The sequence below is a fragment of the Salmo salar genome, chromosome 05 (genome assembly GCF_965601325.2).
Source record: "Salmo salar chromosome 05, fSalSal1, whole genome shotgun sequence".
Lineage (NCBI taxonomy): Eukaryota > Metazoa > Chordata > Actinopteri > Salmoniformes > Salmonidae > Salmo > Salmo salar.
In genome coordinates this window covers 28,084,072-28,372,429 of record NC_138295.1, presented here as the reverse complement: position 1 = coordinate 28,372,429, position 288,358 = coordinate 28,084,072, and the positions used below count along the sequence as shown (strand labels likewise).

Here is a 288,358-nt window from a genome sequence, read left to right as displayed (position 1 = left end):
ATGTTTCAGCTACTTTGCATGTTCAGGTCAACAAAGTGAGTATATGCATTGTTCACAGTAGCCTAATTATAAATAATCATTATTCTAATAATATTTTTTGTTGTTGTGACAATAGACTAATACAGTAGAGAGATGTGGGTACTCACTGTGTGCTTGACCAAAATCATAGAACTCTGCAGATAACCTGGCCACCTCCTCTGATGATGTAAAAGTAGGAGAGGCAGTTGAGGCTTATCTTGATAAGTGAGTATATGTATAAGCAGAACAGAGCCAGTATGGTGAGGTAAACATTGGAATAATGGAGCAACGCAAAAGGATTCGCTGTCATATTGCCCCCTCTTTTGAACATGGCTCTGCTATACTGAGGGGATCACTCTCAAGTGGTCCTCACTGAACTTCTGTGCCTGTGTTAAAATAGTTTAAGAGGACAGACGTTCCGCTAGCCTAGCCAACATTCAATGGAATAGCAGGGCGCGAAATACAAAACATCAAAAATCGAATAATTTCAATTTCTCAAACATATGACTATTTTACACCATTTTAAAGATACACTTCTCCTTAATGTAACCACATTGTCCGATTTCAAAAAGGCTTTACAGTGAACGCAAAACATTAGATTATGTTAGGACAGTACATAGACAAACAATAACCACAGCCATTTTCCAAGCAAGGAGATGTGTCACAGAAGCCCAAAATACAGCTAAATTGAAGAAATAACCTTTGACAATCTTCATCAGATGACACTCCTAGGACATCATGTTACACAATACATGTATGTTTTGTTCGATCAAGTTCATATTTATATCCAAAAACAGCATTTTACATTGGCGCATGATGTTCAGAAAATGTATTCCCACCAAAACCTCCGGTGAATTGTATTTATTTTTTATTTTTTATTTCACCTTTATTTAACCAGGTAGGCAAGTTGAGAACAAGTTCTCATTTACAATTGCGACCTGGCCAAGATAAAGCAAAGCAGTTCGACAACATACAAAAACACAGAGTTACACATGGAGTAAAACAACATACAATCAATGATGCAGTAGAAAAAAAATAAGACTATATACAATGTGAGCAAAGGATGTGAGATAAGGGAGGTAAAGGCAAAAAAATAAAAATTAAAATAAAACTGAAAAAAATAAAAATACTAAAAATAAAATAAAATGCCATGGTGGCAAAGTAAATAAAGTATAGCAAGAAAAACACTGGAATGGTAGATTTGTCGTTTGAAGAAAGTTCAGAGATAAAATATAAATAATATGGTGCAAAGGAGCAAAATAAATAAAATAAATAAATACAGTAGGGGAAGAGGTAGTAGTTTGGGCTAAATTATAGATGGGCTATGTACAGGTGCAGTGATCTGTGAGCTGCTCTGACAGCTGGTGCTTAAAGCTAGTGAGGGAGATAAGTGTTTCCAGTTTCAGAGATTTTTGTAGTTCGTTCCAGTCATTGGCAGCAGAGAACTGGAAGGAGAGACGACCAAAGGAGGAGTTGGCTTTAGGGGTGACCAGAGAGATATACCTGCTGGAGCGCGTGCTACAGGTGAGTGCTGCTATGGTGACCAGTGAGCGGAGATAAGGGGGGACTTTACCTAGCAGGGTCTTGTAGATGACCTGGAGCCAATGTGTTTGGCGACGAGTATGAAGCGAAGGCCAGCTAACGAGAGCGTACAGGTCGCAGTGGTGGGTAGTATATGGGGCTTTGGTGACAAAACGGATGGCACTGTGATAGACTGCATCCAGCTTGTTGAGTAGGGTATTGGAAGCTATTTTGTAAATGACATCGCCGAAGTCGAGGATTGGTAGGATGGTCAGTTTTACGAGGGTATGTTTGGCAGCATGAGTGAAGGATGCTTTGTTGCGAAATAGGAAGCCAATTCGAGATTTCACTTTGGATTGGAGATGATTGATGTGAGTCTGGAAGGAGAGTTTACAGTCTAACCAGACACCTAGGTATTTGTAGTTGTCCACAAATTCTAAGTTAGAACCGTCCAGAGAAGTGATGCTGGACAGGCGGGCAGGTGCAGGCAGCGATCGGTTGAAGAGCATGCATTTAGTTTTACTTGTGTTTAGGAGCAGTTGGAGACCACGGAAGGAGAGTTGAATGGCATTGAAGCTCGTCTGGAGGGTTGTTAACACAGTGTCCAAAGAAGGGCCAGAAGTGTACAGAATGGTGTCGTCTGCGTAGAGGTGGATCAGAGATTCACCAGCAGCAAGAGCGACATCATTTATGTATACAGAGAAAAGAGTTGGCCCAAGAATTGAACCCTGTGGTACCCCCATAGAGACTGCCAGAGGTCCAGACAGTAGGCCCTCCGATTTGACACACTGAACTCTGTCAGAGAAGTAGTTGGTGAACCAGGCGACGCAATCGTTTGAGAAACCAAGGCTACTGAGTCTGCCGATGAGGATGTGGTGATTAACAGAGTCAAAAGCTTTGGCCAGGTCAATGAATACGGCAGCACAGTATTGTTTCTTATCGATGGCGGTTACGATGTCGTTTAGGACCTTGAGCGTGGCTGAGGTGCACCCATGACCAACTCTGAAACCAGATTGCATAGCGGAGAGGGTGCGGTGGGATTCGAAATGGTCGGTAATCTGTTTGTTGACTTGGCTTTCGAAGACCTTAGAAAGGCAGGGTAGGATGGATATAGGTCTGTAGCAATTTGGGTCAAGAGTGTCACCTCCTTTGAAGAGGGGGATGACAGCAGCTGCTTTCCAATCTATGGGAATCTCAGACGACACGAAAGAGAGGTTGAACAGGCTAGTAATAGGGGTTGCAATAATTTCGGCAGATAATTTTAGAAAGAAAGGGTCCAGATTGTCAAACCCAGCTGATTTGTAGGGGTCCAGATTTTGCAGCTCTTTCAGAACATCAGCTGAATGGATTTGGGAGAAGGAGAAATGGGGGAGGCTTGGGCGAGTAGCTGTGGGGGGTGCAGTGCTGTTGAATGCAGTAGGGGTAGTTAGGTGGAAAGCATGGCCAGCCGTAGAAAAATGCTTATTGAAATTCTCAATTATAGTGGGCTTATCGGTGGTGACAGAGTTTCCTATCCTCAGTGCAGTGGGCAGTTGGGAGGAGGTGTTCTTATTCTCCATGGACTTTACAATGTCCCAGAACTTTTTAGAGTTGGAGTTGCACGAAGCGAATTTCTGTTTGAAAAAGCTAGCCTTGGCGTTTCTAACTGCCTGTGTGTATTGGTTTCTAACTTCCCTAAAAAGTTGCATATCGCGGGGGCAGTTCGATGCTAATGCAGAACGCCACAGGATATTTTTGTGTTGGTGAAGGGCAGTCAGGTCTGGGGAGAACCAAGGGCTATATCTGTTCCTGGTTCTAAATTTCTTGAAAGGGGCATGCTTATTTAAGATGGAGAGGAAGGCATTTAAAAAAAATAACCAGGCATCCTCTACTGACGGGATGAGGTCAATATCCTTCCAGGATACCAGGGCCAGGTCGATTAGAAAGGCTTGCTCGTTGAAATGTTTCAGGGAGCGTTTGACAGTGATGAGTGGAGGTCGTTTGACCGCTGACCCATTATGGGTGCAGGCAATGAGGCAGTGATCGCTGAGATCTTGGTTGAAAACAGCAGAGGTGTATTTAGAGGGCACGTTGGTTAGGATGATATCTATGAGGGTGCCAGTGTTTGCGGCTTTGGGGTTGTACCTGGTGGGTTCATTAATAATTTGTGTGAGATTGAGGGCATCAAGCTTGGATTGTAGGATGGCTGGGGTGTTACGCATGTCCCAGTTTAGGTCACCTAGTAGCACGAGCTCTGAAGATAGATGGGGGGCAATCAGTTCACATATGGTGTCCAGAGCACAACTAGGGGCCGAGGGGGGTCTATAGCAGGTGGCAACGGTGAGAGACTTGTTTTTGGAGAGGTGGATTTTTAAAAGTAGAAGTTCAAATTGTTTGGGTACAGACCTGGATAGCAGGACAGGACTCTGCAGGCTATCTCTGCAGTAGATTGCAACACCGCCCCCTTTGGTCGTTCTATCTTGTCTGAAAACGTTGTAGTTAGGGATGAAGATTTCAGAGTTTTTGGTGGACTTCCTAAGCCAAGATTCAGACACAGCTAGGACATCCGGGTTGGCAGAGTGTGCTAAAGCAGTGAATAAAACAAACTTAGGGAGGAGGCTTCTAATGTTAACATGCATGAAACCAAGGTTATTACGGTTACAGAAGTCATCAAAAGAGAGCGCCTGGGGAGTAGGAGTGGAGCCAGGCACTGCAGGGCCTGGATTCACCTCTACATCCCCAGAGGAGCAGAGAAGAATAAGTATGAGGGTACGGCTAAAAGCTATAAGAATTGGTCGTCTGTGACGTCCAGAATAGAGAGAAAAAGGAGCAGGTTTCTGGGGGCGATAAAATAGCTTCAAGGTATAATGTACAGACAAAGGTATGGTGGGATGTGAGTACAGAGGAGGTAAACCTAGGCATTTAGTGATTATGAGAGAGATATTGTCCCTAGAAACATCATTGAAACCAGAAGATGTCATAGCATGTGTGGGTGGAGGAACTGAGAGGTTGGATAAGGTATAATGAGCAGGGCTAGAGGCTCTACAGTGAAATAAGCCAATAAACACTAACCAGAACAGCAATGGAGAAGGCATATTGACATTAAGGAGAGGCATGCTTAGCCGAGTGATCAAAGGGTCCAGTGAGATTCAGACAGCTAGCCGGGCCATAGGTAGCAAGCTGGTGGAAGATGGGAGGGAGGTCTGTTTTTAGCCACCTCGTGCGTTTCCGTCTGTGGGTTAGTGGGGTTCCGTGTGGAAGGGGGGACCAGTCCAAGTTTGCAAAATAGTTAGTTATAATGGCCCAAGAAAAGTGTCCGATAGACCTATTCAGATCGCAGCCGAAAAGACAGCTAACGATTAGCGGGCCGCAGATGGGCGATCAGGTTACGTCGCGACGGAGGGGCCAGTTGGATAACTCCCTCGGGCAGATAACGTCGGTGGTCCAGTCGTGAAGACCCGATGGGGCTCCGCATCGGCAGTAAAACGGGTCAGGATAGGTGAGTTGTAGCCCAGGAGACACTTCAGCTGGCTAGCTCAGGAATAGCCCAGGAGTGGCTGACGGAACTCTTCAGCTGGCTAGCTGGCTAGCTCCGTAATAATGTGTGTTAATTCCGTGACCGACGTTGCCAATAGTCACTCAGGTAGCAGCCAGTTAGCTGCAAGATCCAGGTGTAAATGTCCAGAGCCTGCGGTAGAAATCGGGGAAAGGAGAGAGAATAGGTCCGGTATGCTCTGGTCTGAGTCGCGCTGTACAAAAACTGGCGATAGCTTTTCGAGCTAATGGATAGCTGAGGACAGCTAACCGTGGCTAGCTGAACTTCAACGTTAGCCAGTGAAAATGGCTAACCTCTTGCTAGCTTCTGTTGTGGAATTCAGATGAGGTAAATAATACTTTCTTTTTTAAATTGGTGAGGCGGGTTGCAGGAGAGTGCTTTGAGGTTGAGTTTTTAGAATTAAAAAAAATATATATAAAAATGTAAGTGAAGAAAAAAAATATGTAAATATATATATACACGGGACACGACAAGAGGAGGGTAGAGGACGTCTGAACTGCTACGCCATCTTGGGGATATAGATGAGGGGAAAGAGTGGAATGAGGGGAATGAGCACATCAATTTACAAAAATACTCATCATAAACGTTGACAAAATATATAACAACTATTTAAAGAATTATAGATACACTACTCCTTGATGCAACCGCTGTGTCAGATTTTAAAATAGCTTTACGGAGAAAGCACATTGTTCAATATTCTGAGTACATAGCTCAACCATCAATGCAAGCTATACAGCTACCCGCAAAGTTCTGGCATCAACAAAACTCTGAATTAGTGTTATAAATCATTCCTTACCTTTGCTGATCTTCAGCGGAATGCACTCCAAGGACTCCTACTTCCACAAGAAATGTTATTTTTGTTCAAAATACTCCATATTTATGTCCAAATACCTCAATTTTGTTCGTGCGTTCAGATCACTATCCAAAGGCATAATGTGCGAGCGTAATTCGAGACACGAAAAGTCAAAATGTTCCATTACCGTTCGTAGAAACATGTCAAACGTTGTTTACAATCAATCTTTAGGGCATTTTTAACGTAAAAATGCGATAATATTCCAACCGGACAATAGCGTATTCATTCCAGGAGAAAAAGAAGGAACGGCGGGCTCGCGCATAACCAAGCCCTTTGTCCTCAGGTAGTCCACTCATTGACTGAGCTACTATTCTCTGCCCAGTAACAGGAGAAGGATGAAAAAACTTTCTAAAGGCTGTTGACAGCCAATGGAAGCCTTAGGAAGTGCAACGTGACCCCACAGACACTGTAGTTTCGATAGGGATTCAAAAGAAGAACTACAATTCTCAGATTTACCACTTCCTGGTTGGATTTTCTCCGTTTTTTGCCTGCCATATGAGTTCTGTTATACTCACAGACATCATTCAAACAGTTTTAGAAACTTCAGAGTGTTTCTATCCAAATCTACTAATAATATGCATATTCTAGTTTCTGGGCCCGAGTAGTAGGCAGTTTAATAAGGGTATGTTTTTCATCCGGCCGTGAAAATACTGCCCCCTATACTCAACAGGTTAATTCTCATTGTGGTGTAGTGGAGTGTCATTTCAATGATGTAAGTTTCAGCACAGTCAATATCATCCTGTAATCAGTCCACTACTGGTTCCAAGGCATGTTAGGTGCTAAATTCAACTAGTAAATCAGAGCATTGTCCAGAATCAAGTTACAAGGAAGGAAGGAAGGAAAGGAGATACTTAGTCAGTTGCACCATTGAATGCATTCAACCGCAACAAGTCTTCCGCATATAACCCAACCCCTGTGTGCACATTTAATCCAGGAACAAGGAAAATGCCCACAACAAGGTGAAGTTTCCAACTGTATATGAATAAGACTAAGTGCCCATTTCAGCATCTCTTACCTATTAAAGCATTATTGATACAAAGGAGTGGGAGTTGGTTGAAGGCATGGCTGGGTAGTATCATAAATGTTGTAGGTTATGTAATACCCTTGTTTGAACTAGGTATTGAGTTTATTCTTGTTTAAACCAAGTATTGAGTTTATTTGTTATAATTAATTGGTATTATATTTAAAAGATGATTGAATTGCTCCTAAACTGTAATGTTGTTAATGCATTATGCTTTTTGAAGAAATATTTATTTAATGTATAAGTGAATAGTTTGATTTACTTTGAAGTTTAAGTTTTACCAATAAGGTCACTTGTTAAGTTGTGGCCAATGGGAGTTGACCTGGTTAACGGGAGGCCTGGGAATAAAGAGAGGGAAAAAGACATTGATAAAAGGATGGACGTTTTACATTAGGACCGTTGGTGAAGAAAAATTATAAAAGAAGACGACAGAACTAGAATAAAACCCATACCTACTAAGACATGAAGGGAAATACCTATTTTATTTTATAAAAGAGTTGTTATAATTTTGTTAAAACTTAGTAAAGACTGAAGCTACCGTCTCGTCATGGAGGTATTTGCCAGCCTTGAGGTTAGCCTAGCAAGGTGTGACACCGGGAGATAATTGCTTGGGAAGCTTAACAAGTTCATGTTCCCATGGGATATCGGTTACGGCTAAGGAGTACTGTCTGCATGGGTAGCTGTGCTTGCCTTGGACTTTGTGAGGAGTTCAAAAAAATGACGACACCCAAAAATATCCAGAAGCACCACACAATTGTGGTTACTCACTACTGAGTGGATATTCAATCATCTTTTAAATATTATACCAATAATACCATAATTAGTAAAAATCCAAATAACTTCACAGATCTTCAGTGTAAAGGGTTTACACACTGTTTCCTATGCTTGTTCAATGAACCATAAACAATTAATGAACATGCATCTGTGGAACAGTTATAAAAACTTAGGACACTAAAGAGGCCTTTCTACTGACTCTGAAAAACACCAAAAGAAAGATGCGCAGGGTCCCTGCTCATCTGCGTGAATGTGCCTTAGGCATGCTGCAAGGAGGCATGAGGACTGCAGATTGTGCGCAGGGTAATAAATTGCAATGTCCGTACTGTGAGACGCCTAAGACAGCCCTACAGGGAGACAGGACGGACAGCTGATCGTCCTCGCTGATGCAGACCATGTGTACCAACACCTGCACAGGATCGGTACATCCGAACATCACACCTGCGGGACAGGTACAGGATGGCAACAACAACTGCCCAAGTTACACCAGGAACGCACAATCCCTCTTATCAGTGCTCAGACTGTCCGCAATAGGCTCAGAGAGGCTGAACTGAGGGCTTGTAGGCCTGTTGTAAGACAGGTCCTCACTAGACATCGCCGGCAACACCGTTGCCTATGGGTACAAACCCCACCGTCGCTGGACCAGACAGGACTGGCAAAAAGTCCTCTTCACTGACGAGTCGCAGTTTTGTCTCACCAGGGGTGATGGTCGGATTTGCGTTTATCGTCGGAGGAATGAGCGTTACACCGAGGCCTGTACTCTGGAGCGGGATCCATTTGGAGGTGGAGGGTCCGTCATGGTCTGGGGTGGTGTGTCACAGCATCATCGGACTAAGCTTGTTGTCATTGCAGGCAATCTTAACGCTGTGCGTTACAGGGAAGACATCCTCCTCACCTCAAGTGGTACCCTTCCTGCAGGCTCATCCTGACATGACCCTCCATCATGACAATGCCACCAGCCATACTGCGTGATTTCCTGCAAGACAGGAATGTCAGTGTTCTGCCATAGCCAGCGAAGAGCCCGGATCTCAATCCCATTGAGCACGTCTGAGACCTGTTGGATCGGAGGGTGAGGACTAGGGCCATTCCCCCCAGAAATGTCCAGGAACTTGCAGGTGCCTTGGTGGAAGAGTGGGGTAACATCTCACAGCAAGAACTGGCAAATCTGGTGCAGTCCATGAGGAGGAGATGCACTGCAGTACGTAATACAGCTGGTGGCCACATCAGATACTGACTGTTACTTTTGATTTTGACCCCCCCCCTTTCTTCAGGGACACATTATTCAATTTCTGTTAGTCACATGTCTGTGGAACTTGTACCATTTATGTCTCAGTTGTTGAATCTTGTTATGTTCATACAAATATTTACACATGTTAAGTTTGCTGAAAATAAACGCAGTTCACAGTGAGAGGACGTTTCTTTTTTTGCTGCATTTATATTTATAGTACCAGTCAAAAGTTTGGACACGCCTACTCATTCAATGGGTTTTCTTTATTTTTACTATTTTCAAAACTATGGAATCATGTAGTAACCAAAAAAGTGTTAAACAAATCAAAATATATTTTATATTCTTCAAAGTAGCCACCCTTTGCCTTGATGACAGCTTTGCACACTCTTGGCATTCTCTCAACCAGCTTCACCTGGAATGCTTTTCCAACAGTCTTAAAGGACTTCCCACATATGCTTAGCACTTGTTGGCTGCTTTTCCTTCACTCTGAGGTCCAACTCATCCAAAACCATCTCAACTGGGTTGAGGTTGAGTTATTGTGGAGGCCAGGTCATCTGATGTAGCACTCCCTCACTCTCCTTATTGGTCAAATAGCCCTTACACATCCTGGAAATGTGTTGGGTCATTGTCAACAAATGATAGTCCCATTAAGTGCAAACCAGATGGGATGGCGTATCACTGCAGAATGCTGTGGTAGCCATGCTGGTTAAGTGTGCCTTGAATTCTAAATAAATCACTGACAGTGTCACCAGCAAAGCACCCCCACACCATAACACCTCCTACTCCATGCTTCACAGTGGGAACCACACACGCAGAGATCATCCGTTCACCTACTCTGCATCTCGCAATGACACGGTGGTTGGAACCAAAAATCTCAAATTTGGATTCATCAGACCAAAGGACAGATTTCCACCTGTTTAACCTGTTAGGGCTAGGGGGCAGTATTTACACGGCCGGATAAAAAACGTACTCGATTTAATCTGGTTATTACTACTGCCCAGAAACTAGAATATGCATATAATTATTGGCTTTGGATAGAAAACACCCTAAAGTTTCTAAAACTGTTTGAATGGTGTCTGTGAGTATAACAGAACTCATATGGCAGGCAAAAACCTGAGGAAAAACCTACAGGAAGTGCCCTCTCTGACCATTCCTTGTTCTTCTTGGCTCTGTTTATTGAAAACTGAGGATCTTTGCTGTAACGTGACACTTCCTCCAGCTCCCATAGGGTCTCAGAACCCGGGAAAAAGCTGAATGATGTAATTCCAGCCCCTGACTGAAAAACATTAGCGCCTTTGGTAAGTGAGGACCATCAAACTGAGGCTCGTGCACGAGGGGATCCCATGTTTTTATTTTCTCTCTCTTTGAACGTAAACACGCTTTCCCGGTCGGAATATTATCGCTTTTTTACGAGAAAAATGGCATAAAAATTTATTTTAAACAGCGGTTGACATGCTTCGAAGTACGGTAATGGAATATTTAGAATTTTTTTGTGCACATCACCCTTCTTTACACTTCGGATAGTGTCTTGAACGCATAAACATAATAGAGGATATTTGAACATAACTATGGATTATTTTGAACCAAACCAACATTTGTTATTGAAGTAGAAGTCCTGGGAATGCATTCTGACGAAGAACAGCAAAGGTAATAACATTTTTCTTATAGTAAATCTGACTTTGGTGAGGGCTAAACTTGGTGGGTGTCTAAATAGCTAGCCCTGTGATGCCGGGCTATCTACTCAGAATATTGCAAAATGTGCTTTCACCGAAAAGCTATTTTAAAATCGGACATAGCGAGTGCATAGAGGAGTTCTGTATCTATAATTCTTAAAATAATTGTTATGTTTTTTGTGAACGTTTATCGTGAGTAATTTAGTAAATTCACCGGAAGTTTGCGGGGGGTATGCTAGTTCTGAACGTCACATGCTAATGTAAAAAGCTGGTTTTTGATATAAATATGACCTTGATTGAACAAAACATGCATGTATTGTATAACATAATGTCCTAAGATTGTCATCTGATGAAGATCATCAAAGGTTAGTGCTGCATTTAGCTGTGGTTTGGGTTTATGTGACATTATATGCTAGCTTGAAAAATGGGTGTCTGATTATTTCTGGCTGGGTACTCTGCTGACATAATCTAATGTTTTGCTTTCGTTGTAAAGCCTTTTTGAAATGGGACAGTGTGGTTAGATTAACGAGAGTCTTGTCTTTAAAATGGTGTAAAATAGTAATATGTTTGAGAAATTGAAGTAATAGCATTTCTAAGGTAGTTGAATAATGCGCCACGGGATTCCACTGGCTGTTACGTAGGTGGGACGAAATCGTCCCACTGGCCCTAGAGAAGTTAATGTCCATTGCACGTGTTTCTTGGCCCAAGCAAGTCTCTTCTTATTATTGGTGTCCTTTAGTAGTGGTTTATTTGCAGCAATTCCACCATGAAGGCCTGATTCACGCAGTCTCCTCTGAACAGTTGATGTTGAGATGTGTCTGTTACTTGAACACTGTGACGCATTTATCTGGGCTGCAATTTATGAGGCTGGTAACTCTAATGAACTTATCCTCTGCAGCATAGGTAACTCTGGCTCTTCCTTTCTTGTGGCGGTCTTCATGAGAGCCAGTTTCATCATAGCACTTGATGGTTTTTGCAACTGCACTTGAAGAAACTTTCAAAGTTCTTGAAATGTTCCGTATTGACTGACCTTCATGTCTTAAAGTAATGATTGACTGTCGTTTCTCTTTGCTTATTTGCCATAATACGAACTCGGTCTTTTACCAAATAGGGCTATATTCTGTATACCACCCATACCTTGTCCCAACACAACTGATTGACTCAAATGCATTACAGATCGGTGTCCCACCCTCGCGACGGTTGAGCTAATGTGCGCTAATGTGATTAGCATGACGTTGTAAATAACAAGAACATTTCCCAGGACATAAACATGTCTGATATTGGCAGAAAGCTTACATTCTTTTTAATCTAACTGCACTGTCCAATTTACGGTAGCTATTACAGTGAAATAATACCATGCTATTGTTTGAGGAGAGTGCACAGTTATGAACTTGAAAAGTTATTAATAAACCAATTAGGCACATTTGGGCAGTCTTGATACAGAATTTTGAACAGAAATGCAATGTTACATTGGATCAGTCTACAACACTGCTGCCATCTAGTGGCCAAAATCAAAATTTCGCCTGGGCTGGAGTAATACATTATGTCTTTTCTCTTGCATTTCGAAGATGATGGTACAAAAATACATTTAAAAAGTTTGGTTTTTCTTTGTATTATCTTTTACCATATCGAATGCGTTATATTCTCCTACATTCATTTCACATTTCCACAAACTTCAAAGTGTTTCCTTTTAAATGGTATCAAGAATATGCATACCCTTGCGTCAGGTCCTGAGCTACAGGCAGTTAGATTTGGGTACGTCATTTTAGGCGAAAATTGAAAAAAGGGGCGGATCCTTATTAACTTTTAACAAGGCACACCTGTTAATTGAAACGCATTCCAGGTGACTACCTCATGAAACTGGTTGAGAGATATATTCATGCATTTTCTAGTTGCTCGTTCTGTTTATTGAATCAAGTGTTTTTTTGTATGTAAAATGTTCCTATTTGATTGTGAACATTTCTGAATAAAAAATATATAATTTCAAGCGAAGAATTAAATATTTTGGTTGAAGTTATTGAAAGACATACCTGTTTTTCCTTTTAGAGCATACTTGTATTCAAAGTAAAGTTTTTGCTGGCAAAGACAACTCTCTACTACAAGCTACAGTACATCAAGCTACATCAATGACTGGATGGATCCCATGCATCTCATAGGACGTCCAGGAATGTACAACGTATGTGCACATTTAAACAAAGATATTTATAACTAACCCAAGATTGACCAGAGCATGTCATTTCCAGTGGTTTACAAAATACAGTCCACTCTGTTACCGAATCTATTTTTGGAAACACAAAACTGTATGGAGATCAAATTTGCTGATAGTTGGCCTAAATCATCTAACTCTGTCTTCTCCCTCTTCCGGTTACTGGTTTCCTCTCATCACCATATTTGGTAGTGAGTGGAAACACCAACCGGATGCTTCATACTTATACATCCGGTGACATATCTGGCTCATTGTGCTATCTGTGATTTAAATCTTCTTCTTCTTCTTCTTCTTCTTCTTCTTCTTCTTCTTCTTCTTCTTCTTCTTCTTCTTCTTCTTCTTCTATGGCATTATGGCGGTCCGCAAACAAACGTTAAATGATAACGTAAAAGGTGCATGCCGCCACCTAATGGATGGGGTGAAAATTGAGTAACTTTAATGCACGTTTTAATCATGTGACCATGTTAAAATTCTATGTCAAAAAGTTGGACATTGTAGCATTTATTTCAATGGCATAAACTGCACTGCACAAATTGAAATCATTATGAGTGCAGCAGAACGCTTTTTGGGAGTCAGTGAGTTTAAAGTTAGGCATTGAAAGAAATCCTGTCAAAGAATGTTCCTCCCTCACAGGCCCCTGAGCCTGTGTAAGAATGTGACTGAAGGAGTGGGGTGGGTTTTAATATGTCTATTTTTGTATTTTGTATGTCGGTTTATCTACAAATTATATTTTTTCTGGCGTTTACCACCCGTACAGTAGGTGGCAGCATGCACCTCTAACCCTTGTTCTCGACCGCCATCATACCATAGAAGAAGAAAATGAAATCATATGGCGGGAATCCGGATGTTTTGATTTTGTGAAAATTCAGTACGCACAGCTTCTCGTTGTATGTTTTTTATCAAATAGTTTGCAACAATAACTTTAGATACCAAGGTAAAATGGTTGAGGGTCCAGGATGCACATTGAATGGAGAAAAGATCCGCTCGAAGGTCCAAAGAGGACAGAAGGTGAAAGAATTCAGGGGAAGCTTGACGACAAACACACAAGTAAGTTACTATTGATAGCTAGCTAACAGTAGCTAGTTACAGTACCAGTTATATATCTGCTGTTGTAGCTAGCTAACTTTAGGTGATTGTAACGAACGTTATTTTTTGCAGAGGAATGCCACCAATACGATCTCCTTCCAGATATTCATGGGCTGTCCATACACAGGAGTTGAGACCCTTGGAAAGGAACTCTTCATGTACTTTGGCCAAAGAGCTCTGAGGTAGCTAGCTGCTATTATGGGGGTGATGTCATTTTATTGATAGGAATCAACTGATTCAATTCGGGTATTAAATGTCCAACATACCACCCATGTAAAATGCATTTCTGAACTGTTTACATTTGTCATTATCTCTCTTCTAATTGCAGAGTCCACTTTGGTATGGATGGCTCTATGCGAATCAACCCCACTGACATCAAAAGCAGAAAGGGATCACCCCCTGTGCTGGAGATCCACCTGACCAATGACACAGTCTCCTTCTTTGACTCTACTGTGGAAATCAGGTATGGGGGATAATTCACACTGGGCTGGAACAAAAGCCTGCACTTGCAGCAGGCATCAAGGTACTACCCTTTCACTCCTGGCATCAACCCATAGTTCCAATTCAGTCTTTGATTGTAATCATTCTAACATGAAATGGTGTTCTCTACACACACACACACACGATTGCAGACCAGAGGGGGGGGGGGGGGGGGGGTGTGTGTAAGTCACTATTATTTGAGTTACAAGCAGGTCTCAAGTCAGTCTCAAGTTGAGTCCCAAGTAGATCGGGTCAAATCCAAGTCGTGTATTCTAACAGCAAGTCAATTTGAGTCACAAGTTTTAGTCAATAAAAAAAAAAATCTATGCATCTGTCTATTTATTGAGGCTACCAGAAAGAGTGTAGATTTATTTACAGGTCTAGGTGATCTAATGGTGAGAGCACCATATCATGCAAAATATACAAGTAGATTGACCAAATATACGTGGGCAATAGCCCAAAAGAAATAGCCTCTATCAGGCTTAACCTCTCCTATCTGAATGTACACAGGTAGAGGGCAAGGCTGTACTCCCTCCTTTTGAGAAACCAAATAGAATCTGTCTAACAGGAGCTGAAACAGGCCTACATAATATAATCACTTGGCCCCCAGGACCAAACAATTTTTCAATTGATAATTACAACCAATAAACTTGTTTTACAATACAAAATGTGATTACCACATACATTGGTACTTTTGTCTTAATCAGACTTAATGATATTTCAACACCATGGATACATGGAACAATAATTTTCTCTTATTCAACGTTCTGGCTCAGGCCACATAGCCTATATCTATGCACACTGAGACACGTGCGCTCCGATTATGCACAACACAAATGACAGAGACATAGGAGACGGAACTCTGACATAACCCTGGGAAATATGAACAAAGGAAACCATACATTGAATCAAATAAACAGAACTTCTACCTCATGAGTCTTGCAAACTGTCATGTGCACTATAAAGAGATGTTTAAAATGCATAGGGCCTATGTATTTTAAATGTGTGAAAGCAAATATTTCAGAGGTGAAAAAAGCACTTCACTGGCAGGAGTGTGGAGAGCCTTGCCTATTGTGTGTCTTCTCAATAGTAATAGTTCATTTTAACAAATTCCAAATGCAAGCTTCATAAGTAGATTATCAATTTCAAGCGATTGTTACATACCAAAAGACCATTAGGCCTGTGCTAGTAATTGTTGCCAATTGCTGGTGAGCTTGCAAAGTAAACAATTAATATGTATTTTTTTACACCCCTTTTTCTCCCCAATTTCGTGGTATCCAATTGGTAGTTACAGTCCTCTCCCATCGCTGCAACTCCCGTACGGACTCGGGAGAGGCGAAGGTCGAGAGCCATGTGTCCTCTGAAACACAGCCAAGCCGCACTGCTTCTTGACACACTGCTCGCTTAACCCGGAAGCCAGCCGCACCAATGTGTCGGAGGAAACACCATACACCTGGCGACTGTGTCAGTGTGCATTGAGCCCGGCCCGCCACAGGAGTCGCTACTGCGCGATGGGACAAGAACATCCCTGCCGGCCAAACCCTCCCCTAACCCGGACGACGCTGGGCCAATTGTGCGCCAACCCATGGGTCTCCCAGTCGTGGCCCAGTCGAACCAGGATCTCTAGTGGCACAACTAGCACTGCGATGCAGTGCCTTAGACCACTGTGCCACTCGGGAGGCCAACAGTTAATATTCTTGATCAACACATTTTTGGGGGGCTGCATATTTATTTATTATGGCAATCCTGTCCCGACAATTTGACGTTTGCGCTGTACCCGATCCTATAACTGTACAGCAAATCAGCAATCTGTTCACTAGCTCGCCGATCTGTGTTGATTGACAGTTTGCTCGTCCAATCAGAGTGCAGTGTGTGCGGTTTACTAGCCAATTTGTTGCAGTTTTTTTTGTTGAAGGGCAACGGTGTCGCAACTCTCTGGCTGCATGTAGACTCTGTGCCACAAAACATTACAAAACCTTGCCAGATTAATTTCAAGTCATCAACCTCAAGTCAAAGTCGAGTCCCGAGTCTTGAGTGTCCAAGTCGAGTTTCAAGTTATTTTATATTGAGTCAGACTCGAGTCCACAACTCTGTTGCAGACTGACGGAGGACTGTGAACAGAGAGTGAGAGCTATGGAAAGTCTGGATGTCTGCTCCTGTAAGTTCAGCTTCTCCCACGCGGAGGAGACTGTGAGGAGGCAGAGCTGCAGGATGCTGTGTGACGTACTCCTAGACCAGGCCGTCCTACCAGGAGTGGGAAACATCATTAAGAATGAAGCCCTGTTTGACTCCGGTCTTCACCCTTCTGTTAAAGTGGGTAAAATTGATACACCATCATTTTAGATACCTATACATAATGAGCAAGGTCCAGTCATGTTTTGGATTGCCTCTAGGCATGCATTACAAACTACATGGAATCCATTCAGTAAGTGACTTTGGATGAGTTTATTCAGCACTTTTGTGACTGAGTATTGCATTGCTATAATTTGCTAAATTGTTAAGATTTCAAAATGCTAATTAGAATGGAACCAAGTCAATGGCATGGACACAATTTTCCAAATCTTTCAGGTCAATCAACTCACGGATACCCAGCTCCACCATCTTGTGAAAATGACACGAGATTTCACCCTCCTATTTTACAAGGTAGACTACACTTAGCAATGTAATGAAAGCAATATCTTATGTGCTAAATGATCTCTTAATTGAATAAAGACGCTTTACAGTAGTGTAAAGACCGTGTATTCATCAGCCATGTCCCTTTTGTTTCACTTCTGTTTACCTCAGTGCCGTAAGACAGGCTCCGCTCTCAACAAGCACTACAAAGTCTACAAACGGCCTCAGTGTGGTCAGTGCAACGGGGCCGTCACCGTCTGTCGCCTCGGAGACAACGGAAGGATGACGTACTTCTGCGACCGGTGCCAGACTGGGGACGCAAGTGAGGTTAACGTGAGGTAAAGTCACAGGATCTGAGTTAAAATAGAAATGAGTTGGGATGAAAGCCTTGGATCCCGACACCTCTGAATTTTCCCCACATGGGCTGGCATACAATTTAACATTGGTTCTGATCATTGGCCGCCCGCGGTGCGCACAAACGTTGCTTGAATCACGCTGCATGATAGCAGGTCAGCTGGAGAGAAATCCAAGATTCACCGGGGTAAACGGGTAAAAATGACAACTTGTTATTTTTTTTATGAAACATGTTTTAATTTTTTTTTTATTGAAGCCATTATGCATCTTGTAGGTGAATTTTGCATATATAGTACAATCTGAATGTAAAAAGTACTGGTGGACAAGAATTCAATGTATTTGTGACTCAAATTGAACTTGTCTTCCTTTATACTTCCTTTTCTTTAGCAAGCTCCCAACCAGGAACACGTTAGTTGGCTGGGCTTACCAAGGCAGCATGGGGAGCAACGATCATGTGGCCAAGAGGGAGGAAGAGGAGTGGGCCTGTCAACTCTGCACTCTGATCAACCAGCCTATGAGCAAGGCCTGTGATGCCTGCCTGACCCCTAGGCCTGAGCGTGAGTAGTCAACTACTCTTATATGGACGAATGTGGTTGTGTCAAACCAATTCTAATCACATTTAGGTCTGGTTTTATGTGTGTGTGCAGGTTTCCTTGACCCAGAATGAGCCTCCTCCTGGACTAATAAAGTATTCTCAATGTTGAATCTCAGTTTAGTTACCCTACCCTTCAGGCCAAAAATCCAGCTCTAAACTAACAGAATAGAATGTGAATCTAATTGATGTTGTTGAATAAAATAAACCGTTTTCCCACTGTCCTCGTCCCCTCCACAGTCCCCAAAGACAATGTCAGCCCCGAGAGTTCACCCTTCACCAGAGATCTGATCAAGTACCCCTGCAATGCCTTCTCCAAACCACAAGAGGGCCTGAAAGTCAACCGCAGGGCCGCATTCGGGAACACCACCCTGATGTTCACCGACCTCAGCCCAAAGGCGAGCTGCGTCAACTCTCCCCTTCCCCTATCCTCTACCAACAGTCAGTTAAATTCCACAGCAAGAGGTTTAAATAAACACGATGTCTCCCAGGGAAAAATAAGTAGTCCCAATTATGCCTCTGGTGGCTGGCAGGACAAAAGCGGGGCGCTCTCCAAAGGGGAAGCAACAATGGTCTCCTACAGTCAGCCGCACAAGAAAATGAGAATTGATCACAGTCCCTTTTCTGTCAGTAACAAACCTCAAAATGGAACCCACCATAATTTGAGGTGAGTGAATGGTGGTGCTTTCGTATTTATAAGTAAAATATTATAACAAGGTAGTTTGACTTTTGTGTGGGTAACTGGGATGGAAAAGCCTCCTGCTCTCTGTACTTTACAGAATAGTTGATTAGTGACCATACTGTACGTGTTGCTCCGCTCAGTGAGCTCAGAATGTAGGTCAGTGTGCTAAATAAAATGTTCACTGAAACTGTTGTATGCCAACAAATGCATGTGGAATGGTTTAAATTCAAAGATGGTATCAAGTGTAGCGATAATTAAACATACTCTATTTAAATTAACAGCTGATCCTTTGACAGTGAATGTTATACCATTTATCTAACAAGAATACTTTTCTCCACCTGTCAGCCCCCCTCAAAATAATGCACCAACTGGGGTTACGCAGACCCAGTCCCCTCCCAGCAACCCTTGCTGTGTGTCCCATGGGCGGCCCAGTGTGCTCCGATTGGTCACCAAGCAGGGGGACAACAAAGGAAGACAGTTCTACACCTGCTCGCTCCCCAGGGAGACACAGTGCAAATTCTTTGAGGTAAGAATTATGGGGGAATTGGTCTACATGTCCATTAGCAAGTAGATATGTGTTTGTTCAAACATAAACAAGTACATTTTGAAGACGTATTTTCCTCCTGATTTACAGACTGACCAGGAAAAACTGGTGCCTCAGAATGACTGTATTCTCTCTTATGTCCTTAGTGGGCTGATACACACTTTCCATTCTGTAACCATGCAAAACGCTGCCTGATGAGGACTGTACTCAAACTAGGACCAAACAACGGCCGCAACTTTTACGTATGTAGTTTTCCAAAGGGCAAGCAGTGTGATTTCTTCCAGTGGGCAGAAAATGGTCCAGGAATCTCCATCCTTCCTGGTTGCTGATGAGAGGAAAGGGGCAAGATACAAAGACAATAACTGTTTTGAACATCACTGCTTTTTGTACTGATATTGATCCATTTTAGTGTAAAAGGTTTACATTAATCAATGTATCACTTAAGTTTTCTTAAACTTCACCCTTGTTATCATGAGTTATAATATTAAAATCCATCACTGTCATTAAATAAATAATTGATTGCTTTCAATATAAACCATGGCTGTCATTTGAAATGTTATGAACTGCACAGCTTTTTGTATTATGAGTTTATTCATAAAATGTGAACTATTTCTGTATTTATGGAAACATTCAAACAGTTTAGATTAAAATCCATGGCTCATAAAACAACAATTATTGATTAACATAATTGATAGTGGCACTAGGGTACACATTACCTCAAATTAACATTGAATGGTTTTAAAAACAATCAACTGATTGTAAAAGTGGAGAATTGGGCTGAGAGTTGTACACCACAAAAGTAAATTTGGAGAAGCCAGGAACTTTGTTGCATGCAGCACCTTAGAAAGGAGACAGAACAACGGGTAAGCATCACATTTATCATAGTATTTATCAGTCATAATTTGACTCACTTATGGCCATTGTAACCATAACTGGGTTAATCTAGAGAACTCACCATAGTGGCCTGTTGTGTTGGCACAGATGACAGCTCCAAAGAACCCTGGGTAATGTATCTTGATCCTGGAGATGGATGTCTTACAAGCAGTGGATGGATCTGTTCCTGTCTTCATTAGCTCCACAGCCAGGTAACTGCATTCGTAAACAAATTAAACACATTTCATTAGTATCTGGTTTTGGCATCGAGCAAGTTTAGCGATGATGAGCCGTTTGATAATCCTTAAAATATTTAATTGTCAGCTGTGACTAAAAAGTAGACCCAAATGTAGACAAAGCAGAAATGTAAGTCTTATCTGGGGTGTTATTCAGTGACGTAAAATGTTCTGAGTGTTGCGGATAGAAATATAATGAATAGAGCTGACATGACACGAGGTGACACTTCTATGACAATCATATTTTGTCTACACCATATGTTTCTATCACAATGTTCTTTAACGTTACATCCTTACAAACATCTCTGCTAGAAGCCTGGATGGATACCTAGGTAGGAAGCGCATCATGACATCTCCGTCTCCCGTTGCTGCCGCACCCCCTGCGGTGCTGTCGGCGTAGGACCCTGCTCCAGCGATGGGAGAGTCCCCTACACGCCTACAGGACAGATCAAGGAGATGTACAGGTATACTCATCGTCAATATTCATTATATACAGTACCAGTTAAGTTTGGACACACCTAGTCATTCAAGGGTTTTCTACATTGTGGACTACCAAGACTGCAAAGCTGTCATCAAGACAAAGGGTGGCTACTTTGAAGAATCTCAAGTATAAAATATATTTAGATTTGACACTTTTTTGGTTACTACATGATTCCATAGTTTTGATGTCTTCTATTATTCTACAATGTAGAAAATAGTAAAAATAAAGAAAAATCCTTGAATGAGTAGTTGTGTCCGTGCTTCTACACCTGCATTGCTTGCTGTTTGGGGTTTTAGGCTGGGTTTCTGTACAGCACTTTGAGATATCAGCTGATGTAAGAAGGGCTATATAAATACATTTGATTTGATTTGGTACTGTACCAGTGCCTTCTGAAAGTATTCAGACCCCTTGACTTTTTCCACATTTGTTATGTTACAGCCTTATTCTAAAATTGATTAAAAATATATAATCCTCAGCAATCTACACACAAAACCCCATAATGACAAAGTGAAAACAGGTTATACATTTTTGCAAATGTATTAAAAATAAATATCAAATACCTTATTTACATAAGTATTCAGACCCTTTGCTATGAGTCTCGAAGTTGAGCTCCGGTGCATCCTGTTTCCTTTTATCATCCTTGAGATGTTTTTACAACTTGGAGTCCCCCTGTGGTAAATTCAAACGATTGGACATGATTTGGAAAAGCACACCTGTCTATATAAGCTCCAACAGTTGACGGTGCATGTCAGAGCAAAAACCAAGCCATGAGTTCGAAGGAATTGTCCATAGAGCACCGAGACAGGATTGTGTCGAGGCACAGGTCTGGGGAAGGGTACGAAAACATTTCTGCTGCATTGAAGGTCCCCAAGAACGGTGGCCTCCATCATTCTTAAATGGAAGAAGTTTGGAACAACCAAGACTCTTCCGAGAGCTGGCCACCCGGCCAAACTGAGCAATCGGGGGAGAAGGGCCTTGGTCAGGGAGGTGACCAAGAACCTGATGGTAACTCTGACAGAGCTCTAGAGTTCCTCTGTGGAGATGGGAGAACCTTCCAGAAGGACAACCATCTCTGCAGCACTCCACCAATCAGGCCTTTATGGTAGAGTGGCCAGACGGAAGCCACTCTTCAGTAAAAGGCACATACAGCCCACTTGGAGTTTGCCTAAAGGCACCTAAATACTCTGACCATGAGAAACAAGATTGAACTCTTTGGCCTGAATTCCAATCGTCACATCTGGAGGAAACCTGGCACCATTCCTACGGTGAAGCATGGTGGTGGCAGCATCATGCTGTGGCGATGTTTTTCAGCGGCAGGGTCTGGGAGACTAGTCACGATCGAGACAAAGATGAACGGAGCAAAGTACAGAGAGATCCTTGATGAAATCCTGCTCCAGAGCGCTCAGGACCTCAGACTGGGTTCAAGGTTCACCTTCCAACAGGACAACAACCCTAAGCACACAGCCAAGACAACGCAGGAGTGGCTTCGGGACAATTCTCTGAATGTCCTTGAGTGGCCCAGCCAGAGCCCGGACATGAACCCAATTGAACATCTCTGGAGAGACCTGAAAATAGCTGTGCATCAACACTCTCCATCCAACTTGACAGAGCTTGAGAGTATCTGCAGCGATGAATGGGAGAAACTCCCCAAATACAGGTGTGCCAAGCTTGTAGCATCATACCCAAGAAGACTTGAGGCTGTAATCGCTGCCAAAGGTGCTTCAACAAAGTATGACGTAAAGGGTCTGAATACTTATGTAAATGTGATATTTAAGTTGTTTATTTTTAATAAATTAGCAAACATTTCTTAAAAACCTGTTTTTGCTTTGTAACTATGGGGTATTGTGGGTAGATGAGGGGGAAAAAAACTATTTAATCCATTTTATAATAAGGCTGTAAACGTAACAAAAGTCAAGGGGTCTGAATACTTTCGGAAGGCACTTTAATTTTAAACAACACATGCATACCCCGGGACCTTGTGGTTCGCTCCATTGGTTGATGTTCCTGCTGCAACTTGGCCATCTTTACCAATCACGATCATCCCTAATGTCAGGAAAAGGTACACAATATTAAATGTACAATTGTGATCTGAAGATCAAAGTTGACTATCGACCTCTACAAAACAATGAATTAATTTAATAAACTATACCAATAGTGTCATGTGCATGTATATCAATCTGTCGTTTTCTCCTCTGCCTCAATGTGGCTCCAGGTTTGTATGGTCCACAGTACTGTGAAGGATCTGGGGAAACATTCTGTTGATATTAAAGGGGAAAGATTAGTCAACAGCAATTTGGGTTAAGACTGTTCTATTACAGCAGCAATAGACAAATAACACATTAGGTTGTTTGTGATTATATCCACAGTTCTGTAAAGGATTTTTTTTATTACATTTTTTTGTCATTTAGCAGATGCTCTTATCCAGAGCGACTTGCAGTAAAGCAAAGAGAAGGCTTCCAATTTAATGAAGATATTTTCTACTTCAACCAGCACACTACCTAAGCACTTTAATCTTTTGGCTATGGTTACCCAGCTCAATAGTAATTTTAGCAGCCGGTAGCCCAATATGCATAAGCATTGTATTGTCTACAGGGCTTTGGTTGTGCCAATGGTAACAGCATGTTGGGATAAACAATAGTCTCTTTCATACGTCCCCTAATGCATTATTCATAACATGGAAGTCCATTTTATTCATTACTTTTTCAAACATGGTGATATCCTTAAAATATATCATTTGGTCTGTCATTATCTTCCATACAAGATAATGACAGACCAAAGCTAGAGTAGAAAACACGACCTTGCGATAATTGGGTTGGCAGTTGTCCTTCAACCACTGTGTGAAAATGCTGATAGATTTGTTGGTTGTAAGGTCTTCTGCAGTGAAGCCCATGTTCTCAGCAAAGACTGATGCTGTGTTGAACATGGTAGTGGGGTTAAAAATAACAATATAGGGTCAAAAGCAGCAAACAGCAATACAATGTACTCCTAACTGTATATGATGGAATGGTTAGCTGTAGGAGGCTACTGTATGTTAAAAGATAGGTGATGAGTTACATGCAAAAGGAGTAAAATGTTTTTGCTGTGTCTGTCCCTGTAGCAAATAAAAGCCTATTTTGAATCCTGCAATACCTGACTCGCCCACCAGTAGTGTGTGGTCGGTGCGTTCCATCACAGCTCTGGCCACCCCAATGGCATTCTTGATTCTCCGCAGGTCTCCTACAGCGCCCACCTCCATTGTATTACTGCGTCCACACAAAACCAGGAAACCTTTTTAATGAAGAATATTAATAATATTTCCAAGCAATGCCATGTCCCACTATAACTTAATTAAACTTTATATTGACTGAAATGGGATCAACTGATTTTAGACACCCCCAAGCCCTACTCTAATGACTAGTTAGTGGGTATGACTTGCCCATTCATGATCATGGCATCCAGGGTGGTCTCTCCTCTCTCATCTGGGCTCCCTCCAAACCCCACACTGCCATCACACTGGTCAGCCTCGCAGCGGGCACAGCCCTTCTCCACGGCATCCAGCACAGAGCCCCCAGCCTGCAGAGCACTCCACGCTTTGAGAGAGTCACAGACAGACACACGAGTGTTTGACTTAGTAAGAATATTGCAGTCTTGCTACATTCTAGGAATAAGTCTACACGTGAAATTATACTTTATAAAAAAATAAATGGATGTTCCTCCTGATTTGCCAATTCAACATTAATGGGTCCCAAGAGCATCATTTGTACATAAAATAATATGTTGGTTCCCACACAACACACAAAATATGTAGCAGAGGTAGAACCTAGAAGCACACAATATTGAACTTTTTCACAGTATTTAGACATGATTTTGGTCACGCATTATCAGAGTGCCAGACCGTACAGTCCCAATCCTGCCAGATAACATGACCATCTCAAGGGATTGCCCATGAAAAGGAATAGGCCTAGGCTGCCAAAGAACCATTTGGTCAATGATCCCCCCCCAGTTGCCAAGGATTAGTATGCCAACTGGTGATATTTCGACAGCTTGGATTGTCCACATCAACTCAGAAAATAAAATCGAAATATTTTAGAGGGCCACATTCATCTCTTGGGCTGGCAGGACAGATCTAGCTAGCTAACTTCATGAATGTCTTTCTTACATTGTATCATTTGATGAAGTTGTATCAAAATGGATAACTTATTTGCAACAATAACAACAAAATGATACAATGTAGTTAGTTACCTGCCACTGTAGCATGCTCGAATGGCCATGTGTTTATAACAAGAGGCAATGTTGCTTGACCAAATGGCAACAAAAACATCAATATAAAACACAGAAGCATTTTGACAAAAGTTTTGCAAAAGAAATAACGTTAGCTTTCAGTTTCAACTGCAATTTTTGTGCAGAACATGTTAATTGCACGTGTTTTTTTTTTTTTAAGGTCCACAGTATTTCGAAAATATACGAGGCGTTTTGAAATTAGTTGGTTAAAAACAAACCTAGCTTTCATTTAGAATTTCATTAAGAATAAACGTTCATTTTTCGACTTCCTTGTTTTGGCACATGACTAGTGGGCAGGCTTTTCATTAAAGGGCCAGCGTATCTTTTCAGTGCAACGCATATGTTGAAATACAGCTTCATGCTCTGCATTGCTTTTCTGCAATTACATGGGACTTGATAAAGTGAACAATAAAAAAGACCATGTTTGCTGCGCTCATCATGCCAACACTTATCTAAATTCAGGTCACACATGTTAACTCCTTCACAGCTGTAGCCTAACAATAAATCTGTGAAATAAAAATGGACTGACTCCATCCATTTAAAATAGGTTCACGATTAATGTTAGTTGCGGGAGATATTGGATTCGACGTTTTGCTGGAACTGAAAACAGTGGATTTAATTTGATCTTCTCATCTCAAACAAAAGAAGACAAAAGCACAGGCTACACAGAGAAAGTAACAAAACAATCAAGTCTAACCTTGAGAAGTGAACCTTAGTAGTGTGTCATCTTTTACATTATTCATTTGGAAAATGCAATTTTCACTGATATTTTATTCATTGGTTAGTCCTTAAACATGGCATGGCACACCATGACTGTTACAAGGGGTCTGGTGGGGAACAATGAAGAGAGAAATATAGAGTATAACTTTTTCTGTGTTATTGATCAAAATGAAAGAGCAGAGGCTAAAACGATTGCCCTTATAGGATATAACTTCATCAATCACACATGCCCTTTTGTGAGGCAATTTTCATGATGTCCTCCACAGCTTTTCAATAAACAATGTCACTATAGTTCTGTAGAATAAGCATCACAGCTCAATCCTATGAATAAATGTTGCATGTCCACATAAGACAGTGAGAAAAAGACACCACGTGCACATACTGTATGTATGAGTATAGTCTCATAAGAAGAAATTTAATATTATGAATGCTTATAGCATGTGATATAATTTGGCCTGTCGGTCAATTCAAATGGGTGATTGATTTATTTTCCCTATTAGTTGATTACTTATACCAATGAATCCGATACAAAGAGTTAGTAATCCTGACCTTTGTTGTGTGTTGTGGCCAGAGTAAGCAATAATTAGCCCTCTTGTCAGACAACTGTTGACTTCTTATGTGACATACATTTTACTTTTGGGGTTTGAAAGGAGCTAATGATCGAATCGTTATTGAATGGTCATGTTAAAGGCATTAGTTAAACATTTATGATTGGCCTGGTTCATCTTTTTTTTAATAAGTTGTTGACTGAACCATTAGTTGATTGGCCTGATAAATCCGTTTAATAGTGTATAGCTGTATGCACACTATAGCGGTTTATGGTTGAGACACTGAACTTGTCAAACTTGTAAAGTTGAATTGCAAGGCCTAATAATGATGTTTTATTGCTTTGCCTTTATAGTGTTGGCTAATACAAAAAAAGTAGCGCAAATCACTAACTCATGAATTTGATATGGACCCGAAAAGCCATAAGTTATCGAGGTGGTGGTGGTAGTGGTGTACCACTGTTTTTCATGTAACTCTTTTTTTACAACTTCACATGTAAATAACTTTGCAGCATGCACTTTGTAAAGGACCATGGGATCACAATTAAGGTGAGATAACGACGATAATAGCGCAAAAGAAAAATCATGATAGGGTTCAGCTCATGTTATGGAAAACTTGAGAGCGAGATCATTAACTACACTTTTTTCTTGAAATGAACTTTGCAAATAGTTTCTATTTAAAACATGTTAAATCCTCCCAATTTGTCTAATGACCATAGGGACTAAGAAGAGTTCCATGATTAGCCATTCTTCAGATGATTAAATATAGCTCGGAAGAAACTTAAAAAAAATAATATTCTAAGCAACACCAAAGTCAGTTGGTTCCATTTGGAGCAAAACCATTGAATGTGAAACAGATGGTAGAGAGATTTGTCAAGAGACCTGGCTTTGTAACACATGCGCAGTGAAGAGATTCATGGGTAGCGATTTAAAGGTCCGATAAAAGACCAGCAGTGTTTCAAAGCAAGCAAATGGAGTAAGACGCCAGCTAGGTAAACAGCGATAGCAGCTGCCCGACCAGAAGAAGAAAAAAACGTTCTTTTAAACGGCTGGCATTGGAATAAGCGTGGAGCACAACAGATCTGCCTTCAAAGGAATTAAAATGCAAATGAACAAAGCATTGATTATTGAAGTATTCCCACAAGAAATGATATTGCTATTTGGTGAAGTGACGATAATAAGGATGGTAGGCACTTTTCCACATTTTTATCTGTCAAACAATGCCAATAAAATCCTAATTGCGGGGGTAATTACAAAAATGACTTATTTAGAGTTCAGTGGCCAACTCGGTTGTGTCTTTGTTGTATTTCTTTGCCGATTTGGATGATGTACAGATAATAATTTATTGTATTTCTGCAACTTACGAATGAAAAGTATTTTCTTTACACGTTTCAATGAAAACTAAAAAAAACTAACATTTTATCTTTATTTCAGATATAGTAGTGAAGAAAAAAGTTAGATGATTTTAAATCAATCCAAACTTAGATCTGTATAAACATTAAGCATATCTGTTTGTATCTTTGTCAACAATGTGTATTTGACACATTACCTAGCTTGAAAGTTAATATTTACAATAAGTCAAATGTCCATGGCTGTATTACCAAAAGTTGGCCAATTTCTAGCTATCGTTAAAAAAGTGAAGCACTTGTGAAGAGCAAACCAGTAGCTTATTTATTCATTTTTATATCAATCTAGTTCGGTAATGCAATAGCCTCAGTGAAAAAAATGTACAAAAAACATGATAGGTAAACTTAAATATGTATATTAAAAAAATATATTCTAAAATGGCTAAACTGGAGCACCAAGATAATGCTAGCTACACTCATACTTCGTCCGACACTTAAAAAAAATAAATAAATGAAATCAATGAGAAACATTTTCTATGAGTTGAATATCAAATAGTATTTTATTTAATATCAGAGTCATTATAAACTTTCATTTGGCACTGTTTTTGAAACAAACATTCACACAAATATAAGCAAACAAGATGTACCCAAAGACAAAACATTTCTCTTGAAATGTTCCTTTAGGAAACTACAATAACATCAGTGGATTAGGTGCATTTCTGCTCAGTCAAGCACCCTTTTCACGAAGCTTAGGAACCTTATGTTTGGATATTTCCTTGTGCTTTTCATTGCGATTTGAATGCGTTAAATCCTTCCAATAGCCTTGCTTTTGAGGCTACTCAAGCAGATCACAATGTTTGCTTCTGTTTGAAGCATTTAAGAACTGAGACGAACTCAAAGGTTTGTTTCTGGACAAAGGCTAGGACAGGCAACGCTTTGTCCCATTTCAAACAAAATGTTTAACAGGGGAGGCTTGGGTCCATCAATATTTATTATGCAAGGCAAATCAACATTTCTCTTAGTCTTATGGTGTTTTTTAATCAGCCAAAATGTAAAAAAATATATATAAACGATATATCCCTTTAAAAGTAATTTCACATCATGCAATAAGGAATGGAACGTAAAGAAGCAGATTACTCAAAAGGGGCATGAGCAAAACTGTTCAAAACACTTAATTATCATTCTATTGTGGGCTTATGTATGTACCCCAAACTTTTAACGCTCACAATATCCATAGAGATTCAACATTTGCAATGACCTCCTTTTCAGCTCTGTCAGCAGTTGTGTACAATCTAGTAATCAATTCAGAGACTGGCTAAGAGGCAAGATGTATATAATTTAAGGCTGTTAATGCTGTGTGTAATGTATTTTGTTTTGTACTCTCCAGTTACATTGACTGACTCTTGGAATGGCCTACTGTGTTGTTTCTCAGAGGTTGCTGCTGTCACAAGTGGTGAATGTGAACTGCTTAACATTGCAATTGATACAAGGCAGATGCCAAGGTGGACTAGAATGCCTACTTGGAATCTGCCAGTTGAAGGACCGACATTTTGTGAAGTGAAAGGTAAATTCAGACTGTGCTGTCTTTTTCTTCTTCTGACTAGAACGTTAAGGTACTCAGAGCCAATATCAACCATGCATCAGTAGCTGATTGACCAAGAATTATTAAAGATTCAGAATGTATGCTATGAGAACAAGATGTGAAGTATGTTATTTTGGCTCAGACTAGAGTATACAGTACATCCAACACAATGTAATGACCTATAGATCCAGTGGATGGGGCTGAAGTGGAACCTCTCAATCCTATTACCCTACATGAAGAACAATGATTGTAAAATCCTTAGGATCAACAGAATTGATTGATCCACAGGAATTGCTGTTCTTGTTACTCACGTGCAATCAAAAAGATTAAGTAATTTATATTTTGATTATTTTTGGAAATACTGCTTGTGAATGAACATGAATGGAAAACATCATTCAAAACCTTTGATGATATTTTGTACTTTACGCCAGGTTACTTCTTCTAAAGCTTTTCTCCCAAAATCTTCAGTGTACCAGATCAACATTTGGAAATAGGTGCATCCCAAGACAAATTCAAAGCAGTTTGAATGCTATTTCAAGAAGCGGAAGAAGAGGAATGCCATTGGTAAGTATCACAAAACCTCATGTATTCCTCTTGAGATTTAAGTTCCTCTTCACACACAAGAGAGCAGGAAGAGCCTCTATCCTAGCTTTGGCAACCGTATGAAGTATCTTCCTTTGCCTGTTCTTTTCTCTACTGCCTGTGCAGCTGTGATAAGACACTAGTTATATCAGTGGAGAGGCAGCGGCGACTACCCGGGGTGTGGTGTTATGCTTTCTATGGAGTCACTGATGAACTGTTTACTCTAAATGGTAATGATGTGCTAGGGGGAGCACCAATCTTTACAGAAAGCTGTTAGGTGACTAGTGTCAACACAAAAGCCTCTGCCATGCCTGTGTCATGATCCCACTTTAATGAAACAATGAGATAGTAACCCCATGAGAGCAAATAGGTTTGTTTGTGATACTATTGGCATCAAGTGTTTTGAGTGTTACATTTCCTGTAGCTAGCACTAAGGTAGCAAGCAAACATTGTGGATCTAAACACGTTTCAGGTAACTGTTCCTATCCTATCTTCAACAGTCCACTGATCTGAAAGAGGTGAACGTGGTGGGAGGCCGCTATTTTACATGTTGGAATTGCAGCCATACATTTTAACCATTCACTCTGTGTCATTGCAAATGCACATAGCTGAGTGAAGTATGTGGGCTATGATCAGCTCGATCTAACAGTGATAGGCATTTCATATTCAGAAGATATTTCCTAGGAAAAATAAAGCAGTATCAATTGAAATCTCCTTTTCTCTCCACTGCATTCTTATTTCTTTACTTGCTTTGAATTCCGTTGCAGCTCTTTAGACTTTGACAACACCAGACAAAATCCAATCTATCTTGTTTTCATTTGTACACAAAGGTGAAGTGTTCAAAAACATAAAAGGTGCAGTACCAAAATACGCAAAGGTACAACCAGGTGATATTACCGATGTAAATATTGACTCACACTATACAATTTAAACACCTATCCTAGATGTTATATACACAGACTCGGTCTATAAATTATAAACACCTTTCCTAGAGGTTATTTCCACATGATATAAAATGTCTTAGCAATGCCAGTCTGTATTAAACGTGTTTGTGTTGTAAGGTACACTCCAGGGAATCAATTCAGTCAATCAAATACCAAATGAATTAGATCTTGTTTTCTGATTACTGACCATATGACATTTTTCTTTGAGGTAAACATGCAGAATGATATTTGCTGTTAATTAAAATAAATTGTACGAACTAGATTAATTGTGATTGAATTAGATGGTCAATCTGTACACCAAATTTCTCATTTCAATTGTTTAGTGGGCAATGGCTCCCAATCAGTATTGGACACCTCCTTTCACTCCTGGGTGGAGATGGAAACTAAACAACCGTCAGCATACATTCATTTGTGTTCTAAAGATTTAAGAGCACCAAAACCCATTCAATTAAAGGGACAGTTATTCCAGGGCAATAGAAAAGGTCCCAGAACCGCTGAGAGTATTGTAGAAAAAAGTCTTATTGACTTGGATTGAAATGAAGCTGTTGTGAGGAAATGGATTTGTTTGTCGAACAGCGCTACGTGTCACTCCAAACAATGAGAGTAAAATAACCACTTTAATTCCTGTGTTCTGTCGTCATCAAAGTGATCAGTGACAGCGTTTTGACTGGCACCTGTTGAGGAATCGATGTAATTGAATAACTTTTTGTTCCCCACCATCTGGTTCTCTGTTAAAAACACTGCGAGGACTGATTTAGAAAGCAGCAGCTATGCTAATGTTTTCCTGGTGTTTCCCTGGCGTAAGTGTAGATGTATTACACTATTGAACGAAACACAATTGTTGTGTACATCATTTCCTGTACATCTGAATACTGTGATTGTGATATCCTGCGACTGCTGATATTGATCTCAATAAGGTATTTAAACACAGATGCTCTTTCTTTCACAGTAAAGCATGGATATTTTCTTGTACCTAAAACTATGTATCAACTAAGTACAATAATTTCCAGCATTATCCCCCAAAATTATCCAAAAACTAGATCTCCAAGATTACAGGTTTGTTTCACATTTATAGTGTATAACAGTAGGCCTTATGTATTAACAAAATGGAGTAAACATTAGATTTACTAGAGTTACAACAGGATGTTGTCGCACACATCCCAGGGATGTCATGACATTTGGTTCAAATAGTGGAGTTAATTTCCCCCTGAGAGACTTCTTCTAACATCTTTAATTAGGCTAAGAGAGCACTGCACAGTGTAATCAATCCTATCACCTCTGGGGGGCTATAGTCTTCAATATGAGGATATGCGTTGGAAAGATGTGTGGCCTTGAGAAGACCTTTTGTAAATTGCCCATTTAATTGCAAAATACTTAGAACTTACAGAAGCAGTAATGACTCAAAGCAACCTGGGTACCTATTTTATTATTAAGATCTAATTTACTCCTCATTCGGACTAATCTTACAATAGTCTTTAAAACATAAAAATACAATTTATAAAACAATCACATTTTCACAACTAAAATTGTGTTCCAAACAGCAGACTTATTGATATGTAAAGTAAAAATGAAAGTAAATAGGAAATAATTGAATTGACAATTACTCTGGCAGTCTGAAAAGAGTACTGAGTACATAATCTACAAATTAAACACAATTTGGTTCCATTTGTCTATAACACTGCTTAAAGTCAATTAAAGACTTTATAAAACCACCTCTGTGACTGACTACTTTTGGTAGTCAAAATCCTAATGTAAAAACAAAATGTTACAAAATGATATATTTTTTTGTTTTGGTTTGATGGATGCACACAACAGTCCTCATTAGTGGAGCTCTTTGAGAAAGGGTGAGGAAGCCTCTGTTTACTGCCATGAGACCATTGGGATAGGTTTAATTTATCTAGCACAGAGATTCTTCGCTCTGACAAGAGCAGCAGGGGGTCTTTGAAAGCAGGGCAGCATTTCAGCACTGCAAAGCTTTGGAAGTATCTCCCTAAAGTGGGTCTGGAATCAAAAGCTAGGGCTAATAGGCTACGCCTCGCGCGTTACAGCCTTAGACAGGCAATGTGAGCCGGACTGGTTCGAGAACATTCATTTATTCATTGGCTGCTTCTTGTTAGGTACATGTCCGGACATGATAGCAACACATGAAAGTGTGGACAGAGAAATATGTTTGCTTGTGAAACCATCATTACATTTACATTTGAGTAATTTAGCTGAAACTTTTATCCAGAGCGACTTACAGGAGCAGTTATGGTTAAGTTCCTTGCTCAAGGGTACACTGACAGATCTTTCACCTAGTTGGCTCTAACCAGCGACCTTTAGGTTACTGGGCCAAAATGGCACAAATGTCGACATTTCCACTAATGGCAAATATATCTTAGAAGCACGTCTCCAGAGATGCAAAACTAATTTACAAGTTGTGCATATAAACAAATGTTTAACTGAAAGAACAGTGACTGTGTCTTGGTAATTGTTAGAGGGATAAGTGAAGTTGTAATGAACATTGTCAGTACCTTATGTTAGATATGACAAGTGAACTCTTATTTCCTGTAACAAGACAAGCAGCTGTGGTAAGTCAAGGCATCATTACCACTCTCCGGGCATTGTGCTCTTACTTCAGCTGAAATGTGCAGTCCATATAATAGAAACGTTTTTGTTGAGCATGTGATAATGGCAATTGCATGGATATAATGTCAAACAAATGCTACACCTGCTCAAATTTCAACTTGAACAGTTTTATATCCGCAGATTGTGCAGCATTGTTATGTTCGCAAATATTAAAATAGCCACGGTATCGGTCATTGCTGCAGACAGACACTGGTGGGCTTATGGGAAATTGATACAGGGATGGCCTTAAATTCTGGCAAATGCCAGACAGACTGGTCCATTTTCAGTTGAAAAGCTGGAGCTATAGAAGTGGCCCGTAAGGACCTATTTTAAGTTTCTGTAGTGCCGGTCCATCCTTAGGTCCACTGGGCTATCTAAATCGTTTTTTTGTTGTTGTTGCAAAATTATAATTATTTGGCTTCGAGGAGGAAAAACGGGACTGTGTGGGGGCCTCCCCCCAAAAATGGGCCAGTGTGTTAGAAATGCCCACGCTGATTCTGGTCCCAGGCCGTCCCTGAATTGATGCATCCACACACGGACCATGACGACAGATGCTGATTGGAGCCAAAAAGTGCTGAAATGTAGGCCTTGTTGTGTCCTTGTCAACAACTTGGGTAACAAGTGAATGGAAATTGGTTTTAACGGAATCAGGTAATCATTACTAAATGAATTTGCTCTGGGACCAAGGATATAAGTGGGATAAATATATATCTCTGAGATGAAAACAAATGTCACTTATGTAATGAAAGGCCGTATGCTTATTGATTTTTGAGGTTACGCTCTTTCGATGCCTTTCATCGGTGGCCTGTTAAAATGATGAGTTTTCAATTTGGCATCTGTTTATGGTGAGCTGTCAACAATTACTGTACATGCAACTATCAATTATGTTTTTGTCCTAGACATATGTAAATTACTTTATTGAGTGATTGAATAATTATGAGAGTGATTAACATTTACCATCCCTAGTAGGCTACTTTCTACTCAAATCACCACTACTACTACTACTACTACTACCATCATCATCATCATCATCATCAAAACCATTGCTAACATTATCCTCATATCATCATTAAAACTACTAGCATCATCATCACCAAAACCATCGCTATCACCTTCGCCATCACCAGCATCGTCAGACATTAACACAATCATGATTAATTTCCCCATGCTTAAAGACAATGTTCATTATTCCAATAACAGATGGACCCTGTTAACTGCACATGTCTGATGAGTGTTGAAGTGTCAGCTTCAGCTTGGGAAACAGCTGGGAGGACACGGCCTTGTGTTTTGGAGCTGGTCTGCGCCCTTAAATTATTCAGCCCTCACAGCTGTCTCATAGCAGGCTGCCTCAAGCTCTCTGGCCCCTTATAGCCTTCATTTCATACTAGTTTGAGTTTTACTGGCTAGGAGGCATTGTAAATGGACTCCTCACAGCACTGTAAATGGACTCCTCACAGCACTGTAATTAATTAATTAATATCAATGCCTCAAGCGCTTGACCCCAGAAGCCGAAACATTAATATAGCCTAACGTTCTTCTTCCTCGAAAAAAGATAATCTCATGCCGTCTCCCTCCCAATGAAGTAATTTACTACCCACTGGGCACACTACGTCCTTTCAACGTGGATAATTGGGTAATATTTGGTTGAGACTCAAAAAGACAGCCAAAAGTTAGTTGAATTTCCAATGTGTTATCACTATGCTTTCAACCATCTAAAAGCACAACCAAATTCCAATGGAAAAACAATGTCTGATTTTTGGTTAAGTTGTCGCCCAAATGTCTATCACTGCGCTTTCAACCATTTAAAAGCACAGCAAAGTTCAAATGGGAATACATTGTCAGATATTCTTTTTAATTTATACAACAGATTGTGATATCACTGTTCATCTAATAGCACAACCACATGACCTGGATTGCAGTTGAGATTACATTACAAGTACATGGTGCAAGTGATCAATGCTGTTTGAGATTCTGCGCAGATTATTACAGCAATTGTGAAGATCTCCACAGACCTATGATGACCTATGCATGCAATCTTGAACATGCAGCATTTATATGATTTCATAAGAAGACATTTATAGTTATAGTGGATATGTTACTCATTTTAAGGTTGAATGTTACATTAAGATAGCCGTAATGAGGTCTAAGAACCCGGGACTGGGGTTAACACATAGAAATGTTATAAAATGGTCATTCCAAGGATAAGTTAGCTATTTGATTTAGAGTATAAAATAATAATAATAATATTGGATGAAACATTGAATTTGGTCTTACTGCTATTAGCCCATACAAACGCTTTGAATAACATTTTAATATATGGCAAACATAGTCAAATAAAAAAAGTTTCTGTCCTACAGTGTCTTTGAAATGTATTGATTGACTCTTGACTTTGTCCACGTTTTGTTACATTACAGCCTTATTCTACAATGGATTAAATAAAAATATAAAATCCTCAGCAATCTACACACTATACCCCATAATGACAAAGCGAAAACAGGTTTGTTGAAATTTTAGCAAATGTATTAAAAACAGAAATGCCTTATTTACATAAGTATTCAGACCCTTTGCTATGAGACTCGTTATTGAGCTCCGGTGCATCCTGTTTCATCCTTGAAATATTCCTACAACTTGATTGGAGTCCACCTTTGGTAAATTCTAATGATTGGACATGATTTGGAAAGGCACACAGCTGTCTATATAAGGTCCCACAGTTGACAGTGCATGTCACAGCAAAAACCAAGCCATGAGGTCAAAGGAATTGTCCTTAGAGCTCCGAGACAGGATTGTGTCGTGGCACAGATCTGGGGAAGGGTACAAAAAAAAATTCTGCAGCATTGAAGGTCACAAAGAATACAGTGCCCTCCATCATTCTTAAATGGAAAAAGTTTGGAACCACCAAGACTCTTCATAGAGCTGGCCACCCGGCCAAACTTAGCAATCATGGTTAGCAGATGTTATTGCGAGTGTAGCGAAATGCTTGTGCTTCTAGTTCCAACAGTGCAGCAATATCTAACGAGTAATATCTAATAATTCCACAAGAAGTACCTAATACACACACATCTAAGTAAAGGAATAGAATAAGAATATATAAATATATGGATGAGCAATTTCAGAGCACATATGCTAAGATACAATAGATAGCATAGAATACAGTATATACATATGAGTAATGCAAGATATGTAAACATGATTAAAGTGGCATTATTAAAGTGACTAGTTTTCCATTTATTAAAGTGGCCAATGATTTCAAGTCTGTATGTAGACTGTGAAAACCTGCTCCAGAGCGCTCAGGACCTCAGACTGGGGTGAACGTTCACCTTCCAACAGGACAACAACCCTAAGCACACAGCCAAGACAACGCAGGAGTGGCTTCGGGACAAGTCTTTGAATGTCCTTGAGTGGCTCAGCCAAAGCCCGGACTTGAACCCGATCGACCATCTCTGGAGAGACCTGGAAATAGCTGTGCAGCAATGCTCTCCATCAAACCTGACAAGGTTTGACTGGATCTGCAGAGAAGAATGGGAGAAACTCCCCAAATAGAGGTGTGTGTGTGTGTGTGTGTGTGTGTGTGTGTGTGTGTGTGTGTGTGTGTGTGTGTGTGTGTGCGTGCGTACGTGAGAGTGAGTGAGTGAGAGAGAGAGTACCATTCAGAGGGTGAATGGGCAAGCCAAAATATTTAAGTGCCTTTGAACAGGGTATGGTAATAGGTTCCAGGCGCACCAGTTTGAGTGTGTCAAGAACTGCAACGCTGCTGTGGTTTTCACACTCAACAGTTTCCTGTGTGTATCAAGAATGTTCCATCACCCAAAAGACATCAAGCCAACTTGACACAAGTGTGCAAAGCATTGGAGTCAACAAGGGCCAACATCCCTGTGGAATGCTTTTGACACCTTGTAAAGACCATGCCCCAATGAATTGAGGCTATTCTGAAGGCAAAAGGCGGTGCAACTCAACATTAGGAAGGTGTTTCTAATGTTTGTACACACAGTATTTCTCTGTTTATGAATGGAAATACTTGGGAATAGATAGACGCAGCCCATAGGCGGATGCGGTGGATTGAGACACAGCCCATACAAAAAAACCATATCTCTAGCTTAAACAGACAGATTTGATGGATTTTTGTATTATTATGTTAATTCGATTGACATGCGGGTGCAGATGGCGACTCTAGGGGGTTTTAGGCTATTTACTGTATTACTAAAGTAATATTGAATTGTGTTGGTTGACAATGGAACCAAATACACTATATATACAAAAGTATGTGGACACCTCTTCAAATTGGTGGATTCGGCTATTTCAGCCACACCCGTTGCTGACAGGTGTATAAAATTGAGCGCACAGCCATGCAATCTCCATAGTGTAACATTGCCAGTAGAATGGCCTTACTGAATAGCTCAGTGACTTTCAACGTAGCACTGTCATTGGATGCGTGGCACCGTCATTTTGTCAATTTTCTGCCCTGCTAGATCTGCCCCAGTCAACTGTATGTCCTGTTATTGTCAAGTGGAAACATCTAGGCGCAACAATGGGTCAGCCGCGATGTGGTAGGTCACACAAGCTCACAGAACCACCGAGTGCTGAAGCACGTAGCGTGTAAAAATCCTCTGTCCTCGATTGCAACACTCTCGTGACATCCGCCATTGGACTCTGGATCAGTGGAAGTGCGTTCTTTGGAGTGATGAATCACGCTTCAGCATCTGGCAGTCCGACAGACGAATATGGGTTTGGCGGATGCCAGGAGTATGTTACCTGCCCGAATGCATTGTGCCATCTTTAAAGTTTGGTGGAGGACTAATAATGGTCTGGGGCTGTTTTTAATGGTTCGGTCTAGGCCCCTTAGTTCCAGTGAGGAGAAATCTTAACTCTACAGCATACAATGACATTCTAGACGATTCTGTGCTTCCAACTTTGTGGAAACAGTTTGAGGAAGGCTCTTTCCTGCTTCAGCATGACAATGCCCTTGTGCACAAAGCGAGGTCCATACATAAATGGTTTGTTGAGATCGGTGTGGAAGAACTTGACTGGCCGTGCTCAGAGCCCTGACCTCAACCCTATCAATCACCTTTGGGATGAATTGGAACGTTGACTGCGAGTCAGGGCTATTCGCCCAACATCAGTGCCCGACCTCACTAATGCTCTTTTTGCTAAATGGAAGCAATTTCCCGCAGCAATGTTCCAACATCTAGTGGAAAGCCTTCCCAGAAGAGTGGAGGCTGTTATAGCAGCAAAGGGTTGACCAACTCCAAGTTAATGCCCATGAATTTGGAATGAGATGTTCGACAAGCAGGTGTCCACATACTTTTGTTCATGTAGTGTATCAACAGGAGACGTATCTACTGCTTGGATAGTTCCATCTGAGCCACTGGCTTCATCCCATTCTTTAACTTGTATTTTTGGTTGAGATGGAATCATCAATCCAACATATCATTTGTTATCGCATCACAAGTTAATTGGCTATTTATTGTATTTCAAAAGTAATATTGAATTGTGTTTGGTTGTCAATGCAACCAAACATCAACATTTGAAGGAGATTTATATTCTGCTTGGATAGTTCCATCTGTGCTACTGACTTAGTCTGGCTTTAATTCCAGTTTGTCTACAAATAAAACATTTATATGTTGGATTCACGTCTCCATCTCAACCAAAAATCTAAGTTATAGAATAGGACTGAATCAAATTTTATTTAAAGTGCATTTTGACATTTGGTTGCGTTGACAACCAAACACAATTCAATATCACTTTTGAAATACAATAAATAGACTATTAACTTGTCGAGATGTTAACAAATGAAATGTTGGATCAAAATAAAACAGCTTGAAACCCTCGGCATATTTTGTTGAATTCTGGATTTAATGTATTTTTTTAGTTGAATTCTGGGTTGAATTGAAACAATCTCTGTTGATGACTTCCCAAATGCTGTATAGGCCTGGTTAAAACTCTGGATGGGAGACAAAATGGTAGCTGTAGATAGATCAATTCTCCAGTAGGAGGTGCCGCCCAGCCTGTTGTTTTTTTTTTCTCTTCTGATAGTGTATAAAATATTGAAAATCTGACGTTGTTTAAAGGTACAAATTTAATATATTTTTTACAAGGTTTGTCTATGTTGAAATGTGGTCACCATGATGACATAATCCTGTGGTTTAAATTTTACCCTCAAAACAACAGTTTACGTTGATGACTTTTTTCAAATCCCATGTATTTTACACGTAAAAATACATTGAACAATTCAATTACATTAAGAACAACGTTGATTAAACCAGTCCGTGCCCAGTGGGTTGCAGTGCACGAATTGAAGATATTAGTCTATTTTTATCAGACCGTCTCTTTTTTCAAGATATCTTTAATTATTGACTCGTCCCCTGAAGGAAAGTGGTTAAAGACCCGCTCTTTCTCCTCTCAGAGTCTGCCTTGAAGAAAGAAATGGATCTTTGGGTGAGTGAGGCGTCCTGGTGAGATGAGTCTAATTATCTCTAAGAAAGCAAGTTGGAAAAGGTTTTTTAATTAGGTCTGATGCTGAATCGGTGCGCTGAGAATTTGTGCATTGTGATGGATGGTGTGTGCATCTCCTTAGTGTCTGCAGATAGAATAATAATATGAGGGGGGGTGGAGGGACTCTGGGGGCGGTGCCGGAGGAAGTGGGCGAATGAAGCCCAATCCCATGATTATCATGGGGCAGGTGAGGGAGGGGGGGAGAGAAAGAGAACCCCCCAGCGACTGAGCAGTCCTATTCCAGCACAGTGGATTGGTTAGCCCGTCTTCACACTTCCCTCTCATCTCAGCAGGGGGGTCCCACAGTCGCCAAGCCCTTAATGCCTCTCCTCTTCCCCAAACTCTGCAGCTGCTTCACGGATAGCATGCAAAATACATAATCAGTAGATAATCACAGTCAACTGCAGTGTTTTGAGTAGGCGGAAGTGGTGCTTCGGGGTGGGTGGAAAGTGTTGCGTTCAAACACAAAATTGAATCATGCAAAATTAGATATGTGTATATGTTATATAGGGCCCTGTGTTTTGGACAATCATGTCACATGACCTGGATTTAAACCTTTATTTAAAGCTTGTTCAACAAAATGTCCCCTTTTCTTTTTATGGAAAATGGTCCAGCACCATCCTTAGACAATTGCTTTAATTTTTGGTGTAATTCTCATTTATGGTAAAGGCTTAAAATAAAGGTTAAAATCTCGATCATGTGACATGATAGTCCAAAACACAGGGCCCTAGTTTATGTAGCCTACGTGTGATGTATGTCAAAACAACTATGTATCCAAATGAATCCCAGAACAGAGCATGTGATAATACGATTATATCTACGCTAACTCCATTACAAGCTTGAAAGGCTACTGGAGGTGTGCTTTGGCATTTGAATGCCATCGTAACACTAACCTTTTTTGGGACAAATTCACACTGTATGAAAAGCCTGGATAGTATTTTCTACAGAAATAAACACATGTTGAGTCACACAGTTCCTGAGTAATACGCGTACCCAAAATATTGTGCAAGTGAATGGTCTGAATACAACGAGCTGCTGTATTTATTTCCTTCATATAATTATTGCAGGAGTCCCATCCAAACGGACTATTCATGGCTTTATTCAACAAAAAGTTATTATATTCAATTTTGTATTCAATTTGAAGTTTTCCACCTGATCACAGCATTCCACTGTCTAATTTCCTCAAAGGGTACACACTGGCCTGCACACTGCTCTGAATCCTCACTGAACTCTTGGAAGATGAATGGCAGGGATTGAGTGAGTCCTAGTCCCTTTGATGTGGACTAATGGAGAGACCCTGTTCCACCGCTCTTCTCTGTATTCCCATTGACTACCGAGCCGACTGTGGCAGTGCATTTAGACACCCCATCTGAGAAGCTGGTGTTACAGTTAAGGTTAGTCCAACAAGTTGTGTTTGTTTCTTTTTTTTCTCATTTCTCAATATCCACACTTAAACATACATAAATGCATGTGCACACACACACAGAGATACTTCAAACGAGACCAAGGCTCATCATCAATCAACTGGTAGTCAAAGGGGAATTCAACTGAGGAATAAATCAATGAAAAAGAGGAGACCATGGTTCCTTCTACTCTAAAGGGACATGATGATTTGGTAAGCATATCATATGCTGCGCTATGTATAAGGCCATCCAAAAACAGTCAGCCATTTCATGGTCTATTTCTCCCTTACAGAGTGGATGAAATGGATGACATTCTGCTTTGTCACACTGCCACGGCTCATAGCTTCAGAAGGCCTCTTGACAAATTAACCCACTGCAGGAGAGTCACTCAGCCCTCTCACTCCTATGAATTTATCATGAGTAACGTCATTCACTCCACGGACAGACTGCTTTACCGTTCCCCTCAACACTCCTCACATCCTCAGAGCTGAGGAAGGAAAAGACTGGGTCAAACTTCAAGTCAACATTACTACATTGGAATGAGAAAAAAAAGGTAACACTTACTTTAAGCACATTTATAATGCCTTGAAGACAGACATAGCCTTACTGAAATTGTTTTTAGGGTCCAGTCCACTCAATTAAATATACATAATTTAGCTTAATGCTGCAGGAAGAAACATCATAATAATAGTCATGATTTTGTGGAAGTACCCCTCTGTAGGATCAAAGGGATCAAAAATTGAAATAGTGGTAAAACAAATTCTAATATGGATAGCCTATTATCATTATCATTAGTAGTACCCCAGATTGATTACCATTAGATTTGGTTATGCCTCATTTAAAATGTTTTAGGCCCTAGTAAATAAAAAATATGCCATTGGCTTCCGCAGCAAAAATGTAGAGGATCCTAATGTGGTCACCTCTTTTAGGCTTAGCTGATGGAGTAGAAGAAGGGATTGTGGGTTCTCAATTTGGATGTCTCCCAGAACTGGTTCTCAAAATGATCTTCTATCTTGGGAGCAATGCATGGACCCCGGATGTGTTCTCACAGCTTGTCCTCAACATATTGATGAAAAAGGAGTGCGTGAGATATTGATTATAATTTAGCATCCGATCATGTCATCCAGTGGATGTACTTGGTCCATTGTGATAGCTTTAGGCATGCTATGTTATATTAATATTACTGTGTATGATCTTAATCCTTCTAGCAGGGCATTTAAACATCTAATGTTACATTTGTGTCACTTAATGGTGAATGTAATCAATATTTTAACCACAGAATCAAGTAATTGTACTTTATGAATAGTTTTAAGTTCCCCATAAATCTGTTGTAGAATATAGCCTCAAATCACGGGGCGAGGGACTCAATAAAAAACATACAGACATATTACTGTAGCCTGTATCACACAGCAAATGTCAAAGCAAAAAAAGATCTATGCATTAGAAAACATATCTCGTTATCTTCCTAAACCCTGCATTATGCCCTAATATGCTGATTTAATGGTAATAAACCTACTAGATAGGTCTTTTTCAAAAAGGAAAACATGACTCACTCCTCCAATCAGTTATCGCTAGGAACAAAGTTTCATTGCCATAGGAGACCAATTTCAAGTCAATTATATAAACTCCCTGCTGCTCCTGCCCTCTGTAGAGCACTACCAAGTAGCCATGTGAGGCTCCTCTCATCTTGAAAATCTATGGAGGTCATTATTTTCTTAAATGCAAACTTAACTTACTAAGGGCTCTATTTTATCAAATTGAACGCTATGTTAAATCTAAGCGCAGGCGGTGGCGTTATAGGTTCAGGGGTGTGTCAGATATTTTTGCTTTTTTTGCTATTACAATTATCGCCGCATTTGCTAGTATTGGCAGGAAAGGGCTGGGTTTTGATGAATAAATAAGTTGTGGGGTGTGTTGGCCCCTCACTGGCCAATCAGAATGTGCTCCATGGCAAAATATGTGGTTGATTCAAGTTGTGTACTGCCTTGGAATCAACTCCAATTCCAATGTTAGTCCTTTATAGTTTGTTAAATGGCTTACAGAAACTAAATCAAATGTAAACCTATCTTTGCTAAATACGTTAACTGAAACCCATTTACAGTCCACATTTTCCTAAGTAATTGAATGGCTTCAATAGTAATCACACTTATTTAGGGGCCATGCCTACTGTAAATTACATTATGGCTGAGCATGGAGATGCCAAACATTGTCAATAAGCAAGATGAAATTCATTACTGATAAGGCCTAAAAAGAGAATGAATAATTCTAATCAAATTCTAATCAAAATGAAACAACAACTTGTTTTAAATAGGCTATGTCACACTTACAGGCATCATGATTTCTCCCAGTGGGCATATAATATTAAAACAACGCAGACTATGGAGGGTTTTACGCACATCCAAAATGTGAACTGCATGGCTAAAATAATGTAGGCCTGCCTACAATGCATGGACAATAAGGGAATGTCAGGTCACTGTTTTACTCCTTTCAAACTTTATATTTTAATAAAGCTTTGGTGGTTAAGATTTATTTCCAAGTGGTCTCAGGAGCCAAACCCTTTACCGACAGTCTTCACTACTTCGCGTTTGCATTGGGCAGCACAAAAAAAAAGAAGCATACATTGAGAGGAGGGGAAGCTATGCTTGGTTTTTAACCAAATCAAATGAAATGGGAAAAAACATTAGTTTTTAATGTTTTTAAATACAAAGTATACAGGCACCAAAAGCACATAAGTCTACTCTTGTTCCATGTGCATATGGGCAGTGTGCATCACGGCAGGATAGGCTGTGTTTCCGCTGTCAGAATTCATTCCATAACTGATTACCAGCTTTTGGTTGGTCTTAAATATTCCTGAAATTAGCACTTTGTTTTTAAGGACACGCCTAAAATATTTCCAACCCCTCCGAACCTGGCGTTAGGGCTGGAAAATGCCAGTGCACCAGTTTTTAGATGACGAAATTGCAAACGAACGTACGTTTGACACTAGCACCGCCTTAACGCCAGCCCGAAATAGAGCCCTAGGTTTCACTTTATGCTTCCACTGGCTGGCCATATTGACAGTTGTCAAAACAAGTGTTGATTATCCTAGTTATTACTGTATAAGATGGTTACCCATTCTATGATGCCAGTCTGTCATTCTACATGGCTCAACAGATGGACATGCTGTAGATTACAGCTGTTACAGTGATTGACAACTTGACTTTTGATCTGGAGGCTGGTCAATACCACATATCAATCAACAGCTGGTATGAACACACCATTCATTACATTGCTAGTGGAGTTTTTTTAAATGTATTTTTAAATTGAATTTTTATTTAACTAGGCAAGTCAGTTAAGAACAACTTCTTATTTTCAATGATGGCCTTGGAACAGTGGGTTAACTGCTTTGTTCAGAGGCAGAATTACATATTTTAATCTTTTCAGCTCGAGGATTCAACCTTGCAACCTTTCAGTTACTAGTCTAACGCTCTAACTACTAGGCTACCCAGCCGCCCCAGGTTAGGTTTTTGTGCAAGGAAGCATTGCTAATAAAAGTTTCATATTACTTACAAAACATCTGAGATGTTTACTTGTGTGCATTTATTTAATTGTGTCTGGGTGAATTCTTACTGGATGACAAAGCCGCAGAGACTCACATAGTTATCTGTTGACATAGGGATATTCAATGCTATAGCACTGAAGTCCCTTGATGGTTTCAATTGTCATTGTTTTTCTTCTATTTGTAGATCTAGTGGTCACCCTGTTTCATTTAGATGACAGCATATATTGGACGTGATGGCTTGATGACATAGTGGACATGATGGCTTGATAACATAGTGGACAGGATGACATAGTGGACATGATGGCTTGATGACATAAGGACATGATGGCTTGTTGACATAGTGGACATGATGGCTTGATGACATAGTGGACAGGATGACAGTGGACATGATGGCTTGATGACATAGTGGACATGATGACATAGTGGACATGATGGCTTGATGACATGATGACATAGTGGACATGATGACATAAGGACATGATGTCTTGATGACATAGTGGACATGATGACATGATGACATAGTGGACATGATGGCTTGATGACATAGTGGACATGATGACATAGTGGACATGATGATATAGTGGACATGATGGCTTGATGAGGATGGGGAAGGAGGTCATGGGACTGTCATACGTTCTGCACCTTGAAAAGGTCAAAGACCTCAAGCTTTGAAAATGTGTATGTGTGGGTGTGTGCGTGCGTCCTAGCATGTGAATGTGATGCATCATCCACTGCAGTTTTATTGAGTTACAGCATTGATTCTATGTGGTTTCATCTGACACTATAATGACCATTACTTGATTGAATCTAAATGATCATGCAGTCATGTTGTAGCAAGACATGGCCTCAACATCCCAGAGGATGTTCTGTCTGGGGGAGCCTAGGAATGAAAAAGACAAAGAATGAGAGAGAAAAGATCGCTGAGATCTGATGGGTGCTAAACTGATATAAATCTTATATACAGTAAATTGTGTTTGTAAATGGCAGAAACCCCACGTCCATAGTTAGAGTTTGTAAATAGTGAGGCAAAATGGCTGTTCACTGTTGAAATTTGAGTACAGTATGTTAAGAATATCTGTATAAGCCTGGCCAAACATTATTTCAATAGCTTATCTTCCATAATGCAGTATTGATATAATAATTAAATAGAATGAACATGTTTTTCTCAAACTTTGACATATTACACTTTGGGGGTTAAAACCAAGCTTTTAATTGTGAGTTCCCTTTTTGGTAAAAACAAGTCTGGTAAATGACCCCTGTGGGAATAGTTGTACTCAAAATGTGCAATTGTCATTGTGGATGTTTTTGTGTTCTGCCTGTAGCGTGTTTTACCAAAGGTTATGAATGTATAGGACTGTTATGGAAGTTCCTAATAACCATCCACAATTGTCCCCAAAACCTTCATATGGGTGCTAATATTCAAGCAGTAACCCCAATAAAGTATAAAATGTGTCCGTATATGGTGTCATGAAGCAAAGGGGCTGCTTTCCCACAAGTAAGAAGTAGACACAACACACTGAATATGGTATGATGGTTTTGATACTCTTACAAACTTGTTTCAATTCTTAGTCATGCATGAAGTGTGAAATTGAAAACAACAAGATAATTCGGCTTGAAATATTGCGACTTTAGATACTTCTGTTTAGTTATAATATTCAATTCTGTGTTTATAACAACATTTGATAAGAATCCATTCTCTTCCATTTTAATGATTTGAATCAGGATGATAAAACCTTCATGTTAGCTTTACATAGAGCAGACTAAAGCAAAATTAGCAAAATAGCTAAGTTTTCTTTCGGCAGAAATATTTGATTCTCCTCCTCTCTTCCAGCTTCAGCATGGTAACTGTGCCCTACTGTAATGGCCTCCTGTTTGCCTGTCTGTCAGTAGAGAGAGAGGAAGTTGTATGAGTGGATTTAGATTGCATTTTCCCTTCCTTATTGTTATTTTTGGGGAGAATAACAGATTGCTCCTCCACTCAAAGGCAGAAGCAGAAATCACTCTGTGTGTAATGAATCCTTTAGTGTGCCCTCTGCTCAGCTCAAAATGGAATAAATGTGTCATTAGGGACGCGGGTATCATTACCTTGATGAATTACAGAAGGTATAACGATTATGGAAATAGTCATCGACTGATCATCCGTCTCAATTTATTTGTGCTCAGTGCCACTGTGGCCCCGGACTAAAATGGTATCATGTCATGAGTGTACAGCATGTTGACGATGCTGGCCGTGCCCTTACAGCAGTGGGGCTCTTTAGCTCTGGTGTACGTCATCCATCCACTGCTCAACAATGGAGTGGACTGGGTAAATGCTAATTGGTCAATTGACTGGTCTGCATGGCAATTGGCCAAGGGAAGTGCCTCGATCATGCCCTTGGGACACGTACCATGAGTACAATTGCTTCAATATGATTTTATAAGACAATTTTCAAGCTATTTCCATATGTGACCCTTTTATGTGTATGCAAATCTGCACAAAACATATTTAGCCTTTACAATGTTTGTCTGCCTATAAGGGAGCTTGTTCACCCTGTGTGTGCATATATTTGTGTTTTATCTTAATACACAGACAACAAAATGATCAAGACATTTAGGCCGTCATTGTATCGAATTCCCATGTTGCAAATACATTGTAATATGATTCATTTGCACCACGCTATGGCATCTATAATTTGCACCACACTATGGTCAATTTGGTAAGCCTGTGAGACAATAAATCACAGTTATGTCAAGCGTGCTCATTAGACTTCAATTTATGAAAATTGCATGGGATATGAAGATTTGCAAAGGTCCAGACTCAGTGAATGCTGTGTGATAGATTCTCTCTGGAGAGTTTCTAATCGCTGCTGCAGGAATATGGGATAATGGAGAACATATCTCTTCATTAAATGGGGGTAGGAGGAGTACAGTTCAGAAAATTGCAGTACGGTTCATTCAGGCAATGATATACGGGTCTCTGTTTTGTTGCCCCTGCACTTTCAGCACACAGTACCGTATCTCATGCATGTGTAAAAAACTAGTTCCATTTCTTGGTAGAACAAAGGTTTATTACTGAATCACTGTAATTGGCGGAATAATGTTTTTTTTGTAAATGCTGCATTCCAACTACTTTGCATTATCTTGAGAAAAAAGTACAGCTACATTAGGTTGTGATGTGGACTCTTATCTTTTTCAATTTACTGTTATGCACACTCCATGCATTTGTCATAAATCAATGGTTTTTCTTTAAAAAAAACATGTAAACATTCAAAATGATTTTCAATAATCTTTCCAGCTGAGTTAATGTCAAAACTCGCTAGTCACCCATGTTTCAAACACAGCGATTGTATTGTAAGCTACATGAAGCTGTGCCATTTCTTTCAATTGACACTTCTTTCAAAGTCTTATTTTGTGCAACAATGAGCCATTTAAAGTCACATTTACTGTACTTAAATGATACTACCATGATTGATGATGATGTCGCAGTCTAAAACATTTCTCCTCCTAAGTAACTTTGATTGTACATCCTTTATGGGAGAATGGTCAGTGACTGGTCCATGCAAATGTGACAGTCAAAGGCAAGCTTACAAGCCATCGATCATTTGGGGCGGCAGGTATCCTAGTGGTTAGAGTGTTGGGTCAGTAACCGAAAGGTTGCTGGATCGAATCCCCAAGCTGTTGTTCTGCCCCTGAACAAGGCAGTTAACCCACTGTTCCTAGGCCGTCATTGTAAGTAAGAAGTTGTTCTTAACTGACTTTCCTAGTTAAATAAAGGTAAAATAAAAGAAAATTTCAAGCAGCTAAAAGTAACTTCTTTCTGAAGTCAGGTAGTCTTTGTGGTGATTTTACCTAGACTTTTCAATTTAGAATATACCTATTGCATTTGTTTCATATTTTATTTCCTTTCCACCTCCCCAATTAACTATGTAATTGCTTATTTATCTGCAAAGTGAAATCATGAACTATTCCTTTGGCAAGTCTGGGAATAGTTCATTTTTTGGCAAGTCTGACTCAAATGGTTAAATCCCCAACATCTTTCAAACTATTGTAGGTTCTAACAGTGGCGCAATACATTTAATATCAGTGACGTAACATTGTGGGGCTTTTACCTCAGGCAACATTCGAATCCCTTCCGTATAACCAAAGGTGAAAGCTTTGTTGTCCCTTTTGAAGGGATTAATTTCCACATGAAAGGAGAGGTTCTGTCCAATCCTTTTATACAGCTCCATTTAGTTGTTGAGAACAATACTGTATCAACAAAAGGCTACATCCTCTACACTATGTGGCTAACACACTGTACATACAGTAGAGCTTAACAGCCATTGAAACTCTTTAATGTTATGTACCTATTCATGTACTGACAAAACAGGCCATTATTCTGAACATACTGATAGCCTCAAGGTGTCTGATTCCACAGTGGCAGATTCCCACATAGAGGCTGGAAACGGAATGAGTCAAGTAGCATCACTGTCCTTATGGCTTGACCCATATGTTTCCTCTGGTGAGTCAGTGCATCTGTAACCCACATGGAGCCTTGGAGAGTTGATGCCCTTTATTCCTTAATGTATGTATGCTATGCTCCTAGGCTTCAGCGCTGAAGTTTCTAGTTCTTATTGTACATGCATATGAATGCTGGGGCAGCTGCAGAAGTAACCACAGCAGAGGAAAGTAAGATGGTATTATTTCCAAATGTTGTACACAGAGGGCAGAGTTGGCATTTTTGGGACTATTTCATTGGTTCAATGCTGGGCAAGCTACAATAATAAATCATGCATTATGATTAAAATATTCTCATTTTATCTGATGATATGTCATGTTTGTCTGTCAGTATCACGACACTGTGTAGTCTATATGTACTGTATGTTGATAAGAATGTTATTATCTCCAATAGAGGGCATAGTAGACTGTATAGACATGTTAGTGCTTTTGTGTGTGGTAGAGAAATCCAATCCTTCCAGTAGTTCTTAGTTTACAAGGCTCTGAAAATGCATTAGAACATATAACACTGAAATGAGAGAAGGTGAGAAGTTTTATTTACTGTAGCTGTGATCTGAATGGAGCATGGAGGTGAAACTGAAACTTGCCTTTTGCGGAAAATAACTGTAAAAACAAATTATATGTTCGAGTGCTATATGCAATGCGGATACCAGGTAAAGCTGTGTCTGAGTGAAAAATAGTGGGTACTATCATATCACTGAAGTGGTTTGGATTGCCACACCAGGGTCAGACAATAGCAAAAGTGTTAGTGATAAAAAGGGAGTTTTTGTCTCTTCAAGGACTGACTTTCAGAGTTGACAGTTTGCTCTTTTAGCTCTTCACCTCAATGACAAAACTTTGAGTTCCTTCATCTTTTTGTTCAACTGTTGTACTATCCAACACGTTCTTTTTAAAAGTAAACTTGGAACATACTGCAGAAGAGACATATTTGTGCGTTGGAGCCTGTGAGGTAGGGGACATTTGTTTTTTACAAAAATGTATCTCCTATTTCTTTTTTACTCTGGCATGCCCTTGAGCAAATATTCAAAGGCAGTTTTAGATAGATTTCTGGGCACTTGCCATTCATGCAGATAATGCCATTTGATCAAGGCGACGTTTCGATGTGTCGGGATGATAATGGCGAACCCGAGGTTGGCCTCGTTGGGTAGAGAGAAGCTGTTTTCTGTGATAACTTCATTGCTGCATGTGGTCGAACGTGGGGGAAATTCAGGAAGGGGGATTAAAAAAACTGCCCAGTCAGAGTAGCATTGTTAGTCCCCCTACTGTGCACTGGACCTGCCACAGCTAAAGTTTACGTTTCTGATGTGCCAAGGTATCGCCGGACCCCTCTTCTCTTAGAACCTGGCAGAGCCCTTGCCTCAAGAGATTTTAGGTGGGATTAGTCAATGCTTTTGTAATTAATGAAACTCCTTTCCCCCCCGTTGATCCTTTAAATGCTAACATTTGAATACCATCAGATTGAGTTAAAAAGTTGTTTATTAATCTTTCTGATTCAAGTAAATTCAAAGCGATAAGCCAAATGTTACATGAGTAAAGAGGAAGGCGATGGGTTGTAATCTCAAAGATCTAGAAAGTTTATACACTTTTCACACACACACACACACACACACACACACACACACACACACACACACACACACACACACACACACACACACACACACACACACACACATACAGTTATTCTAAGTAGGCTGGCCTATATATTTAGAGCTGTGACTAGTGTGATGAGTAATAACTCCATCCATAAATGAATAATTTGTACTGGACATGTATAGGCTACCTATCATTTCATTTTGAAGTGATGGTAGCCTACCGTTTTCACTTGTTACAAAAATAAATTGAGATGTAAATTAATACCTATCTTAGGCTTCTCCCATTACTCAAATGCTTTATGCAATTTGTCATGAGCGGTGGCATGTGACACACAAGGGACGGTTTGCAAGGATATCAGAAGCACCCATATAGAAGAGTGGAGCGCACTCAGCCCAGTGGAGGCTGATGGACTCGCTGCGCATTTCCCCTGCTAACAAGTGTATACAGGACAAAACACCAGCATTATGTAATTGGAGAGCGTCGTCTGCACTACTAAAAAGCCTCAATATTAATAAGACGTCCGCATTTACATGACGACCAAAAAGAGGCAGTCTGAATTGCTGCAGGCAAGGGAATTGATAGCTTACCCCTGAGCGGACTAAGATAATTGTAAAAAATCTTGGCAGTACGTGTTCTTGACACGTACTGAAATCTTAACATTCAGCACCGCACACCTTCAAACTGCATGACATCGTTGTCTCATGGTCTGTTATTAAGGAATTTGCAACAACGAAGACTGCTTGGCACACATTTTATTTTCAAGGATATTGAGGGTGTGAGTGCGTGAAATTTCACTCACCATCATCACCGACGGACAACGCGGTGCGCAAGTTTGGATGTCTCTTGTGGAAGTTGTTCTGCGGTTCCGGACAACGGGACTGTTCAGTTAGTTCCACCAGGTAAGGAAGGGCAAAAACTATTACCTTTGGTGCTGACACATACATGTTTAATTTTCACTGATATTCTACTATTTTCATTATTCAAATTGATGATTTTATCCACAAACATTGAGAAATAATAGCCTAAATAACGTCAGATGTGGTGTTCTATGGCAGTAAATTAGGCCTACTCTTTCTTCAGAACAGATGGGTTTTTTATATATACTTGATCGCATAAGGCATAGATAAAAAAAAAGGAAAAGTCCATTCAAGTACTTGCTTTAGCAGTGTGGCATACAATTGGCGTCCAGTAAAGCATTACTCTAGTTCAGACAAGCAGCTCCACAATTCAGTAAATCGGTATTGGGTTATTATTAGCCTATCCATCATGATTCCTATAGGTCGAAGTAAAACGACTGTTCTATGTCCCCTGGATAGTTTGTTCATTCTTGAGTTTATATGTTCATGGGTCCTACTGTCTGTCTAGATCAGGGATGGACAACTTTGACGGGGTGGGGGCCACAAAAAATCTGAACTCATCATTAGTGGCCGCTGTGGCTCGCGGGTCTGCATACCCACATCCATAACCACACATGCAACTGATTTGTGCAATCAATCTATTTGTGCAGTTAAACTACTTACTTCTTAACTAAATACAAAATACCAGTAGCCAGGGCCGGTCCTAGCCTTTTGGGGGCCCTAAGTGAGATTTGAATGCCCCCCCCCCCCACCTCTTGATCATGCAAAGAGAAACATTTTACACATTTTGCCATGGGGGCATAGAGACAATTGTGACATTTTATGACCATTTTCATGAAATTATATTCATTTTGCCATGGGGCAGAGATTTTGTTTGCAGTTTTACAGGTAATTTCCTGCAATTCAACATATTTTGCCATGACTTATGCCATGTTAACATGATATTTGAGTGCGATAGCTACCTAGCTATTAAATTAGCAAGTTAAATGCACAACTGCAGCATTTAGCACCTTTTAAAAAGTTAACTTAATAGTTAGAAGATATCTAGCCGGCAAACATTTAGTTGAGAATTCTATACTGTAACTGGATCACCTGGCGCGTGCTGCACAACAGTCAGTAACACACAAGGCTCCCATCGTTGTGTGCTTGTAAACAAACACCACCTGACTGGTGACTACCACTAAGCTTCATAATGAAAAATGATGTGACAGGTGACATGAAGAATGCAATCTTATTTATCTCCTAACATATTGCACTAATTATAGTTTCAACGGTATTGACAGTATTGAAAAACCATCCCATGGCTTTTTCCAAACACCTCGGTATACGGTATATACGGTATACCGCCCCAGCCTAATTTCTAAATTGCACCTTGTGTATTCTACTACTCTACCTCTCCACAGTAAGTTCAACATAAACGCAACATGCAACAATTTCAAAGATTTTTATGAGTTACATTTCATATAAGGAAATCAGTCAATTGAAATAAATTCATTAGGCCTTAATCTGTGGATTTCACATGACTGGGAACACAAATAAATTTACAAAAAAAGTAGGGGCGTGGATCAGAAAACCAGTCAATATCTGGTGTGACCACCATTTGCCTCATGCAGTGCGACACATCTTCTTTGTATAGAGTTGATCAGGATGTTGATTGTGGCCTGTGGAATGTTGTCCCACTCCTTCAATAGCTGTACAAAGTTGCTGGATATTTGAGGGAACTGGAGCACCCTGTTGTACACGTTGATCCAGAGCATACCAAACATGCTCAATGGGTGACATGTCTGGTGAGTATGCAGGCCATGGAAGAACTGGGACATTTTCAGCTTCTAGGAATTGTGTACAGATCCTTGCGACGTGGGGCCATACATTATCATGTTGAAACATGAGGTGATGGCGGCGGATGAATGGCACGACAATGGGCCTCAGGATCTCGTCACGGTATTTCTGTGCATTCAAATTGCCATTGATAAAATGCTATTGTGTTTGTTGTCCGTAGCTTATGCCTGCCCATACCATAATCCCACCGCCACCATGTGACACTCTGTTCATAATGTTGACATCAGCAAACCGCTCACCCACATGACGCATACAAGCTGTCTGCCATCTGCCCGGTAAAGTTGAAACTGGGATTCAGCAATGAAGAAAACAGTTCTCCAGCATGGCAGTGGCCATCGAAGGCGAGCATTTGCACACTGAAGTCGGTTACGCCGCCAAGCTGCAGTCAGGTAAAGTCCCTGGTGAGCAAGCAGATGCGCTTCTCTGAGACGGTTTCTGACAGTTTGTTCAGAAATTCTTTGGTTGTGCAAACCAACAGTTTCATCAGCTATCTGAGTGGCTGGTCTCAGATGATCCCGCAGGTGAAGAAGCCAGATGTGGAGGTCCTGGACTGGCGTGGTTACACGTGATATGCGGTTGTGAAGCTGGTTGGATGTACCGTCAAACTGTCCCTTGTGTGTCACATGAGCGGTGGCATGTGACACACAAGGGACGGTTTGCAAGGATATCAGAAGCACCCATATAGAAGAGTGGAGCGCACTCAGCCCAGTGGAGGCTGATGGACTCGCTGCGCATTTCCCCTGCTAACAAGTGTATACACGGACAAAACACCAGCATTATATAATTGGAGCACGTTGTTGTACACGTTGATCCAGAGCATCCCAAACGTGGCTTATGGTAGAGAAACGAACATTCAATTCCCTGGCAACAGCTCTGGTAAACATTACTGCAGTCAGCATGCCAATTTCATGCTCACTCAACTTGAAACATCTGTGGCATTGTATTGTGTGACAAAACTGCACATTTTAGATTGGCCTTTTATTTTCCCTAGCACAAGGTGCATCTGTGTAATGATCATGCTGTTTAATCAGCTTCTTGATATGCCACACCTGTCAGGTGGATGGATCCTCTTGGCAAAGGGGAAGTTCTCGCTAACAGGTATGTAAACACATTTGTGCACCAAATTTGAGCGAAATAAGATTTTTGTTCATATGCAACATTTCTGGGATTTTTTATTTGAGCTCATTAAACATGGGACCAATACTTTACATGTTGTGTTTATATTTCTGTCCAGTGTGTGTGTATATATATATATATATATATATATATATATATATATATATATATATATATATATATATATACATCCCTCGGCCTAGATACGTAAATACATGATAGTGAATGACGGCTGGGCATATTATCCTTTGCCTCTCACAGTCGGCAGTAAGTCAATTCTGCATAGGGAAATATTTGTATTGGGATAATGTGATGTTTGGTACATTGTTATTTGTAACCTGGCAATACCCCTGACTGCATGTATATATAATATTGCATAATGTATAGGCTAATTCATAAGGCATTATAAATGCCTCATATTGCATTATGAAGAGGTTATGCACAGGAATTGTTACCAACATCCCATATGCCTGTTATGGACATATTAACTAATAACAGCCATCAAAAATAATGCCACAGGAGATGTTGCTTGGGGCTGGGACTGCAGTTCATTAAGTCCCCAGTTCATTACACCTTATTACAGCCATTACTTAGCCTACCTATAATTCACCTGATTCCCCCAGTCATGACGGAGAATAATTGATTTCATTTGAGTGTTTTTCTCACTTTGGAGCTGATAGCGTAGGCGGTCGCTGAGACTTGGTCCACCTAAATGAAATCAGACAACTTCTAATATATTGCTTTACCACATTCACAATCATACTTTCAGATAAGCTTTATTGTTATAAAGGAATATATAGGAGTCTCTGGCTTTATACTGAGCAATTTAACACAAATGGTACATCAACTGAACAATGTTTTGCCTATTTTTGACACTTGTCCACACAAAAGCACATTAAATATATTGTGGGTTGCAAAATATGATGGGCTGGAAGTAGTTTCATTTAATTTAATTTATTCCATAGGCCTACAATGTAAATAAGATTTGTATTTCAATCACACATGTCAGTTGCCTCATTTAGGATGGTGTTAACATTTTTTGGAATAAACATTTTTTGGAAGACTGTCCAGAGGGGTGGTGCTGGGTGGGACATCTCCTTCCCTCCTGTTATCTTGCTCATTACATTTATATTGTCTCTTCCTGTGGACGCTCAATAGTTGATCATATGAAATGTTACATTAGATATGGCAGATAGGATGGCTGAGGCATATGTTTCAACACATCAGAGTAAACATGTGAAGGTTAATGCAGCTTGTCAAACTGTGGACAGATCCCTGGTCCCAGCAGATCATTTTTATGGCATAATTTGTTTTGCATAATTGCTGGCCTCAATCTTCTACTGTTAACACACAGCCTGCTACTGTTAGCACACAGCCTGCTACTGTTAACGCACAGCCTGCTACTGTTAACACACAGCCTGCTACTGTTAGCACACAGCCTGCTACTGTTAACGCACAGCCTGCTACTGTTAGCGCACAGCCTGCTACTGTTAACGCACAGCCTGCTACTGTTAACACACAGCCTGCTACTGTTAGCACACAGCCTGCTACTGTTAACGCACAGCCTGCTACTGTTAACGCACAGCCTGCTACTGTTAGCACACAGCCTGCTACTGTTAACGCACAGCCTGCTACTGTTAGCACACAGCCTGCTACTGTTAACACACAGCCTGCTACTGTTAACACACAGCCTGCTACTGTTAACGCACAGCCTGCTACTGTTAGCACACAGTCAGCTACTGTTAGCGCACAGTCTGCTACTGTTAACGCACAGCCTGCTACTGTTAACGCACAGCCTGCTACTGTTAACGCACAGCCTGCTACTGTTAACACACAGCCTGCTACTGTTAACGCACAGCCTGCTACTGTTAACACACAGCCTGCTACTGTTAACACACAGCCTGCTACTGTTAACACACAGCCTGCTACTGTTAACACACAGCCTGCTACTGTTAACACACAGCCTGCTATACTGCTGTTTGGCTGATCTGTTATCTCACCAGTTTTTTCAGAATTCTCACTGAATCCTCTTGCTGCTGTTTGAGTTTTTGGCTGTGAGACAGATTGATATTCTAGCTCTTACATGGTCCAATCGATATTGTTTATAAATCAATATGGATGGAGTATATTTTATTGATTTTATATGACTGTAGACAAAAGAAAGGAATTGTGTCCTTCTTACATTTATTCAAACTGTGTGGGTTACCTTTTGAAATAAATGAATGAGAGACACTAGTTATGTTTTGTTGCAGCAGTGCCATGGGCGAAAGTTATACGGTACTGCATTATTACATTTTAAGGTAGGTGAGCAAGCTTTTGGATCTCAATCAGAATGACAATGACAGTTTCTCTTTGAAATGTTCTTTAATAAACAGACTGATATATGTGGCACATGATATGGTCTTCATAGATACATCTGAAAAAGTCCTAATGGATACATTTATCTCCCTGGAATTAATTTGGATAAGCACAATACAAATTATACATAAAATGTATGCACGTATGACTGTAAGTCACTTTGGATAAAAGCATCCGCTTAATGACATATATTATTTTATTATTATATTACATAGTTTGACAGTGTGGCAGCGGAAACTTGACGGTTGTACTCTGAAAGTCAACCAAATACTTTTTGGAGGATTGCATGCTCTTGAAATGTACTTATGGTAGGGATATTTGATGACAGCCTGTGATGTATTGCCACCACGGTTCTTCACTACACAGTATGCTGTTGAAGAGACACATGTTAAGGGCAGTTGGCTACCAAAACTGTCCTGCAATTTGTTTTAACGCCTACTACTGTAAGACTTTAGCTATTTTAAACCATAGCCACTATTGAAACACATAGCATCTGGACTTAGTATCCAAGTCACTTATTTGGCAAACTGAAATATGGACACTTCAGATGCTTTGGCTGTATGTATTCCTTTGGAGTTGTGTAACATCGATGTGAGCCATACACACCTTTGTACATTGGTTTCCAGCAACTCCTGCTCAGTATAGTTATGGGGGGTACTTGTTTTTCACTAGCCAAACCCAGCAGGCAAAATGTGGCATGGGGCATCATAATTATGTTTTTCTGGTTGTTATCTGTTTCTTTTCAAGTGACGTCAGATAGCTTGTGTGATGACTAACATTTTCGGAGACCTGAAGACTTGCCTAGGCTTTAGCTCAGCTGGAAAACACAGTATTAAGGCACACAGACGACACAGGATCAAACTCAGACTGTATATGTTTTAGACAATGTACCAGCTATTGTTTAATCATGAAAGAAAATAAATTGTTCTCCAATACGCGGTTCCTTAGGTGCTTGAAAAACTAAGCTGCGTGCATTGCAACTTTGGTTTGTTTCTGCCTTTTATTTCTGGGCCGAAAGCCACCTGCGATTAGCCACATGGTGGCATCCTGCTGACCAGGCGCCAGGGGCCATTCCCGACTCACTGGAGCCTGTCTCTGGAACCAACAGATTTACATTCATATCCCTCACTTGCAAGCATATGTCAGCTTTTAGCAAGAGGACCGTAGTAATAAGATTGATCAGGAGCGGGGCTGGCATCGTAACAAAGAACCTCAGGTATCTTTCGATCAACGCTTAGTAGGGAGACTGGTCTGTGGTAACATTGATCTACCCAAATTCTCATCTTGTTGCCTGTGTAACTCGAACCCTTCTTTGTCACAGATCCATAAATGACGGCCTTCGATCACACTGTATCATGCAGTACGCACCAAAAATACAGTTTAAACACAGTGAGAACTTGGAAAGATGCTTTAGTTCTCGTGATATCCATGTGCCGTTTAGTGCTACAGAATTTCAATAAAAAATGTGTGAACAAAACAACCCACTCTAGATGTGGAACTAGAGTACAAAGCTTGAAAATCTCTGAACGATCTCTTTGATCACCCTAAATGTTGCTTTTGAACCCTCTCTTTCTAAGGTCTGGACAGTGTTTGCCATACAATGCAATATTGGCCCTCGCAAGCTTCCTCTGAAAAGGAGCTGCCAAGTGCCTCAGGTCAGGCTCTTTTGTGTCCCTCAGACAGCCCAGTGGGATGTTGGATGTCAGCTCTGCTCGTCGATGGAGCCACTTGACGACCTCAATAATTCAGTTGAGGTGACCTGGGTAATGCCAAAAGCCCCTGGTCTGGCAGGCTGATGAAGAGCCATGATAGACCAGGGCCAGCTGTTACTTTCTGAGGGACCCTACTCAGCAACACTTCTCCCCTATTCTCAATGGTGGCGAAGCCGGAAAATATAAAAAATCAAGATATTGAGTAGTTCGGGGGAAAAAAATTGTGTCGGTGTAATGATATACAGGTCAATGGTCATTGGCATCCAGCACGCCATCACTTGTATTCAAGAATTTGGGCTTTTTCACCCCCAGAAATGAAGAAACAGCCAGCACAACGTCAGTGGAATTTCAGATGGATGTTTCTTTAATAAGGGCTGCGGTCTTTCTGTATTCTGATAGTGTGTTATCATGACCTATATATTCTTCCCCATAATGCTGACACCTGTAGAATAAAATCCCCCAAGTTAATTTTTCTGTTGTTTGATTAATGCACATCTTTAAGTGGCAATATACTCATTATAGTATTCTCTGTTAAGTGCATAAACTGCATACGATCATGTTGTCCCTAATTTTGTCATGCATGTAACAATTCACAGATGGCTCCAGTTTGACTATGCGGTAGTAGGCTTCATTGTCTGCACAAACAGAATCCTATCACAATTATCTTTCCCTGATTGTTTAGACTGTCTTACTGAGGTTGTTAACATGGAGTCAGACTCTTTCAGAAATCACAATGCCTTCTTTTAACCAATTCATGAGTTTAATGTATTGCCAGCTCACATTGTATGATTCAAATATATCTCAAGAGAAATGGAAGCGTTTATCCTTGCTTGCAAAAAGAAAATATGATTTTTTATCTACATTCAGACTCAGCACTTTTAAGTAACATCCAGCATTTTAATGTTTAACCAATAACATGGTTTGAATGCAGACAGCATTCGATTTCAATTTTGCTTTAATCCATACATATTATGTCTATGTTGATGCTTCAACATTTATGCCACCTCATATGCCATTGCCAACAAACAAGTACTTTAGGAACAATCCAAGTAGAATTTACTACCGAGACATAAATAAGGATATATGTAATTTAACATTTAGGAATGTTTGAGAAATGTTTTGCCAATCAGTAATTGAAGTGTGACACTCTATTTTCATTTCCTCACCAGTTTCATTTGAGGCTTCAGTCCCATTTTCTTTCAGTTATTAGAAAATGTGTTTGACAAATGTTATGTTCATCATGCCATATTTTGAAATAGCACTGAACCAGTCATTCAGTTTTCATTCAACCAGTCATTGTCAGTTAACGTCAGTGCCTGCGATTGCCCTGCAACCTCATTACAACTCCACCACTGCCCAAATGTAATTTATTTCTCTAAGGGCATACTGATCATTGTGCTATTTGACTGTAAATTGTTACAATTCTGTTGATTTTATATTTTCAGACGATGCAGTCAGCTCACGCAGGTAATCAGGCCTAATTAATTTAAATGTGGTGAATATTCACAACCTTGCCCAAGCAGCCATTCCTACACAGTTCCATGAAGTAAATTTAGATTAATAATATTCAGCACCTCCTGTATACAATAAAACAACTTATATTTCTGTACTGATGTGTATTATTTAGAAAAGGAATGGAACATTGAATTAAGGCAGTGGCTAATGGAACATTGAATTAGGGCAGTGGCTAATGGAACATTGAATTAAGGCAGTGGCTAATGGAACATTGAATTAAGGCAGTAGCTAATGGAACATTGAATTAAGGCAGTGGCTAATGGAACATTGAATTAGGGCAGTGGCTAATGGAACATTGCATTAGGGCAGTGGCTAATGGAACATTGAATTAAGGCAGTGGCTAATGGAACATTGAATTAGGGCAGTGGCTAATGGAACATTGAATTAAGGCAGTAGCTAATGGAACATTGAATTAAGGCAGTGGCTAATGGAACATTGAATTAAGGCAGTGGTTAATGGAACATTGAATTAAGGCAGTGGCTAATGGAACATTGAATTAGGGCAGTGGCTAATGGAACATTGAATTAAGGCAGTGGCTAATGGAATATTGAATTAAGGCAGTGGCTAATGGAACATTGAATTAGGGCAGTGGCTAATGGAACATTGAATTAAGGTAGTAGCTAATGGAACATTGAATTAAGGCAGTGGCTAATGGAACATTGAATTAGGGCAGTGGCTAATGGAACATTGAATTAGGGCAGTGGCTAATGGAACATTGAATTAAGGCAGTGGCTAATGGAACATTGAATTAAGGCAGTGGCTAATGGAACATTGAATTAAGGCAGTGGCTAATGGAACATTGAATTAGGGCAGTGGCTAATGGAACATTGAATTAGGGCAGTGGCTAATGGAACATTGAATTAAGGCAGTGGCTAATGGAACATTGAATTAAGGCAGTGGCTAATGGAACATTGAATTAAGGCAGTGGCTAATGGAACATTGAATTAAGGCAGTGCCTAATGGAAAATTGAATTAAGGCAGTGGCTAATGGAATATTGAATTAAGGCAGTGTCTAATGGAACATTGAATTAAGGCAGTAGCTAATGGAACATTGAATTAAGGCAGTCGCTAATGGAACATTGAATTAAGGCAGTGGCCAATGGAACATTGAATTAAGGCAGTAGCTAATGGAACATTGAATTAAGGCAGTGGTTAATGGAACATTGAATTAAGGCAGTGGCTAATGGAACATTGAATTAAGGCAGTAGCTAATGGAACAATGAATTAAGGCAGTGGCTAATGGAACATTGAATTAAGGCAGTGGTTAATGGAACATTGAATTAAGGCAGTGCCTAATGGAACATTGAATTAAGGCAGTGGCTAATGGAACATTGAATTAAGGCAGTGGCTAATGGAACATTGAATTAAGGCAGTGGATATGATTGTGTGCATACATACACTACCATTCAAAAGTTTGGGGTCACTTAGAAAGCACTTTTTTTTGTCCATTAAATAACACCAAATTGATCAGAAATACAGTGTAGACATTGTTCATGTTGTAAATGACTATTGTAGCTGGAAACAGCAGATTTTTTTATGGAATATCTTCATAGGCGTACAGAGGCCCATTATCAGCAAGCATCACTCCTGTGTTCCAATGGCACGTTGTGTTAGCTAATCCAAGTTTATCATTTTAAAAGTCTAATTTATCATTAGCAAACCCTTTTGCAATTATGTTAGCACAGCTGAAAACTGTAGTGCTGATTAAAGAAGCAATAAAACTGGCCTTCTTTAAACTGGCCTTCTAGGCAGAGTTGCAAAGAAAAAGCCATATCTCAGACTGGACAATAAAAATAAAAGATTAAGATGGGCAAAAGAACACAGACACTGGACAGAGGAACTCTGCCTAGAAGGCCAGCATCCTGGAGTTGCCTCTTCACTGTTGACGTTGAGACTGGTGTTTTGCAGGTACTATTTAATTTAATGAAGTTGCCAGTTGAGGACTTGTGAGGAGCCTGTTTCTCAAACTAGACACTCTAATGTACTTGTCCTCTTGCTCAGTTGTGCACCGGGGACTCCAACTCCTCTTTCTATTCTGGCAGCCAATTTGCGCTGTTCTGTGAAGGAAGTAGTACACAGCGTTGTACGAGATCTTCAGTTTCTTGGCAATTTCTCGCATGGAATAGCCTTCATTTCTCAGAACAAGAATAGACTGACAAGTTTCAGAAGAAAGTTATTTGTTTCTGGCCATTTTGAGCCTGTAATCGAACCCACAAATGCTGATGCTCCAGATACTCAACTAGTCTAAAGAAGGCAAGTTTTTTTGCTTCTTTAATCAGCACTACAATTTTCAGCTGTGCTAACATAATTGCAAAAGGATTTTCTAATTATTAATTAGCCTTTTAAAATGATAAACTTGGATTAGCTAACACAACGTGCCATTGGAACACAGGAGTGATGGTTGCTGATAATGGGCCTCTGTACACCTATGTAAATATTCCATAAAAATTTGCCGTTTCCAGCTACAATAGTCATTTACAACATTAACAATGTCTACACTGTATTTCTGATCAATTTGATGTTACTTGAATGGACAAAGAAGTGCTTTTCTTTCAAAAACAAGGACATTTCTAAGTGACCCCAAACTTTTGAACGGTAGTGTATAAGGGGAGGTGTGAGTCTGATAACAGTATAGGGTAGGTATATAGCTTGCCTGGAAATAGATGAACAGACGTTCAATAGGGCATGGACAAACATGCTATTACCACTTCAGATAGCCTACAACATGTCAATATCTCTCTTTCTATGTGATCTTAGGCAACATTTTTATATTTGTTTTTTATATTCTAAGAGCGAAAGTGATTGCCTCATAGTCTGCGATTTTGCTTGCGTCAGCAGATTTTTGCTTTGTATTAAGACTCAATGAACATTATTCATTTGAGTGTCGTTGTGGTTAAAGCTGATTGGTTGGATTTGTAGATATCTCGTTGCTGTTTATTATTTTGTGTCCTGTCTCACATGAAGAGATGCATTTCACCTCCGTGTCAAGCCCACCTAAAGTGAATCGCTGTATATTTCAGAGAAATAAATCTCTGTTAGTTCTGGTTAAATTTGGAGTCTTAACACTGTTATACTCCCTCTGACATCATTGCACAACAGTACACGTGATAGAACAGCAGAGTATGTACACAAAAATTTACGCTCCTTTTCAAAGACAAAACTATAACAAATGTATTGGTACGCCCAGTGGCTCTGTTTCACCTTGCGCATATCTCAGCTTTAAGGTGAGGTCTATTCTAATGTAAGAAGTTGACATACTTCAGCATTGGTGTCTACTGATGCCTGAGTTTCTGGATTTCTCATCCTATCCATGATTGTAAATAACATCAAGATTTCTGCAAAGACACCTGAAGGTATTTAATGATAAAACTCACAGCCTCTGTGAAAGGACACACACACACACACACACACACACACACACACACACACACACACACACACACACACACACACACACACACACACACACACACACACACACACACACACACACACACACACACACACACACACACACACAGACACACACACCTATCAGCTAACTCAATAAAATACACCACAGGTCTCAAAGTTGTACATCTTGCATTAGCATGGTCCCTGTTGTAAAGCTTTAGACAGATTGAACAGAAATCTGGTTCTGATGGGATCCAGACTAGAACACAGGCAGAGCCAGGAAATCTGATGGCATCCAGACTAGAACACAGGCAGAGCCAGGGAATCAGATGGCATCCAGACTAGAACACAGGCAGAGCCAGGGAATCTGATGGCATCCAGACTAGAACACAGGCAGAGCCAGGGAATCTGATGGCATCCAGACTAGAACACAGGCAGAGCCAGGGAATCTGATGGCATCCAGACTAGAACACAGGCAGAGCCAGGGAATCTGATGGCATCCAGACTAGAACACAGGCAGAGCCAGGGAATCTGATGGCATCCAGACTAGAACACAGGCAGAGCCAGGGAATCTGATGGCATCCAGACTAGAACACAGGCAGAGCTAGGGAATCTGATGGCATCCAGACTAGAACACAGGCAGAGCCAGGGAATCTGATGGCATCCAGACTAGAACACAGGCAGAGCCAGGGAATCTGATGGAATCCAGACTAGAACACAGGCAGAGCCAGGGAATCTGATGGCATCCAGACTAGAACACAGGCAGAGCCAGGGAATCTGATGGCATCAAGACTAGAACACAGGCAGAGCCAGGGAATCTGATGGCATCCAGACTAGAACACAGGCAGAGCCAGGGAATCTGATGGCATCCAGACTAGAACACAGGCAGAGCCAGGGAATCTGATGGCATCCAGACTAGAACACAGGCAGAGCCAGGGAATCTGATGGCATCCAGACTAGAACACAGGCAGAGCCAGGGAATCTGATGGCATCCAGACTAGAACACAGGCAGAGCCAGGGAATCTGATGGAATCCAGACTAGAACACAGGCAGAGCCAGGGAATCTGATGGCATCCAGACTAGAACACAGGCAGAGCCAGGGAATCTGATGGCATCCAGACTAGAACACAGGCAGAGCCAGGGAATCAGATGGCATCCAGACTAGAACACAGGCAGAGCCAGGGAATCTGATGGCATCCAGACTAGAACACAGGCAGAGCCAGGGAATCTGATGGCATCCAGACTAGAACACAGGCAGAGCCAGGGAATCTGATGACATCCAGACTAGAACACAGGCAGAGCCAGGGAATCTGATGGCATCCAGACTAGAACACAGGCAGAGCCAGGGAATCTGATGGCATCCAGACTAGAACACAGGCAGAGCCAGGGAATCTGATGGCATCCAGACTAGAACACAGGCAGAGCCAGGGAATCTGATGGCATCCAGACTAGAACACAGGCAGAGCCAGGGAATCTGATGGCATCCAGACTAGAACACAGGCAGAGCCAGGGAATCTGATGGCATCCAGACTAGAACACAGGCAGAGCTAGGGAATCTGCTTTCAACAGACAAACACCTCTGTGTCTCCAGAATCCCTGGTGTCAGGAGAGAACAGGCAGCAGCTGATGGAAGAGTGCCCTTGTTACTCCTCACCCCATTCCAGAGAGTTAGAGAGAGGGAAGAGAAAGGAGAGAGGAGAGGATAGAGACTCGACAAGATGAATTATGCAAAGCTGTCAGAGCCGGCTATTGTTGGAGGTGCTGGCTGTGTTAAAGTGAGCCGGCCTGATCCCCACCACCCTCCATCACCACTTTCACGACTCCCTTGGAGAAGGACCGTACGGTCCCTGCAAAAACAAATAGGAAAGGGCGAGGCCACAGAGGGGAAAGGATGGGAAGGGCAGCGAGCTTGGAATCGTGGTGGCAAGTGGAACAGAGGGGGACACGATGGAAACGATAACCATGTGTTTTTATTGGCTTTATTTACAGACTACAGAGTCAGGGTTTACATCAGGCAGTCATTGCTGGATTTTGGACCCTATCTTTTTTAAAAAGCCAATAAATGTAATAGTTGATCGGGAGAAAAAACTATCTTATTACAAAATAATGCTTTTTATTTACATTTTAGTCATTTAGCAGACGCTCTTATCCAGAGCGACTTACAGTAGTGAATGCATACATTTCATTTCATAATTTTTTTTTTGTACTGGCCCCCCGTGGGAATCGAACCCACAACCCTGGCGTTGCACACACCATGCTGGCGTTGCACACACCATGCTCTACCAACTGAGCCATAGTTGATCAGAAGAAAAAAAACGATCTTATTACAAAATAATGCTTTTTATTTATTGATGGAAATATCAGTCAATGGAAATACATTTGACCATCAATCACGCTTATAGGTCTATAAGTTAATTTGCTTTAGTGGAATTAAATTGGGGCGTGTGTATTTTCATTAGTCATCATTTATCTTATTTATCAAACACAACTATCACATGCGCACAGCATTCAGAGCCTATTTTCAGCTGGATTTCTCCTGCAGCTCCTCAGCTCGCTGCTGCTGGAGTGAAACGTGTGATTTGATAAGACCAGTCATTGCACAACAATTCTAAATGCAACGATTAAAAATAGCTACTATTTTTATTTCTCAACTGGCAATTGAAGGGTGCCTCCCATTCACCATTCAAGTGCATAGTCAACAGTAGGCAGTCTATCACCATGCCACCCAATGTGAGCTGGAGGCAGTATGCATTTTGAAGACATATACTTAGTCTTTTGAAACCTGAATGTTTTACTTCAAATTGTGAGGCATGTCTTTCCGTGTTTCAAAGTAGCCTAGGAACCATAGAAACGTGGAGGCAATTATTTTATAAAGACTTCCTCACATGCATTTGAAACCAGCATTTTTCCTCTCTTCTATTGGTTTTCAAATCAACTTTCTTTCATTGTCTAGAAGCCAAAGGCGCAATCCTAGTCATATTAGAAACCCATCCTAGTTGTTGCATCTTTAGATTTCCCCTCTTTCTAAGTTTCTAACAGACATTTTTATCTCTGTCACATGTGGAACCGCTCGCATCAGGTGTGCTGTTTAGAATGGTGTTTTCCCGCAAATTGCATTTTGGCAAATGTTTGTAAATGACATTTTATTGGCTGCTTCATTACAGGAATTGCATGTTCTGTTAAGATGAATTACCATAATTTAAATGTGAATTCTGTCATTCTGAGCACCGTGGGTGGACTCGCTAATGGGTTACGCACCCAATGCATATGGGTCCCATAATTTCTCAAATGGCCGTTAAATTAAACTCTTCCCGGTCACATTGTCCGGCGCCTCATTTTTCTTACGGAAACCCTGGGTCAGGGGGTCTGAGTTAATATTTAGAACAGGCTTTCGGAAATGTAATTACTTGAACAAAGAGGGCTTCGGGAAGATTTGCCGTTTCAGCAGGGAAGTCTCCAGTGGCTACTCTACTTTCTCTTTGCAAAATGCTGTTTGTGCTGACGTCAGGAATGTGGGTCACTTCAGTTGAAACCAATTTATTTGGCTCTATTGGCTCTGAGCCACCTCTGTGGTGGCTTCTCCTTTGGCCCCCTCATGTGAATCGCGAGTGTGAAGCAAAAAATTCCAACACACAATCCCTGATTTTGTGTCCAAACAAGAGAATAGAGCCTAGATCATAAAAGCTTATATTCTCGAAACTATGTTACCAAATTGACTTCAAGACATTGCGTGACACTATATTATATATATGGTGTATGGTTAATGTTTAGAAGAAAATCGAGACTGTATATAACAGAAGAAGCAGGTTTAGGAGGAATGTAGTACTGTGCTACGCTACATAGATCATGGAGTGTCACTTCCCCTTGCCTCACTGCCTTGTCACTGTGCCCCTATAATACTGCAGTGTCGGCTTTTCCTTCTTGAGGTCATGGGTGACTGGCTGTCTCAATCAACCATATTATCAAAGGTGACACATACAGACCAGAGGGGTAGCATCCTAACAGTATGTAGGACAGTTCTCAATCTGAATGGGGAGACGTGGGGATAATTGTTGGTGTATTGCGGTAAGGCACTACGTGGACATTATGTAGGCCTATTTGTGGTTTTGGTATCCAAGCAACGAAGTGGCCTAATCCTTAGATAGAACTTCCTTGAGTTCACAGCACAGCACACTATACCAGACAGCTTCTATGAGTATCTCCCTAGTGTCCTCAAAGCGTCCCCATGTACAGGAACTACCTTCAGTACATAGAGGACATTTTGATGAACTCCGAAAAATGTTGGCGTTAGTAACTTTGGATCCTCCTGAGGAAGGCAGTATGTGTTCACATTAAAGAAGTTCCCGGTCGTTCACCTTTCTTTGTGAGAATCCGGCCCGCCACGACATTTCCCCATAACACACCCATGGGGACTTATAGCTGATTAGGACACTAATCTTATTCCCCCTGTTGGGTTGTCGGCAGCTCGACAGACAAGGCTCTTAGCAATAACGGCTATCAGCCCCTGTGTATCTTTACAGGTCTATAAATCAGAACGGATCACAATCAGGGAGGTTTGTGGGTGGGTCCGTTCTTGGCCACTGCACAGTTATCTTTGTAAATGTGGGTTAACATCTCCACTCTTGTCTCTGCGTTTGAAAGTGTCTTTTAAGATTTCATCTCTGCATAGAAAGAAAGAACAACCTGTCACCTAGTGAAAGGACTTCTCAGCAAAATTCTCAATAAAAACTTTGAGGTCTAGAAAATACTTTTTCATTTCTCTTGGATCCAAAGTTTCAGTTTCAGTACAGGAAAATGTGGCGGTGTCTGATGCACCTGTCTTTGGGCTTCCAGCTGAGTCAAGACAGAAATGAAATCTTCACCAGTGAAAATCCCCCCTTTTCACACTCTACACTTAATAGTAATGGATAATTAAAGTGTCTAAATGACCTGTCGACCTCATACACAAACACACGTCCAAGTTGTGGACAAAAGGAATTTAGTCAAGACAATGGAGGTCTGAACTGAGGCTGAAAGAATAAAAGAAGGGGGGAGTGAGAGGAGAGGAGATCTGCTTTATAGAGGAGTTCATGCAAGGATGGTGGGGTTTGAGAGGTGATGGGTGTGAGTGGGTTTACGGGTGGGGTTTGAGAGGTGGTGGGTGTGTGTGGGTTTACGGGTGGGGTTTGAGAGGTGGTGGGTGTGAGTGGGTTTACGGGTGGGGTTTGAGAGGTGGTGGGTGTGAGTGGGTTTACGGGTGGGGTTTGAGAGGTGGTGGGTGTGAGTGGGTTTACGGGTGGGGTTTGAGAGGTGGTGGGTGTGAGTGGGCTTACGGGTGCGGTTTGAGAGGTGGTGGGTGTGAGTGGGCTTACGGCTGCGGTTTGAGAGGTGGTGTGTGTGAGTGGGCTACGAGTGGGGTTTGAGAGGTGGTGTGAGTGAGTGGGCTATGGGTGGGGTTTGAGAGGTGGTGGGTGTGAGTGGGCTTACGGGTGGGGTTTGAGAGGTGGTGGGTGGAGTGGGTTTACTGGTGGGGTTTGAGAGATGGTGGGTGTGAGTGGGTTTACGGGTGGGGTTTGAGATATGGTGGTGTGAGTGGGCTTACGGGTTGGGTTTGAGAGGTGTTGGGTGTGAGTGGGCTTACTGCTGGTGTTTGAGAGTTGGTGGGTGTGAGTGGGCTTACGGGTGGGGTTTGAGAGGTGGTGGGTGGAGTGGGTTTACGGGTGGGGTAGGAGAGATGGTGGTGGTGTGAGTGGGCTTACGGGTGGGGTTTGAGAGCTGGTGGGTGTGAGTGGGCTTACGGGTGTGGTTTGAGTGGTGGTGGGTGTGAGTGGGCTTATGGGTGGGGTTTGAGAGATGGTAGTGGTGTGATTGGGCTCACGGGTGGGGTTTGAGAGGTGGTGGGTGTGAGTGGGCTTACGGGTGGGGTTTGAGAGGTGGTGGGTGTGAGTGGGCTTACGGGTGGGGTTTGAGAGGTGGTGGGTGTGAGTGGGCTTACGGGTGGGGTTTGAGAGGTGGTGGGTGTGAGTGGGCTTACGGGTGGGGTTTGAGAGGTGGTGGGTGTGAGTGGGGTTACGGGTGGGGTTTGAGAGCTGGTGGGTGTGAGTGGGCTTACGGGTGGGGTTTGAGAGGTGGTGGGTGTGAGTGGGCTTACGGGTGGGGTTTGAGAGGTGGTGGGTGTGAGTGGGAGCTTTTGAAGATTAAGTGGGGGGATTAGTGTTATCTGAGCTTCTCGTCTCTCCCCTCTGTTTTCCAGGTAGAGAGCCGAATGGGGCTAAGTGGACAGACAGACAGATATACAGACGGATAGACAGAGGGACAGACTTACCAACGGCGTAAACCGGAGTGGAATATCCCAAAGGGAGCGTCTCAGGAGAGAAGGACACAGTATGCAGGCAGCATGGAACAGGTGAAGGAGCAGCAGCCTTTCTGCTCACTCTCCAAGAACCAGAGAGACCGAGAGAGAGACCGTGAAAGGGAGAGGGATCGGGAACGGCGTTACACCGCATCATCGACAGACCAAGAAGGGGCCTGCCGTGTGCCAACCCAGAAGTCCTACAGCTCTAGCGAGACGCTGCAGGCCTACGACCATGACCCCGCCCGGCTGCTGTTCTCAGGCCGAGTCAAGGAGATGGCCCACCAGGAGACCAATGACTACAGCAGGCCAGGTCAGTACAGCCACAACTCTATTCCAATAATATGAAAGGATGATTCATAATATGTCTGCTATTTGGATATCATTTGTTTCATATGTGTACTTTTTAAACATACTTAACTTGGGCACACATGGAGTTTGGTATAAAAAAAAATTGCAAGGTGTATTACAGAATTGAAATAATTGTCCGCTGTTGAGCTCATTGACATAGGAAAGATAGATAGAGAGATACTATATTAGTAAGTCTATCATTCTTTCATAGGGCCTCCCATGGGTTTCCTTGAAAACTTTATCTTGTTAATGCATGATTCATTAACCAGCATTCATAGTTTGTCATTTGAGGTTTGTATTACTCTATGATGAACAGTAGAGCTCTTTTCGATCTGTGCAGTATGTACAGATCCAAAGAAAATGATTGCGCTCCACTTGACATACCGTTGATAATTACCCATTGAACTGCTGAGCAAATAACCCACCGTTTTAATTGGTTGTTGGCAATTGGTAGGAAACGTTCATAATAAGAAAAAAGTTGGGTGGTTTATTTTAGTGTCATAGACGATTCTTGATTATCTAAAATTGCATATTTTATGACATATTTCTCATTGATGTCTGCTAATTGGCGCCAACTGGAAATGAATTGCATTCTAATTAGGCTGTGGGAAGAAAGTTCATTTCCCCTTTATTTCTAGATCAAATTACAACCTTTAATGAAAAGGTAATGAACGATTAGACTTATTATCACTTCAATTATCAATAATTGTTATTTACACATTTCAAAGTTGTATCTGTTTTTAAAAGTAAATTCACACCTTAAGTCAAATGTATAGTTTAAGGTTATTAATTGTCTTTTGAAGTTTATAACACATGACATACAATATTGTCAAAGTCCGGAATTGCTCCGCTGCAGTTTTTACTTTAGAATGTTCTTTGTCAATTTCACTTGTTTAAATTTGTTCTGCCATGAAATAACCAGTAAACTAAATCAAATGCAAGAACAGTTTTAAATGAATTTATTCATTGCTAATTTACTTATATTAATCTTGCTACCTGTCTTGTCTGCACTAATGATATTTCTATATTAATGTGGGTAAAATACATGTGTGTAATCTTATGCAGCATGACAGTACATTCTTTATTATTCAGCTAGCTGAATCATTGTTTTTAACCGAATGACTTTGAATGTATATATGAAAAAATATATATCGATAAATATATACACCTAACAAGAATTTCCATCCAAAGATTGTTTTAGTTCTGTCCACGCATTTAGAAATATAAATTCAGTGAAAAGTACATTAATTGTAGATTTTTGCTGTTTACTTCAGATTACATTCTTTTTTTTCTCAATCCAGCATTGACATCCTGTAAATTCCCTTGCATCTCTGTTTTTCACCATTTTGTTTCTCTATTAAATCAACACTTTAGATCCAGATTTACAAACAAATAAGACACAGAATTGTGGAACTCTTTCAATTTACAAAAAAATATAATTTGGGTAGTTGTACAGTGAGTCTCTTTTCTCTGAGTACGCGCCCACAGTTTTTAAGGAACTCAGTCTGGCTTTCAACTGACTCTTGAAAGTTGTAATAGTAGAATGCACGAGGTGCAATTTCAAAATTGAGTAGTGCATCATCAGTTTTCCTCTTGTCATGTCAGTCATTGCATACATTAGAGAGCTATTTATAACTTGTCAGAAATGTCCAGAACAACTATCCCATCTCAGCTAATGTTTTTTAGCTAGGTAGCCCATAGATTTTGTTGTAACGTTTGAGTCGCTGAAATATCACATGAATACACATTAGACATGGCAACATGTATTGAATTGCAAGAGAATGGGCTTTAAAACTGCAAAATGTTCACTGCCCCCGCTTGACAAAATGTGTAGAATTGCAGGAAATAAGGTTTAAACCTGCAAAATGTTCTCTCCGCCAACAAGAGGGGTGTGAACAGTTTGTGTCAAACTGTGCTTGTGCCCATAGAAATAGACGTGGCGCGCATGCACGGTGGGGGGGGTGTTGTTTTCAGCAGAAGTCCTATCACCTTCTATCTTACTTGAATGTACAGTATGTCTGTTAGTGTGACGTGTCTTCCGATTTACTGGTTGGCTTTTGTTTTTGTGAGGCTTCTATTTGAGTTAAGCCTACGGCCCTTCTAAGAACAGACATTTTAAGATTCACAAAAATGTTTAAGCTACACATTGTGGCAAAATGGCAGTCATTGTAAATAAGGATTTGTTCTTAACTGACTTGCCTAGTTAAAAACGTCCGCACCAGATATTCTGGGTATTGGATTGGGGTTTGATGACATTGTTGAATTATAGGCCCGCTATTTGGTTTTGTCTGTACAGGACAGGCCTTCTCGCTGAGGCAACTTGGGATATGTGAGGCCTCCACACGCAGAGGCCTGGCCCTCTGCCCTGAAACGGGACTCTCGCACCCCCTTGGTAGCTACTCCAGAGGAACGGTCCCCACAGAGAATAATGAGCTCACATCCCCGGAACGTACCATGGCTCTCTGGGGCAGGGGTGCCAAGTCAGGCCAAAGCTCATGCCTGTCTAGTCGCTCCAACTCGGCCCTTACCCTGACAGACACCAAAATGGACAATAAGTCGGACAACGAAATTGGTGAGTCTGCCACACCTTTATTTGTTAATTGTGATCCCCCTTATTCCTGTTTTTGTGGAGGTTTAAGTAGGTAGGTTTAAGTAGGAAGTTAATCGCACAACAAATGTGCAAACTAGTAAGCATTGTACCAGTATTATTTCATTGGTGCTCAGGAAATCTCTTTCATTGGTGGAAGCGATAAGTGGTGGATTCTGATTGGGCACGTGCAGCTGCTGTTTGGGGATAAAAGGCATGTTTCATGGCCTCTTGTGGATAAGAATTTGTTCTTCCAATTGAGTGTTTGGTAGTCACCTGGTCATCTCCACATGGAATCAGGGGAGTTTGATAAAGTTTCCCCTTGGGCTAGTGTGTAATCAAAGATAGCTTTGTATAGCGTCGGTCAGAGATTTTGCATAGAAATTCCACAGTAGTTGAACGAGCACACACAATAGCTGATTTAAGTAGGTTCAATGGTTTGAAGTGCAAATTTGATCATGCTCGAAACCCGAAATTTAAGACTGTGCTATTCTTTTGAAGGAAGATCTTCTGTGCATCAAATGCGGGATAAAAAAATATACATTTCTGTTTATACTTATCAATATTGCTTTAAGTGATAAATGACTCTTTCATTTTGATTTAGAAAGGGTTTGTACTCAAACGAAAAGCAGTCTATACAGCTATCTAAAAACAGTTGTTTTGTTGATTTTGTTGTGTATAGAATGTGAGGCACTTTCAATGTATAATATTCCTTGCAGTGATAACTTTGCTTTTATCCTGCATTCGTCAATGATTTTACAAAAAGTACAATGTTTTGCCTCCAACTTTGAAGTGATGTTATTGTCTATTACTTATTTATTCACGTCGTTGTGCTATTATATTTTCTTCACATCAACCATGGTCTCAAATTTGTTCTTAGAGCAGTTTTGACAACTTTTGCTGTTGTTAAGCTAATTTGAGGAATACTTTTATCTTTAATGCTCTCAAAAAGCATTGAAAATCGATTTACCATAGTGGTATGTATTGTCATCTCATATGTTTGCTATCACCATACTTTTCAATAAGCATTACCAAAGGTACAGAAGAAAGAGAGATGATAGTGGTTGATTATCCAAGGATTATCCACAGACTTTCAACTGGCCAGAACATATAGAAAGGTTACATGGTACAAAGGAAATATTTTGTGTTCAGAGCAAACCATTTATATTTCAGTTACGTCCCAGACAGATATTCCACACCACTCTTGAGATGTAGATCTGAGATGTGGATCTTTCGCCTCTCTTAAGTGCCTTTTTTCCTTATATAACATTATTTTGTTTATTATAGTCTCCAACTACTTTGTGATTACTGCTCATGTAGAAAGGGCTTTATAAAAGACATTTGAATTTGATTGGATGGAAAAACGTGTGGAAAATAAATTTACGCAAGGGTAGTGATTAATGTTCCCACCAAAGTCCACATCTGCTTGTTCACACACTTCAATTTCTGTGTCCTCATCTAGTTTATAATGTCATTCCAAATAACTCAGTGATGACGTGTAATGGGAGTAAAATAAGACATTCAAGGCACCTAACAAGGTGTTTTCTTATTTCCATCCCTTTTCCTCCATGTTTGTTGCAGCTGTTACATGCGATTTCTGTGGCTCAGAAAGCGCATTGGAGTTAGCTGGCTTCAAAAGGCTCTGACCTGGCCTCCTACCCCCACTACCCCCCGCAGCCTCTCTCCTTTGGAGTCTCTTTTGGAGATGTCTGGAGTGCTGCCGCTGATTTGGTCTTGTTAGTGCGACTCCCCGCTGTGACTTTTATCTCGCCCAATTTCCACCCTATTATTTTAATCATAGGGAAAATAAGCAATACGTGCTACATCTTCTTCGCATGTAGCTAAGCTACCACCCGTTAGGAAGGCGCGGAAAGATGCCCAGAGTTCTCGAATTTTAATTAAACCCTAACCGCGGGTAACTTTTCCGTCAGTTGTGCTTGTTTGTTTATTTGTCGCTTAACCTGATTTGGATGTTTCGTTGTGAATGATAAGAGGTTGAGATCTTGACGGGTCATGCGCTAATCAACAGCTACATTGTTGATTTGTTATCGTGTTATCCTTATCTTGTATCTGATGGCTACTTTTATTTTCAACTGGAGCAAAGGGGAAAAAGTCATCCTTTAATACTGCTTTAGATCGCATTCTTTCTCTCTTTTTGTCATGAAGCATTACACTTTCGACTTTCACTATTTAATGAAGCAGCTAAGAGGAATTACCCATCCAAAGGTTTCCATCAACTGAATATGCATGTGGAAGCCGTTACAAAGGGGCGTTCAGCTCCACTTATTCATAAATGAACTCAATATTTCATTGTAATTTGCACCGTTCTGGGCAGTCAGACACAGAAGACTACTACAGTTTTGGCAGACTGTCGGGCTATAGCATCTGCAACTGTTAATAACTGCCTGATCCAAGAGAAAGAAGACTAAGATTAAAGATTGTGTCTTTGCTGGCTGTGTTTCATCCCAAAAGAATCCAGAGAATTTAGGTCCAGATTGACAGATTTACTTTGTTGGTTGTTATGTTGGTTGTTTTGTTGGTTGTGATGTTGGTTGTTTTGTTGGTTGTGATGTTGGTTGTTTTGTTGGTTGTGATCTTGGTTGTTTTGTTGGTTGTTTTGTTGGTTGTGATGTTGGTTGTGATGTTGGTTCTTTTGTTGGTTGTTTTGTTGGTTGTGATGTTGGTTGTTTTGTTGGTTGTGATCTTGGTTGTTTTGTTGGTTGTTTTGTTGGTTGTGATGTTGGTTGTGATGTTGGTTCTTTTGTTGGTTGTGATCTTGGTTGTTTTGTTGGTTGTTTTGTTGGTTGTTTTGTTTGTTGGGATGTTGGTTCTTTTGTTGGTTGTGATCTTGGTTGTTTTGTTGGTTGTTTTGTTGGTTGTGATGTTGGTTGTGATGTTGGTTCTTTTGTTGGTTGTGATCTTGGTTGTTTTGTTGGTTGTTTTGTTGGTTGTTTTGTTTGTTGGGATGTTGGTTCTTTTGTTGGTTGGGATGTTGGTTGTTTTGTTGGTTGTGATGTTGGTTCTTTTGTTGGTTGTGATGTTGGTTCTTTTGTTGGTTTGGGATGTTGGTTCTTTTGTTGGTTTGGGATGTTGGTTGTTTTGTTTGTTGGGATGTTGGTTGTTTTGTTTGTTGGGATGTTGGTTCTTTTGTTGGTTTGGGATGTTGGTTCTTTTGTTGGTTTGGGATGTTGGTTGTTTTGTTTGTTGGGATGTTGGTTGTTTTGTTGGTTGGGATGTTGGTTGTTTTGTTGGTTGGGATGTTGGTTATTTTGTTGGTTTGGGATGTTGGTTCTTTTGTTGGTTTGGGATGTTGGTTGTTTTGTTTGTTGGGATGTTGGTTGTTTTGTTGGTTGGGATGTTGGTTGTTTTGTTGGTTGGGATGTTGGTTGTTTTGTTGTTTTGGGATGTTGGTTGTTTTGTTGGTTGGGATGTTGGTTGTTTTGTTGGTTGGGATGTTGGTTATTTTGTTGGACTGTTGTGTTGGCCCTGATGATGGGTTATTGTCTGTTCAGCGTCTAATTACAGTGAAACAAATTGATTGAGACAATTGTGCCGAATCGTACCCTGTCGACAACAAATCCAATGCCTTCTGAACCGATGTCCTCAAGAGCATTTTAACAGCTGTTTTAACATATTATTAATGTTATGTGTCTGTGACATTTTATCAGCGCAAAAATTGCAAAAGAAGTCCAATTTATCCAAACAATGAAGACAGCCACCAGACACCTGGCAGTTTTACACACCACTCTCAAATGGAGTATAACTCCTGGCTGCTTTGTGTGAACCCTTCCAGTAAAAGGTTAATTGAATTACATGAGAAGACATTGTAACATGCAGTGCAGCACAGCACACACCAGAGAGATGTGGGTATATGAACGCACCTCACAGACAGACACACACACACACACACACACACACACACACACACACACACACACACACACACACACACACACACACACACACACACACACACACACACACACACACACACACACACACACACACACACACACAGACACACTGGGAGTCTAACAAGCAAAGGTTACACACCGTCTGTCAACTCCTGCCTCAGATCTGTGTCACATCATGATTACAGTGGAATCATTCTATTGATCATGGAAGATAAAAACATCCTCACACTGCCTATATAATTCAATATGGCCTAAGTTGTGAATATACAGAATAAGTAAAACCTTAAGTTTGGTCATCTGTGATGTTTTTGAAGAAAATTCTTAACTGGCTGCAAAGCATGCATTCACATCTTCCCAGAGGGCTGAGAACGCGTCAGTGTGTTTGAGCCACAGACCCCTCGTGGCCTGAGCGCCCTGGCCACGTCCAACGGTTGTTATTTTCTCCTCTTCTGGTCCCATTGACTGCTCCCTCTCAGAAGAGTTGCCTCTATCTTTTGTCGGACCGTGTCAATGTATGTAGGACACTGGCTGCGTGATGTGTGTACAGCGCAGAGCTGTCATGGGGGTAGCATGCTCATCCATCAACTGAACCCACACTGCTTTCTATTTTGGTGGAAGACAGAGAGAGCTTGGTGGGGAAGATTTCCTTGCTGTTTCATTGGGTAAAGGGTCAATTCCATTGGATCTGAACTTCTGTTAATTATTTCAGAAGACATGGCTTGACTCATTTCCTTTTAGCTCCTAGTGGAGAATAATTTCTGCCCAATTCATACCTTGACGACCTCTTTTCTAAAATAGTTTTCAATTCATCCTGTGTGGTTACAGAGGAATTGAACCTGGCCTTGTTGTCCAAACAGATTGCGCTTGCCATTGTTGGTTAGCCGTTGGTAAGCAAAACACGCCATTGAGCTTGCCATTGTTGGATTGATTTTGGTAAGCAGTTGCATACACCAGACCAGACTGCACAACATGCTATTATAATTAAGACCTACTCTAGCATTGTCAATTACCAGACCTACTATTGACTGTACTGTATAGAAAGGGCTCATTTCATTTCAATAGGCAGCCTGATGGAGTAGCTGTATTAGCCTCCAACATGGAAACAGTTAGGGGTCTATTTCTCAACACATGGCAACGGATTCAGGCTGTGTGTTGAAGGCTGTGGTGTATATATAACTGTCTCAGAGCTACTTGTCCTTTTCCTTTCTTTTCAACAGCATTAGCATCATTAGCATCTACTCAAGTGAAACATCATGTTCCTTGAATAATACAATGCAGAGCTAATTCCGATCGTTGGTGGCTTTTCCCCTGTTGATGCACTGTGTTTTTTTGCTGGAGCAATCTTAGCTTTTGTAGACATGAGAGCAAATCAAACACTATGGCTTAGGACTACTTGTCAAACGGCCAAATCACCTCAATGCTTATTGACGCTCCAATGTCGACTATATGTTTTGAATGACAACTCTTCTCCGATGAACTCAGATATTGAAAAGGAAGGGAAAATGGTTGACAAGCCATTATAATACTGTGTGTATCCCTGTAAATAAGATGGGAATTTATGGAAGCATAAAAGAAGCTATAAAGAGTGAAAATAAAAATAAAAATGATTCTTATATGGCATGTTTTAAACATGAGTCACATGAGGGAAACTCACATTAAGAACAGTCTAATAGTCAGAGGACATGCATGCTGTGAATATGCATGCTAGGGGTGTGACCGTTTTAATGTTTCAGCGAAATTGGGATCCTTAACGCTAAGAGTTGTCACAAAACTACCACTAACAGGTCTCGATAATCATCATAAAGGGAAACAAACATTTAACAAATACCTAAAGCAACAACGCAGCAGTGTTAGTAGGAGGAGAAAAACGGCTATTTTTTAACTACTTTATTAACTGGAGCTGTAATGCATGAGGGAGAGTGAGAGGCTTGAAGCAGAGCAGCAGCTCTAATGGGAGTGAGGAGGGGAGCAGGGAGGGGGAAAGAGATGGCAACCAAGTTGACTTGCGCTAATTTATTGCTAGTTATTTATCATCTCATCTGGTTACATATTCCCTGTCTTGACTGCACCCAGAGAAGGTAGTTAACGTTAGCTATGCTACTTGAGTCTAGCTAGTTAACGTTAGCTAAGCTAATTGAGTCTAGCTAGTTAACGTTAGCTAGGCTAATTGAGTCTAGCTAGTTAACATTAGCTAGGCCAATTGGGCATTCATACCATACTGATGTAGGCCATCTGCATTGTGAATTTGAGAGGAATTTTATGAATTTTTATTATAATTTTACTGGAAAACCGATACAAAACTGGCAGTTTAAACGTTAAGAAAATGTTTATATTTGTCACACCCCTAATGTATGCAGTGGTATTTTGGAAAATCAAATGATTGCAGGCACATACACATGCTCAAACATGCTCACCCACACACACATACATGCACATACACGCACAAACACGCACGTGAACACACACACATGCACGTGCGTGCACACAAACACACATGTACAATCATTCAAACACACACACACACACACACTTTACATGCAGGAGAAAGGTCAACGTAACGGAGAGGAAATAGAGCCATTGAGATGATTGATGACAGTGACCAGGGAGGACAGTGTCACTTTCATTGTCAAACTCATTATATTATTATTATAGAGTCCTCCTCTTCTCATATTCTATTTCTTTTCAAGTACAGCCCAGCAGAAACACTCAATCATATGAACATTCACTCACTCACGCACACACACAAACTCTAGCACATGCACACACACATACTGTACACACGATGAGTGATACGGAACATCTTCAACCCTTAAATGTGAAGAATCTCGATTCTCCTTGACTGTATAGCGCTTCATACAATGTACAAAACATCCCCCGGCTATATATACTGAGCTAAAATATAAACATTTCAACGATTTTACTGAGTTACATTTCATATAAGGAAATCAGTCAATAGAAATACATTCATTAGGCCCTAATCCATGGATTTCACATGACTGGGCAGGGGCACAGCCATAGGCCCACCCACTTCGGAACCAGGCCCACACACTGGGGAGCCAGGCCCAGCCAATCAGAATGAGTTTTTCCCCTCAAAATGGCTTTATTACAGACAGAAATCATCCTCAGTTTCATTAGCTGCCCGGGTGGCTGGTCTCAGATGATCCGTCAGGTGAAGAAGTCAGATGTGGAGGTCCTGGGCTCGCGTGGTTACAAGTGGTCTGCGGTTGTGAGGCCGTTTGGACGTACTGCCATATTCTCAAAAATTGTCTTCTAGCAAGGCTTTCCACTAGACATTGAAACATTGCTGCGGTGCGGGGACTTGCTTCTATTCAGCCACAAGAGCATTCATGAAGTTGGGCGCTGATGTTGGGCGATTAGGCCTGCCTCGCAGTCGACATTATAGTTCATCTCAAAGGTGTTCGATGGGGTTGAGATCAGGGCTCTGTGCAGGCCAGTCGATTTCTTCCACGCCAATCTCGAGAGATAATTTCTGTATGGACCTCGCTTTATGCACAGGGGCATTGTCATGCTGAAACAGGAAAGTGCCTTCCCCAAACTGTTGCCAAAAAGTTGGAAGCACAGAATCGTCTAGAATGTCATTGTATGCTGTAGCATTAAGATTTCCCTTCAATGGAACTAAGTGGCCTAGCCTGAACCATGAAAAACAGCCCCAGACCATTATTCTTTCTCCACCAAACTTTACAGTTGGCACAATGCATTCGGACAGGTAGCATTCTCCTGGCATCCGCCAAACCCAGATTTGTCCGTTGGACTGCCAGATGCTGAAGCGTGATTCATCACTGCAGAGAACGTGTTTCCACTGCTCCAGAATCCAATGGCGGCGAGCTTTACACCAATCCAGCTGACGCTTGGCATTGCGCATGGTGATCTTAGGCTTGTGTGTGGCTGCTCAGCCATGGAAACCCATTTCGTGAAGCTTCCGATGAACAGTTCTTGTGCTGACGTTGCTTCCAGAGGCAGTTTGGAACTCGGTAGTGAGTGTTGCAAGCGAAGACAGATGATTTTTACATGCTACATGCTACAACACTCGGCGGCCAGTTCTGTGAGCTTGTGTGGCCTACCACTTCGCAGCTGAGCCGTTGTTACTCCTAGACGTTTCCACTTCACAATAGCAGCACTTACAGTTGACCGGGCAGCTCTAACAGGGCAGAAATTTGACAAACTGACTTGTTGGAAAGGTGGTATCCCGTGACGGTGTCACGCTGAAAGTCACTGATCTCTTCAGTACAGGCCATTCTACTGCCAAGTTTGTCAATGGAGATTGAGCACACAACCATGCAATTTTATATGTCTGTCAGCAACTGGTGTGGCTGAAATAATATAATCCACTATTTTTAAGGGTTGTCTATCTAATTTTGACCATGAAGTGTGTATATATGTATATATGTGTATGTATATATATTTGTGTGTGTGTGTGTGCGTGTGCGTGTGCGTGTTTGTGTTTGTGTGTGTGTGTCAAAGGGTCTGAATACTTTCCAAAGGTACTGTACACCCTTGACTTTTTCCACATTTTGTTGTGCTACAGTCTGAATTTAAAATGGATTACATTTATAGTTTTATCACTGGCCTACACACAATACGCCATATTGTCAAAGTGGAATTATGTTTTTCGAGGGAAAAAAAATATAGAAATGAATGAAAAGCGGAAATGTCTTGAGTCAATAAGTTTTCAAAGCCTTTGTTATGACAAGCCTAAATAAGCTCAGGAGTAAAAAGGTGCATGTCAAGCCACATAATACGTAGCATGGACTCTCTCTGTGTGCAATAATAGTGTATAACATGATTTTTGAATGACTACCTCATATCTGTACCCCAGACATACAGTAAGGTCCCTCAGTCGAGCAGTGAATTTCAAACACAGATTCAACCACAAAGACCACAAAGGTTTTCCAATGCTTCACAAATAAGGTACCTATTTTGTAGATGGGTATAAAAAAAACTGACATTTAATATCCCTTTGGGCATGGTGAAGTTATTCATTACACTTTGGATGGTGGATCAATACACCCAGTCACTACAGAGATACAGGCGTCCTTCCTATCTCAGTTGCCGGAAAGCAAGAAAACCGCTCAGTGATTTCACCATGAGGCCAATGGTGACTTTAAAACCGTTACGGAGTTTAATGGCTGTGATAGGAGAAAACTGAGGATGGATCAACAACATTGTAGTTACTCCCCAATACTAACCTAAGTGACAAAGTGAAAAGAAGGAAGCCTATAGATGATAAAAAATATTTCAAATCATGCATCCTGTTTGCAATAAGGCACTAAAGTAATACTGCAAAAAATGTGGCAAAGCAATTCACTTTTTGTCCTGAATACAAAGTGTTATGTTTAGGGCAAATCCAATACAGCCCATTACTTAGTACCACTCTCCATATTTTCAAGCATAATGGTGGCTGCATCATTTATGGGTATTCTTGTCATCGTTACGGACTGGGGAGTTTTTCAGGATAAAAAAATACATGGAATGGAGCTAAGCACAGGCAAAATCCTAGAGGAAAACCTGGTTCAGTTTCAACCAGACATTGGGAGATTCATCTTTCAGCAGGACAATTACCTAAAACGCAAAACCAAATCTACACTGGAGTTGCTTACCAAGAAGACAATGAATGTTGCTGAGTGGCCGAATTACAGTTTTGACTTAAATCTGCTTGAAAATCTATGGCAAGACTTGAAAATGGTTGTCTAGGAATGATCAAAAAACAATTTGACACCATTTGAAGAATTTTGAAAAGAGTAATGGACAAATATTATATAATCAAGGTGTGTAAACCTCTTAGATACTTACCCAGAAAGACTCACAGCTGTAATCGCTGCCAAAGGGGATTCTAACATGTATTAACTCAGGCGTGTGAATACTTATCTAAATGACATATTTCTGTATTTAATTTTCAATAAATGTACATTTTTTTAAAACATATTTTCACTTTGTCATTGCGGGGTATTGTGTGTAGATGGGTGAGAGATAAAGCAATTTAATACATTTTGAATTCAGGCTGTAAAACAACAAAATGTGAAATAAGTCAAGGGGTATGAATACTTTCGGAAGGCAGTGTGTGTGTGTGTGTGTGTGTGTGTGTGTGTGTGTGTGTGTGTGTGTGTGTGTGTGTGTGTGTGTGTGTGTGTGTGTCTGTGGGTGTGTGTGTGTGTGGGTGGGTGGGTCTGTGGGTGGGTGGGTGGGTGGTTGTGTGTGTGTGTGTGTGTGTGTGTGGGTGGGTGGGTGGGTGGGTCTGTGGGTGGGTGGGTGGGTGGTTGTGTGTGTGTGTGTGTGTGTGTGTGGGTGGGTGGGTGGGTGGGTGGGTCTGTGGGTGGGTGGGTGGGTGGTTGTGTGTGTGTATTCTGGACAATGACATTGCTCATCCTGATATTTCTTAATTTCTTTCTTTTAACTTTTTGGACTATGTGTGTATAGTTTTGTATTGCTAGGTATTACTGCGTTGTTGGAGCTAGAGACAAAAGCATTTCGCTGCACCTGTGTACTCAACCAATGAACTTTGAATAGTCGATTGAACTCGTTTCCCTTTGTATGGTTTACTTCTTAAAGGGGTAAATTCACTATATTTGCGGATTTATATGTTTTTTTAATGATATTTTATCTGGTCGATTATGGGCATGTTTTGGTCATTTAGTAACTTTCAGCAGTCTCTGTCTAGCTACTGTCTATATTGTAATTTGGATTGATTGACCACAGTCCCCCCAAAAATATTCTTTCCCAAGCCGTTCCTGAAGATATGTTCTCAGTGGCAATATGTTCTCAGTCAATTTACCTGTAACATTAAGAGTTCAAAATAAAACTGTGAGCTTCCGGTACTTGACACATACCATATCCCCATCCTGGGACGATGTGTGGTGTATTAATATGGCCTGCAGTGGCAACAGTGGAGGTCACTCCGATAAATTGCTCGGGTTGCCTTTTAGCAGCTCGGTCACAGCCCATTTATCTTGTTACTCCACTCTATCCATTTAGTGGTCTCAATAGTGGGATTAGACAATGGAGCAGCACCAGGCACCCAATGACGGAGCGCTTGGCAAATAGGTTGTAGTGTTGCCTTAGCTATTGTTATTTTTTTCTTTCTCTTGGTGTTTGAAGGATCTGTCGGTTTTCTGGAACAAGTCGTGATGTGTTTATATTTTCGCTCAGGAAAAGTGAGTTATAGTTAATATCGTAGACAAGGCTTAATCGGTCTCGATCGGGCGAGGCAAATAGGTGGTGTCGAAATGAACCTTGAAATGAAGAGGGAAAATAGTAATGCTATATCAGGTTGTTTTGGTTTGATGTGTGGAACTGCACACTAACCCCCCCCCCCATCAATTATCAAAGCTAAAACTCATTTCAGACCCCTCAGCACTGCATAGAATTGTCTCTTTCAGTACCATTCAAACACATATATATAAAAAAAATGAATTGAAGTGGCAAGGACACTGTAGAAGTAAAGATTCCTTAGATAATTGGAAGATGATTTCCTCCTCTACAGTTGTTGAGAGAGAATGGTCTCCCTTTAATGTGGTGTGTTGTGTTGACTGAGTAACCTGAGACTTCTACTGCATCCTGAGAGGGATATATACACTGAGAAACAGCAATTAATTCCGTCCTCAGTGTTGCCATGGGATTTCTGCTATTGCCTATGGTGGTGATGTTAAAAGGTGTAGTTGTAAGCTTCTATTTTCTATTATAAGTGTGGAAGTCCTCCAAAACACAAACAAACAAGCTGGAAGGAGTCTTTGTAAGTGCAAACTCAAAGAAGGAAAGGTAATGGTGCCTTGATTAGAGTAAATAGAGCATTTTTGTGTTTTGTTTCAGCCATGATTGTGTATGTAGGCTTCAGTAATGCACCCTACAACCGCAGGGGGAAATGAGCTGTGGAGTGCATCTTCAAGGATGGTGTAGAAATGGGGTCTAGGGAAATTGGCATACTATCATTATTATACGGTGATGATTGGAATTTGCCTTCTTTCGTGGATGGAGAAGGATTATCATACTTATCCTGCCAACAATAGGACATTCACATTTGGTAGTCATTCCCATTCAGAACCAATCAGCACCCTGGTTTTTCATCCATCCCTTCCAATCAAAGCAAATACTTTAATGGTGGAAAGTACCTGTTTCCTGACCCTCTTTTGGACTTTGAGAGTCTTGAAAAAGACACATTTTGTCTATTCGGGCTCCTTCTCGACCAAGCTGTTTGTTTTCCAATCACTTCAAAGATGCACCAAGGGATAGCATAATATTTCTAGAGTTTGCTCTTTAAATAAGTGTGGGGATGACATTTGGGACTTCATTATAATGGCTGCAGAGAGAATTTTTCCCTCTGCTGCATAACAGAAGATATTTACTGTGGCTGAACAACATTACTCACAAATAATACACTACCGTCTGCCTCACACAGAAGCCGTGTTACATTTTAGATAAAGCTTTGGTGGTGGGACTGATAACATGATACATATTACATTACATCATCCTAGCATTCTGTTGCCATATATCAGCTTCCCTTTTGAAATATAGCCTGCTGCACTGTTCCTGTTTCTGCACCGATGTGAACATCCTCCTACAGCATAGCAACACATAGACACTGTTTAGTGGGCTAGCTGTTCACACATTTAATACAGTAGTGTAGAGGAAGTCCAGTATTTGAAATCAAATGTTATGCAACACAAAATCAAATAATGAATTCCTTGCTTTTCCTGTGGTCCAAACAAGCTCCCCTGCCAAAATGGATACACTGGAGGTTAGGGTCGGGCAGTAACCAGATTTTCATACCTTCATACTGTTCGTTACTGCCAGTGCAAACAAGGGGCGCTATTTTTTTCAAAATGTTTCTTTGACGCACAAAACAAATTTAGGCAGTAGGGATCCTGATCTAGGAGGAGATTGATTGTCTCTGGCAAGCTAGCCACTTAGCTAGCAAGTTATCAAACCAATTGCATAGCTGGAGCCCTGAGCAGGATATCATTTATTTGGCACAACTTAGATCAACGTTTCTCAAACTTGCCCTAACACTACACAACTGATGATGAGTTGATTATTTGAATCAGCTGTGTAGTGCTAGGGCAAAAACCAAAATGAGCACCCCTTGGGAAACCCTGTCTTAGATAGTTCATTTATAGTTAGTTATAAGCAGTGGCGTAGCACCCACTACTTGTATACAGTATATCATTTTTACAGAATTGAAAATCATACCGTTGGTATTTCAAAATACCCCGGTATGAATATGGCATGGACATGGTATGTGTAGGGTATGTATATGGTATGTGTATGGTATGTACACTACCGGTCCAAAGTTTTAGAACACCTACTCATTCAAAGGTTTTTCTTGTGGCAGCAGGTAGCCTTATGGTTAGAGCGTTGGACTTGTAACCGAAAGGTTGCAGATCAAATCCCCGAGCTGACAAGGTACAAATCTGTCGTTCTGCCCTGAACAAGGCAGTTAACCCACTGTTCCTAGGCCGTCATTGAAAGTAAGAATTTTCTCTTACTGACTTTCCTAGTTAAATAAAGGTATAAAATAAAAAAGGTTTTTCTTTATTTTCTACATAGTAGAATAATAGTGACGACGTCAAAACTATGAAATAACACATATGGAATCATGTAGCAACCAAAAAAGTGTTAAACAAATTCAAATATACTTTATATTTAAGATTCTTCAAATAGCCACCCTTTGCGTTGATGACAGCTTTGTACACTCTTGGCATTCTCTCAACCAGCTTCACCTGAATGCTTTTCCAACAGTCTTGAAGGAGTTCCCACAAATGCTGAGCACTTGTTGGCTGCTTTTCCTTTACTCTGCGGTCCGACTCATCCCAAACCATCTCAATTTGGTTGAGGTCGGGGATTGTGGAGGCCAGGTCATCTGATGCAGCACTCCATCACTCTCCTCCTGGGTAAAATAGCCCTTTAACAGCCTGGAGGTGTGTTGAGCCATTGTCCTGTTGAAAAACAAATAACAGTCCCACTAAGCCCAAACCAGATGGGATGGCGTATCACTGCAGAATGCTGTGGAAGTAATGCTGGTTAACTTTTCACACATAACAACACTCGGGTGTGATCATTCTACAGTGGTCTGAGGACCCAATATTTGGCATGGGTCCTCAGAGATCCTCAAAAGGTTCTACAGCTGCAACATCGAGAGAATCCTGACTGGTTGCATCACTGCCTGGTACGGTAGCTGCTCGGCTACCGACCGCAAGGCACTACAGAGGGTAGTGCGTACAGCCCAGTACATCACTGGGGCTAAGCTGCCTGCCATCCAGGACCTCTACACCAGGCGGTGTCAGAAGAAGGCCCTAAAAATTGTCGAAGACCCCAGCCACCCCATTCATAGACTGTTCTCTCTACTACCGCATGGCAAGCGGTATCGGAGTGCCAAGTCTAGGACAAAAAGACTTCTCAACAGTTTTTAACCCAAGCCATAAGACTCCGAACAAGTAATCAAATGGCTACCCAGACTATTTGCATTGTGTGCACCCCCCCAACCCCTCTTTTACGCTGCTGCTACTCTCTGTTTATCATATATGCATAGTCACTTTAACTATACATTCATGTACTGTACATACTACCTCAATTAGCCTGACTAACCGGTGCCCCCGCACATTGGCTACCCGGGCTATCTGCATTGTGTCCCGCCAACCCGTCTTTTACGCTACTGCTACTCTCTATTTGTCATATATGCGTAGTCACTTTAACCATATCTACATGTACATACTACCTCAATCAGCCCGACTAACCGGTGCCTGTATATATCATAGCTACTGTTATAGCCTCGCAACTGTATATAGCATCGCTACTGTTATTTTTCACTATCTTTTTGCTGTTGTTTTTATTTCTTTACTTACCTATTGTTCACCTAATACTTTTTTTATTTTTACTTATACTTTGCACTGTTGGTTAGAGCCTGTAAGTAAGCATTTCACTGTAAGTCTACAGCTGTTGTATTCGGCGCACGTGACAAATAAACTTTGATTTGATTTGTAGCGTACGATCAAACCAGTGTGATTAGAACGCTTATTTAGAACTGCCAGTTTCGAATGATGCAACAATCAGCATTAGAGAAACATTTTGCACAAACACAGTCCTTACAAAGTTATGTCCAGAATGTGAGCAGTTTTTTTTGGGATGCAATGTTCAGACATTCACAGAAGTATCTACAGCATAACACAATCATCCAAACAGGAAAAATGTAGGCTACATTTGACCTAGTGCTAACTGAGGAAAGATTGACGTAACACAAGCGGTCATATTTTAATAACTCTCGTCTGCAATAAACTACAATATGAATTAGCTAATAACAATTACTATTTATAATTAATCACACCACGTGTGAGCTCACCATTGATCAAAGTAATTGAGTTAACCACTCTCTAGTAATCGAAAGTAATCCGACGATGGGTAGTTTCTACGCGCTCGCTGCCATACTTTTTTTTCCCTCACAGAAACCAAAGATAAGAGAAGACAAGATGAGTTTGGTCTGTTTATAGTATGCATGTTGAAGGGGGTGTGTCATCTACCATCGTTTACATCCCACCATTTACTTCTGGAAGTTCTCAAAAAATTTGTGAACCCTTTCTCACCTCATTTTGTTATAGCATCTTTGGTCCGACAGACAATTACGTGAAACCCAGAATGCATTGTATGTCAACAAACATGGCTCCACACACGGCTGGAATTAGTTTAGCTCATCATAATCAGTACAACCTTCAAAAAAGTATTTTACACACATAATTATAATGGCACAAGGCGAGACCCAGATGCAGACACGGGAGGCAGATGGTTTGAGTCTTTGATATTTATTATAATCCAAAAGGGTAGGCAAGAGAATGGTCGTGGACAGGCAAAAGGTCAAAACCAGTTCAGAGTCCAGGAGGTACAGAGTGGCAGGCAGGTTCAAGGTCAAGGCAGGCGGGTACAGAGTCCAGAAACAGGCAAGAGTCAAAACTGGGAGGACAAGCAAAAATAGAATAGAAAAAGCAGGCGCACGGGAAAAACACGCTGGTTGACTTGAACATACAAGACAAACTGGCACAGAGAGAAAGGAAACACAGGGATAAATACACCAGGGAAAATAAGCGACACCTGGAGGGGGTGGAGACAATCACAAAGACAGGTAAAACAGATCAGGACGTGACACATAATATGTGCCCATTACAATCAATACAAGAATCGGAATGCATGATTTGTAATAGGTACTTGAAAACATGTGAATAAAACAGCACTGCAAAGTCTACCTGTCTTGCACCAGGAGAAGTAAGCAGAGGAAGTTGACAAAACACGTGTTTAGCTTGTGATACACCTCTATGTATTTCACCATGCTTTGGGGAGTATCATATGCTCAAGCACTACTGAGCACATCTGCAGCAATTAGTGACTGACTGACCTGACAGGTGACTTGACAGGTGACCTGCCATGATACTATGCCTTTAGAGGTGGGGGTGGAAATGCAGTTGGTTTTCAGTCACTGCATGAATATGAAATATGGGTTATGCATATTCCGTTTTTTTTCCTCTAGTAAAACAAGTTTGTTGTTGTTCAACCAACCACCACCAATACTGCAATAAAATAGACGACTATAACATATTGGCCTATGTGTTTCCTTGCTGTGTTTACATCCAGTAAAACTGTTAAGGAGTGTACACTAGCATACAAAAGCTGGCCTCAATCTTCAGCTCCAAAGATGTCCAGCTCCAGTTCCAGTTATGATATTGGCAAATACTGTTTGTGGTTTCTGAAAGTACACAATAAAGAGGATTTTTTTGTAATTAGAATACAATATAAGGATATAGCAATAAAACAATATTAGAAAAAAGTAACATAATAAACACTGATATACAAATAGTATATTGCATTGACAAAATCACAAATTTGAGTTATAACAGTAAGAAACAGTAACTTTAGAGCTCCACAAGGGGGCAAGGCAGGGCAGAACAGAGCTATGCTAAGTAGGCCAAATGAAAACAAACCATGGTCATATATTTTTTAACCATTATTTAACTAGGCAAGACATTTAACAATAAATTATTATTTACAATGAGGACCTACACCGGCCAAACTCTAACGATGCTAGACCAATTGTGTGCCACCCTATGGGACTCCCAATCACGGCCGGTTGTGATACAGCCTGGATTCGAACCAGGGTGTCTGTAGTGAGACCTCTAGCACTGAGATGCAGTGCTGTAGACCGCTGCGCCACTTGGGAGTCATAAGGCCAGGGTAGCTTCAAAATACAACACAAGCTAATACTTCTGTGATGCAATTAACATTGTTTTATAGCGCTAATAGAAGAATGTAACTAGCTACGTAAGCACCATTGAATATAACACCATAAAGGTTATGAAATGAGTAACGTTACCTCACGTGTCCGTGTTTATAAGGAATATACACAAATATATTATGCTTCATACATACAGGGAGCTACAGTAGAAACAGCGTAACACAGAAACATAATAAGGCACTTACTTTGATAGAAACACAGCCTGGATTTGAACCAGGGTGTCTGTAGTGACACCTCTAGTACTGAGATGCTGTGCCTTAGACCACTGCACCCCTTGGGAGTCATAAGGCCAGGGTAGCTTCAAAATACAACACAAGCTAATAATTCTCTGACGCAATTAGCATTGTTTTACAGAGCTAATAGAAGAATGTAGCTAGCTACTTAAGCACGATTGAATATAACACCATAAAGGTTATGAAATGAGTAACGTTACCTTGCGTGTACACGGTTATAAGGAATATACACAAATATATTATGCTCCATACGTACAGTAAGCTACAGTAGAAACGACATACATAAACTATTATAACATAATAAGTCACTTACTTTGATAGAAACGCACACATTTCCAAAGTTATTATTAGTAATGAAAACAACAATGACTGCAATGCGGGCAACAGACAGAAAATGTGAACACAATTTCTAAGTAATTGTCCGCAAAAGTAAAAAGGACTATTTTTATGTGAATGAATGAGGAGGCGGAACACACCTCAATTCAAACTGTTCTTAGAAAATAAAAGCTTATTAAAAAATCATTTTAAATTGACAAGTTAAAACAGCCTATAAATAAAAACAGGCTGCGTGCCTTGGTTTGAAGGCAGCACGGATTAAACTTTTGCGTAACAATCACATTCCGGAATGGAGAGAACATTCTAACATCATGTGCATCAAAAAACTCACGCTGGGGCAACCGTTAAAAATATTTGGAACTCAGGTATGAAAAGGTTAAGTGTGCCTTCTAAATAGATCATAGACAGTGTCATCAGCACAGCACCCCCACACCATAACACCTCCTCCTCCATGCTTTACGGTGGGAAATACACATGCGGAGATCATCTGTTCACCCACACCACATCTCACAAAGACACAGCAGTTGGGAACCAAAAATCTCCAATTTGGACTCCAGACTAAAGGATAGATTTCCACCGGTCTAATGTCCATTGCTCGTTGTTTCTTGGCACAATAAAGTCTCTCTCTTCTTATTGGTGTCCTTTAGTACTGGTTTCTTTGCAGCAATTCGACCATGAAGGGCTGATTCACACAGTCTCCTCTGAACAGTTGATGTTGAGATGTGTCTGTTACTTGAACTCTGTGAAGCATTTATTTGGGCTGGTAACTCTACTGAACCTATCATCTGCAGCAGAGGTAACTCTTGGTCTTCCATTCCTGTGGCGGTCTTCATGAAAGCCAGTTTCATCATCGCGTTTGATTGTTTTTGCGACTGCACTTGAAGAAACTTTCAAAGGTTTTTGAAATATTCCATATTGACTGACCTTCATGTCTTAAAGTAATGATGGACTGTCGTTTCTCTTTGCTTAATTGAGCTGTTCTTGCCATGATATGGACTCAGTCTTTTACCAAATAAGGCTATCTTTTGTATAACCCCTTTACCTACTCACAACACAACTGATTATCTCAAATGCATTAAAAAGGAAAGAAATTCCACACATTTTTAATTTAAATGCATTCCAGGTGACTACCTCATGAAGCTGGTTGAGAGAATGCCAAGAGTGTGCAAAGCTGTCATCAAGGCAAAATGTGGCTATTTGAAGAATCTCAAATATAAAATATGTTATTTCATAGTTTGATGTCTTCATTATTATTATTCTACAATGTAGAAAATAGTAAAAATATAGAAAAACCCTTGATTGAGTAGGGGTTCTAAATCTTTTGACTGGTAGTGTATATGTTATGTAAACATGGTATGTATATGCTATGTATATATGGCATGTATATGGTATGTGTATGGTATGTATATGGTATGTGTATGGTATGTATATGGTATGTATATATGGTATATGTATAGTATACCTCCCAAGCCTACTGGAGTAATTGCACTTTTTGCGAGTAAATGAAAGCAGTTGTTAACGTCCTTGTAAGATGAAAGCAGTTGTTAATGACCTTGTAAGATGAAAGCAGTTGTTAATTACATAAGATGAAAGCAGTTGTTAACGTCCTTGTAAGATGAATGCAGTTGTTAATGACCTTGTAAGATGAAAGCAGTTGATAACGTCCTTGTAAGATGAAAGCAGTTGTTAATTACGTAAGATGAAAGCAGTTGTTAACGTCCTTGTAACATGAAAGCAGTTGTTAACGTCCTTATAAGATGAAAGCAGTTGTTAACGCCCTTGTAAGAGGTAAGCAGTTGTTAATGTCCTTGTAAGAAGAAAGCAGTTGTAACGACATTGTAAGATGAAAGCAGTTGTTAACATCCTTATAAGATGAAAGCAGTTGTTAACGCCCTTGTAAGAGGTAAGCAGTTGTTAATGTCCTTGTAAGATGAAAGCAGTTGTAACGACATTGTAAGATGAAAGCAGTTGTTAACGCCCTTATAAAATTAAAGCAGTTGTTAACGTCCTTGTAAACATGAACAAGCAAATATGCTATGAGTTGGTTATCTAAGTACAAGTAGCTTTTCTGCACTTGAAGTTTCTCATACTCTTTATCCAGATAACAATAATTGGTCCCACTTATTTGGATAATCCAGATAGTCCATATGTAGATGCTTGTTAGGATTAGTAGATAGTTATTTAAAATGTTACTGATGGAGCGTCTACAAATAAAGTGTTACCCAATACTTTTATGCTGCTGAATGTGTGCTTCATTTGGGACTGTGGGGACATGTAGTAGAGGTAGCTAAGAGACAAAACAAGAGTGTGATATTAGCAAGAAAATGTGGCAATATGCTAATGCCACCAGGGAGACGACTTCAGTTGTGCAGCAGCGAACTACTCTGCATTTCGCCAGCACTAGTCTGTTGCTATTCCATTATCCCAGTCCTGTGTGTGAGTAATGTTGATATTCCATTATCCCAGTCCTGTGTGTGAGTAACATTAATTTAGAAACACTGACTGAATATCAGGGAGGGCCATAATCACTCCATCATTTAGTTTGTAGTTGTACGTGTTACATGCACCAGGTGTTGGTTGACAACTAAATTCATGTCTGGAAAGAGGGGAAACTCAGGGAGGGGAGGCCTATTCCCCGATTCCCTGGACTCTCCATTAATATTGGAGTCCACTCTTTCAGGGGATACTGCTGACATTTGGCTCTCTGTGTAATGGAGACCTAACCTTTAAGCACTGCATGGAACGAGTCATTTCTCATAATCTGGCATCCATTTTTTTACGAATTGTGTCCAATGATGTCCAACTGTCTTCTCATTTCCTTTGTATTTTGCCTTCCCTTCTTGTAATGTGCTGTGGTCATAAATTCTCCTCCATCTAGTATATTTGAATCATGCATCCTCTGATTGTGCTTAGCTAACTAAAACCTATTTCTTAGTAAATATTGAACTGTAGTAGCTACATAGAGTGGCTACCTATTTGGCTGGACATATTTACACTAAAAGCTATAATTAGTTGATTGGGCAACCAGAGTACACATTTGGTTAGGTCCAAGTCCCCCTTAATTCCTATAAATCCAGACTCAAGCCCTAAGCCACCATTACAAAAACTCCTAGATCCCCGGTGTCCTTCCTGAAGCTCCATGGATGGAAGGAAAGTCATTGTTTCAGCAGCCAGTAATGATGATTAGCCACAATCTGGGGATCGACTGCAGATCAGTCAAAGACGTGGTGATCCTCAAAGGGAACATGACCGACTGTCCCGGCCATGCATACTGAGCAGATTGATTGTGTTTCTCTGGGAGATTGAGGGGAAATCTTTGAAGTGTGCCTGGTAATAATCTAGGATTGGACACCATGAAATGTGAAGCAATTGTCTTCAAGTTAAAAGCCAGGGAGCGATTTCCTCCAGGGGGTTTATACATATTTGGTGGTCAACAGTCTTGGATGTGCATTTCCTAATTTGGCTCATTGTCGAAGGTTGTGATTGCAACAGCATTCGGATATACCATTTCTAAATGTAACGCTCATAACATGGTATTTGGGAATGGGACCCATGACTTGGACTATCTCGTGATTTACGAGGTTCGAGTGACGTGCACGTATCCCAAGTTGGGGAGAAAAATCTATTTAATTCCAGGTAGCTATTGAAATACCAGTGGAAACAGAACCGTAAAATAATTGACTACACAATATACTTATTTATAACATTACAGTGTGTCCCCCTGGAGCTTTCATGCGAAAGTTTTCAATTTGGAAGAAATACTGCTTCAATATTATTGAGCATTTTCCCCACGGTGAATTACTTTACTGGAAATAGCCTTTATTAAGGGAATAGAGAATCAGGGAAAGGTACAGGGTGTGCTGTTGCCATCAATAATGGATCGGAAACAAGTCAATGTTTCCGGAGGCCTTCCCTTTGTCGAGGTCTTCGTGCCGTAGCAGTACGTGTGAATAATGCATCCTCTCAGACTCCCGGTCCCTCTCCTCCCTCCTCTCCCTTCGTCTTGTTCGGGCCACAGTTCCCCGGTCGTGATTGGCTGTGCCTCAGGGCACCGGAGGAGATAGGAAATCACCTGCTCCATTTAGCAACGCCGCGCTAGTGGCCCCAGCCCCGGCGCCATACTGTTCAGACCTTTGTGTCTGAGCTGGCACTTAATGCCAGGACCTCTTGTTAACTTCAGTCGGTGGGGCCGCGCTGCAGCGTAGCTGTCACATCTGACCGTTGTTATTGTTACACCCGACTGTTTGAACGGTAAACCGGCAATAGCTGCAACCACTGGGAGTTTAATTTTGTTCTTTTTTACAGGGAAACAGTTTGTGCATTGGCATGATTGGTGATAGCAGACAGCTTTCGCTGCGAACCCATTTTCTGTTCTGCTTTGACTCTGAGTCTGTGGCCCCCTCCCTCCCTTTATCTTTCACCCTCTTCTTTTCGCTACCTCTCTTTCACATGCTAGCGTATGGGCTAGTGTGAGAAGCGTCTGTCTGCAGGATCGCAATGAGGGCGGCCTGCTAGTTTCAGCGTCCCCCTCACACAGGGGTCTCTGCGGGGAGTCCGCAGGAGTCGGGCACCCACCCCAGCCCCCCCATGGAGCAGCCCTGGCCACTGCCTGGCCACATAATCCATATTGTAAAGGGCAGCTGGAGGAGGAAACACCAAAGAACCAGAACAGCACTGAGGCGTCCCCCTCTGTCTTTCTCGCTGTCTATTCATAGAAAACATCAGCGTCTGCAACAGACGTACTCTGCATGTCAAATTCCAAACTCCAGAACCCAGAGTGAACACCTGTCATACCCACCATTTGTATTATTTCTCCCCCCGGCTCTCTTTTGCTTTTAGAATGAGGGACGGTAAGTAGGACAATGCATGTTGGTTTCTGGTTGTTTACTCCAAATTCATTGCAGTATATTCGCCAGTGCAGAAACACTTTTTTCTCTCTCTTTGTACATACAGCTATTGTGAAAACAAGCTACTTGGCTGTATAGGTGGCTGTTTATCCAAGGGCTTTGGAGGAAAGCCTGTTTTGACAGAGGATGGATCAACAGCAGCGGGTGACTGTCAAAGGCAAGACATTCTAGACAGATTTACATTTATTCTCCAGACGAACCATCAAGGCACAAGCCCACCACCTCTTCCTCACAATTATTCAATGTCCCCTAACTAAGCGCTCTTACTCTAGGACTAGTCATTATATCCCCATAAGTCACTTGAAGGCAGGGTAGCCTTAACATACACATCCAATTGTTGCTTTGAAATATGATATAATTTGGCAGTATTGTTAATATCTCTACTGCATGACCTAGACATTGACACATGCCTTTGACCCATTTAGTATTCCTTAACCATCCAATGAGAGGACTCACACTCAGGACAACTTATGTGAAAATAATGGAAATAAACAATGCCCCTGGGAGTTTTTATATGACGAATATAAGCCCCCATTTTGAACATTTCTTGTCATATGTCCCAAATACCTTTTTTGAGGATAGATAATGAACAGAGCAGATTCATTTGGGGCACTCAATATGAATAGCATTCATACCGTATAATGTGGATCAGTGGGACACTTACACAAATTGGAGAGGGGCCATACTCATTGCAGATACTCACCACTGACATGCTTTGTGAGTTCATGCTGTCTTCCTGACACAGGTCTAGGATTCGGTAGAAATTGCCTCTAACCACTGGTCCAGGGTTGTATATCTTTATTCTCCTGATCGTTAATGTTAATATTTGAGTTGGGTAATCTGATCCTAGGTCTGTGTATAGAAGAAACTTCTACCTTTAGCGCTGTACTTCAAGCAATATGCTAAAATAGGCCTACGTTTTTCAAACGCATCTTCAAATAAGTCTCATCAGTACAAACCATTTTTATTAGTTATTAGTGAAGGATCGCTGATGGCACAATATTATCCACCTCTTGTACATGATTGATTATCATGAATAATAACATGCCCAATATATTTTTATGAGCTATGAATATAATCAGGTATAATTAATGTTTTCAATCTTCTAGCCAACAATATGTTAAAGATATGCTTGACCGTAACACACAAACACATACATTAAAATAAATCTTTGAAATGTATTCTTCCTTGAGCAAATAGGCTACAGCATTTGGCGAAAAACTACCTAGAACTACATTAAACCAGAACAACAAGGGGGAATTCATTCCTTGATTTTTGATTCAGTCCCGATTGCACATGTCCAATGATTACGATATCGATAGTGCACCATTTAACACTTCAGGCAACCGTTTTGGCTTGCTTGTTGTGACATGTTTTTATATTATGCATTCTAGATCAATATAACATTATGCATTTCTGAGTGTTGAATCGAATAGTTTGTCATCAGACCATGAAATATTAGAAAACCATATTTAATGCATTAGTGTTTTCCATTGGGCCAAGGATATGCATAGGTTTACTACTGAAGTTCTCATAGCAACAATGGAATGTAGACCATAACTATTATCTTTCAATCAACCACACATATTTGCAAGAGCAAAAGAGAGGGTTTTCTCAATTTATTGCAAATAGATTTTCTATTTGTTATATTTGAGTATTTTTCAAGGAATAGACAATTGAATAGAGGACACAATACTAATCTATTTTATTAATTTAAAATATGACCTTGACAGGGGTGTTAAAGGCACACTGTAATTTTCTTTCAGCTGTGGTTGCACATTGCATTTCATACACAAAAAAACAAACCAGGATTGATATAGGCCAGTTTGGGCACCTGTTCCTTTCCTTCTTGTATTTTAAACATAAAAAAACTCCCCCTCAGCCCTAAAAAAACACATGAAAAACATTTAGGGTCCCACTAAATAGAAATATAAACTACCAAATGTGCCTTTAAAGCACAATTTAATTCCTTGATTTCTCAAAAAAATGTCATGCAGAAGTCACTTTGACGGTTTCTATTTTTTGAAATGATATTAAAGTGACAATTATAAACATTCCCAAATACATTTCACAGCCTATTGAGAGGCTAATGAAGACAATTTATGTCCCCTTAATGGCATGGAAAAAGTAAAATAAACAATATTAATTTAACCATGTGATATACAGTACTTATGAAATATATAACGTACAAAGTCACATTAACATTCTATTTTGTCAAGGCTCTCAAGTGACACCCAAAATCAAAGAGACATATATACTCAGATTATTATTTTGATATAATTTAACATGATTTAATCAAAGTCTATGTAGACTGTCCATATTGAAAAAGAAAGAGTAAAATGTATGCATTTGACCATCTTTAATGTATTGTGCTTTTTCATGATGGGAAGGAATTGTTCTTGTTTCCTCAGAAATATGCTCTCAAACGTAATCCATGATCAAAATAAGAGAATATTTTATTTATTTTATTTATGTAACCTTTATTTTGACAGGGAGTAATTCTGAGACCAAGGTCTCTTAGTCTTTTCCAGAAGTTTGTGTTCATTATAATACAAATTAAATAATTGATATTGTTTGTGTGTGTAAATGTACATTTCAGCACTTTAGTATTTGTATTGATTCGCAATACCTTCTCATGGTATAAATAGCACACATTAGGACAATGAAGCATCTAATCGTATTGTTTAACTGAGGAGAAAACATTAAGGCTATTACGATAGTGATGTCACCCTGATGGATAAGTTAATATCAAAACAGTGCTTAAACAGGAAAAAGGTGACACTTTTAGGTCAGGACCTCTTGAGTGACAGAACTACCACACAGTTCCACATGTGAATTCATTTCACTGTTTCCCTATTGATGTCACCTATCGAGATGTCTTGGAGGTGTGTTTCTAAGGCAAACCCTCCCCCGGTTGAGCATTAGCTGGTGGCAGTCTCTCTCCCCTCTCTCCTTTCCTTCCCTTTCTTTCCCTCCACTTATGCAGGGTAAACACACACACACACACAACGCTCAGCCTATCGTCTGAGAGTGCAGCTAGAGCCAGACAGCGTAACACGATCCGTGATAGAGTGGTGTCCAGCACTCTGCCTACCGCTTCACGTAGAGGAGGAGAATGAGAGATAAATCGAGGAGAAGAAAGGAGAGGGAGAGAGAATGAAGGTGGCAGGGGAGGTTGGCAACTACAACGATTCCTGTGTGTGTGTGTGTGTGTGTGTGTGTGTGTGTGTGTGTGTGTGTGTGTGTGTGTGTGTGGTGTGTGTGTGTGTGTGTGACTTCCTAATCCAGTATGCTGAATGCGATAGCGTCCCAGTCCACTGTGTGACTGTAGTATCTATCAAGACTGGGCGACGAGGATATCCAGGGCATTTGCACAGCCGCTACAAAAACAGAAACACTATCTAAGAAGTGAAGCTCGTTAGGATCTCTTGAGGGAATAGCCACAGGCATTGCCAAAGGTAACTTTTGTAATGGATATTATTTTTGTATTATTTTATCATAGCATACTTTGTAGGCTTAGTTTTCTTTATTCTCCACAATCTTTATTCATTTGTTGGCCACATGTTATGCAAGAAAATAGCAATTCTTAACTCATGTGGTGCAATATACGGGTTCATTTATAATAGGCATGCATATCTTGTCAGCATGCATGGGAATGTAACTGTTCTACAATTTGCTTGGGCCTTTTTAGGACTGCAGCACAGTATACCCCTCTCAATTCTGTCACTGATCATCAAGTTATGGAGACTCAATGTTTATTATAGTCTAAACATATGCCTGATGCCTAACAATACCAGACACCAGCTTTTGATAATGCCACATTCTCAATTGTTTGCACTTGCCAAGAACTATGTCTATTGGAAATATTTACATTGCAAGTAAATTGGAAACAGATTGCAGCATGGAATCCAGTTACTGTACACTTGCCCAGCAACATTTTTAGCAGATGTTTTGTGGGAAAACAGCGGGCTCTGTTGTAGCCTACTATTCAATGGGCGATATTCAGAGTGATGCATGGGATTCATCATGGGATTCATCATGGGATTCATCATGGGATTCATCATGGGATTCATCATGGGATTCATCATGGGATTCATCAGAAGTTTTGATGGCCTGTGCTCTAACAATGAAACATAACTAAGTTAAATTGGGAATGGAATGTTGGAATTATGCGTTATTGGGAGGGTTGGATAATGGGTATTATTTGGCCAGTCCTCTTAAAAAAACAGCTATTCTTATGGTTCTCTGCACATTGCCAATGCAAAAATAATTATATTTTATTGTCACATACACTGGATAGGTGCAGTGAAATGTGTTGTTTTACAGGGTCAGCCATAGTAGTACGTCACCCCTGGAGCATTTTAGGGTATCTCAAGGCCACATCAATGATTTTTCACCTCGTTGGGTATTCAAACTAGCCACCTTTCGGTAACTGGCCTAACGCTCTAACCGCTAGGCTACCTGCCACCCAATGTGTGTTGGTAATGGCTATGACAAATCTGGTCTTGACGGTAGGTACTGCTTCCTGGGTCTTAACTCCTTTGATTTAACCATTGTGGGAGCTACGTCATGGCCTTGGAGACAGTGACATATTGAACACCTTAGCAGAGCACTAGCTGTGAAGACCGAGTAATAGGTGTGTAGCAAGTGGCGAGCAACAATAAGCAGTAGAGATGCATCACAGAGAAATAAGCTCAGGTGTCACACCAGGTCTTACAGTTGCTATTCACATATATTTACAAGTGACAGATAAATGCAAGTGAGTAAACTCAACAAGCTTTTCTCTGTTGGTACTGCATCATATGAGGTATCGCTGTGGAGCTACGGCTATGATTTATTGCCAAGGCCAGAAGGCGAGTGGTGCACCAAGGTAGCTGTATTTTTAGCTGCTACCTGATAAGAAGGATATGATTAATTACACTTGATATATCCATTTCCTCATTTATCAGATATATTCATTTTATTAGTGGCCAACAATTCATATTTTTTCATTATATTGATGTTCATATACGGTATGTATTGTTTGATCCCAGCATTCTTATAATACCCATGATGCCCATTTATATTGTGCACTTTAATTATTCATTATTTCAAATTATTTGTGTTGCTGTTACTAGTGTAAAGGCACTATCTCTAACTTCAATTTCTGGTCAAAAGTGCTGCCCCTGCACCTGATTGTTGACTGTGGGGGCGGGACTTGACAAATGTAACTGTGACTCACATTTCTATGATATTGGAATTCTGTTGTAAGTGCCCCCCAAACCAAAGGAGGCTGGTTTTGGAGATGGTTACTACAGCATCCAAATCACCCAATGGCAGTTGAATGTTCCAAGACACACCCACACAGTTTGTAAAATACGTAGAGGCCGAACTATTAACTGGACATGAAAGTTACAGTTTGCGCCTTTAATGCTGGTTGTGATTTAAGTTAATTAATGCTAAGTAGTGTACTTAAATGTCAAATTATGAAATCCACAGCAACAGTTTTTTTTATCAAAGAAATGGTCCTAACTCTTATGGAACCATAAAACAATGTTATGTTTATTCCTAACGTTCCTTGATGTTATGATACTGTATGATATGATTCAGTAATATAAATGGTGCCGTTTTGTGTTTCATCACCTATGCAGAGCAATTGGTAAATTCAGTTTACACAATTTAGTCTTTGGCATAATGGGTGCCATAAGACACATTGGCACCATATTATTGTCCCACAGGGTCCTTACGAACTGTTATGTTGTATAGTTTCATCATTATAATTGTGTGTATCAGTATTTCTCTCCTGGAAATCATTTGAAAATACTCTTTCATCATAGGGTCAAGGATTATCGGTGACACCAGCGACCCCCATTGGTTTCAATGCTCTCTTTAGCTACTTCACTTCACACATCAATGGCTCCAGTAGCCCTTCACTGAACTATTTTAGGGGACAGATCACTATATATTTGTTTATATATACTGTTTTAACTGTTATTAATTACTGTGTTATGTATTTCTCATAATCTTTTATGATAATTTATATTTTACATTGTAAATTCCAACCACATTTTAACACTTGACACCTATTTGATTCAATCTTACTTTTTTTTTAAAGTTCAGTTTCTTTGATATTTACACCTTGGTTTGCTTTAAAAAAAAAAAAAAACCCCATATTTAAAATAGCTATAAAATGACCTAAATACTGATTGTTTTACTCATTTCAATTTGTTCAACATTTAATATTGCATTTCACGACCTAATTCTTAACATCAAGTCCTATGTACACATAAAAACAATATTTTCCCACAGTCCTTTATAGTGTATTGCATTGGGATGTTTCCTTTGTCTGGTAATTGGCTGAGAGCTTGCCACTGAAAGGCATGTCCAACATTGCATCCCAAATGCCACACCTGTCAACACATCAGCATACAATAGGAGACGTCAAATATCACTGGCACCCCCTCACACCCGCCTGTACCCTTTGCATTCCCTTTGCATTAATCAGGGACACGGGATGGGGGGGGCAGGAGAAGCCTTTGATACATCTATAAAAGGCCACTTAAGCAGATATTTCTTCTCAGATTCATCTGCTTCAGTTTTTCTCTGGCCTAACATGAAGGAGTTCCTGCGAGAGGGCAAACATTCTGGCTAATTAACACTACCTTTTATATACTCTCTCACTTTCACCCCTCTCTCTCTCTCTCTCTCTCTCTCTCTCTCTCTCTCTCTGTTTCTCTCTCTCTCTCTCTCTCTCTCTCTCTCTCTCTCTCTCTCTCTCTCTCTCTCTCTCTCTCTCTCTCTCTCTCTCTCTCTCTCTCTCTCTGTTTCTCTCTCTAGCTCTGTCTATCGTTTGCACCTTACTCTTTCTTCAATCTCTCTCTCTCTCTCTCTCTCTCTCTTTCTCTCTATCCCCTGTATTTGTGATTCTCAGTGACTGTCTTTCTACTCTCTCTCTCTTTCTATCTATATCTCTCTCCCCCCTCTCTCTCTATCACTCTCCCCTCTCTCTCTCTATCGCTCTCCCCCCTCTCTCTCTATCTCTCTCCCCCCTCTCTCTCTATCGCTCTCCCCCCTCTCTCTCTCTACCTCTTCTATCATCCATCACATGAAGCCCAGAGGTGTCTTTCTCTATTTCTGTACCTTTTCGGTGAGCTCTTGACGCTTTTTGAAATAGTTGGCTTAACCCACCTTTGATGTTGTCTTCAAATGGATGCAGATCAAACTTTAAACTCCCGACCCAGATATAGCGCTTAACACATTGAATTATCAAAATCATTCAACACTTGAAAAGAATCATGTTCCTTAAACCTGTGTACAGTACATGTCACTGACTTGCAATACCAGTGGGGGCAATGTTCACGTTTTTTAAGAAAAATGCATTGTGTTTTGAAAGGTGAATAGGGAAGTCTAATGTTTTATGTCTGGATGTCGTGATATTAATGGGCTTGCTCTACCGGAGGATTACTGCAAGTGGCAGATTATTCATTATTTTGATGGCAGTAGGGGAGCGGGCGGTTTCATAAACCACTTGACTGTGATGTGTGCTGCTATAGTAGACCGAGAGCGAGAGAAAGTTATGCCTGGAGATCTGTTTTTCTCCCCCAGAGAGGGTATTTGTAGCAACTTGCAGCTAGCACCAAGCAACCTTCAACTACTGCCAGCTTCAATTGATGGACTTGAATGGGTTATATACTGCATATACTGTATATAGGGTACATTCATGTCAGGTCCCAAATTATTGACACCCTTGATAAAGATGAGAAATAATGACTGCATAAAATAAATCATTCAAATACTGAGCTATATTGTATCTCAATTTTATATATATATATATATATATATATATATATATATATATATATATATATATATATATATATATATTATTGTTTTATTCTAATACAATTGCTCAGAGAAAGAGATTTCGTTTTTTTCTCTCAAAAAAGGTCGAAATAATTGGCACCCCTGTTTTCAATACTCTATCACCCTCCCCTTGCAAGGATAACAACACTGAGCCTTTTTCTAAAATGTTTTCTGAGAGTGGAGAACACTTTGGGAGGGATCTTAGACCATTCCTCCGTACAGAACCCATACAGAATCCAAGCATTTACATTTGTTGGATGACATTGCAATAGAGCTCTTTGGCCACGCACACCAGTGGTGGGTTTGGCGTCGAAGAAAGATCCATATGCCGAAAAGAACCCCATACTTACTGTAAAATATGGTGGTGGATCTTTGACGTTATAGGGCTATTTTGCTTCCACTGGTCCTGGAACAAAATGCGCTGTGGCGCCCCCTATCCTAGGGTATCCTCAAGAGGCTATGAAGCTGCTTTTTACGATGGACTCATCTAACATAATCTAATGATTTGCTTTTCCTGTAAAACCTTTTTGAAATCGGACGACGTGGGTCGATTCAGGAGAGGTGTATCTATAAAAAAAAAAATATATATATTAATTATTATTTTTTTTAATTATGATTTTTTTTTAATGCTAATTGGCGATATGATTTTTCGCTGGATTTTGATCCCGCTGACGGGATGAGACGCTGAAGAGGTTTTAATAAGGTCAACGGTCAATTGTGTTCTCCAATCCCATAAAACATTTTTGAAAAAGGCTCTTTGCCATTATCCTCGCAAGGTGAGATTTTGAAAGGTATTGAAAACTTTAACCCCTATATCTTTTTAGATAGAACAATATTACTTAAACAAAATCTCTTTCTCTGAGCAATTGTATTAGTATAACATAATATAATTTCAACATTTTTGGGAGCATACAATATATCTCAGTATTTGAATTATTTATTATTTATAGTCTTTTTTGCTCATTTTTGTCAAGGGTGCCAATAATTTTGGAAACAACTGTATATTAATAGGTAATGCTGGAATGTACTCTCTGTGGCAAATCTAATATGATATACAGTATACTGAGTCTAGGTACTAGAAAAACTATATCCAATTATGTTAGTTATTTCTATTATATCAGAGAACTGTATCAAAGCAAGACTTTGATACACCTACTGTAGTCACAGCTGATTGTTCATCTTATTGCAGATGCATCCCCATATGTATACATGCTTTCTTTTCTGTTTGCTTTGCTTTGAGAGAGGCGAGAATAGAGTTGCTGCAAGTGAAATTAACATTTTAGTCTCTGATATCTGTACAGCACTGTCTGAACGAATGTACAAATTCAAATCAGGGAGCTGCAATGTGATGAGGCAGAGAAAGAGGGACTGTTGGTGGCCAGTTAGCCAGGAGCAGACAGGATTCCTCTCCAGGCATACTTTAGCATCTCTATGTTGGCTTTACTTCTTACCCTGACACTTTTTAGTTTGGACACCCAACTCCAAAGTGATTAATGCATCGCCACAGCCGCTTTGGAGGATGTCTTGCAGCGCTCTACCATTCTCCTTGCCAGCTCTCCTCCCTGATAGTTCTCTAACATGACACGAAGCGGAGGAGATTGATAGCAGTCATTACGCCGCTCTCAAAGAGCAACATGCGTTCCCAGCACGAGCTTGCGAGCTCCCCATTTAAGTACTGCTAGCTCCGTACTTGGTTTAAAGGAATGCTGATGGTGGTATGGCACATTGTGTAGCCTTGCTACTGTGTGGTAACCTCCACACAGAGGAGAAACCAGTGGTATTCTAGAATAATTGTTGCCTTATTAGTTAAACTCAAAATGGCTATGTTGGCATTTTTTCCCAAGAATACCTTCTACGAATACCTCCGTCTCCCTCCCATCCACCACTGCGACCTGTATGCTCTAGTCGGCTGGCCCTCGCTACATATTCGTCGCCAGACCCACTGGCTCCAGGTCATCTAGAAGTCTATGCTAGGTAAAGCTCCGCCTTATCTCAGTCCACTGGTCACGATAACAACACCCACCCGCAGCACACGTTCCAGCAGGTATATCTCACTGATCATCCCCAAAGCCAACACCTCATTTGGCTGCCTTTCCTTCCAGTTCTCTGCTGCCAGTGACTGGAACGAATTGCAAAAATCGCTGAAGTTGGAGACTTCCCTCACCAACTTTAAACATCAGCTACCTGAGCTGCTAACTGATCGCTGCAGCTGTACATAGTCCATCTGTAAATTGCCCACCCAATCTACCTACCTCATCCCCATAATGTTTTTATTTTATTTACTTTTCTGCTCTTTTGCACACCAGTATTTCTACTTGCACATCATCATATGCTCATTTATCACTCCAGTGTTAATCTGCTAAATTGTAATTATTCGCTCCTATGGCCTATTTATTGCCTACCTCCTCATGCCTTTTGCACACACTGTATATAGACTTTCTTTTTTTTCTACTGTGTCATTGACTTGTTTATTGTGTTATTGCCTTGTTTATTGTTTACTCCATGTGTAACTCTGTGTTGTTGTCTGTGTCACACTGCTTTGCTTTATCTTGGCCAGGTCGCAGTTGTAAATGAGAACTTGTTCTCAACTAGCCTGCCTGGTTAAATAAAGGTGAAATAAAAAATTTAAATAAAAAAATTTCAAAGACACGGAATTCTGGTCACGCAGAAAGAGAGGCCTATCAGACACTCTTGCCTGAGATTGTTAGCAATATCAATATATTTCCCCAGGTTTTCCCCTCCTCTGAGTCCCCCCCCCCCCCCCCCCCCCCAAAAAAAGGAGAGATTTAGCCTTTAAATTGGTTGATCCAGGCTGCGATGTTGGCTAAACCTGTTTTTAAAGCATTACATTGGTGAGAAGTAGACGGCAGTCTCCTCTGGGTGGTGCAACCTTATCAGGCTAAACACCTGACAATGAGACGCTATTGTCACTAAGGGGAACACAAAGATGCTGGGTAAAAGCACCCCACCACTGTTATTGACCTCCATAAGAGAGTATTGTCCCCAGGCTTTCCTAGGTTCTCAAATCCTTCAGACAGACTCAGCAAACCAAGGACACTTCAAATCAAGGTCCGGTGACTAAGAGTTTGGATTGCATAGACTCTTTGTTTTAGATAAATATGTAACTCTTATATTCTGTCATCAACCAACATTGCATGTACTGAACACCTTAACCGTGATTAACATTCCAACCAACCCTGCATGTATTTGAACACCTTAACCCAGATTAACATTCCAACCAACCCTGCATGTATTGAACACCTTAACCCAGATTAACATTTCAACCAACCCTGCATGTATTGAACACCTTAACCCAGATTAACATTCCAACTAACCCTGCATGTATTGAACACCTTAACCCAGATTAACATTTCAACTAACCCTGCATGTATTGAACACCTTAACCCAGATTAACATTTCAACCAACCCTGCATGTATTGAACACCTTAACCCAGATTAACATTCCAACTAACCCTGCATGTATTGAACACCTTAACCCAGATTAACATTTCAACCAACCCTGCATGTATTGAACACCTTAACCCAGATTAACATTCCAACCAACCCTGCATGTATTGAAGACCTTAACCCAGATTAACATTCCAACTAACCCTGCATATATTGAACACCTTAACCCAGATTAACATTCCAACAACCCTGCATGTATTGAACACCTTAACCCAGATTAACATTCCAACCAACCCTGCATGTATTGAACACCTTAACCCAGATTAACGTTCCAAACAATCCTCATTATCATGTAGACATGACATATTGTCAATAAATATACATTTTATTGGCCCTAATCTATAACCAATATAGATCTAGAGTTATGCCTTGCAGAAAAAACAGATCATATGGTCATATGTTATTTACTTCTTTCTGCCGGCATTGAGGAGATATTGTCAATCACATCAGTATTCACCATTCTCTGCTAGGTGTGGTGCATATCTGCTCTCCATAGCATTCTAAATCTAGCTAGGTGTGGTGCATATCTGCTCTCCATAGCATTCTAAATCTAGCTAGGTGTGGTGCATATATCTGCTCTCCACAGCATTCTAAACCTGGCTAGGTGTGGTGTATCTCTGCTCTCCACAGCATTCTAAACCTGGCTAGGTGTGGTGTATCTCTGCTCTCCACAGCATCCTAAACCTGGCTAGGTGTGGTGTATCTCTGCTCTCCACAGTATTCTAAACCTGGCTAGGTGTGGTGTATCTCTGCTCTCCACAGCATTCTAAACCTGGCTAGGTGTGGTGTATCTCTGCTCTCCACAGCATTCTAAACCTGGCTAGGTGTGGTGTATCTCTGCTCTCCGTAGCATTCTAAACCTGGCTAGGTGTGGTGTATCTCTGCTCTCCACAGCATTCTAAACCTGGCTAGGTGTGGTGTATCTCTGCTCTCCACAGCATTCTAAACCTGGCTAGGTGTGGTGTATCTCTGCTCTCCGTAGCATTATAAACCTGGCTAGGTGTAGTGTATCTCTGCTCTCCACAGCATTCTAAACCTGGCTAGGTGTGGTGTATCTCTGCTCTCCACAGCATTCTAAACCTGGCTAGGTGTGGTGTATCTCTGCTCTCCACAGCATTCTAAACCTGGCTAGGTGTGGTGTATCTCTGCTCTCCACAGCATTCTAAACCTGGCTAGGTGTGGTGTATCTCTGCTCTCCACAGCATCCTAAACCTGGCTAGGTGTGGTGTATCTCTGCTCTCCACAGCATTCTAAACCTGGCTAGGTGTGGTGTATCTCTGCTCTCCACAGCATTCTAAACCTGGCTAGGTGTGGTGTATCTCTGCTCTCCACAGCATTCTAAACCTGGCTAGGTGTGGTGTATCTCTGCTCTCCGTAGCATTATAAACCTGGCTAGGTGTGGTGTATCTCTGCTCTCCACAGCATTCTAAACCTGGCTAGGTGTGGTGTATCTCTGCTCTCCACAGCATCCTAAACCTGGTTCGTTATCTGTTCTGTTGTTGTTCCATACGTTTTAGTTGATCCTCCTCCCCTGTCACTCCTAGCTCGCTCAGTCTTGTGTTAAAAAGATGTCTCCTATCAACACCCTATACTCCTCTACAGTAGCGGCCAGGAGTTTTCCAAGAAAAATACAGGAAAAGAGGCTAAAAAGGCATTAGAAAAAAGCTTATATCGGCATTATTGGTCGAGGTCAAATTAAACCTCTGGATCAAAGAAGTGATTCTAGAGTGTTGGCTATGGAATTCCAACTATATCAGTAAAGCTTTTGTTGACAGAGCATAACAAACCCTATAGCCATACAGTATGTATCCTGCCAGGAACCTTCCAGCTGCTCCTCTCAAAGCCGATAAGTGATCATTTCACAGAACCATATGTGGCCATTTTCTAATTTTCTAATCTTTTCTAATCACTTTTTCTCCTGTGAGCTTTCTCCTCACTTTCCATTGTGTATTTTATGTCATAATAAGCCATATTCAGATTAGTAGTATATTTCAGTCTTAGGAAACACAGCAGGGGTGTCTACTTGTCCCAGGCTTCACCTCCCACTGCTAGTGGGTGAAATAGGAAGAGGGCAGATCGTAATAGCTCACTTGAAATAGCATTTGTTGATTATGCGATTTCCTTATCTAATTGGTGCAAACAAGAGTAGAGTGAGTGAAAGATTAGCACAGTGTCTTGAATTGCAAATATGGTCTTAATTAAGTCACTTACACTGTATAACGATAGAAAAATGTAGTGGGATGAATGGTAAAATAAGTGCTGTTTTACTTTTTGTTCTGGAGTGGATTGTTGTGAGTAGGTTGTGACCTGTTGTCTAGAAAATACTCCTTCTCTTTCTCGGCCCCGTGGCAAATTCAAAAGACTCCATTATATTATGAGTAGTTCAGAACTTGATATGCACAAGGATTGAGAAGATGGTTTGCTAGAATGTTAATAGATATCTGCCAGTATGATTCATATCTAATGGCTGCCGGTATGATTCATAGCTAATGACTGCCGGTATGATTCATATCTAATGGCTGCCGGTATGATTCATATCTAATGGCTGCCGGTATGATTCATAGCTAATGACTGCCGGTATGATTCATAGCTAATGGCTGTCGGTAGGATTCATATCTAATGACTGCCAGTATGATTCATAGCTAATGGCTGCCGGTATGACTCATAGCTAATAGTTGCCGGTATGATTTATAGGTAATAGTTGCCGGTATGACTCATAGCTAATAGTTGCCGGTATGATTTATAGGTAATAGTTGCCGGTATGACTCATAGCTAATAGTTGCCGGTATGATTTATAGGTAATAGTTGCCGGTATGATTCATAGCTAATAGTTGCCGGTATGATTAATAGCTAATAGTTTCCGGTATGATTAATAGCTAATGGCTGCTGGTATCAGTCATAGCTAATGGCTGCCAGTATGAGTCATAGCTAATGGCTGCTGGTATGATTCATAGCTAATAGTTGCCGGTATGATTCATAGCTAATAGTTGCCAGTATGATTCATAGCTAATGGCTGTCGATAGGATTCATAGCTAATGGCTGCTGGTATGATACATAGCTAATGGCTACCGGTATGATTCATAACTAATGGCTGTCATTATGATTCATGTCATTGTGGACCCAAAAGTTGTTTCTGCATATTAGCACTGTAAGTGTATGGAAGCTATGGACATGTAATGCAGTGTTTTCAGCCCACTTGCTTGTCTGTTGTATCATTCTCGCTATCTCCATTCTGTTAGCACTCTCCTAGCATCCACACATGGGCTTTACTGCACCAGCAGGTAAACTGGCCATACCACTGAGAGTCACTTCTGGCTATAATTCATAGAAAAGCTGTTTAAAGGCACAATATGTAATTTCCACAGCCTAACCCTGACTTCTTTGTGGTGCATGCAAGACCATCCATGCAATACTTGAAGCTCATGAATGGAGGATTGTCCAAATCCTGTAGAACAGTTCTGAACTACTGCCCCTCTAGTGGTACAGTATCATTAGGTGTTCATTGAAAATATCTGCAGTATAATGTTTTTATTTAGTTCATATATTAGTCCTTATTTTCAACTGATACATCATTTAGTCATTTTGCATTTAGTCCTTATACTCAAGTGATGAGCACAGATGTAATATTACCTAGACTCCACAAAAACTAACACGAGGAAAAACATGTATCTACAACCTATGCCGTTTCCACAATTCTCTGGAATCTAGTGGAGGGCTTACATGTAAGAGTGGGATGCCTCTTGGAGACAACATGGAGGTGAAAAATCAATAGCTGCCAAACAAAGTGAAATGTTAGGTTTAGTCTGATACATGACAGATACCGCCTAGGCTGATTTGTCTTCAGTGAATCAAGGCTGGAACAGTCAATGCCTGTCTACTGTTGTCAGTTACCACTGCATTAGACACGTTTGAAGGACAGTAAGTCTGGCTGGTCCTGTTATTGAGTTACCATAATAGCCAATGTGCGGGAAGGTCTAACATGAAAAGAAAGGCATCTTCAGAATCAAGGGCTGTTGCACAGCAGCTTAACTTACCAGCCAATTTCAATAATGAATTTGGTAGTAACGCCTACTGCCACAGAAGGGATTCATGAAGTGGATGGTGGTTTCATTAAGTGTGATGTGTGCTGGATTAATCTCAAAGACAAATCTGAAATACAAATAAAGTTGAGATACATGCACTTATCTGACGTTGATGCATAAACCATGCATTGATAACAATTAGGGCAGTGAATTGCCAGGAGCAATGCGGTTTATCAACATACACCGATACGATATGTATTGCGATTCTCATGATTCTCACGATTCTATATATTGCGATTGAATACTGTCATTTTATTGCAATTTTATGTTCCAAACATATTGCTCACTATATGTCTGCAGCAGAGAGACAAGAGAGAGCATTAGAAAACCACTTTGATCAGTCATGGAAATAAAAGTGCTGAAAACATGTTGGCTCATTATTTAAAAAGAAGAGTAATTTTCATCCTATAGCTTGTTCTCCATCGATTTTTTTCTCCCATCACTTAAAAAATGTCAATTAAAATGTTTTCAGTTCTGTGCCCTGGTTTCAAAATAGAATTTGTATGTAAGTGGCTATGCCCACTTAACGATGCGGTCAGCTAAGTCTTCCTGTACTCTGAAGCAAACAAACAAGCAATTTCTATATTTTTTACTGATCGATAGAATCCCCAAACAACGCATAGCTTTGATCATATGATTCAACCGGAAAGGTTCTATTCATCATGTTGAACACTTGGAGTTGGCTCAGTTGCCTCAGCAAATCAAGACTGCGTATTTTACTTTCTAGCCCTGAGCATATGCAATGTTCAAGACTCTGCCAGTGTCCTCCGCATGGAGCCTGGGGCCATAGCATAGTGCTGATTGTGCAGGCTGGATCATTAGAGGGTACACTGGTTGCTGTACATGGGATGCTGAGAGGGGGATAGGGAGATAGGGATAGGGATAGAGATGGTATGAAGAAAGATTGGAAAACATCAGGAAGTCCAAACTGGTTGGTTGGTGGAATCTTGTGGTGTGTGTGTTCATGGTGCTTAGATGTGTGCATTCATGTGCGTTTGTGTATGAAGGTGGGGGAGAGGATCAATGTTGTGGATAAGAACTGCCTCCCCCGGAAGAGCCATATCCATGGCTTTGAATTATTCTAGAATGCCCTGGTCTGTGTCAAACAGCACTGTAACGGTAGGATATCAATTTATAGCCTTGGCCTTATAAACCTTCCCTTAGAAAGCAGGATGTCATCCACTACAATGTCACAATACAACTGGGGATAATACTGGACAGTGGGGTATCATCTTTTTTGGAAGCACTGGTGTCAGATTATGTCTCGACCTCCGATCCATCGTTTATCTCTAAAGCAGAGAGTAATGCTGGTCTCAGGATTTGCAGTGAAGCATTGTCTGTAGATAGCGATTGCAGCTATGCCATTGTTGGTTAATTTGTTGGGTTCTTTTGAGGAAGTACAATGCCTATAGAACGTCTACATGCCCTTGAACTTTTTTCACATTTTGTTGCGTTACAAAGTGGGATTGAAATAGATTTAAGTAATTGATCTACACAAAATACTCCATAATGTCAAAGTGAAAAGAAAGTTTTTATTTTCTATTTTTTATAACTAAAATATAGTCGTTGCATAAGTATTCCCCCTTTGTTTAGGCAAGCCTAAATTAGTTCAGAAGTAAAATTTGGCTTAACAAATCACATAATAAGTTATATGGCCTCACTCTGTGTGAAATAAAATGGGTTGACATGATTTTGAACCCCTACCCCTTCCTCCGGGCTGGCGGGCGGCTCCGGCGGCACTGACCCAGGATTCACCAGGCTGGGGAGACATGAAGGAGGCCTCTGTCCTCCATACGTACAACATCTTTAAGGTCCCTCAGTCAAGTACTGAATTTCAAGCACAGCTTCAAATATCAGGGAGCGTTTCCGAAAGCCTCTTATAGAAGGGCAGGGATTGGTAGATGTGTAGCAAATCAGACATTGAATATCTCTTTAAGCATGGTCAAGTTTATAATTATGCTGTGGATTATTTATTAAACCACTCAGACACATCAAAGATACAGTCGTCCTTCTGAACTGTAATACTGCAAAAAATGTGCAAATGAATAAACTTTTTGGCCTAAATGCAAAGCCCTGTTTGGGGCAAATCCAAGACAACACATCACTGAGTAACTGCTTCCTTATTTTCAAGCATGGTGGTGGCTGCATCATGGTATGCATATGCTTGATATCAGCAAAGACTGGGGAGTTTTTCAGAATAAAAAGAAACGGCAAACTCCTAGAGAAAAACCTGCTTCAGTCTGCTTTCCTCCAGACACTGGGAGAGGAATTCACCTTTCAGTTGGACAATAACCTACAACACAAGGCCAAATCTACACTGGATATGCTTACCAAGAAAACAGTGAATGTTCCTGAGTTACAGTTTTGACATAAATTTGCTCGAAAATCTATTCCAAGACTTAACAATTGCTGTCTAGTCATAATCCCCAACAGAGCTTAAATAATTTTGAAAAGAATAATGGGCAAACATTGGACAATACAGGTGTGTGAAGCTCATATGAGACTTACCCAAGAAGACACACAGCTGCAATCACTGCTAAAGGTGTTTCTAACATGTGTTGACTCAGGGGGGTGAATACTTACAGTATCTAATCAAGGTACATTAGTGTTTTATTTTTCATTAATACAACAAACAAAAAACTCTTCCACTTTGACAGAGTATTTTGTGAAGATCTTTGACAAAAATTGACAAATCCATTTTAATCGAACTTTGTAACACAACAAAAATAAATCCAAGGGGGTGTAGACTTTCTATAGGCCCTATAGCTGTATTTCAGTCTACAAATTACTCATTTAAAGAGTGCCTTTGTTTACGTAGTCCATTAGAAAAATGAATCAGCTGAAAGTGGAAAAACCTCAAGTTGTAAACAAAATACTTGCCATTATTTGTGAAGAGAATGCTTTCCCCTTTTTAACTGTTGACAGGTCTCTTCTCTATCCCTTTGAACAGTGTTTCGCTCGGGAAATGCAATTATAGCAACCATTGTGACAGCTATTAGAACCCCAAATGGCCTGTTTTTCCTGGTTCCATTTGCTCAAGTGATTTGGAAGGCGTGGCCTAAGTGAACAAGAGGCATATCTATAGTCCACCTGACAGGGTTGAATTGCTGCACTAAAAACACTGGAGAACGCCATTAGAGCCTAAAATATTTTTTTTTAAAGAAAATGACTGATTGTTTTTAAGGTGTTTACAGTTGAATTATCTTCACCTATTCCAGGCAGGCAGTCTACATACCTTTTTGAATGGGTAATTTTGAAGCGACCAGAAAATAATGCTATGGCAGAGGTTTGACAAATAAGCCTTACAAACTGACAGTATATAATATGTTCAACAGGGGCAATGCTACAATCAATATAATTTCTGGAGCCACTCCTTTGCCAGCCTCCACTAGGCCCCAACTCTCAACCAGGATTCATTTCCTGCTGCCATCCGTCCATCACCATGACAACACAAGGCAGTCATACTGACTAATGGCACTACCTATCCAGGTCACGACAGTCTTTTTGATGAAGAAAAGGTCTTGGCACCTGGTTGAACCCGTAATGCTGGCAGGACAAATTGGCTGTATAATGTTTGGGTAATGACACCTAGAGCTGTTTTTCATCTCCTGTCTATCTCCTGTCCATCTCCTATCCATCATGTGTCACATCATGTGTTACGCTTCTTCTCTCTTGACTTGGCAGGGTTATTAGGATCATCTGAATCTTCATATTTTTTTGCATCTGCTAAGATGAAAGACATTGTTATTTATTTCTCCTTTAAAATAATCTTAAACATTTTCTGACACTAGCTATCTTTTCATCCAATTGGCGACAGATTTTCAAGCGAATATTCTAAAATCCGCATAAATCCGCATAAAAACAATATGCACATTTTCCCACCAGTGGTGTGTTTCCACCAAACGGACTTGTTGCAGATTAAAATCAGTGCATAATGACTCGCTCTAGCCAACATCTTGCAGATACAGTGCGGGTAGGCTGTGCAGGTAGGCTAGTCTACAATGATGAGATTATTATTTGTGAAACGGCAGTCAAGCATCGATCAGAATAAGAACCTCAATATTTATTGGAAAGGAGCATCAAGATCACTGTGCACTTTCACCACCCTGTGAAGTTCATAACTTATTTAGTCTGTAGCCCAATAAACTGCATGCTTTCCTGAGTTGTAGTGGGAGGGCCATACACCAACCATATTGTCGCGTGACTCCAAGTTTACTTCGATATGATGGTTTTTATATCAATATTTGCGCATTAAGGTGTTTCCACTGCCATTTCTCACATAATTCATTGTACCAAAACGTCCTGTTTCCATCACAGCTGTCATGATTTTTTGTTATTCGGTATGACTTTACTCGCATAAAAAGTGTGGATGGAAACATGGTTACTGAGCTAATAGCTGTCAACATGTGACTAACAGCTTGCTAGTTGGCTTATCCCAGCTACTTAGGAATAACTACAACTTGTAATTGCAATGCACGTCTGTAGCAACAACTAGTAGTTCTGATTATTTTGGTGATCTGTAAGTTGTCATGTTTAGTCAGGGAGACAGGGAGACCTACTGAAGTATATTATCGAAAGTTCAACATTTCATCATGATGACCATGTTTATAATCATTATATTATCTTTCTTTACACCCTCATACTAATAATTATGTCATATTGAAATGTTATCCTAGCCTTCTGTCGTGAGATTAATTGGGGGGAATCTAAGAGTTCTTTGATGTGATGAGAAGCTGGATAAGGAGAGGGCTGGTGTGTTTGACAGGGTAAGGTAGCAGGAAGTTTGAGGGAATTCAAAAGGAGCTCTCCTGAACCTCAGCCCCTTATAGTTCAAAGCTACAACCGTTCTCTTTGCTGAAGAATTCCCTAAAAGTCACCAGGAAGGTGGTTCTAATGGTTCTGGATCCCAGCAGGATTGACTGCACTCCCCCAGGCCCTCCAATATGAGTCTGAGCTGCCGCCTCCACTACAGAGCTCTGCTAAAACTTACTACGATCGGCCAACTAGAGACAGGACAGTAATACACGCAGCCTGATCACACACTTCAAAATGATAATTGACACAATAGTGCCTACAGTGACTAAAACGGAAGACTCTGTAAAGAGATTATTCTAGGCTGGGGATGTTCATAATTATTCACTAGCTATGAAATGGTAGATCAAAAGCCCTGAACTGACACAATGGAACTTCCTGCTCTTATTTGTTTCAATGAAACTGTGATGATGTCCTACAATTTTCATTATGGTGAAGGACTAAATAGTCAAAGTGAATGCTGTTTCATAGCCATTATCAGTTGCTTCCATCACTTAATAGACACTTAAGCGATGGGACAGCAGGGTAGTCTAGTGGTTAGAGCGTTGGACTAGTAACTGAAAGGTTGCAAGTTCAATTCCCCGAGCTGACAAGGTACAAATCTGTCATTCTGCCCCTGAAAAGGCCGTCATTGAAAGTAAGAATTTGTTCTTAACTGACTTGCCTAGTTGAATAAAGGTAAAAAAAAGTGTCTGAAGACCGTTGCACATTTTTGAAAGCCTTTTACCATTCTGTCCAAGCTTATAGTCCTCAGATTGTTGTTGTTCTGCAAAACAGCTTTTAATTGTCTCCTGGTGCTGTGTCAAATATTGTGCTCTGTATTCAGAACCAATGGACTAATCATGAGGCGATATTTCAAAAGAGGGAATACCTGAGAAAGCCATTGAAGCAGACTTTCAAGGGATTGAAAGATAGGGAAAGATCAAGACAAATCCAGCTAACAGCCAAGGGAGTCTTAGCTGTTGAGAATGGATCAGACATCGAACAGCAGCTGTACTGATGGATTTTGTAGAGGTTAATGGTAATCGTCTTTAAGAATGTAATGTTCTTAATGAAACCTTAAAACCGCTTGCTTTTTTCACTGACTGATTGTAATCCTAAATTGTGCAACGTGACGATGGGAGTCGACAGTTCGTGAAACCGTTATCATGAAAGGAAAGTAACACATGTAGACACAAAGAGATGCAAAAACCTGTCGGTCCAATTCCCAAAGGATTCCTGATGAATAAGCACAAACACATTCTTCTAAAAACCAAGAATTAAAAACGCACCAAAGGGAATTCCGCTTCGAGAGACATTATTATAAAAGTATAGACGCTTCATAAACCCGGCGTTTGATAGATATCGCAGGCGCCATTAAGATCTGAATGAGGTTGTCGTTTCAACAGCCAGCATGCAGTATTAATCAAAAAGGGTCTTTAATTAAAGCATCTTGTCTGATGGAGACAATGACAAGATGACATTGAGGAGCTATGGAAGGGAGGCATCTGTCTTGATCTGATTTCAAATCATAGCCCCAGAAAACACACAGCTGTTTCATCCCAGGGCTCTTCGCTCTTAAAATATCAGGTTAATTGCCTGTGTTTTGGTGTAAGCGAATGCCAAGCTGTCTCAGAGAATCATTGCTTCACACACTTGAACACATGCATTCGTCTGCATATCCTCTCACATGCACATGCGAGAACGTTTGCAAGGCACTCTCTCTCGCACCACACTCACTGGCGCATGGGTGGCAATTAATGATGAAGCACACTGGTGCCAATTGGTTTGATTGCTTAACAGCATCACGGTGCAGTTGACATTGAACTTGATGAGGTGTGGAGATCACATGAGATGTGCAATTACTATCTATTAAATTACTGTAAAGATGTTGACCTTTGTCTCAGCATCAAATACATTTATAAAAAGTGAATGTTTAGAAAGTGCAGAAATTCCCACTTCATATATGTCTGGCCACCCAATACATTAAATATCTATTACCAAAGCAAGATAAATAGTGAAAAAATATGGCATCTCAAATGCGTAGATATTTAGATTTAGATATATTTAGATATGCAGATGGACTCTACAAAGTCAAAGTGTTCTAATTTGTATGTATAGGGTTAACTTATTTATCAAGTATTCTAATAACCAAGTACAAGAAGATGATTTCGTTATGTAATGTAATCAAGTTCCCACTTAGTCATCTTGTGCATAAGGGATAACAACCACTGTAAGGGATAACAACCACTGTAACCAATTGTAAATCTTCATTAAACCTTGAGGCAGTACAATGAGCCAGTCAATATCTTTGCTAATCTACATTTGACCCCACAAGGTGAACTCATGAAGATAGAGGCATTTCCAAGATTTTAATGAGCTCAAATTAGATGTTTTGATCATTTACATGAACATGCAATTTGGTTGAAAGGGCTGCTACAGTAGGATACATACAATATTGTAAAAACAATGGATTTGTGTAAAGATTATCTCAACCTAACTCAAAAGTCCAATAAACATGAACTAGTAGAAATACATAAAACCTTTCTTATCTTTAAACCATTGAAAGTGTAGTGTTGTTAGTAACATAGGATATTTCTAGACAAAAGACAATAGACCATTACAGGGTCACCATAGCAGATCAATGTTTCAGACGTTTCACCCACAGCTCACACTATGCAATATTCATACAAGCTTATGAAATTATTATTTCAGTGTCTGAAAAGTAACTTTGAAGGGTTTTGGATTTTACGTTTTAAGATGGTTAAATGGTTGTCACTTCACATGCTGCTTATGTTGTGTTTGATGTTAGAACATGTGTTTGATGCCATTCATTGGGTGAGTTTTGAGGAATTTGAAACTGAACAAAAGTGTCTGTGCCCTATTTAAACATGTCGGTAACCCTCCTTCCCCTTGAAGATGTAACACACAGTAACATGTATTACACCCTCTGTGGATGTTCCCTCCTGGAACTTCTAACATTGTAGGCCATCATTGTAAATAATAATTTGTTCTTAACTGACTTGCCTAGTTAAATAAAGGTTAAATAAAAAATGTATAAATAATGTATTACTTTTACATGAAAAGTTTGACTATGTTGATTTAACTCATAATGTGTCTCAGTACACACAGTATTATAACAATATCTACATAGGTTATAACCCTGAAATAGGACACTGTCATGTCAACTGTCGCCTGCCCTTCCCATAGGCCCCGAGTCCGTAATGAATTATACAGCTGAGAAATAATTCCCGTAGAAAATGATTTCTGAATGACACGCACACTTTTCCTCAGCCTTGCGGAAGCGACGTAGGGGTTGTTTGTCAGCTGCAGGAGGTTTGCTTCGTGTTGACAGGTGTGCAGCGAGAGGCAAAGGCACACTGACAGGGACAATTTGCATAGCCACTAAAGAGGCAGCCTCACTGAAACAATGCATGATGTCTTTCAAACAAAGTTGTTATTTTTGGCCTTCACTCTTGTCATATTATTTTAGCACAGCCCATGTTACTGGCCTTAACTTGTCATATTGTTTCTGGGTCTTTCTGCAGGGCTGGAATCAGTGAAATAACAAGTAGAAACATCAGCATACCATTAGGTGACCATTAGGACATCCAACATGTAACAAGGATTGTGCCAAAATCCAAATTCATATCCAGCTGTTTACACTTTCAAAAGCATGCTGTTAATGCAGACGACATAGTTCAAGAAAAGTCCTGACTTTTTAAATTATCTCAAAGATTACCCTATCCTTAAAAAACCCACCTCCATTTGGAATTTACGGGAGCAAATCAGAAACGTCAGCATTGTAGGTTTACCTCTTAGCATTGAAGATGGATAGATAATCACGACGTGTCATTCCGGGGGCCAATTACACAGCTTTGTGTGAAATTGGAAAACCTGTTCTCTGAGCGCTCTAATGGATGTTCTGGTCATTAGTTATTTGAGAGTCTTTTCGGGCTGTAATCAAACGTGAAACATCCTGTTAAGCTCCCATAAAGAAACAGCTGCCTCTATAAATGACCTTCTGGGTTAAAGAACCTAACATTCAGCCAGTTGGTGTTTGCCACAATTATCAATGTGTGTTTCAATAAAAAGCTCTTATTTTTTTGTTGCTATAGCATCTCATGCATTTGATGTGCAATTTTAGGTTGCATTTACTTTTCTTGGTTTGTCAGATAGCCACAGCTTTATACAGAACACAATGACCAGTTTATTGCAAGCAGCTCCCCCACACGATAGTAACAACCCAAGCCAAGGAGGTGTACTATACTTTTTTTGGTTTTACATTCAGGTGTTCTCATATGTGCTTACTGTCTCTTTCTGTTTCCCTTTGAACAGGAGCCCAACTGTCGAGTCAACAAGGCCCGCCTCCTCTACCACCAGCCCCTCCCCCTCACCACAAACACCACCCGTCCATTACGTCGTTGAGTCGCGGCTCGCTGGCCAATCAGAGGAGCCCAAGCCCTCCCCCCTCGGCTGGCCTGGTGGCCGAGTTGCAGAGCGCAGCGGAATGTGTCCAGCTGCAGGACAGCTGGGTCCTGGGCAGCAATGTGGCCCTGGAGAGCAGGTGAGTGACCCGCAATGCACCTGGGGGGTTTGTGACAGTTTGTGACATCCAATACACCTGGGGATATGATGACCCATCGCACCTTTAGGGAATGACTCATCTGCAAGATCAGTATTCCCAATGAAAGTGTCATATCTACATGTACGTTAAAGGGAAATGTAAAAATTCTTCAACATCATATTCCTCTCATCTCCAGCACATATGTGAAAATGGCACGTTTCTAGGTTTTGTAGAAAAAAAGAGGAAGATAAGGGTTTCCAATGACATCATCAACCAATTAGTAGACAATTGGTAGGCAATTAGTAGACAATTAGTAGGCAATGCTTCCTCGCAATTGGTCAAAATTACATGATGCACACCGATGATGTCATTAGAAACACTTATCTTCCTCTATCATTTTTACTACAAAACATAGAAATGCACCAAATTGTACATATGTTGATGAATATGAAGTTGAAAAATTGTGAAGTTTCCCTTTAAGCGAAGAAAGAGGTTGGTTTGTTACAATCTGAATGTACATTTCTCTATGTATCTTCTGGTGCATCTCAGTGGAACTGTTGGTCTCCTTGTCATGGGTAGCCCTTTCCTACAGTCAAATGACTAGTGGCCTCATGGATGGAATTGTATTAATATTTTTTCATAAGTTCATAGTTAATAAACTGGTGTTTCTATGTCAAACGGTTTTGTTATTTTTCAGTCTTCTGTTATGTATATAAAGTGTAATATTGGAATGCAAACAAAAAATGTAATACATTTCAACTCTATATCTGACATGATACAGGTGTCTTATTTTTTTAAAGCCCATAAACATGTGTGTGAGGTGTATACTTTGGTTTCAAAGTAGATTTGTTAAAGACTACCAAGAAGCACTCCAGCTGTGTTCGAATACTCATACTAACCGCACTAACCATACTATTTGTGACGTAAATTGAGTATAGTTAGTATGCCAAAAGTTCCCAGGATGTCATACTACATTCGACAAAATACGAAGTTTACAAGCAGTGGATGCAATTCTTCATAAAATGGTTATGGCTTCATAATGTTTTCAGATTTGAAGAAAATGGCAGAAAATAGAAAGTCCAACAGGAGCGGATACAAATTCATAGCTTTAACTAATTATGACAAATGTAATAAAGTAATGACTTTTCAAGTGAGTTAACTTTCACATTATGTTGGCTGACAATTTGCTAGCTACCCTATCCTTACGAACCACATAGCATATCATTACAGCAGTATGCTGTATGTATGTATGTATGTTGGCTACTAATACATCAAACTTGCCAGTATATTAACTATACGCTATCTAACTAACTACCCAGTGTTTATTGTCTTGATTGTTCCCATCATTCATAGTTTAGCTAACTGGTATAGTCGTTTTGCGTTTCTCAATGGACATTCGGGTGCTTTCGTAAATTCGCTTTGGCTACTTACTCCAATTTCAGAGCACTCTCCTTTGAGTGCACGAGAGTGCAGAATAACTTCCCAGCAGCACAGTTACAGTCACAAACACTCTGGATGACATAAAAACAGCCTAACCAGCTCTGCTAGGGCGAGTAAAATGGTTAGAATGATGTGTTCTCTCATTTGTGTCTGAAAGTAGCTAGCAAGCTAGCCAACGTTAGCCAGTTAGCTTGGGTGCTTGACTGCCATTGTAAGGTCAGAACGCTCGAATCAACCCTAGTCATCGGCCAGAGCGTCCAGTGTACACTCTGAACGACCCGAGAGCAAAACGCTCTGAGTTTACAAATGGACAATCTGACAACGCTCTGAATTTATGAATGCCCAGAGTGTACTCTGGCACTCCAGATTGAATTAAGAACACACCCAAAGTCATAAAATGTCTAGCTAGTAATTTTTTATGCTAACAAGCTAGCAAGAGGTTGCATAGCAACATCATCAACTTCCGGTAGACAGGCACAGTGCTAGAACGCTCAACTGAAAGGATACCGTTCGTTTAGAGTATAACGTAAACTCACTCACTTTTGTACATCGCCTTGGTCCGTACAATTGACCTTATTTTAGCGCCCAAAAAATGTAATACTTCTAGATCAACTCTAATGTCAATACCATTGTAAAGCACAATTTCTCCCCTTTCCAACAAAATTCATGCCGAGACCTCCACGCTGCCCATTTCTGCATGATTCAAAAAGGCAATGAGCTCCGTCGGGTCTTTTTAAATATGGCGGGTGGGGAAGCGAAACTAATGCGTGGTGTGAGAAGGAGAGATGTCGTGTGGGAAAACAGCTTTTTTTCACTCGATCTGTCCAACTTATCACCTTATCGCCTCTAAAATGTAAATAAATCACTATAAAGAGTTTATATAATGTGTCATTACATACCTATTTGAAGGTTTGTGTCGAATTTGAATCGGGTTTTTCGGGCGGTGCTAAAGTGATCTTCAGAAGTAAACAGCGGCTTTGAGAGTCATGATCGCTTGCAGTGATGATGCAAAAAATGACTAGGTATCCCCCCTTACCCCCGTCACTGTCCATTTGTTGTTTTTAAATGATGAGAGAAGTGCTACACCTGGTGGAGAGAGATTATAAGACAGAAATTGTTGCTTTATGAGTGCTGTACGTTACGGCATGACACGTCACGATGTAACGGAGGGTCAGTTTTTTCAACTTTTCTCCAATACTATAGAGCCATTACCATGTCGATCAACGCTTGAATAGAAACGTAGTTCACACCCCAGATTTTGAAGTCAACACAGCCACTACAGTCCCATTAGTTTTCTTTGCAGCCTCGTTTGAATGTTGCGGTTGTGCACATTTGTACGGAATGGGGTGAGTTTGCGTTACTAAAATTAACTAATAGTATATAGTATGTAATGTATACTCATTAAGTATGTAGTATACAGTATGTTAGTATGGAAATTCAAACACAGCTTAAGAGTGACCCTGATTTAGCCCACTGCATTAAAAGTAGGTGAGTCTGTTCTATTTCTCAAAGAAACCAAATGGACAATGTACATTGCATGAAGAAATCATTTTATATCTCTCACAAATACAATCTTACCTCTGGACATAATCCCTTCAACTAATGCACTATCACTAATTACTAATCATTCATAGTTCATCAACAATAAAAGATGGTTAGAGGGCCTCTGCTAGGACTTTGCCTCATCAGTTCAGTTAATCAGTTTAGAGCACCAGCAAACGGTTGAGGTGAAAGGAAATATGACCTGGAGATGGATCATTCGCAACATTTGATATGATCCAAAGCGGTTTGGCATAATGGAAATGGAAGAGCACAGCTTTCCAGAGGCTTGCCAGCCTGAAATCAAATTGATGTAACTTACAAGAAGGCACTTCGGACTAAATAGATTATTTTTTTTCAGTTGAAGATGCCCTGCACAGGAAGCTACTTTGTCATAAGAGTCTTTGTCTAGCATTTCCCCGTGAGAAAAAACATCAGTGTTATTTATTTCCAAACCATAAAGGGGTTTCAAAATGTCTATACCATTCCAGGAAAGTATATTACGTTCTACTTCAAATTGACACAGGTGGATGAATCCATTCCAGCCTGATGTTTCCTTGGCTCAGAGTACTCTTACACATCCTAGAAAAATTTGGGCCTTGTCGTTTTTCTTTAGCAGCATGCAGTAAGAAGCTATCATGATAGGACCAAATCAATTGGGTTATGCAGCATTTGTTCTTCCAAGCCGAGGAAGACACAGTAATTGAATACTAACATCGCTGTAACCTTGACTGCCTTGCTGGTATTGACAAAACAATATGTACACACCTATCATCACCCAGGTGGAGAAATTACTATCTGCAGCACACTGTACTATAAAGCAAGTGCCTCGCTGTGACAGAGAAACAGGCGTCATGGTAACCTCAGGGGGCAGATGGGAAGGCCTTAGCTACGCGTATAACTATGCTTGTCCAGGTAAACTACTAGGTTGTTCAATACAAACAAGAGCACCAGATAACATATATTAGGCATTCAGCATGCTGGTTTTGGTTCAGTTAACTGGCAAAGAGATGCCTACAGAAATCATATCACGTATTTTCTCTGTTCAACTCATGGTGATAACTAATGCAATGGGACAAAAAAGGGTCAGGGGTTTTATAATTTGCGTAAATTTAACCTGCCTCCTACTACCCATTGTCCTATAACTTTAGTATGGCTTACAGTATAGAACAACCACAATGATTGACCACATTAGCTAATGTTATGATTCATTAGAATAAATTAATCATACTACAGCCCCCATTAAAGCGGCAATAACTCAGTGTTTCCCTGTCCCTGTTTCGATAAAAAGCTGAGGGATGGTGCTGGAGAAATGTAACCGCTCTCAAATTCATAGACAGACCTATGGATGCAAGGACTAACCATCATGATATTACAATTATAGAATTTAACCATGTTTTGAGGCTTTACAAAGTACATTTACTTTGTTTGCAAACATTGGAGTAAAACAAGCTAATATTTGGGGTTCTGATGGGGTACGACAGTTGAACTAAGTTCATGAGGCATTTAATGGGTACATATCAATAATTTACACAGTATCAGTCAAAAGTTTGGACACACCTACTCATTCCAGGGTTTTTCTTTATTTTTACTATTTTCTACATTACAGAAAAAAAGTGAAGACATCAAAACTATGAAATAACACATATGGAATCATGTAGTAACCAAAAAAAGTGTTAAACAAATCAAAATAAATGTAATATTCTTAAAAGTAGCCACCCTTTGCCTTGATGACAGCATTGCACAGATTTGGCATTCTCTCAACCAGCTTCACCTGGAATGCTTTTCCAACAGTCTTGAAGGAGTTCTCACATATGCTGAGCACTTGTTGGTTTCTTTTCCTTCACTTTGCAGTCCAACTCATCCCAAACCATCTCAATTGGGTTGAGGGCGGGTGATTGTGGAGGCCAGGTCATCTGATGCAGCACTCCATCACCCTCCTTATTGGTCAAATAGCCCTTACACATCCTGAAGCTGTGTTGGGTCATTGTCCTGTTGAAAAACACAATGATAGTCCCAATAAGCGCAAACCAGATGGGACATCGTATATTGTGGTAGCCATGCTGGTTAAGTGTACCTTGAATTTTAAATAAATCACCAACAGTGTCACCAGCAAAGCACCCCCACACCATCACACCTCTTCCTCCACGCTTCATGGTGGGAACCACACATTAGGAGATCATCCATTCACCTACTCTGCGTCTCACGAAGACATGGTGGTTGGAACCAAAAATCTCAAATTCTGACTAATCAAACCAAAGGACAGATTTCCACCGGTCTAATGTCCAATGCTCATGTTTCTTGGCCCAAGCAAGTCTCTTCTTCTTATTGGTGTCCTTTAGTAGTGGTTTCTTTGCAGAAATTCAACAACAATAAAGGTGAAATATATATATATATATTTAAATGAAGGCCTGATTCACGCAGTCTCCTCTGAACAGTTGACCGTGAGATGTGTCTGTTACTTGAACTCTGTGAAGCATTTATTTGGGCTGCAATCTGAGGTGCAGTTAACTCTAATGAACTTATCCTCTGCAGCAGAGGTAACTCTGTGTCTTCCTTTCCTGTGGTGGTCCTCATGAGAGCCAGTTTCACCATAGCGCTTGATGGTTTTTGCGACTGCACTTGAAGAAACTTTCAAAGTTCTTGAAATATTCTGCATTGACTGACCTTCATGTCTCAAAATAATGATGGACTGTCATTTCTCTTTGCTTATTTGAGCTGTTCTTGCCATAATATGGACTTGGTCTTTTACCAAATAGGGCTATCTTGTCTATACTACCCATGCCTTGTCACAACACAACTGATTGGCCGAAACGCATTAAGAGGGAATACAATTCCACAAATTAACTTTGAACAAGGCACACCTGTTCATTGAAATGCATTCCAGTTGACTACCTCATGAAGCTGGTTGAGAGAATGCCAAATCTGTGCAAAGCTGTCATCAAGGCAAAGGGTGGCTACTTTGAAAAATCTCAAATATATTTGTATTTATTTATACACTTTTTTGGTTACTACATGATTCCATATGTGTTATTTCATAGTTTGATGTCTTCACTATTATTCTACAATGTGGAAAATAGTAAAAGAATAAAGAAAAACCCTGGAATGAGTAGATGTTTCCAAACTTTTTACAGGTACTGTAAGTCCAAGAATGGATGTAGCAACTGCAGATTGACCCTTTACAAATGTGGTCTTCAAAGCATTTGCATTCTAATTTGGCCCTGTTCCTTCTTACTTTCATAACGAACAGTTCTTGTAACTTATTGAAAAGCTGTATCCAATTACTAATGTGTTTCTCCAAGAGGCAATGTATGGGCCCCATTAAGTATTTTTTATTAGACTCCCATTTCACAAGTCTCTCTCTATATAGATATTCTCAATGCAGTGTACAATGGAGTGTACAGTCATTAGGGTTAATTTAGAGCTGTTTGTCTGTGTTGTCAAAAGGTAATAGACTGACTATCATTTCCTGAAATGCCTAATGTACTGGTCACGTCTGTGCATTTATTTTTGTCATGTTCCAATATTGAGTGCGCAAAGCAGACGTGCATAACTATTCAAAACAGCTGATGTTATATGATATCAGCTGTCACCTGCTTCCTTATTTTTTAAACCTCCATGTTATATTTCAGTATCCCTGCTTTGTATTCAATTTGTTGATATTTTAAGGGATTCAACAACCTCAGTCCATAACAGGGAGTGAAATACCCTGACTCTCAAGCAAAAATACCCAACTTAAAACAATTTCCAAATTAATTGACTTGACACAAAACTAGCAAAATCTGGAAGAGTTTGAGCCTCCCTTTGAATTAAATCTAATTACTTCTTTCAATGTGAGAAATGAAGGTTTCCTAACCGAATAGATATTCGTCAGAAATTATTACACTCAAGCTTTTGTTCCAATCCATGCTGAGAACACTCCAGCTCTTCGATATAAAGTGCTCAATTAGTTGCCAATATAACCCTGTTATTACCTCCTCTGTTCTGTTCCGGACTGTTCTCTACCACTATGGATACATTCACATCTTATAAGTGTGTGGAGGGCTTTCAATCAACCACTCAGGCTCCACTTTTTAACACTCGCCTCTATAGAAATACAGATATTTTCAATTAGCGTTATATAAAGGTGCTACTGAACCCCATTTATGTGTGAATTGCTATTGGCCTCGAGAGGAAAGTCGCCCAGGTCATTATCCTTTAAATGTGGTGCACTCCCAGATTAGTTTTAAAAATTAACCAAATGTGTAAAATTGGTTTATAATATATTTATACCAGATATACTATAAGTACTGTTCTCAATAAGGTGCAGTTAGGCTGTCTCATACGTCCTGTGGAATCCAGTTAAACTCTCTGTCACACATATTCAATAAAGAGCATTTGAAACGGCTATTATGACACAGCTTCAACGTTTGTGGTTCCACACGCTACTGTTATAAATGGTCTGTCGGCCCTCATCAGATTCACCTGTCAGGGGAGTCTGCTCGTAAAATGAAATTATGTCTGAAGTCTAAAATCGTGCAACGATAGAATGTCAGGATGGGTGCCTTACTCCTGAAATAATAGAGAGTAGGTCTCTGTCTTCCATGGGAAATTCTTCCAGATATTTATTTTTTTAAACCTATGAAAAGAATTTGCGTACTGTACATGGACTGCATTAGTAAATACTTAATTAGATTGTGGTGTTTTTACATGATTATCAATAAAAAACAACAACAGATCATCCATCTCTCATTTTGTGCCCGTGATGCACAAATCCCCCAGGTACTCAAAACAACACTTTCATGTCTTAAAGCGAATCAAACAAAATTACTTGGTTATGTGCAGCAGCCCGGGCGCAGTGGGGAAGCATCTCAAAATGGCGCCACTCTGATCTCTGCATGCACCATGGCCCAGAAACACCAGGGGGCTGCCCCCTGAAATACCGTCACACAGATGTGTGCTGCTGCACTAGGTTAGCACCTGCTACCAGTTCCCCTGCTGAGAGGGCAGGTGGTTCCATAGGATAGCGGGAGGGGGGGCGAAGAAAAAGAGTGAAATAGAAATAGGGACAGCGAAAAAAGAAGAAGGGAGAAATAGTCTGAAAGAGAGAGAAAAAATAGAGAGAGAGGAAAGGAGAGATACTGATAGGAAGAGAGTAAAATAGCGAGAGGGACAGTGAGAGAGAAAGGGAGAGAGAGAGAGATGGACTTAGGTGCCTGCCACATCGGTAGGCTGTCTTGGTCACGGATTAAAGAGCCGTATTATTCCACCATTTCACCTTGAAATGCTAATGCTAACAATACGATGGCTAATAGGCAGATTACATAGTCAAAGGGTGTTTGTGCTCATTGTTTCTGATGTGCAGAGGGGCTTAGCCCAGGTCCAAATCCACCCACTGTATGTTTTGTCTTTTGTCCTCCTCAAGTGTTTCAAATGTCAAACTGATGACGAGGACGTGAGTTGAGCAATGGAACCCGGCTCTTGCTTTTACTTTTGTACGATGGCCATTTCAAAGAGACGTACACGCTCATGCACGCATGCACACACACACATCAATAGAGCTGCCAGGATTAGCATAGTAATGTGCTTCATTTCGTCACACTCCTTCTAATTGATTACAGACGATCATCCTGTGTGTATAGCCGCAGACGTTTATCACGCCACTGTGTTTGGTAATCATTTCCAAAAGCATTTCATTTTACCCACCACTGTTAGCAGGCAGTCTGTTAGCCAAGTTAATATTCAGAACACAATACTGCTAGTTTTTCAACATTTTGCCATTTTATTCAACAGAAAATGTGTGCCAAAAGGCAGCTTTGTGTTACAGTGGGTTTTAGTAACCTAACGCATCATTTTCACAGTAAAATTCCCCTTTAAAAAAATTCAGGATTAAGGGCAGAGAAAACCCTTGGTTTACTAAGAAACGTACTAAAATCATAAGGGAACAAAATGCTATGTGGGCTAAAGCAAGACGGACTGGTTCGGCAGATGATTGGATGGCTTTAAACGTCTTCGAAATATGGGTGTGGCTATGATCCGTAAATTGAAAGCAGACCACTACCTGAAATCTAATTCAGGTAATTTAAATAACCCATCCAAATTTTGGCAAGTAGTCATACGTTTGGAGTGCAACAAAGATACACCGCTTCCCAAACAATTGTTGGTAGACACACAGATTGTAACTGAGAGAACCTCCGTTCTGAAAGCCTTGAATCAGCATTTTTTAGATGCAGGCAGTTTATTTGAAAAGGTATAATTGAGCCCCCTATGAATTTACCTGACACCCCTGTGAACTCCTTCACCAGGTTCTCCTTTTCATCCTCCGTTTCAGAAGTGTGTAAAGCCTTGAAAGAAATTGATGGAAAAAAATCGCCTGGCCCTGATGAACTAGACCCCCGCTTCTTACACCTAGCTGCAGACATCATTGCTCCCCCTTAACATGTATTTTTAACCTCACGCTTGATGTTAAGGAAATCCCCAAGTTATGGAAATCTGCTTTTGTACTGCCTCTCCTGAAAGGTGGAGATCCTTCAATACTTGACAACTATCGACCCATATCAAAATTGTTTGTACTGTCAAAGGTACTGGAGTCCTTAGTTAGTAGGCAGCTAAAGGCCTACTTCCAAGAAAACAACATCTTAAATGGAACGCAATCAGGTTTTAGGTCTAGTCACAGCACTGTTTCAGCAACATTGAAGGTTTTAAATGACATCCACTGTGCTCTTGACAAGAAGTTACATTGTGTGTCTGTCTTTATTGATTTGTCGAAGGCATTTGACACCGTGGACCATGCTGTGTTAATGCAAAGGTTAAAATGTTGTGGAATTACTGGTCATGCTCTAGATTGGTTTATAAATTACCTATCAAATCGTACACAATGTGTAATGGTGGATGGTTGTAAATCTGAGTCCATAGAGGTGTGCTCAGGTGTTCCACAAGGTTCTATTTCGGACCCACTGTTGTTCATTTTGTATATCAACAACATTGGGAATCTTATTGAAACAGCGGATGTTAATTTTTATGCAGATGATACTGTTCTTTATTCAAGTGGTAGTAGTTTATCTTTAGCTTTTAAGAGCATTTAACATCATACAACAGAATCTGTATGATTTAAAGCTGGTTCTAAATTCGGGTAAAACAACATGCATAGTATTTTCAAATGCCAGGCATGTTACTAATCATGTCATTGCTACGTTGGCTGGACATACTATAGAGCAAGTTAAAGTGTACAGATATTTGGGTGTGTGGGTTGATGATAAGCTGAGCTTCACTGTGCATGTAGCGAACTTGATAGGAAGCTCGAGCTGAGAATAGGTTTTTATTACCGGCATAAGGCCTGTTTTTCTTTGGAGGCCAGGAGGAGCTGGTACGATGTACATTACTGGCGGTTTTAGATTTTAGTGATGTTATATATATGCAGGCCTCAACCACTACCCTGAGAGCATTGTGATCTCCACAGCACTGTTGGCTGGTTGTCATTGACCTTGCGTAGGCTTAAATACTGGTATACACTGATTTATAAGGCCTTATTGTGCCATTTTATCTCTGTTCTTTTTTAATCAGGTCGGTAAATAAATATCAATTCCTATTCTCATTTGCTTCTAACAGTACCAAAAATTAGAACAGGTCATGGTAGAAATAGTATTAGTTACTCAGCTCCGTGGTCCTGGAATTCTCTCCTGAACATTTTAAAATTTGATGATCTAGTTTCATTGGTTCAGTTTTAACACTTGATCGATGTATATATCATAGAAGAGTGTAATTGCCTTTAGGACAGCTGTTTTTTAGTCAAGACTTTCGTGTTTTTTAACGTAATATGTAATTGTTGTACTGTATGTGTGTTTATAGTTTTGTTTAATGTTGTATTAGTGTATGTAAGTTGTTTTGTCTGAAACGTTGTTCCCCCTGCTGCTATTGGACCAGGTCTCTCTTGGAAAAGAGATGTAATCTCAATGAGAAAAAAACTGTAATAAATAAAGGTTCAATAAAAAATACAAAAAAAAAAAAAAAAAAAGGCTTAATATTCTGTAGATGAGTAGTGGGACTTGATATTCAATCATTCAGATTGTGAACTAACCTTTTGATTGTGAACTAACCTTTTGGCCATTTTATTCAATATCAACTATGTGTGAAATGGAATGATTTGGTGCATTCTCTCTCTTAAATAGGGCCCAGTATTCACTGTATGCTCAAATCAATATCACTGCACAAATCCTTACTGAACTACCTCAGAAATAGGTATACCGCCAACCATTTTCTCTGACCAAACAGTGAGATGAATCCATCAATCACCAACCTGGGAGAAAAGAAAAACAGGCATATTACAGATCACTAAGCTCATAATACACTTGACCTCCAACTTTTCACACAAGCTGCTGAATACACCATACACCCTGCCAGATCCGTGAACACCCCTGTTCAGATAGCACACTCTTCATTCTCAGTGACATGCTGTACTCTTTCACAGAGAGAGACTGATACTATCCATGACTGTGCTTGTCAATTGGGGCTTAGAAATGCCAGACAATCCATATTAGACATTTGTCCGATTAGAAAACCATTGATCAGATGCATTAACCAAACAACATGGCTGTGGCAAGGCTGTGGCAATTTAAGGGTTGGCATGGAAAGTGACAGTTAACTAGCTTAATACATTATTTAGCAGATGCTTTAATCAAAAGGAACTTACAGAACTGTCAATGTGACAGTGACACGTTGTAATGTGGAGGTAAGGAGGAAGAAGTAGAATGATGGCTTTATAAACTCATGGCTTTATTTATGTATCAAACCCCAAATGGCACCAATGGGCTAGTGGGACAGCAGAAAGATTCTTACCAACAGTTAGTGGAGGGCCAATTCCATAGCCTGGCACACACTTCATGCCCGCAGGTGCCGGATCAACCACCCCAACAAAACACATGAATGCGAGCCCTGATGCAACAAACCAAGAACCAACCTCACAGGTACAACGGTTAGCAAGATAATGCAACATAAAGAACAGAAACTGCAATTACTCACAATTCCCCAGTACACTTGCTACAATATTGAGGGAATTGAACCCTCAACACTGGTGTTCTCAGCATCATGCTCCAACCCACTGAGCCAGTTGAACCCTTGTTATTTGTACTGTTAGCAGTATTGACAACAAGGGGCTGTAAAAGTTTAATTACACAGAGAACACTTCAAATGGTAAGTCTGTCACATTTTACTAGGTCCAACCTGTACACATTTAGCCATTAATCCGTAAGTGATGGCAAAAGAGGCATCAAGGCTTAATTTATCTACTTCAGAGGTTTCCACGCGGGTTTAAAAAGTTAAGTGGCAAAGCCAGAGTAGTGCTTGTGATTAAACCTCCTTAATTACCCCAGGTATAATGGCCTATTAGTCGGTCCCTATAGTTAAAGAGCAAGTGGGAGATGATTGTTTTTATGAGGTACTTTTAGCTTCACCTTTTACAATGTCAGGGTTAGTACTGAGGCCTATCGTAATGAATATACAATTCACATTGGAGAATAATGATATGTCCATGGTTTCTCTTGCAAAAATATGTTGTTTCAATGATTATCCTGAATAAATAAAGGTTTAATGAGATTATCCTGAATAAATATAGTTTTAATAGGAATATACAGTACAACCAAATAAATATATATTTGTTTCTGTATTCATCATTTTCTAATATGAATTTGTATTTTTCTGGTTTGTTTCCCTAGACACTTCCTCTTTAAGACGGGCACAGGAACAACCCCTTTCTTCGGCACGGCATCCCCAGGTTACACCATGGCAACTGGGGCGGTGTACTCCACCCCGGCACGTCCCCTACCCAGAAACACCCTCTCCAGAGGGGCTTTCAAGTTCAAGAAGTCACCCAAGCACTGCTCCTGGAGGTGCACCGCCCTGAGCGCAGTGGGCATGGCTGTCCTGCTTTCAATCATGCTCTGCTACTGTATAGGTAACTATGGCCCATCGTTGTGACTATGCCCCTCCCTGTAACTATCGCCCCTCCTTGTGACAATGACCTCTCCTTGTGACTATGGCCCTTCAATGTGACTATGGCTACACCTTATGACTATGGCAGCACTTTGTGACTATGGCCGATCATTTTAACTATGCCCTCCCTTGTGACTATGGCCACACCTTGTGACTGTGGCCCCTCCTTGTCACTATGCCCCCTCCTTGTGACTATGACCTCTCCTTGTGACTATGGCCCTTCAATGTGACTATGGCCCCCTTGTGACTATGGCCCCTCCTTGTGACTATGGCCCCTCCTTCTAACTATGGCATCTCCTTGTGACTGTGGCCCCTCCTTGTGATTATGGCCTCTCTTTCTAACTTTGGCCCCTCCTTGTGACTATGGCCACACCTTATGACTATGGCAGCCCTTTGTGACTATGGCAGATCATTTTAACTATACCCTTCCTTGTGACTATGGCCACTCCTTGTGACTATGGCCCCTCCTTATGACTATGGCCCAGCCATGTGATTATGTCCCCTCCTTCTAACTGTGGCCCCTCCTTGTGACTATGGCCCTTCCTCGTGACTATGGCCCCTCCTCGTGACTATGGCCCCTCCTTGTGACTATGGCCCATCCATGTGATCATGGCCTCTCCTTCCAACTGTGGCCGCTCCTTGTAGTATGGCCCCTCCTTGTGACTATGGCCCCTCCTTGTGACTATGGCCCCTCCTTGTGACTATGGCCCCTCCTTGTGACTATGGGCCCTCCTTGTGACTATGGGCCCTCCTTGTTTACATTGTTGTAATAGTGCGTAGTTCACGATGACCCTCCCTCATTGCTCTGCTTATGCTCTATATACTGTGGTATAAACAGACGACTAAGCAAGCCTTGAGCATTGTGGTGTTGTAGAGGAGCTTTAGCACTCCTCTTAACACCCACTCTCCAAAGATTCATTTGTGGATAGAAAAGAGCATAAGAACTAGCTGGACAACTACTGTACTACAACTAGGCCTTTCAAATATATTATCCTTGCAAATAATAATGGCTTGCCATTCAACTTAAGTGGTGAACCAGCCTTCAGTTCTCAGTAGAGACTTCACGACAGCACCCAACACACTAAAGTTACAAAACTGGATATCTGTTGCTCTTCCCAGTCAATTAAACTAAACTATCTAATAGACAAGTTGACTGGACTTTATGGCTTTGAGTCAGCTGAATCAGTGTTGACTGACCTGATGGCTTTATAAACTGTGCTAAATGTGTATTGCTCTTTCGGCATGATCTTGCTGAACAGATAGCAGACCTTAGAATATTATTCCATCTGTCGTTGTCATATGTCAGTCAGATACAGAGACAATTCATCCTACAGATCCCCAATGACACAGTTTGAAACTGTTTCAGATTATGGCAGTTCCAATGGCAAGGGCTCTGCATCATCCTGCTAACCTGATGGGAGGCCCACAGAGCAGCATCATTGACATGACTCAGCCCCACAGAGTGACATCACTGACATGACCCAGCCCCACAGAGTGACATCACTGACATGATCCAGCCCCACAGAGTGACATCACTGACATGATCCAGCCCCACAGAGTGACATCACTGACATGATCCAGCCCCACAGAGTGACATCACTGACATGACCCAGCCCCACAGAGTGACATCACTGACATGATCCAGCCCCACAGAGTGACATCACTGACATGACCCAGCCCCACAGAGTGACATCACTGACATGATCCAGCCCCACAGAGTGACATCATTGACATGACCCAGCCCCACAGAGTGACATCACAGACATGACCCATCCCCACAGAGTGACATCACTGACATGATCCAGCCCCACAGAGCAGAATCACTGACATGACCCAGCCCCACAGAGTGACATCACTGACATGATCCAGCCCCACAGAGCAGCATCACTGACATGACCCAGCCCCACAGAGTGACATCACTGACATGATCCAGCCCCACAGAGCAGCATCACTGACATGACCCAGCCCCACAGAGCAGCATCATTGACATGACCCAGCTCCACAGAGTGACATCACTGACATGACCCAACCCCACAGAGTGACATCACTGACATGACCGAGCCCCACAGAGTGACATCACTGACATGACCCAACCCCACAAAGTGATGTCACTGACATGACCCAGCCCCACAGGAGCCCTGAAAGACAGACACAGTTGTAATCCCCCTCGACACCCTACAATGACATTGTCAGAAGTAACAAAATGCCCAGCACCCTAGTCACATTAGGTTATCACAAGGATATCACTTGTCATGACTGACCTTCTCACAACCGATTTGCAACATTGTGACAACGTCATGTGTTAATGGGGCATAACCCCCAAAAAAGGGAACTATCCTAAGAAGTTGAAAGCCTTCTTCACCAAAGCGTTTTGAGAAGGGGCGATGAGAGAGGATGTGAGGAATCGAGAGCTATAAAGATTTTCTGGTGCAACAAAATCTCTTCCAGGAAGTGCTTTCATCTCGACCAGGAAGCTAGGAACACAGGCTTTAGTTTAACGCATCAACCTCACCCATAGGACAAAATTCCCCTTCAGAAGGGGCTTTGTCTGGTTTTTACACCAATCTTTAGCAGCTTGACCACAGCGATAAAATGGGTGGAGATTTATCTGTCCTTTCTGTCCTCCTGAGTCATACACTCTCTTAATCTTGGGCTGTGTGACTTTCCCCTGAACTGTCGTAGGATTCTCATGGTGCTGAAGGGAGTTGAGGATAACATGCTCGTATAGAGAGAAATATGTCTGTGGAGAAATGATGCAATGGAGAAAAAGTATGGAGAGTGCTCTCTAGCAGAGGGCCGTTACAGTGCCATATTAATATCCATGTATATTATCTCTATCATCTGCACCCGCCATGTTTTTTGATTCATGATATCGTGCTCTGTCATTAGTTGCGTTTGATTTTGCTGTGCATGTTTGGTGGGTTGTCTTGTTTCTGCATTCCACATGTACGGCTTATGAGTGCGCCAATGGCTTTAAGGTGTGTGTGTTTGCGTTTGTGTGTGTGTGGTCTCGTGAGTGCATGAGTGTGTTTCCTGTGTTCTTTTGGTTGTGAGTGTGTGAGTTAAACAGATACAGGCCTTCTTTGCCAGTTGCCTCAGGTTGAGTTTTTCACCTTCCTCTCTTTCATCTGCAGCCAAAACACCTGCCAGGTGCGATGTCTTAAATAGCTTATGTATGCACTAGCACACTCCGCCTCTGCCAGCCCACAGATAAGAACACAGTCCGATACATACGTACAAGCACACGTCATTCTGCCTTGGTCTCGCTCTCTGTCTCTGTCTCTCTCTCTCGGTCTCTCTCCCATTCCATATTCTCTATGATTCTGCTTCATCCCTTGTGAGTTAGCTATGTTTTTTAAGCAGTAAATACCCCATACCCTCCCCTGCCCGTTTGAAAAAAGTTCCACCTCAGATCAAAACACTGGGAAATCAGAGTTTTGCCTCCTCAGCACAACTCCCCGGCTGGCGATCTTTGAAGGAGCCTCGCCCTCTCACTGTGTTCTTCCCCAAACAACAAGACATGCAGCTTAATAGCAATCTATTCAGAGACAGGGGTTGGAGGAAGAACAATAGCGATTTGGTTGGTTATGCAAGAGAATTAGAGGGTTTGAGGCTTGAAGCCTATTTGACCTTCTTTCTGACGCACACAAATACAAACACTTGGGGTTTCCAGATGCTCTGATTTGGGCTGTCATTATGTTGCTGCACATAGTCCACCTCCTCCTGTCTGTTTGATGACAATGTTTGGATTTGTAAATAGAACGTCCTGCTGCGCTCTTTGATGCAGTGCTGTTTGTGTTGATGAACAGCGCTCCCCAAAGAGACACGAGAGTGTTCCTCCTCTCCTCAGTATTGATTGAGCTTGCCGTCTCTGGCCCCTGTTGGGTTTTACAGTAGAGCACTTAGCCTACATGTGGCGCACCCATAGTAAGGTAACCTAGTACAAAATAATTCCTACTCTTTAGTATTTTTCAGGCATGTTTCTTGAAGATATAGGGAAGTATAGGAAGGAAAGAGGGAAGGAAGGAAAGAGGGAGGGAACTGAGTCCTGACCACTTTCATGTGCTGAGTGCGGGGGTGCTAACTGCCAGGCCACCACAGGCCACAAAATGATGTATTGTCTGATCTCTTTTTCCTAGAAATGCTGTCCAGCATGTATTTCGTTTTTTAATGATTTGATTGATTGCCCTAACCCTAGCATATTCCACTGTTTTTGTTCACTTTACAGCAATGCACTTTTTCGGCCTCAACTGGCAACTTCAAGAAACGGAAAACAAACCAGCGGTTGAGAACGGAGGGGGGAATGCTTTGACCACTCAACCAAGCATAGTGACAGTACTCTCAGCTGACTATGGTAAGGACCTTAGCCCTTTACCTACTTCTTTACCTACTTGTTATATCTGTAGATTACATTTGGGGAAGGAACACACCATATTTCTGATTATGTTTCTAGCCTTTAATTGCACTGGATGCTTGTTGTTTGTCCATTTTGCTTTGTGAATGTTATGTGTATGGCTCAGCACAAAAACGGTCCCAGACTGTAGCCTATCCTATACTGTAGGTACCTTCTGAATTGTAATCGACAGAGTCCAAACAGCTTTACCACATTCAGCCTTTACCAGTAGGTGTCTGTCATTTTGTATGCAATGTCTGCCACATGCATGCCACCTTTCTTCACCTTTACAGAAAAAGGCCGCTGATTTAATTTAAAGCTCTTAAGGATTGGACCATTAAAAAAAAATAATCACCTAAAATTACATACCCAAATTGAACTGCCTGTAGCTCAGGATATGCATATTCTTGATATCATTTGAAAGGAAATACTTTGCAAGTTGTGGAAATGTGTAACACATAATATAACACATTAGATCTGGTAAAAGATAATACAAACAAAAAAAAACACGCATTTTCAAATAATTTTTTTTCATCATCTTTGAAATGCAAGAGAAAGGCCATAATATAATATTGCAGTTTTGGAACAATTTAGATTTTGGCCACTAGCTGGCAGCAGTGTGTGTGCAAAGTTCCATATTGATCCAGTGATGCATTGCAATACTGCACAGTATTTTGTAATAATGTGTCTTTATTTCAACCAAACAAAAACTCTGGAGGTCCATTGTAAGAAAGATATTTATCCTAAGTGGTTTTTGAAATAAATATCAGACAAAAATGCTTTAAACATGGTATCACTTGGTATACAGTAAGTAGGGCATTTAGCGTTTCATGTGAGAATGACTCATGTTCAAGTGTTTTTTTTTTGCTTGCTAACCTTTTAAAAGCATCACTTCCTTGTCCTGTTGTTTTGTTATTGTACCAGGTAATGAATCAGCTAGTACATTTAGATCCTAGACATTTAGCAGTGAATCACAAGTTCCACACAAAAGATAGGGAAATCAATGTTGAAGAACAAGAAGGCCCGCACACTCATTAAGCTCCCAATTCACCGCTTTATTGACTACGTTTCGATCTGAAACTGATCTTCGCCAGGTCAAAAAAATATATAATAATCAATGGTGAAACAATCTGTTCCAGTCTCATAATGGAGCAATCAGCTGAGGTCTATTTGAATGGGAATAAAGACGTTTCTATCATCAACTGTACCAGGAAATAGAAATACCTGGAACTACTGAAGCTGTCTGGTATTTCCATGTTTGACTGACCTAATGAGCAAGACTCATATCTATGAGGGCCCGGGATACACATTGGGCTGTACCTAATGAACAAGACTCATATCTACAGTTTGAGGGCCAGGGATATAGACTGGGAGTCATTTGTCTGCATAATTTTATTTAAATTAAGGTAATATTGAGAAATTGTATTATTTTGTTGAAAATGGAATCAATGCAGATGAAAACTGTATACAACTGTGGTGAGCTTTTATCGACCTCACAAAATGTCCATCTAGCTTTATCTCAGTGCCCTCTCTTTCTCCCCTCCAGGCAGGACTGGTGCGGTCCATCAGGAGAACAACTCCATTGACACAGGGCAAGTGGAAGTGGGCCGAAGGGTAGGTCAGGGAATACCGCCTGGGGTGTTCTGGCGATCTCGGCTGGCTATGGAGCAGCCACGCTTCCTCAAGTTCAACATCTCTGTTCAGAAGAATGCACTGGTTGGGGCCTACGGGAGGAAGGGTCTCCCGCCATCTCACACACAGGTAAATGGTACATTACTTGGGTAGGGTGTATGGCAACTGCTCGGTCTCCAGCCTCGGACCGCAAGGCACTACAGAGTGTAATGCATATGGCCCAGTATATCATTGGGGCCAAGCTTCCTGCCATCCGGGACCTCTATACCAGGCGGTGTCAGAGGAAGGCCCTAAAAAATGTCAAAGACTCCAGCCACCCTAGTCATACACTGTTCTCTCTGCTACCGCACAGCAAGCGGTACCAGAGCGCCAAGTCTAGGTCTAAAAGGCTTTACAGCTTCTACCACCATGCCCTAAGTCTCCTGAACAGCTAATCAAAGGGCTACCCAGACCCCTCTGTTATGCTATCCATAGTCACTTTAACTCTACCTACATGTACATATTACCTCAATTACCTCAACTAACTGGTGCCCCCGCACATTGACTCTTTAAAGGTACCCCCTGTATATAGCCTCGCTATTGTTATTTTACTACTACTGTTTAATTACTTGTTACTTAAATGTTTTATTTTTTACTTATCAAGCAACTTATTTTTCTTAAAACTTCTTAAATCATTGTTGGTTAAGGGCTTGTAAGTAAGCATTTCACTGTAAAATCTAGACCTGTTGTATTGGGCCCATGTGACAAATACATTTTGATTTGATTTGATTTGTAAAAATCTGACTGGATGATTTTTGCCATGCTCATAATATTCCTCTTTTCAGTCTTATTTTTACAAAGTTTTTACAATGGAACGACTGGATTCTAGCACTTTGGGGCAGAAGGTAGCCTAGTGGTTAGAGCATTGGGCCAGTAACCAAAAGGTTTCTGGATTAAATCCCCGAGTTTACAAGGTAAAAATATGTTGCTCTGAACAAGGCAGTTAACCTGACGTTCCCTGGTTCCCTTGTAAATAAGAATTTGTTCTTAACTGACTTGCCTGGTTAAATTAAAAAAATTATAAAGAGGTCATGGCTGGGTAGTTCCACCAGACTGGTGCCTTTCAAGAAGAAAAAAAAACATTGATTTCACTTAATTGTAACATTTTGTCATATAGAGCACGTGTTCAAGTTAATAAACAACATAAGTCCCTAATTAAGTGCCGAATAAAGTAACAGGGTTGACTGTAACAGGTTTGACAATTTCATCTTAAATCACCCAAAAATTGTGACAGGGGGAATGGAAGCTTGTTGTGTGCAACACAGTGTCAATTGAATGCAAGCTTCACCAAACAAATGTTATTGTTAAAACATTTCTAGCCATGTTATGCATGACCCGCTCAGTTTTCCACCACAAAACAACATAAAATGGCCAAAAAGAGTAGAACCACCTGCTTTTACACCATGATTTGACTATTAGATAGATTTTAAATCTGTCTTTTGAAAAAACAAAATGTTTAAGGGAATAGTTTTACCATATTAATATGAGAGGTCAGTTCACGTAACTGGGTTGACCTTAAAATGAGACAGATGTAGATTAATTACTAATCACACACACACAAAAAAAGAATCTTCAGAAATTACTTTAAAAAAAGAACTAGGTCAATGATGGTGAAAACTTTGGTGGTAAGTGGGTTCAAATCTTCCTAGAAGTGACAGGGGGACATGTCAAAATGCAGAATTTTGGCACTTTAGCAAGCCTTAAAAAAGATTGATTGAATTTTCCATGTGGTCTATATTAAAGGGCACTTAATTTCAAAATTCAATATTGGTGCACATTTTTTATCTTAAAATATCAAAGGGACACAAAAGGCACTATTTTTGTGGAATGACCTGGCTATTTTCCACTTCACCCTAGAGAAAAATCTTTCAACCTCACCTTCTTGACATTCTCTGACTTGACTTGAAGAAGAGCCTCTTTCGCGTGCCGGAAATTGGGCCACTATCGAATGAAAAAAAAGTTAAATACAAATGACAACAGGAAAGAAGGGATTACTCTTCCAAGGTAAAAGAAAGAAGGAACCCAACTAAATCAAATACAACAAACAGAGAAGCCTCCTTTTATGTCCAAGGCAATTGCTTCGCAGGCCGCTCAAGACTGTCAATGCCTAGACACAAAGTCAACCGCCACTGCCTTAGAAACGGTCCGTTAATTTGCCAGGGAGATAAATCGATGCGTTTACTTAACTTAGCATGAAAGACCCCAATGAGACCCCAATGAGAGATATTGACCGTTGGTTACATTCACAGCTTGAGGAGAGGAACAACTTTAAAGTGCGTCACCAATTGCTCAAAAGAAAATAATAAAACTACATTTGTTAGTAAGTGTCTTACTCTGCATGATTCATCAATTGTCTTTAGCTAGGTTTTGTGAAGAAATTATCAACACTAGTTTGAATTCCCAGGTATAGCTAATAATTATTTGTGGTTCATCGGCTAGCCTGGCTAGGCTTGGCCTCTTGTTCATTATTATTTGCTCCTATTGTTAGATTGAGATAAGCCTTTGCCAAGCAATCAAGATGTACACACTGGCCTGGGAGTAAAGGAATGGTTGGGTTCTGGACTTTTATTACTTCGCCCCCTGGCCACCAACACATAAAAAACGGCCTACATCCACAGGTCAATATCTCTTCTCTGCTCCTCAGCTCCTCTCAAAAGGGTTTAAACCACTGAGTGTTGACTTCTCTCACCCTTACTTTAATGCTTTATTTCCTATCCATACTGAGTCAGTTGGAGGGATGCTTGGTGTTGTGTCCCCTGTAGGTCCTATTTCCGATACTAAATCCTTTTTTAATGTGTCCTTTTCTACTTTCAACTCCCTGTGTTGTGTTCATTTGTGTGAATGAAACACTGTTAGCATATAGAATGAAAAGAATCAGACTTCTGGAAAACTCAAATTTACTTTGACTCAATTCAATTCTGGCTAGCTCCTTTAATGTATAATTAGGACATTTTTTAAACAGAGATTTTCCCTCTATGCACCTGGAACTACAGAATGTCACTGTTATTGTAAATGTTTTATCATTTGTCGCACATCATATGTCATGAAGTGACCAATTACTTAGTCCCAACTGACCTCTGCTTGACCTTTCTTCAGTATGACTTTGTGGAGCTGCTGGATGGCAGCAGGCTCATCGCCAAAGAGAAGTGGGCTCCCACGGCGCAGGAGACCAGGGGGCGGATGGAGCGCCAGGTCAGCCTCCACCAAGCTGGCTTCATCCAGTATCTGGACTCTGGGGTGTGGCATCTGGCTTTCTACAATGATGGGAAGAGCCTGGAGACAGTATCATACAACACCATCATCCTGGGTAAGCATAACATGGAAATAATGTAGAAAATTGATGTAAAAATGGATGAGGTGAATATTTTCAATTATATTGAATTGCTGGAAAAGGCACTTGGAGAACTTTTTCCACAACTAAGAGAATAACTGGGTAGTTGACAGGCCAGATCAACATATACATACATTAACCAAGAATTTAAACAGCATCTACAGACTATATAATGCAAGCAAAATGTGTTGTTGGGCTGTTGGCTTTGTGAATTGTGTTATGCACATTTTAGGGTCTCTACATTGCAGGAATATCGCTATCCCTTAGGCTTATCATTTTTGTGCTGGCTCAGGAATTGTACTGTGGGAAAACAGAAAACATGCTAAGTTAATGTTTTGCATTAGGGAATTCTATCGATACTTTTCTAAAGATATGAAGTTATCGAAATCCAAGGTAAAAATTGCCCGGATGTGTAGAAACTGACAGCCCAGTAGTGTACATCCAATACAAGTCTTCAAAAGCAATAAAAACTAAAAAGTTTGCCCTCTTAACACAATCGAAGGAGCTCCCAGCCTAGGGGGAGTGCCCATTATGAGCGCTGGTCTGTTGAACGAACAGAAGACGTGTCAGTGGGATATGTCAGATTAACTTCAACTCAGAGAGAGGATTTACAAAGATTGATCCCGTTGCTTGTGTGGGCATGATCAGTCATGAGATTTTCATGTGGAGAAAGAAATGTCAAAGAACTAGAAATACACTGTGAAATGTAAAATGTTCGTGATGGGTTGCATTTGAGATGGGCAAGATGGCATGGGAGTTGTCAGGCTACAGTTGATGAGAGATGCACACATACCAACATTGAGTACACTGTACATTCATGCAATAAGCCAGTGTTTCCCAACCCTGATCCCCCAGTACACCCAACAGTACACATTTTATTGTAACCCTGGACAAGCGTACCTGATTCAACTTCTCAACTAATCATCAAGCCTGCAATGAGGTGTGTTTGTCCAGGGCAAAATGTGTACTGTTGGGGGTACTCGAGGACCAGGGTTGGGATACACTGCAATAAGCTAATGTGGCTGTGTGGAAATGTAAGATGGAATAGTATGTGACATCATAGTAGTGATATTAAATCCAATCCAATCAAATGTGTTAGATATTGTGTTGATATTGATAATGTGTTGATGTTGATTTGTGTTGATATTGATCATTTGTTGATATTGATATGTGTTGATATTGATATGTGTTGATATTGCTATTGTGTTGATATTGATATGTGTTGATATTGATATGTGTTGATATTGATATGTGTTGATATTGATATGTGTTGATATTGCTATTGTGTTGATATTGATAATGTGTTGATATTGATATTGTGGGGATATTGATATTGATTATGTGTTCATATGGATAATGTATTGATATTGATCATGTGTTGAAGTTGATCATGTGTCGATATTGATCATGTGTTGATGTGTTGATATTGATAATGTGTTGACATTGATATTGTGTTGATATCGATATTTTGTTGATATTGATAATGTGTTGACATTGATATTGTGTTGATATTGATAATGTGTTGACATTGATATTGTGTTGATATCGATATTTTGTTGATATTGATAATGTGTTGATATTGGATGATGTAATGAAATGATAAATGCAGGGATGAAAATATTTTTTTCTTCATTTTTTAAATTTGTATTTCCAATATTGAAAAGGACTGGAATTGGTCAAACTCTCAGTTTAAAACATGTACAAAATTATCCTCTTTCCCTAAAATCTTGATGGTCATGACTTTTTTTACATAAAAGGGGAGGTTAACTTGGCCCCAGACAATCAATCTGAGATTGATTTAAATTTCAGTCATGGGATTTTTGCTTGAACCCCTGTATGTGTGGTTGGCACATTTTAGAGGTGTGATATCTCAATCTTGTGCAAGAACATCTGACTGAAAAAAGTATGAACTAGTATGCCATGCCAGTAACCAGGTTTCTATCCAACCATTTCATGCAGATTAATTACCTGACGCTGCTAAAAACAGGAAATGTCAGTACAATTTCTTAAATGTCCACAGATAATTTGTTCGTTAGAAATGGTGGGATCTTTTTGTGTCTGTAAAATGAATTATGCGAGAAATTGTGGTGGAAACGTATTTATGTGCAAATAGTGATATAATTGGAAAGGGAAATGAAAGGGGGCATACCTAGTATGAATGCATTCAACTGAAATGTGTATTTCGCATTTAACACAACCCCTCTGAATCAGAGATGTGCGAGGGGTTGCCTTAATCGACACCCACGTCATCAGTGCCCGGTTAACCATCATATCGAAGTAAATTTGGAGTCACGCAATTATATGTTGTGTGGTCCTCCCACTACGACTCGGGAGACCGTGCTGTTTATTAGGCTACAAATTAAATAAATTATGATGAACTTCACAGGGTAGAAAAAGTGCACAGTGATGAGCGTGATGCTACTTTCCAATAAATATCAAGGGTCTTATTCTGGTGACATGATGATCGATGCCATTTGACAAATAAACATAATCCATAATAATCTCAAAATGTAGGCTATCCTACCCGCACTGTATCTGCAAGCTGTTGGCTAGAGCGCACATGCCAAGACCAGAGTGGGCGCAATTGCTACATAATGCAAAAAAATGTGTGACGAAACCATCGGTAGAGTTGAAAATGCGATGGAAACCCATTTAACTTATATTTATTTGGTACACAGGAATTTAGCTGCAAAAGTAATTTTTATATGCACTACGTCATCACGTATAGACTTTTATCCGCACCAAGTCAGTTTAATAGAAACACATCTCTGGTGGGAAAATGTGCATATTTTTATATGGTTTTTAGAATATTCACATGAAAATCTGTCACCAATTGGATGGAAACCTAGCTAGTGTCACCATAGCTGGTGTAATCCTAGAAAACGTTTTTTTGTCCCAACAGAGTCGGTTATGGAGTGCTCACACAACTGTTATGGGAATGGAGAGTGTGTGTCCGGCTCCTGCCATTGTTTCCCAGGGTTCATTGGGCCATACTGCTCAAGAGGTATCTATTTCCCAACTCCTCATCTATCTATTGATATCGCAATCAATATATGAGCAAGCTTCAATGGACAAATATTGGCTATATTTTCCGAAATAATTACCATGTGCATGTGATATTTGTTCTTAGTTTAGGGTTAGGCTTAAGCTAAAGTTCAGGGTTAGGTTTAGGCTAAGGGTTAGGTTTAGACTAATAGTCAGGGTTAGCACTAATCGTTCAAATCAAATATTTTAGAGAGGAAGTGTTGTACTCCAGTCCTTTGTACTGTAGCATGGAAAGATAGTGATTGGTTGATTTAAGGTTGTGTCAACACTTCAGCTATACAATGGACTATCAATCAAATGTATTTATGAAGCCCTTCTTACATCAGCTGATGTCACAAAGTGCTGTACAGAAACCCAGCCTAAAACCTCAAACAGCAAGCAATGCATGTGTAGAAGCACGGTGGCTAGCAAAAACTCCCTAGAAAGGCCAGAACCTAGGGAGGAACCAGGCTATGAGGGGTGGCCAGTCCTCTTCTGGCTGTGCCGTGTGGAGATTATAACAGAACATGGCCAAGATGTTCAAATGTTCAGCAGGGTCAAATAATAATAATCACAGTGGTTGTCGAGGGTGCAACAGGTCAGCACCTCAGGAGTAAATATCAGTTGGCTTTTCATAGCCGATCATTCAGAGTATCTCTACTGCTCCTGCTGTCTCTAGAGAGTTGAAAACAGCAGGTCTGGGACAGGTAGCACGTCCGGTGAACAGGCCATGGTTCCATAGCTGCAGGCAGAACAGTTGAAACTGGAGCAGCAGCACGGCCAGGTGGACTGGGGACAGCAAGGAGTCATCAGGCCAGGTAGTCCTGAGGTATGGTCCTAGGGCTCAGGTCCTCTGAGAGAGAGAAAAAAAGAAAGAAAGAAAGAAAGAAAGAAAGAAAGAAAGAAAGAAAGAAAGAAAGAAAGAAAGAAAGAAAGAAAGAAAGAAAGAAAGAAAAAGAGAGAGAATTAGAGAGAGCATACTTAAATTCACACAGGACACCGGATAAGACAGGAGAAATACTCCAGATATAACAGACTGACCCTAGCCCCCCGGCACATAAACTACTGCAGCATAAATACTAGAGGCTGAGACAGGAGGGGTCGGGAGACACCGTGGCCCCATCCGACAATACCCCCGGACAGTGCCAAACAGGCAGGCAGGATATAACCCCACCCACTTACAACCCCACCCACTTTCCCCAGACAGGAAGATCACATCAGTGACTCAACCCACTCAAGTGACGCACCCCTCCTAGGGACGGCATGGAAGAGCACCAGTAAGCCAGTGACTCAGCCCCTGTAATAGGGTTAGAGGCAGAGAATCCCAGTGGAGAGAGGGGAACAGGCCAGGCAGATACAGCAAGGGCAGTTCGTAGCTCCAGTGCCTTTCCGTTCACCTTCACGCTCCTGGGCCAGACTACACTCAATCCTAGAACCTACTGAAGAGATGAGCCTTCAATAAAGACTTAAAGGTTGAGACCGAGTCTGCGTCTCTCACATGGGTAGGCAGACCATGGAGCTCTATAGGAGAAAGCCCTGCCTCCAGCTGTTTGCTTAGAAATTCTAGGGACAGTAAGGAGGCCTGCGTCTTGTGACCGTAGCGTATGTGTAGGTATGTACGGCAGGACCAAATCGGAAAGATAGGTAGGAGCAAGCCCATATAATGCTTTGTAGGTTAGCAGTAAAACCTTGAAATCAGCCCTTGCCTTAACAGGAAGCCAGTGTAGAGAGGCTAGCACTGGAGTAATATGATAAACATTTTTGGTTGTAGTCAAGATTCTAGCAGCCGTGTTTAGCACTAACTGAAGTTTATTTAGTGCTTTATCCGGGTAGCCGGAAAGTAAAGCACTACAGTAGTCTAACCTAGAAGTGACAAAAGCATGGATGAATTTTTCTGCATCATTTTTGGACAGAAAGTTTCAGATTTTTGCAATGTTACGTAGATGGAAAAAAGCTGTCCTTGAAACAGTCTTGATATGTTCGTCAAAAGAGAGATCAGGGTCCAGAGTAACTAATATACTGTTGAGTAACATTGTTTCTTCCCACAACAGCTGCCTGTCCCGTCCTATGCAGTGGTAATGGCCAGTACACCAGGGGACGCTGTCAGTGTTACAGTGGATGGAAGGGCACGGAGTGTGACGTGCCTACTACCCAGTGTGTAGACCCCCAATGTGGCGGCCATGGGATTTGTGTGACGGGCAACTGTGTGTGTAATGCCGGCCACAAGGGAAGCAACTGTCACCAAGGTACACCACAACAATATGTAGTGTCACCGTTCGATTTCCCAGCCTGCCGGCGATGTATACAGTACTTATACAACCTAAACAATAGCTCTTTTCAACTTCACCAAGCAAATAATTCCTTTTGTTCCTACATCGATACTCTGCATGCATTAACTCCCTCCAACCATTTAGCCACCACAGCTATGGATTGGAATTGATTCTGAATTGTCCATCCAATGTGATTGCTTCAGTGCGCTCCCGAACAAGAACCCTGTGAGAGTCAATATCTCTCAGTCTGGGTCTATTTCTCATCGTTATCGAAAATTCTTCTCGCTATCCCCTCGACCTCTTCTCCCCCTGTTCAGTCAGTTTAACTTCATTGATCCCAATTCAGACAGAGGCAAGTCACTTGTCAGATTTACATCTGCAGATCAGTGACCCAATGTGTAAAATCTTATTGAGTCAAGGGAGTAATTGAATAAATATTTTGCGCTCATTGTGAAGTGAATTAAGAGAGAAAGTACACAAGTGCTATTGTGGAATTATGCAGGAACGGTTGGACAATGTTGTCAGTGTACTCAAACTGGCCATTGGGTTCTGGTTTGATGATAGTACAAGGTCTTGCCTTACAATCCCTTCAGAAAATATTTACAACCCTTGTGTTGTGTTACAGCCTGAATTTAAAAGTTATTACATTTAGCTTTTCTTTGTCACTGGCTTACACACAATACCCCATAATGTCAAAGTGGAATTATATTTTTAGAAATGTTTACAAATTCATAAAAAATGTAAAGCTGAAATGTCTTGAGTCAATAAGTACTCAACCCATTTGTTATGGCAAGCCTAAATAAGTTCAGGAGTAAACATTTTCTTAACAAGTCACATACTAAATTGCATGGACTCACTCTGTGTGCATTAATAGTGTTTAACAGGATTTTTAAATGACGACCTAATCTCTATACCCCACATATACAATTATATTTAAGGTCCCTCAGTCAAGCAGTGGATTTCAAACACAGATTCAACCATAAAGACAAGGGATGTTTTCCAGTGCCTCACAAAGAAGGGAACCTATTGGTAGATTGGTAAAAATAAAATAAAAAACAGACATTGACTATCCCTTTGAGCATGGTGAAGTTATTAATTACACTTTGGATGGTATATCAATACACCCAGTCACCAAAAGGATACAGGTGTCCCTCCTAACTCAGTTGTCGGAGAGGAAGGAAACCGCTCAGGGATGGTGACTTTAAAACAGTTACACAGTTTAATGGCTGTGATAGGAAAAAACTGAGGATGGATCAACAACATTGTACAGTAGTTACTCCACAATACTAACCTAAATGACAGAGTGAAAAGAAAGAAGCCTGTACAGAACACAAATATTTCAAAACATGCATCCTCTTTGAAATAAGGCACTAAAGTAAAACTTCAAAGAAATTGGTAAAGAAATTAACTTTATGTCCTGAGTACAAAGCGTTATGTTTGGGGCAAATCCAACACATTACTGAGTTCCATTCTTCATATTTTCAAGCATAGTGGTGGCTGTATCATGTTATGGGTATGCTTGTCATCGGCAATGACTAGGGAGTTTTTTTGGATAAAAATAAACAGTATACAGCTAAGCACAGGAAAAATCCTCAAGGAAAACCTGGTTCAGTCTGCTTTCAAACAGACACTGGGAAACAAATTCACCTTTCAGCAGGACAATACCCTAAAACACAAGGCTATATCTACCCTTGAGTTGCTTATCAAGATGACATTGAATGTTCCTGAGTGGCCGAGTTAGAGTTTTGACTGAAAGTGGCTTGAAAATCTATGGCAAGACTTGAATGTGGCTGTCTAGCAATGATCAACAACCACCTTGACAGAGCATGAATAATAAAAAAAAAATAATAATGTGAAAATACTTTTCAATCCAGGTGTGCAAAACTCGTACATGCTGACCAAACTCGCCATCGCGCGCACGTTGATTTTGTTCCCCACACCAGAAACGATCAGGACACGCAGATTGAAATATCAAAACAAACTCTGAACCAATTATATTAATTTGGGGACAGGTCAAAAAACATTAAACATTTATGGTAATTTAGCTAGCTAGCTTGCTTTTGCTAGCTAATTTGTCCTGGTAAATAAACATTGGGTTGTTATTTTACCTGAAATGCACAAGGTCCTCGCCTCCGACAATTAATCCACAGATAAAACGGTAAACCGAATTCGTTTCTCGTCATCTCTCCTCCTCCTTTTTCTTCTTTGGACTTTAAATGACAGTTGGCAACCAACTTTACAGTGCATTACTACAACCGACTGGAGTGTGGATGTCAGTTCATCTTTCAATCACCCACGTGGTTATATGCTCCTAAAAACCAATGGGGAGATTTGAGAGGCAGGATTTGCAGCACGTTGAGTGTCACAAATAGAACCAACTTCTATTTTAGTGCCTGGCCACACAGACGCTCGCTGTGGCACGCGAGCAGTGTGGATGCAATGATTGAATAACATGTATGTGTACATTTATTTTGCGACGCGAGCGGTGTGGTCAGCATGTTAGACACTCACAGCTGTCATCACTGCCAAAGGTGCTTCTACAAAGTATTGACTCAGCGCTGTGAATACTTATGTAAATTAGATATTTCTGTATTTAAATTTCAATAAATGTGCTTAAATTTAAAAAATATATATGTTTTCACTTTGTCATTATGGGGTATTGTGTGTAGATAGGTGAACATTATTTTGGGGCTGTAACACAACTACAGGTGGAATAAGCCAATGGGTATGAATACTTTCTGAAGGCACTATGATTAGAACCAAATTATTCTCAATGAGTCGCTGAGATCAATATACTGTATGTGTTTGCTGAAAGGCTGTACCAGTAATAAGCTGGCTATGGAGCATGTTCACATGTTTAGTTGTTTATTTCATGATTAAGTCATCCCATATACAATAGTTGAACCATCCCCTTTCCTTTCTCTTGTTTTCCTAGCGGACTGTCTGGATCCGACCTGCTCGGGCCATGGAGCCTGCCACCACAGTGAATGCCACTGTAACCCGGGCTGGGGCGGAATCGGCTGTGAGATCCTGAAGAGCACGTGTCCTGAACAGTGCTCCAGCCACGGAACCTTCCACACCGAGACAGGCACCTGTGTCTGTGAGGCTAACTGGACAGGCTCCGACTGCTCTTTAGGTCAGACAACACTCTCTTACTTTTTATTTCGGGTTTAGCTGTCTGGCTTTGTGTTGTGTATGAGGAGGCACCTCCAGTGAGGAAAAGGATGATGGTCCTCATTAATATGAGGAACATTTTAGACAATTCGTTTGTTTTCTTGTAGGTACTTTACCAGTTTGAGGGCTGTGCTTTGGTTTTAGTAATCGGTTCATTTGTTTAAAAGACCAGGTGATTCATACGCAATGTCCTTCTCTAGAATGGGGTTATTTAGTTTAGTCTAATCGTAGTGCCGAATTAGTACCTGCATCTGCAGTTCACAGTTGGAGACCCAAATTGAGTAGCGTCACATTGGAACCTACTGGGTTTTTAACTATCTGGAGCTAAAATTGATTAAGCCGCACGTTTACTTGATTTTGCAATTGAAATCTGAGGGGTTTTGCATAAGAGGGTGTACTGTAAGTCTGAAATGATGGATGAGATGAAAACCTAGACTGCTGGCAGGAAGAAATAATGGGAGTTTAGGGGACCAGGGAGTTTGTCTCAATTTATTCACTTTCAGACAACATCCAAAGTAAGGCCATTTGTTATTCTGTGAAATACTTTTGAAATTCAGGACAGAGTCCCTCTTTCCTGCCATGAAACATCCATTGGCGGTCGATGTTAAACATTTTACATTGAAGGGAGTGAGGTTAGCTTACTTAAGCAGCTGTCCAAACTTGTGTTTGCCCACCTGGGTAGTAGTCAAGGTTTCTCTCTTAATTATCTCAGCAGTTCCACTTCAATTAAATAAACTTTAATTAACAAGCGGCGTGGCATAGATCGGCCACCCACTCTGCCATCGTGCCGGAGTCAGGGGCGTGCTAAAAGCAGATAAACACCTTTGCGCTAATGAAAAATTGATTTCATGGATTCTTTGGGAGGGGAGGGGGCCCTTGGAATCGAATGATCCCCCTCCAGAGGCATGGTTAAAATTCTGGAGTGTCGTCTAAGCTTAATCAGAGACCCTCCAAGGTCTGTCAATCGAAGAAAAACTCCATTCAGAGGGAGATGAAAGCAACCTATTAAAAAAGTGCAAATTAAGGTAGGTGAGGTGGTTTCGCTTGTAAGCGGAAAACAGAAAAATGTGTGAGTTTTGAAACCTTGACGTGTTAACCTCAAGGATATTCACAAGGGTGCTAGGTGGACTAGATTTGTGTCGATATTTTCTTAAACTTACTCAAGTACTTTTAATGGGTGGGTGGCGGACTGTTTTTTCCTGTATCCTACTTGAAGTAAGGTTTTTTAAAATCTTAGGAAGTCTGTTCTTGCTGTATGAACGGCTGCTGTGGTGACATTTCAAAGTGTTCTGGAGCCTCTGAAGGCAATACTGGGTCAGTTCCTGTGAATAAACCATTCCCTTCATGGTTTCATGTGGTTTTCCCTCAATAATAGAATGGAGCTTTTAGTATGGTTTGTAGCATGCCAGTGACTGAAGCACTCTCCTTGGTCTCCTACTACCTGTGGATTCAGTAATGAGAGTTTCTCACCCACACCGCCTGCTGCCTGACTACATAGAGACATCTGCTTAAGTAGTTGGTCTTATGCTGTTTGTGGTCCTTGGTGGCTAAAATAAGTGAGTTGACCTGCTTATTCGAAAGCGTGTAGGTCTAAAGATGTCTCAAGCTAGCCTTTTACTTCAGTCTCTTGTAAATGTTGTGGGATTTAACGTTCCAGGATCAAGCTGAAATCATTGGGGATAACTGACGGCAAATGTAAAAGCCTTGTTTAGTTTGCTCTGCCAGTTAAATAAATGAAAACGAAGCAACAAAAGACAAAACAAATTTGTTTTTGTTTTTTTTGTCGCAGGAAAATGTGCCCTTGTCTCCCATCACATCTGAATTTGGAGTGAAAAAATGTGTGCCTCTTTATTCAATCAATATGTAAAGATTACGATTCAGCTGTGGCAGTGTAACTAATGTACTGACAGCAGAAAAAATGTCCTATTCACTATGTTCATACAAGTACTGTAAGATTGAATTACTGTACACTACAATGGCACACGTCTGTCCAATGTATGACGGACGACTCTGTTTTTGGTTGTGTGTCAGAGGTGTGCACTGTGGCCTGCGGCCCCCATGGAGTGTGTGTCAGTGGGACCTGTCACTGCGAGGAGGGATGGGCAGGCTCAGAGTGCGACCAGAGGGACTGTCACCCACGCTGTACAGATCACGGTGTCTGCCGAGAGGGCAAATGTGACTGTCACCAGGGCTGGACCGGAGAGCACTGCACCATTGGTGAGTCGGCAGAGAACCAGTACAAAGAGGCAGGAATGTAACAATTTCTTCTCCATCAATGCTCCTGAATATGCCCAAGAGTTGCTTTCAACAGTATCTTGAATGCAGTCTGTGTTGAAGAGCTTGGAAGAAATGTGCCTGCTCTCAATCAAATGTTTGCATTATATAACCCTATGAAACATAAAGAAATAATTTTCTAAATTACCCATTCCATTTCACTTTCATTGCACATCACCATTTTCTCTTTCCCAATCCACCTGAAAATGGATTTCAGAAGTGATTCTAACTACTTATAAAATTTGTTACATGCTCCGAATACAACAGGTGTAGACTTTACCGTGAAATGCTTTCTTACGAGCCCTTTCCTAACAATACACAGTTAAAAAGTAAGAAACATTTGCATAAAATAAAAAAGGAAATAGTAACACAATCAAATAACAATAACGAGACTATATACAAGGAGTACTGGTACCGTGTCAATGTGCAGGGGTACGAGGTAGTTGAGGTAATTGAGGTAATATGCGGAGGTGAAGCCAGTCAAGATGCTCTCAATGGGGCAGCTGTAGAACTTTTTCAGATTCTGAGGACCCATGCCAAATTTTTTCTTTATACAGTACAATATAAATATGCACTTTATAGAGTCCTACCGCCTATTCTACGACTCAACTAAAGGAAGGTATTAAGGGAAAAGAGGGACAGCTAGTACTAAGGTCTTATTCAGCTTTGTCTCAATGGTATAGCCGTCTCCGAGATGATAGCTTCACTGTGCCTTAATAGAGACCAAACCCCCTCGGTGACATCACCCTCTTGTTGAAACAGACCCCGGCTCTCCAAACCCTAATTACATATTTACAAAACGTTCTCCTCATCAGCAGTTATCCCATCCAGAGGATGAAGCTGACTGGTTAAAAACCAGGAGAGAGAGATGAGATTGCACTGGGGTGATAGGAGGGGTTGCATTCCTGATGTTATTAATCTCTGCCTCAATGAGAACTAAAATCCTATCCCTTTCAGCTCCTTCCTGTTTAACCCCCATCAGGAAACAAATTCCTCGCCGTAGATGCTCCTGGGATGAATAGGCAGCCATTTACCTATTCTTAACAGGAACTGGGAGCTTATTCCTTTCTTATAGGGCTCTCTGAATAACTTCAATTCGCATAAAGCACCTTTAATCACATTACATGGCGAGACCTTGACGAAGGGGCTTGAATAGACCGCTTCCCTGGACCAACTATTGTCAGACACATTGCGATTCTGTTTTTGCATGGGAGTCTTAAACACCGCTGTTATTGCTTTGCTCTCCGCTGCTGTTTTTTTCTTCCAGTACACATCCAGGAGCATTTCAGCATATTGTCGTCCCAGTACACAACCAGGAGTCCTATACATTACAACTATCAGTCATGTAGCTGATTGTCCTCAGAGTACACAGGAGCTATTCAACCACTTCATCATTGGAACAAAGCATGGAAGTAAACTCCCAGGAGCACTTGAATGCATAGAAACACCTTTGTAGTAAACTGAAGGATAATACGCTACATGACTCTTGAATGGAAAATACGCTTATAGTTGTAGCTGCTGTATAGCTGGTGTAACTAAGTGCAAAAGTTGACACTAGAATGCTATTCAGACAGCGCTAAAAACACAGCATATTAATGTTTGAGCATGTGTTTGTTAGCAGCTGCCACCTATACAGTTATAAACTGGGTTCTTTAGATGTTCTATGTGAATGTACTGTACATTGTTATTTACTTTATGTGGAGGGTTTAATAGGTGGATGTGTGTTGTTAGGAATGAAAGCATGCCACTACTGCTATGGCAACATATCTCACCAGGCAAGCCTGATAATTAGCTCAAGCAGATCCTTAACACACACACAGCTGTGAAACATTCATAGTTCAAATTCATTTGTATTTTCCTCTTCATGCTGTCTGTGTATGTTTTCTCTGTAGTAACACTTCTATAATACTTGTTTTTCCTCTCTCTCTCTCTCTCTCTCTCTCTCTCTCTCTCTCTCTCCTTTTATCTGACAAGCTCTGGATTCAAGAGTATCAGGTAATGTACTTTCCTGTCTTTCGCTCTCCTTCCTGTTACGTATAAATAGCCCCCAAAAATGTCATACTGAAAATGTAAGCCCCCTTTAAATGGGGTTAGCAGATAACTTTACTTCCCTCAACAGAATCAGAATCACAATGTGACAACCATGCTGTTTTTTTGTGCTCCACCATCCACCATGAAAGATCATATTTACAAAAGTGATAACAAAATCCTAATCACTGTCAGGGCTAATGACATACAAACAATATGGGCTGTACCTTAAAGGCCTAATGCAGACGTTTTTATCTAAATATCATATAATTTCTAGGTAGCAATTAAGTACCTTCCTGTGATTGTTTTGAATTAAAGTGGTAAAAAATTAACAAAAATAGCTTCTTAGCAAAGAATATTTTCTCAAGCAACAATTTTGCTAGGACTGTTTGGGAGTGGTCTGAATGGGGAGGGGAAAACTGAAAACTAGCTGTTATTGGCAGAAAGGTTTGGAACTCTCTGTCTTATTGGTCTATCTACTAATTACTGCCTGGTGATGTCAAATTTCAGGCGATCTTTTCAAACAGCTCTTACACTAAAATGTCATTATCATAAATGTTCACAATTTCACAGTATTATTCCCAGCTCATAGTGTGGAATATAGACTCACAGGCCAGTTTATTAGGTACACCACTCCATTCATAAAAATGGATTGCTTCTACAGACAGTGAGTCACGTGGCCGTGGCTTTCTATATAAAGCAGGCAGACAGGCATCGAGGCATTCAGTGACTGTTCGATTGACTGTTAGAATGGGCAAAACAAGTGACTTTGAGCATGGTATGATCGTTGGTGGCAGGCACACTGGATCAAATATCTCAGAAACGATCGCTCTCCTGGGCTTTTCATGCACAACAGTGCATAGGGTGTGCCCTGAGAATGGTGTGACAAACAAAAAACATCTGTGGGTGAAAACAGCTCGTTGAAGGAGAATGGCAAGATTTGTACAAGCTAACAGGCGGGCCACAAACAGACAAATAACAAGGCAGTACAGCAGTGGTGTGCAGAACGATATCTCAGGAAAGCACAACTCAGATCCTTGTCACGACTGGGCTATTGTAGCAGACAACCACACTGGATTCCAGAAGCGGCTCCAGTGGGCATGCGATCACCAACACTGGACAATTGAGGAGTGGAAAAACATTGCATGGTCCGACGAATCCCAGTTCCTGTTGCGTCATGGTGATGGCAGTCAGGATTTGGCGTAAGCAGCATGAGTCTATGAACCATCCTGCCTGTTGTCAACGGTACAGCCTGGTGGCGGTGGTGTACCACTGTCCAATCTGCAGCAACTGCATGAGGCCATCGCGTCAGCATGGACCAACATCCCTGTGGAACGTTTCCGACTTTTAGAATCCATGCCCCAAAGCATTCAGGCTGTTCTGGAGGCAAAGGGGATATGACCCGGTATTGGACGTAACTAATAAACTGGCCAGTGAGTGTATATAAAACAGGAAAATCACATTTTTGACTGCACTGGGCTTTTAACCCTACAAAGCTTAACTGAAAAGTATTGCATACCAAGTTGTCAGGTATATCTGGACTGAGCTCTACCACTTTATTTCTTCTTGTATCCTATACTTAGATAATTGTGTTTGTCAGTCTAGATTTTCCTGCAATAGAGATAAGTAATTTTCTTTTCCAAATGTTTCCCCTCTCCTCAATGGTAAAAGGAGCAGTCAAGATAGGATATAAAGGTAATGGAATGACTACCCCAGAGAGATTGTCATCAACAATCACTCGCCTGCTCTCTGTTTTCTTCCCCAAGCACACATCTTATGTCCCAGTCTATCACCGTTTCTATTGTGATCCCAGTACCTTCATACGTGTCCGTCCTGACTAGTCAAGCACACTCTCGGTCCCCCTTTTCCTTTCTGAATCCTTGTGTGTCAGAAGAAATGCCAAGCAGATGTAGCCAGTCAGTTACAGTATGCTCTGTTCTTGTTCAAACCTGTGAAAAAAGAAATGCAATATCCTGGCATCAAGTAGAGATGCTGAGACAACATCAACAAACCCTTTCGTCTTTACCTCTATCTACCCTTGTCTTTACTTTGATAGTACCTTCACATGGGTGTTGTGCTGGTTTTAGGCCAAGATAAATGTGTGTTGTTTTTTGTGCTGAATTTGGTAAATACTACAGATAGGAATAGAGGAACTTTGACTAATCAGCATGTCATAAAAAGCAGAGCAAGGGTATTCGCAGTACTAAACCCTATTATCCAACTGTATGTTGACCTCTATGCATTGTTAATATCCTACATTTGCCAAAACCATTTCCATTTCAAAGTGCCCTGTAATGGTATGGAAATCGGTTAGAGAAAAAAACCCATGTGAAATTACAGTATCTTTAGACCCCCCCCCCCCCGTCAGAATTATATGTCCAGTTTGTCCACTTTATACTTTTGTTTTCATTTTGTCCCTCTGTGCTGCCCCTGAATGATTAAGTCTTGTCTCCTCCCCTCAACTTGTCTCCCTCTCTCTGATTGGCTAGCATGTGTGATTGACATGATTGTTTTGGCAGATGGGTGCCCTGGGTTGTGCAACAGCAATGGGAGGTGCATTTTGGACCAAGCAGGGTGGCGCTGCATCTGCCAATCAGGATGGAGAGGGCTAGGATGTGACGTTGCCACAGAGACCCTCTGCTCAGATGGAAAGGACAATGAGGGGGGTAAGAACAAAGTCCATTATTCTTCACTCTTTGCAAATTATATAACTTTGTGTCAGTATGATGGACTGTTGAACTAAGGAGTTTTTATTTGATCAGTTGTATTCACAGGGTTGATATTCTGGATGCAACCCTGTTCTCACAGAAAGAGCACTGAGTTAGGGTATTGTCCAATATGAACACTGTTGCATCTTGGTCTTACAGATGGACTGGTGGACTGCATGGACCCAGACTGCTGTTCACAGAGCTCCTGCCAGGGCCAGGCCTACTGCCGTGGATCCCCAGACCCCACAATCATTGTGGGCCAAGGTCATGGGTCACCCTCCTCTCCGTTGGACCCCAGGGGCTTCTACGCGCACGTCAGCTTCCTGGTTAGGCCTGGTGGTAGTCACGTGATACCTGGTGACAACCCTTTCAACAGCAGGTGACCCCCCACAAAGTCCAACTGTCTTGTTGGATGTCGAAAGCATAGCAATTTTTAAGCAAAATCAGTTGTCAGTAGTGTATCATTGAAATAATCTCAGTTGATTGAATCTTGTATTTTCGTAGAGTTGCTCCTGTAGGACAAACTGTGGCATAGCTCTCTTAGGAACCTTGACTTGATGAGTACGGGTAAAAAATGTGTTATTGAGTATCCAGATTGAGCAAATTGATTTGATGTATCAAACCTTAGTGGGATGTGAAACCTTGTAGTGGAAATAATGACATTTCATCATTTGTCAACATAAAGGCGTAAGAATCAATTTGCAAGCAAGTTTCTCAGCAGACAGAAACGTATTTCATTGGGAACCTCAATGCAATCTGTTCTGGATCATAAGTAGAGTTTGTTTTGCGGCTGATGGAGAGGAAATGATTGCTAACTGTGCGCCGAAAGCTTTGGGAATATAATCCCCCCAACTCACAGAATAGTTTGGGAGTAATTCTTATGTAAATAGCATGCTTTACCACAAATATAGAATGAGGCAATCTCCGCGCCGGTCTGGCAGAGGCATATTAGTTCACCCGCTGAAAATGTCAATTTTATTCTCTTCATCTCCGTTAAGAAGTTGGTTATATATTCACAGACATTCTGCCAATTTTCAGTATTTAAGCACACAGACATTCTGCAAAGTTTGACTGAATGAATTACATTTCTGAAGTTACAAAAATATATATAATTTTGGGCAAAATAGGGTGAATGGGATTCATAATAAGCACATTAGTTAAATTACATATCTTTACTTTATTTGGCTGATTAGACCGTGATGGGTACTACCAGTAGTATGGGGGACAATTCCAGTTTCATGTATTTAGTCTAACAGGCACACTGTGATAGAGAAAACAACTATATTACAGAAACACTACAGACAAGACAAAACTGTCCAATCTGAACAGCCATTCAGTGGTCCTGGTAGTCTGTGTAGAATAAGAGCATAAGAGAACATGAGCAAAATTGAAAAAACAGGCAATAGTATATGTGAAATACTTAACATAATAAAGAAATAAGACGATCATGTGATTGGTAACTACATAATATACTTATACCAACCTAATCTGTATATTTCTCAGAAGAATGTATCTTTTTCAGGATTACTCTGTCTTTGGCCAGCTTCTCCATGAACTCCTGGCAAGGGAGGTTGAAGTTTGTCTTCACAATAAGCATAGGAACAGTGAACCTATTTCTTGCTGCTGTCCATATATCATTCATTCTGTTTCTTGGAAAGAGCCATTGTACCTCCTCTGTCTGCTCTTCTTACTATCTTAACTTTTTCTTCTGCTCCAATCTTTCTCCTCTTCTTTCTTCACTCATCTTCCTTCCTTTACTTCTCTTTACCTTTCCACCTCACTCTTCTACACTCTCCTCGCTTCACTCTTTTTACTCCCTTAATTTTTCCTTCTCCTTCCTCTCCAATCTTTAATAATAAATAGTACACTATTAGATAAAATACTTTGGTTAACAAATTCCCATTGCTTGCCTCATTTTTGTATTTTATCTTAAAAACATTGTTTGGAATAATACATCGGCAGGCTCTGTAATCATATCTTTACCTTTCCTCCTCTTCTCCTTCACTCTTCTTCCTATCCAGTCTTCCTCCTCTCCTTCCTCTCTACTCTCTAACAGAAAACATTATGCTAATGTTATCCATGAAAATGTCTAAATATATTTTCACACTACTTATAATGCCAAACCATTAAAATTGTAATCTACAAATAAATATTCTCATAATTAATTGTGCATTCATTTAATATAATCATATTTTCAAAATAGTACGTCCACTGCATGTTTACATGTGAACGGTTTTTAACCTAGCTACCATGACAGTAGCTAACTATCCTTGCTAGATAACTTAGTCGTCATAGGTTATGCTAGCTAACATTAGCTATCTATATAATAAATTGTGACATTATAACATCACTAGCTAATATCTCAAACGATTGTAACTGCTTGAAAAGACGTTTGTGGGGATGTTGTGGATTCACTTGATACTTGCTAGCTTCTGGCCGAGTTTTCTACAGCAGTTTTCTCTAAAACTAGCGCGAGCAAGTAGTTAGTAGAAGAAGAAGAGTGAATGAAGCTGCTATAGCAACCAGCCCCCTCTGCTGGACAAAATAAGCACAACGCGATTGAGACGTCAACCAATATGCTCCGCTCCCCGGTCTTTCTTGCCACTTAAAATATTATTTCACTTTGCAGTCTGTTTTTAATGCAGCTCCAGCCGGGGACAGGCCACCAAAAACGGGGACTATCCCCGGAAAACGGGGACGTCTGGTCACCCTATCTTAAGAGGTCTTTTCATTTTTACCTAAACCCATAAAAGAACCCATCCAAAACAAGTGGGCTAACCAAATGAAAGAGAACAGTTTTCATTGTGTGGCTGGGTTTCATGCCAATGCTCTCAAAACTCTCCTCTTTCGTATGGCATAAAGACTAATACCTTACATGGTTTGTGTTGAGTCCCACAGCCATTTCGGATGTCCCCTTACAATTCTCCCAACTGACTTAAAATGGTGTCTTGGACCAAACCACTGCTAGACATTGACAAAGAGGGACTGTGGGAATTACTCATTTCTTAGGTTATGCGACTTAATGTTTATTTACGGGTCAGCTCTTGTAGGGTCAGCCAGCCTGTAGAAGATTAATGGCGAGACAAGGAGAGAATAGTGAACCTCCATAGCTCTTAAAGTGGCCTTATTCCCTTAGACTGCAAAGTAAAAAATTAGACGTTGTTATGCTAGGCATGTTGCGGTGAGGAAACAGAGAAGAGAAAGCTGTTGATCATCCCTGACTCATATCCGTAATGACCTGAAGATAAAGACGGCAAAACGGGACACGTCGCGCCTCATGGATCTGCCGCCAATGACAAATGCAAATGAAATACCTCAAGAAAATCCACGTTTGACATAGCCGCCCTTGATGAATTGTTGATGAAGAAACATCCCCCTATCGTCTTGCCCCCTTCAGACGGTTGCCCAACTTAACAAATTACCTCACAATTAGGAATGCGAGAATGCGCGTCATGTCCAAGAAAGAGCTACGTGGAATATTTGGTATGGAAATGGGTGCCCCTGTAGAATATCAATGCTGAAAACTTGTACCAGGGAAACTGCTGAAAGTAAGAGGACCTCGATGGCTGTGAAGCCTTTTTGGAATGAGTTATGGGCGGTTAAAAGGTCTAAAGAGAGAGCAAGCCATTTCATGAATAACAATCTCTGACACGTGTATGTTTTTAACGCTCATTAAATCAGACTGGTCCCCTTGCCGAGGGAGGACAGATGTTAGTGGAGATGACTGGTTGTTGACTGCTGGCATTTTGTTTCTTTACTTGACCCGCTTTTGTGTTTGTTTACCTGCGCAGCCTGGCGTCAATCATCCGGGGTCAGGTGCTGACGGGAGACGGGACACCCCTGATCGGAGTCAATGTGTCCTTCCGGGACTACCCAGAGTACGGCTACACCGTCACGCGCCAGGACGGCATGTAAGAAAGCCACAAACACACACAGAATGAACACGTCCACACACCACCTTTGTCCTCCGAACAAGGTTCAGTGAAGGTCTGGTGAAATATTATTCCTGATTCACCAGTGGAGAGATGTCATGGCAGATATCCAAAACAAGCTAGCAAATGGAAACGACAGAGCATTGTGCCCCACAACAATAGCTCATGCAAATGTCACAGTGTTTGGGGCCATTTAGAACAAGGCAATTTAAAATGCATTGAATCAGCCAGGAAAAAATCAATCTGCCAGCAGTGTAGACTACCACAAGATTACTGTCTGACCTTCTTGGGCTATTACCATAGAGTTGTGGTGCATGGTCTCACTCTTAACCAAACAAAGTCATACTGGGTACATACATATAACAGAAAACATTCAGCTCCACAGGAAGTTTAACGTCATACTATCGGTTGTCTGGGTTTACTGGCATGTGTAGATCTTTTTATTCAAATCATCACCAAAATATCTGGGTTATGTTTGTCTGGAATAAAAGGCTTATAATATTTAGTGATGTCTGGGACTAGCGTAGTCACTCTTATGGAGCAGGAACCACAGAGGTAGGGGCCCCTGATAGCCAAGGATTAGCTGATGTCTCCAAATATTCCACCCTGTAACCCCTCTGACATAGCGCATGATAAATGGCAGGGGATAATCGCACTTGGTTAGCCACCGTATCCGCTCAGGGTGTTAAGAGGGCAGAAACGACATCAAAGCTTGGCCCCTTGCAGCTGTGAGCTCCCCACTGCCCAAAGTGGATGGATAGAGGGGGAGAGAAGGGTGGGGGGTGGGGCGGAGGGTCAGTGGAGGAGGAAACGGTTTCAGGTCAGATGCACAGCTGAGGTGCGTGTGTGTGTATATGTGTGTATATGTGTGTCTGTATTTCTCTCTTTCACTGTGTGTGTGTGTGTGTGTGTGTGTGTGTGTGTGTGTGTGTGTATGTGTGTATGTGTGTGTGTGTGTGTGTGTGTGTGTGTGTGTGTGTGTGTGTGTGTGTGTGTGTGTGCGCATGTGTGTAGTGTCATCATGCAGATGCTTGACCCCCTGGGTAGTAAAGCTGGCTGAATATATAGAGCAGCACTTCAAAGACTCGCCCTTCATTTCCAAACCAGTAACTGTTGTCTGCACTATGTGTAGTAATTAAAACTGGTTCACCAGAGAAACTTAAGACTTCTCAACAAGTTCACACTTTAAGTGTCTCACTGCATCATGGTTGACTAAACAAACGTAATAAAATAGATTCAGTGAATAATAATAATATGTGAGCCACAGAGGAATAAGACAACGGATAAGAAAAGTTCTTTGTTCCATTGAGAAAATATAATCTGGTTTGTAGCCCAACATTTATGAATATATATTTGAGTTTCCACTGAAATGCTTTGTCTTCCGGAGAGAAGTAAATGTAATATGGCCGGCCTTCAAGGAAATCACACTGGGTAAAAATGTAAATCTATTTTTTTCATCACTTCTCCACGTTCATGGGGATGTCTCCAGGTTTGACCTGTTGGCCAATGGCGGTGCCTCGCTGACGCTGAGTTTGGAGCGTGCCCCTTTTCCCATACTGCACCGCACTGTGTGGTTACCCTGGAAGGTGTTCCACGTGATGGACACTGTGGTGATGAAGAGGGAGGACAACGATATCCCCAGCTGTTACCTCAGCGGCCTGCTCAGGCCCAGCCCCCTCATCGTAGCCTCGCCCCTGTCCACTTTCTACAGGAGTTCCCCCGAGGACAGCCCCATCATCCCTGAGACCCAGGTAAGATTAGCCCTGGTTCTAGTACCTACTGCCAGGTACCTATTTCCCACAGCACATGGCAGACACGGCAGTGTACAGCTGGGTGCATTAACATGTTTCCCTGCACTGCAGCACAGGTGAAAACAATATATATAATTCTACAAAGTAGCATTTCATGGTATACCGAAACTTCTGTAGTTTTTCAATACTAGAACATGAAAAACTGTCCGGTACTAGAATTGTTGTTACTTTCAGTACTTCTGTCAAATGTGTTTCACATTATATACGGATTTAGAGGTTCGAGGCTGTCTAGTAATTTGTCTGAACCTTCTCAAGGGGGCAGTAGCTAGCCAGCTGACACAGCGCAAGCCACTTTTGAGAAGCAAATGAGAAGAGAGAGAAAATTCCAACAGCATGGCTTCTTCTACCACCACGCCCACAGCTTGTTGACAAAACTCCCTGCAGAAGCAAACTATGGGAATGTTTTTCTTACAAAGCAGATGATGAGGTTATATGAGTTGGTTATTTGAATCAACTGTGTAGTGCTAGGGGCAAAAACAAAAACGTGCACACGAGGGAGGCCCCAGGACCAATTTAGGAAACACTGATTTAGACTACTTCGGGTTTGCCTGGGCTTGCTAGCAGTAGCCAGCCAGCAGCCCTGGGCAGAGCATTGCACCATGGAAAGTAAAATGCACTCTGGGAGTAGTAGTATGCTGTGTAAAATCCATTGTATTTCTATGGTGTGTAGACTATAGAGAGATAGTAATGGTGTCTTTTTGTAGGCACTAACTATGCCAAGATTCATTGGACAAAGCATATGAGGAAAATTAATGGTGTGTTTGGAGGGGTTTTGGATAAACTCTGAAAATAAGGTCTGTGGTAAACACAGGATAAGGAGGTGTTAACCTCAGGCCTTATTTTCTGCGTTTATTCCAAACCCCTTTTTTTCCCCCATTCATTTTTCCAATAGGGATGGCTGAACGAACCAGATGTAACTTATTTCCAGGTTTTAGGACAACAAGCTGCCGAGGTCTATTGCAATATAGAAGTTTCAGAAATTAGCTTTAAAGGTTTTTTATGTAGTTTTGGAACTAAATTATTAATTTAATGCATTAAATTATTTAGCTGTAATGAATCATAGTTCTAACGAATGTCATTTTACCCAATATTATAGCCATAGATTTGCAAATGAACCCTAATATGTATCAAATCACATTTTAAAACAGTTTAGATGTAATTGTAAAATTATTTTGTCTGCTCTGAGTCTCAGATATGATTTTGCATAAGGAAAATTGAAGATATTCTTCTGTTATTTAATATGGTGTTTTATTTTCGCAAAAAATGTAATATAGGATAGAATATATTTTAGTTCTTCTACCACTTATCAACATATTGTTCAATGTTGAAAAAATAAAGCCCAGTGGTTTTTCTGTGACTCACGTTTTCTTTTTTTTGCTGTGGTATCTTTCGGTATCGAGTATCGTTTTGGTATTGAGTATTGTTACAGTATCATGTATCGCAATACTAAACCTGGTATCGGTATTGATGTAAAAAATCTGGTATCGTGACAACACTACTACAAACTAGATATAACCGCACCAAAGGTTCCAGACATGCAGTTAATTACATGGGTTATTGTTAGACGATTGCAAGCAAACTTGGCACTTGGTAAAGTTGGAATCAACCTGTGAGAGAGTTTGCCACATTAACGATGTACCATTGTTGCAGCACAGACATTTTGAAATGTAACTTTTTAACGCACTCCGTTATATGTTCCGTACCTTTTCATAACGAATTCTGCTCAAACTCATAGGTCCTACACGAGGAAGTGGCCATACCTGGAAGTGACCTCAATCTGGTTTACCTGAGCTCCCGCACGTCCGGCTACAAGCCCATCCTCAAGGTCCTCATGACCCAGGAACGACTCCCATTTGGACTCATGAAGGTCCATCTGATGATTGCTGTCATGGGCAGACTGTTCCAGAAATCGTTCCCTGCTTTTCCCGACCTCTCGTACACCTTTGTCTGGGACAAGACAGACGCCTACAACCAGAAGGTCTACGGCTTGTCAGAGGCTGTAGGTGAGTTCCCACTGATGATCAAACACAGCTGTATGGAGATGTTATGTAAACATCATCTGATAGTGGTGTCAGGTCCTAGTGTAGTCTAGGAGGTTGAACTTTGGATGAACTCCTGTCATTGATATCCTTTGAACTTCCTGATTGTTTTTGCAGTCAGAGGCATCATTGTTTTGTAATATGATATAACAGATGGTGTGAAAAATATCAAGGAGAAATCCCAGACGGCTGCATTTCTGAAGGGCACTACTCTGCTGACTTAGTTGTTTTTGCATGTGTAATTACTCACCAGTCGAACCATGGGAAAATGATTTATTTTTAACGTCATGCCCACGCTGTTGTCTTTTGGTCCATAAATTAATTCATTTTGATAAAAATCACCCACATATTATTTCAGGTAATATGGTAATTTGACATCCAGATGCACTGTGAGCTAGCAGTATCTCAGACTTTATATGCTTGTAATGCTTATTAGCATACTAGTAAACACTCATCTGAGAGTATTCCTCATTCCTAGAGAGAAGATTCTACAATCATAAAGAGATTTTACAAGTTTTCAGGCTTTTTTTTATACAGTGCAAGTCTCGTAATTTTCTTACAGATATTGATAGATTCATTATATACCATTGTTGTTTCCAGTGTCTGTGGGATATGAGTATGAATCATGCCTAGATATGATCCTCTGGGAGAAGAGGACAGCCATTTTACAAGGTTATGAACTGGATGCCTCTAACATGGGGGGATGGATGCTGGACAAGCACCATGTATTGGACATTCAAAATGGTAAGACTTTTTTTTACACTGATCAATGACGATGTGTGTGTGTGTTTGTGAGTGCGTGCGGTTGTAGGATGGAAGCTTCAGGAGGTCTCTAATCTCAAATACAGCATTAAATACTCAGATGAAGATGAAATATGGTTCATCATACCATTTACAGATAATAGAGGAGAGTTTTGACAGGTCGATCATTCATATTAATGATGGAATAAATCAGATACAATGACCCGGGGTGCAGAGCTCCCATCCTACTCAGAGATTCCACCCTACTCAGCTGTTTTGCAACAAGATGGCATTTGCGGGCCAAGAGGGGATACATTTATCTGTATAGAAGTTACTGAAACATATACTGTAGTTCTTAGCTTTTATCTTCCAAATTACTCTTTTGAATGAGCGTAAGAATAAAACTCCAAACAGACAAAAAAACATACTGCATGTACAGGCTGTTGCATAAAACATCTTAAGTTAATTTTACCCTTATCTTTTCCCTTAACTTGAAGTCAGTTTCACTAACATTTCAAGTGAATTACACCCTTAAATTAAGTGAAAAGTTTAAGGGTACCCATGAGGTCCCTTAAGTGCTTCGTTCATATGGATATCAATGTAAAAAGCATTTGTAAAGGTGAATGTTGCTTACCTCTGCCCTAGTTTCAAAAGTAAAACATCCACCAGCTAGCTAGCTAGGTAGCTAAACAATGGAAGGTGCACAATCCATGGCTACAAAACTAGCTGGCTAACTAGCTACCTACTCTGCAAGGTAGCTTGACATACTAGAAAGTAATAGAAACAAGGTGAGAAAAAAGTAACTAAAATAAATGTTTTATTATCTCTGAATGTTTCTCCTGTCTTGAATGTAGAAGTTCTATTTTGGGATCTCCCAAAATAAATGGGATCTCTTTGAGGAGACCTTCAGTCAGTGAATCAGGTTGTCTCCATGGTAACCAGAGACTCTTTTGCCATAGGCTACATGCCTTCAAACAACCATAAAACCCTTAATTTATGCCCTTATCTAAGGAAATGTTTGAGATGCTCTATGCAACACCCTTAAACAATTCCCTTAGTTAAGGGAAAATTATTCATTAAGGTAAACCCTTAAGGGAAACACTTAAGATGTTTTATGCTACCGGGCCCAGGGCTCTAAAGTGTGGCCACTTTGGTCGCATATGCTCCAAAATATTTTGCTGTGCGAACCTGACATTTTATTTTGGGAGCACCGTGGACCTAGAAAAATTATAACTCCGATAATAATTGTTGTAATGATTGAGCTTGAGCCATAGAGAAACAAGTGAGTGCAGATTCTTTACTGTCATGGTTGCACCATTACTACAGCGAAAACTGATTGTTTCTTGCCCAACAGGTAAAAAGATATGACCCATATTACCAGTGCAATGTTTTATTCCTATCTTGAATTGGCTATACATTCAAAAACAATTTTGCGGGCTGTTCCAAAACCACTCGGGCATTTTTTTACACATTGGTCAGTCATGTAATCTCATTAGCTAGCTACCACCCTGTACTCAACCCTGCAATTTAGAGACTACTGTCCTCTGTACATAGTCATTGAACACTGGTCACTTAAAAAAATGTACATACTGTTTTAACCACTTCATATGTATATACTGTATTCTAGTCAAGGCTCATCCTATATAACTACTGCTGTATGCACTATTTCTATTCATATAATATCCATAATGTCTATACACCATCATATACATACAGTGCCTTCAGAAAGTATTCACACCCCATGTCGGTGGAATTATGTTTTTCTAACTTTTTACAAATTAATTAAAAACGAAAAGCTGGAATGTCTTGAGTCAATAAGTATTCAATTCCTTTGTTATGAAAAGCCTAAATAAGTTCAGGAGTAAAAATTTGCTTAACAAGTCACATAATAAGTTGCATGGACTCACTCTGTGTGCAATAATAGTGTTTACCATGATTTTTGAATGACTACCTCATCTCTGTACCTCACACATACATTTATCTGTAAGGTCCCTCAGTCAAGCAGTGAATTTCAAAATGTCAAATTCAACCACAAAGACCGGGGTGGTTTTCCAATGCCTCAAAGAAGGGCACCTTTTGGTATATGTGTAAAAATAAAAATACAGACATCGAATATCCCTTTGAGCATGGTGAAGTTATTAATTACACTTTGGATGGTGTATCAATACACCCAGTCACTACAGAGATACAGGCATCCTTCCTAACTCAGTTGCTGGAGAGGAAGGAAACCGCTCAGGGATTTCACCATGAGGCCAACGGTCACTTTAAAACAGTTATAGAGTTTAATGGCTGTGATAGGAAAAAACTGAGGATGGATCAACAACATTGTACTCTAGTTACTCCACAATACTAATCTAATTGACAGAGTGAAAAGAATGAAGCCTGTACATAATACAAATATTCCAAAACATGCATCCTGTTTGCAACAAGGCACTAAAGTAATACTGCAAAAAATGTGGCAAAGCAATTCACTTTTTGTCCTGAATACAAAGTGTTATGTTTGGTGCAAATCCATTACAACACATTAATGAGTACCACTCTCCATATGTTCAAGCATAGTGGTGTCTGCATCATGTTATGAGTATGCTTGCAATCGTTAAGGACTGGGTCGTTTTTCAAGATAAAAAATAAACGGATTGGAGCTAAGCACAGGCAAAATCCTAGAGGAAAACCTGGTTCAGTCTGCTTTCCACCAAACACTGAGAGATTAATTCACCTTTCAACAGGACAATAACCTAAAACCAAGGCCAAATCTACACTGGATTTGCTTACCAAGAAGACAGTGAATGTTCCGGAGTGGCCTAGTTGCAGTTTTGACTTAAATCTTTTGAAAATCTATGGCAAGACCTGAAATGGTTGTCTCGCAATGATTAACAACCAATTTGACAGAGCTTGAAGAATTTTGAATGCTAACCTTTTAGCATTTTTTGGTCACAAATCCAATGCAAGTCACTGTTACCTATATTAGGATTTTCATGCTTCATGTCCAAATCATCAGTATCAAAAAATGTTGTGTGTAACTAAATTATGTTACTTTTGGATGATTTGGATATAAAGTTCAAAAATGCTAATATAGGTACCATTTAATTGCATTGGATTTGTGCCACAAATGCTAAAAAGTTAGCATTTCAAACAGTGGTCAAGTAAACAAAACCAAAGCATGGGTTGCTGTCATACCTGGTACATAGAATGCTACAAGGTAATAAAACCAATATGTAATTTGGGTGAACTATCCCTTTAACAAAATAATTACCTAATAGCAGGAACAGCAACATCTAGTGGTCAGAACCTGGTATAAACCCAGCAACTTCAATTACAACTTTTTCTGAACAGGGGAAAAAAAAACATGACCAAATTCACTAAGAATACATTACATAGGATGAAGAAACAATACTCTGAGCCACAGCTCCATACTACTTGGCAAATAGAGAACTGATACTATATACTCGTTGTTGGGGTGGGATTGGTGTGAGGTATGGGGGGTCTGTGGATGGCTTTTGACCACTCCTTGGATTCCTCATGTCTTATTCAATTGACAAAACAGTTTAGTCCAAATTGGATGTTAGGTACTATAATGATTGAATATTATATGACTGGCCCATTTGGGTGCAATCAATTGGATTAATTTTGTTTCCGGAATTATTATCTTATCCACTTATAACTACAGAAATGATTTCAGAACAATCTGCGTGTGTCTCATGGCTTGCTAAAATGACATGGAACAACCCTAGGCCTATTCTAACATTGAGAATGCACTAGGCCTCTCTCTTTCAGCCTGCCTGGTTTGAGCGACAGTAGTCCCTCTCCAACTCTCGATCTGTGTCACAGTTGTCCCTGGGAATTTGTATCACCCTTTCATCCATTTGTGTCCCTCAACTCTAGGTTTCTGAGCAAAGGCTTTCACTACTGACTGCCTCCTACATCTAGAATTTTGTGGAGGAGGTCACAGCCTATTGCTCATTGCCTTTTGGCCTTCGATGAATTGCATAGTTTATATACCCCTTTTAGGTTATATTGTAGTTGTTGCTATGGCAATAACCAATGTTTACTCATGTTAGTAAAATGTCTGTTTGATTGTCATACCCAGTTATGCAATGGAACCATGTATGTATTCTAATTATCTGCTCAAACATATATACAGTAACAGTCAAAAGTATGGACACACCTACTCATTCAAGGGTTTTTCTTTATTTTTACTATTTTCTACTTTGTAGAATAATAGTGAAGACATCAAAAACATGAAATAACACATATGGAATCATGTAGTAACCAGCAAAGTTATATATTTTTGATTCTTCAAAGTAGCCACCCTTTGCCTTGATCACAGCTTTGCACACTCTTGGCACTTTTCTGCTTACAACATTATTCCATATGTGTTATTTCATCATTTTGATGTCTTCACTATATTTCTACAATGTAGAAAATAGTAAAAATATAGAAAACCCTGGAATGAGTAGGTGTGTCCAAACTTATAACTGGTACTGTATGTACAGTTGAAGTCAGAAGTTTACATACACCTTAGCCAAATACATTTAAACTCAGTTTTTCACAATTCCTGACATATAATCCTGGCTTAGGTCAGTTAGGATCACCACTTTATTTAAAAAATGTGAAATGTCAGAATAATAGTAGAGAGAATGATTTATTTCAGCTTTTATTTCTTTCATCACGTTCCCAGTGGGTCAGAAGTTTACATACACTCAATTAGTATTTGGTAACATTGCCTTTACATTGTTTAACTTGGGTCAAACATTTTGGGTAGCCTTCCACAAGCTCCCCACAATAAGTTGGGTGAATTTTGGCCCATTCCTCCTGACAGAGCTGGTGTAACTGAGTCAGGTTTATAGGCGTCCTTGCTCGCACATGCAGTTCTGCCGACAAATGTTCTATAGGATTGAGGTCAGGGATTTGTGATGGCCCCTTCAATACCTTGACTTTGTTGTCCTTAAGCCATTTTGCCACAACTTTGGAAGTATTCTTGGAGTCATTGTCGATTTGGAAGACCCATTTGTGACCAAGCTTTAACTTTCTGACTGATGTCTTGAGATGTTGCTTCAATATATCCACATCATTTTCCTCCCTCATGATGCCATCTATTTTGTGAAGTGCACCAGCAAAGCACCCCCACAACATGATGCTGCCACCCCTATGCTTCACGGTTGGGATGGAGTTCTTCGGCTTGCAAACCTCCCCCTTTTTCCTCCAAACATAACGATGGTCATTATGACAAAACTGTTCTATTTTTGTTTCATCAGACCAGAGGACATTTCTCCAAAAAGTACAATCTTTGTCCCCATGTGCAGCTGCAAACCGTAGTCTGGCTTTTTTTATGGCGGTTTGGAGAAGTAGCTTCTTCCTTGCTGAGCGGCCTTTCAGGTTATGTCAATATAGGACTCGTTTTACTGTGGATATAGATACTTTTGTACCTGTTTCCTCCAGCATCTTCACAAGGTCCTTTGCTGTTGTTCTGGGATTGATTTGCACTTTTCGCACCAAAGTACGTTCATCTCTAGGAGACAGAACGTGTCTCCTTCCTCAGTGTTATGACGGCTGCCTGGTCCCATGGTGTTTATACTTGGGTACTATTGTTTGTACAGACAAACATGGTACCTTCAGGTGTTTGAAAATTGCTCCCAAGGATGAACCAGACTTGTGGAGGTCTACAATTTTATTTCTGATGTCTTGGCTGATTTCTTTTGATTTTCCCATGATGTCAAGCACAGAGGCACTGAGTTTGAAGGTAGGCCTTGAAATACATCCACAGGTACACCTCTAATTGACTCAAATTATGTCAATTAGCCTATTAGAAGCTTCTAAAGCCATGACATCATTTTCGGGAATTTTCCAAGCTGTTTAAAGGCACAGTCAACTTAGTGTATGTAAACTTCTGACCCATTGGAATTGTGATAGAGTGAATTATAAGTGAAATTATCTGTTTGTAAACAATTGTTGGAAAAATGTATTGTGTCATGCACAATGTAGATGTCCTAACCGACTTGCCAAAACTATAGTTTGTTAACAAGAAATTTGTGGAGTGGTTGAAAATTTGTTTTAATGACTCCAACCTAAGTGTATGAAAACTTCCAACTTCTACTGTATATATTTATATATTTTTTTTCATTTTGCAGACACTCATATCCAGAGCGACATTCAGTAGTGAGTGCATACATTTTCATACTTTCTTCGTATGGGCCCCCCCTTGGGAATCAAACCCACCACCGTGGTGTTCCAAGCACCATGCTCTACCAACTGAGCTACATGGGTATCAATGTGCAAACATCTGCTCAATATGCAGTAGTTCTGGTAACAAAAAACCCTCAGCTATTATACAAAACTGGGTTCCCTTAACAGATTATTGCTCACAAAATGCTTCAGGAAATGTTTTATCGAACTAGTGTACAGAAGTCAATCTGCGTCTTTTGTGTTTACCCCAAGACGCTATGTGTTTTCTGGCTGTTCATTAAACATAAAAAATAACTGATATTTAGCTGAACCAAATCTGTCAAAAACATCTAGCACACAAAGTTTTGCAAAGAGCGTTGAAAAAGAACATTGAGAACTGTTCCAGCTTGACTGCTGCCAGAGCATTGTGTTTCATCCCACCTGTCTCAGGGTAAAGCTAACTCGTCTCAAAGCCTTCACACAGCAGCGCTAGCGCACAGTGGGGGGGATCGCTGTCTCTAGATGTGAGGCTTCATGATCAACAGATGTGTAGATGCAATATGCATTTCATCTTCGGTATATGATATGCTAATACTTATTGTGTCCTGCATTAGATTGGGTATCAATGTGCATTTGTCTGGATGTATTATGTTTATTAGGTATGAGGTAGCATTGTTTTGGCAGATTTGTGTAGTTTGATATTGATTACATGAACGACTGAAATGAAGGACACATGCATATACAGATGGTGTCTTACTTGTCTTTACTATCAGGACTCCAAAGAGGGTTCCGTTTCCTTTTCTTTCTTTTTAACCCTTCAAATAGATTAAGAAATTTGCTTTAATGAGAAAAGGTGAAAAATATTCTACTTTTCATTTCACAATCCCATTAGTTTCACCCACAGATAGTATGTCAAGTGTGTGAAATAATTGACGGTTTCCCAGTCAACAGACCCTTAGATGTCAGAGGCACAACATGCCATGTCAGATGATGGGCATTACAGGGAGAAGTGTATACCTTATGTAATTGTGTATGCCTTTTACAATGTATTAATATTTTAATATACTGTATCTTGTCGGCCTTGTTCGTTGGCATGACATATTTCACATAGTCATGAGGATTCGTTTTGTATTTGCATTTGTATTTATTAAGAATCCCCATTAGCTGCTGCCAAGGCAGCATCTACTCTTCCTGGGGTCCAGCAACATTTCAATTTTATTTATTTAACCTTTTTTTAACCAGGTAGGCTAGTTGAGAACAAGTTCTCATTTACAACTGCGACCTGGAGGCAGTTATATTAAGGCAGTTATATACAGTTTAAAATATTGCATGACATTACATTTCATAACAATTTACCCAATACATTTAGTGTGTTCCCTCAAGCCACTACTCCACTATCACATATTTACAATACAACATCCATGTGTACGCGTGTGTAGAATGCCTGTCTTTATCATGTGTATGTGTGTCTATGCCTGTGTGTGTTTCTTCACAGTCCCCGCTGTTCCATAAGGTGTATTTTTATCTGTTTTTTTTAAATCTGATTCTACTGCTTGTATCAGTTACCTGATGTGGAATAGAGCTCAATGTAGCCATGGCTCTATGTAGTACTCTGCAGCTCCCATAGTCTGTTCTTGGGGCTTGTGAAGAGACCTTTGGTGGCATGTCTTGTGGGGTGTACGTGGGTGTCCGAGCTGTGTGCTAGTTGTTTAAACAGACACCTCGGTACATTCAGCATGTCAACACTTCTTACAAAAACAAGTAGTGATGAAGTCAATCTCTCCTCCGCTTGGAGCAATGAGATATTTACGTGCATATTATTAATGTTAGCTCTCCATGTACATTGAAGGGCCAGCGGTGCTGCCCTGTTCTGAGCCAATTGTAATTTTCCGAGGTCCCTCTGTGGCACCTGACCACACGACTGAACAGTAGTCCAGTTGATACAAAACTAGAACCTGTACATATGTAGTGTTGTTAAAAAGGCAGAGCAGCGCTTTATTATGGACAGACTTCTCCCCATATTAGCTACTGTTGTATCAACATGTTTTGACCATGACAGTTTACAATCCAGGGTTACTCCAAGCAGTTTAGTCACCTCAACTTGCTCAATTTACACATTATTTATTACAAGATTTAGTTGAGGTTTAGGGTTTAGTGAATGATTTGTCTCAACTATTTAGGACTACATTTTTCCTTGCCACCCATTCTGAAACTAACTGCAGCTCTTTGTTAATTGTTGCAGTGATTTCACTTGCTATAGTAGCTGACATGTATAGTGTTGAGTCATCCGCATACATAGACACACTGACTTTAGTCAAGGCCAGTGGCATGTCATTAGTAAAAAAATTAAAAATAAAGTAAGGGGCCTAGACAGCTGCCCTGGGGAATTCCTGATTCTACCTGGATTAAGTTGGAAAAGCGTCCATTAAAGAACACCCATGTGTTCTGTTAGACAGGTAAGTCTTTATCCACAATATAGCAGGGGGTGTAAAGCCATAACATATATGTTTTTCCATCAGCAGAATATGATCGAAAATGTCAAAAGTCACACTGATGTCCAACAAAACAGATCCCACAATCTTTTTATCATACATTTCTCTCAGCCAATCATCAGTCATTTGTGTAAGTGCCGTGCTTGTTGAATGTCCTTTCCTATAAACATGCTGAAAGTTTGTTGTCAATTTGTTTACAGTAAAATAGCATTGTATCTGGTCAAACACCATTTTTTTCAAAAGTTTACTAAGGGTTGGTAACAGGCTGATTGGTCGGCTATTTGAGCCAGTAAAAGGGGCTTTACTATTCTTGGGTAGCAGAATTACTTTTGCTTCCCTCCAGGCCTGAGGGCACACACATTCTAGTAGGCTTAGATTGAAGGTATAACAAATAGTTATTAGCCTCAGTAATTTTCCATCCAAGTTGTCAGACCCTGGTGGCTTGCCATTGTTGGTTGTTCACTTCTTCCACACTCACTTTACGGAATTCAGAATTAGAATGCTTGTCTTTCATAATTTGATAAGTTATACTTGTATGTGTAGTGTCAGCGTTTGTTGCTGTCATGCCTAAGTTTGCTAATCTTCCCAATGAGAAAATTCATTAAAGTAGTTTGTGATGAATGAGCCATCTGATTCAATGAATGATGAAGCTTAGTTTGCCTTTTTGCCCAAAATGTAATTCTTTATGTAATTTATCTTTGTTCCATAGTGTAGTTTCTTCTTTTTATTCAGTTTAGTCACATGATTTCTCAATTTGCAGTACGTTTGCCAATCTGTTGTGCAGCCAGACTTATTTTCCATTCCTTTTGCCTCATCCCTCTCAACAATACACTTTTTCAAATCCTCAACAATTCACAATGATTTAAAAGTTTTTACAGTAATTTTCTTAATGAGTGCATGCTTATTAGTAACTGGAATAAGCAATTTCATAAATGTGTCGTGCAGTTTCTGGTTGCAGGTTGAGGCCGTTAACAAATTCAGTCTGATAAATAAATATCACAACTTTATTTTCACAACTAGCAATGTATTACTTCCCTAATGCTGTACATTTCATATTCTTTGATAAAACATGCTAGTTGTGCTCCACTACAGTCACACTCCTGACGAAGCTACATTGTATGGTACCAGTCCTTCTCCTCCTGGTGATTCCAGACGTACAGTAGCTATATAGTATCAGTCCTTCTCCTCCTGGTGACTCCAGACGTAGCTATATGGTATGAATCCATCTCCTCCTGGTGACTCCAGACATAGCTATATAGTATCAGTCCTTCTCCTCCTGGTGACTCCAGAAGTAGCTACAGTTGAAGTCGGAAGTTTATATACACTTAGGTTGGAGTCATTAAAACTTGTTTTTCAACCACTCCACAAAATTCTTGTTAACAAACTACAGTTTTGGCAAGTCGGTTAAGACATCTACTTTGTGCATGACACAAGTAATTGTTCCAACGATTGTTTACAGACAGATTATTTCACTTATAATCCACTGTGTCACAATTCCAGTGGGTCAGAAGTTCACATACACTAAATTGACTGTGCCTTTAAACAGCTTGGATCATTCCAGAAAATGATGTCATGGCTTTAGAAGCTTCTGCTAGGCTAATTGACATACTTTGAGTCAATTGGAGGTGTACCTGTGGATGTATTTCAAGGCCCACCTTTAAACTCAGTGCCTCTGTGCTTGACATCATGGGAAAATCAAAAGAAATCAGCCAAGACCTCAGAAAAAAATTGTAGACCTCCACAAGTCTGGTTCATCCTTGAGAGCAATTTCCAAACGCCTGAAGGTACCACGTTCATCTGTACAAACAATAGTTGGCAGCCGTCATACCGCTCAGGAAGGAGACGCGTTCTGTCTCCTAGAGATGAACGTACTTTGGTGCGAAAAGTGCAATTCAATCCCAGAACAACAGCAAAGGACCTTGTGAAGATGCTGGAGGAAACAGGTACAAAAGTATCTATATCCACATTAAAACGAGTCCTATATCGACATAACCTGAAAGGCCGCTCAGCAAGGAAGAAGCCACTGCTCCAAAACTGCCATAAAAAAGCCAGACTACGGTTTGCAGCTGCACATGGGGACAAATATCGTACTTTTTGGAGAAATGTTCTCTGGTCTGATGAAACAAAAATAGAACTGTTTGGCCATAATGACCATCATTATGTTTGGAGGAAAAAGGGGGAGGCTTGCAAGCCGAAGAACTCCATCCCAACCCTGATGCACGGGGGTGGCAGCATCATGTTGTGGGGGTGCTTTGCTGCAGGAAGGACTGGTGCACTTCACAAAATAGATGGCATCATGAGGCAGGAAAATTATGTGGATATATTGAAGCAACATCTCAAGACATCAGTCAGGAAGTTAAAGCTTGGTCGCAAATGGGTCTTCCAAATGGACAATGACCCCAAGCATACTTCCAAAGTTGTGGCAAAATGGCTTAAGGACAACAAAGTCAAGGTATTGGAGGGGCCATCACAAAGCCCTGATCTCAATCCTATAGGAAATGTGTCAGCAGAATTGAAAAAGTCTGTGCGAGCAAGGAGGCCTACAAACCTGACTCAGTTACACCAGCTCTGTCAGGAGGAATGGGCCAAAATTCACCCAACTTATTGTGGGAAGATTGTGGAAGGCTACATGAAATGTTTGACCCAAGTTAAACAATTTAAAGGCAATGCTACCAAATACTCATTGAGTGTATGTAAACTTCTGACGCACTGGGAATGTGAAGAAAGAAAGAAAAGCTGAAATTAATCATTCTCTCTACTATTATTCTAACATTTCACATTCTTAAAATGAAGTGGTTATCCTAACTGACCTAAGACAGGGAATGTTTACTCAGATTAAGTGTCAGGAATTGTGAAAAATTAAGTTTAAATGTATTTGGCTAAGGTGTATGTAAACTTCCGACTTCAGTTGGATATGGTATGAATCCTTCTCCTCCTGATGACTCCAGTCATAGCTATATAGTATCAGTCCTTCTCTTTCCTGGTGACTCCAGACATAGCTATATAGTATCAGTCCTTCTCCTCCTGGTGACTGCAGACTTGCTATATGGTATCAGTCCTTCTCCTCCTGGTGACTCCAGACATAGCTATACTATATCAGTCCTTCTCCTCCTGGTGACTGTCTCCATTTTCCCCTTGCCTTCCCTGTCTGAGGAGTCTACTGTGATGTAGTTAAGAGTTTTCCTCTCCTCCTCTAGTGAGGACTCTTAACAGTCTCTCTCTCGCTCTTCTCTGGGGCCTGTCTAACGAGATAAGGCCTGTGCTGTAGCTATGCTCCCTCTACACCTCTTCCCCCCTTCTCCTTCCCTCCATCTCTGCTACAAAGTGGCTATATGCCCTCTGTTAAAGCAAGGTTGTCAAGCCCTACAAACATGTTCAGATGTTCAGTGGCCTTAGCCTGGGTACAGTGACATATTGTAGCTCTGTCAGACAGATTCTGTCAGAGAGAGAGGGACTGTAAAGTGGGTGGTAAGTGTAAATGTAGGTTACCCGGGGCAGGCTGCCACATTTACCTCATCATTAAATGAATATTTTTAGAAATATTTGATCTTACTTTTTAGTAAGGTGCAATGCTTCAAGCTTTTTATACTGAACTGTATATTGGATATGTAAAAAAGGTACTCTCATTGGGACTTGGTGTAATTAGGGTAAATTCAGCATTATGATAGTGAAGGTAATGTGTGACATCTTGAGCTGGTTATTCCATAATTACTTGGTTATTACTTTGCAATAGGGCTATCGGGAATACTTGCTTTCGAGTCAGCCCTCGTTCAGCGTTAGATCACTCACATAGCATGTCTCCGTAGCTGAGCAGACAGATGGATTGCAGTGCAATTAAATCCCCAAGGTCGTCCGTTTGATGGCGTCACACACAATGCTGTCCCCCGTACCCATTAATCTTTGTTAGCCGCACATTTGTAATGCTCTCTGTTACAAAGAAACGGAGCAGTGGGATTGTCTTGCCAGCGGTCTCCCTAGAGAAAGTCTTCATTTGAGTTCCCCCTTTTAATTAATCAATGAAAGGAACTAATCGGAGAGGGACAAACATACATCGAGATGTGCGGGGGTAATGTCAAGGGAACCGGCGGTGCTACACCGGGCGTTCAGTGCTGCCATCGATCTGGTAATGAGGAAGAGAGAGTGTCGGAATTCAAACGCGTTGCCAGGGTGTGAATAATTAAGTGCTCCCAGTATGCAATTCACCACTTTGATGTTTTTTCTTCTTTTGAAGTCTACTCCACCATATCCCTCCCCCCGGAAAAAAATTGTTATATTTTCCCCTCGATCAAATATTTATCTGTAATGACTGATGAAGTTCAATTGAAGTTCCGTTACTTTTGCGAGGTATATTGTGTGCTGCATTTGTCTAACCCTCCTCGCCATGACGTGGAGTACTGGGAGGAAATGGAAAAAGGTCCTGGCGAGATTGAAAGAACATCATGTTCTGTAAAGAGGTTACTATTAATTGATGAGTTTTGCAAATCCCACTAAACAGGTTCCTTACAAAAATGATATCACAATTCATGAGACATTGAAATATGCACATAGGTAATCAATCTGCAATGACTAACGAATAAGGCATTGTTATGTACCAAGGCAGTTGAGGGTTTGTCTACAATTCCTCATGATTATACAAGACATTTGGTTTACACAATGTATTATTTAGCCAACTAATCAAATCTCAATTTAGGTGTATCCAAGGGAAATTGTAAAGTTGAACAGCATATAACAAATTATTATAACAATTATTATAATTAGCACAGCTCAAAGTCATAATTCTCATCAATCATCAATTACATAGAAACTACTCTCTATATTTTTTCTCTGTTTTTTTTAGGCATCCTCTACAAAGGCAGCGGTGAGAACCAGTTCATCTCGCTGCAGCCTCCCGTCATCTCTACAGTGATGGGGAACGGTCGGCGGCGCAGCATCTCGTGCCCCAGCTGCAACGGGCAGGCCCTGGGCAACAAGTTGCTGGCGCCCGTGGCCCTGGCGTGGGGCATCGATGGCAGCCTCTACGTGGGCGATTTCAACTACATCAGACGCATCTACCCATCGGGCAACGTCACCAGCGTCATGGAGCTCAGGTTAGTTCGGGTTCTGCATGGAATCCTAATGGTGGTGCACGGTTGTTTTGTTCTGGCCCTTTGTCCCTTTAGCTCAGATATTGAGGCTTTGCATGGCTCTGTAATAGTGCACAACCTTCGACCTATTGGTTCAGACCTTTTGACCCTCGAATTAGAGATTGATTCTTTATTTCTTCTGAGGTAATAGTGCAAAGAGGTGGTGTTTAAGACAAAGTGGGTTGCATGGATGTGAAACTCACCCATAGCATGTTGGCTGGAGTACATACAAAGCAGTATGCTGCTCACAGAGTGACAGACTAGTCTCTGTTGGCAAAGATGGTTGGCTTTGAGCAGCATGTGTTGTTGTATAGAAGGTTGTGAGTTCAAGCCCCACTGGAGGCAGATCAAAATGGTTAAATGTTACATAATCTTGAAAGGGTGGACATCTGACGTGTACAGTGGCTTGCGAAAGTATTCACCCCCTTGGCATTTTTCCTATTTTGTTGCCTTACAACCTGGAATTAAAATGGCTTTTTTGTGGGTTTGTATCATTTGATTTACACAACATGCCTACCACTTTGAAGATGCAACATTTTTTTTTTTTTTGTAAAACAAGCAAGAAATAAGACAAAAAAATCTGAGCGTTCATAACTTTTCAACCACCCAAAGTCAATACTTTGTAGAGACACCTTTTGCAGCAATTACAGCTGCAAGTCTCTTGGGGTATGTCTCTATAAGCTTGGCACATCTAGCCACTGGGATTCTTCAAGGAAAAACTGCTCCAGCTCCTTCAAGTTGGATGGGTTCCGCTGCTGTACAGCAATCTTCAAGTCATACCACATATTCTCAATTGGATTGAGGTCTGGGCTTTGACTAGGCCATTCCAAGACATTTAAATGTTTCCCCATAAACCACTCGAGTGTTGCTTTAGCAGTATGCTTAGGATCATTGTCCTGCTGGAAGGTGAACCTCCGTCACAATCTCAAATCTCTGGAAGACTGAAACAGGTTTTCCTCAAGAATTTCCCTGTATTTAGCGCCATCCATCATTTCTTCAATTCTGACCAGTTTCCCAGTCCATGCCGCTGAAAAACATCCCCACTGCATGATGCTGCCACCACCATGCTTCACTGTGGGAATGGTGTTCTCGGGGGGATGAGAGGTGTTGTGTTTGCGCCAGACATAGCATTTATCTTGATGGCCAAAAAGCTCCATTTTAGTCTCACCTGCCAGAGTACCTTCTTCCATATCTTTGGGGAGTCTCCCACATGCCTTTTGGCGAATACTTTAAGCAATGACTTTTTTCTGGCCACTCTTCTGTGAAGCCCAGCTCTGTGGAGTGTATGGCTTAAAGTGGTCCTATGGACAGATTCTCCAATCTCCGCTGTGGAGCTTTGCAGCTCCTCCAGTGTTATCTTTGGTCTCTTTGTTGCCCCTCTGATTAATGCCCTCCTTGCCTGGTCCTTGAGTTTTGGTGGGCGGCCCTCTCTTGGCAAGTTTGTTGTGGTGCCATATTCTTTCAATTTTTTAATAATGTTCAAAGTTTAGGATATTTTTTTATAACCCAACCCTGATCAGTACTTCTCCACAACTTTGCCCCTGACCTGTTTGGAGAGCTCCTTGGTCTTCATGGGGCTGCTTGCTTGGTGGTGCCCCTTGCTTAGTGGTGTGGCAGACTATGGGGCCTTTCAGAACAGGTGTGTATATATACTGTGATCATGTGACAGATCATGTGACACTTAGATTGCACATAGTGGACTTTATTTAACTAATTATGTGACTTCTGAAGGTAATTGGTTGCACCAGATCTTATTTAGGGGCTTCATAGCAAAGGGGGTGAATACATATGCACACACCACTTTTCCATTTTTTATTTTTTATAATATTTTTAAACAAGATATTTTTTTCATTTCACTTCACCAACTTGGACTGTTTTGTGTATGTCTATTACATGAACTCCAAATAAAAATCAATTTAAATTACAAGTTGTAATGCAACAAAATAGGAAAAACGCCAAGGGGGATGAATACTTTTGCAAGGCACTGTAGTGGTGTTCTTTGAACTGTGAATCATTGGTTTTCAGAGACTATTTTCACAATGCACAGGGTGGTCAGACAACTTTTAGCGTACTTGCACATTATCAAATGTGATGGAATGGGAAAACAGACAGATTTACTATTTACAATGCATTCTAAAAGTATTCAGACCTCTTGACTTTTTCCACATTTTGTTAAGTTACAGCCTTATAATAAAATTGATTAAATTTGTTTTTTTCCTTATCAATCTTCACACAATACCCCATAATGACAAAGTGAAAACAGGTTTTTAGAAATGTTTGCTTATGTAAATAAGGTATTTACGGTTAAGCATGGTGGTGGCAGCATCATGCTGTGGGGATGTTTTTCAAGGGCGGGGACTGGGAGATTAGTCAGGACCAAGGGAAAGATGAATGGAGCAAAGTACAGAGAGAACCTTGATGAAAACCTGCTCCAGAGCGCTCAGGACATCAGACTGGGGCGACGATTCACCTTCCAACAGGACAACGACCCTAAGCACACAGCCAAGACAACGCTTTGGGACAAGTCTCTGAATGTCCTTGAGTGGCCCAGCCAGAGCCCGGACTTGAACCCGATCGAATATCTCTGGAGAGACCTGAAAATGGCTGTGCAGCGACGCTCCCCATCCAACCTGACAGAACTTGAGAGGATCTGCAGAGAAGAATGGGAGAAACTCCCCCAAATACAGGTGTGCCAAGCTTGTAGCGTCATACCCAGTAAGACTCAAGGCTGTAATCACTGCCAAAGGTGCTTCAACAAAGTACTGGGTAAAGGGTCTGAATACTTATTTAAACATGATATTTAAGTTTTTTTCTTTTTAAGAAATTTGCAAAAAATCTAAAAACCTGTTTTTGCTTTGTCATTATGGTACATTGTGTGTAGATTGACGAGGGTGGAAACAATTTAATCAATTTTAGAATAATGCTGTAACGTAACAAAATGTGGAAAAAGTCAAGGAGTCTGAATACTTTCTGAATGCACCGTAATGTGGAATCTATACTATATCCTTTACAATTAGAGAAAGACTCCATGTCTTTTGCCATGTAATTGAGATGATTTAGGCCGACTTGCCAAGTTGGCCTCAATCACCAATACACTTCATTTTGCCATTTGGCAGACTCCGAAACAGCAGATGTTGATTAGAATGAAAGCTGTTTTACAGCCAGGGCTACTCACAACAAAGCATATGAAATCTGTCTACCAAGAGGCTACAGTTGATGTGTATATCTCTTAAAATCAATTTGATGACCCTGGCCCACATATTGCAAATACCAGTGATTGCACTTCAGTCTTCAGTACAGAAGACATCCTTTACAAATCACACAACATTCACCACCGCCTTGCCTGTTCATTATATTTCAATACGTTCTCTTATAGGTGCATGGAGAACGTTAAGCCAACATGATTGGATTGCTCGATATAAGAAATTGTTGTCTTTTCTATTATTAATGTGATGACGATTATTTTATGAAATCAATTAACTACATTTAATTATTACGCTATTAAATTAATCATATAACAATTAATTAAGTAGTAATCTTGGGGCACCATGGAAAAAGTGTATTTAACGAGTTACCGTTTTCCAAATTAACTCTTAAAGATATAAAGATCTCTTACATTTCAGTCATCAGTCAGTCATTAAATTAATTGTTACCTTCTATCAGTCTCATTCTGAATGTCGCAAAACTCTTGGATATCTGCACGAACCCTAGCATAAATGATGAATCAGCGATATACAAATTGGCTTAATTATTTATTCACTAACTAAATAATCACACAGAATTACATAAACACACAAACAGGATAACTTACACATTGATTACTACACAATGACACAACTACACAATGAAAAGTCCCTAGTGGACTAACCCGATATGACGGCTTGGTAGACAATGGAAAGGGGTGGGGACAGATAAAGTGCCGGAAAGACAGAATGGACCAACTACATACACTTGATAACTATGCTCATGGAAATGCTAATAGTTTGCACATGAACGGCCGCTCATTCGAAAATAATTGCAATGTAAATATTTACACTTGTATGTCTTGTTGTCTCTGTCTGTTGAAATCGCCCGGTCCATTTTCTTTGGAGAGTAATTCATTAGAAGTCTCTGGTTGTGTTCCGTCAGACGTACCAATGGTCATTTGACAGGGAAATGTTCAATGTCCTTCTCTCGTCTTCGGTTGAGTTTCTTAGACTATTTTACATATACAGCTGCAGACTGTGAATGTGTAGTCTTTAGTTTTGTAGATTTCTTAACCATTTGTAACGTATTCAGCTGGCGCTGCACATAACTGGTCTATAGGGTGGTAGCCATTTAAATTGCAACCATTTCAACATGTAGCTACAACGTAGGTATTCAGCAGTCATAAAAGTATTCCTTATTTACTCTGAAGAACTACTAAATAGTGATTTTATCAGACAGCATAGGCAGCAGCTCTATAGAGATGAGATGATGACTTGGAATGACATAATAGTCATCAAATAAAACAAATGTAATATACACATCAACTGAAATATTTTATTAAAGTAAAGCAATGTGAATAAATGATGCTTAATAATTGATAAGCGGTAATGTCAGTCACTACCATCATGGGATTTTAATTAATTGTGAGAATGCATTAAACACAACAGTGTTGCTACAGCATTTAATGTTTAAAAAATAATAATCGAAATTGAAAACGGTTATCCTTTTTTAAATAATCGAACCGAAACTGATTTGACCTCAAAAAGAACGAATCGCTCAGCACTATTGGTGATTTGAATGGAGAAAAAAGCACTGGTGTAATGGCCCAATGCATTCCCTTGTGAGGGAGTTTTTATATTGTCCCCTCTGTGAGTTATGGGTGTAGGGTTTAACTCCACAACATATATTCTCTCCTCGGTGAGTTATGGGTCCAGGGTTTAACTCTAAGACATAGTCACTCCTCCTTTTTCTCCTTCTCCTTTCTGCACAACAAATCTTCATTGTCTGCTCCTTTTTTAATGGTGTTTTTCTTAGACCTTTAAGTCACACACTTTTACGGTCTCTCTTTGTCTTTTTCTCTTTTCCGCTTCCTTCCTTTCTTCTCGCCCTAAGAAATAAAGATTTTAGACACAGGTAGGTGTATGATGGTGCAATTCTGTCACTGTCTTCTGTGTGTTAAGAATGAATGTATTTTTTATGAACATATTTTTATGGTAAATTGATAAGCCATTAAGGCATTATTTAATCATCTGGTTTGGCTCATAAAGGTGTCCAGTTTTATAACCGCACTCTGTAATGTAACGTGATTTTTTTTCACTGTGTTTAATGCATTCTCACATTTATTTTAACACACTCACATTATTCCATTCATAAGTGTCAAAGGCTTACAGTATTGACTAATGTACCATTAAACATGAGAACACTTACTGGGGCTATCTTCATTGCCAGACAGTTAAACAAGTTCTATCCACGTTCAACAGCTTATGTTTCAGGCTTATCATTGGCCTCCGAGCACACAGATGAGTTGTGTCTTCCTCAGTTGGAAAGAGTTGACCTTTTGATATGTCAATGTGCAATGTGTCATTTAGTCATGTAAGAGGATTATGGGTAACTGGCTTAGAACCTTTTTAATCTAATTGTCTTTGACAAAAGATAAAAAATTCAACAGCCAATACTACTATACTTGCTGTATGTTGGTGGCATACAGCGCCCTACATAGAAAATGATTAATTCTGTCCTTGCGTTGGATGATTTTTTCATAATAGCAGCAAGCCTTGAAGACATCTCTCCTAACTCATTCTGAAGGAGCCCGACACATTTTGAGGCATTTAAAATGAATGCAAATCAGCACAACCCGACGAAATGCCATTCAGTTGTTGACTGCCATTAACATAAACACTTCATTCCATATTTACCATAGGCTTCCCCGCGCAGGGGAGTGATAACGGTTAAAATAATCTGACACACTTGATGTTGTCGCTGCCGCTTTGTCATACGCAAACCCACTCCAGTCATATCCTGTTAAATTCTCTGACTCTTTTCCTTGACTACCAATCCTATTCCCCACCCGTTTGTTATGCAAAAATCCTCACACAGCACAAGCTTAATTGGGCATTCACAATGACAGAGCTACAAACAGATACAGAGGCTCCTTTTTCTGTGGTCATTATCATTCTCAATGTCAAGTTATCTTTCTGTTATTTAGGAAAAACACCTTTAAATTCAACAAAGGAAAACATGTAAAGCGTTGATTATTTTTGGATTGTTCATAAAAACACCTTTTAAACAAGTTTATTTTGAGATTGTTCCTATTGCGGCAATCACAGTAACCACATTATTTCCTCAATCCTAGTAACAACCCTGCTCACCGCTATTACCTGGCCACCGACCCAGTGACTGGGCAGCTGTATGTGTCCGACACCAACTCACGGAGGATCTACCGGCCCACGGTCCTGACGGGGATCAAGGAACTGCAGAGTAACGCGGAGGTGGTGGCAGGGACCGGGGAGCACTGTCTGCCCTTTGACGAGGCCCACTGTGGGGATGGGGGCAAGGCCACGGAAGCCCTGCTCACTGGGCCAAAAGGTAGGACCTGAGCCAACATTAGTCTGTTCCTTCCAGGGTTTGCCAATTCCGCTCCTGGAAAACTCCTGGGTGTACAGGGCTGCAGGCTTTTGGTCCAGCCCTGTAGTAAAACATTTGATTAGAACATAATTAGCTGAATTGGATGTGCTACCGCAGGGCTGAAATTGAAACATGCAAAGCTTTCAAAAGATTGGTGGTTCACGGAACAAAATATGTTTTAGAAATAATGTGTTATCCCTTTTCACCAGGTCGGAAAATGTTTACACAAGGGTAACTGGCAGCATTCACCATAAGTGTACTGTAGCACCAACCAGTATGGCAGCCATCAAATAAAATAAAATGTTAGTTGTCACATGCTTCGTAAACAACAGGTGTAGACTAACATTGAAATGCTTACGGACCCTTCCCAACAATGCAGAGAGAGAAAATAGAGACATTTTTGGATTGAATAAACAACAACAACAGTAATTGTTTGATGGTAGGGACGCAGGGCTGTGTTCCAAACAAAAACTACAAGTGTGCTTGCTTCAGTTCCTCAATGGGAAAGCTAGTTGAGCTAAAAAAACAACATCCTATAGTTGAAGGCTCTTTCCTTGAGTCATAAAAGTGCATTGAAATTACTTGCATTACTTTTTTTCAGATTAAATTATTGACAAATGCTGTGAAAGTACAGTAAATGTAAAATGCACATAAAATCAGTAGTGGATTCAGACATGTGTCAGGTGAACTATTGTGTCCTCACCTTTGGTCTAATAATTTCCTCATAATCTCCAGTGTTCTCTTTCAATTGCTACCATGGTCATGCATATGCTTTATAAAGTTCTTCTGTTTCAATTTGGCCCTATCCATATAGGCCAATTTCCACGAGCGTAAGGGGTTAAGAAGTCATGGATTATTAGTTTGTCTGGTGTGTGCCAGTCTTTAAAGTCCCCCCTAATGGCCCAGCTTAGACTGCATTTAAAAGAGAGGGTTTGACTGAAGGGAGTCTGGGAGGGAGGGACTCTGCCTATGAAATGGGAGGAGGTAGAGGCTGGGGGAAAGATGGCAGATGGCTGGGGTTTTCTTTTCCAGACGTTTGCTGAAATATACTCAAATATGACACTTTTCATCTGTCTGAATTTCCCCTCCGACTTTCAAATAGCCAGCTCTCCCAGAATGCATTGGTGGTCCATCAGCTCTTTAATGTTTCAGTAGCCAGGCAATCTTTGTGCAGACCTACATGTAGCCACAGGTCAAACCAAAGCACTCACCTATAAAAATAAATCATAAAAAAATAAACTGATTTAGAAGCTATTAAATCTGTTAAAGGCAAGATATATACCAATTCCTCACCTCTTGTGATCTACTTTTCTCACCCTGTTGAGTTTAAAAATCAACCACAGTGTGTGTTTACACCAGCGTTTATAGCGCTTATTGAAAAGAGAAATGGAAATGTACGTGAGGTTTAATTGAAATCCTATAGGCACCACTCTCTGTTAGGAGCCCACAATAACATGATGAGATGTGAAGTGTGCCATGGTTGCTAATGTATTTTCCCTGTGTGGGACAAATTACTACGGCAAGCACTCTCTCCTTGCACAGAAAGTTGGAACCCTCAGCCGACACTCAATCAGTCGGGCAATTTTGCCCGCCGTCGTAACCATGGCAACTGCATGTCATTCACCCGTTTCGTCTAAAATTGGCCCGAGCCGTCATTTCCCCCCGCCCACCCATTTCACAGATAGAGTGAAGAGGGTTGATGATTGTCGGGTGTCGGAGCTGCATTTTAAGGGAAAAAAGTCACGCTCATTGACACTGTACCTATGAGTTCTGTTTTTAGAGGTGGGATATGGTGGGATGCGCAGTGCCCGGCACACATACAGTAGAGATACAGCCTTTCCCACTTCACCCTGAGAAATTATTCAATAGCAAGAAAGCAGGCAGTTGAATTATTGAAGGATGTGCTTTTTGCAGTGACCTGAATAATGGGAAGCCAAACTCAACACATGTATCCGTCGTGTTCCGTCCACAGAGTCATGGAAGCAGAAAGAACTTCACATTTCCCACATCTGACACATCTATCATCTGCCTTTCTTTTATTCCCCCCTTCCCCCCTTTTGCCTCGACAGGTATCGCTGTGGACAAGAATGGACTGATGTATTTTGTGGACGGCACCACGATCCGGAGAGTTGACCAAAGCGGCATCATATCCACACTCCTGGGCTCCAATGACCTCACGTCGGCACGCCCCCTGACCTGTGACATCAGCATGGACATCAAGCAGGTGACTGTCAGATTACCAGTCAGGTCTCCCTCAAGCCTGTTCTGTCCTCAAGTCTGTTCCCATAGGGCTCACATCACAGCGCCACCTTGTGGTTCTCTCCCTGCCCGTCTATGAGTCACTCAGTCTGGAGTGTTACATAATGTCAGCTTCTTTAGGATTCTGAGATCACAAATATAATTTTTTTAATCAAAGGCATGCCAATTTGACCAATCATCGCACTATTACCGCATAAAACATCAAATCTGCAATATTAGTGCATTAAACTGTCTGATTACCACACTACAAAAAGAAGGCTAGCATAAAATGGTTCAATCAAGCCATTTTTGTGACAATTTGGACAAAAACATTGCATATTGCCATGCAAAATGTAAAATATGCTGCTGCAAAACTGCCATGAAATCATGATAATGGAAGTACTTACACAGTTAAATAATACACCTTTGGGTATGGTTATCTCAGGGGAAGGAAAGACATTAGAAGGCATTGTATTGTGGTTTAAGGACCTCTATCTTTCAAGTTGCTGAGGCTTATTGTTGGGTATCTAGAGAAGTGTGTCCCAATCTGTTCCTTAAGGACCCTCAGGACTGCATATTGTTATTGCACTACACTAGCACGTCTGACTCATATAAGTCAAATAACCACCAAGCCCTTGATTAGTTTTATCAGGTGTAATCGAAGTTCATGTAGTCAGCAACTGATTTTTTCTACCAAACAACATGACATTTCAGCATTTCAACAACTTTCCACAGATGCAAAAGAACGTCTCCAAAAATCTTCCCTGAACAGTTGATAATGGTGCATGAGCATAGTGTCCTGTCAGAAGGCAATAAGTTACCTCCTCATCAACATAGTGTCCTGTCAGAAGGCAATAAGTTACCTCCTCATGAACATAGTGTCCTGTCAGGAGGCAATAAGTTACCTCCTCATCAACATAGTGTCCTGTCAGCAGGCAATAAGTTACCTCCTCATCAACATAGTGTCCTGTCAGAAGGCAATAAGTTACCTCCTCATGAACATAGTGTCCTGTCAGAAGGCAATAAGTTACCTCCTCATCAACATAGTGTCCTGTCAGAAGGCAATAAGTTACCTCCTCATCAACATAGTGTCCTGTCAGAAGGCAATAAGTTACCTCCTCATCAACATAGTGTCCTGTCAGAAGGCAATAAGTTACCTCCTCATCAACATAGTGTCCTGTCAGAAGGCAATAAGTTACCTCCTCATCAACATAGTGTCCTGTCAGAAGGCAATAAGTTACCTCCTCATGAACATAGTGTCCTGTCAGGAGGCAATAAGTTACCTCCTCATGAACATAGTGTCCTGTCAGAAGGCAATAAGTTACCTCCTCATCAACATAGTGTCCTGTCAGAAGGCAATAAGTTACCTCCTCATCAACATAGTGTCCTGTCAGGAGGCAATAAGTTACCTCCTCATCAACATAGTGTCCTGTCAGAAGGCAATAAGTTACCTCCTCATCAACATAGTGTCCTGTCAGAAGGCAATAAGTTACCTCCTCATCAACATAGTGTCCTGTCAGAAGGCAATAAGTTACCTCCTCATCAACATAGTGTCCTGTCAGAAGGCAATAAGTTACCTCCTCATCAACATAGTGTCCTGTCAGAAGGCAATAAGTTACCTCCTCATGAACATAGTGTCCTGTCAGAAGGCAATAAGTTACCTCCTCATGAGGCTAAAACACTAACTCAATATAACGTTGTCTCTCCTCTCAAACATCTCCACTCTATCCCCTTCCATTACATGCAGTCTCTGACATGGTGCAAATGAATAATGAAGAAAATAAAACTAAGAAAGCTTTTATCATATTAAAATGGAATGGCGGGCCTCCATTACACACCATATATTTAGGGTCTCTGGAGGGGACGTTTCAGGAGTGGATTGGAGTCGAGAGTCAAACTCAACTTGGATTGGGGTCCCATACCTCTGCCCTTTACTCCAAGGGGACATGCCAGAGAGCATTTTCATTTGTCTTATCAGAACCCTAATGTAGGCTTGAAGCCATCAGGCGGACTGGCCTGCATAGGACTAAACATGTCGTCTTAAGTTAATTAAGACACTTCAATGTTACAACCCAACACAGATATCCTTTTGGCTAGACTGTAGCATCCCAAGGCATATTGTCCCCATAAGAAGGCAGACTGGCAGGCTGGCATGCATGGCACAGAGACAGCCTTAAGGGTAAAATGCCTTATTATTAATCACTGTCTGGAAAATGAAGATTAAGGATGTGTTTTCCCACATTTTTTGACAACACTGATGTCACACTGAAATATTTCAGAGAATGTAGACATTTATAATGGGACAAGGTTGCCAATGTCACATTGGTGATGTGTAGATGGAGAAGATCACAGTAATTTGGGTTGACAGTCACGTCTTAAAGCCATGTCTCTGTGAAGTGGTGCCTATAACAATGTGCCGATCTGCAGGTGCTCCTGGAGTGGCCTACCGACCTAGCGGTCAGCCCCATGGATAACTCCCTGTACGTCCTGGACAACAATGTGGTCCTACGAATCACTGAGAATGGCCAGGTCAGCATTGCAGCAGGCCGGCCCATTCACTGCCCTTTGGCCGGGATGGACCGCGGAGGTCAAAGGGCAGCACTGACGCCCCTGGAGTCTGCCGTGGCCATCGCCATGTCCTACCACGGCGCCATCTTCATCGCCGAAACTGACGAGCGGAAGCTGAGCCGAATCCGAACTGTATCTGTCGATGGTGAAATAACCCATCTGGTGGGGTCGCCGTCCGACTGCGACTGTAAGAATGATGTTAACTGCGATTGTTACCAGACGGGTGATGGCTACGCCAAAGACGCTCGTCTCAACGCACCGTCCTCTCTTGTCGTTGCGCCCGATGGCACCCTGTATATGGCAGACCTGGGCAACATCCGCATCCGGGCGGTCAGTAGGAACGGGCCTGCCTTGACCTCCAACGCCAACACCTTCGAGGTGGCGTCACCGGACGCCCAGGAAGTGTATGTCTTTGACACCAACGGTACCCACCAACACACCGCCAACCTCATGACGGGTGACTTCAAGTATACCTTCAGCTACAGCACGGAGAACGACGTTACCGCCATGACCGATAACAACGGAAACACCCTGAGAATCCGCCGCGACCCTAACCGCATGCCTGTGCGCATAGTCGCCCCTGACAACCAGGTCATCTGGTTGACCATGGGGACCAACGGTGGGCTGAAGACCTTGATGGCTCAGGGCCAGGAACTGGTGCTGCTCACCTACCATGGTAACACTGGCCTGCTGGCTACCAAGACCTCTGAAATCGGCTGGACCACATTCTACGAGTGAGTATACAGAAGTAAGAGGGTCTGATTCCTGCGATGGCAGAATAGACCTTCACTTTTTGGGGTGATGAGACTCTGACTAGATAATTACATTTGAGTAATATGAAGAAATAGTCATTGATCATAAGGTAAGCTAAATAAGTTGCTGCTTTGCACTTAAAATTTCCTTCAATTGATATTATATTTTCATCTTGATGTGAAATTGGTGGCAGTCACAGTGACTTCCTTCAGATTGACACACACTGGAAAATTTGCCCACAGTGTCATATTTTGACCCTTTGATGTTGCCTACATACTCTGAAAGAAATGACACCATGCATCAATGCAAACATTCATGAATCATAATGATCACCTTTACATTAACTTCTCCATCTATCTTTCAGCTATGACAGCGAAGGCAGGCTAATGAACGTGACGTTCCCCACCGGAACAGTGAACAACGTGTACACAGACATCTACAGGGCCTTGACCGTGGACATTGAGAGCTCCTTGACTGAAGAGGAAATTAGCATTACCACCAATACCTCCACCATTCGTGCCTTCTATACATTGGCTCAGGGTAAGCCACACATCTCCTCCTCTCTGTCTTGCTGAAACAAGTACAAACAGTTCAAATGGCCATTTTGAAAGTAGTTAATTGTCATTGTTGCGTGGGTCGTCACGGCAATGTTGAGTAAGCTTAAGTCATGTATCATTATGGGTGAGCGTGTTTGACAGAAGACAGTGTAAATGATTACTTCCTCAGTGTGTGGGGTGAGCAGAAACCTTGTATTTTAACTTTTTGTCCACTGTATTGAGCTATTTATTTAATTCTTCCATTTGTTGTAGTTCTATATTTATTTTTTAAATGTTAATAATTTCTCTACCAGTGGGTCGTTTTTTTTTTATATAGGCGGCAAGATTTCCCTGAGTATCCACAACAATGATTTATAGTCACAATACTTAGTAGAATGTTATAATTTATGACCCTGTCTTTTAAAATGTTCAGATCAATGTAGAAGCAGTTATCAGGTTGGTTATGATAACTCTCTGAGGATCACCTATGCCAACGGAATGGACACCCACTACCAGACTGAGCCCCACATCCTGGCGGGCACTGCCAACCCCACCGTGGCACGGCGTAACATGAGTTTGCCAGGGGAGAGTGGGCAGAATCTGGTTGAGTGGCGCTTCCGAAAGGAGCAAACCAGGGGCAAAGTCATTGTTTTTGGGCGCAAGCTAAGGGTGAGTTTCACTTTATTATTCAGAGTTTCATTTATCTGTAAGACATGTTGTTCACTAACTTACTGTATATTAACTGTGACACTTACCTGAAGTGTAGGCCTACAGCAAAATAATGTAAATGCCTCCCTGGATGCATCAATGATTAATTCTGGAGTTGCGTGTGAGATATGAGCATACCTGATTTCAATTAAATGCAGTAAAATAGTACCTGCTTCCAAGTTCCCAATACCCTATACTGCCAGTATTCTTCTCCAGAACCTGCCAATGAGATTTACAATTGACGTTATGAACTTAACTTGGGTAGTTACTTTCCTTAACAGCAATTTTGGGTTTAATCGTTTCTGAGCAAATGCCAGTGTCTCTCAGTTTAATGAAGCCCTTGAAGGAGCTGTTCATCTCCTCTCACTGACTGCCAAAGAGCGGCAATCACACTAAATGCTGTTTTTAGGTCACCAGACAAAATAATAAGTGCACTCTCTGTGACTCTGTGACTTCAAAGTCTGTTGCATATAATTAGGAATTAGACTATTAGAATGGACATGAACCTTTTTATGACGGTATACGAGGTCAATCATTTTGGTAAGGGAGTTGGGAGCTGCCTAGCCAATCATTTGTCAAATTAACTGCCAATAGGCCAACATTTCATTCAAACAATGCAATCAATGCATAGCCATACACTGGCTGAAATCAGTTGTTGATAGGACAAGTTGTAAATGATATTGTACTGATATTGTAACATATTATAACACTTACAGCTTTGCAAGAAGACAACATTAAGACATTTATGGTATGCTTACATATATTTTAGAGGCTATTTATAAATAAAATTGATATAAAACCTTTGTATACTGTATTTATAATTATATGACAATATTTTAGGTTGACAATAATTCTGTTATACAATTACTGATATATCATATGCCTTAATTTAATTTTCCTGCTTAAGTAAGAGAATGAAATGCATCACCTATGCCTCTACTGCAATTCAGACTGGTTTGGATTTCTCCCTGACCACAATGGCTGACATTTTCATACCATTCTGGAACTTTGAGAGTTTATGACATAGCCCCTCTAGTAATCTAATATGATCTCTATGGTCTGTTGTTGTTTTGTCTTGGCTTTGATTCAATACACATACCAACTAATAGGTGAATGGACGGAACATTCTGTCGGTTGATTACGACCGTACGCTGAGGATGGAGAAGATTTACGATGACCACAGGAAGTTCCTGCTGAAGATTATCTATGACGGCGCGGGCCACCCTATGCTGTGGGTACCCAGCAGTAAGCTGCTTCCCGTGAATGTCAGCCGGAACAGCAACGGTCAGATTAGTGCCCTCCAGAGGGGGCAGACCAGCGAGCGGTTGGAGTACGACGCTCAGGGACGCGTCGTGTCCAGATTGTTTGCTGACGGGAAGACGTGGAGTTACACATACCTGGACAAGGTGATGGTTGAAGTGATTAAATAAAATGATTTGGTTTCTCCACTGGTCGCTCAATGCACAAACACAAATGTATGATGAAAGTAATTGTGTATTGGAATGCAGGCCCCATACACGCTTTGCTTAACTCTTCCCTGCTTTGGGGACCTGCATGGATCTGGTTCCGCTTCCGACTGACATTTTCGCTTAAAAATGGCGATGGGGGCAGATGTTTTGATCAAGAGAGACCTTTAGAAAATATGCAGATATGTATTTTACAGTTATAAGGAAGGTGAAATCTTATATTTAGTCCTTTTATAAATTGATTATACTATATATAGAACATCCATAAGTCATGTCAAGCCTTATTCATACAGTTTTGTTGAATAGGAAATAGACCAAATAAAATAGTTAATATTTTCATTTTTCTATCATATTTGTACTGTGTACTTAAGCTTGTGTCCTTAAGTGCCTACACTAGAAAGGTGAGATTTGACCCTTTCTTGGAGTATGCAGCGTTACTATTATAGTTATTGTATATCTCATGATAAATAATTTGTTTTGGGGATTACTTAGATTACATTTAGTTACTTTTCAGAGGTTTTAAGCAGAACTTCTAAACCACACACACACACACACACACACACACTGTACTTGCCTACATTAGAGCTGCTCATTATGTTCATTAACACCTCTTCCCTAAGAATAGAACTCCTCGCTGAACTTCCCTAAGAACATAACTCCTCGCTGAACTTCCCTAAGAACATAACTCCTCGCTGAACTTCCCTAAGAACATAACTCCTCGCTGAACTTCCCTAAGAACATAACCCCTCGCTGAACTTCCCTAAGAACATAACTCCTCGCTGAACTTCCCTAAGAACATAACTCCTCGCTGAACTTCCCTAAGAACATAACTCCTCGCTGAACTTCCCTAAGAACAGAACTCCTCGCTGAACTTCCCTAAGAACAGAACTCCTTGCAGAACTTCCCTAAGAACAGAACTCCTCGCTGAACTTCCCTAAGAACAGAACTCCTCGCAGAACTTCCCTAAGAACAGAACTCCTCGCAGAACTTCCCTAAGAACAGAACTCCTCGCAGAACTTCCCTAAGAACAGAACTCCTCGCAGAACTTCCCTAAGAACAGAACTCCTCGCTGAACTTCCCTAAGAACATAACTCCTCGCTGAACTTCCCTAAGAACAGAACTCCTTGCAGAACTTCCCTAAGAACATAACTCCTTGCAGAACTTCCCTAAGAACATAACTCCTCGCAGATCTTAAAATAAATGAGATCACTTACTGGAAGGCTCAGCTGCAAGGACTTTTCCTCATGCAAAACCATGCAAAGATTTCCTTGCTCTCACTTGGCCCTCCTTGTGCTCATTACAAGACAGGGATAGGCCATGTCAACAAAGAAACACGAGGCACACTAAAAGCTTTAGGAGCTCAAGTAACCGACGGTTGAGTGGGCATGGCATTTTCACAGGAAGGGTGGCAGTCCACTGAAAGCACTTCTAGCATCCAAAGTGCATTATGAATTAAGTTGCCATGGATTTTAGGAGTCAGAAATAAACATGTGTAGGTTTGATGTAACTGCTTAGGCTATTTTGTGAGCTGGTGGTGTAAATATATAATTATTTGTAGTCATAAAACAACAATAATTAGTTTTTTCTCTCTTTCCTCATCTTTTCTCTAGTCGATGGTGCTCCTGCTCCATAGCCAGCGTCAGTACATCTTCGACTTTGACTCTCAGGACCGGCTATCTGCCGTCACCATGCCCAGTGTGGCCCGCTACACCATGAACACAGTCCGCTCAGTGGGCTACTACCGCAACATCTTCCACCCGCCTGAGAGCAACGCTTCTGTAGCAGTGGACTACAGCGAGGACGGCCTCTTGCAGCGAGTGGTGCACTTGGGCACGGGCCGCCGGATCCTGTACAAGTACCGACGGCAGAACAAGCTAGCTGAAGTCCTGTATGACAGCACGCGGGTCAGCTTCACATACGACGAGATGGCAGGCGTGCTGAAAACGGTCAACCTGCAGAGCGAGGGCTTCATCTGTTCAATCCGTTACCGCCAAGTGGGCCCCCTGGTTGACCGGCAGATCTTCCGCTTCAGCGAGGACGGCATGGTCAACGCCCGCTTTGACTACACCTATGACAGCAGCCTGCGCGTCACCAGCGTGCAGGGCGTCATCAACGAGACACCGCTGCCCATCGACCTCTACCAGTTTGACGACATCTCCGGCAAGGTAGAGCAGTTCGGCAAGTTTGGCGTCATCTACTATGACATCAACCAGATCATCTCCACGGCCGTCATGACCTACACCAAGCACTTTGACGCCCACGGCCGGATCAAGGAGATTCAGTATGAGATCTTCCGATCCCTTATGTACTGGATCACCTTCCAGTACGATGACGTGGGACGATGCACCAAGAGGGAAATCAAGATTGGGCCATTCGCCAATACCACCAAGTACGGCTATGAGTACGACGTAGATGGCCAGCTCCAGACGGTCTACCTCAACGACAAGGTCATGTGGCGCTACACCTACGACCTGAATGGCAACCTCCACCTACTGAACCCAGGCAACAGCGCCCGCCTGCTCCCCCTGCGCTACGACCTCCGCGACCGCATCACCCGCCTGGGAGACGTGCAGTACCGCATGGACGAGGACGGCTTCCTCCGCCAGCGAGGTTCCGAGATCTTCGACTACAACTCCAAGGGCCTCCTGGTACGCGTATACAGCAAGGGCAACAGCTGGACCATCCAATACCGCTACGACGGCCTGGGCCGGAGGGTGTCTACCAAGAACAGCCTGGGGCAGCATCTGCAGTACTTCTATGCAGACCTGAGCTACCCCAGCAGGATCACCCACGTCTACAACCACTCCAGCTCTGAGATCACCTCCCTGTACTATGACCTGCAGGGACACCTGTTTGCCCAGGAGATCAGCAGCGGAGAGGAGTACTACATCGCCTGTGACAACACCGGAACCCCTCTGGCCGTATTCACCAGCAATGGCCTCCTGATCAAGCAGGTCCAGTACACGGCATATGGGGAGATCTACTTTGACTCCAACCCGGACTTTCAACTGGTGCTGGGGTTCCACGGGGGGCTCTATGAACCACTGACCAAATTGCTGCATTTTGGTGAGAGGGACTATGACATTATGCCCGGCAGGTGGACTGTGCCTGACATCAACACCTGGAAACGAGTGGGGAAAGAGCCAGGTCCTTTTAATCTCTACATGTTCAGAAACAACGACCCCATCAGCAAAGTACATGAAGTGAGAGAGTATGTCGCAGGTAAGATATTTATTGTCACTTTTATTCGACTTAGTAACATTTAATGTGCACATAGTGTAAACATGTTATTTAAATGTGCTATTCAAATGTCAAAATGTTTGTACATACTTAAGCTGGTAATGCATACAATCATGCATGCATTTCCAGCTTATTCATGACAACTAAGACATTCATTACTAATGATAAAACATTACAATTTTTCCTATTTTGACATAACCACGTCATTAAATATTTAGTATGACCTTGATCTTATTTGTCCCATGTAGATGTGAATAGCTGGCTGGTGACCTTTGGGTTCCATCTACACAACACCATTCCTGGCTACCCAGTCCCAAAGTTTGATCTGACCCACCCATCTTATGAACTGAAGAAGAGCCAGCTCTGGGATGATTTACCGGTGGGTTTTATATTTTACATTATTTCAAACACTCCTTTATTGTCCTGCTATTTGTGATCCATGTATTAGAGAAATGTAAAGTAAGCAGGTTGATCTTTATATAAAAAAAAATGTTTAACCTTTATTTCACCAGGGAAGATGTATTGAGACCTAGGTCTCTTTTTCAAATGTGCCCTGCACAATACAACACAAATATACGCGTTATACACAAAATATACATATATACAGTATACACATTAAAATACAAAAACACAATCATGGGAAGCACAAGTAAAATGTCACAAATCACCCAGAAATCAGTTATATTCCTCCACAAATAATTCCCCAATCAGTACTCTAAACTGCCTGAACGGCACCAGAACATTAAGATGACATGTATTTATATTTTTTTCCAGCAATACAGTGCATTAAAACTAAAACTTAAAGCAGATTTACCTAGCTTGGTTGCCTAGAGTTAACCAATCCTTTGAACGAGTTAGGCAACTCGGGTGTCTATACTTCAACAGCAAAGTTAGATATGCAGTTAACAAAAACATGGACATTTCTGCTTATCAAAAATTACAACCAACTGATTGCAGCATTACTGCAAAAATGGAGGACGCAAGTGGAAACGGGAGAATGTAAGGAACTTGTCTGTCAGCCCTTCATTAAAGAACAAAATTGGCTGAAGAAGATTGTGATAAATACCAACGTATACCAGTTTCATTTAAGGACTAAAACATTTACAGCTGCGCCATACAGGTTGAAAAAATTGTTCGGATAAGATTTTTGATGTACCGATTCCATGACACATGGTTTATGAACTGATACACAAAACAACGCCGAATTCAAAACTCAAGAGTTTTTCAATTTCAATTATTATACAAAACTCTTGCAACCAATAGAATGTTACATACAGTTGAAGTCGGAAGTTTACATACACCTTAGCCAAATACATTTGAACTCAGTTTTTCACAATTCCTGACATTTAATCCTAGTAAAAATTCCTTGTCTTAGGTCAGTTAGGATCAACACTTTATTTTAAGAATGTGAAATGTCAGAATAATAGTTGAGAGAATGATTTATTTCAGGTTTTATCACATTCCCAGTGGGTCAGAAGTTGACATACACTCAATTAGTATTTGGTAGCATTGCCTTTAAATTGTTTAACTTTGGTCAAACATTTCGGGTAGCCTTCCACAAGCTTCCCACAATAAGTTGGGTGAATTTTAGCCCATTCCTCCTGACAGAGCTGTGTAACTGAGTCAGGTTTGTAGGCCTCCTTGCTTGTGAATGCTTTTTCAGTTCTCCCCACACATTTTCTATAGGATTGAGGTCAGGGCTTTGTGCTGGCCCCTCCAAAACCTTGACTTTGTTGTCCTTAAGCCATTTTGCAACAACTTTGGAAGTATGCTTGGGGTCATTGTCCATTTGGAAGACCCATTTGCGACCAAGCTTTAACATCCTGACTGATGTCTTGAGATGTTGCTTCAATATATCCACATAATTTTCCTGCCTCATGATGCCGTCTATTTTGTGAAGTACACTAGTCCCTCCTGCAGCAAAGCACCCACACAACATGATGCTGCTACCCCTGTGCTTCACGGTTGGGATGGTGTTCTTCGGCTTGCAAGCCTCCCCCTTTTTCCATCAAGCATAACGATGGTCATTATGGCCAAACAGTTCTATTTTTGTTTCATCAGACCAGAGGACATTTCTCTAAAAAGTATGATCTTTGTCCCCATATGCAGTTGCAAACCATAGCCTGGCTTTTTTTATGGGGGTTTTGGAGCAGTTGCTCCTTCCTTGCAGAGACCTTTCAGGTTATTTCGATATAGGACTCGTTTTACTGTGGATATAGATACTTTTGTACCTGTTTCCTCCAGCATCTTCACAAGGTCCTTTGCTGTTGTTCTGGGATTGATTTGCACATTTTGCACCAAGTACGTTCATCTCTAGGAGACAGAACGCATCTCCTTTCTGAGCGGTATGACGGCTGCATGGTCCCATGGTGTTTATACTTCCGTACTATTGTTTGTACAGATGAATGTGGTACCTTCAGGTGTTTGGAAATTGCTCCCAAGGATGAACCAGACTTGTGGAGGTCTACAATTTTTTTCTGAGGTCTTGGCTGATTTCTTTTGATTTTCCCATGATGTCAAGCAAAGAGGCACTGAGTTTGAAGGTAGGCCATTAAACATCCACAGGTACACCTCCAATTGACTCAAATAATGTCAATTAGCCTATCAGAAGCTTCTAAAGCCATGACATAATTTTCTGGAATTTTCCAAGCTTTTTAAAGGCAAAGTCATCTTAGTGTATGTGAACTTCTGACCCACTGGAATTGTGATACAGTGAATTTTAAGTGAAATTATCTGTCTGTCAACAATTGTTGGAAATATTGCTTGTGTTACGCACAAAGTAGATGTCCTAACCAACTTGCCAAAACTGTAGTTTGTTAACAAGAAATTTGTGGAGTGGTTGAATAATGAGTTTTAATGACTCCAACCTTTGTCTATGTAAACTTCCAACTTCCACTGTTTATGGGGGATACAACCATCCTAGCTCTGCAGATTTTACTGCGAATAGACAGAATCATTAGATCACTTGTTTTGGTGCTGCCCATATGTAGCTTGTTTTTGGTCGCAGGTTCAGGAATGGTAGAACATTTGAACATTTACTTGAAGCTGACTCTGCAAATCTGCAAATAGATCTGCTGGGTGATTTGAAAAGTCGTGGTCAATCAATCAATAATATAATAATACTCTTAGCAAAAATGTTTATCATTAATTTACAATCTGTAGAAACTATGAGAATAGAAAGATTCAGAACTTTTGTGAAACATCACAGCACAGTGGGAAAATATACTGTATGGCAGCTAGTAATCAAAACTGGATGGTCTTCAGAGAGGGATGGGAGGGGTTGAGAGTAGCTGAAGGATGGAACTAAAATAGATAACGAATGTAAAATATACTGTTTCCACAAAATGTATATAATATGTATAAGCAGGAAGTAGAAACCTAAGTATTTTTGTCCATTAGTTTACTCCAATTAAGGGAGGGTGGTAGGGTTAGGGAAAAATATACATTTTTAAAATGTTTTAATTATATATACAGTACCAGTCAAAAGTTTGGACACACCTACTCATTCCAGTGTTTTTTTTATTTGTTACTATTTTCTACATTGTAAAATAATAGTGAAGACATCAAAACTATGAAATAACACATATGGAATCATGTAGTAACCAAAAAAAGTGTTATACAAAACAAAATATATTTTGTGTTTTACATTCTTCAAAGTAGCCACCCTTTGCCTTGATGACAGCTTTGCGCATTCCTGGCATTCTCTCAACCAGCTTCATGAGGAATGCTTTTCCAACATTCTTGAAGGAGTTCCCACATATTCTGAGCACTTGTATATGGGGGATTGGAAATTATGCATACAATTTCATTGATAGAAGCCACAATTTATCTGCAATATTAAAGATGATCTAAATAAGACAGAAGTTTATGAAGTAGGGCCTTGTTAGCAAACAGGGAGTAATGTAGAGATCTAAAAGAGCATAGTTGTTTGCTGGATGAATATCAACCACTATGACAAACAAGCAGTGGAAAAAGAAGCATGTAATCTCTTCTGATCTGCAATATTTTTTTATTTTTTTTAAATGTAATTGGCATCACATTTAATTGGACAGCTTTTTCATAGGAAGAAGTACAAATTGGTTTCCATTTATTCTTTAATTCATTTGGCACAGTAGCAAATACCTTATCTAGAACTTTTCATTTATTGTATCCAGTTAACGTTTTCTGCTGTCCAAGACAATGTGTTAAATTTGCCCTTGCAGTACACATTCATAACACAGATATAATTATACTGTACTTGTAATACAAATTCATAAGCAATACATAGACATTTATACACACTACATATGTGACATTACCACTTGTCATTGTTAACATAATCATTATTCAATGCTTACTAAGCTGTCAAAAATTGCCTAGTAATCATTATATGATAAAAATCCACAACGGCATTTTACCTTGTTGTAGCTTTATCTCACTTCCTGGTAATACAATTATCTTGCAGGCACATGAAAACTGTTTGACGCCTGCTTCTGCTCATGAATGGACTGTAGTGTGAAGTTCTGCCATGCTCAGACATTAACATTTCACTGCATTCTCTTTACAGTCCATCTCTGGGGTCCAGCAGGAAGTTACCAGACAGGCGCATGCCCTCCTAACATTTGAGCGGCTGCCGGAGGTCAATGCGGGCCGAGGCCGCCGAGGCGAGAAACCTTGGTTATGGTTTTCAGCCGCCCAGTCCCCTATTGGTAGGGCCGTCATGTTCGCCATCTACAAGGGCACCGCCCACACACACACACTCAACGTAGCCAACGAGGACTGCATCAAGGTGGCCACCGTCCTCAACAATGCCTTCTACCTTGAAGACCTGCACTTCACTGTGGAAGGCCGCGACACTCACTACTTCGTCAAGCCCGGCCTGCCCGACGGCGACTTGGCGACGCTACGCCTCACCAGCGGCCACAAGACCCTGGAGAACGGCGTCAATGTCAGCGTGTCCCAGTCCACCACGGTCATGGACAGCCGGACTCGGCGCTTCGCAGATGTGGAGTTGCGGCGTGGGGCGCTTGCGCTGCATGTGCGCTATGGCTCCACGGTGGACGAGGAGAAGTCCCGCGTGCTTGAGTTGGCCCGCCAGAGGGCGTTAGTGAGTGTGTGGGCCAGGGAACAGCAGAGGGTGCGCGATGGCGAGGAGGGCGTCCGCCCATGGACAGAGGGAGAGAAGAGGCAGCTCCTGAGCAATGGGAAAGTGCTGGGGTACGACGGGTATTACGCACTTTCCATCGAGCAATATCCGGAGTTAGCGGACAGCGCTAATAACATTCAGTTCCTACGGCAAAGTGAAATAGGGAAAAGGTAACTAACTATTGTGCACTTGCTGCCAAAGAGACTTTGAATGGCCTGTTTCAATAGAGGCGTGGCGATGGTGGGAACGAAAGCAACAATAGTGGCATGGCCAAAGATTACATATAGCTATGTCCGAGTGGGGGGTGTGTTTTTGTAAATCATATGGGATCGAAAGCAATGCTGTGCAATGCTGTTTAACAGGGGACTACTACAGAGTAAATGTATAACTATGCCAAACCTTAATATGGGCAGTGACAAGATGTACCTCTGTAGCACAAACTGATTGGACTGTGGACTCTCAACCAGGAGCCAGGAGAAATAGTAGTGTTTTGGGAAATATTTAGTTTTTTTTGTCTCTGTTTTTTACTAAGTGTTGTCTGCTTAAAATTAAAAGAAAGTATTTAAAGGTGAAATGAAATGTTTACATACGCGTATATCTGCACTTCTCTGGAAATATGATGTATGAATTTTTACTCTTCAATAGGCAATGTCCATTACCAGATGTTTGTCTTGAATCAATGACCTTTCAATTTGAGGTTTCGTCTCACTCAGTGACCATCACACCTAACATGTCGGAATTGAGAAGCAGTCCCTTTGATAAACCCTGGCTCATACCCCTATGTGTTGCTTTTAAAAGGACATCATAACAAGTTACATGTTTTAATACCCAAAATATTTGTTTTGTGTATCAGATTCTGCCTTGGTAGGAGATCAGGGCAAAATATGTATGAAGGAAGTCTGGCACAGATACTTGTCTTGTCCAAGCACAGGAACACCATGTTTTGTAAATTATGAGTTTTATTGTTTTGTTTTCTATGAAATTGATTAACAGTCCATTGATGATTATAACGAGTAATTTATGTTGTGTTTATACCTTGTAAATAAAATCTAAAACCTTTTTTTTATATATATTTTGTATTATGTTACAGAAGAAACGATATTGGATATTGCATCATAAAAATGTGTCTTTGAATTATGAAATTTAATTTAGAAGTCTCTGCAAGATTTTGTTGCATAAGGTATGAAATATTCTGTCAAGAAACAGTAAAAACTAAATATATTTAAAGGTGGTACAGACGATCACTATATACCACATTCAGTGAAATATTTGCTCCTTTAAATCTGTTGATCACGCATAATGCCTTGTGACTTGGCCCCTGTCCAATAAATATTTAATGAACACAAATAATTAATGAACGCATATCACCCAAACAAGTTTGTCCAAATATAGAATCCATACATGTTAGCAGCTATTATCATAACTTGTGTTTTGTATAATTAATAAGATCATGGATTAAAACGCTTTTGTTCGAGTCAGCCATTTTCATTTGTCATTTGTTCTAATGAAATGGCAGTACTGTAAAATATCAAGTCTTTACTAAAGGTGTTTACTAAAGGTGTTTAGAAAGTGTTTAATGAGACCTTCATATCCTAAATGTGTGCCTTAAAATGATTAAGACGGCCAAATCCTGCTCCTCTTTGAAGTCAGCTGTTTGTAACAGTTTCGAATTAAATTGTTTAAATTGTGACAGAACCGATTTGTGAGTGTAACAAACCAGGATTTTTGACAGGACAAGACCCCTTAACACTGATGGCTTCTATCAACTTCATAATCCTAGGGTTTCGGTGTAAGTCATCTTCGCTCTGTAAAATTCTGAACGGAATCTCCAATTAGATTTTGGATTGTAATAATTGCTTGCCCTTCCTAATGTTATCAAAGCCTTAAGAGTTGTATCAGATCACAGGGCACAAAATCTGTTGAACAAGTTTTAGGCTCAATTATAGCCTGCCCACATAATCATAGGCATAAGCCTTTGAAGAATTATTAATGTGATACTAATTTGTTGAACATTAACATTTCTTCAAAATGTACAGGTGATGCAGTTCCCAGCCTAATTGTAAGGAATCACAGGTAATTCTGATCCATGCTATTTTAATAATTCGTTTTAAAGGAAAAGAAAGACCACATTTCATACAACACATATGAACCCACAATGTCTTTCCAGTCCTCTGTTGCTCTCTAGTGGTACAGTGTCTACCGCAGAGTAGTGTTTATTTTACTAGGCAAGTCAGTTAAGAACAAATTCTTATTTTCAACAACGGCCGACGAACAGCAGGTTAACTGCCTTGTTCAGGAGCAGAACAACAGATTTTTACTTTGTCAGCTCAGGGATTTGATCTTGCAACCTTTTGGTTACAAGGCCAATGCACTAACCACTAGGCTACCTGCCACCCAAGATAAGCATATGTGGATAAGATATTATGCCTGCATTCCTGGATTTTGATCGGGGTTCAGCACTTTACCTACTACTATACAATACGCAACCAGTCACTGTATGGAGTTTATATTAAACAAAATATCTTTCATAGTTTTTTTTATATTGCAGAGAAGACTGCAGGACTCCATGACATGATTTCTTAGCAGAAGCATCAAACATCACCGTAGCATCAGATAACTGCATCCGTTGGCTATTAGTACCCAGAGACAGCATCAAACAACCACAGCAAAGGGCATGATCACCAAGTTTTAGCTACATTTACCTATGCTTCAAACAGAATAGCTAAGGTGTCCCAGTACAAGTGTAAGCAAAATTATAAACAGCATAGCTCAACCACTATCACTGTGTGACCACAACAAACACCTTCAAAGCAAACCAGCAGATCACAACACACTGCTATGTGGCCTACTTCAAAGAACAGCATAAAAGCCATGGCACAAATTTCCAAGTATATCAAAGACCAACAGCATTATGCAATAAGCACATCAGACGCATGTGAAAGACATCCATGTTCTAAAATTCAATTGATGTGACTCGTATTCATTTCATATGACACAAAGGAATCAAAGTCCCAGTGCCTGAAATACCAGTGCAATCATACATGGCATGGGTGTACACACACGTCACACATTTTTAACTTGAATGAGGGAATTGGTTCACTGGTATGTATTGCCTTGGACAATGCATGAACATTCCAGTGGCATAGCGCAGTTTCGCGGCCCCACTCACCTCTCGAAAATATATAGAGAAAAATGTGCAGTTTTATAACTATTCTCATGTTATTTCACACATTTTGCCATGAGGCTGAGATTTTTTTTGCTGAGCTCAGGGATTCTTCAAAGAGGGGACAATCTCAGATATTTCTCTTCATATTAACAATTTTGAAATATGTGTTTTGATATACCAAAATATTATCTATCACACCATGTAAAGGAGCAACCTCATTTTTTTTTTATGTTTTCATAAAATTACACCATAAAAGGCATTTCATTTGTACAATTATTGTCCAACAAATGTTTAATGGCCTTGATTGTTTAATTCTAACATTAGATTATTCAAATATGTAATACAAATCACCAAACTTCATTTTGTTTTGTTTTATAGCGCTATTAAATGTTTCAGGGCTAATCCCGTTAGCATTTTGGCATGTTTTTCTAGATTTACAACATAAAACAACATTTCCAAAGCAAACATTATCCCTTAGGTCTAGCACAGCAAATATTTCAATTGTTTAAGCATATGTTGCAGAACACTGATTTTTCTTTCAGAATATTGACCAAAAAACATTTCTTAATGGGGTTAGCCATCAGTGACGGAGTTGACAAGCCACTGAGTTGACAAGCCACTGACAGTTGACAACCGATAATTAAAACAGACTTATTTTTGCCTCTAAAAATAAAAGTTCAATACAAACATTTGTATTGATTTGAAAATCCTCAATAAAAATATGATAATTCTATCAGATCTTTCAGCACTCTGACAGAGTTGACATTAGACAAAAATCTGACGGAGTTGATATTTTATGGAGTTTATGAAATATTGCATTTTTCTTCATTCAAGTGTAGCGATTGAGTTTTTCCTCATTTGCTTTATGACTCTAAAACCTAATTAAATGTAACATATTTGAACAAAAATGCCTATTTTATTTTCATCTATCAGGCAGATGGCGTTGACAGTTTATGGTTGAGACCATGGTGATTCCAAGATTGTTTTTATAAATCTATCAAAAGTAGAGAGCATTGCACACCACAGCTGCATTCCAAACACTTAAAAGACATAGCCTACTGTATCCCCTCAGCCCTCAAATTAAGTGGACAATTCTGATGGCGTATCATGACGTCTGATGAGTATACACTTGCAGGGCAAGGTGCAAGGGAGGAAGGAATGATTTTTAAATGGACCACCCTTGGCCGGAAATTCATCACTCGTTAATCCCATAATGATTGTTTTTTTAACCACCGGTAGCTTGTGGGTGCTTTATATGTGCTACAGTCAATTATGAGTGCATGTCTACTTATATTAAATATATAATTATTAATATACGCCTACTGTATGATAGCTAGCAAATTAATTAGCTAACTAACGTTAGCCTGCCTAGCTGGAACTTCTGAAGAAGGAAAATGTTTTATTTCTACAATTTCCAAAAGAAAACCAAACAAAAACATATTTTTGTGCCGTCATGGGCATTAGTAGCACCATTTCCAACTTATTTGCATTCGTTTTTAACTTACACTTGTATGTTGACTTCTCCATTAATGTTGTTTTTAAGTTTTCACTGACTTTTCTTAGCGGATATACAATTGTCGCGAATTGAATTATGGGGAGTTTCAGGCCCTGGAGTAAATTTAATTGTACACTCGCAAAGCCAACTAAAAACACGGGCTGAGGGGCTTACGTTGCAAACTTCCCTTGCTTGGCTAATCATTTGGAGCGCCCTCCAAGATGGCGACGGGGATTCCCCCAAGGGCATAAGGCGAGGTTAAGTGGACGAGGGTGTGTCTTTTAAGTGTTTGGACCACAACCCACGAGTGGTCTTGTTGCACTGCATGAGGACATGAATAAGGGGTCCTTATGGTATAGCTGACCCTGCTCATTCCTGATTCATTTAGGATTTTAGACAAACATGACAGAGTTGACCAAATCTCTGGACACCTCATTTCGGAATCATTTCGGAATTTAAGATAAATATTATTAAAGCCACAGTTAAAGTTAAAGGGCTTTTGCAAGAAACTACATGTGACCCGATTCAGGAAACTAGGTGTATGTTGCAAGTCACGACTTCACAGGAGAGCCTTTTGAACGTAAAAATATTTTTTTAATCAAAATACTTTCCTTAATATCAAATTTGTATGTTATCTGTAAATATGAATAAAATTGTTGCATTACGAGCCTAGTTGGTTTAGCCACAGAGAAAGTCAGCAACCTTCTCGCCAGCCATGATTAGCTGAGATAATGAGTGGGCTGGACATGCCAAGAGATGAGTTTTGATTGGTCTGCGGTGTTGCATCTTGTGTCTATAAAATGAGCTGCTCGTAATGTGTAGATAATACTTTCTACTGCAGTTTTTTCGAAAGATATAATGTTAGCCATGGAGAACTGCAAATATGTGATCGAGAAATGCAAATATGTTGCTACTGTTCTCAATAACATTGCTGCCCTGAATTGGGAAAAAGTTGTGATGGACTACTTCCTGGAGGACGATCGTACCATGCTGTCTCTCTCTGACTCTGAAAATGAATCAGACGATGAGGAAATCCCTGATTTAGGTAAAAAACATTTTAATTGAAGAAGACATTGTAGAGTCTTCTGATGACAGTGCTGGAGAAGAAACGGAGACAATCAACAGTGTTGTTGTCACGGAAGAAGTTGACCGAGTTTTGAAATCAGTGGAATGTCTGGTAGAAGCAATAAAACACAGGACGTCTTATTTAATAAAAGGGGTTGCAGTCTGCCATGAAGCTTTCATCCATGTATACGGGTAAGAATCTAACATTGAACCTACTATATTTGGTTAACTTTAGCTAGCTATGACAATCGGTTTGTATTGCTAGTTAAAGCTTGCTGTTAGCTAGCCAGCTGGAGTTCGAAAGGCTGGTTTGCTAAAGTTACTCTATGGATTGGGATTTTAGTAAATTTTTTAGCTAGCTAATGTTAACGTTACATGTCAAAACAAAAGACCCCAAGTTAAAGCTTGCTATTAGCTAGCTAATGTTAGCGGAGGTTAGATGGCTGGCTTGCTAATGTTACTCTATGGATTGGGATTTTAGTTCATTTTTTAGATAGCTAACGTTAGTGGAGGTTAGATGGCTGGCTTGCTAGCTAACATTAACTTACATGTATGAAGTGTGTGTAACGGTAGTATCTGGAATTTGTCTTTCTGCATCAGTAGAACACGCCTGACTCTCCTCCACCAGTCATACAATGAAAATGATCTAATGGCTCCCATCAAAAAGAGAGCTGGCCCAAGCATGCTCAGGTTACACCTGAAGCATGAGGACTTGCTGCGAGTGGTGAACTTCATCAACAACTACGCAGAGGATAATGAAATGGTATTACCAGGATGCCACCCAGGACACAAACACTTTGGTGGAAAGCTGCTGCCATCCCATGTGACAAAAGCATCAGTGTGGCGTCTCTACAAGGAATCGATGACAACACTTGGTATTTAAAGCATAAACCCATTTTGATTATTTAATTGACCTCCAACTTGATTGGCACTACTTTTATTGATCTCACATTTTTGGGGGTATTTTCCAGAGGTACGTGTAGTCGGGCTGTCTTCCTTCAGGAATCTGTGGAGAAAATTGCTGCCCCATATTTCAAGCACTAATCCGAGGACAGACCTGTGCTGGCAGTGCCAGAGGAAAAACTATCAGGTCTTCAGATCTGCCAGAAGCTGTTTAATCAGCCAAGCTGAGGAAGCAAGAGCAGCATCTCCTGCTTGTTCTGAGTGAGCGGTCTGTCTACCAGAAGATGGTTGCTGACTATATATATATATATATAAAAATAAAGGGAACACTTAAACAACACAATGTAACTCCAAGTCAATCACACTTCTGTGAAATCAAACTGTCCACTTAGGAAGCAACACTGATTGACAATAAATTTCACATGCTGTTGTGCAAATGGAATAGACAACAGGTGGAAATTATAGGCAATTAGCAAGACACCCCCAATAAAGGAGTGGTTCGGCAGGTGGTAACCACAGACAATTTCTCAGTTCCTATGCTTCCTGGCTGATGTTTTGGTCACTTCTGAATGCTGGCGGTGCTCTCACTCTTGTGGTAGCATGAGACGGAGTCTACAACCCACACAAGTGGCTCAGGTAGAGCAGCTCATCCAGGATGGCACATCAATGCAAGCTGTGGCAGAAAGGTTTGCTGTGTCTGTCAGCGTAGTGTCCAGAGCATGGAGGCGCTACCAGGAGACAGGCCAGTACATCAGGAGACGTGGAGGAAGCCGTAGGAGGGCAACAACCCAGCAGCAGGACCGCTACCTCCGCCTTTGTGCAAGGAGGAGCAGGAGGAGCACTGCCAGAGCCCTGCAAAATGACCTCCAGCAGGCCACAAATGTGCATGTGTCTGCTCAAACGGTCAGAAACAGACTCCATGAGGGTGGTATGAGGGCCCGACGTCCACAGGTGGGGGTTGTGCTTACAGCCCAACACCGTGCAGGACGTTTGGCATTTGCCAGAGAACACCAAGATTGGCAAATTCGCCACTGGCGCCCTGTGCTCTTCACAGATGAAAGCAGGTTCACACTGAGCATGTGACAGACGTGACAGAGTCTGGAGACGCCGTGGAGAACGTTCTGCTGCCTGCAACATCCTCCAGAATGACCGGTTTGGCGGTGGGTCAGTCATGGTGTGGGGTGGCATTTCTTTGGGGGGCCGCACAGCCCTCCATGTGCTCGCCAGAGGTAGCCTGACTGCCATTAGGTACCGAGATGAGATCCTCAGACCCCTTGTGAGACCATATGCTGGTGCAGTTGGCCCTGGGTTCCTCCTAATGCAAGACAATGCTAGACCTCATGTGGCTGGAGTGTGTCAGCAGTTCCTGCAAGAGGAAGGCATTGATGCTATGGACTGGCCCGCCCGTTCCCCAGACCTGAATCCAATTGAGCACATCTGGGACATCATGTCTCGCTCCATCCACCAACACCACGTTGCACCACAGACTGTCGAGGAGTTGGCGGATGCTTTAGTCCAGGTCTGGGAGGAGATCCCTCAGGAGACCATCCGCCACCTCATCAGGAGCATGCACAGGCGTTGTAGGGAGGTCATACAGGCACGTGGAGGCCACACACACTACTGAGCCTCATTTTGAGTTGTTTTAAGGACATTACATCAAAGTTGGATCAGCCTGTAGTGTGGTTTTCCACTTTCATTTTGAGTGTGACTCCAAATCCAGGCCTCCATGGGTTGATAAATTGGATTTCCATGGATTATTTTTGTGTGATTTCGTTGTCAGCACATTCAACTATGTAAAGAAAAAAGTATTTAATAAGATTATTTAATTCATTCAGATCTAGGATGTGTTATTTTAGTGTTCCCTTTATTTTTTTGAGCAGTATATATATATATGGAGTATGGTATATATATATATATATATATATGGGATGCAGGCAAATACATTTCACTGATCGGTGTAAAGACAGGCTGACAGGGGTGAGACAATTAATTGGAAATTATCTTAATGTTCTTTTGTTGTTTGCAGGTGCACTATCCTTCTGACATTATGCAGCCAGGTCCCATCTACTTTTTAACTCCTCGCAAGTGTGGCTTGTTTGGTGTCTGCTGTGAAGGAATACCACAACAAGTCAACTACTTGATTGATGAAGGCATGTCATCCAGCACAGGCAGCAGTGCAGTCATCAACTATATTCTCCATTTCTTCACCAACTACGTAGTTGGGGAAACAAGTGTGGACCTGAATTGTGATAACTGCAGTGGCCAAAACAAGAACAAGTTGGTGCTCTGGTCTTGTGCCTGGCAGACCATGCACAAGCTCCACCACAGTCTGGACCTTCATTTCCTGATCACAGGCCACATCAAGTTTGCCCCCGACTGCTCATCAAGCAGTGCTTCAGAAAGACCAGAGTGAACACTTTGTCTGAGATTGCTGGTGTTGTGAGGGACAGCACTGTGACTGAGGTCAACATCCCACAGCTGGTTGGACTGGAGTATGGTACGGTGCTGGTGGAAAGCTATGGCTGGCAACAACACCTGACTCCTAGATAGTTTGTGTGTATGCATTGATATGTAGGCTACGTGTGCCTTTAAAAAAAAAATGTAAGTAGTTTTGTCTTTGAGCTGTTCCTGTCTATTGATGTTCTGTATTATGTCATTCTGTATTATGTTTCTGTGTGGGACCACAGGAAGAGTAGCTGCTGCTTTTGCAACAGCTAATGCAGATCCTAATAAAATACCAAATACCAATACTCCGTACTTCAGGCCGCTGCCACAGATCAAGCAGTACCAGCACTTCAGGTGAAAGTCATTTCCATTGCATTGTATGAGGTTATTCTTCTTATCGAAACTTGGGAGGTGAATTGATGTTGTGCAAGAATGTAATGTCTTCTAATTTTTTTCCTTCCTGTTTTACAGCTTCGATGCTCTGGAGCCTGGTGTTGTTGTTGCCAAGGAGCGTTCGGACTCAGTCGGGACCAGGTTTCAGCTGCTGCGCAACGCTGACATCCTTCCTCCCATAGATGGTCTGCCTGTACAAGCACCAGCTGGACTGGACACAGCTAGACAAATGTATCTTTTTGAGAAGATCAGGGAGTTTTGTGACGGAGAGGCTATGGATATCACATGCCCTGCACCATAGTCAAGGGCAGGACAGAAACACGCTCTCAGGGGTACATGCTCAGTCCCCTCCTGTACTCCCTGTTCACTCATGACTGCACGGCCATGCACGACTCCAACACCATCATTAAGTTGGTAGGCCTGATCACCGATAACGATGAGTGTCAGGAATCCCGCTTCCTGAGTCTGTTTCTGCCTGAGCTGACTGTTTTTTGTTTGGAGTGTTGTCTAAGGTTCCTGAACGCACCCTCTCTGGTTGCTAGGCAACGAAGTTAGGCTGGAGATCTAGTGATTACCCGCACCTGCATCTCATCAACCTTCTGCACACCTGGTCCTGATCATCACCTCTTCTTAAGCCCTGAGCTGACATCCATTCCCTGCCGGATCGTTAGCAATGAACATCATTCTCCCGGAACATTCAACTCCCTTGCCTGGCCGTCGGTGGATACAGTGACGTCATTGGATCAACCCATTTACTCTCATCAACTCACCTCCGCTGCCGCTCCGTCTCCTGGATTACTCAATATACACATCAAGACTACCAATAAATACTCACTTTCATTTTACTCACCTTGTCCTGGTCTGCTTCTGGGTTCTGTTTTAGAGAATCGTGACAATGAGACAGCCTATAGGGAGGAGGTCAGAGACCTGAACGTGTGGTGTCAGAACAAGAACCTCTCCCTCAACGTGATCAAGACAAAGGAGGATTGTGGACTACAGGAAAAAGAGGACTGAGCACGCCCCCATTCTCATCGACTGGGCTGTAGTGGAGCAGGTTGAGAGCATCAAGTTCGTTGGTGTCCACATCAACTGACTAACATTTTCCAAGCACAGCAAGACAGTCATGAACAGGGCACGACAAAACCTATTCCCCCTCAGGAGACTGAAAAGATTTGGCATGGGTCCTCAGATCCTCAAAAGGTTCTACAGCTGCACCATCGAGAGCATCCTGACTGGTTGCATCACTGCCTGGTATGGAAACTGCTCGGCCTCCAACCGCAAGGGTAGTGCGTACAGCCCAGTACATCACTGGGGCAAAGCTTCCTGTCATCCAGGACCTCTATACCAGGTGATGTCAGAGGAAGGCCCTAAAAATTGTCAAAGACTCCAGCCACCCTAGTCATAGACTGTTCTCTATGCTACCGCACGGCAAGCGGTACCAGAGCGCCAAGTCTAGGTCCAAGAGGATTCTAAATAGCTTCTACCCCCAAGCCATAAGACTCCTGAACATCTAATAAAATGGCTACCCAGACTATTTGCATTGCCCCCCCCCCCCCCCCCCCCCCCCCTTTACACCGCTGCTACTCTCTGTTGTTATCATCTATGCATAGTCACTTTAACTCTACCTACATTACCTCGACTAACCGGTGCCCTCGCACATTGACTCTGTACCGGTACCCCCCTGTACACTCACTATTGTTATTTTACTGCTGCTCTTTAATTACTTGTTACTTTTATTTTTACTTTATTCTTATTCATATTTTTTGTTATTATTTTTTCTTTTAACTTCATTGTTAGTTAGGGGCTCTTAAGTAAGCATTTCACTGTAATGTCTACACCTGTTGTATTCGGCGCTTGTGACTAATAACATTTGATTTGATTTGAATAATGATTTCCTTGTTCATGCGTGGTTCGGCTGGACCAGTCATCAGCACTATCTGCAGTGCCTCTATTCAAATGACTATCAAATGACTCGTTGCTGCTACTATTATTTTTTTTATCCTGCTCCTCAGCCACTTTACCCTTGATTGTATCCATACAACTAACTCATCTATCACTATCGTTGTTGATATTGTTCATGTACTACATAGTGTCAATATAAATAAAATATTCACTATCTATTTCTGATATTGCTGTTATGCAAGCAACCATTGGCTGTACCGTTTACACCTTCTGTAGAGACCCATCCACTTAGCAAGACTTAGCAAAATATTGATATATCAAATGAATACTGATACAGTATGTATGGTCATAACATGATTTTGTGACATACCACACAGACTCACTAAACACAAATGCTTAGTTTGTAAATTATGTCTGAGTGTTGGAGTGTGCCCCTGGCTATAGGTCAATAAAAAAATCTAAATCGGGCCGTCTGGTTTAAGGAATTTGAAATTATTTATACTTTTACTTTTGATATTTAAGTACATTTTAGCAATTCCATTTACTTTTGATACTTTAGTATGGAATTTGATACTTTAGACTTTTACTTAAGTTGCATTTTACTGGGTTACTTAATTTTACTTCCGTCATTTTCAATTAAGCTATCTTTACATCTGGACACTTTCTGTTTACCTGGAATTTTTCCTTATGGTGGGCTACTACCACTTTTAGTCTTAATCTTTACTACACTACTCACTGTTTAGCATGACTTAAAATGTGAATCCTTAAAGAGATGGGTGGGGCTGGCTTAAGAGGGTGTGAACAATTCTGAATGGGTGTAGACCAAGGAGAGCTCTCTAGTACTGTAGGTACCAAAACATTCAAAGGCCCTTTTCTCAAAAGTGAGTTCACAATTTTAGCAACTTTCAAAGCAGAATTACTTCCCCATTGTTGCTCAAAAATGCAGTGTATGATATACCATTTTCAAGCTCTGAGTCCCTACTTTTTACCAACGTAAAAAACACAATTTCAAATTTTGCTACATAGACCGAATCCAGCTGGTGAGATTTCTTCATTCAAGTGGTATACACAGTAGGAATTGAGTTTTTCCTCAGTTGCTTTATGACTCTAAAACCTAATTACAGTTGAAGTCGGAAGTTTACATACACTTAGGTTGGAGTCGTTAAAACTCGTTTTTCAACCACTCCACAAATAACTTGTTAACACACTATAGTTTTGGCAAGTCGGTTAGGACATCTACTTGGTGCATGACACAAGTAATTTTTCCAACAAATGTTTACAGACAGATTATTTCACTTATTCACTGTATCACAATTCCAGTGGGTCAGAAGTTTACATACAGTGAGGGAAAAAAGTATTTGATCCCCTGCTGATTTTGTACGTTTGCCCACTGACAAAGAAATGATCAGTCTATAACTTTAATGGTAGGTTTATTTGAACAGTGAGAGACAGAATAACAACAACAAAAAATCCAGAAAAACGCATGTCAAAAATGTTATAAATTGATTAGCATTTTAATGAGGGAAATATGTATTTGACCCCTCTGCAAAACATGACTTAGTACTTGGTGGCAAAACCCTTGTTGGCAATCACAGAGGTAAGACGTTTCTTGTAGTTGGCCACCAGGTTTGCACACATCTCAGGAGGGATTTTGTCCCACTCCTCTTTGCAGATCTTCTCCAAGTCATTAAGGTTTTGATGCTGACGTTTGGCAACTCGAACCTTCAGCTCCCTCCACAGATTTTCTATGGGATTAAGGTCTGGAGACTGGCTAGGCCACACTGTGCTTCTTCTTGAGCCACTCCTTTGTTGCCTTGGCCGTGTGTTTTGGGTCATTGCCATGCTGGAATACCCATCCACGACCCATTTTCAATGCCCTGGCTGAGGGAAGGAGGTTCTCACCCAAGATTTGACGGTACATGGCCTCATCCATCGTCCCTTTGATGCGGTGAAGTTGTCCTGTCCCCTTAGCAGAAAAACACCCCCAAAGCATAATGTTTCCACCTCCATGTCTGACGGTGGGGATGGTGTTCTTGGGGTCATAGGCATCATTACTTCTCCTCCAAACACAGCGAGTTGAGTTGATGCCAAAGAGCTCCATTTTGGTCTCATCTGACCACAACACTTTCACCCAGTTGTCCTCTGAATCATTCAGATGTTCATCGGCAAACTTCAGACGGGCATGTATATGTGCTTTCTTGAGCAGGGGGACCTTGTGGGCCCTGCAGGATTTCAGTCCTTCATGGCGTAGTGTGTTACCAAATGTTTTCTTGTGACTATGGTCCCAGCTGCCTTGAGATCATTGACAAGATCCTCCCGAGTAGTTCTGGGATGATTCCTCACCGTTCTCATGATCATTGCAACTCCACGAGGTGAGATCTTGCATGGAGCCCCAGGCCGGGGGAGATGGACAGTTCTTTTGTGTTTCTTCCATTTGCGAATAATCGCACCAACTGTTGTCACCTTCTCACCAAGCTGCTTGGTGATGGTCTTGTAGCCCATTCCAGCCTTGTGTAGGTCTACGATCTTGTCCCTCACATCCTTGGAGAGCTCTTTGGTCTTGGCCATGGTGGAGAGTTTGGAATTTGATTGATTGATTGCTTCTGTGGACAGGTGTCTTTTATACAGGTAACAAGCTGAGATTAGGAGCACTCCCTTTAAGAGTGTGCTCCTAATCTCAGCTCGTTACCTGTATAAAAGAGACCTGGGAGCCAGAAATCTTTCTGATTGAGAGGGGGTCAAATACTTATTTCCCTCATTAAAATGCAAATCAATTTATAACATTATTGACATACGTTTTTCTGGATTTTTTTGTTGTTGTTATTCTGTCTCTCACTGTTCAAATAAACCTACCATTAAAATTATAGACTGATCATTTCTTTGTCAGTGGGCAAACGTACAAAATCAGCAGGGGATCAAATACTTTTTTCCCTCACTGTACGCTAAGTTAACTGTGCCTTTAAACACTTTTTAGGAGAGTTTGAAGTTGGGATCCTTTGCTCCGGACAAGGGCATTTTCATTCATAGGCACCGACATGGAAATAAATAATATTGAAAGTATTGAGACAACTTGAAAAACATTTTTTTCCCCTAAAATTCCCCTAAATGTAAATTGCAGTCCTGTACAGGGATGTCTACTCAGATGTTGTTTTAGTCTGTAGCCACTAACCTACGGAACTGCGATCAAGATGGTATATCTGTACAAGATGGCCTGTCTGCCACTTCAAGCTACTTTCAAAGATATTATGAGCTGTTGACAAATCCCTCACAGAGATGAGACTGTTTTAAACCAGAGTGGATTTATGTAAGGAGAATTTGATCTGTGGCATTTTTGGTGTCCGGTCATGATACATCCATCTGAAAGGCTTGATTGGAGCCAATCAGTTACCGGTCCGTTGTCACAAAGTGCCTCCCCAACCTGGCGATCCTCGGCTCAAAACAGTCATCTATTCCCTTGAAAGGTTGGCAGATTGACAGCCTTGTTTCAAAAAGTCTTCCAACATCAGGCAATGATTGGAGCTTTAAAGGTTGACCACTAGTTTGGTCAGATACTATATTTTTTCCTTCGTATTTAGGGCTCTATCCGATCTGTAAAGCTGAAGCGTTACAGATTCTGCAATCGAAATGTAACGGTAATTTCAGAGTGAGCCTAGAATGCAGTCCACTAAAGTTTCTTTCAATTTCAATCATGCTTCTGCCATGCGGATTGAATAAAGCCCTTAGTCTGGATGGAGCACATGTCAGAGCCCATTATCAAGGGTTGAACTGATTCAGACCATAGAGACCACATGTAGTTAATGGCCAGCATTGCCATGAACTAATCAATTAAGTATCTGGGAGAAATCAAACCAATACAACCGGCCTTGATGACTGTCTGGCCTTTGAAAAGGCTTGGCGATCAATCGAGAGTGTCTGGGTCACTGTTTCAAGCATCTAGCATGTCCTCCATATGGCTCATCTCTGTGCTCGGTGTATACCAGCTAAGACAAGAACAAAAGCTGTGGCTGCTTTGTGTGTACTCTAGCTCTCTGCAGCATGCAGAATCAGTGCAGGTTGGTACTGTGTCCCCAACCAGAAATAGTTGCTTGTTATCATGTCTCTGATCTTCTGAGGAGAGCCACAAAAGGCTTTTGGGACTTGGCTCAAAGGGGTTCTACAAAAAGACTTGGTGAAAAACAGGAGCGATATTGATCGATAGCTAATGATCTCTGGGAGATTTAAAGCGACTTGAGTGCATGACTTGTGGCGTGCTGGAAATGGGATAACTGTTCTATGAAGAGCTACGTATGATTGTCACCAAGTTCTGTTGGGATGTGACAGAGATGGATTTGTAAATGAATTACCTTATGTTATACAAATGTTAATTAGGTAGTATGATTACCTAATATTGTATCATGATCCATATTTGTTAGGAAGAGTGGAAAAAGGCCATGGTCACCTTAAAGACAAGGCTGTACTTTCATACTTTGTTTACTCCTAGAGGCTATAGCGAGTAGAAAGCAGATGTAAGAATATAATAAGTAGCCTTCCTGGCTGATACCAAACTCAAAGTCTTCCTGACTTCAGTGTCTGGTGAGGAGGTTTTGATGTTGTTGGCACAATGTCCCCATAACATGGGACTCAGCTCGTTTTACACCAGGGGGTCTGGACGGACAAAGCAAATAGTAAGGCCAGCACATACAGGTCTTTACAATAAGAGTTTGTTATACCTATCATTATTTATTTATATGGAGTCACATAGGCAGGTAGAGTGGAATTATAGTCTAGGTACACATGGCTACACTTGCAACTGGTATACTGACTTCGATTTGTGAGTTGTGTAACATATTATTTGTAACATAATTACAATAATAACATATTTGTAACATAATATTTGTAAACAAACTCAAATAGATTGTGGCTAAACTTCCTCTCACTAATGAATTGGTTTATTACTCAGTTATCTGAGTTTATTTGCAAAATCCTTGAAATCGTGCATTCTGCAAACAGGTTGTTGTAAGTACACCTGTACCTACACAGTAATTCCACTTTTCCTATGTAACTATTATGTACATACTAATAGGTAATTACAGACACGTTTTGTAGTGTGACTGATGTGGTTTATCCATTTCTCATCTATAAAAAAAGCAGCAGTGCTGAATGTTTAGGGACCACCAATAGCCTCTGTGCTTCAAAATACAATATGGACTGCCCAGAAGAGTAGATCAAAGGTAAAGCTATGTCAAGGTTGTGTCAACAAGGTTCCCAGAAAACAAAATACATATAAATGACGAAATTACAGCAAGTCATAGCATTTCTATGGCAAAGATTACACATTAACTGAAATACAAATATTGAAAGACTGATTCCCTGGTAGCCTATGACCGCAGTTACAGTTTACAGGATCTTAATTTGATCACTCTTTTGTTGCTGAGAAATGCAGATGAGCTTTGTGATTTACATAAATTCACTGTAAAACCACACTAACACATGGTTATATTAACAGTATTGCACTTTTGATGTAGCCTAGGATAATAGCCTAACCACCGATCAAGCAACATTATGTAATAAACGTTCAAATCCTGTTGCTGCAGGATTATTTTTGCAGTGATAATATTGGTCAAATTAAGATCCTAGATCTGTATGCTCAAATACGTTTAATTTTGTTTTATCACTATCGGGGATGGGACAAGAGATAAACAACATTACATAACAACATTGGACAGCATTACAAATGCTTTTTTTTATATAGTATGTCTAAGCTGGAAGTAGAAGCCTAAGTGTTGTTGTCCATTAGTTTACTCCAATTAAGGGGAGGGGTGGTAGGTTTAGGGGAAAATAATAAAGGAAAATATATTTAAAAAAATATCTATATTTTATATATTTACAATAAAATATATGGAGGATTGGAAATTATGCAGACAATTACATTGATGGAAGCCACAATCTATCTGCAATATTAAAGCTGATCTATCAGGTCAATATCGAGGATGGGACAAGAGATAAACAACATTACATAACAACATTGGACGGTATTACAAATGCCTTTTTTTGTTATCCAACTCATGTTTGCACCAGAAAGAAGATTTGAGAAATTATATAATTCACTTGATGACAACTTGACAATTCAATAGAGTGGGGGTACTACAACTCAGATATAGTTATTGTTGACAACTTGGCAGTTCAATAGAGTGGGGGTACTACATCTCAGATCCAGTTATTGTTGACCACTTGGCAGTTCAATAGAGTGAGGGTACTAAATCTCAGGGTTAGTTTGGATATACTTGAGCTGTAATAAATAAAGGTGACATAAGATGTAGTTTGCAAGAGACAATATTGACTGTACATGCATAAAAACATAAATAAATGCAATAAATACAATGTACAATATACAAAAAACTATTGAGTAATACTGCAGAAAGACATTTCACAGGTGAAAAAGATCTCAAATTGATATGATATGGCTACTGAACTTAGTCCAATAGATAATTCTATAAGATACACTTTGGGATAATAACAAGGCCTCTGATGACCTTAATGTTTTTTTTTAACTTAAACTCAAATGAATAAGCTAAGGAAGATACACATTTTCAAGTAACATGATGCTAAGATAAAACAATGTGATGGTTGAATACCAGCTCTTTGAGTAAGGGTTACATGTTATGAACTGTACATTACACATCTGATGATAGAAGTATGTTTTGGTTGATTGCAAACATAGATTGCTAAGATGTTTTTACCTTTTTTTTTACCTACGAGAAGGTAAACAAGAACGGTTGGGGCTAAAAATAACAAGATAACTAATGTAAAATATACTGTGTCTGTAAAATGTAGATAGGTTCAGAACTTTTGTGAAACAGCACAGTTGATAAATATATGGTAAATAGAAGTCTAAACTGGATGGTGTTCAGTGATAGATGGGAGGGGTGGCAGGTAGCTGAAGGTTGGGGCTAAAAACAAACAGAAGATAACTATTGTAAAATATATTATGTCCGTAAAATGTATATAGCATGTATAAGCTCGAAGTAGAAGCCTATGTGTTGTTGTCCATTAGTTTACTCCAATTAGGGGAGGGGTGGTAGGGTTAGGGGAAAATAATAAAGGAAAATATATTTTAAAAATATCGATATTTTAGATATTTACCAAAAAAAATGGAAATGGTGCAGACAATTGCATTGATGGAAGCCACAATCTTTATGCAATATTAAAGCTGATTCAATTACATTGATAGAAGCCACAATTATATGCAATATTAAAGCCCCCCCCCCCCATTTGGATGGCGCAAAAGGAGGTGTGCTGGATGTTGAAATATGCCAATAACATGACGTGGTGACGTGGTGTAGTGGTGACGTGGTGTAGAACCCTTAAATACCTGGATTTTCATAGAGATAGTTTTATTAAACCAACGGAGGAGGATCAAATCTTTACTTTCATTTTGGATCATTTGGATAACAATGAGTGGTGGATGTCCATACTTCGAGAAAAAGTACTTGTATGCAATCATTATTGCATTTCAAATTCTTTTTTTAGTCATATGTTTGTGACATTTCAAAGACATCATATAATTGAGCTGAATGCTAAATAAATTATCTTTATCATTATTATGATTTGTATGACAGCTAATCAATGCCAATACATGTGTATTTTCATTCCCCAGGTTATTCAAGAGCAAGCTGCATCTGAATGAGGAGGAGGCAGATGACTCTCAAAAAGGAATTAACGAGGCCAGCAAAGGTGGCATCATTTATGGTGACTACCTTCAGGTAAAGCGTTCTCTATCTTCATCTAACTTAATCTTCTACAAGGTTTCTGACATAGTATCTTTGTCTTCTGCAGATGGAATATATACTCCAGCCCTTATAGGCTAACATAAGGGGTGGAATGGAAGTACAATTTTAATTTGTGTTAGCTGTAGTACTAAATGTTATTTGTTTTGTTCCATTATAGCTTGACAAGGTTGTGACGGCCCAAGTTCTTCAGAGTGAACTGAAAGGGAACAAGATCCACGATGAACATCTTTTCATTGTCACCCACCAAGGTGAAGTATGTTTGTGGTCAAATATCATCAAGATTTGAGAATCAATAGAGGAATTGTAATCATAGTATGCATGCATGCCCTTAGGTTCCATTTGAAATCCAGTCAATTCAATAAATTAATCTAACCTTTTCATTGTGGTTGCACCTAATCCTGGAAGACTTGAATAGCAATTCACTACCAACTTTCCATCAACAAATGACCAATTTAATTTAATTGCAAAGGTAGGACATTATGATTAATATAATTTTTATTATTTTATTTCAGCATATGAACTCTGGTTCAAGCAGATTCTTTGGGAACTGGATTCAGTGCGAGAGATTTTCATCAGTGGACATGTAAGTACCTCAGAAAGCAAGAGTACCCTGACAAACATTTCAATCCGAGCAATGTGTTTGTTTTTTCTAAATTAAAGGTACATTCTAGAAATTAAAGTTGATATTGTGTACATCAAGTTGTGGCTTGAACTGAACATATAGTTCGTAAATGATTAAAATACAATACGAGTCAATGTTTTAACTCATTAAACCACAAAATATAAACAATGTCAATGACCTAAACCTTTTTTCGTGGGTGTTAAGCGGTGTGCTTCTTTCTGTCCAATACGGTCCAATTGCAGCACTCCTAGAAGCCAAAAAGTTATAGAGCTCATCTTTAAAATGGTCATGCTTCACCAGGTTCGTGATGAACGCAACATGCTGAAGGTCAACACCCGCATACATAGGATCGTTATGATCTTCAGGCTGCTGGTCGACCAGTTCTCTGTGCTCGAGACAATGACCGCCTTGGACTTCTATGACTTCAGGTAAGCCCCATAGTTAACCCATGGAGAACCTTTAGCTTATATAAATCTTTGTAAACCTTTAACCTCATAAAATGATACCCTCTTTACAATTGTAACACTCATTACTCGTGTGTGTTGTAGAGAGTACCTGTCCCCTGCCTCCGGGTTCCAAAGTCTCCAATTCCGTCTGTTGGAGAACAAGATTGGGGTCCCTGACAACCTGAGGGTCCCCTACAACAGGCGTCACTACAGGGACAACTTCAAAGGACATGAGAGTGAGATGCTGCTCAGTTCTGAGAAGGAGCCTTGTCTGCTGAAATTGGTAGAGGTGTGTGAGAAGAACTAAAGAAAAATGACTGAAAAGTATGAAAAGAGATACTGTTTGAATACTTGATATCATATTAGTATTGAGTAATACTGTTTGTTGTTCTATTCAGAAATGGCTGGAAAGGACCCCAGGTCTTGAAGGCAATGGATTCAACTTTTGGAAAAAACTGGAAGCCAACATCTTTGAAGGATTGTGTCTTGAGAAAAAGAAAATCGTGGTATGGGCTGTTTTAAAATAATCAAGTACCAAAAACTTGCCACAACATTACTTATAAGGTTACATAAATATAAAATAATCTGATCAAAAACTATGATCGTATTTGTCCTTTTGGCAGAAAATGCCAGACTCTGAGGAGAAGGAGGAGATGATGGAAGAGCTGACGAAGCAAAAAGAGCTCTTCACTTCTCTGTTTGACATCAAAAGACATGAGCATCTTTTGAGCAAAGGTGAGTACCTGCATCCAGGCTGAGCATCTAACACCAACTGCCTCAACAATTCACTACCCATAATTAGTTGAAAACTACAGATCCCAGGTCTAAGAAACCATCCTGTTGTTTGGCCAGGTGAGAGACGGATCTCCTACAAGGCTCTCCAAGGAGCTCTGATGATTTACTTCTACAGGTAAGGAGGGTTCCTTACAGTTTAGGCAGGCTTATGTTGGTCACCATTTGAGACGCCATTATTACATTGTGGATTGTTCTGATATTTTTAGGGAGGAGCCCAGGTTCCAGGTTCCCTTCCAACTCCTGTCCAACCTGATGGACATTGATACCCTCATGACAAAATGGAGATGTAAGTTACATCCAAAGACATATTGTATGTAAAGAACAGTTACAGGTGTCTACAGGTGTCCCTTACACCATTTGTATTTCGCACTAGATAACATGCTTTCAACTGTCTAGAGTATCATTGATCTGGAAGACTTGAAATAACAAGTGTAATATTCCTCCTGTGTCTCAGACAACCATGTGTGCATGGTGCACAGAATGATTGGTAGCAAAGCAGGCACTGGAGGCTCCTCTGGCTACCACTACCTGCGCTCTACTGTCAGGTATGTCATATATGATTAGCTATTGAAATAAACCAGATCCAAAGCAATCCAGGGTTACTGTCAAGCACATGCTCTTATACCCCTTCAAGGAGCTAAGTAGGTGTTCGTTCTCTCTCACACAGTGATCGCTACAAAGTCTTTGTGGATCTCTTCAACCTGGCCACATTTTTGATACCTCGACACTGGGTGCCCAAGCTGGACCCCAATGAGCACACGTTTCTGTTCACTGCAGAGTACTGTGACAGCTCCTACTGCAGTAGTGAGGATTCAGACTAGAACCTGTTAACTGTCGAAAGTGGTCAGTTCAGATGGAGAAAAGGTGACAACGAAAGGGAGACTCTTTAAACTATGAAGACACACTAGACCCAGGGAGCATTATATAATATATATAAAATATAATTTATTTATAATGGGACAAGTAACATAGTATATCATCCTAACCACAAACTGACTGCATGTATATATTGTTTATATAATTATTTAGTGTTTATAAAGTATATTGTTTATATAATATTGTGCTGTATTTAAAGTAAGAAAGAATTTGATCTATGTACATAGCCTAATGAATGATAATCATGAACCGACCCATGCACTTTGGGTTATTCTGAATGTGTACCCTAAAGAAGTCATCTTTTTTAGAGTAATATGTTTTTGTACAGTACTTCGATATTGGTGCATTGAGTGTTTTTATGTGATGTCAGAGAAATGACCTGTAGACTTTGTTCAACATATAAAATGAGCACAGGACTGCAAAGAAATATATTTTATTGTATCAGAAGAATATAAAATGTATCGGTCTCAATAAACATATAGTATTGAAAAGGTTCCCTGAAAATGACTTTGACCTCCATGGGAATCGTCTTGAAAATAATTCCTTCTAGAGTTGATTGAGAATTTGGCAGTACTGAACCAATGAATGAATCCCTTTAGAAAAAACATCAACGTCACCATGGCTCACACAGTCACAGGAAGACAGCAGTCACAGAGTCGGCAATACCTACAGAAAGGACAGGAATGGGGAGATTTGACATGGAGCTATAACTTTAAAATGATTGACAAGGCATTTCCACAGCAAATCATTGATAGTCACTCACTGCTTATGAAAACGAATTCCTCCAATAAAGAAGGACTGATTAAGATGAGCCCATCACAATGTCTACAGTGTGAAGGAGACTGTGGCTCAATCCCTGCCAGTCATGCAGGAGGTAACGTGTTAAATCATCACCTTGTGACCTGTCATCAAGGCAAAGGGTGCCTGCTTTGAATAATCTAAAATATATTTTGATTTGTTTAAAACTCTTTTTGGTTAATACATGACTCCATATGTGTTATTTCATAGTTTTGATATCTTCATTATTATTCTACAATGTAGAAAATAGTAAAAAATAAAGAAAAACCCTTGAATGACTAGGTGTGTCCAAACTTTTGACTGGTAATATATATAGCCTTGAGGTGTGTTGGGTCATTGTCCTGTTGAAAAACAAATGATAGTCCCACTAAGCGCAAACAAGATAGGATGGCGCATCGCTGCAAAATGCTGTGGTAGCCATGCTGGTTAAGTGGGCATTGAATTGTAAATAAATCACAAACAGTGTCACCAGCAAAGCATCCCCACACCTCCCCCTCCATGCTTCACAGTGGGAGCCACACATGCGGAGATCATCCGTTCACCTACTCTGCATCTCACAAAGACACAGCGGTTGGAACCAAAAATCTCAAATTTGGCCAGCATCCCAGAGTTGCCTCTTCACTGTTGACATTGAGACTGGTGTTTTGCGGGTACTATTTAATGAAGTTGCCAGTTGAGGACTTGTGAGGCGTCTGTTTCTCATACTAGACACTAATGTACTTGTCCTCTTACTCAGTTGTGCACCGGGGCCTCCCACTCCTTTCTATTCTGGTTAGAGACAGTTTGTGCTGTTCTGTGAAAGGAGGAGTACACAGCGTTGTACGAGATCTTCAGTTTCTTGGCAATTTCTCACATGGAATAGCCTTCATTTCTCAGAACAAGAATAGACTGACAAATTTCAGAAGAAAGTTCTTTGTTTCTGGCCATTTTGAGCCTGTAATCGAACCCACAAATGCTGATGCTCAAAAATACTCAACTAGTCTAAAGAAGGCCAGTTTTATTGCTTCTTTAAATCAGCACAACAGTTTTCAGCTGTGCTAACAATTGCAAAAGGGTTTTCTAATGATCAACTAGCCTTTTAAAATTATAAACTTGGATTAGCTAACACTGTGCCATTGGAACACAGGAGTGATGGTTGCTGATAATGGGCCTCTATACACCTATGTAGACATTCCATTAAAAAAAAAAATCTGCCGTTTCCAGCAACAATAGTCATTTACAACATTAACAATGTCTACACGGATATTCTGATCAATTTGATGTTATTTTAAATGGACAAAGATGAGTTTTTCTTTCAAAACCAAGGACATTTCTAAGTGACCCCAAACTTTTGAACGGTAGTGTACATCCATATCTATATAAATGTCACACTATGAGATTGGAATAATACTGGGAAATTGTGAAAATTATGATAATGTCCTTTTAGTGAAAGAGCTGTTTGAAAAGACAGACTGATATTTCAGCCTGTTTTGGTGGGATGGAGTTTGCCCTGCCTGGTGACATAACTGGGCATTAAATGAGTTAGACCAATAAGAAAGAGTTCCAAACTGCTCCGCCAACAACAGCTCATTTTCAGTGTTCCCGTCCCCACTGAGACCACAGGCCAATTTGTTCTTAACTGACTTGCCTAGTTAAATAAAGGTTAAAAAAATTAAAATACCAGACACTTCTCAGACAAAATTCTTGTTTGAGAAATTGGTGAAACACTCTTTTCATGCCACTTCAATACCAAAGATAATTTTCCGTAGCAGGTTAGGAGAATTTTTCGGAGCCAGTTAGGAGAATTATGGTAAGGTTAGGAAAAGGGTTAGCTTAAATGCTCAACCTAAACTGCTACAAAAATCATTTATCATCGAAGTGGTGTGAAACGAGTGTGTCCCTGAGAAATTGCTCATTGCTAAGCAGCTATTTTTGATTATTTTTGACAATTTTAATTGGAAACAATTACAGTAAGGTAGTTAATCGTTCCCCAGAAATGATTTGATACTGAGATAAAAAGAGCTGCATTGGACCTTTAAATGAAAAGCGCTCAGAATATAAAACATTGAATTGACATTATGCTTAGGCAACAGGTATCACCAAACAAATTCCGGGACAATGTTGCATCAGGCAGTGTAAACAGTATACTGTAGATGTAAACAAGTTCAAACTCACCACAAACATTGCCTCCCATTTTAATATAAACATAACCTTCGTTACCCCATGACGTTCCCCATGAGTTTTGTACTATCCAGTATGGCACGTCACCTGAAACAGAGGGTACAATGTTTAGAATGTTCAGTCACACAGTATGGACACTGCTGTATTCCATGCATATGAAACTGGCATCATATCAAAACGTAGTAATAAAATGTAAAAAATAATGACAGAATTCACATCAACTACAAACTTTGTGTGTGTGTTGTTTGTGTGCGTCTTGTGTGTATTTTTCTTTGCTTATTTGTGTGTGTGTGTGTGTCTGTCTGTCTGTGTGTGTCTGAGTATGTGTGGGCACCCAGTTGAATGCATATTTAGTGAGTAAATGGAATACCTGTGGTGTCGTAACCAGTGACCAGCACAGCATGGTTGGCATGGTGGCAGGAGCAGTGGTGCTGCATGATGCCACCCAGATAGTCCTGCCAACTGATGGCATCCACAGTCACAGCCAAGGGTCCCCACTCCACCAACCTGCCCATCATAGCCTCCTCATGCCCACTAGAGAAAACATCACAGGCACCCCACCGGGCAAAGATATCAGATCAACATCCACTTTTGGTTGATGTTTAATTGAATGAATTGTCCAAATGTAATTTCAAAACCATTTGTTGATTTGTGGTAGACATCTGGGTTAAAAAGAGACCAGTCAGGATTCAATCAGATGGTGGATTTGGACAATGCACCATATAAAAGGAAATTTCCTATTGAGCAGACGTGCAGTGTTTACTGTGAATGTGGTCTCTGCAAACAGAGGAATATTGCCTTTGAAATGTCCATTGTGGACTAAGCGCGATCGGATTGAATCCCAGCCAAAATGAGACAAAACCTGTGACTGTTGAAGCATTAAACCACTTAGCCTCGTTAATGCGTCATTACTATGCCCATACAGTAGTAGGTTAATCAGGGATCAAAACACTATCTTGAGCTTGGACCATTTTTTCTGACCACATAACCAGACTACTACAAACACCTTTAACCAGGGCTCAGAGTTCTTCCTGGTCGGGAAAGTATGAGGGAGAAGGGAGCAACGCTAAGCTAGAAAACCATTAAGATAGCTGTAAAAACATTTACATTTACATTTAAGTCATTTAGCAGACGCTCTTATCCAGAGCGACTTACAAAATGGTGCATTCACCTTATGATATCCAGTGGAACAACCACTTTACAATAGTGCATCTAAATATTTTAAGGGGGGGGGGGGGGGGGGGGGGGGGTTAGAAGGATTACTTTATCCTATCCTAGGTATTCCTTAAAGAGGTGGGGTTTCAGGTGTCTCCGGAAGGTGGTGATTGACTCCGCTGTCCTGGCGTCGTGAGGGAGCTTGTTCCACCATTGGGGTGCCAGAGCAGCGAACAGTTTTGACTGGGCTGAGCGGGAACTGTGCTTCCTCAGAGGTAGGGGGGCCAGCAGGCCAGTGGTGGATGAACGCAGTGCCCTTGTTTGGGTGTAGGGCCTGATCAGAGCCTGAAGGTATGGAGGTGCCGTTCCCTTCACAGCTCCGTAGGCAATCACCATGGTCTTGTAGCGGATGCGAGCTTCAACTGGAAGCCAGTGGAGAGAGCGGAGGAGCGGGGTGACGTGAGAGAACTTGGGAAGGTTGAACACCAGACGGGCTGCGGCGTTCTGGATGAGTTGTAGGGGTTTAATGGCACAGGCAGGGAGCCCAGCCAACAGCGAGTTGCAGTAATCCAGACGGGAGATGACAAGTGCCTGGATTAGGACCTGCGCCGCTTCCTGTGTGAGGCAGGGTCGTACTCTGCGAATGTTGTAGAGCATGAACCTACAGGATCGGGTCACCGCCTTGATGTTAGTGGAGAACGACAGGGTGTTGTCCAGGATCACGCCAAGTTTCTTAGCACTCTGGGAGGAGGACACAAGGGAGTTGTCAACCGTGATGGCGAGATCATGGAACGGGCAGTCCTTCCCCGGGAGGAAGAGCAGCTCCGTCTTGCCGAGGTTCAGCTTGAGCTGGTGATCCGTCATCCACACTGATATGTCTGACAGACATGCAGAGATGCGATTCGCCGCCTGGTTATCAGAAGGGGGAAAGGAGAAGATTAATTGTGTGTCGTCTGCATAGCAATGATAGGAGAGACCATGTGAGGATATTACAGAGCCAAGTGACTTGGTGTATAGCGAGAATAGGAGAGGGCCTAGAACAGAGCCCTGGGGGACACCAGTGGTGAGAGCGCATGGTGCGGAGACAGATTCTCGCCACGCCACCTGGTAGGAGCGACCTGTCAGGTAGGACGCAATCCAAGCGTGGGCCGCGCCGGAGATGCCCAACTCGGAGAGGGTGGAGAGGAGGATCTGATGGTTCACAGTATCAAAGGCAGCAGATAGGTCTAGAAGTATGAGAGCAGAGGAGAGAGAGTTAGCTTTAGCAGTGCGGAGAGCCTCCGTGACACAGAGAAGAGCAGTCTCAGTTGAATGCCCAGTCTTGAAACCTGACTGATTAGGATCAAGAAGGTCATTCTGAGAGAGATAGCAGGAGAGCTGGCCAAGGACGGCACGTTCAAGAGTTTTGGAGAGAAAAGAAAGAAGGGATACTGGTCTGTAGTTGTTGACATCGGAGGGATCGAGTGTAGGTTTTTTCAGAAGGGGTGCAACTCTCGCTCTCTTGAAGACGGAAGGGACGTAGCCAGCGGTCAAGGATGAGTTGATGAGCGAGGTGAGGAAGGGGAGAAGGTCTCCGGAAATGGTCTGGAGAAGAGAGGAGGGGATAGGGTCAAGTGGGCAGGTTGTTGGGCGGCCGGCCGTCACAAGACGCGAGATTTCATCTGGAGAGAGAGGGGAGAAAGAGGTCAAAGCACAGGGTAGGGCAGTGTGAGCAGGACCAGCGGTGTCGTTTGACTTAGCAAACGAGGATCGGATATCGTCAACCTTCTTTTCAAAATGGTTGACGAAGTCATCCGCAGAGAGGGAGGAGGGGGGGGAGGGGGAGGAGGATTCAGGAGGGAGGAGAAGGTAGCAAAGAGCTTCCTAGGGTTAGAGGCAGATGCTTGGAATTTAGAGTGGTAGAAAGTGGCTTTAGCAGCAGAGACAGAAGAGGAGAATGTAGAGAGGAGTGAGTGAAAGGATGCCAGGTCCGCAGGGAGGCGAGTTTTCCTCCATTTCCGCTCGGCTGCCCGGAGCCCTGTTCTGTGAGCTCGTAGTGAGTCGTCGAGCCACGGAGCAGGAGGGGAGGACCGAGCCGGCCTGGAGGATAGGGGACAGAGAAAATCAAAGGATGCAGAAAGGGAGGAGAGGAGGGTTGAGGAGGCAGAATCAGGAGATAGGTTGGAGAAGGTTTGAGCAGAGGGAAGAGATGATAGGATGGAAGAGGAGAGAGTAGCGGGAGAGAGAGAGCGAAGGTTGGGACGGCGCAATACCATCCGAGTAGGGGCAGAGTGAGAAGTGTTGGATGAGAGCGAGAGGGAAAAGGATACAAGGTAGTGGTCGGAAAATTGGAGGGGAGTTGCAATGAGATTAGTGGAAGAACAGCATCTAGTAAAGATGAGGTCAAGCGTATTGCCTGCCTTGTGAGTAGGGGGGGAAGGTGAGAGGGTGAGGTCAAAAGAGGAGAGGAGTGGAAAGAAGGAGGCAGAGAGGAATGAGTCAAAGGTAGACGTGGGGAGGTTAAAGTCACCCAGAACTGTGAGAGGTGAGCCATCCTCAGGAAAGGAACTTATCAAGGCGTCAAGCTCATTGATGAACTCTCCAAGGGAACCTGGAGGGCGATAAATGATAAGGATGTTAAGCTTGAAAGGGCTGGTAACTGTGACAGCATGGAATTCAAATGAGGAGATAGACAGATGGGTCAGGGGAGAAAGAGAGAATGTCCACTTGGGAGAGATGAGGATTCCAGTGCCACCACCCCGCTGGCTCGATGCTCTAGGGGTATGCGAGAACACGTGGGCAGACGAAGAGAGAGCAGTAGGAGTAGCAGTGTTATCTGTGGTAATCCATGTTTCCGTCAGCGCCAGGAAGTCTAGGGACTGGAGGGTAGCATAGGCTGAGATGAACTCAGCCTTGTTGGCTGCAGACCGGCAGTTCCAGAGGCTGCCGGAGACCTGGAACTCCACGTGGGTCGTGCGCGCTGGGACCACCAGGTTGGAGTGGCAGCGGCCACGCGGTGTGAAGCGTTTGTATGGCCTGTGCAGAGAGGAGAGAACAGGGATAGACAGACACATAGTTGACAAGCTACAGAAGTGTTGTTTCTTGTATTATTGTCTCCTGTGTCTTTAGAGAACTGTTTCACTTTGATATCCTTTTTCTTCTGTCCTGATTTTCTCTTTCTTTTCTTCTGTTAACTAGATATTCTTTGTTGTTCTTCGTTAGCTAGCTAGCTTCTTCCAAAAGAGTCCCTAGCAACTGCTTAGCAACTGGTAAACAATTCAGCTAGCTAAGATAACTACAATTTTATGAAAAATTGTTATTTTTCAAAAGCCTATCTTCTTTGTTTGTTGCTTGTTTTTTCTCCTATTCAGTCTTGCAGTTTTCTTTTGCTTTTTTCCAATGTACTTCACTCTAAAAACCATGTAAATTTCAATATTTGTAGGAGCTCATTTTTCAGCTGCTGCTGCTCAAATTGGAGTTCCGGAACACAGAAACAAAACTAAAGAGGAGTAACAAAAAAAGCTAGTCCGAACCCAGGTTAAAGAGGTTCACCAAGTTAAAAGATGCATGGACCAATAACAGCACAGTGAAATACCTTCAGCAGTGTACCTGTGTAAATAAGAATGTCCCTATTCAGTGACCATAAACATCACATTGTTTTGAGTCAGCAGTGATTTCACCCACAATGCACCTTAACCACAGGAATAAGTTAGTACATGTCTGAATATACAACAGGATATGAGCGTCGGGGACACAGCGGCAGGAACCTCGGTGTTAATGACCCGTCTCTGTCCACAGCATGTTTGTCTGGTAAACAGTGATATTGCATCTGAATCGCAACCACCTTTGAACCTTTGGTGCAGTACTTAATGAAAACATACTACTGCTGCTAGCATTGCACCCTCACTACATTTTTTACATTTTAGCTATTCATGGAACACTCTCATCCAGAGCGACTTACAGGAGCAATTAGGGTTAAGTGCCTTGCTCAAGGGCACAGACAGATTTTTCACCTAGTCGGCTTGGGGATTAGAACCAGCGACCTTTCGGTTACTGGCCCAACGCTCTTAACCGCTGGGCTAACTGCCTCCCTGAACTTGGGAATATACTGTAAAAGAGTCCCTGCTCTATCGTGAAACATTTCCTGAAAGAACATTGGGGTATTTGTGCTTAACTTGTACAGACGGTCTTGTTTATATGCAACTATACGACTGTGCTATATGCCAAGTCACAGTCATATATGACTCAACATAAAAAAGGTGTTGACACTCTTATACCTGTAATCATGGGCAGCAAAGTCCTTCACCAAAACACCATCATGTGACTGAGAAAATAAATGGCAAATTCCAGTCTCGGCCTTATATGGGTATTCTGACTGTTTCACCAACTTAACCCTAGTCTGAAAGAAAAGGACAGGGAGAAGCACATTCAATGCATGTGTATGCTACATGTAAAAATAATTTAATGTTGAATATCTTGTTGATTAAAAGGTATACAGTAGTAGTCTAAAAGTGGAAATCACCATCACTTATAAATAATCAATGACAAACATTTGGTATTACAGGAAATGCTTAAAAGGCCTCAGAAAAACCTATCTGGACCTGTTTCAGCCAGCTCAAGGCCCTGGTAATGGAGCCTCCATTGCAGCCCTGGTTCTTGTAGGAACAGTCAATGACTTGTTGCACACTGAGCTGTTTAAATGGCTGGCCTGATTTGGCATAGACTGACTCTATGGCGCCCACAACACTGAACGCCCAGCAACCTCCACACTGCAATGAGAGATACTGGGCATTCAAGCATCGGCATTTAACATTATAGGAGACATTAACATGAAAATCTAAATATCCAAATAAATTGTTAATATACTTTATAACAAATAGAGATAATATGTCAGCAATATGTGATTTGATGTGGGATGTGTGGAATTTATGCAGTATGAAGATTTCTTATTATGATAACAATGTCCACGTGTCAAAAGATGGATAGTAAGACTATAAAATGGTTCTCCACTGCCATCTACTGACTGTAGTGGAAATGTTCAACAAAAAAGCAAAGTTACTGTGATAAGTCTCTCATATCAGATGTTCGCAATAGCCTGGGGACAAGGTTACGGTGACACAACATAACACCTACATACATGATTGTCAAGAGGTTTTTTCTTCATAGAAGTTAATACAAAGTGAGTTTTTTAACTTCTATGAGGAGAAAACCTCTATAGACAGAGTTCAAAGTCAACTTCAATAAGGAAGTGTGTCACCTTGAAAAGACAGGTATGTTGATATTTTAAGGAAAAGGAAGCTCTTACTGCTTGTTGATTCTGTACTGATCCGACTGCAGCCTTGACCCTCCAGTCAAACTTGGCAGGCAGTCCCTCTGTCTTCAGTCCTGAGTAGGGAGGGACTGTTTCAGCTGTGGCAGTCAAATACAGTTCTGTAGAGAAAGTCCAATTACATTTCAGTGTTCAAGTTGGCTATAGCGATCTTCTTCCAGTTAATGTGGTGTTTGGCTAGCCTCCATGTTTACTTTGGTTTAAATATCAAATTAATAATCAATACTAACCCAGTCAATCAGTTTTGATCACTGGGAAACAAATACATTCGTTTTTTTGTGTGCATATTATTACCTCTGAATTCATGTATTGATAAATCCGAGAACTGGTTAATGCCATATTTTGCTGAGTCTTTGTCTGTTGACAATGAGTTCAGGTATGCATGCCTTTTGATGGAATTCTGCAACAGACCACGATGTCACTGTACATGTCACAGTAGGCTAACTCTCAAGGCATTTCCAGAAGGTAGAACAATAGTTTTACATCCCACTTAATTTATTTGTTACTTGACAAACATATTTCAAAACGATAAACCTACAGTATATCCATCCCTCTTCCTACGCAAACACGTCAGTCTCTCTTCTGACACAGTGCACGCGCACAGCTGCAACTCCCCACCTCCGGGGCAAATACAGTTTCATTCAACTAATAGAAATACGAAAAAGCCATAACACCGGCAGGCCTACCTTAAAATAAGATCTGCGCCGATGATAACAATCGCTGTGGAGTTTATAATTCCGATGAAATTGTTCCCTAAACGACTCGAAATCAACATCAGTGCCTGCAGAGCAGTTGGACTTCCTGATAGTTTTCCAAACGCCACTACAACGAGCAACATCGGGAAAAGTAAGTATGCCTAAGTTTAGGAGGAACATGAGAAACAATGTAACACCCGTCATTTGACGTGAAGGACAAACGACATTGTAGCCTAAAATATATACGTTTTAGCTCAATTTCCTCTTAGCCGTCTCCGTTTTTCTTCTTCTCTGAGTTCAATTCAGGAGACTAGACCTACACCTTTACACAGACAATACCGCCACCTATTGAGTTCATAGATATTATGGATTTAGTGGACAATTGGGCCATAATAAATGATGTAACGTTACAAATTAAGCATATAATCAAAAAAAGTATAATGACAAATTGTATGTATTCCACCTGGATTGATATGGACATTAGATGAAGGTAGCCTATGGTTTTCTGGCAAGAGTCTTCTCCACTTGAGGGCGGTTTAGTACCATTAATGCAAGCACTATTATCAGAAGTCTAAGAACATGTAGTGTAGCCTATGTACAGTATGTATCCTATAGGGTGGTTGTGTAAGTGTAGATAAGTGAAAATGAAATCAGCATGCACATTTTTATAGACTCCCTTTGTTTTTGTCCTAGCTGGTAACCAAGTCTATTTTATTTTGAGTCCCAAATCATGTTTTTTTTTTTTTTAATGACACACAGCCTAGGGGTAGGCTATGTCACTGTTTTTGAATCATACTTTGGTAGCCTATATCTAGCATCTCGGATGCTCAGTATGTTTTGCACCAGTTCAATTAAATGTTAGGCCGTACTGTTCCATGAATAAAATATGTTATTTCCCACTGTAGCCCAGTCTACATCTTCTCCATCTTATTGTTAATTTAGGGCCGTCCCATCTTTTCCATTTTTAAAATAGGAAATTGCATTAATGTCAAAAGGTTTTCTGCACGGCTTGCCTTCATAATTGCTGCAATTTGTTTGCTCTCCACTTTTACCATTCATAGGAGTCTGTAAACCCAGATAACAAATAGATGAATATTCTTTAGCCAAGTGAACAACCGTGTCGTCCTCCAAAAGTCAGGACTCAGCAATAACTTGTATTAAAATGTTAACCTCCTCTCTGATAGGGTAATGGGAAAGTAGAGAACTTGTTACCGTGACACCCATAGGCAATTTATCCCTAGTTGCAAAATAGTGAAGTACTGTATGCCCCCACCAGGGGCGCAACTTTGGTTTTAGAAGTGGGGGGGACATAATTATTATGATTATATATATATATTTTATCCAGTCAGATAAACAATCCAAACAGCCTACCCGACCTCTCGGATGCGTCCGCATGGTCCTAAAGCACACAACTGCCTTGTTTTGTATCACATTGAAATGCTAAAACTGGGGGGGACAAAAATGCAATTTCAGAATGTGGTGAATGTCCTCCCTGTCCCCAGTGAAGGTTGCGCCCCTGGTCCCCACCAAACCACTCTCCATCATCAATAGCTTCAGATGAAGACTGTGGGTGCATGACAGTTTTTTCTCAGAAATGACCTACATGTTCTTGCCTCGTGAGTTGATCTTATTGAGAGGGAGCCATCAGGTCCCAGAATGGTGTAGACAGGGCAAGAAAGCATCACTGTCTTGAACATTCTGGTGCCACAAATTATTTACATTTCAATAGCTATGTATTCAATGAAGTGTTGTTGTCAGCTTGTGTTATTATATCAACCTTCTAATGACATTCTTTTGTGTAGTGTAGAATAGATTATTTTGTGTAGTGTAGACTAGATGCTGTTGTGTGGTATAGACTAGATTCTGTTGACTCTTGGAAACGTGCGTGCGGGCGGGCATACTTGCATGTGTGTCTGTGCACACATGTAACTTTAATTGTGTTGGGGCAGTTGAGAGACGAGACAGGTAATGGAAAACAAGAAGAGGCTCCACGGTGCTCTGTGATCTTTACCCTGTCCCCACAACCTCCGCCTGGCCGGGACACCAGGACCGCACATCAGTAGCACCTCATTGCTTACCTGAGAGGCTACCACTGTGATGTGACACACAAGGAGAAAGAGGGGGATGAAGAAAGGGTGTGAGAGGGGTGAAAAGGTCAACAGGAGGTGTGGAGTTGGGAGCTGACAGACTATGTTCACCTTTTCACCTTCACCCCTCAAACACAAACACAGGCATGCGCACGTACGTACAAACACACTTTTTTACTAAACTCCCTATGGTGTGACACATCCATGCAAAAGTGGCAGTTATTTGTGTGGCCTGTATTTAACCATGCAAACACCCAAACAGTGCAAGAACTGTTTCATTCCAAACTAGTCTGAGACCTTCTGTCAAGTTGACGTCACATTGTATGCCCTCTTAAAAGACTCCCGACCTCGTCACCTGCAACACCAGAGCCCCGACACTTAGATGTTTTACAGCTCAACGTTTGAAAATAACAAACTCATTATGTTAGTCCCTGACACACATATGAATGCACACACACACTCTCTCTCTCCTTCCCACCCTTCACTCTGACAAATCTCTCCCGACCATCCCAACATAAATCAGACATACTCACCATCCAGCTACATGGCTGCATAATAAAGCTTCCCGCTTGGCTCACCCCTTAATTCATTGTTTGTGTGTGTGCGTGTGTGCTTTTATGTGCTTGTATGTGCGCGTGTTTGTGTCGCGATGTACTCAGCATACTTAGCCGCAGTTACTTAATAAAAGCCCATTTTATCTCAGCAGACGGCAGCGTAATCAATTTTTTATGAAGTGAATGGTGAAATAAGGTTATGTCTTGGGCAAGTGAAAGAATCAAGAGGCTATGCTCTGTTTGAAAGGAACATTACACAAGAAGTTTGTCATTTACTCAGTATTTTATTAGCATTAAATATCAATCCAGATAATTGCTGAAAATGAAAAGTTTAGATTATACATAGGAATACCATTGATATAGGGCGTCCATACGTGCCTGGGGATGGTATGTACCAGTTCCCTGCAGATATTGCTGAGGTTATGACTGACAAAGTGAGAAACTGCTGAACATGAATATCACACCTCGCCAGACATGGATTGAGTCAAATCAGCAATCACTTAACAGAAGAACACAGTTTATCATGTGAAAGTGAGTGTGGAAGGCTGTGTGAAACAAAAGTGAAATCTACTCCGGGGGTGGTGGAGCTGGGCTGGTTGGTTGAACCATGTTAGAGTTGGAGATGGGTTGCTATGCAACTGTGATTCAAAAAGTCCATGCTGCAGTCAGGAGCCCTAAGGCACGGAGAGCACGTTTCAACAACTGCATCGGCTGGTGTGACTTGAAGTAACGACAGCTAAAGATTGGACTTACACTTCAAATGTCAACTTTTCACAAACTTTTTTTTTATTCACTGTTGTTCCTGTTTTATATCAAAACAGATTATTGACTGTGAAAATCAAGAGGAGAATTGCAAGTTGATAATGGTTATATTGAATGTCTGATATAAATACGCTGACATATAGAAACAATGTATGAAGAAACCACCTTGAGTTTCACCTGTGAAACTATTGGTCCTTTATCTTGGTTGTATTGACTTAGGAAGTATATATCCCTTTTCAAGTTTTCCTTCATAAGGATGTGATGTAACAGTACTGTGATGTCAGATGCAGATGCCCCCTTTTAGATTTGTGGATGCCGTGCTAAGCTCCCTTTATTTATTCACTTATTCATCCTTCTACACACACGCATGCAGGCAGACAGGAACACACACACACACACACACACACACACACACACACACACACACACACACACACACACACACACACACCCCACACACCCCACCTTTTAAGGTCACAGGGAATTCCCAATCTCCATGTAGCCCTACATACAGTATAATGTGTATATTTAATACCATTGAGGAATGCAAGTATACAGGGAGCGATTTGATTATTGTACAGTGGTTAATTTAGGGGGCCGAGGGTCTGGCGAATGAATGGCGGCACACATGGCCAGCTGAGGGAGGAAAATGGATAGCAGCAACACCACCAGCGACCTTCCCTCCCCACCTCTCTCGACACCTCAAGAATGTGCTTCTTGTTCACCCTCTCGGCTGGAAACATCCTGGAGAACGACGTTTCATCTATGTAAACGTTCGAGGTCACGCAACTACCACCACCCCAGATAGCCTGGGGGAAATTGATCACATCAAACAACCAGTCTCACTCCACACACACACACGTACACACACAGGTACACACACACACACACACGTACACACACACACACGTACACACACACATACACCAGACCTTTAATTGGAGACTGAGGCCTTTTGGGAAAAGGGTCACCTTAATGGGGAGGGCAGGGGCTCTGGAGATAAGGTTTGAACTTACATTATCAAGTCGTGTGGCGTGCAGCGATGTAATGACTAGTGAAGGCGGAAAGGCACCCTAAACCACCTCTGTGTTTAATGTGATGCCTCTCTGTCACACGCTGGCTGAGGTGGGAATAGGCTGAAGTTGCCCTTAGACAGTGATCTTGGGTCAGTTTTGCATTTCTCCCACATGGTTAAAGGCCCAGTGCAATCAAAAATGTGATTGACCTGTGTTTATACATATACAGTACCATTCAAAAGTTTGCCAATTAGTAGGACACACCTACTCATTGGCAACAGTGAGAGGCGACTCTGGGATGCTGGCCTTCGAGGCAGAGTTACTCTGTCCAGTGTCTGTGTTCTTTTGCCCATCTTAATATTTTATTTTTGTTGGCCAGTCTGAGATATAGCTTTTTCTTTGCAACTCTGCCGAGAAGGCCAGCATCCCGGAGTCGGCTCTTCACTGTTGACGTTGAGACTGGTGTTTTACGGGTACTATTTAATGAAGCTGCCAGTTGAGGAAACTAGACACTCCCTCTAATGTACTTGTCCTCTTTCTATTCTGATTAGAGCCAGTTTGCGCTGTTCTGTGAAGGGAGTAGTACACAGCGTTGTTTGAGATCTTCAGTTTCTTGGCAATTTCTCGCATGGAATAGCCTTCATTTCTCAGAACAAGAATAGACTGATGAGTTTCAGAAGAAAGTTATTTGTTTCTGGCCATTTTGAGCCTGTAATCGAACCCAAAAATGCGGATGCTCCAGATACTCAACTAGTCTAAAGAAGGCCGGTTTTATTGCCTCTTTAATCAGCACAACAGTTTTCAGCTGTGCTAACATAATTGCAAAAGGATTTTCTAATGATCAATTAGCCTTTTAAAATGATAAACTTGAATTAGCTAACACAACGTGCCATTGGAAAACAGGAGTGATGGTTGCCAATATTGGGCCTCTGTACGCCTATGTAGATATAACATAAAAAAATCTGCCGTTTCCAGCTACAATTGTCATTTACAACATTAACAATGGCTACACTGTATTTCTGATCAATGTGATGTTATTTTAATAGACAAAAAAATTGCTTTTCTTTAAAACCTCTTACATCTAGACGTTCCGCTAGCGGAACACCTGCTCCAATATCCAATGATAGGCGTGGCGCGAATTACAAATTCCTCAAAAATACAAAAACTTCCATTTTTCAAACATATGACTATTTTACAGCATTTTAAAGACAAGACTCTCCTTTATCTAACCACACTGTCCGATTTCAAAAAGGCTTTACAGCGAAAGCAAAACATTAGATTATGTCAGCAGAGTACCCAGCCAGAAATAATCAGACACCCATTTTTCAAGCTAGCATATAATGTCACAATAAACAAAACCACAGCTAAATGCAGCACTAACCTTTGATGATCTTCATCAGATGACACACCTAGGACATTATGTTATACAATACATGCATGTTTTGTTCAATCAAGTTCATATTTATATCAAAAACCAGCTTTTTACATTAGCATGTGACGTTCAGAACTAGCATACCCCCCGCAAACCTCCGGTGAATTTACTAAATTACTCACGATAAACGTTCACAAAAAACATAACAATTATTTTAAGAATTATAGATACAGAACTCCTTTGTGCAATCGAGGTGTCCGATTTTAAAATAGCTTTTCGGTGAAAGCACATTTTGCAATATTCTGAGTAGATAGCCCAGCCATCACGGCTAGCTATTTAGACACCCACCAAGTTTAGCCCTGACCAAACTCCGATTTACTATTAGAAAAGTTTGATTACCTTTGGTGTTCTTCGTCAGAATGCACTCCCAGGACTGCTACTTCAATAACAAATGTTGGTTTGGTTCAAAATAATCCATTGTTATATCCAAATAGCGGCGTTTTGTTCGTGCGTTCAAGACACTATCCGAAGTGTAAATAAGGGTCACGAGCATGGCGCATTTCGTGACAAAAGATTTCTAAATATTCCATTACTGTACTTCGAAGCATGTCAACCGCTGTTTAAAATCAATTTTTATGCCATTTTTCTCGTAAAAAAGCGATAATATTCTGACCGGGAATCTGCGTTTAGGTAAAAAGACGAAAGAAAATAAAGCATGGGGTCGACTCGGGCACGAGCCTGAGTCTCACAGTACTGTGACCAGCCACTATCCAAACGCGCTACTTTTTTTCAGCCAGAGCCTGCAAAGCCACGATTCAGCTTTTTGCCGCCTTCTGAGAGCCCATGGGAGCCGTAGGAAGTGTCACGTAACAGCAGAGATCCCCTGTATTGGATAGAGATAATCAAGAAGGGCAAGAAATTGTCAGACAGGGCACTTCCTGCATGGAATCTTCTCAGGTTTTGGCCTGCCAAATGAGTTCTGTTATACTCACAGACACCATTCAAACAGTTTTAGAAACTTTGGAGTGTTTTCTACCCAAAGCTAATAATTATATGCATATTCTAGTATCTGGGCAGGAGTCATAATCAGATTAAATCGGGTACGTTTTTTATCCGGCCGTGAAAATACTGCCCCCTAGCCATAACAGGTTAAAGGGGAAGTGTTAACAAAAATAAGAAAGTAGCAAGTACTAGGACTACATGGAAATTTGTTTGGAATAGCATTGTGGCAGGCACTAGACAGATAGGGTATGGAGCTCATCTTCACGGTGAAGGATGTTCAACATTGTATTGATTAACAAAATGGCTTAAAAAATGTGAATCATGGATTATTTTTAATCTGTCCTCTGGATGGCAGTATTTCCTGTTTCATCGATAACTCTGTCACAAAGTGCTGTTTTCCATCCCACATAGTTCCCAGGCAGACTTGCATGATTCTGGGAGGAGGGCTCACAGAATATCATGCATCATAAATCTCTGGAAAACATCAAGACATCTACAAACAGATCTCCTGTCAGAGAAAAGTCGTTATCAGTCAAGGGACATGCGTGTTGTGACATCTTCCATATCCACACACTTCATCTTGTCATACTAATCTGATTCTGTCTCTTTTAATTGGATGTAAATGATTACACAATTACCATGCTTCATTCTATATCTAGAGGACTCCTAATATCTCCAGGAGTAATAAGTATCATTTTTGTCTTTATCTGTTGTTTAGTACTGTCTTTTTGCAAGCTAGGGCCATCTACTTGAAGTGCTACCTGTCTTCCCAGTAGCCTACTTGGTGTGTAAACTGCTGAATGCTATTAACTTGTAGATGATTGTTGACATATCAACCAGGATTATGGGGCAGGGCAATTTGTGACTGTTGATGTTTTGGTAATCAGTGGCTGTATTGGAGGGGGAGTGGTTTTTCCTCTCCTAGGCAATCAGCAATTAGTACCGGGAGGTGTGCTCTTCCCCTCTGCAAGGCAATTAGTAATTAGTGTTAGTACTTCAGTCTTCCCTGTATTTTTAGTGGCAGTTGTGTCAGCAGCAGTCTCTTCGCCAAAACTGAAACGGTTCTGCTGAGTTATGAGAGGAAGGTTCCACACCACTCTCTCACTTTAGTATCTTGCCTAGTTTTTTTCAGATTATCTCATTTTGGTCATTTGTAGCTTTGTCAACCATGTGTGTGTTTTCTATAACTGTTTGCTCTTCTCCCTGTAGGCTTTACAGACACTCCCCACGCCTTGGCTGCAACCCATCTAATTTAGTGTACCCTGCGTGCACAACCTAAATCCTTCTCCCTCCTGTCTCCTGATTCTGCTTCTTTGAACCTACTCTCCTCCCTTTCCGCATCCTACAGTTATTCCTCCTTTAAAAGTTGCGAGCTTACACCGCGGGACTTAGAGGTACCCAGCATCACGGCTTCATTGCTCCAGACCACCGCAAGGGGGAGTTAGAGCACTCATTATGCATTTGGGTCCCAAGGTTTTTATATGACCAATCATATCGAGTGGTTCCAATGACGAATTTGACGCTAGCCACCCGTCCCTGGTGACTTTCTTCACCAAAGATAGCTGACAAAACATTATGGTGGAAGCAAATGTAAGTAATTATAACGTCATAACGAGTCAAGCAAAAAAATTACAATTGAGAGGAATATGTTAATGTAGAGACAAACAATTGTGCATATTATTTTGTTATAAAGTTCATTTACGAAAATCGCTATTTTTAGCATTTTTTTTTTCTTCTTCAGTGATAGCCAATACCAGGTGTATCAAACTCCATTATTTGAATGATGCTGTATCTGCGTGTAAATATTACAATTATACACATCAACAGTGTTTACTGTTCCTGGGACATTAATGATTACACATTGTAACTATGCAATAGACTAGAAACATGATTTAACTTCACTAGGATAGGGGGCAGCATTGGGAATTTTGGATGAAAAGCGTGCCCAAACTAAACTGCCTGCTACTCAGGCCCAGAAGCTAGGATATGCATATAATTGGTAGATTTGGATAGAAAACACTCTAAAGTTTACAAAACTGTTAACATGCCTGTGAGTATAACAGAACTCATATGGCAGGCAAAAACCTGAGACAAATCCAACCAGGAAGTGGGAAATCTGAGGTTTGTAGTTTTTTTAAGTGATTGCCTATCCAATATCCTGTGTCTGTGGGGTCAGATTGCACTTCCTAAGGCTTCCAGTAGATGTCAACAGTCTTTAGAAGTTGTTTCAGGCTTGTATTGTGAAAGGGGATCGAATAAGAGCTGTTTCAACAAGTGGTCAAGCTGAAAGACATTAGTTTATTCTCGCACGTGAGCACGACGCTCGTTCTCTCTCCTTTCTAATGACAACGGAATTGTCTGGTTGGAATAATATTGAAGATTTATGATAAAAACATCCTAAAGATTGATTATATACATCGTTTCACATGTTTCTACTAACTTTAATGTAACTTTTTTGACTTTTCATCTGGATTTTGTGCCCGCGCTTTGTGCATTTGGATTACTGGACTAAACGCGCGAACAAAAAGGAGGTATTTGGACATAAAGATGAACTTTATCGAACAAAATGAACATTTTATTGTCTAACATGCAGACCTGGGAGTGCCATCAGATGAAGATCATCAAAGGTAAGTGATTCATTTTAACACTATTTCTGACTTTTGTGACACCTCTCCTTGGTTGGAAAATGGCTGTATAGTTTTCTGTGGCTAGGCACTGACCTAACATAATCGCATGGTGTGCTTTCGCCGTAAAGCCTTTTTGAAATCGCACACAGCGACTGGATTAACAAGAAGTTTATCTTTAATCCTATGTATAACACTTATCTTTCATCAATGTTTATGATGAGTATTTCTGTAATTTGATGTGGCTCTCTGCAATTTCACCGGATGTTTGGTTGAGACAATGCATTTCTGAACATAACATGCCAATTTCAAAAGGTTTTTGGACATAAAGATGAACTTTATCGAACAAAACACACATTTGTCTAACATGGAGTCCTGGGAGTGCCATCCGGTGAAGATCATCAAAGGTTAGTGATTAACCTGTCTGGGCTAGGGGGCAGTATTTTCACGGCCGGATAAACGTACCCGATTTAAACTGGTTACTACTCTTTCGCAGAAATGAGAATATGCATATTATTAGTAGATTTGGATAGAAAACACTCTGAAGTTTCTAAAACTGTTTGAATTGTGTCTGTGAGTATAACAGAACTCACATGGCAGGCAAAAACCTGAGAAAATTCCATGCAGGAAGTGGCCTGTTTGCGAATTTGTAGTTCTCCCTTTGCTTCTCTATCGAAACCCCACGGGCACTGTAGTTATGTAGCACTTTCTAAGGCTTCCATTGGCTCTCTAAAGCGTTCAGAAAGTGGATTTACGCGTCTCCTGTCTCCGGGCAGAGTACCGGAGCACAGTTTGTCAGTGGACTGCCTGGTGGCTAAGAGATTGGAAATGCACGTGCACGAGACCTCGCCATTTTTTTCTCTTTCTTTTTGAATGAATACAGCATTGTCCGGTTGGAATATTATTGCTATTTTACGAGAAAAATACCATAAAAATTGATTTTAAACAGCGTTTGACATGCTTCTAATTACGGTAAAGGAACATTTAGAAAAAAAATTGTCTCAATGCGCTCGCGCGTTACCCTTTGGATAGTGACCTGAACGCACGAACAAAACGGGGGTATTTGCACATAACTATGGATTATTTGGAACAAAAACATAATGTGTTGTGGAAGTAGCAGTCCTGGCAGTGCATTCTGACGAAGAACAGCAAAGGTAATCAAATTTTTCTAATAGTAATTCTGAGTTTAGGTTGCCCCGAACTTGGCGGGTGTCAAATTAGCTAGCCGTGATGGCTGAGCTATGTACTCAGAATATTGCAAAATGTGCTTTCGCCGAAAAGCTATTTTAAAATCTGACATAGCGATTGCATAAAGGAGTTCTGTATCTATAATTCTTAAAATAATTGTTCTGTATTTTGTCAATGTTTATCATGAGTAATTTAGTAAATTCACCGGAAGTTTTCGGTGGGAAAACAATTTCTGAACATCACACGCCAATGTAAAAAGCTGTTTTTTTATATAAATATGAACTTGATTGAACAAAACATGCATGTATTGTATAACATAATGTCCTAGGAGTGTCATCTGATGAAGATCATCAAAGGTTAGTGCTGCATTTAGCTGTGTTTTGGGTTTTTGTGACATATATGCTTGCTTTGAAAATGGCTGTGTGGTTATTTGTGTCTATGTACTCTCCTAACATAATCTAATGTTTTGCTTTCGCTGTAAAGCCTTTTTGAAATCGGACAATGTGGTTAGATTAACGAGAGTCTTATCTTTCAAATGGTGTAAAATAGTCGTATGTTTGAAATATTGAAACTATTGCATTTTTGAGGTATTTGTATTTCGCGCCACGCGATTCCACTGGCTGTTGCATAGAGTGGGACGCTAACGTCCCACCTAGCCCATAGAAGTTAACTTTAACGCTATTTCTGACTTTTGTGACACCTCTCCTTCTTTGGAAAATGGCTGTATGGTTTTCTATGGCTAGGCGCTGACCTAACATAATCGCATGGTGTGCTTTCGCCAGAACTTTTTGAAATCGGACACTGTGGCTGGATAAACTTCTTGTTAACCTGTTAGGGCTAGGGGGCAGTATTGACACGGCCGGATAAAAAACATACCCGATTTAATCTGGTTACTACTCCTGCCCAGTAACTAGAATATGCATATAATTATTGGCTTTGGATAGAAAACACCCTAAAGTTTCTAAAACTGTTTGAATGGTGTCTGTGAGTATAACAGAACTCATATGGCAGGCCAAAACCTGAGAAGATTCCATGCAGGAAGTGGCCTGTCTGACAAGTTGTTGTTCATCTTGGCTCTTTTTATTGAAGACTGAGGATCTTTGCTATAACGTGACACTTCCTACGGCTCCCATAGGCTCTCAGAGCCCGGGAAAAAGCGGAATGATATCGAGGCAGCCTCTGGCTGAAACACATTATCGCGTTTGGCAAGTGGCCGATCAGAGTACTATGGGCTTAGGCGCGTGCCCGAGTCGACCCCATGCTTTATTTTCTTTCGTCTGTTTACCTAAACGCAGATTCCCGGTCGGAATATTATCGCTTTTTTACGAGAAAAATGGCATAAAAATTGATTTTTAACCTGTTGGGTCTAGGGGGCAGCATTTGCACGTCTGGATAAAAAAAATGTACCCGATTTAATCTGGTTACTAATCCTACCCAGTAACTAGAATATGCATATACTTATTATATATGGATAGAAAACACTCTAAAGTTTCCAAAACTGTTTGAATGGTGTCTGTGAGTATAACAGAACTCATTTGGCAGGCAAAACCCTGAGACATTTTCTGACAGGAAGTGGATACCTGATGTGTTGTATTGACTTTAAACCTATCCCATTGAAAAACACAGGGGTTTAGGAATATTTTGGCACTTCCTATTGCTTCCACTAGATGTCACCAGCCTTTACAAAGTGTTTTGAGTCTTCTGGAGGGAGATCTGACCGAACAAGAGCCATGGAACGGTGATGTCCCATTAGACACCTGGCGCGCTAGTTCATGTTGGGTACCCTCGTTCCAATACGTTATAAAAGAGTATGCATTCGTCCACCTTGAATATTATTCATGTTCTGGTTAAAAAAGGCCCTAATGATTTATGCTATACAACGTTTGACATGTTTGAACGAACGGAAATATATTTTTTCCCCTCGTTCATGACGAGAAGTCCGGCTGGCTTACATCATGTGCTAACGAGACGGAGATTTTTGGACATAAATGATGAGCTTTTTTGAACAAAACTACATTCGTTATGGACCTGTGATACCTGGAAGTGACATCTGATGAAGAGAATCAAAGGTAATGGATTATTTACATAGTATTTTCGATTTTAGATCTCCCCAACATGACGTCTAGTCTGTATCGCAACGCGTATTTTTCTGGGCGCAGTGCTCAGATTATTGCAAAGTGTGATTTCCCAGTAAGGTTATTTTTAAATCTGGCAAGTTGATTGCGTTCAAGAGATGTAAATCTATAATTCTTTAAATGACAATATAATATTTTACCAATGTTTTCTAATTTTAATTATTTAATTTCTGACGCTGACTTGACTGCCGGTTATTGGAGGGAAACGATTTCCTCAACATCAATGCCATAGTAAAACGCTGTTTTTGTATATAAATATGAACTTGATAGAACTAAAAATGCATGCATTGTCTAACATAATGTCCTAGGAGTGTCATCTGATGGAGATTGTAAAAGGTTAGTGCATCATTTTAGCTGGTTTTATGGTTTTGGTGACCCTGTCTTTGACTTGACAAAACATTACACACAACTCTTGTAAATGTACTGTCCTAACATACTCTAAATTTATGCTTTCGCCGTAAAACCTTTTTGAAATCGTAAAACGTGGTTAGATTAAGGAGATGTTTATCTTTCAAATGGTGTAACATAGTTGTATTTTTGAAAAATTTGAATTTTGACATTTATTTGGATTCAAATTTGCCGCTCTTGAAATGCACCTGCTGTTGATGGAGTGCACCACGGGTGGCACGCTAGCGTCCCACCTAGCCCCAAGAGGTTAAACAGCGGTTGACATGTTTCGAAGTACGGTAATGGAATATTTAGAATTTTTTTGTCACGAAATGCGCCATGCTCGTCACCCTTATTTACCCTTTCGGATAGTGTCTTGAACGCACGAACAAAACGCCGCTATTTGGATATAACAATGGATTATTTGGGACCAAACCAACATTTGTTATTGAAGTAGAAGTCGAGCACGGCGCATTTCGTGACAAAAAATGTCTAAATATTCCATTACCGTACTTCGAAGCATGTCAACCGCTGTTCAAATTAAAAAAACAACTGCCAGCAACCGCAGCGCAATCAATAGGAGGTGAACAGTGGCTGGTGCTGAAAATATAGCTAACTTGTTATGCAGGTGTTACACACCAACAGATGGAGAACCTACACCAGTCGAGCAATTCATGAAAAAAATTATTTTAATTTGACTTTACAAACAATAAGAGGGCTTAATTGGAGTCTATTTGTTCGGAGCCTAGACCTGTATAAAATGACTTAACTGGTTGAGGTAGGCTGAGGCTTAACAGCCTAATAAAGGAGGATCTTTTTTATTAGGCATACTTACAATTTGTAACTGGTCAAAAATGTAGCATCCTATATAAAACAATAATTTTTAAAAAGTCTGCACGATTGTCATGCCCTGACCTTAGAGAGCCGTTTTATTTCTCTATTTGGTTAGGTCAGGGTGTGATGTGGGGTGGGCATTCTATGTTGTCTATTTCTTTGTTTTTGGCCGAGTATGGTTCCTAATCAGAGGCAGCTGTCTATCGTTGTCTCTGATTGGGAATCATACTTAGGCAGCCTTTTCCCACCTGTGTTTTGTGGTTAGTTGTTTTCTGTTTCGTATCTGTACCTGACAGAACTGTGTGCTTTCGTTTCATTTTGTTATTTTTGTTTGAGTGTTTTTTGGTGAAAATAAAACATCATGAACACTTTCCACGCTGCGCTTTGGTCTCATTCCGACGACAGCTGTTATAGAGATCAAACTAAAACAGTGTAACTAATAATGAAAAGCGATTATAATTAATTTAGAATTATATAAAAGCCCAATAGGATCTGTGAGAATATCTAATGGATATGCCCCTTAGATATTAATATAGTCCTCCAATCCTCTAAATTTAATATAGTCATGTCATTGAAACAAAGATTTTTAGATATACTGTAGTCCTACAATAGGTGAAATGAGTCTCACTAGTGTTGTGTAATGTGCTGTTAAAAATGGTGTAGGTGTTATTTCAAGAGCATATTGAAGTTAGAAGTGAAAGCCTACAACTATTTTAGTACCGTTTCACGCTGCTCTGAGACAAGCAAGGGGACTGGTCTTGATAAATCAATGAGATTTTTTTTCACTTAATCTCCGCTTGGGTATTGGTTAGACAATAATTAGAAAATAAGGGTGCAGAAATGTTATGCTCTTAGTGTAACCTTTTATTTAACTAGGCAAGTCAGTTAAGAACAAATTCTTATTTACAAGGACAGTCTACTCCTTCCTCCAAGTCGGGGAATTGCACGCGGGAGACCGAGTTCCCTACAGGGATTCTTTAACTAAATAGCCCAGTATTGTACTGCCGACCGCCACGTTGTACAGCGCCATATTTTCCGTTCCATCCTAATGGAAACCCAGAGGGTTTTTCTTGGAATAGAAAAACTTTACGTAAGGGAGAGCAGGCCATGTCTGTACTACAGAATGCGTGGCACCCGGGAGACTGGGGTTCAAATCCCCGACAGGGACGAAGGAGTAGGCTGTCCTTGTAAATAAGGACTTATTCTTAACTGATTCCATATGTGTTATTTCATAGTTGTGATGTCTTCACTATTATTCTACAATGTAGAAAATAGTAAAAATAAAGAAAAATCCTGGAATGAGTAGGTGTGTCCAAACTTTTGACTGGTACTTGCTTAATATTATGGAATTAGGCACTTTCCCATGTTTACTACAGTATGAATTGTGGACTGCACAGTAGCCTAATAAACAAGTGCAGGTGGCTTTTATCTTCAAAATGCTGTAAATGCTTTATTATCCAAATGGAAAAATCCCCGTAGGGAACCCGGTCTCCCGTGTGCAATTCCCCGACTTGGAGGAAGGAGTAGCCTGTCCTTGTAAATAAGAATTTGTTCTTAACTGACTTATACTGTACAGTACTGTGTTTCTTCATCAGCATCTTTATGCTTTCGTTAATAAAATAATGACAAAAATACTCTTTCAAAATGCAGATGTTGATTTGGTTATGGATCAATAACGAATTACTATGGGAATAAATATCACTGATTTACAGAAATATTCTACTCCCGACCATCACGTTGTACAGCGCCATATTTTCCATTCCATCCTAATAGAAATCCTGAGGGTTTCGTTTTTCTCTGAATAGAAACACCATAATATTAATCAAATTAATTAAGCCAAATTTCTTAATCAACCCCATATACTATGTTATTACAAAACAGGTTTAAAATTCTCTGGTAATGCCAATATGGAAGATTATCAAATGCTTCTCAAAGATGCCCTCTGGTCAAACAAGCAATAACTTGCATTAACAGAAATTGGCTGATAAATAGATAACGTGCCACAGCAGCCCGCAAGGTGTGCCGCATTATGACACAACTTTTGAAAGGAGGAAGCACTGTATGACTCGTACTGTCCCCTTGTGAGCTTACAGAACAGGGCTGCGGGCAGCTGAGTGAAAATGGAGGAAAACTAAACTTCTGGAGGACCTATCATTCCCTCCTCCCTACCTTCTCTTCCTCTGTATCCGCTGCTAAAGCCACTTTGTATCACTAAATGTCTAGCTTCTGCCTCTAACCCTAGGAAATTCTTTTCCACCTCCTCCCCTCTCCCTCTCTGTGGACGACTTTATCAACCACTTTGAAAAGAAAGTTGACAACATTCACTCCTCATTCACTCAGCCTATTGAGTCCACTGGTCCCTATCACATATAAAACTACCCTTCACCTCTTTCTCCCCTCTCTCCAGATGCGACTAGTGAGGTCCAGCCACCCGAAATCCTGCCCGCTCGACCCCATCTCTTCCTCCCTTCTCCAGACCACCTACCATTACTCACTTCCCTGACCATTGGCTGCGTCCCCTCTGACTTCAAAATGTCCCAAGTCGCTCCCCTCAAGAAACTAACACTTGACCCCTCTAACGTAAACTACAGACCGGTATTCCTTATTTTCTTTCTTTCCAAAACACGTGTGCGGTCTCTGACCAGCTTTCTATCTCAGAACGATCTTCTTGACCCTAACCAGTCAGGCTTCAAGACGGGTCATTCAACCGAGACTGCTCATCTCTGTCACGGCTCTCCGTACTGCCAAAGCTAACTCTTTCTCCCCTGTTCTCATCCTCCTAGATCTATTCACTGCCTATGACACCATGAACCATCAGATCCTCCTCTCCACCCTCTCAGGGCTGGGCGTCTCAGGCTCTGCACACTCCTGGATTGCATCCTACCTGTCAGGCCGCTCCTACCCGATGATGTGTAGAGGATCTGTGTATGCATCATATACTCTCACGACTTGTGTCCCCAGTGCTCGGTTCTAGGCCCTCTCCGCTTCTCTCTATATACCAAATCACTCGGCTCAGTCATGTTCTCACATGGTCTCTCTTGTCATTGCTATGCGGATGACACTCAACTACTTTTCTCCCCCCGCCCCCTTCTGGCACCCAGGTGGCGACACGCATCTCTGCATGCCTGGTAGATATCTCTACTTGGATGTCGGCCCACCACCTCATGCTCAACCTCGACAAGACACAGCTGCTCTTCCTCCTGAGGAAGGCCTGCCCACTGCAAGACCTCTCCATTATGTTTGACAACTCCACGGGGTCTCCCTCCCAGAGTGTGAAGAACCTTGGCGTGACCCTGGACAACACCCTTTCATTCTCTACAACATCCATAGAGTTTGACCCTACCTCACACAGGAAGTGGCACAGGTCCTAATCCAGGCAATTGTCATCTCCCGTATGGACTACTGCAACACGCTGTTGGCTGGGCTCCCTGCTTGTGCCATCAAACCGCTGCAACTTATTCAGAATGCTGCAATCCGCCTTAAGTTCAACCTTCCCAAGTTCTCCTATGTCACCCCGGTCCTCCTCACACTCCACTGGCTTCCAGTTGAAGCTTGCATCCACTACAAGACCATGGTACTTGCCTACAGAGCAGCAAGAGGAACTGCCCCTCCCTATCTTCAGGCTATGCTCAAACCCTACACCCCAACCCGAGTACACGAGGGCAGCTCCCACTCAGCCCAGTCCAAGCTCTTCCCTGTCCTGGCACACTAATGGTGAAACCAGCTTTCCCTGCCCGCTGCAACTCCCTGCCCGCTGCAACTCCCTGCCCGTCTTAAGAAAACTTACACTTTACTTTTTTCCACCTTACTAGCTCTAACTTTGCAAATAGCTACTTTGAGGAAAATGTACTTACTATGACTGGGATATGTGGTTTTCCTACCTAATGCATTCATCTTCAGATAGCTAACTGGATAAGAGCTTCTGCTAAATTACTCAAATGTTAATGTAACGACAACTAGCTTTCGTCCCTGAAGGACCTCTTTTAGCCCCTTTATGTTGTTGTCAATCACTTCAATGTAAGAGTCTGTAGCCGACTAACAGCTTCCATGTCTAGACAATGTAATTTGCTTAGGATGAAGCTGTTGCTAGCTAGTTTGTCCTGTGAGATGGACATTGGGTTGTTATTTTACCTGACACCTTTAAAAAAAAATGATAACCTTTTAACTACGCAATTCTTATTTGCAGTGACAGCCTAGGATCAATGGGTTAACTGCCTTGCTCAGCTCAGGGTAGCCTAGTGGTTCTTTTTGGCTGGTTCTTTGTATAATTTTGACCCCGAGTCATACTAAATTGTGTTTCTCTACTCCAATGATTAATCCACAGATAAAAAGGAAACCTAGTTAGTTGTCAATCTTTCAAGCACCCAAGTGGGTTTGTACTTATTTAATTTTTTTTACCAATAAGGAGATGGGAGAGGTGGGACTTGCAGCGTGTCAAGCGTCTCAAATGTAACCCAGTTCTATTTTAGCATTTGGCAACGCAGACGCAAGTTGACGTGCGCGAGCAATGTAGATTAAATAATTGAATAATGTGTGTGTACATTTATTTTTGCAACGCTCACTCATGCAACATGGCCGGTCTAGTCAGGATAAGTCTTGCATTTACTACTTGAGGGACAATTCACTGATCACTTCAGCGTCATTGAGAATGTTCTAGTGCCTCCTCAAACTTGTTGACCAGTCTCACAAATAAGAATACATTCAAGCTCCCAAAAATGTTTTATGGCCACAGGTCAGTCATACAATGAATTGTATATTAGATATATTATCAAATACTTTTAACAACAACTTTTGCATACATATCAAATATGTGTTAGTAGTTTGGCTGATGTGTGTTGACTCACCACATCCTGCAGCTTGAGGTACTCCGGGGGATTGTGCCAGGCTGCTTTGAAGCTGATACTGCATGGGAAATCAGAATGTTCCAGAAGAATCCAGGCAGGTCTATACTCCACACATCCTCTGACTTCATCTTCCCAATGCCCCACTTTCAGCCAATAGCACTGCAAAGTCCTAACTTCAGACCATTTCAATATACACCAAATCTGCATAGTTTCATACATTGTGAGGTACTATAAACAATGGCTGGTGCACTAAAACAATTGCTCCGGACTAATATAGTATAAAACATTTCCGCTATGAAAAGAAAATAATACTTGAGTGCCACTGCCAAGATGCAGTATGCCATCTGCTTTGTTTACTCCCAGAATAAAAATAAACATCAGATCAGTGCTTATTAGAGTGGAACTGACACAAATAAACTACAACAGATCAGTGCTTATTAGAGTGGAACCGACACAGACGCTACATCAGATCAGTGCTTATTAGAGTGGAACCGACACAAAGAAGCTACATCAGATCAGTGCTTATTAGAGTGGAACTGACACAAAGAAACTAACTCAGTGCTTATCCTCTCTAGGATAGGTGGCACCAAATCGTCCCACCTACGTAACAGCCAGTGTAATCCCGTGGCGCGTTATTCAAAAACCTTAGAAATGCAAAAACGTCAATTTTTCAAACATATGACTATTTTACACCATTTTAAAGACAAGACTCTTGTTAATCTAACCACACTGTCCGATTTCAAAAAGGCTTTACAACGAAAGCAAAACATTACATTATGTCAGCAGAGTACCCAGCCAGAAATAATCAGACACCCATTTTTCAAGCTAGCATATAATGTCACATAAACCCAAACCACAGCTAAATGCAGCACTAACCTTTGATGATCTTCATCAGATGACAACCCTAGGACATTGTTATACAATACATGCATGTTTTGTTCAATCAAGTTCATATTTATATCAAAAACCAGCTTTTTACATTAGCATGTGACTAGCATTCCCACCAAACACTGCCGGTGAATTTACTAAATTACTCAAGATAAACGTTCACAAAAAGCATAACAATTATTTAAAGAATTATAGATACAGAACTCCTCTATGCACTCGATATGTCCGATTTTAAAATAGCTTTTCGGTGAAAGCACATTTTGCAATATTCTCAGTAGATAGCCCGGCATCACAGGGCTAGCTATTTAGACACCCAGCAAGTTTAGCACTCAGAAAAGTCACATTTACTATAAGAAAAATGTTATTACCTTTGCTGTCTTCGTCAGAATGCACTCCCAGGACTTCTACTTCAATAACAAATGTTGGTTTGGTTCAAAATAATCCATAGTTATATCCAAACAGCAGCGTTTTGTTCGTGTGTTCAAGACACTATCCGAAAGGGTAAATAAGGGTAACGAGCATGGCGCAATTCGTGACAACAAAATTCGAAATATTCCATTACCGTACTTCGAAGCATGTCAACCGCTGTTTAAAATCCATTTTTATGCCATTTTTTCTCGTTAAAAAAGCGATAATATTCCGACCGGGAATCTGCATTTAGGTAAACAGAGGAAAGAAAGTAAAGCATTCGGTCGACTCGGGCACGCGCCTAAGCCCACAGTACTCTGAGCGGCCACTTGCCAAACGCGATAATGTGTTTCAGCCAGAGCCTGCCTTGATATCCTTCAGCTTTTTCCCGGGCTCTGAGAGCCTATGGGAGCCGTAGGAAGTGTCATGTTATTGCAAAGATCCTAAATCTTCAATAAAAAGAGCCCAGATGAAACACAACTTGTCAGACAGGCCACTTCCTGCATGGAATCTTCTCAGGTTTTGGCCTGCCATATGAGTTCTGTTATACTCACAGACACCATTCAAACAGTTTTAGAAACTTTAGGGTGTTTTCTATCCAAAGCCAATAATTATATGCATATTCTAGTTACTGGGCAGGAGTAGTAACCAGATTAAATCGGGTACGTTTTTTTATCCAGCCGTGGCAATACTGCCCCCTAGCCCTAACAGGTTATTAGAGTGGAACCGACACAAATAAACTACAACAGATCAGTGCTTATTAGAGTGGAACCGACACAGACGCTACATCAGATCAGTGCTTATTAGAGTGGAACCGACACAGAAGCTACATCAGATCAGTGCTTATTAGAGTGGAACTGACACAAAGAAACTAACTCAGTGCTTATTAGAGTGGAACCGACACAGACGCTACATCAGATCAGTGCTTATTAGAGTGGAACTGACACAAAGAAACTAACTCAGTACTTATTAGAGTGGAACTGACACAGACGCTACATCAGATCAGTACTTATTAGAGTGAAACTGACACAAGAAGCTACATCAGATCAGTAACACACACTGTATAATGGCGTCCATCTTTACATTTTTATATTTCTGCCTATTTCAATTTCCTCTGGACAGTAATGAAAGATGTAATAGTTTGTAACTGGTTTGGATTTTGTCCCTAGATGCTTCAGTCTCAATTTGTATAAACATGGAAATTGGTAGAGAAAGGCAAGGAACAGGTAATCACCAAGAAACATGAAGGATCCCACCGGGCACAGACGTCAATTCAACATCTATCCCACATTGGTTGAAGGTAGTTTCCACGTCATTTCAATGAAATTATGTTGATTCAACCAGTATGTGCCCTGTGGGATGGCATTAGCAGAAACAATTAACAGCATTGAGCACGCATATTACATCATGCATCTCATTCCGATGAAATATGATTGTGCGTGATAGGAACAGTTCACTGGAACTAATTGTGTTGATTAAAGTATGAGAGGACTCCTGTGTCTAGTCTCTTGATTTCTCCTTTTCACTTATACTCTCTCTGTCTTTCTCTCTCTCATACTTGCTCTTGCATTCTCTTGCTCACGTATGCATAGTAGTCTTGAGTCATTTGCACACACATACACATACTGCACCCCCTTTTCCCTACACATACACTGATCCACTCATTACAGTTTTGTTTTGTCTTCCATGCATACATTTTCACAGTTAATCTTTTGATCGTGGTGCCTTGATTTCTGGGGAGATGCTATGTTCTGACTTCCCTGGGCTACATATGAGTTCTATTATTTATCATTGACTGTCGCGAGGCCTAGGCAGGGGAAGGAGAGGAAAACGTCCTCCCAACCTTTGATCACAGCCAAGAGAGGAAAGGCCCTGTGTGTTCACAGCCTCTCAGAGAGAAGAATATCCCTACTGATTTTGAGATTATACCGTAACAGCATTTCCCCATTTATAGTAGTGGAATGTTTAAGGTTAAGATTTGGTTGAGCAGCAGTTCCAGCACTACTCTAGATCTAGAGCCATTGCTGTTGAGAATGGTTTATATTCTGTTTATTATACTGTTATTCTGTTTTGTGATTCTGTTATTCTTTTGTTATTCTGTTATATTATTTTACATTGTTATATTCTGTTGTTATTCTGTTGTGTTATTCTATTGTTATTCTGTTATGTTATTCTTCTCCTATATTATTCCATTATTCTGTTTATACTCTGTTTTCATTCTGTTATATGCTGTTGTTATTCTGTTCATTTTCAAAGGCTAAATGGATAAGAGTAGGTGGAAACTTTAGGAACTCAATACCTGTATTGATTACTGAGTTATGACTGCTATGCAGGACACTAATGGTGTACCATTTTTTTTCATAAATGTTTTTACTTTTAAATTATTGATATATACCCATTGATTCTTGAAGAATATATAACTTATACATGCCTCATTAGGTTAGTTAAATGTCACACCCCATCTTAACCCAAAATATAAGCTTGTTTTACTCCATTGTTTGTAAATCAAATCAAATCAATCAAATTTATTTTTATATAGCCCTTCGTACATCAGCTGATATTCTCAAAGTGCTGTACAGAAACCCAGCCTAAAACCCCAAACAGCAAGCAAAGCATGTGAAAGAAGCACGGTGGCTAGGAAAAACTCCCTAGGAAAAACTCCCTAGAAAGGCCAAAAACCTAGGAAGAAACCTAGAGAGGAACCAGGCTATGAGGGGTGGCCAGTCCTCTTCTGGCTGTGCAGGGTGGATATTAAAACAGAACATGGTCAAAATGTTAAAATGTTAAAATGTTCATAAATGACCAGCATGGTCAAATAATAATAATCATAGTAGTTGTCGAGGGTGCAACAAGCACGTCCGGTGAACAGGTCAGGGTTCCATAGCCGCAGGCAGAACAGTTGAAACTGGAGCAGCAGCACGGCCAGGTGGACTGGGGACAGCAAGGAGTCATCATACCAGGTAGTCCTGAGGCATGGTCCTAGGGCTCAGGTCCTCCGAGAGAAAGACAGAAAGAGAGAAAGAGAGAATTAGAGAGAGCATATTTAAATACACACAGGACACCGGATAAGACAAGAGAAATACTCCAGATGTAACAGACTGACCCTAGCCCCCCGACACATAAACTACTGCAGCATAAATACTGGAGGCTGAGACAGGAGGGATCAGAAGACACTAAACAAACACTATATAGCCTCAACATAGTTAAAAATATAATTTTAATCTCATGGATGGTCAGTCCTTGCATTCATAGCTCTGTTTATAGAATGGTGGGAAAAGTACTCAAAAGTCATACTTGAGTAAAAGTAAAGATACCTTGATAGAAAATGTCTCAAGTAAAAGTGAAAGTCACCCAGTAAAATACTACTTGAGTAAAAGCCTAAAAGTATTTGGTTTTAAATATACTTAAGTATCAAAAGTAAATTGAATTGCTAAAATGTACTTAAGTATCAAAGGTAAAAGTAATAATAATGTGTAATTCCTTATATTATGCAAACCAGACAGCACAATTTCTTTTTTTATTAATTTACGGATAACCAGGGGCACACTACAACACTCTGACATTAATTTGCGAACAAAGCATTTGTGTTTAGTGAGTCCACCAGATCAGAGGCAGTAGGGATGATCAGGGATGTTCTCTTGATAAGTGTGTGAATTGGACAATTTTCCTTTCAAAATGTACAAGTACTTTTTTTGGGTGTCAGGGAAAATGTATGGAGTAAAAAATACATAATTTTCTTTACAAATGTAGTGAAGTAAAAGTAAAAGTTGTCAAAAATATAAATAGTAAAATAAAGTACAGATAGCCAAAAGTAGTACTTTAAAGTATTTTTACTTAAATACATTACACCACTGTGTCTATATGAATTTGTGAGTTCTCCATCCCCATCCCTCAGCTGTTTACCAGAACAGTGGCTAGGTATCCACTTTGTTGTTTGAACTGCAGATGGCCCCTATTACAGAGTTATACCTACAGAATCCTGATAACCAATGTGTAAATGCTTATAATTTTAAACACCAAAACCTTTGAATAAGCCTTGGAATCATCCTCCAACCAGTAATGAGATAATACAAACAACATCTAATCCACACTTAGTCAATAAGTTAAATGTAAAATACAACATTGATATACTTTAGTCCTTGACCTTTCACTCACACACACACACTTCATACTGTACACCTGCGCTTCCACAGTAAGTGGTGCACCTTTTAATACACGAACACCCCCCTTGTAAACCTTTTAATACATGAACACACACCCCTTGTAAAGAAAAAAGAAAAATGGAAGACTAGAAGTAGAGGATGGTATAATTACCTAATTGGCCACTTTTGGTTTTCACAGTGGAGAGGCTTGTAAAGACTCCATTATCGTCTCTGTCAGGCCAGGTGCTAGCCTCCTACGATGGCTCAAGCCACCAACGCAGATGGGAAGAGAGGTGCTTTGTCAATCTCCTCCTCCCGTCACTTATCTGGCTCTCCTCCTCTCTACTTCCACTTCTCATTGGACTACTGGAACCCCCCATGCTGAAGATATTTGATGTTTGCTGTTGTTAATTTGTTGACTACGCCATTGATGCCACATGCCTGTTGCCAGAATCGTCATGCCCATAGATACAATTGCATCAATTTTTAGGACAGGAGATATAGAATTTTAATACAATACATAATTACACTGAATTACACTTAATTTAAGCCAACATTGCCCTCAATGTTTTGCTGATACATGTTTCTTGATAAACTGTTATATTGCTATCCATCTTCTTTACTGTATGGAAGTCGCATAAATGCAGTGTAGCCTATCTGTCATTATTATTTCCAACATCATTTTGATCAGACTTGATAACTACAGAATAATAGGCTACTGCGTTTGTTAACCGACGCTGGAGTGCCAAGTGTGGGTTCAAGGAAATTAGATTAATCAAAACTGTATGGAAACAGTCTAACACAATTTGTCATCAGGCAAAGGATATTAATTTTTGATATACATAAGAAAGGAGAGCTTTCCTTATGTTAAGTCATGATCTGAGAATATATATTCCCTATGAGCAAGCTAGCTCAATGGTTAATGGCAAAGGTATTTTGTACCAGTTTGAAATCAATTCCAAGTGGAACAGAATTATCTAAAGCTTCTATGTGAGTTTGTGGAATATAGAATTACAAATGTTTGTCTCCAGATTTTTCTTGGACCAGTGTTTCATCATAAAAACACAAGAAGCATTTCTGGCATCCAAGACAGTCAAAGCACGTGACAAATTTGAGAATCTATCAATCCAGACCCTATTCATTAGTGCAGAATCAACCACTAATTTGCTAATCTCTCATGGACAGATCTACGGAAACATAACTGGTACTGTAGAATCTGTCAGGAAAGAGTGGGATAATGAGTAGCAGTAGTTCCAGGGTTTTTTTTTTCGCTGGTTATTTAGACAAATTGTGATTTTGCAGGTGTTAGCATCTTTCGAATTTTGGAAGGGGATGGGACATTCGGCCCGTAACTTGCAAAGAGAGAGGGTGGAGGTCCTTTTTCATATTACGCTCCTTGTTCTAGCAGCTCTTCATCTCTTCTCTTAACACGTATGGATCCAGAACTTAATAGAGCAGCTGACCCATTACGTAAGACTTTAGTTCTGGGTTAACTGAGATTACTAATTTGACAATTATCTCACTAACCTCTTCCCCTGCAAATGGCAACTGCAATGCCCTCCATGGCTTATTTAAAATGCATAATATTAAACGGACCAAAACAAAACTGATTCTGCCGTGGCCAAGAATAGCAGATCTGAGATCTGTGGAATGTTCTGCTCCGGCTAGACTGACATAAGGTCTTTTAACAAGGACTGAAAATATGTGGAGGGACTTTAATTGGCATATTTCTCAGTTCTCAGAGGCTGCCAGAAGCCAGTATAGTGTAAAGACCTGAGCCAAGCACAAGAGAGATTCCATATCACATTCTGGTTTGGAGGCTATGATGTCATTATCTCACAGAGCTATGGTCTCGTATTAAAGAAAGGTCCTTTGATAGATTTACAGAGAAATGCAGGTCTAATATTAGTGGAGCCTGATAGATTTACAGAGAAATCCAGATCTGATATTGGTGGTGACTGATAGATTTACAGAGAAATCCAGATCTGATATTGGTGGTGACTGATAGATTTACAGAGAAATCCAGATCTGATATTGGTGGTGCCTGATAGATTTACAGACAACTGGAGGTCTGATATTGGGGATGCCTGATCAAATGTAGTTTGGCGTCCACTGTCAAATGATAAACACTTTGAAGTAGACTGTTTGGAATTCATTTCCACTGACAAAGAAAGCAACATTTAAAACAGTAATATGTGTACCACAGATGTATTCATTTTGAAAGCCATGGCGGGGCGATGATAAAAAAATGTATATTGCATGCATCCATTCTGCAAGGCTAGACAATTTGATTGGAGATTCATTACAAAGAGAGATCACGTATAACACAGAAATTATGCAATGCAGAATCAGTATTCAAAGGAAAACTGTAAATTACGTTTAAATGTCCATCAGTGATTATTTTTATATGAACATGATTGGTAGTGCTGTGTCGTGAGCCTTTCTCGCACTCTGTATTCTAAAAAGCAGCAATCACATATCTTAAAAGAGGTTGTAACTTGATTGCCACTGAAATAGCCACTGGCTGTGAACCCTAGCTGTTGTTCTGCCAGGCTTGGTAAAGCCCCTGGAAAGTGAATAAGATAGAAGCTACTCATTGTAGAACCCTATTATCCCAACAGTGATCATTCTCTGTTCATTGGGGGGGGGGGGGGGGGGGGGTGTTATCAATATATTAGTGTTTGCTAATATTTCCTTTTACAAATGTAATAATTGTTTAGAACCATACATCATGCTAGGAGTCAACTGTTACCTTGTGATGTAGAATATGCCCTAGCTCCGGGAACAAGCACTTATGGGAGACAAGCATGAGGATTAACACGTCCTTTACTATTGTCAGCAGCAGGTAACAGTATATCTACTGCAGCAACCCTACACAGACATGGACAGAGACAAAGACAAATTGTATTTGTCCTATAAAACCAATAACAACCAACAGGTTGCTATACCAGAGGGTTATACTATAAAGCAGGATCAAGGAGTTAGCCAGCTAACATGCCTAAATAGTTAGCCAGCTGACATAGTCTGAAATAACCTTTTTTATTTCTAGAAAGATAAGCTTGAAATGGGCATGGTCTAATTGACTCAACAGCAAAAAAATAAATGTATATGTTTACATTTACATTTAAGTCATTAACCAAAACATCTACTGTTATTTCTGGTTGTTTATCAAAGTTAGCTTGCTAACTCATTGATCCTGCTTTGTAGTATACCCCTCTGATGTGAAGACATATACGGCCATTGTTATCAAATAGCCCTTCAGTTATACCCATAACATTGACATTGTCATTACTCTACTCTCCTGTGAGGATCCGAAGGATCAGGTTACAGTGGGTCCGCTCTTCAGCGCCCTCTCTCTCCTGCAGAGGGGGAGGGGATGGAGTTGGACAGTTTTATGACGGTCGTAAATACCTTTCAGAAACTCAGCCTTTGGGCTCTGCAGGATTGAGGGGAAAGAACCCTTTTGTTACAAGGAGATTCCTCCCGCCAAAACTATGGCATCCAAAAGTGGAGAATGACACACTATTCCTGACACAAATAATATGGTAAATGGTGGGGCGGACTTAAAGAACAATCATGTTGCTAATTTGTGATGTAACTAAGGACAGTAGAACATCAACTGAATCTCTGAATGTGTATATAACCCAGTTATCAGATTTACATCTAAATGTTGTGGAACTTATATGATTAAATATGAAACTATTTGTGAGAAGATGAAAGGTGATCTTAACCTTCTAAATGAGAAAATAGTTGTTCATATAAAGTTTATCCAGTCAGTAACCACGCCCACGTGAGCACAGACATTATGCCAAAAGTAATGGAATTGCCCTTTTTCCAGAGTGTATAAAAGGACCCGTGATGAAATTCACATCAGACCAGTACATTGCCGGGTTGCTACTGCCGTGTAAAATGGTTCTAGCTGTACCCTGAATAACTAACCATTGGGACCAGTACACAGACAGTAAGCCGGACGTGTAAAATGGTTAGACTCTACATTAGACCAACGTGACCGACAGCGGGAGCTGAATGGTATGAAATGGTTAGAAACTCTGAAACTATACAGGAACATTCAGTCTGCTGCTGTTTAACCTGTTAGGGCTAGGGGGCAGTATTGACACGGCCGGATAAAAAACGTACCCGATTTAATCTGGTTACTACTCCTGCCCAGTAACTAGAATATGCATATAATTATTGGCTTTGGATAGAAAACACCCTAAAGTTTCTAAAACTGTTTGAATGGTGTCTGTGAGTATAACAGAACTCAAATGGCAGGCCAAAACCTGAGAAGATTCCATGCAGGAAGTGGCCTGTCTGACAAGTGGTGTTTCATCTTGGCTCTTTTTATTGAAGACTGAGGATCTTTGCTCTAACGTGACACTTCCTACGGCTCCCATAGGCTCTCAGAGCCTGGGAAAAAGCTGAACGATATTGAGGCAGCCTCTGGCTGAAACACATTATCGCTTTTGGCAAGTGGCCGATCAGAGTACTATGGGCTTAGGCGCGTGCCCGAGTCGACCCCATGCTTTATTTTCTTTCGTCTGTTTACCTAAACGCAGATTCCCGGTTGGAATATTATCGCTTTTTTATGAGAAAAATGGCATAAAAATGTATTTTAAACAGCGGTTGACATGCTTCGAAGTACGGTAATGGAATATTTAGAATTTTTTTGTCACGAATTGCGCCATGCTCGTCACCCTTATTTACCCTTTCGGATAGTGTCTTGAACGCACGAACAAAACGCCGCTGTTTGGATATAACTATGGATTATTTTGAACCAAACTAACATTTGTTATTGAAGTAGAAGTCCTGGGAGTGCATTCTGACGAAGACAGCAAAGGTAATAACATTTTTCTTATAGTAAATCTGACTTTGGTGAGTGCTAAACTTGCTGGGTGTCTAAATAGCTAGCCCTGTGATGCCGGGCTATCTACTGAGAATATTGCAAAATGTGCTTTCACCGAAAAGCTATTTTAAAATCGGACATATCGAGTGCATAGAGGAGTTCTGTATCTATAATTCTTAAAATAATTGTTATGCTTTTTGTGAACGTTTATCGTGAGTAATTTAGTAAATTCACCGGCAGTGTTCGGTGGGAATGCTAGTCACATGCTAGTCACATGCTAATGTAAAAAGCTGGTTTTTGATATAAATATGAACTTGATTGAACAAAACATGCATGTATTGTATAACATAATGTCCTAGGGTTGTCATCTGATGAAGATCATCAAAGGTTAGTGCTGCATTTAGCTGTGGTTTGGGTTTATGTGACATTATATGCTAGCTTGAAAAATGGGTGTCTGATTATTTCTGGCTGGGTACTCTGCTGACATAATCTAATGTTTTGCTTTCGTTGTAAAGCCTTTTTGAAATTGGACAGTGTGGTTAGATTAACGAGAGTCTTGTCTTTAAAATTGTGTAAAATAGTCATATGTTTGAAAAATTGAAGTTTTTGCATTTTTGAGGTTTTTGAATAACGCGCCACGGGATTACACTGGCTGTTACGTAGGTGGGACGATTTGGTGCCACCTACCCTAGAGAGGTTAAGTACTTTAGTCTAGTAAACTCGACCGAAGACGAGAAGACAAAGCACAATTTAATCTCACCACTAAAAATACCTCTATTCTAACGAACAGAGCCCGCTGAACAATGCGGCCTCTGGAAGACTGTTCTAACAGACACTCTGAGACAGAGAAGCTACAGGTACAAAGGACATGGTGACCTCTAGTGGACAACCAGAGACTTACACAACCAGAGACTTCTGATGAATTACTCTCCACAGATGGACCGGCGATTTCAACAGAAAGACAGCATACACGTAAATATGTACATTACAATTCTTTCGAATGATTGGCCGTTCATGTGGAAGGTATTCACATTTCCATGAGCATAGTTATCAGCTGTATGTACGATAGTCAAATTCCTTTCTCTCCCTTTCCCTCTCTTTTGAATCCGCCATTTTGTGTAACAAGCCGTCATATTGGTTTAGTCCACTAGGGGCCTTTCATTGCATAGTGTTAGTAACCAATAACTATACTGTGTGTGTGTTTATGTATTTCTGTGTGATTATTTAGTTAGTTAGTAAATAAATAATTAAGCCAATTTGTATATCGCTGATTCATCATATATGCTAGGGTCCGTGCAGATATCCAAGAGTTTTGCGACATTCAGAATGAGACTGATGAGGTAAATAAGAATTAATGAATTGACTGATGGAAGAGATATTTATATCTTTAGAGTTTAGTCGGGAGATAGTAACTTGTTAAATAACTTTTCTGTGGTGCCCAAGATTACTAATGAGTTAATTGTTACATGATTCATTGAATCATTGTAATAATTAAACATAGTTAATTGATTTGATAAAATAACAGTCAAACCCGTTAATGATAGCAACGTCACGACAGCATCATCAAGTTGAAAAATTCACAGGAAATCCTTTAGAAGATTCTTCACAGAAACAACCTTTAAAACCAAAGAAGGTTCTGTGAAAAAGCTTGCCTTGTTATAACTCTGCTCACATCTCATGGTGGAGAGAGTTCATTAGCTAGCACCCACAAAGTAGTAATGCTAAGGATCTGATAATGGAACATGGTGTTAATTTTTTGTTTGACTTTTTTGTTTGACTTTTTTACTTAAAAAAAATAAAAAAAATTACATTTCAATACAGTGTCTTACGAAACTACCGAAAAAGCCTACCCTTGCTATGTCATTGTAGGGGTTCTAGCCTGTAATTATTGGGGTTCTAGCATGTCATTTTGGGGTTTTAGCATGTCATTATTGGGTTCTAGCCTATCATTATTGGGTTGTAGCATGTCATTATTGGGTTCTAGCCTGACATTGTAGGGGTTCTAGCATGTCATTATTGAGGTGCTAGCCTGTCATTGTTGGGTTCTAGCATGTCATTATTGGGTTCTTGCCTGTCATTATTAGGGTTCTAGCCTGTCATTATTGGGGTACTAGCCTGTCATTATTGTGTTCTTGCCTGTCATTATTAGGGTTCTAGCCTGTCGTTATTGAGGTGTTAGCTTGTCATTGTTGGGTTCTAGTATGTCATTATTGGGTTCTAGTCTGTCATTATTGTGGTTCTAGCCTGTCATTAGTGGGTTCTAGCCTGTCATTAGTGGGTTCTAGCCTGTCATTATTGGGTTCTAGCCTGTCATTATTGGGTTGTAGTCTACCGAACTGGTCCATAATTTGATATAAATGGTCATTTCATGCCGAACTGCGCATTCTGCAGGCCATCAAATCAAAGGCACTCCTTCGATATGAAGTTGTTTTTAATAACATGTTCAACTACTTAAAACATTCGCTAGAATCTAGGTTGTGCCTTTAGATTTCGAGAAAATTAACAACTAAGGAATTTTTCACTTCTCTCATTGACTTCTCAAACCCCAAACCTTAGCCTGGTCTGTCGAGTCTGCTTTGCATGCGTTCCCAGAAATCTTGTGATGTTGTGCCTCTGGGTTTAGAAACTCTGTGGCCTAACCACCACACCGGTGCTAACAACGACATAATAGTAATATGGAAACTAGTGTCTAATAATAATAAAAATGAAATAATAATAATAATATGGCAACTACTGTCTAATAATAACAATAATGAAATAATAATACTAATACTATGCAACAACTGTCTAAAAATAATAACAATGTAATAATAATAATATGGCAATGTATGTCTAATAATAACAATAATGGAATAATAATGATAATACTATGCAACTACTGTCTAAAAATAATAACAATAAAATAGTAATAATATGGCAACTACTATCTAATAATAATAACAATGAAATAATAATAATATGGAAACTACTGTCTAATAATAATGACTTAATAATAATATGGCAACTACTGTCTAATAATAATAACATCAAAATAATAATAACAGCATTAAGAAGTTGTGGTACTACTAATAGGTTCTAGCCCTAACTACTAATACAACTAATAAAAACTACTGCTACAACTACTAATATACAGTTGAAGTCGGAAGTTTACATACAACTTAGCAAAATACATTTAAACTCAGTTTTTCACAATTCCTGACATTTAATCCTAGTAAAAATTGCCCTGTCTTAGGTCAGTTAGGATCACCACTTTATTTTAAGAATGTTATTAAATGTCAGAATAATAGTAGAAAGAATTATTTATTTCAGGTTCTATTTCTTTCATCACATTCCCAGTGGGTCAGAAGGGTACATACACTCAATTAGTATTTGGTAGCATTGCCTTTAAATTGTTTAACTTGGGTCAAACGTTTCAGGTATCCTTCCACAAGCTTCCCACAATAAGTTGGGTGAATTTGGGCCCATTTCTCCTGACAGAGCTGGTGGAGGTGAGTCAGGTTTGTAGGCCTCCTTACTCACACACACTTTTTCAGTTCTGCACACAAATTGTCTATAGGATTGCGGTCAGGGCTTTGTGATGGCCATTCCAATACCTTGACTTTTTTGTCCTTAATAAGCCATTTTTCCACAACTTTGGAAGTATGCTTGGGGTTATTGTCCATTTGGAAGGCCCATTTGCAATCAGGGAAGTTTACATACACTTAGGTTGGAGTCATTAAAACTTGTTTTTCAACCACTCCCCAAAATTCTTGTTAACAAATTATAGTTTTGGCAAGTCGGGTAGGACATCTACTTTGTGCATGACACAAGTAATTTTTCCAACAATTGTTTACAGACAGATTATTTCACTTATAATTCACTGTATCACAATTCCAGTGGGTCAGAAGTTTACCTACACTAAGTTGACTGTGCCTTTAAACAGCTTGGAAAATTCCAGAACATGATGTCATGGCTTTAGAAGCTTCTGATAGGGTAATTGACATCATTTTAGTCAATTGGAGGTGTACCCGTGGATGTATTTCATGGCCTACCTTCAAACTCAGTGCCTCTTTGCTTGACATCATGGGAAAATCAAAAGAAATCAACCAAGACCTCAGAAAAACAATTGTAGACCTCCACAAGTCTGGTCCATCCTTGTGAGCAATTTCCAAATGCCTGAACGTACCACGTTCATCTGTATAAACAATAGTATAAAGTATAAACACCATGGGACCACCTAGCCGTCATACTGCTCAGGAAGGAGACGCATTCTGTCTCCTAGAGATGAACGTACTTTGTTGCGAAAAGTACAAATCAATCCCAGAACAACAGCAAAGGATCTTGTGAAGATGCTGGAGGAAACAGGTACAAAAGTATCTATATCCACAGTAAAACGAGTCCTATATCAACATAACCTGGTAGGCCGCTCAGCAAGGAAGAAGCCACTGCTCCAAAGTCGCCATAAAAGGGCCAGACTACATTTTGCAACTGCATATGGGAACAAAGATCGTACTTTTTGAAGACATGTTCTTTGGTCTGATAAAACAAAAAATAGAACTGTTTGGCCATAATGACCATCGTTATGTTTGGAGGAAAAAGGGGGAAGAACACCATCCCAACCATGAAGCACGGGGGTGGCAGCATCATATATTTGCGGTGCTTTGCTGCAGGAGGGACTGGTGCACTTCACAAAATAGATGGCATCATGAGGCAGGAAAATGATGTGGTTATATTGAAGCAACATCTCAAGACATCAGTCAGGAAGTTAAAAGTTGGTCGCAAATGCGTCTTTCAAATGGACAATGACCCCAAGCATACTTCCAAGGTTGTGGCAAAATGGCTTAAGGACAACAAAGTCAAGGTATTAGAGTGGCCATCAGAAAGCCCTGACCTCAATCCTATAGAAAATGCGTGGGCAGAACTGAAAAAGTGTGTGCGAGCAAGGAGGCCTGCAAACCTGACTCAGTTACAGCAGCTCTGTCAGGAGGAATGGGCCAAAATTCACCAAACTTTTTGTGGGAAGCTTGTGGAAGACTACCCGAAAAGTTTGACCCAAGTTAATCAATTTAAAGGCAATGCTACCAAATAGTAATTGAGTGTATGTAAACTTCTGGCCCACTGGGAATGTGATGAAAAAAAAAAGCTGAAATAATTAATTCCCTCTACTATTATTCTGAGATTTCACATTCTTAAAATAAAGTGGGTGTCCTAACTGACCAAGATAGGGAATTTTTACTAGGATTAAATGTCAGGAATTGTGAAAAACTGAGTTTAAATCTGCTTGGCTAAGGTGTATGTAAACTTCCGACTTCAACTGTAGTAACCAAAAAAGTGTTAACAACATATTTTAGATTCTTCAAATAGCCACCATTTGCCTTGATGACAGCTTTGCACACTCATGGTATATGTCACACCCTGATCTCTATCACCTGTCTTTGTGCTTGTCTCCACCTCCCTTCAGGTGTCACCCATCTTCCCATTATAGCCCGGGGGGTTTATACCCGTGTTCTCTGTTTGTCTGTTGCCAGTTCCTCTTGTCTTGTCAGGTTTAACCAGCGTGCTTTCCCGTCTTCCTTTTCCTCAAGTTCTGTTTCTTAGTTTTACCGGTTCTGACTATTCTGCCTGCCCTGACCCCAAGCCTGCCTGCCGTTCTGTACCTGCCTGACTCTGACCTAATTATGGAGGAATGGGCCAAAATTCACCCAACTTATTGTGGGAAGCTTGTGGAATGTAGTTAGTTCTGACTATTCTGCCTGCCCTGACCCCAAGCCTGCCTGCCGTTCTGTACCTGCCTAACTCTGACCTAATTATGGAGGAATGGGCCAACATTCACCCAACTTATTGTGGGAAGCTTGTGGAATTTAGTTACTGCCTGCCCTGACCCCTAGCCTGCCTGCCGTCCTTGACCTGCCCATTGCCTGCCCTGTTTTTACAATAAATAATCTGAGAACTGTACTATACTCCTCCTGTGTCTGCATCTTGGTCATATCCCTGAGTCGTGATAATAATATACACTACCATTCAAAAGTTTGAGGTCACTTAGAAATGTCCTTGTTGTTGAAAGAAAAGCTAATTTTTTTGTCCATTAAAATAACAAAAAATTGATCAGAAATACAGTGTAGACATTGTTAATGTTGTAAATGACTATTGTAGCTGGAAACTGCAGATTTGTGCATGAACTGAACAAGAGGATAAGTACATTAGAGTGTCTAGTTTGAGAAACAGACGCCTCGCAAGTCCTCAACTGGCAGCTTCACTAAATAGTCCCCACAAAACACCAGTCTCAACGTCAACAGTGAAGAGGTGATGCTGGCCTTCTAGGCAGAGTTCCTCTGTCCAGTGTCTGTGTTCTTTTGCCCCTTTTTATTGGCTAGTCTGAGATATGGCTTTTTCTTTGCAACTCTGCCTAGAAGGCCAGCATCCCAGAGTCGTCTCTTTACTATTGACATTGAGACTGGTGTTTTTCAGGGACTATTTAATGAAGCTGCCAGTTGAGGACTTGTGAGGCGTCTGTTTCTCAAACTAGACACTCTAATGTACTTGTCCTCTTGCTCAGTTGTGCACCGGGGCCTCCCACTCCTCTTTCTATTCTTGTTAGAGCCAGTTTGCACTGTTCTGTGAAGGGAGTAGTACACAGAGTTGTATGAGATCTTCAGTTTCTTGGCAATTTCTCACATGGAATAGCCTTCATTTCTCAGAACAAGAATACTGACGAGTTTCAGAAGAAAGTTTCTAGCCATTTTGAGCCAGTAATTGTACCGACAAATGCTGATGCTCCAGATACTCAACTAGTCTAAAGAAGGCCAGTTTTATTGCTTCTTTAATCAGCACTACAGTTTTCAGCTGTGCTAACATAATTGCAAAAGGGTTTTCTAATGAACAGTTAGTCTTTTAAAATGATAAACTTGGATTAGCTAACACATTGGAACACAGGAGTGATGGTTGCTGATAATGGGCCTCTGTACGCCTATGTAGATATTCCATAAAAAATCAGCCGTTTCCAGCTACAATTGTCATTTACAACATTAACAATGTCTACACTGTATTTCTGAATAATTTGATGCTATTTGAATGGACAAAAAAAAAAAAGCTTTTCTTTCAAAAACATGGACATTTCTAAGTGACCCCAAACTTTTGAACGGTAGTGTATATAATGTATGTTTGTGTTGGAAATACACATTCATTCAAGAAACCACCTTTTGTGGCTGTGACAGACTCTATTGATTGTGTGTGTGCGCATGTGTGTGTGTGTGTGTATACTGTACGTTTGTGTGTGCGACATGATGACTAACCATTACAGCCTTTTCAAAGGATGTTGTAAACCCTTATCATCTTACTGAGCATTGTCTGTGGTGATGTTACTTTGTAAATTAATTGAATGTGAGGAAAGTTGTTACTCATACATTTCTGGAAGGGTGTCTTCTGCTTTTCGCCCAAGACCATCTGCTACAGATGTTGAAATGATGACTCACTCCCCTGTATTAAAAACATAAGGGAGTTCTTCAAGTCAAATCATTTTGACATGTAAAGTGTTCCTGAGATTTTCCTGAGAATTTGCTAGCCAATTCTCGATTGTTAAACAATACTTCTAGTCTTTTGTTCAACTGGTGATCAAACATGTATTAGGTAGTGCCTTAACAACCTTTAAAAACAGAACATAGATAACCAGGTCCAAAGCAAGTGAATTTATATTATAAACCTCATCAAATTCATAAACATTACCAGAAAAGTGAAAACAATCCACCAAGGCTTGATTAAAACCTTTTTCAGAAAAGCAGTTTATGACAAAAGATTACTTTGAATAAATTCTGAAGGTGCATGGTGAGATGTTTCTGTCTGATGGATTAGGTTGGGCAGACTAATAAGCCCAAATACTGAGTCCCTAGTGGCACCCTCTTCCATATATAGTGCACTTTGTAGGGAATAGGATGCGATTTGGGTCGGAAACTAGTAATTAAGAGACATCTCTGCAGGCAGCTGCTATATATCTGCTATATATTGTTATTTATACAGCACTATCTGATAATACTCTGACCTAGCTTCAATTTGCTTCAGGGAATGTCGTCTTTATATGAATCATGAAAACAGAGTGCTGAAATAAGGATGTCCTCCTATAGCGTCGTCCTCAGCCTCACAGATAACGAACAAGTGTTGAAAAGACTACACGCTCTCTGAAATCCTTTTTCATTAGAACATGCTGGCTGATAACTGATGTACTGGGGAACAAGGAGCTAAGTGCTGTTACAAGTCATTTAGGAGTGTGCCTGCTTTCTGAAACTTTAATCATATGTTTGAGTTTGACTTTAACTATCAGGGGAAAATAAGTCATTAAGAAGAATCTTTGCCTTCCAAAATTGGTTGCATGTAATGTAATTCTTTTTACTACACAGAGTATAATCAAGATACATTTTCCAATTACAAAATAACTGCAATTACATCAACAAATAGTCATAAAGATAGGCAAACCATGATTCCAGTTAGTTTAGAAATTGTTATTGTCTGAGCATGAGGAATGTTAAATGAATGCATAATTTTTTTTAACAATTAAGTAGTATATATTTTACTATTCTGTTTAATGGATATTTTCAGGTTTATAATTTGTCGTAAATACAGTGTTCGAAGTGGTGTCTGCTGTCAGAAAGGAACTGAGTATTATGTCTAAAACAGCATTAGAAAACAACCCACATCCCTCCAGAGGAAATAGCTAGAAGCATCCAACATGATTGATACTGTAGCACTGTACCAAACTAGCACATGGAGAAACAGAGTGAACAGAAAGACGTTGCATGACATACTTTTCGCTAGCATGACCCAAATCCTTTCAAATGCCCTCCAGCGGCCTGTCGATGTCATTCATGCACTGCTTGAAGGAGTTGATTGCGTAATAACTATCTTCACAGGGACCATATCCCCCTTGTGTTACCAAGGATGTTTATTACCATGGCAACCATATCTCGGAGGCAGCTTGAGGAGCAGCAGTTTGAAACTGTGTGGCTATACCATCCATGGTTAACTGCCTGTCCAGTATGCCTGTTTGATCATCATAGAAACCACTTTCTTAGCTTTGTTTTCACTTGAATAAAAACATAGTATTATACAGATGTAGGATCTTAATTTGATCACTCTTTTAATGCAGATAATTTTCCTGCACAGCAGGAAATGCAAACCTGTAGTGTATCCAAGGTTGATAAAAAGGCTTCTAAAGTTATTAACTTCCACTTTAAAATGTTAGACTTGCTTTGCCCTAACAATTTTTTTTATCAACCCCTACAAAAACTGTAATTATAATCACATAATAATTCACATTTCCTGTTTCTGAACTATTATTTTCCTGCTGTAGCAAACTGACTGAAATTAAGATCCTACATCTGTACCTGTACACCCAACACCTACTGTATTTTTGAAAACTGACATTCTCAGGGCTGTTAAAAAAGTGATCTACTATAATGTTGAAATGCTGTATTTCACTGGTTTGTTTTAATGCTGTAGTTCTCGTCTATAACTCTTTATGTATCTGGCACTACAGTAAATTCAAAGCCCTCTGATGTTATTATGGTCTTGATAGGATCTTCTGTCTTAACAAGGATGAGGTGGGTGGTGAAAGCATGCACAAAGGGGCTATAGCCTACGCACTGCCTCTATGTACCTAATGGTTGCATTCAGCCCCACAGTGAACACCTCACATTAGCCTGAATCTCTGAGCGTTTTTTATAAAGCATGTTAAGTGTATATGTAAGTGTTTAAATCATGACCAATCCTGCTCCTCTGATATGGACGCCCACTGCATTGATCTTTCTTTGAAAACACCATGCGGTAGTGGCAGCTGTCTCACATGTCAAACCCTCACGGCCCAAACAGTCAAGGGTGTGGCAGCCAGCATCACAGCAGTTGTTTGGATATCTCCCACTTTGGGATATTCCTTGAGAAAATATTATGGTTTCAGTTGCAGATGTTTTCAGTGTTTTTTTTTCACTACTTGAATTGGGTGGTTGGGTTGGGCCTCTGATCTGAAAATGACAAGCACTAAGGAGGATTGCAGCCATGGGTCAGTCCAAGCTCCAGAGCTCTGGTTTGAGACCGAAAATGGAGCGGTTCCCACTGGCAGATTTTTTTCAGTTCCCCGCAGAATGTACACTCTGTGATCCATGCTCTGGGAAAGCCACAGCCCGTCACCTTGATCTATCTCTGCCTTGGCAGTGCCCACAACCAGTTGGCAACACCCGTGGAATTGCTCTGACCTCTGCCAACTGTGGCCGACCATCAAGGTTTTGTAAACAAACATCGATATATTGATATATCTTACTCCTTATTATAAATCTGTGATTGCAATGACATTTTTTTGTATAAATACTTATATATATTATAACATTGAAAACCTGAATTTGTCATAAAGGACCCACACAATCTGAGTGTGTATTGAAATAAACAACACAATAGAATGCAAGAGTTACAGTAAAGAACACACATACTTTGTGGGAACAAAAGGTTCTGAGTCTCCACATTCATTGGTCCTTATGCTCATAAAGTTTCATGAAAGCACTATAAAAGTCACACCAAAACACTGCTACTGCAGTAGCTTACCAGCATCTGTTGACTAACTGTTTGTCATTCCCACAGCTTCCCTAACTCTTGTCAAAGCTACTGGGCGTGGTGGGGTGGCCATTTTGGATCCTTCTCACTGTCTCCCAGTGGCCTTGTGGGGCCATGTGGAGGAGACTGGGGCACTGGAGGTTGCGGTGGCTGGCGATCCACTCGGCAGATGGTTCTCAACCCCCCTCGCATGCTCATACGGCCTTGCGTTCACTTTGTTCTCCCTAGGGTTTGGCATACACTTGTTACAGTGGCTGTTGCTTCTTTCCGGCAATTACATTTTACAGCATAAAAGAACAACAACATGTGGCAGCTGGAAGTACCTATTTTTTTGGTTTTTGGTCTGCCTCTGCCAAGCGAAGCATTTAGCCACGAGTTTAACCAAGGCTTCCTCATTCAGGCTTTTTCTTACAGTCGGATAGTTTGTGTCTATACATTTTAAATACATAGTAATATATCAACATTGTATTGTGTATTTATTTTGATTAAATGATAAATATTTAATCCCAGTCCCGAGCCGTATGCCGTTTTGCAAAACTCCTCAAATAAATAATTACTGTGCTAAAGTAGAATGGGTTTGGCATGCCAATGTGATGTGATAAAAATTGTTACGTTCACTTCAAAATATTGACTGTCTCCTTGATTGTGGGACTGAAATGTATATATTTAAAGACTTGGCAATGGGAAGAGAAATCATCCGAGTAGTGCTCTGCCATAGCATTGCACATCTCCCACACTCATATCAATACTGATTGCAGCTTTGTTTAGTTAGACTTAATTAAGAGGATTATCAAATATGTATGACCTCAAGGGAGTATAATACTTCTGGGAAATCTTGTGTCATTCATTAGCTATTTGTAATGCTCTCCTACATATCTAAGGGAAATATGAAGGCAGAACTAAAATCAAATATTCCGTTGCTTATTGTTATAACTAATCCTTCTAGATTTATTGTAAAATATGATCCAAAGGTATACTTTATTTCATATCCACTTGGGTATATATTCTTACGTAGCATACCAGTAGTATAGTTCTTCAATTAATTAAAACTGTTTATTTCTGTGCCATATACAGTAGCTGTCACAACTTTATTTATTCCATTCAGTCAGTCTGGTCACTATGGAAGCTCATTCCTGCCACTCAAAACATGAATCTGTTATGAGATAGTAAGTCATAATTATGAGATAATAAGTCGTTATTCTGAGATTGTAATTTATTATTATGAGATAGTATGTCATTATTGTGAGATAGTAAGTCATTATTGTGAGATAGTAAGTCATTATTATAAGATAGTAAGTCAATATTGTAAGATAGTAAGTTGTTATTATAGGATAGTAAATCATTATTATAAGATAGTAAGTCAATATTGTAAGATAGTAAGTCGTTTTTATGAGATAGTTAGTCATTCTTGTGCGATAGTAAGTCATTATGTCACGGGTGTCGTAAGGATTGGACCAAGGTGCAACGGGAATATGTATACTCATCTTCTTTTTATTAGGTAGAAAGAAGGAAAACCAAACCAAAAACACACGTATACAAAAACAACGACGACGAACAGTCCTGTAAGGCTTACAAAGAACATCTACCCACAAAATCCCACAGAAAAACACCCCTCTTAAATAGGACCTTCAATTAGAAGCAACTAGGAGCAGCTGCTTCCAATTGAAGGTCAACCCCATTAACTAAACTTTGAACTAGACATACTAGATAAACATAGAAATATACTAACATAGAACATAGCCCAACAAACCCCGAAACACTCTAAACAAACACCCCTCTCAAAACAGAACATAGCCAAACAAACCCCTAAACACTAAACAAACACCCCCTGCCACGTCCTGACCAAACTACAATAACAAATAACCCCTTATACTGGTCAGGACGTGACACATTATTAGATAATGAGTAATTATTCAAAGATAGTACATTGTTATTGGAAAATAGTAAGTTGTTATTGTACAATAGTAAGTCATTATTATGAGAGAGTAAATCATTATGGGGCGGCAGGTAGCCTAGTGGTTAGAGTATTGGGCCAGTAACCGAAAGGTTGCTAGATTGAATCAACGAGCTGACGAGGTAAAAATCTGTCGTTCTGCCCCTGAACAAGGCAGTTAAATAAAATAAATACAAATTATTGTAAGATTGTATGTCGTTATTGTGAGATAGTAAGTCATTTATTTCACATAGTTAATTATTAAGTCATTATTATGAGATAGTAAATCATTATTGGGAGATAGGAAGTTGTTATTATGAGATAATAACTCTGAATTTCAAAGATATTAAGTCACTAATATAAGATAAGTATAGTAAGTAATTACTATGAGATAGTAAGTCATTATTTTGACATAGTAAGTCGTTATTTTAGGATCGTAAGTCGGTTATTGTAAGATAGTAAGTAATTAATATGAGATTACAAGTCATTATTGTGAGATAGTAAGTTGTTATTATGAGATATTAAGTCATTATTATAATTAGCAAGTACGTTGTTATTATGAGATACAAACTCATAATTTCACAGATAATAAGTCACCATTTAAAGATGGTAAGTAATTATTGTGCAATAGTAAGTCACTATTATAAGATAATAAGTCATTACCTAGACATAATACGTCATTGTTGTGAGATAGCAAGTCATTATTGTAATATTTCTATTTTATTTTTATGTAACCTTTATTTAACCAGGTAGGCAAGTTGAGAACAAGTTCTCATTTACAATTGCGACCTGGCCAAGATAAAGCAAAGCAGTTTGACACATATAACAACACAGAGTTACACATGGAGTAAAACAAACATACAGTCAATAATATAGTAGAAAAATAAGTCTATATACAAAATGAGCAAATGAGGTGAGATAAGGGAGGTAAAGGCAAAAAAGGCCATGGTGGCGAAGTAAATACAATATAGCAAGTAAAACACTGGAATGGTAGATTTGCAGTGGAAGAAAGTGCAAAGTAGAAATAATGGGGTGCAAAGGAGCAAAATAAATAAATAAATACAGTAGGGGAAGAGGTAGTTGTTTGGGCTAAATTATAGATGGGTTATGTACAGGTGCAGTAATCTGTGAGCTGCTCTGACAGCTGGTGCTTAAAGCTAGTGAGGGAGATAAGTGTTTCCAGTTTTAGAGATTTTTGTAGTTCGTTCCAGTCATTGGCAGCAGAGAACTGAAAGGAGAGACGGCCGAAGGAGGAATTGGCTTTGGGGGTGACCAGAGAGATATACCTGCTGGAGCGCGTGCTACAGGTGGGTGCTGCTATGGTGACCAGCGAGCTGAGATAAGGGGGAACTTTACCTAGCAGGGTCTTGTAGATGACCTGGAGCCAGTGGGGTTGGCGACGAGTATGAAGCGAGGGCCAGCCAACGAGAGCGTACAGGTCGCAGTGGTGGGTAGTATATGGGGCTTTGGTGACAAAACGGATGGCACTGTGATAGACTGCATCCAATTTATTGAGTAGGGTATTGGAGGCTATTTTGTAAATGACATCGCCGAAGTCGAGGATCGGTAGGATGGTCAGTTTTACAAGGGTATGTTTGGCAGCATGAGTGAAAGATGCTTTGTTGCGAAATAGGAAGCCAATTCTAGATTTAACTTTGTATTGGATAAGTTTGATGTGAGTCTGGAAGGAGAGTTTACAGTCTAACCAGACACCTAGGTATTTGTAGTTGTCCACATATTCTAAGTCAGAACCGTCCAGAGTAGTGATGCTGGACGGGCGGGCAGGTGCAGGCAGCGATCGGTTGAATAGCATGCATTTAGTTTTACTTGTATTTAAGAGCAGTTGAAGGCCACGGAAGGAGAGTTGTATGGCATTGAAGCTCGTCTGGAGGGTAATTAACACAGTGTCCAAAGTGCTAATGTTTGTGAGATAGAAAGTCATTATTGTAAGATAAGTTGCTATTGTAAGATAATAAGTAATTATTTTAAGATAGCAAGTCATTATTGTGATACAGTAAGTCATTATTGTGACATAGTAAGTCATTATTTTAAGACAGTAAGTCATTATTTTGAGATAGTAAGTCATTATTGCAACAGTTAATTATTTAGTCCTTATTATGAGATAGTTAGTCAGTATGTTAAGATAGTAAGTCATTGTTGTGACATAGCAAGTCATTATTGTAAGATGGTTAGTCTTTATTATGAGATAGTAAGTCAATATTATGAGCTAATCAATCATTATTATGAGATAGTAAGTCATTATTGAAAGACAGTAAGGCATTATTATGAGATAGTAAGTTATTATTGAAAGATAGTAAGACATTATTATGAAATAGTAAGTCATTATTTTGAGATAGTAAGTCATTATTGTAACATAGTTAATCATTTGGTCATTATTATGCGATAGTAAGTCAGTATTGTAAGATAAAGTAATTATTATGAGAAAGTAAAGTCGTTATTGTGAGATAGTAAGTCATAATTATGAGAGAGTAAGTCTTTATTATAAGATAGTAAGTTGTTATTGTGAAATAGTAAGTCATTATTATGAGATAGTACGTCATTATTATGATATTGTAAGTCATAATTTCACATATAGTAAGTCTGGATGATGGACATTGAATAGTCCTGCAGGTTGACCCCTTTTAACAGGGCAATCTGGGATTCAACACGAACAAAGCATACTCCCTGCCACTGTATTTGGTAAACAGTTGAGGAATGGGGCAGGAGAAATGTAACTACTCTCAAATACAGTTGAAGTCGGAAGTTTACATACTCCTTAGCCAAATACATTTAAACTCAGTTTTCCACAATTCCTGAGAGAATGATTTATTTCAGCTTTTATTTTTTCATCACATTCCCAGTGGGTCAGAAGTTTAACCTTTAAATTGTTTAACTTGGGTCAAACGTTTCGGGTAGCCTTCCACAAGCTTCCCACAATAAGTTGGGTGAATTTTGGCCCATTTTGCCACAACTTTGGAAGTATGCTTGGGGTCATTGATCATTTGGAAGACCCATTTGCTACCAAGCTTTAACTTCCTGACTGATGTCTTGAGATGTTGCTTCAATATATCCACATAATTAACCTCCCTCATGATGCCATCTATTTTGTGAAGTGCACCGGTCCCTCCTGCAGCAAAGCACCCCACAACATGATGCTGCCACCCCCATGCTTCACGGTTGGGATGGTGTTCTTCGGCTTGCAAGCCTCCCCCTTTTTCCTCCAAACATAACGATGGTCATCGTGGCCAAACAGTTCTACTTTTGTTTCATCAGACCAGAGGACTATTCTCCAAAAAGTACGATCTTTGTCCCCATGTGCAGTTGCAAAGTGTAGTCTGTCTTTTTTATGGCGGTTTTGGAGCATTGGCTTCTTCCTTGCTGAGCGGCCTTTCAGGTTATGTCGATATAGGACTCGTTTTACTGTGGATATAGATACTTTTGTACCTGTTTCCTCCAGCATCTTCACAAGGTCCTTTGCTGTTGTTCTGGGATTGATTTGCACTTTTCGCACCTCTAGGAGAGGGAACGCGTCTACGTCCTGAGCGGTATGACGGCTGTGTGATCCCATGGTGTTTATACTTGCTTACTATTGTTTGTACAGATGAGCATGGTACCTTCAGGCGTTGGACCAGACTTGTGGAGGTCTACAATATTTTTTCTGAGGTCTTGGCTGATTTCTTTTGATTTTCCCATGATGTGAAGCAAAGAGGCACTGAGTTTGAAGGTAGGCCTTGAAATACATCCACAGGTACACCTCCAATTGACTCAAATGATGTCAATTAGCCTATCAGAAGCTTCTGAAGCCATGACATCCTTTTCTGGAATTTTCCAAGCTGTTTTAAAGCACAGTCAACTTTGTGTATGTACACTTCTGACTCACTGGAATTGTGATACAGTGAATTATAAGTGAAATAATCTGTAAACAATTGTTGGAAAAATTACTTGTGTCATGCACAAAGTAGATGTCCTAACCGACTTGCCAAAACTGTAGTTTGTTAACAAGAAATTTGTGGAGTGGTTGAAAAACGAGTTTTAATAACTCCAACCTAAGTGTATATAAACTTCCGACTTCAACTGTACATTCTCATTTATTATCTCATAACTCGTTGTCAGATAAAAAAAAATGTTGGTGCTGGGAATGGGCTTCCAAAGGTCACACATAGATTACCTCTTCAGAGATTGATATGTCATTTCCTGTTGTCATGACCACCCTCGTCTCAACAGCCCTATATACTGTAAATGCACCCCTCGCTCCTTTCACAGGAACTGTGATGTGTTGTCACAGCTATATTTCTGAGGATCACTCTTCAAAGCCAATTATCTACCTCTGCTCGATATAATTTCCTGTTTGGTTTGTTATATTGTTGTTTCTACCCACCATTTTGGAATGGAAGAAGAGGAACAGAACACATCAGCTCAGTGAATTAGAATGCACCTTGTTGAAAATGACAAATGACTCCTAAATATACAGATGACAAGCATACCCAAACCCTTATGCTGTATAATTGTCTGTCATCTCCCATCTTGAAATAATGTGCTATGGAGAAACAAATGCAGTATCCATGTGCAAAAACCCTCCAAACGTCGACATTTCTAAATCTCATTGTGACCGTTTAGTACACTGCTCATGCGTCAGTATGGCAAATGGAGACTGACATCTTGAGAGGTAATCCCTTCTTTGCCTTGCCTGTTGTCATAACTCTGGGCTGTGAATCTAAGCAGATACCCTTGCAGGTCTCATCTGAGATTTATTCAACAGAGAGTGTGAAGGAAGGCTCCACCGGCCATCATCCTGAATAATCGTCAGGCTTATACTTCTCTGGGAAGTTTATAGTCTAATTGTCCATGCAGAAATAAATAAATAAAACATTAAACCTTGGTTCTTGATTCTAAACAATTAATTCAGATCTTGTAAGCTTAAAACAAGCTAACATTTCACAATTTGTTTCCCCTCTGTTTTAAATTGCTTCAAAACCTAGATGATGAAAATACAGTACAGGGAAGCTTTTAGACAAATGCGTGAAATTGCTAGCTCGCTGATTAAAACAGATCACAATGTCTTCTGCAATGTCAGTTAGTTGATACTGCTCTGAGCTCTGGGTTTTGTGTTAGTACTGCTGCTTGCGTCAACCTGAGATGTAAAACACATGTGAGGGCGAGAGCTTTATTAATTAGTTAAAGGTAATTTACTGTAGCAAGGTTAAAATGTTTACCAACCCAACCCGCTCATTTCTGAAGTTGAAAGGAGCCTGGGACCACAAGCTATTTTCAGATGCCATGAGCATGCCAACTCATCTTAATCTCACCCTGAACCAGGCACTAAGAGGCCAATAAAAAGATAGAGTCGAATTTAAGATGTAATTACCTGCATTTAAGCCTCTGGTTGGAACAGGTCATATCCACCCCATCAATTTCACATGGTTATAGAATATAGTTGTATTCTGCTGATAGGCAAAATTATTCTCATCGTCGGCTGAAGCTACTGTATGGCCATAATTGGAAGTGAAATGGCAACAGTGCACAGTTTACCTCGAAGGGTGAAATTTAGACAATTTACCATTATGTCCTCACAGAGCTGACATGAGGTATTACCATTTTCAGCCCTTGTGGGATTGTGTTAGCTTCCAGAGGGCACTGGCCTTGGTGCCAAGGATAAAGCTGAAAAGCCTAAGCTGCTTTTGAGGACTATGTTTGAAACATCTCAAGCTACTATATGTCCCCAGTCAGAAGTCCTCATTTGGAACAGCATGGCTTGTTGTGATCCAGTGTTCAGATAACACGCACAGTCTATTTGTTTCTGTAAAACAAAAACGTTTATTCTTATTTATGAAAGACACAGTCAGGCCAAGCACAGTAATATAAAACACTAGCAATAAAAACAAAGAAGTAGAAAAAAACAAGACGTTATAAACACAAATAATCCCACTGACAAGACATTAAATATAACATAAACATTAGAGATCTTTTGGAGGAAAATACGATGACCTCAATAAAGCTGTCCAAAGAGACGTTTTTCATTTAGACCTTGTTGACACCATAATCCACTGTGGAATGTTTCTGCAGACAGCTGGGCAGTTTGATACATAAAGAGAATAGAGAATAAATCATATTTTACATACAGATGTAGGATATTCCTTTTATCACTCTTTTGTTGTACCACAGGAAATGCAGATGAGCTTTGTGATTTACATAAATGCACTGAAAACCCACACCAACACGGTTTTATTAACAGTATTGCACTTTTCATGTAGCCTGCTTTTGGCCAGCTAATAGCCTAACCACCGATCAAGCAACATTATGGACAAAACATTCAAATCCTGTTGTTGCAGGATTATTTTGCTGTGACAGTACTGGTCAAATTAAAATCCTACATCTGTAGGTAACATAGAAGACAATCCCCAGGGAAGGCAGAAGCTTCATAGGCTTCATAGGCCTCAGCACAGGTTGGTAACGTTTTTGATACGGCTTAGGTTTAGTGATTCCATAATAGTTTTATATTGAAGTGTTTGATCTCGCAGATACGAGACAGACTTCGAAGACATTTTTATATGGATAACTGAAGAATTCTATTTGCTGTAAAAGCCTAACCATACACCTACGTGCAGGGCTATTATCCGGGGGTCCAAAAAAAGGAGTTCTGATGAGTTTAACATCGAGCTGCGTTTCTGCGATTTTTCATCAAAGGCGACAATATTAGAGAGGAGATTGGACTTGCCATTTTGAATCTCTCTATGGATTGTGACAACGTATTTCATAAGAAAAGATAGGATCATCCACATCAAAGGTAGAAGAACTACGATTCGCTTATATTACCATCTCGGAAAATCGCAAAAACACTGGTGGCCTAAATTGGGGACGGACACATTGATTGAGTTCAACTCGAAAGATAAATGCCATTTCAACGAGTTATCACAATGATCCAATGTCCCAAATAGGCTGTTGCGTATTGTCTGCATTGTGAAGACTTATGGTTAGGTCAGTGGCTTCTATAGCACTCTGCCCTAGAAAGTGTGAGGTGTTTGTCTTGGATGCTGTCCATCGCAGTGAAGTCAGACGTATCCACCCAGACAATTCTTCTCCCTGAGGAAAGTCTCAGAGAAACTCTTGAGCCTCCAATTTCACCCCACCTACTAGACAAACCCTGCTGACCCCAGCTTTTAAAATAAAAAGAATCAGTTTACTGTCATGATGTTACTGTGTCTTCCAGTTATCAGTGAAAAAGGTTTTGAACTCCACATGAGCTTGGCTTTGCAGATCTGATGCAATGCGATGGTTAAGACTCCATCACTGTGAACAGCTCAGTTTCTATCTGGCTTCTAGCGAGGTATCTTCAACTTAGATACACGTGTGCATGGGGTTGCCTGCATTGTGCATGAGGTTGCCACGTAGCACACTTTTGGTTCAAGGTAGAACCCTTTTTGGTTCCATGTCGAACCCTCTGTGGAATGGGTTTTACATGGAACCCAAGAGAATTCTACCTGGGACAAAAAGGGTTCTTCAAAGGGTTCTCCTATGGGGACAGCCGATGAACCCTTTTAGGTCCTAGATAGAAGACAAAGGTGCTAAGTGTCACATACACACACACACACACACACACACACACACACACACACACACACACACACACACACACACACACACACACACACACACACACAGACACAGACACAGACACACACACACTCTTTCCCCACCATGGCTAAACAGTGGGTGCAGCCGAGAGGATGACAGTTGGCGATTTATACACTTCAAAGTAAGAGCCCCCCTATGGATTAGAAAGGTCTTGGTGGAACATGGGGAAGGTAACATAATGCATGAGGAAGGTAACATAATCTGAATGCAGAAAGACATGGTTACATTCTTTATTTACCAAACACTGCTACCACTGGCTTTATTGCAGGATTAAAAAATGAAGCAGGAAAGAGGTCTAAGCCTTTTTTAAGAAGACTGGCACCGGAAGACAAATGCTTGCCAGTCATTGTTGAACTTTGCTTGTCCTCAAAGTTCTTCATTCCACACCATGATATTTCTTAAACACTGGTATGCTCAAACAAACATTGTTCTTTCTCAAAAGACCATGTCGAACACGTGTTTATCAGGTTAGGACAACAAAGAGTTTATTTTAGGCTCACTTATAGCTGAGTATGAAATACTTGTCTGTGTTAACAGAGACAGGAAGCAGGAGAAGGGAATTAAATATTCAGTAGACGCTGCTTTGGTGTACGTCGACTAAGCCTAAAAGGATATTTAAGGGTTGACCTCTAATTCCTAGCTTGTGCAAAGTGCTAGATCGATTTCATGCCAAGATAAATAGACATTTGCTACAGATTAGCTCCCTGCCGATACTATTGGCGGTGAATATAAACTGTGTGTTCAGGAGAACCTCACATAATTAAAAGGGACGTTTTGTTGAGATTTTCCAGGAGCTGATTTGGAAATGGCTGGAAAGTTTCCCTTCAGAAAAGAAGCCGCCCTATGTCATCAGGCAAGGGTGGTTTCCTAAATGTGTAAACCTTCACTATTAGAGAGTAAACTGACTCCGGACGTTGTTTCTTTCTGGCCGACCACTTCCAGTTTATCGGACTAGGCCAGTAGTGCTGCGACATGAATGGCACATTTAGTGGACTGCTGACTAGCGCTGTGTGGTGCTTTACATGTGGTCTTTGACCCTCCTTTCAAACAGGGCTAAAAGAAAACAGATTCGTAAATCATTTTAACGGGGAGAGTTTATGACTAACTAGAGTGTGGCTATTTGTAATGCTTAAAAAGTAGGCAAGCCAAGATGAAGACATGAAAAGAAAGTAACTTACTGTTGGTCTCTGTTGTTCAGTACAAGGTCATTGACATTATGCTCTTTGCTGAGTAGCAAGGTTTTAGACTGCATAAGACTGGTCATGGATTATGACTCCTTGATTTTAGTGGAACTTCTTGTTTTTCGTGTTTTCTCAGAATTTATTTCAAGACTGTTGCATTACCCTGGAAAGTTGAAATGTTAAATGAACTTTCCAAACTTGCTTGAACGAGTATCATTTGTCCATATTATGATTCGCTCTTTTACTGATGTTCTCTGGAAAAAACTGTCAATCATTGACAAATGTTATGTTTTTCCAAATGATGACAAAGGCGAAACTCTACCTTGAAATCATAATTTAGCAGAGAGAAAAAACTTTCCTGATTGGACTGTTATTTTTCCACCTGAACTAGCACACACAGTACCGCACACTAAGCCTTGGGGCCTTCACATTGAGTAATGCTACGGGACACTGAGGGTTCCTTGTCTCATTACTAAATCATGGTCTATAGAAAACATCCTATTGAGTCTGAGTTTAAACAGTAGCGGTTCAGTAGGTTTCATTTCGGAAAGAATAACAAATGACATTAAGTCCCATTAATTCCTGTCTGGTGTGTCACAGAGAACCCCAGTGTTAGGCTAACATGCGGGTGTAATGCTAACACAGAGCGAAGGTAGGCCACCCCCCTCTCAGTTATGCTGTCAGTGGGTGATGAAAATAAGAAAATGGCGCTCGCTATTTTTGGAAGGCTTTGAAGAGGCAGGAAGGACAAATGTGGCCACTCATGAGGGTCAAGGCCAAGCTGGGAACAGCACATGGAACTGCACAGTAACGTTACACTGAGATCCTGTAACCTCTGTCTATCAGAATTAACCAACTATATGATTCCCCATTCATGTGTGTTTGAATCAACTCTTTCAGAGGGAATGTATGTCTAGTGATGGTCCAATTGTATTTGGGCTTTCAGACACCTCCTTTCTATTAATTCATAGCCAAGCCAAACATACAGCATGTACGGCCTGACAACAATAGAACAGTAGGTTAATCTAAATGCAGTATGTATGGCATGACAACAATAAAACAGTGGGTTACTCTACATGCAGTATGGAACCTATGGTTATTTATGTCTTATGGGGTATTCACAGTTGGTTGATGCATAAAGGAATTCTTTACAAATACTGCTACCTTCTTGTGAGATGAGAGTCAGAGCAGCCTTGTTCTTGTATCTACAGGAAGGAACAATGGGTCAAGGCTTCCTTTCAAGTTGTGTCAGAACTTTATTGTGCTAAGTGCCGTGGAGCATGATGGGTTAGGGAGTGAATGGACTTGGATTCCTGGAAGTTGGTTTTCACGGTTAGCGGACCACGGCTAATTTATCAGAAAGAGGAAGCGAAACTCACTCAACTACCCACTATGAAACTATAAATCCTTGCCACTCCCACACAACGGCTTCAGACGGACAGAAAATAATAAACTCCCAATACAAATGTTTGCCAGTAACCTACCTCTTCCAGGATGCGTAACTTTGAGCTCATGTCCTCTTTGATCATTCTTGATTTGAGACTGATGTGAATTAATCATTATAATTATAAAACAATTAGGATTCTAATAAGTCAACACACGTCTCATCTCATTAACATAATTTCCTGCTTATCAGCCAAAAGATACTGAATATTTGATAGATCTACACAACAAACTGGAGATGTTCCTCCTCTCAGAGACAAATAAACATTACATTGAGCCCCATACCCTTCAAAACAACAGAGCCAGTAGCCTATATATATATTTTCCTTCTGAGTGAGTTTTTACAGGAGAAAAACATGGACAGTGTCTGCTGGTCTAATTCTTCAAGTGTCATAGGGAGTCTGGCTGTGTTTGGGTGTGTATCTGTCAGTGTCAGTGGGTGTCTTGGTAGCAGTGTCCCCTGGCCTCCATAGGGAACTCCCAGTGAATGATTAGTGCCAGTGCTCCTGGGGCCCTTGGGAGCCCATCTGACCTCCATGGCTCAGCGCCATATGGAGCAGGAGTCTGTCACCTGTGAGCCACTCGCCTCTCTGTCCCACACACAGACTGACGTGCTCCACTTCAGATGAGTGGTGACAAGCACCTGACTGGAGCCTCCCTGAATCCAAAAGTTCAGTAGGATACTATAGTGATAACATCCATCATACTGCTCACATGTGCATATTTTCTTTTCAATCAGTAGAAATAATAACAAAGCGTGTTCCCAGTCCCCGACCTTGTTTTGGTAAAAACCTGAAGGGGTGGCTGGAGAAATGTAACCACTCTCAAATTCA

At 40.6% G+C, this 288,358-nt stretch overlaps 5 protein-coding genes and 1 long non-coding RNA gene across 13 annotated transcripts; 3 read left to right on the top strand and 3 right to left on the bottom strand.

The window, feature by feature from the left end:
* The first annotated feature begins 13,649 nt into the window (after positions 1–13,649).
* neil3 (nei-like DNA glycosylase 3) lies at positions 13,650–19,715 on the top strand. The gene is made up of 10 exons (XM_014199197.2): positions 13,650–13,876; positions 13,988–14,097; positions 14,244–14,378; positions 16,495–16,708; positions 16,964–17,038; positions 17,180–17,346; positions 17,750–17,919; positions 18,195–18,621; positions 18,982–19,162; positions 19,327–19,715. Exons 1-10 carry the CDS (start codon positions 13,769–13,771, stop codon positions 19,507–19,509), a joined length of 1,770 nt encoding a protein of 589 aa, XP_014054672.1. The 5' UTR covers positions 13,650–13,768; the 3' UTR covers positions 19,510–19,715.
* Positions 19,370–25,301, bottom strand: aga (aspartylglucosaminidase). Of its 2 annotated transcripts, XM_014199199.3 has the most exons (10): positions 24,992–25,301; positions 24,186–24,339; positions 23,900–24,012; positions 23,568–23,680; positions 22,920–23,025; positions 22,738–22,813; positions 20,618–20,725; positions 20,136–20,269; positions 19,897–20,019; positions 19,370–19,505 (listed from the first exon to the last, which is right to left on the bottom strand). In XM_014199199.3, the coding sequence occupies exons 1-9, from the start codon at positions 25,089–25,091 to the stop codon at positions 19,919–19,921; spliced, it is 1,005 nt and encodes a 334-aa protein (XP_014054674.1). In that variant the 5' UTR covers positions 25,092–25,301; the 3' UTR covers positions 19,370–19,505; positions 19,897–19,918. The 2 variants fall into 2 exon arrangements, with proteins under 2 accessions (XP_014054674.1, XP_014054673.1); XM_014199198.3 differs by lacking the exon at positions 19,370–19,505 and having other exon boundaries at positions 19,753–20,019.
* A 25,913-nt stretch (positions 25,302–51,214) lies between these two features.
* Positions 51,215–205,166, top strand: si:dkey-237h12.3 (teneurin-3). 4 transcript variants are annotated; one of them, XM_014199200.3, is made up of 31 exons: positions 51,215–51,760; positions 69,884–70,295; positions 72,630–72,905; positions 120,117–120,345; positions 133,014–133,252; positions 137,519–137,644; positions 139,230–139,444; positions 142,451–142,661; positions 145,588–145,689; positions 147,761–147,955; positions 150,915–151,115; positions 153,185–153,370; positions 155,402–155,422; positions 157,127–157,150; positions 157,975–158,121; positions 158,323–158,542; positions 161,955–162,074; positions 163,585–163,846; positions 165,642–165,909; positions 166,546–166,689; positions 180,178–180,427; positions 185,543–185,563; positions 186,783–187,015; positions 189,124–189,278; positions 191,720–192,594; positions 192,978–193,153; positions 193,583–193,818; positions 194,967–195,263; positions 196,934–198,545; positions 198,812–198,942; positions 203,110–205,166. In XM_014199200.3, the coding sequence occupies exons 2-31, from the start codon at positions 70,028–70,030 to the stop codon at positions 203,860–203,862; spliced, it is 8,193 nt and encodes a 2,730-aa protein (XP_014054675.2). In that variant the 5' UTR covers positions 51,215–51,760; positions 69,884–70,027; the 3' UTR covers positions 203,863–205,166. The 4 variants fall into 4 exon arrangements, with proteins under 4 accessions (XP_014054675.2, XP_014054678.2, XP_014054677.2 ...); XM_014199203.3 differs by lacking the exon at positions 157,127–157,150; XM_014199202.3 differs by lacking the exon at positions 185,543–185,563 and having other exon boundaries at positions 51,216–51,760.
* Positions 159,321–159,725, bottom strand: LOC123743086 (uncharacterized). Its single transcript, XR_006769846.2, has 2 exons — positions 159,647–159,725; positions 159,321–159,513 (listed from the first exon to the last, which is right to left on the bottom strand). It is a non-coding gene; the product is annotated as an uncharacterized LOC123743086 (long non-coding RNA).
* Positions 205,167–222,433: 17,267 nt separating the features above from the next.
* Positions 222,434–226,642, top strand: tdo2a (tryptophan 2,3-dioxygenase a). 2 transcript variants are annotated; one of them, XM_014199209.3, is made up of 12 exons: positions 222,434–222,522; positions 222,694–222,799; positions 222,984–223,074; positions 223,339–223,409; positions 223,749–223,876; positions 223,997–224,183; positions 224,293–224,400; positions 224,518–224,629; positions 224,747–224,804; positions 224,896–224,975; positions 225,144–225,234; positions 225,357–226,642. In XM_014199209.3, the coding sequence occupies exons 1-12, from the start codon at positions 222,491–222,493 to the stop codon at positions 225,508–225,510; spliced, it is 1,218 nt and encodes a 405-aa protein (XP_014054684.1). In that variant the 5' UTR covers positions 222,434–222,490; the 3' UTR covers positions 225,511–226,642. The 2 variants fall into 2 exon arrangements, with proteins under 2 accessions (XP_014054684.1, XP_014054683.1); XM_014199208.3 differs by having other exon boundaries at positions 222,445–222,528.
* ctso (cathepsin O) lies at positions 225,983–235,998 on the bottom strand. 3 transcript variants are annotated; one of them, XM_014199182.3, is made up of 8 exons: positions 235,673–235,993; positions 235,281–235,386; positions 234,963–235,042; positions 234,259–234,426; positions 233,935–234,056; positions 228,894–229,057; positions 228,518–228,610; positions 225,983–226,231 (listed from the first exon to the last, which is right to left on the bottom strand). In XM_014199182.3, exons 1-8 carry the CDS (start codon positions 235,883–235,885, stop codon positions 226,197–226,199), a joined length of 981 nt encoding a protein of 326 aa, XP_014054657.1. In that variant the 5' UTR covers positions 235,886–235,993; the 3' UTR covers positions 225,983–226,196.
* Between the last annotated feature and the right edge of the window lie 52,360 nt (positions 235,999–288,358).

Coding starts and splice junctions, on each gene's coding strand:
- neil3 (XM_014199197.2), top strand. CDS start 13,769: ATGGTTGAGGGTCCAGGATGCACATTGAATGGAGAAAAGATCCGCTCG. Junction 16,709..16,963: donor GTCTTCACCCTTCTGTTAAA/GTGGGTAAAATT, acceptor CAAATCTTTCAG/GTCAATCAACTCACGGATAC. Junction 19,163..19,326: donor CACAGTGCAAATTCTTTGAG/GTAAGAATTATG, acceptor TTATGTCCTTAG/TGGGCTGATACACACTTTCC.
- aga (XM_014199199.3), bottom strand. CDS start 25,091: ATGCTTCTGTGTTTTATATTGATGTTTTTGTTGCCATTTGGTCAAGCA. Junction 24,013..24,185: donor GATGCCATGATCATGAATGG/GCAAGTCATACC, acceptor GTGTGGACGCAG/TAATACAATGGAGGTGGGCG. Junction 23,026..23,567: donor GCCAACCCAATTATCGCAAG/GTCGTGTTTTCT, acceptor TAATATCAACAG/AATGTTTCCCCAGATCCTTC.
- si:dkey-237h12.3 (XM_014199200.3), top strand. CDS start 70,028: ATGGAACAGGTGAAGGAGCAGCAGCCTTTCTGCTCACTCTCCAAGAAC. Junction 192,595..192,977: donor GGCTGGACCACATTCTACGA/GTGAGTATACAG, acceptor TCTATCTTTCAG/CTATGACAGCGAAGGCAGGC. Junction 198,546..198,811: donor AGTGAGAGAGTATGTCGCAG/GTAAGATATTTA, acceptor TGTCCCATGTAG/ATGTGAATAGCTGGCTGGTG.
- tdo2a (XM_014199208.3), top strand. CDS start 222,491: ATGAGTGGTGGATGTCCATACTTCGAGAAAAAGTACTT. Junction 222,800..222,983: donor TTTATGGTGACTACCTTCAG/GTAAAGCGTTCT, acceptor GTTCCATTATAG/CTTGACAAGGTTGTGACGGC. Junction 223,877..223,996: donor TTGGACTTCTATGACTTCAG/GTAAGCCCCATA, acceptor TGTGTGTTGTAG/AGAGTACCTGTCCCCTGCCT.
- ctso (XM_014199182.3), bottom strand. CDS start 235,885: ATGACGGGTGTTACATTGTTTCTCATGTTCCTCCTAAACTTAGGCATA. Junction 234,427..234,962: donor CAGTACAGAATCAACAAGCA/GTAAGAGCTTCC, acceptor CTCTCATTGCAG/TGTGGAGGTTGCTGGGCGTT. Junction 229,058..233,934: donor TTTGCTGCCCATGATTACAG/GTATAAGAGTGT, acceptor TGTTTTCTCTAG/TGGGCATGAGGAGGCTATGA.